The sequence below is a fragment of the Lutjanus erythropterus genome, chromosome 17 (assembly GCF_056507025.1).
Source record: "Lutjanus erythropterus isolate fLutEry1 chromosome 17, fLutEry1.hap2, whole genome shotgun sequence".
Lineage (NCBI taxonomy): Eukaryota > Metazoa > Chordata > Actinopteri > Lutjaniformes > Lutjanidae > Lutjanus > Lutjanus erythropterus.
The window spans coordinates 1,209,690-1,496,005 of NC_139333.1; the positions used below are offsets into that span (position 1 = coordinate 1,209,690).

At 40.5% G+C, this 286,316-nt stretch overlaps 19 protein-coding genes, 1 long non-coding RNA gene and 2 pseudogenes across 22 annotated transcripts; 14 read left to right on the top strand and 8 right to left on the bottom strand.

Moving 5' to 3' along the window:
* The first annotated feature begins 214 nt into the window (after positions 1–214).
* LOC146311491 (hydroxycarboxylic acid receptor 2-like) lies at positions 215–4,508 on the top strand. The gene is made up of 3 exons (XM_084740967.1): positions 215–378; positions 1,278–1,884; positions 3,637–4,508. Exons 2-3 carry the CDS (start codon positions 1,468–1,470, stop codon positions 4,327–4,329), a joined length of 1,110 nt encoding a protein of 369 aa, XP_084597093.1. The 5' UTR covers positions 215–378; positions 1,278–1,467; the 3' UTR covers positions 4,330–4,508.
* A 4,723-nt stretch (positions 4,509–9,231) lies between these two features.
* Positions 9,232–15,469, top strand: LOC146311492 (stonustoxin subunit beta-like). Its single transcript, XM_084741226.1, has 4 exons — positions 9,232–9,351; positions 9,484–9,584; positions 11,686–13,161; positions 14,094–15,469. Exons 2-4 carry the CDS (start codon positions 9,494–9,496, stop codon positions 14,642–14,644), a joined length of 2,118 nt encoding a protein of 705 aa, XP_084597352.1. The 5' UTR covers positions 9,232–9,351; positions 9,484–9,493; the 3' UTR covers positions 14,645–15,469.
* Positions 15,470–20,202: 4,733 nt separating this feature from the next.
* On the top strand, positions 20,203–28,141 carry LOC146311493 (stonustoxin subunit beta-like). The gene is made up of 4 exons (XM_084741169.1): positions 20,203–20,286; positions 20,419–20,519; positions 23,753–25,228; positions 26,766–28,141. The coding sequence occupies exons 2-4, from the start codon at positions 20,429–20,431 to the stop codon at positions 27,314–27,316; spliced, it is 2,118 nt and encodes a 705-aa protein (XP_084597295.1). The 5' UTR covers positions 20,203–20,286; positions 20,419–20,428; the 3' UTR covers positions 27,317–28,141.
* A 1,320-nt stretch (positions 28,142–29,461) lies between these two features.
* On the top strand, positions 29,462–32,163 carry LOC146311494 (hydroxycarboxylic acid receptor 2-like; annotated as a pseudogene).
* Positions 32,164–33,770: 1,607 nt separating this feature from the next.
* LOC146311495 (stonustoxin subunit beta-like) lies at positions 33,771–40,797 on the top strand. Its single transcript, XM_084740162.1, has 3 exons — positions 33,771–33,871; positions 36,412–37,887; positions 39,422–40,797. Exons 1-3 carry the CDS (start codon positions 33,781–33,783, stop codon positions 39,970–39,972), a joined length of 2,118 nt encoding a protein of 705 aa, XP_084596288.1. The 5' UTR covers positions 33,771–33,780; the 3' UTR covers positions 39,973–40,797.
* A 3,586-nt stretch (positions 40,798–44,383) lies between these two features.
* On the top strand, positions 44,384–50,570 carry LOC146311496 (stonustoxin subunit beta-like). The gene is made up of 4 exons (XM_084740163.1): positions 44,384–44,430; positions 44,563–44,663; positions 46,787–48,262; positions 49,195–50,570. The coding sequence occupies exons 2-4, from the start codon at positions 44,573–44,575 to the stop codon at positions 49,743–49,745; spliced, it is 2,118 nt and encodes a 705-aa protein (XP_084596289.1). The 5' UTR covers positions 44,384–44,430; positions 44,563–44,572; the 3' UTR covers positions 49,746–50,570.
* A 4,735-nt stretch (positions 50,571–55,305) lies between these two features.
* Positions 55,306–63,232, top strand: LOC146311497 (stonustoxin subunit beta-like). The gene is made up of 4 exons (XM_084741155.1): positions 55,306–55,383; positions 55,516–55,616; positions 58,844–60,319; positions 61,857–63,232. Exons 2-4 carry the CDS (start codon positions 55,526–55,528, stop codon positions 62,405–62,407), a joined length of 2,118 nt encoding a protein of 705 aa, XP_084597281.1. The 5' UTR covers positions 55,306–55,383; positions 55,516–55,525; the 3' UTR covers positions 62,408–63,232.
* A 1,320-nt stretch (positions 63,233–64,552) lies between these two features.
* Positions 64,553–67,254, top strand: LOC146311498 (hydroxycarboxylic acid receptor 2-like; annotated as a pseudogene).
* Positions 67,255–68,621: 1,367 nt separating this feature from the next.
* Positions 68,622–75,880, top strand: LOC146311499 (stonustoxin subunit beta-like). Its single transcript, XM_084740201.1, has 4 exons — positions 68,622–68,729; positions 68,862–68,962; positions 71,506–72,981; positions 74,515–75,880. Exons 2-4 carry the CDS (start codon positions 68,872–68,874, stop codon positions 75,063–75,065), a joined length of 2,118 nt encoding a protein of 705 aa, XP_084596327.1. The 5' UTR covers positions 68,622–68,729; positions 68,862–68,871; the 3' UTR covers positions 75,066–75,880.
* A 4,241-nt stretch (positions 75,881–80,121) lies between these two features.
* On the bottom strand, positions 80,122–82,542 carry LOC146311500 (microfibril-associated glycoprotein 4-like). Of its 2 annotated transcripts, XM_084740205.1 has the most exons (6): positions 82,521–82,542; positions 82,194–82,349; positions 82,022–82,060; positions 81,814–81,910; positions 81,266–81,433; positions 80,122–80,791 (listed from the first exon to the last, which is right to left on the bottom strand). In XM_084740205.1, the coding sequence occupies exons 1-6, from the start codon at positions 82,524–82,526 to the stop codon at positions 80,538–80,540; spliced, it is 720 nt and encodes a 239-aa protein (XP_084596331.1). In that variant the 5' UTR covers positions 82,527–82,542; the 3' UTR covers positions 80,122–80,537. The 2 variants fall into 2 exon arrangements, with proteins under 2 accessions (XP_084596331.1, XP_084596332.1); XM_084740206.1 differs by lacking the exon at positions 82,521–82,542 and having other exon boundaries at positions 82,194–82,388.
* A 4,628-nt stretch (positions 82,543–87,170) lies between these two features.
* Positions 87,171–89,549, bottom strand: LOC146311501 (microfibril-associated glycoprotein 4-like). Of its 2 annotated transcripts, XM_084740203.1 has the most exons (6): positions 89,495–89,549; positions 89,168–89,323; positions 88,996–89,034; positions 88,788–88,884; positions 88,238–88,405; positions 87,171–87,763 (listed from the first exon to the last, which is right to left on the bottom strand). In XM_084740203.1, the coding sequence occupies exons 1-6, from the start codon at positions 89,498–89,500 to the stop codon at positions 87,507–87,509; spliced, it is 723 nt and encodes a 240-aa protein (XP_084596329.1). In that variant the 5' UTR covers positions 89,501–89,549; the 3' UTR covers positions 87,171–87,506. The 2 variants fall into 2 exon arrangements, with proteins under 2 accessions (XP_084596329.1, XP_084596330.1); XM_084740204.1 differs by lacking the exon at positions 89,495–89,549 and having other exon boundaries at positions 89,168–89,362.
* A 9,485-nt stretch (positions 89,550–99,034) lies between these two features.
* On the top strand, positions 99,035–106,464 carry LOC146311502 (stonustoxin subunit beta-like). The gene is made up of 4 exons (XM_084740202.1): positions 99,035–99,155; positions 99,288–99,388; positions 102,833–104,299; positions 105,775–106,464. Exons 2-4 carry the CDS (start codon positions 99,298–99,300, stop codon positions 106,320–106,322), a joined length of 2,106 nt encoding a protein of 701 aa, XP_084596328.1. The 5' UTR covers positions 99,035–99,155; positions 99,288–99,297; the 3' UTR covers positions 106,323–106,464.
* A 2,558-nt stretch (positions 106,465–109,022) lies between these two features.
* On the bottom strand, positions 109,023–117,417 carry LOC146311503 (uncharacterized). Its single transcript, XR_014772155.1, has 4 exons — positions 117,372–117,417; positions 113,438–113,646; positions 111,994–112,221; positions 109,023–109,150 (listed from the first exon to the last, which is right to left on the bottom strand). It is a non-coding gene; the product is annotated as an uncharacterized LOC146311503 (long non-coding RNA).
* Positions 112,136–116,613, top strand: LOC146311504 (stonustoxin subunit beta-like). Its single transcript, XM_084740207.1, has 4 exons — positions 112,136–112,210; positions 112,802–112,901; positions 113,473–114,933; positions 115,236–116,613. The coding sequence occupies exons 2-4, from the start codon at positions 112,811–112,813 to the stop codon at positions 115,784–115,786; spliced, it is 2,103 nt and encodes a 700-aa protein (XP_084596333.1). The 5' UTR covers positions 112,136–112,210; positions 112,802–112,810; the 3' UTR covers positions 115,787–116,613.
* Positions 117,418–118,501: 1,084 nt separating the features above from the next.
* LOC146311505 (poly [ADP-ribose] polymerase tankyrase-2-like) lies at positions 118,502–141,314 on the top strand. Its single transcript, XM_084740926.1, has 30 exons — positions 118,502–118,763; positions 119,931–120,290; positions 121,000–121,115; positions 121,219–121,327; positions 122,085–122,180; positions 122,813–122,849; positions 123,055–123,130; positions 123,344–123,438; positions 124,534–124,600; positions 124,677–124,754; positions 125,060–125,168; positions 125,746–125,867; positions 126,008–126,099; positions 127,399–127,477; positions 127,615–127,786; positions 127,923–128,005; positions 128,254–128,399; positions 129,114–129,279; positions 129,367–129,586; positions 130,121–130,230; positions 131,945–132,133; positions 132,220–132,568; positions 133,808–133,884; positions 134,282–134,402; positions 134,609–134,706; positions 135,004–135,078; positions 136,830–136,935; positions 137,495–137,681; positions 137,838–137,994; positions 140,867–141,314. Exons 2-30 carry the CDS (start codon positions 119,954–119,956, stop codon positions 140,927–140,929), a joined length of 3,732 nt encoding a protein of 1,243 aa, XP_084597052.1. The 5' UTR covers positions 118,502–118,763; positions 119,931–119,953; the 3' UTR covers positions 140,930–141,314.
* Positions 141,315–146,463: 5,149 nt separating this feature from the next.
* Positions 146,464–147,849, bottom strand: LOC146311506 (uncharacterized). The gene is made up of 3 exons (XM_084741185.1): positions 147,692–147,849; positions 147,522–147,583; positions 146,464–147,055 (listed from the first exon to the last, which is right to left on the bottom strand). Exons 1-3 carry the CDS (start codon positions 147,712–147,714, stop codon positions 146,487–146,489), a joined length of 654 nt encoding a protein of 217 aa, XP_084597311.1. The 5' UTR covers positions 147,715–147,849; the 3' UTR covers positions 146,464–146,486.
* Positions 147,850–150,252: 2,403 nt separating this feature from the next.
* Positions 150,253–151,783, top strand: LOC146311507 (uncharacterized). The gene is made up of 4 exons (XM_084741148.1): positions 150,253–150,410; positions 150,519–150,580; positions 151,047–151,625; positions 151,704–151,783. The coding sequence occupies exons 1-3, from the start codon at positions 150,388–150,390 to the stop codon at positions 151,619–151,621; spliced, it is 660 nt and encodes a 219-aa protein (XP_084597274.1). The 5' UTR covers positions 150,253–150,387; the 3' UTR covers positions 151,622–151,625; positions 151,704–151,783.
* Positions 151,784–155,797: 4,014 nt separating this feature from the next.
* Positions 155,798–157,174, bottom strand: LOC146311508 (D(5)-like dopamine receptor). Its single transcript, XM_084740729.1, has one exon. The coding sequence runs from the start codon at positions 157,172–157,174 to the stop codon at positions 155,798–155,800; it is 1,377 nt and encodes a 458-aa protein (XP_084596855.1).
* Positions 157,175–183,782: 26,608 nt separating this feature from the next.
* Positions 183,783–214,919, top strand: LOC146311509 (uncharacterized). Its single transcript, XM_084741597.1, has 13 exons — positions 183,783–185,015; positions 186,329–186,496; positions 186,629–186,805; positions 186,879–186,952; positions 187,830–188,003; positions 196,068–196,158; positions 197,162–197,246; positions 198,241–198,336; positions 199,445–199,559; positions 200,664–200,747; positions 201,041–201,127; positions 201,230–201,355; positions 213,588–214,919. The coding sequence occupies exons 1-13, from the start codon at positions 183,830–183,832 to the stop codon at positions 213,972–213,974; spliced, it is 2,850 nt and encodes a 949-aa protein (XP_084597723.1). The 5' UTR covers positions 183,783–183,829; the 3' UTR covers positions 213,975–214,919.
* Positions 214,920–238,475: 23,556 nt separating this feature from the next.
* On the bottom strand, positions 238,476–243,099 carry LOC146311510 (nuclear factor 7, brain-like). The gene is made up of 2 exons (XM_084741427.1): positions 242,790–243,099; positions 238,476–240,404 (listed from the first exon to the last, which is right to left on the bottom strand). Exon 2 carries the CDS (start codon positions 240,385–240,387, stop codon positions 238,987–238,989), a length of 1,401 nt encoding a protein of 466 aa, XP_084597553.1. The 5' UTR covers positions 240,388–240,404; positions 242,790–243,099; the 3' UTR covers positions 238,476–238,986.
* Positions 243,100–243,915: 816 nt separating this feature from the next.
* On the bottom strand, positions 243,916–245,795 carry LOC146311511 (E3 ubiquitin-protein ligase TRIM39-like). The gene is made up of 2 exons (XM_084741429.1): positions 245,455–245,795; positions 243,916–245,368 (listed from the first exon to the last, which is right to left on the bottom strand). Exon 2 carries the CDS (start codon positions 245,350–245,352, stop codon positions 243,961–243,963), a length of 1,392 nt encoding a protein of 463 aa, XP_084597555.1. The 5' UTR covers positions 245,353–245,368; positions 245,455–245,795; the 3' UTR covers positions 243,916–243,960.
* Positions 245,796–246,619: 824 nt separating this feature from the next.
* Positions 246,620–248,197, bottom strand: LOC146311512 (nuclear factor 7, brain-like). Its single transcript, XM_084741430.1, has 2 exons — positions 248,096–248,197; positions 246,620–248,003 (listed from the first exon to the last, which is right to left on the bottom strand). The coding sequence occupies exon 2, from the start codon at positions 247,984–247,986 to the stop codon at positions 246,622–246,624; it is 1,365 nt and encodes a 454-aa protein (XP_084597556.1). The 5' UTR covers positions 247,987–248,003; positions 248,096–248,197; the 3' UTR covers positions 246,620–246,621.
* Positions 248,198–286,316: the final 38,119 nt, after the last annotated feature.

Below are 286,316 nucleotides of genomic sequence, written 5' to 3' on the forward strand. Positions count from 1 at the left end.
GTGAACTCATGCATTTTGAGAAAAAAAATGTAAATCAGACAGTGCCGTTTTGCATTGCTGAGGGGGCAGAATAGCAGATGGGAGAGTCCAGAAGACTTAAAAGAATGTGTTATGTCTTCTGCAGGAGATATTAAATGCCAGAAAACTACCAGCGGCTGTCTTCTGTTACACCTATCCATACATCCGTTACACAGGCATGATTTGATTTTACACGTCACTGTAATTTACTGCCTGTACTAGTACAAGTGTGGTAACTGCTTGACGACAGTGTTGACAACATCCTCTTGTAAGAGACATAAATACAGGGACAGAGGTCACGCAAACCTCCATTCCTTCCTCCAACAGTTCTTCAATGAAATCCCTTCATACGACTAGCTGGTGAGTTCAGGAAATCACTCCAACTGTTGTGAGTAATTGTTTATAGTATTATTGAACATGTTTGTATGTGAATTTATTTCATGAAAAGCAACTACAAAACTCTTTAAAGTGCAGCATGAGAAAATACATGTAATGAAAGTTTTATACATTTTTAGTTTATACATTTTAAAACTTATTACAATAGCATTAGTTTGATTGGTGTAGTTAAATGATATTTTCTTGCATGTTTTTCTAATGTCATGTGAGACTTTGAATAATGTTGAAGCTACTACAAGGAGTTTTTTCTGGTTATGTTCCACAAGCACATCGGCTATGGATGTTAAGACCATCCACATGTGGCTGGATTCATCTTGAAATCAAATTTAACAAGCTTGTGTTTACTTTTTCAAAGACAAAGTCAGAGTGAATAGAAGCAGGAGGAGATTTTCATTTAGATAATTTCATTTTCTATGTTATATTTTGTGGTTCTTGTAGAAGAAATATTGCTGCTTTTGGTCATAAAGTATTAAATAAATAAAATGTAAAGGTTCTTTGTAGAAGCTTTGAAATTTATGTGTGAGATTACAAGATTACGTGTGACATTTTCGAGTTTATTTATGATTACAAATGTTTGTCACTGTTTTTGAATTTGGTCATTTAATTAACTAGAAACAGGGCAATCACAGAGTATGTTTGTAACTTAAGTTTAAACTAAAGAATATATCATTAAAATAAACAGTTTTTTATCAAGACCTATAGATTTTACTGTTTTAATTTGTAGTTTAAATGTTTTTACTCTTACAAGATATTAGATATTGATGCTGAAATGTGGAGAACTTCTGCTGCTTCATGTACTACTACTACTACAGCTACTACTACTACTAAAAGTACTCTCTGTTTGTTTGTCTTTTTAAACACAGATTTCATTCTGCTGAAAAGAGGAAGAAGGTGAAAAGGGGAATTAGCAAATTTCCTGAATTTAAAAACTTTCCTTGGTGTGCTCATACACCTAATTCTGTCGTACTTATTCAACCAGCAAACCCACAACTGTTTTTAATAGAAGAACCTAAAACAAACTCTGATCTTAGCGTCTTCCCAAAGTTTGCCAAAATGTTATTACAGCAAAATGAAAACTTGACCACGACAGCTACACAACATGTGACGACCCCGATCACTGGTGATGGTCAAGGTGGCGGCTGCCCACCAGTTGGTATTCAACTGGAGGGTGTGATCTTGCCCCCAGTCCTCACCATTGATGTTATACTGGGGTTGCTGGGAAACACAGTTGCTCTGTGGATCTTCTGCTTTAAGCTGAAGGCCTGGAACCCCAACAACCTGTTCCTTTTCAACCTGGTCATTGCTGACTTCCTCGCTCTGGTGAGTCTGCCACTGAGGATCGATGCCTTGCTTAGGGGCCACTGGGTGTTTGGAGATGGTTTGTGCCGGATCAACCTATTCTTGATGTTTTCCAACCGCTCGGCCAGCATTGCACTTATGACTGTGGTGGCAATTTACCGCTACTTTAAGGTGAGGAAATGAGTTAAGATTTTATTATTTTAATCTGCTCACTTTAGATATGTCCACACGAACCTATTTTGTAAGCTCCAGCAACAAAATCTGACTATACAGACCTCCCACCAACGTGAGGCAGCTGACTTTCAGTGTTGCTTTTGTGAGGGATGTAATGGATTACCAATTTAAATCTTGTGCAAGAGATGCTAGTTGAAGTATTCACTTTTATAGAAGTATTAGTTTTGAATACTATCGTGAGAAAAATGTCCATATAGGTGCCCTGTGCAAGCCACTCCAAAACCAAAAGTACATATTTCTCCTCTGGCTACTAGTGGTTTCCATCTGTCTAACTTGTTTTGGTGTTAGATGCCAAGTTTTGGAGACATCAGTCAGATATGTCTTCTCTGCAGTATAATGGGACTAAATGGCACTTGGCTTGTTGTGCTCAACGCACCAAAAAATACATCTAAAAAGTTGAACACAAGTATCTCTTCCAGAAATCATTACCCAGTTACTCAAGATAAACCACAGACCTTGTTGTGGGCAGTTTCATGTGGGAACTACTTTCTCTGTACTAGAAAAAATAATTCCAACATGAAACTGCTCACAACAAGGTCTGTGGATTATTTTGTGTACCTGGGACATGATTTCTGGAAAGAGACATTGCTGTTGATTTTTTCCCCCCAAATGTATTCTTTTTGCCATCTCGTTCCATTATATTGGAGAGAAGGCAGACATGTCTACTGTCCATTTCTCAAAAACTCAGCAACTCACACCAAAACTATATAAATGGATTAATGGCACAACAGGTAAGAGGGAATATTTATATTTTTCATTTTGGGCTAAACTGTCTCTTTGAACCACTGTGCATCATGTGACATGATTTCATGGTTCGGCCACTATGTCAAAATATTTACAGTTATTGTTAGGCAGTGACCTCTAGTGGCAGCAGTAGGTCTGACAGGAGCAGCATAAAAAGCATGAAAGGGAAGAGGGGTGGATGGATGGGTCAAACAAACACAGGACTTTCACCTAGGACACCAGAGTTTATATCGCATGTGAAAGCAAAATTCAAAGTTGTCTCATTGAAATTTAAAAGTTAAAAAAAAGCTATATACGTAACCACATGACCTGCATCAACTGAACATAACTCACGTGACTTAAGTAATATAGGGACATGTTTGATCCCAAACCATGATATTTTTTTCCAAAACCTAACCAATTGGTTTTGATGCCAGATTCTAACCAAACTAAACAGTAGCCACGCTTAACATACTTGAGGTCTGGTATGCCAACTCTAAAATGGTCATATATATCATTGCAGGAGTCTTTTGAAATTTTCATATTCTGTTGTTTAGTTTAATGAACATTCATATTTAAAAGTAATTTTATTTGCCTAGTTAAAGCTCAGTGTGTGGGGCTCAGTAAGTGGGTTCACTCTTCACCCCAAAAATATTTAAAAAGAAATAAAACAATGCAGGTGTTTTGATGTATGACCAAGCTGACAGTGGAAGGTTCCATTAATCCACTCAAAGAAAGTTAAAAGACAGACTGCTTGTCAGCAACTACAGCTCCAAGAAAAATGCCAAATTAATTTTAGTCCAACAGTAGTGGATACTCATTTATCTGTGCTTATTTAAATAAACCCTCTATTAGAATGTCCGATGTTTGGCTGAGGCTGGTGGATCAGAAACTGTAAACACAGCTGGACTAAATTCACGCTAAATGATGTAAAATGATGCATTCTGTCCTGTCTTCTTGGTCTAGGTGGTTCACCCTCACCACCGGTTCAACCGTATGACCAAACGGCGGGCTGCGTTTGTGTCACTGTTTGTCTGGATTCTGGTGATCAGCCCTCGGGTTCCCATGCTGGCTTACAACCACATTAAGGGCAGCGGCAGCAACACCCAATGCTTCTTCTTCACTTCTTACAAAGAGGCATCACGTGCCATCATCATCCTGGTCAGCATGCACCGTATCCTGACGGTGCTGGAGTTCATAATCCCTCTGGCCATGCTGCTATTCTGCTCTATCCGGATCTCCAGGTTCCTGAAGGAGCGACAGATGGGAAAACCAGACAAGGTGCGAAAGGCAATGCGAGTGTGCACCGCCATCGTCACAGTATTCATGGTGTGCTTCTTACCCACCACGGTGACAACGATTGGGGTGTGGGTCATCCGCTCGTATCGCCCATGGGACTGCACCTCCTTCTACACTTTCACCCAGCTCACAATTGTGTCTTTGGGGCTGAACTTCCTTAATTCAGCTCTGGACCCCATCATCTACGTCTTCTCCAGCTCCATGTTCAGAAAGGCCCTTTGCAGCTCTTTGCCCCGCGCCCTGCGCTGCAAACAGGATACAGGTGATAGCGAGAATGCTGTGTCTTCATCAGGAACTCAGTCAACCACCCAGCAGGAACTGAAATCCATACGGGCTGACAGAGGGAGTGAGGCCATGTAATGAGCTCCTGCTAGATAATAATGACTGGATCAAGCAGCGCTGAGGAGGAGTGTCTAATCATCTTTTAATTCCTTGATTTTTGCAGTTTAAATCAAATTATATCTGCTTGTTTCTGTGATCAGTGTGAACATAGAACAACTTCAGTTCTAATAATATTTTGAAATTCAAATTAATTTATTTATGTATGTATGTAAGTTAGTGTGACTGAATAAATCACACATGGATTTTTATTATATTTATTAATTGAAGTTTCCCCTCAACTGGGTAATTAAAAAAAAAAAATCCACACTGTCTTACAGTATGACAAATTAAATATTTAAATGCTGTGTTTTTACAGCTCTACTAGTCCTTGAAATTTAGATATTCTATATGTCTTGTGCATTATTTTGGACACTTTCCAAAAAAATTCATCCTAAAATATTTGTTATCTTTGGAAACTTCTCTACTTGAACTACAAAGTCCTGAAAGTTTGAGCTGTGATTCCAGCATGGTTTCAGAGGTTAAACAGGGTCAAACATACAGAGAAGATGGCCAGGGAGGTTGCAGTGAGAGCTCCAAACCAACAACAATAGCATTGTTAGGTTCAATAATCACAGAAAAGCCTGGATGACAAGATGTAATCAAAACAAAGTCTCTTTCTTAAATCATCTCCTGTTTTGTTCTGTTGTTTCATATAAATGCTCCTCTGCTCGTGAGTTCACTGTAGAAAGGATGGGTAATGTGCCCCATCTAGTGGACACATCATCAACTACCACAGCTGATCTGTGATTTTCTATGTCAGACATGACATTCATCAGACATGGTTTCTGACACATTGGACCAGTTTGACTACATGCTTATATTTGTAGACTAGCAGTTATGAGGATGTTGACACATGACGGCAGACATCAAGGAGTGACGCAAGAGATTAATCAGCATTTTCTCTCGACATGGTACAGGAAAGTTCTGCAACCTAATGTACTAGATCTAAATTCACAAGTTTGAGTATCATAATAATGCAAATAGATATTGGCAAGTAAATAAATGTTAGATTAAATACAAATTAATTAACATTAAATTAAACATGCAAAACATGTTCAGGTCCTGTTCCATGGCAAAACCCTGATAACTGCCTCAACTGTGACAGATTTGCTGGCTGTGTTGTTTACTTTCAGACAAACTCGGGGACACATAATAGAGCTGATCCTCCTCACTACACTGCAGAAGCCCGCCTTGAGAAGGCGGCACTATCAAGCTAGCCACCCACTGTAAGTCAGAATAACAGAGAATCCACCGTTAGATCTGACAAGACTAGAAAATTTTTTACTTAAATTAAACACGGGGGCATTGAACACCCCGTTGTGTGCGCAGGGGAACAGCACAGCAACACCTTTTTGATACAGCTGTGTTTACATACATCGCTTCTGATTGGGTAACACCTGAGACATACCCACCGAATGGGAAAACACATCTCAAAGCCTGTTCTTCACCATTGTGCACCATCTTGAAGAAATGTGCCCTTTAATCATAGCAACACGGTGTGCACTGTCCTCAGATTCTCAGACCGTTCTCTGAGGAAAAGCTGTGTAAGCCTTCTACAGCTTTACAGATAAACCAGATTTTTACATTATTTCAAATGCAAAATAATGGTTCTCTTGCCATGCATCTGTTCTTCATCTGACCACTTTGATTTGATTCCTTGTGAGCAGATTGTGTGTTGACAGTGGTACTAGCCCCAGCCTTCCCCGTCATGTGAGCACACTCCTGTCTCTGGGAATGAAGAGTCCAGGTTAACTGACAGGCTACAAACATACGAGTGATTGCAATCGCCATAAAAGTGTCCAGATAAACTCTGAGGTGCACTATTAAGACAGTAAACTGTGTTTTCTGCTCAAAAGGAAAACAAAGCACCTGTTTTGTGAAGGACACCTGAACGCCTCACCTTCTTCTGTCTGTTTTTCTCTAAGGCCACTCCAAGGCTCTGTAGAAGACAGTATAAGCACAATGAAAGTCAGCATCACACAAGTGAACAAACCAGCATGTGAGGATGAATATTGAAAATGAGTGAGTGGTCAGGTCAGACCCTAGCAGTCAGCCACAGTGGCTGTTACAAAGTGTTTCTTTGTGTCTTAACTTTTGGACGACAGAAGTGTTGAGGTTTTATTAGTATATGGTGTGACTTTATTTTTGGGGACATGTTTCAGACTGAAGACCAGATAAATGGGGATGGCTGGACCAAAGCTCTGTTCCAAGGTGAAAAACAACTTTTAGATCAGCTGTTAAGTTCACATTAATTTCCTGGAGACTTCCCTTACCATGTAAATTAAACGTAAGTCTATGGAATATCCCCACAATTGACACAAGTAAACGTGTGTGTATTTAGTTTTCTTTCTTATTGCTTTTTCGTCAAAGTCCAACCAAGTACACCTTTGTTTATCTTACTGAAAGCTGATGTCACTTCCGCTGAACTAACAAAAACACTTTGACCTTTCTCATGCTCACAGTTGTTGACCCTGAAATTGCCATAAACTATCACCCCTTCAGAAAAGAATTAAGTGCCTGGGAGAGTCAAGAGGTTGCAGTTAGGTCAGACAAGTCCATTTCTGCTAAGATTCATATGTTTGTTTATTGTGTGTATTATACAAATGAATTATGTTTTCTAATGTGACAGCACTTTAAGATGTGGGTAGGTGTGAGTTTGCAGGTGTGTTGTACCTAAACTCTTTCATTATAAGTTGATGAAAATGATGCCGGAACTTTTTTTTAAACAGAACTCCTGTGTGAGAAGAATATGTGGTTTGACTACAAAAACAAAGTGACCTTTTGTCTTTATGCAACAAAATATACACATTTTGAAACGGTGCTCATGTCTGGAAGTGTGACATGAGAGGATTCAGAAGAAAGTATCTGTCAGACTAGTGACACTACATTCTTAGGACATTACATTCAGTCTTTCTGTCTCTTGTCTTTGCCATCCTGTGTGTGTCCCAGAGTTGACTCTGGGGCCCTATGTTGACCCACACATGCAGTTCAGTGAGGAAGCCGTCATGCACAGGTTGAGGTGGGCAGTGTGTGTCAGGTGTAAGAACCTGGAGAAACAACTATAGAAGTGAGGACTGGTGAATATTAGGGATATGGATGAGAACTTATGATGGCAGAAGTAAGTTCATTTTCATGGGGCCTGTAAGTCCCATCAGCCACTTTTGAACACCAAGTTCCTGCCTAAGTGCTTGAGTCCAGTGAGAATTACAAATACTCAAGTTACTGTAACTGAGTAGTGATTTTAAGTACTTATGAGTAGATTTTCACACATGTACTTTTACTTGTACTTGAGTCCACATTACACAATGTAATCTATTTAGTTCCTCTACAATCATAATTGAGTAGTGAGAACAATTTGAATTTATGTCCAAACATTTCATTTGCATTTTTGTAACCATAAGGCCATCTGCTCACAAATTCATCATTCATTCATTCAACCTTTATTTTAACTCAGAAATACACTGAAGTAGAGACCTCATGTACAATGTAGCTGAGTAAAACAATAAAAAATAAAAGCACTTAGACACAAAAAATCCAAAGAGAAACTGAAAAAAGTAGCAACAAGAAGTAAAAAGCAATAAAAGCCACAATCAAAAATAAAAATGAATAAAAGTGTCAATAATGAATGAAAACAGTTCAAATGTAAAACTCATTCATCATTAAAACAGGAACATCTAGAAGTAAAATGTGATACAGTTAAAGATTTGAATTGTTGTAGGGATGAAAATGAGGAAAACTTTGAATTGTTTTACATGTTGTTCCAAGTTGCAGGTGCACAATATGAAAAACTGGATATTCCAAGTTCAGTAAAAACAGTCGGCACCTGCAGCGTAATCCAGTCACTAGACTGAGTTTGGTAAGAGCTCACATTAAAAGAAAGTATTGAACTGATGTAAGAAGGTAAAAGAGCGATAAGAGCTTTATAAATAAATAAAACCCAGTATCTTTCACATCTTACACTGAGAAAGAAAATCCTGATACGAAGAGTTTTAAGCTCTTCAAAACCATATAATCTAATTAAAAAACAAAAAAACAGAAAAAAGACTAGACAAAGTGAAAAAGGCCAAAGGCACAAGACTGTGTACGTGACCATTTTAAGAGTGAAGAAACTACCCATCCCACAATCCATTGTAATGATGCAACATGGTCTTAAATTTAGTTGTCATCAGGATTACAGTGATGATAAAGGTGTTGCAGTATATTGTAGTTGGTGTTGTGTTGATGTCAGAATTTGTGGTAAGTCCACATTGGAGGGTTACGACATCCTGACCAATAATCTAAATCCTCTCTGCAGAATATGAACGAATGGGATTTTAACTTCTGGAACCTCACTGCTGAGCTCTGTTTGTGAAAAGAGGAAGAATATGTTTGTCTTCTTTTAAAAGTTACTAAGTTAATATTATAATTTAATTTCAAATTTGATTAGATTAGTCATTGTTCTGTTAGATCATTAGTTGAGTTCTTTGTACTTTTACTTAAGTCTTTTTTCTTATAATTGGGTAATATGTAGTAATGTAAGAGTACTTGTACTTGAGTACAGATTTTCAGTACTTTTCCACCCCTGATAATGAGATAAAATATTCTGCTTAAAAATGAAGTTAACGGCATGCAGGCAAATACAGCGATCATCACACCGTTGGCTGATGCGTTTCCCCCTCCAGGTTTAACCGCTCTGACATCTTTTGATTTATGCAAACGTCTGCCAGAAAGCAATGAAGGAAGCCCCAAAGTCACCTGTTGCCTGTCGCAGTATTGCCTTGTTTTTCATAGAACGATTTTCATAATCTGACCCCAGGTCTGTTACAAATGGCTGCTGTCATGTCTGGAGGCGTGTCATGGGGCGTGGGGTGGGAGGAGTCAGGAGAGGCGGGTATCTGACAGGAAATAAGCGTAAGCTATATAAGATCTAAGTCGCAGCATCACAGATCATCAGACTGGCTGCTCCAGTTAGAAGTCAAGAAGACTCACACACAACTCAGCTGATCTACACACCTTCACCAGGTGAGGACAAACTGGGCGACAAAAACGTGTTCAGACTTTTACTGACTGTGTTACTGAGAGTCGATTCCCAGTGTTAAAAACTCTGTAAAAAACTGAAGACTGTGTGGTTACTCACTTCACATTTCTCAACAGGTTGGAGAAAATGGCCTCAGATCAGATAACAATTGCTGCCCTGGGTCGACCCTTCACCCTTGGAATGCTCTATGATGCTCGGAAAGATGAACTCATCCCAGGTAAGACTTGACATTCACATACTGAAGAAATATTATATTTATAATTTGACATGGAGGCACTTCAGATTTGACCTCTGGAACAAGACAAAAGACTAACAAGTTTCAGGCAGTCAAATGTAGTTCACAGGCTTGTAGACGATATATGGTGATTTTCTTTTTCACTTTTATTGTGCATAATTTAATAATTTGCTAAACTTTTGCTGAGTTAAATAAAATCATTAAAAATGCAAATATAGAACACTGAACACGCGTCTTGGTTTTCATGTAGATATCTCATCGTGGTCATGACGTTTTGCAAATCTTTTAAAAATCAGCTACTTTGACAAAACTGATTGGCTCATAAAATCCAAACAGATTGACAAATTGAAATCATTTTAATTTTAGATCTGCAAAGTGTGTATATGATGCTGACTTACTTTTGTGTTGATTGGACCAACAGTCTGCGTAGAGTTAGCAAATATAATATTCTGTGAAAACAAGAAGAAGTTATCAAAGTTGTACATAGTGCGATTTACAAGACCTTACTGTGACTGAACAGCTTCCAATGTTATGCTCTATTTTAAGCATCGTATAAAACAATACAATATGTCAGGAGGATCAGGTATGCCTGTTTAGCAGGCTGTAACTCACAACCAGCAGCATCAAAATATCAGGAGAATCAGTCACGTCCAACTCTCCTGCTTTGGCTGCAAGGTTGGCATATTGCAGCTTCTTGCACTCAAAAGCCTCCTCCACAATATCCTCCCAAGGGATAGTCAGTTCAATGAGGAAGGCACGCTGACAGGAATGGTACCAGAGAATCAGATCTGGGTGATGATTGGTTGCCAAACTTCACAGATGGGAATGTGAGTCTCTAGCCTATGTCAGCATTTACCAGTCCCCTAGGTTCACTGGGCTTGAGTAGGAAGGAAAATAGCTGGCCCCATGTTTCTCTCCAATGGGAGGTGTGGGATCTTCTCCTGGGTCTGGAGAAGCATGGTGTTGGCAGTTATTCTCATGCGCTCCAGTTCAGCTGTCAAACAGGACAGTACTTGGTTGTGCCACCAGGTGTATCTGCCTTGAGTCAGGCTTTAGGGTTCCTAGAACCACACCCATATTTTATGGGTCTGTGACGGTAAAGTTCAGCATTTCAGCCTCCATGCTCCACAGCCCATTCCATGTGATTTTCCTCCCCTTGAGGGCATCCCACCTTGTCCAGCTGGCTTGGGATATGGCCCTTCTTGGTGGACCAACATTCAGTTGTAGCCTTTTGCTAGGCAAGTTTCATTTCTCTCAGGCCAAAATGTCCTCTACCCTGTTGGACATGGCCCACTGTGTCCTAGGGATTCTGTATCCACTACTGCAGCAGCTGGGATCCACTTTTTTCTAGTGGCAAGGGTTGGAGCATCACCTCTTACCACCAAGTCCAGAGATTCTGTGAGTGTCATCTCCAGTCTTACTTTGGCACATTTCTCCATCAGACTGGTGATATTCAGTGACAGGGCTCCAATCCTGTACAGCCTTATACTGCTGCCATGCAGTGTTGTCCTGTGTTGTTGTGTCCTGACTTCTAGAATTTAAATTTGTTTGCACAAACATAGACACACACACACACACACACACACACACACACACACACACACACACACACACCACTATTTAAAATATCAAAAGTAGCAGTACTCATTCTGCAGTAAACTCCATTTAATTTTATGCTGTGACTGATATCTGATGTTTGTGACATTATTAGATTGTTCATACATGCATCAATCCAGTGTTGCCAGATTGGACAGTTTTGGGTCACATTGTGCAGGTTAAAATGTGCACAAGTGGTTTGGATGGTTTTTAAATATTTTAGAAATTTACTGTGTATTAATATTAAAACTTTTTTTTTATTCAGTCACACACAGTCCGACTGATCAGCAAAGCAAATTTAGATCAGAGTCCTCTGTGGAGACAATGAATTGCTGTAATTAATTTTACTGGAGTGGATTTGTCTCCATCCTGTAATTTCTGAATTAATCAACTTTATGTAAAAGAATTAATCAATCAATAAATTTAGTAGCTGTTTCACAAAATGATTTTCCTTTATCAGATGACTGATGTTTTCCAATTTCTCTAGGTTTGAAACTGTGGGATGATAAAACTCTGCAAAAGAACACAGTTGAAAAGCATCATGGGAGCAGTCATTCTAAGATTTCTGCATCTGACACATTTGAATCCAAGTCCTCTCTGCTGGATATTGATGTTTCTGTGAAGGTCAGTTACATGAGTGGACTGGTTGAAGTTGGAGGATCTGCAAAGTATCTGAATGATACGAAGAAGTTCAATAATCAGAGCAGAGTGACGTTTCAGTACAAAGCTACCACACAGTTCAAAGAGTTGTCAGTAATTGACGTTGACGCCATGGACAGCCAACAGAAAGAAGTTATTGAGAAGGGTGTTGCAACACATGTAGTCACAGGAATCCTTTATGGGGCAAATGCTTTCTTTGTGTTTGACAGTGAGAAGTTAGAGTCCAGCAGTCTTCAGACCATTCAGGCCAGCGTGGAAGCTGTGATAAACAAGATCCCTTCATTTGAACTTGAGGGGAGTGTCAGCGTCACGCTGAGTGATGAAGAAGAAGAGCTGATCAATAAATTCTCCTGCAAATTCTTTGGAGACCTTCTTCTTGAAAGCAACCCTGCAACATTTGTAGAAGCAGTGAAGACCTATGCTGAGCTTCCAAAGCTGCTGAAGGAAAATCCAGAGAAGGAGAGTGTTCCATTGAAGGTCTGGCTGATGCCACTGGCGAAATTGACTCTCACATCTCCTGAGCTGAAGACAGGCATCAGCACTGGACTGGTGATGAAGGTGCAGGATGCTCTAGAAGATCTCAGGGAAATACGAATGAGATGTGATGATTCTCTGTATGACGAAGTGGTCAAGAAATTTCCACAGATTAGGGAAGAGTTAAGCTTTTTCAAAAAACTGTGTAATTATTATGCATTTGGCCTCCAGCAGACCATGGCAAAGACGCTTCCTCTCATCCGTGAAGGAAAAGAAGATGAGAGCAAATTAGAGAAACTCTTTGAAGACAGAAAGAAGTCACCATTCAGTCAAGAAAATCTGAGCGAGTGGTTGGATCATAAAGAGAGAGAAATCAACATCATCAGGTCCTGTGTAGACATGATGGAGGGAATAAAGATCGTTTCAGATGAGTCAGAGTTGAACAGAGAGGTTCTTGCTGCAGGTGTAGAAGATGCTCTGTGCTTTGTGTTCACCTCCCTGGAAACTACTGACTCCTACCTTCAAGCACTAAAAGACTACGTGGGAGACGTGAAATCACAATCTACTGCACAACCAACAAAAGACCCATGGTACAAATCAGCTGCAGTTATAATCAACATGAGAGAAAAAGCCAAAGATTTCAACAAAGTTGCCAAAGGCTTGAAGAACACCAGCAGTTTCCGGTTCCTGGTAGCGTCCATTGCAAATGAGAAATACAAAGGAGCAACTATCTACCATTACAAGAACGGCATACTGATCACTGATAATTTCTCAAAGCCCAACATCACTAATGTGGAGACTGACAAAGACAGAAGAGACTTACTCTGGTGTAAGTACTTTAATTTAACTGTCACATAAATACTAACAATTTACTGCCCTTCATAAACTTGAGTTGCAACACCTTTTGTTATTCACAGACTTCATTTTGAGTTTTTTTTCTCATCGCTTACATTAAAATTGCTTTAAAAAGGGATCTCAAGAAAAACGACCAGCAGGACTTTTGATGCACAGTGTTAGCAGAAGTACTGTAGATTGCTTACTTTACTTTAGTACAAATATGTAACCATACTTCATTACAATATAAAGTAATGACACTTTTTCATACGAAGGGTTCAGATGAAGATATCATGTCTGATTCAACAAATGGTCTGAACTTAAGATAACTGTATAAGTGTTTAGGTATAAGGATGTGTGAAATAATATTCTGGTAATCAACGAAGCAGAAATATAAAATTAAGATACTCCACAAATGTAACTTATCAACCTAGACAGTTTTAGACAAAATTTTGGAATGCGGTTTTAATCAATATTAAATAAACAAACAAACAAACAAACAAAAAACATTGCTATGAAATAACTAGAAAAGATTGTATATACAAGTCAGTAGAATTAATAGGTTCTTATTTAAAATAGGATGTTTTGGGGGGACAGCTTTATGTCATCATGCCACATTTATTTCCCAGAATTTCTAACAGATTCAGATACAAAGCAGGAAGTCCAAACACAGCATCGGAGACCGATGGACAGAAGCCAGTTTGACAAGTTACAAGGAGCAAAGTACTGAGATAAATGTGGCATGATAAATAAAAAATTCCTTACATATTAATAACCATTTATTCCAGGATTTATTTCATATCCACATTTATTTAACATTCATTTAATTATTATTTAATTATATAATACTGACTAAAGTGGTTGTCTAAAGTAAATTGAGTACGAGCTGTAATCATGATCACATCTCGTTCTCATTCTCTCCTTTAGACGCCTGTGATGTCACTCTGGACCCAGACACAGCAAACAAAAACCTCACTTTGTCTGAGAGAAACAAGAAGGCCACAGGTGGACAAGCACAGTCGTATCCTGACCTCCCACAGAGATTTGATTTCTTTCGACAGGTTTTGTCCAGAGAGGGGCTGACTGGGCGATGTTACTGGGAGGTAGAGTGGAGTGGTGGACAAAGTGAAGATGTAGCTGTAGGTGTTTCCTACACAGGTATAGGAAGGAAAGGAAAAAGTGACAGATGCAAGCTTGGATGGAGTAACATCTGTTGGGCTTTAGGCCACAGATGGTCCCCACCACACCCTACTCTGTATACAGCTCATCCTAACCAGTACCAGAATTTGCGATTTCCTGCTCATGGCCTCACCCGTCTGGGAATCTACCTGGACTGGGATGCTGGCACTCTGTCTTACTACAGTGTCTCAGCTGACACACTGAGTCACCTCCACACCTTCCGTACCAAATTCTCTGAGCCTCTTTACCCAATGTTCTTGATTTGGCGTAATTCCAACTACATATTCCTGCCTCTGTAATCTCATGATTGAGTCACATGATTCAGTTCAAATTCAGTCCAGTTCACTCCACTTTCACAGAATTATTGTTGAATATTTCTGTCATTGTTTTATTTTCATTGTGTGTATGTGTGTGAAGCTCCACCATGTTAGTCACATACACTGTACTCATGGACCAGAGTGGAGTAACAGAATTTCTGAAGTCCAGGAGTTTCTTTATTCACGATGTTCAATTTTACCATTGATCAATAATAATCAAAAGCGGTGAGGGAAATTACACATACTGCACAAATAATCAATATCTTTATTGTTCATGTAATCATGAGGATTGTGAGGGAAATTACACATATCACACTTTTAATCATATATCTGTGTTATCTTTGTCTCTTGTAATGTTTAAATATCTTCCCATATAATCATGTTTATTTCCTCTGATTGTTCTGAATCTTGTACCATAGAACCTTTAACCTGAGAGAACCCTATAGCTTGTGAAGTGTTTGTGGAGTGTACGTGATTAAAAGTCTGTTCAGGGTTCATCAGTGCAGGAAAATATTAGATTGTTGTCAGGTAGTAAAACTAGAAACAAAGGTGCCTCAGATCAGTAACAGCCAGAGAGGCCGGGGCAGATAGTTGGTAGGAGGGCAGTAAACTGCCACAGCACCTGAGACGGGAACAGACCGGACCAGGAAGACAACCTCGGCTGGAGGGAGAAGAAAATACATGAGATAAAGACGGCTCCAAGTTATAAAAGGAGTGAAAGCGTCTCTTCAGTGTCCACATTATGAACTGTCCTTTGTGTTGTGTACTGTGCTCTGAGCATTAATAAAGAGTGACAATAATGAGAGAGATTTTGGTCTCCTTCTTATTTGTCAGTGGAATTGCAAAATTGCCAGGCGGTCAATGACATATAAGGATTTTCAACAGGCCACACAAAAATAAAAAATACGTATTGCAAATTTTCCAAACATTAAGAATGTTGTGTACACATGAATTCATATTACAGTTTTAAATGAAGTGATTTTAGTGTTTTTCATCAAGATGAATTGGCCCTGGCCTTAAATAATGCCATGTAATGAATAAATGGTTGAAGTGTGCAGCAACTACCACTGCAAGTGTTAGTGGTACAAATGGAAACGTGGTCAAACAAACCTAATTCATTCTATTTAAAGTCACTGTAAAAATGTTGACTTCTATAGAAGTAACAGTGTTGAATAACTATCATCAGAAAAATGGCCATATAGGTGATCTGTGCCAGCAGATTATTGACCAGAAAGAACTGAATACAAGCCTCTGTTCATTCCTAACCGACTTCTTGGTATTAAATTACCTGGATCATCCATGTTGTTCTGTCTAAAGAACAAGCGCTGTGGAGATTTCCTTCTGCTGATTGGTTAACTTAAGGTTCAGCCCTCAGTCTAACTTGAATGGGATAAAATGATTTAATCATGCAGATCTTCTAGACTTTCCAAATCTTATTGGACCAAATGGATTAAAATCAGATTGACAAACATTCTTTTCACAGTGATTCTGTGACCCCAAAAATTATTTATTCATTTTTTTATAGGCACTTCTTTCACGATGTAAACTTATAGGGAACAGTATTTTTAAAATACAGTCCACACAAAAAACAACAATACATATCTCTCCTCTGTCTTGGAGTGATTTTCATCTGTCTAAATTGTTTTGGTGTCAGATGCAAAGTTTGGAGACATCAGTCATAGACATGTCTGCCTTCTCTGCAGTATAATGGGACTGAATGGCACTAGGCTTGTTGTTCTCAAAGCAAACTAACCAAAAAATAATAATAATAACAACAACAAAAAATTTGAAAATTTAACATGTGCTTCTTTCTAGAAACCATGACCCGGTTATAGGAGAAATTGTATGTTTTTCATTTTGGGGTAAGCTGTTCCTTTAAACTGCTGTGCATCATGCAACATAATTTCACAGTTGGGCCACTATGTAGTTGCTTATCAGTGACTACGGCTCCAAGAGAAATGGCAGATTAATTTTAGTCCAACAGTAGTGGATACTCATTTATCTGTGTTAATTTAAATAAAACATGTATTACAGTGTTGTCTGGCTGAGGCTGGTGGATCAGAAACTGTAAACACAGCTGGACTAAAATCATGCTAAATAATGTAAAATGATGCATTCTTTACTGTCTTCTTGCTCTTGGTGGTCCATCCTCACCACCAGTTCAACTGTATGATCAAGCGACGAGCTGAATTTGTGTCAGTGTTTGTCTGGATTCTGGTGATCGGCCCTCAGGTTCCCACGCTGGTTTACAACCACATCAAGGGCAGCGGCAGCAACACCCAATGCTTCTTCTTCACTTCTTACAAAGAGCCGTCACGCGCCATCATCATCCTGGTTGTCATGCACTGTATACTGATGGTGCTGGAGTTCATCATCCCTCTGGCCATGCTGCTACTTTGCTCCATCTGTATCTCCAGGTTCCTGAAGGAGTGACAGATGGGAAAACCAGACAAGGTTTGACAGGCAATGCAAGTGTGCACCGCCATCGTCACAGCATTCATGGTGTGCTTCTTACCCACCACGGTGAAAACAAATGGGGTGTGGATCATCCGCTCGTGCTGCCCATGGGACTGCACCTACTTATACGCTTTTTTGAGGACACATTTCAGACTAAAGACCAGAAAAATTGTGATGGCAGGTGGAATTTGGACAAATGTTTTGTCCCACAGTGAAAAAAAACTTTGAGGTCAGTTGTTAAGTTCAGGTTTAATTTAAGCGGTAGGGGAAGTCTCTTTTTTGAGATTTTTGAATTGAGAAAAGTAAATATGTGTGTGTGTATTCAATGTTTTCTTTCTTACTGCTTTTGAATCAAAAGTGCAAACAAACACAACTTTGTTTATCTAACTGAAAGCTAGTGTCATGTCTGCAGAACAGATAAAAACATTGTTGGAACACAGAACGTGACCTTTCTCATAGTGATGGGAAGTTCGGCTCTTTTCAGAGAGCTGGCTCTTTTGGCTCAGCTCCCAAAGAAGAGCCGGCTCTTTTGACTCCTGAATGGCTCTTAATTTAGGATTTTTTGTAGGCCTTTATTTTAATATAACTTTGCAAAAATTAATGGTTTGTATGTTGAAAACCCTTTCATGTTCAGTGTTTTTATGAGAAGCCTCATAATTGCCTAATTTTGTGCATTTATTCTGTTACAAAACCATTCTTTCGTTTAATATTTTAATCAAACATTTTAGAGATGGGGGGCACTCAGACAGACAGACAGACACATAATGGTATGATCCTATATCCTCACATCTGATTGGCCGCAATGCTGACCAATCAAAACAAAGTTCTGCCTTGAGCAGAGCTCAGGCTGAGCACTGAGGTAAGCAGCGAAAGGAAAACAACTGGGAGTCGACTCTCACTCGATGTGAGCCGGCTCTTCTGATTCACTGCAAAGCATCGGCTCTCAGAGCCACATCTTTTGCGCATGACACATCACTACTTTCTCATGCTCATAGATTGTTGAAACTGAAATTGGCATAAACCATTGCAAACGTCATGGCTCGAGAAAAAAACTGAGTCAGTGGGTGAGTTGTGAAGTCACAGTTAGGTCAGAAAAGTCTACTTGTGCTAAGATTAATAACTAAAAATCCAGCATTGGAACAGAAACGTAATCAATCTTTTGTAACTTAAGCCCCACTTCTTATTGTTAAAGATAAAAAAGTGACTGTCACTTCAAAAATTAAATGACTCTGAAATTGTCTTTGATTAATAAAATAATCATTGATCAAATAATAAAAGTAATTGTTATACTATGTGCATGTGAGAGACTGAGAGGTGGACGATCAGACGTGGTTTGACTATAAAAACAAAGGAGAACACTAAGTGACCTTTTGTCTTTATGGAACAAAATATACACATTTTGAAACAGTGCTCATGTCTGGAAGTGTGACATGAGAGGATTCAGAAGAAAGTATCTGTCAGACTAGTGACACTACATTCTTAGCACATTACATTCAGTCTTTCTGTCTCTTGTCTTTGCCATCCTGTGTGTGTCCCAGAGTTGACTCTGGGGCCCTATGTTGACCCACACATGCAGTTCAGTGAGGAAGCCGTCATGCACGGGTTGAGGTGGGCAGTGTGTGTCAGGTGTAAGAACCTGGAGAAACAACTATAGAAGTGAGGACTGGTGAATATTAGGGATATGGATGAGAACTTATGATGGCAGAAGTAAGTTCATTTTGAGATTTTCTTTTTACAAGAAGTAAAAAGCAATAAAAGCCACAATAAAATATTACAAATGAATTAAAGTGTCAATAATGAATGAAAACAGTTCAAATGTAAAACTCATTCATCATTAAAACAGGAACATCTAGAAGTAAAATGTGACACAGTTAAAGATTTGAATTGTCGTAGGGATGAAAATGAGGAAAACTTTGAATTGTTTTACATGTTGTTCCATGTTGCAGGTGCACAATATGAAAAACTGGATATTCCAAGTTCAGTAAAAACAGTCGGCACCTGCAGCGTAATCCAGTCACTAGACTGAGTTTGGTAAGAGCTCACATTAAAAGAAAGTATTGAACTGATGTAAGAAGGTAAAAGAGCGATAAGAGCTTTATAAATAAATAAAACCCAGTATCTTTCACATCTTACACTGAGAAAGAAAATCCTGATATGAAGAGTTTTAAGCTCTTCAAAACCATATAATCTCATCAAAAAACAAAAAAACAAAAAAAGACTAGACAAAGTGAAAAAGCACAAGACTGTGTACGTGATCATTTTAAGAGTGAAGAAACTACCCATCCCACAATCCATTGTAATGATGCAACATGGTCTTAAATTTAGTTGTCATCAGTATTACAGTGATGATAAAGGTGTTGCAGTATATTGTAGTTGGTGTTGTGTTGATGTCAGAATTTGTGGTAAATCCACATTGGAGGGTTACGACATCCTGACCAATAATCTAAATCCTCTCTGCAGAATATGAACGAACGGGATTTTAACGTCTGGAACCTCACTGCTGAGCTCTGTTTGTGAAAAGAGGAAGAATGTGTTTGTCTTCTTTTAAAAGTTACTAAGTTAATATTATAATTTAATGTCAAATTTGATTAGATTAGTCATTGTTCTGTTAGATCATTAGTTGAGTTCTTTGTACTTTTACTTAAGTCCTTTTTCTTATAATTGGGTAATATGTAGTAATGTAAGAGTACTTGTACTTGAATACAGATTTTCAGTACTTTTCCACCCCTGATAATGAGATAACTTCATTTTTAAGCAGAATATTTTAACAGCATGCAGGCAAATACAGCGATCATCACAACGTTGGCTGATGCGTTTCCCCCTCCAGGTTTAACCGCTCTGACATCTTTTGATTTATGCAAACGTCTGCCAGAAAGCAATGAAGGAAGCCCCAAAGTCACCTGTTGCCTGTCGCAGTATTGCCTTGTTTTTCATAGAACGATTTTCATAATCTGACCCCAGGTCTGTTACAAATGGCTGCTGTCATGTCTGGAGGCGTGTCATGGGGCGTGGGGTGGGAGGAGTCAGGAGAGGCGGGTATCTGACAGGAAATAAGTGTAAGCTATATAAGATCTAAGTCGCAGCATCACAGATCATCAGACTGGCTGCTCCAGTTAGAAGTCAAGAAGACTCACACACAACTCAGCTGATCTACACACCTTCACCAGGTGAGGACAAACTGGGCGACAAAAACGTGTTCAGACTTTTACTGACTGTGTTACTGAGAGTCGATTCCCAGTGTTAAAAACTCTGTAAAAAACTGAAGACTGTGTGGTCACTCACTTCACATTTCTCAACAGGTTGGAGAAAATGTCCTCAGATCACATAACAGTTGCTGCCCTGGGTCGACCCTTCACCCTTGGAATGCTCTATGATGCTCGGAAAGATAAACTCATCCCAGGTAAGACTTGACATTCACATACTGAAGAAATATTATATTTATAATTTGACATGGAGGCACTTTAGATTTGACCTCTGGAACAAGACAAAAGACTAACAAGTTTCAGGCAGTCGAATGTAGTTCAAAGGCTTGTAGACGATATATGGTGATTTTCTTTTACACTTTTATTGCACATAATAACTTTGTGCATAATGTAATAATTTGCTAAACTTTTGCTGAGTTAAACAAAATCATTAAAAATGCAAATATAGAACATTGAACATGCATCTTGGTTTTCATGTTGATATCTCATCGTGGTCATGACTTTTTGCAAATCTTTTAAAAATCAGTCACTTTGATAAAACTGATTGGCTCATAAAATCCAAACAGATTGACAAATTGAAATCACTTTAATTTTAGATCTGCAAAGTGTGTATATGATACTGACTTACTTTTGTGTTGATTGGACCAACAGTCTGCGTAGAGTTAGCAAATATAATATTCTGTGAAAACGAGAAAAAGTTATCGAAGTTGACATGTTTAAAGCAGGACACTAATTGAAAAAAGATGCACGAGGCAGTTGAAGCCGTGACATCAGATGTACAATACTGGGGCACTGTTTATCTGTTTGAACTTAAAACCCTTACAAAAGTCAAAATGTTGGTGATAAAATTATGAAAAATAATAACATCTAAAATATGCAGGGCAGTGTTCCCTCAGAACCAGGGTTGGGAAACACTGGATTAAATATCAATGAATACATTTTTAATTGGTCTTAATGGTGATTAATTGGTTGATGATTGATGATTACCATCCTTACTCTAAACCTGCTGCTGATACAGTGATTTCTTTTTCATCTGTATGTCATAGTTTCCATTGGTCCAGCTGTGATCAGATCACCTAATTGGCTAATAAAATGCAGTAAAGTAAATCCCAGTAAAAGTAATGGAGTAGATTACATCGTGTAATGCATACTTAAGTATGAGTTCACTAGCAAGGATCATGCCACAACAAAATGCAGTTAAGGATTTTAATGAATGTTCAAGGAAGTTGTGAATACACATGAATTTTGTGGTGAGGCAGCATGGTGGTGCACTGCTGCCTCACAACAAGAAGGTTCTGAGTTCGAATCCCCCAGCAGGCTGGGTCAGGGTCTTTCTGTGTGGTGTTTCTGTCTGTCTCCCCGTGTCTGCGTGGGTTCTCTCCGAGTTCTCCGGCTTCCTCCCACAGTCCAAAGACATGCATGCTAGGTTAATTGGTAACTCTTAATTGCCAGAGTGGTTATTCCTGATTCTCACACAGTCTTGGATCCACAGCAGGGCCCGTGCACTGCAGGCATGTGCACCACTCTATGTCTGACTGTTACCTGCTTGATCTTGCTAGTAGCATATGCTTGACTAGAAGATTAAGCCATGATGAGAGTAGTCCATCCTAACCACTGCAACGTGCAGGAGGATCTTTCTCACAGCTACAGCCATATCATATATAGCTCTGATTGTGAAGCTTATTGCAATGGAACAAATAACTAATAACAGGGACAGAAGCTTTCATTCATAAACTTAGCACTGTGTAACTGAATACAGTAGTGATTATAATCTCAAATATAACAACTTAGATAGTACACTTTACAAGGGCTTACTGTGACCAAACAGTTTGTAATGTTATGCTCTTTTTATGCATCATATGAAACAATACTATACGTCAGGTATGCCTGTTTTGCAGGCTGTAAATCATAACCAGGAACATCACAACATAAGGAGGATCAGTCACATTCAGCTCCCCTGCTTTGGCTGCGAGGTCGGCATGTCGCAGCTTGTTGCACTCAAAAGCCTCTTCCACAACATCCTCGCAGGGAATAGTCAGCTCAACAAGGAAGGCACGCGGACAGAAATTGTGTCAGAGAATCAGATCTGGTTGATGGTTGGTTGCTACACTTCATGAATGGGAATGTGAGTCTTTAGCCTAAGTCAGAACAGTTTTCCCACTCCCTGGCTGGGTTCACCAGGCTTAAGTAGGAAGTATAGTGGCTTGCCGCATGTTTCTCTCCTCTGGGAGGTGTGGGATCTTCTCCTGGGTCTGGAGAAGCATGGTGTTGGCAGTTACTCTCATGTGCTCTAGTTCAGCTGCCAAACAGGACAGTATTTGGTTGTGCCACCAGGTGTATCTGCCTTGAGTCAGGCTGGTTTTACATCCTACCAAGATGTGCATGAGGGTTACTGGAACCACACACAGAGGACAGGCTGGATCCTCTCCCACCAAAAGATTTGGGTTTGTAGGACAGGGCAGGACATTATATGGGTCTGTCACAGTGAAGCTCAGCATTTCAGCCTCCATGCTCCACAGCCCATTCCATGTGATTTTCCTCCCCTTGAGGGCATCCCACCTTGTCCAGCTGGCTTGTGATATGGCCCTGGCACACCTTGAAGCTTCTTCTTGGAGGAGCCAGTGTTCATTTGGAGTAACCTTTTGCTAGGCAAGTTTCATTTCTCTCAGGCCAAAATGTCCTCTACCCTGTTGGACATGGCTCACTGTGTCCTAGGGATTCTGTATCCACTACTGCAGCAGCTGGGATCCACTTTTTTCTAGTGGCAAGGGTTGGAGCATCACCTCTTACCACCAAGTCCAGAGATTCTGTGAGTGTGTTCCCCAATCTCTCTTGTCAATTGACATGAGATTGACTGACATCATTGACAGTGATTGGCCACATGAGTCTGGGCAGCAGTCCAAACTGAAAGCATACTTGTGCAAGTAGACACACACACACACACACACACACACACACACACACACACACACACACACCACTATTTAAAATATCAGTAGTAGTAGCAGTAAGTAGCAGTACTCATTCTGCAGTAAACACGATGCATCGATCCAGTGTTGCCAGATTGGGCAGTTTTGGGTCACATTGTGCAGGTTAAAATGGCCTTGAGTGGTTTGGATGGCTTTTAAATACTTTAAAAATTACTGTAATAAATAAATAATTAATATTAAAACATTCTTTATTCAGGGACACAGGCAGAGTGATCAGCAAAGCAATTTTAGGTCCGAGTCCTCTGTGGAGACAATGAATTGGTGTAATTAATTTCACTGGAGTGAATGACAGTGTTGATTCTCAAAAGCACTACTACATCTCCATCCTGTAATTTCTGAATTAATCAACTTTATGTCAGAGAACTCATCAGTAAATGTAGTAACTCTTTGACAAAATGATTTTCCTTTATCAGATGACTGATGTTTTCCAATTTCTCTAGGTTTGAAACTGTGGGATGATAAAACTCTAGAAGAGAACACAACTCAAGAGCATCATGGGAGCAGTCATTCTCAGATTTCTGGATCTGATACGACTGAATCCAAGTCCTCTCTGCTGGATATTGAAGCTTCTCTGAAGGTCAGTTACATGAGTGGACTGATTGAAGTTGGAGGATCTGCAAAGTATCTGAATGATACGAAGAAGTTCAAGAATCAGAGCAGAGTGACATTTCAGTACAAAGCTACCACACACTTCAAAGAGTTATCAATGATTAACTTCAAAGCCATGGACACCAAACAGAAAGAAGTTATTGAGAAGGGCGTTGCAACACATGTAGTCACAGGAATCCTTTATGGGGCAAATGCTTTCTTTGTGTTTGACAGTGTGAAGTTAGAGTCCAGCAGTGTTCAGGACATCCAGGGCAGCATGGAAGCTGTGATAAGAAAGATCCCTAAATTTGAGATTGAGGGGAGTGTTGACGTCCAGCTGACTGATGAAGACAAAGACCTGATCAATAAATTCACCTGCAAATTCTATGGAGACCTTCTTCTTGAAAGCAATCCTACAACATTTGAAGAGGCAGTGAACACCTATGTTGAGCTTCCAAAGCTGCTGAAAGAAAATCCAGAGAAGGAGAGTGTTCCATTGAAGGTCTGGCTGATGCCACTGACGAATTTAGATCTCAACAGTCTTGAGCAGAAGGCAGACATCAGACCTGGACTGTTGTTGAAGGTGCAGGATACTTTAGAAGATTTAAAGGAAATACGAATGAGATGTGATGATTCTCTTGCTGAAAAAGTGGTTGAGCAGTTTCCTCAGATTCAACAAGAGTTGAGCTGTTTCAAAAACCTGTGCAATTATTATGCATCTGACCTCCAGCAGACCATGGCAAAGACGCTTCCCCTCATCCGTGAAGGAAAAGAAGATGAGAGCAAATTAGACAAACTCTTTGAAGACAGAAAGAAGTCACCATTCAGTCAAGAAAAACTGAGCGAGTGGTTGGATCATAAAGAGAGAGAAATCAACGTCATCAGGTCCTGTGTAGACATGATGGAGGGAATAAAGATCGTTCCAGATAAATCAGACTTGGACAGAGAGATTCTTGCTGCAGGTGTAGAAGATGCTCTGTGCTTTGTGTTCACCTCCCTGGAAACTACTGACTCCTACCTTCAAGCACTAAAACACTACGTGGGACAATTGAAATCACAACCTACTGCACAACCAACAAAAGACCCATGGTACAAATCAGCTGCAATTTTAACCGACATGAGAGAAAAAGCCAAAGATTTCAACAAAGTTGCCAAAGCCTTGAAGAACAGCAGCAGTTTCTGGTTCCTGGTAGCGTCCATTGCAAATGAGAAATACAAAGGAGCAACCATCTACTATTACAAGAAAGGCATTCTGCTCACTGATGATTTCTCAAAGCCAAACATCACTAATGTGGAGACTGTCAGTGACAGAAGAGATTTCATCTGGTGTAAGTACTTTAATTTAATTGTCACATAAATACTAAATTTACTGCCCTTCATAAATCTGAGTTGCAACAGCTTTTGTTATTCACAGACTTCATTTTGAGCTTTTCTTTGAAAAATATATGTTTTTTTCTCATCGCTTACATTAAAATTGCTTTAGAAAGGGATCTCAAGAAAAACAACCAACAGGACTTTTGATGCATAGTGTTAGCAGAAGTACTGTAGATCGCTTACTTTAGTATAAACATTTAGTACAACTATGTAAACATACTTCGTTACAAGATAAAGTCCTGCAATCAGAAGTTTACTTGAGAAAAAGAGCAAAAGCAAAAGAGTCAAATGACACACTAAACAACCCTTGTTAGTTGAGTGCACACAGAACCTGAAGCAGAAAGTCCAGGTGAATAAAGAAAGTTGATAAGCCCTATTGGGATATCCATTATTTCTGACTGGGGTTTTGGGGGTCGAGGTTTTGTTAAGACAGGTCTAGCAAAGAGAGCCTGGTTGTGTTGAACTCCCTTCGTAGCACGGCTCAGGTCCGTCCTTTCCTCGCTGAATTGGACTGCATACACTACATTGGACCTCATGCAAGAACATTTTTTATATTCTGATCGTAAACTTCTCTCAGTTTTTTTTAATATGAAGGGCTCAGATAAAGATGCCATGTCAGATTCAACAAATGCTTGTAACTTCAGATAACTGTATAACTATTTATGTATAAGGATGTGTGGAATATTATAGTTAAATTATTTCTGGAAATTAGGGAAGCAGAAACAAAAATATAAGGTACTTCACAAATGTAACTTAAGAACCTGGACAGTTTTAGATGCAAAAAGTTTTGGAATGCCGTTTTAATCAACATTAAATAAATAAATAAGTAAACATTGCTATAAAATAACTAAATGAGGCTTTTATTTCATCATGCCACATTTATTTCCCACATCTTTTTACTTACAACTGTTCAACGCAAATTAAGAGATGTGGTTATCTCAAGCACAGCTATCTGAGCTAAGACTAACTAGCTACAGTACTGCTTAGCTACTCAAGCAACAATTTCTCTGTCCATCAGAAAATGTGGTAAATCACAGAAAGTTGAGGCAGAGCAGGATGCCAGGACCCAAACCAGACAATGAAACCATCTTAGTACTGTACTCTCTGAAGAATGGACGCCAATTTGGTGACAGAGAATACAGTCTCCGATGCTGTCTTTGGGTGTCTTGCTTAGAATCCGAATCTATGAGATAACCAGGCCCCTTCATTTGCATATAAATGGGAAATAAAATTTTCCTTAAATAAATAACAGCTGTCTTTTCAAAAACTTTTTCCACACAAATATATTTATGTATCTAACTATGATGACTCATTTATGTATTTATATTTATTTACATATTAATAACCATCTATTTCAGAATTTATTTCATATCCACATTTATTTAACATTGATGTAATTATTATGTAATTATTTATTATTGACTAAAATGGCTGTCTAAAGTAAATCGAGTGCGAGCTGTAATCATGATCACATCTTGTTCTGTCCTTCAGATGCCCGTGATGTCACTCTGGACCCAGACACAGCACACAACAACCTCACTTTGTCTGAGGGAAACAAGAAGGCCGCATGTGTAGGATGGCATAAACGTGCTAACCTCCCACAGAGATTTGATTTCTTTCGACAAGTTATGGCCACAGAGGGGCTGACTGGGCGATGTTACTGGGAGGTAGAGTGGAGTGGTGGACAAAGTGAAGATGTAGCTGTAGGTGTTTCCTACACAGGTATAGGAAGGAAAGGAAAAAGTGACCAGTGCAAGCTTGGATGGAGTAACATCTGTTGGGCTGTAGGCCACAGATGGTCCCCACCATACCCTACTCTGTATACAGCTCATCCTAACCAGTACCAGAATTTGCGATTTCCTGCTCATGGCCTCACCCGTCTGGGAATCTACCTGGACTGGGATGCTGGCACTCTGTCTTACTACAAAGTCTCAGCTGATACAGTGACTCATCTCCACACCTTCCGTGCCAAATTCTCTGAGCCTGTTTTCCCAATGTTCTTGATTTGGCGTAATTCCAACTTCATATTCCTGCCTCTGTAATCTCATGATTGAGTCACATGATTCAGTTCAAATTCAGTCCAGTTCACTCCACTTTCACAGAATTATTGTTGAATATCTTTGCTATTGTTTTATTTTTATTGTGTGTATGTGTGTGAAGCTCCACCATGTTAGTCACATACACTGTACTCATGGACCAGAGTGGAGTAATAGAATTTCTGAAGTCCAGGAGTTTCTTTATTCATGATGTTCAATTTTACCATTGATCAATAATAATCAAAAGCGGTGAGGGAAATTACACATACTGCACAAATAATCAATATCTTTATTGTTCATGTAATCATGAGGATTGTGAGGGAAATTACACATATCACACTTTTAATCATATATCTGTGTTATCTTTGTCTCTTGTAATGTTTAAATATCTTCCCATATAATCATGTTTATTTCCTCTGATTGTTCTGAATCTTGTACCATAGAACCTTTAACCTGAGAGAACCCTATAGCTTGTGAAGTGTTTGTGGAGTGTACGTGATTAAAAGTCTGTTCAGGGTTCATCAGTGCAGGAAAATATTAGATTGTTGTCAGGTAGTAAAACTAGAAACAAAGGTGCCTCAGATCAGTAACAGCCAGAGCAGCCGGGGCAGATAGTTGGTAGGAGGGCAGTAAACTGCCACAGCACCTGAGACGGGAACAGACCGGACCAGGAAGACAACCTCGGCTGGAGGGAGAAGAAAATACATGAGATAAAGACGGCTCCAAGTTATAAAAGGAGTGAAAGCGTCTCTTCAGTGTCCACATTATGAACTGTCCTTTGTGTTGTGTACTGTGCTCTGAGCATTAATAAAGAGTGACAATAATGAGAGAGATTTTGGTCTCCTTCTTATTTGTCAGTGGAATTGCAAAATTGCCAGGCGGTCAATGACATATAAGGATTTTCAACAGGCCACACAAAAATAAAAAATACGTATTGCAAATTTTCCAAACATTAAGAATGTTGTGTACACATGAATTCATATTACAGTTTTAAATGAAGTGATTTTAGTGTTTTTCATCAAGATGAATTGGCCCTGGCCTTAAATAATGTCATGTAATGAATAAATGGTTGAAGTGTGCAGCAACTACCACTGCAAGTGTTAGTGGTACAAATGGAAACGTGGTCAAACAAACCTAATTCATTCTATTTAAAGTCACTGTAAAAATGCTGACTTCTATAGAAGTAACAGTGTTGAATAACTATCATCAGAAAAATGGCCATATAGGTGATCTGTGCCAGCAGATTATTGTCCAGAAAGAACTGAATACAAGCCTCTGTTCATTCCTAACCGACTTCTTGGTATTAAATTACCTGGATCATCCATGTTGTTCTGTCTAAAGAACAAGCGCTGTGGAGATTTCCTTCTGCTGATTGGTTAACTTAAGGTTCAGCTCTCAGTCTAACTTGAACGGGATAAAATGATTTAATCATGCAGATCTTCTAGACTTTCCAAATCTTATTGGACCAAATGGATTAAAATCAGATTGACAAACATTCTTTTCACAGTGATTCTGTGACCCCAAAAATTATTTATTCATTTTTTTATAGGCACTTCTTTCACGATGTAAACTTATAGGGAACAGTCTTTTTAAAATACAGTCCACACAAAAAACAACAATACATATCTCTCCTCTGTCTTGGAGTGATTTTCATCTGTCTAAATTGTTTTGATGTCAGATGCAAAGTTTGGAGACATCAGTCATAGACATGTCTGCCTTCTCTGCAGTATAATGGGACTGAATGGCACTAAGCTTGTTGTTCTCAAAGCAAACTAACCAAAAAATAATAATAATAACAACAACAAAAAATTTGAAAATTTAACATGTGCTTCTTTCTAGAAAGTTAGAGGAAAAATTATATATTTTTTCATTTTGGGGTAAGCTGTTCCTTTAAACTGCTGTGCATCATGCAACATAATTTCACAGTTGGGCCACTATGTAGTTGCTTATCAGTGACTACGACTCCAAGAGAAATGGCAGATTAATTTTAGTCCAACAGTAGTGGATACTCATTTATCTGTGTTAATTTAAATAAAACATGTATTACAGTGTTGTCTGGCTGAGGCTGGTGGATCAGAAACTGTAAACACAGCTGGACTAAAATCATGCTAAATAATGTAAAATGATGCATTCTTTACTGTCTTCTTGCTCTTGGTGGTCCATCCTCACCACCAGTTCAACTGTATGATCAAGCGACGAGCTGAATTTGTGTCAGTGTTTGTCTGGATTCTGGTGATCAGCCCTCAGGTTCCCACGCTGGCTTACAACCACATCAAGGGCAGCGGCAGCAACACCCAATGCTTCTTCTTCACTTCTTACAAAGAGCCGTCACGCGCCATCATCATCCTGGTCATCATGCACTGTATACTGATGGTGCTGGAGTTCATCATCCCTCTGGCCATGCTGCTATTTTGCTCCATCTGTATCTCCAGGTCAGTGGCGTAGATGACGTAGGGTTGGTGGGTTTTGTAAACCCATGGGCCCTCTTGTGGTCAAACTTTTTTTCTTTTTTTTTTAATGTAATGTTGCCGCGGTTGACCCTCGCAGCGGCAGGTAGCACAGAGTGTAACGTCAGACTGGGTCACTGCATTTTGTTGCATGTAAGGGGGGATACGAGCGACCCCTCCCAATTTGAACTGATCCATGCGTCTATTGAATGTGATTGGCTCAGCCGCTCAGACAGTGACCCTTATTTTTCTGGAAAAAAAGAAACAAAAAAAGCAAGCAAGGTAGAGGAGATTTGCAAAGATGCTGAAAAGAAAGAAGCCACCAGAAAAAGAGATGTGTGGTGCAGATAAGCGTAGGGCAAAAAAGAAAAAAAAGTTAAGGATGCGGCCAAATGCACCAAACTGACAGATCTCTTCTGTCTTGGTGGGAGGAGCCAGGCCAGTGACGACACGGGTCCGAGCAGCAGCACGGCCACAGCAGGTAAACAAGCACTGTCTGCTGTAACACGGCGCTATCATGATCTCAGACTTGAGACTAGGGTTGTCACAAGAACCGACACTACCGGTAATTTGAACGTGACCGAACCTGGATCCGCTCCAGCTGCTTGGTGTGGCCACAGCCACAGTTGAAGCCCATAAACATGACGTGCCATGTGTCTTTCTCCGGTCAGTTGTCATGGGAACAAGACACTCTGACAGTGGTGCGCATTTAGACCATAATACATCCATGGTTTGGAGCAGAGACAAAACAAACGTGTGTGAATATATAAAACGGAGCTGAAAAATGAAACAATAAGTTTACGCCAATGTCAGGCCCCTTTGACCTCAAAACCCATGTGGAATACAGCCCAGTTACGCCACTGCTCCAGGTTCCACTGCTCCACGGAGGATGGGAAAACCAGACAAGGTTTGACAGGCAATGCAAGTGTGCACCGCCATCGTCACAGCATTCATGGTGTGCTTCTTACCCACCACGGTGAAAACAAATGGGGTGTGGATCATCCGCTCGTGCTGCCCATGGGACTGCACCTATTTATATGCTTTCACCCAGCTCACTATCCTGTCTTTGCGCTGAACTTCCTGAATTTGGCTCTAGAACCCATCATCTATGTGTTCTCCAGCTCCATGTTCAGAAAGGCCCTCTGCAGCTCTCTGCCCTGCACTACAGGCAGGATACAGGCGACCAACAGTGGCTGTTACAAAGTGTTTCTTGGTGTCTTAACGTTTTATTATTATATGATTTGAGTAGAATTAAAATTGTTGAGGACACATTTCAGACTAAAGACCAGAAAAATTGTGATGGCAGGTGGAATTTGGACAAATGTTTTGTCCCAAGGTGAAAAAAAACTTTGAGGTCAGTTGTTAAGTTCAGGTTTAATTTACGCGGTAGGGGAAGTCTCTTTTTTGAGATTTTTGAATTGAGAAAAGTAAATATGTGTGTGTGTATTCAATGTTTTCTTTCTTACTGCTTTTGAATCAAAAGTGCAAACAAACACAACTTTGTTTATCTAACTGAAAGCTAGTGTCATGTCTGCAGAACAGATAAAAACATTGTTGGAACACAGAACGTGGCCTTTCTCATGCTCATAGATTGTTGAAACTGAAATTGCCATAAACCATTGCAAACGTCATGGCTAGAGAAAAAAACTGAGTCAGTGGGTGAGTTGTGAAGTCACAGTTAGGTCAGAAAAGTCTATTTGTGCTAAGATTAATAACTAAAAATCCAGCATTGGAACAGAAACGTAATCAATCTTTTGTAACTTAAGCCCCACTTCTTATTGTTAAAAATAAAAAAGTGACTGTCACTTCAAAAATTAAATGACTCTATTTAACAAATACAAAAGTATTTCAAACATTGATCTAAATTAACTTCATCATTAAAAAAAGAACCAAACTTATGCCATGTAAAGTGTCTTTATATGAAGGTGTGGCTTCAGTTTTCCTGCCAAGAAGTTAGGATGGTAGTCTCTTCGACCTGTTGTCAAAATTGTGTTTGATTAATAAAATAATCATTGATCAAATAATAAAAGTAATCGTTATACTATGTGCATGTGAGAGACTGAGAGGTGGACGATCAGACGTGGTTTGACTATAAAAACAAAGGAGAACACTAAGTGACCTTTTGTCTTTATGGAACAAAATATACACATTTTGAAACGGTGCTCATGTCTGGAAGTGTGACATGAGAGGATTCAGAAGAAAGTATCTGTCAGACTAGTGACACTACATTCTTAGCACATTACATTCAGTCTTTCTGTCTCTTGTCTTTGCCATCCTGTGTGTGTCCCAGAGTTGACTCTGGGGCCCTATGTTGACCCACACATGCAGTTCAGTGAGGAAGCCGTCATGCACGGGTTGAGGTGGGCAGTGTGTGTCAGGTGTAAGAACCTGGAGAAACGACTATAGAAGTGAGGACTGGTGAATATTAGGGATATGGATGAGAACTTATGATGGCAGAAGTAAGTTCATTTTGAGATTTTCTTTTTACAAGAAGTAAAAAGCAATAAAAGCCACAATAAAATATTACAAATGAATTAAAGTGTCAATAATGAATGAAAACAGTTCAAATGTAAAACTCATTCATCATTAAAACAGGAACATCTAGAAGTGAAATGTGATACAGTTAAAGATTTGAATTGTCGTAGGGATGAAAATGAGGAAAACTTTGAATTGTTTTACATGTTGTTCCATGTTGCAGGTGCACAATATGAAAAACTGGATATTCCAAGTTCAGTAAAAACAGTCGGCACCTGCAGCGTAATCCAGTCACTAGACTGAGTTTGGTAAGAGCTCACATTAAAAGAAAGTATTGAACTGATGTAAGAAGGTAAAAGAGTGATAAGAGCTTTATAAATAAATAAAACCCAGTATCTTTCACATCTTACACTGAGAGGTTCACCCAACCTTAGTATACAAGTCACAATGATGGCTGTTATAACTGTCTTCAGTTAGGAGAGGTGCTAGCAAACGTAGCGTATTATATTAGGAAACTACCCATCCCACAATCCATTGTAATGATGCAACATGGTCTTAAATTTAGTTGTCATCAGGATTACAGTGATAATAAAGGTGTTGCAGTATATTGTAGTTGGTGTTGTGTTGATGTCAGAATTTGTGGTAAGTCCACATTGGAGGGTTACGACATCCTGACCAATAATCTAAACCTCTCTGCAGAATATGAACGAACGGGATTTTAACGTCTGGAACCTCACTGCTGAGCTCTGTTTGTGAAAAGAGGAAGAATGTGTTTGTCTTCTTTTAAAAGTTACTAAGTTAATATTATAATTTAATGTCAAATTTGATTAGATTAGTCATTGTTCTGTTAGATCATTAGTTGAGTTCTTTGTACTTTTACTTAAGTCCTTTTTCTTATAATTGGGTAATATGTAGTAATGTAAGAGTAGTTGTACTTGAATACAGATTTTCAGTACTTTTCCACCCCTGATAATGAGATAACTTCATTTTTAAGCAGAATATTTTAACGGCATGCAGGCAAATACAGCGATCATCACACCGTTGGCTGATGTGTTTCCCCCTCCAGGTTTAACTGCTCTGACATCTTTTGAATTATGCAAACGTCTGCCAGAAAGCAATGAAGGAAGCCCCAAAGTCACCTGTTGCCTGTCGCAGTATTGCCTTGTTTTTCATAGAACGATTTTCATAATCTGACCCCAGGTCTGTTACAAATGGCTGCTGTCATGTCTGGAGGCGTGTCACGGGGCGTGGGGTGGGAGGAGTCAGGAGAGGCGGGTATCTGACAGGAAATAAGTCTAAGCTATATAAGATCTAAGTCGCAGCATCACAGATCATCAGACTGGCTGCTCCAGTTAGAAGTCAAGAAGACTCACACACAACTCAGCTGATCTACACACCTTCACCAGGTGAGGACAAACTGGGCGACAAAAACGTGTTCAGACTTTTACTGACTGTGTTACTGAGAGTCGATTCCCAGTGTTAAAAACTCTGTAAAAAACTGAAGACTGTGTGGTCACTCACTTCACATTTCTCAACAGGTTGGAGAAAATGTCCTCAGATCACATAACAGTTGCTGCCCTGGGTCGACCCTTCACCCTTGGAATGCTCTATGATGCTCGGAAAGATAAACTCATCCCAGGTAAGACTTGACATTCACATACTGAAGAAATATTACATTCATAATTTGACATGGAGGCACTTCAGATTTGACCTCTGGAACAAGACAAAAGACTAACAAGTTTCAGGCAGTCGAATGTAGTTCACAGGCTTGTAGACGATATATGGTGATTTTCTTTTACACTTTTATTGCACATAATAACTTTGTGCATAATTTATTAAGTTGCTAAACTTTTGCTGAGTTAAACAAAATCATTAAAAATGCAAACATAGCTGCTAGTGACAATGAACAGGGTCCAGGCAGACTGGGAGTGTTTGGATGCTTGTAAGAACCGATCGTTGATCAGACACACACACACACACATCTAAACACCTTTCAATGCACCTGTTATCTACCATCTACAGAATGATTTTGGTTGCATTTAAACCCGGAACTATAGGTGTTAACAGATTTTGCATGTTACAAAAAATTTAGAGTGATGAACTTCTGACTTTGATGGAGTTTGATTGTGAAATATCTAAACATTTCAATTTAAACAGTTTTCATACAAATCCATACAGCCAATTATGAGATACACACTTCTTGATCTGTGGCACCACCTAAACATAAAACACAATGTTTTTTTCAATACACTAGCTTAATGAACACTGAACATATGTCTTGATTTTCACGTCTTTGTGTCTAATCCTAACCCATTGTGTCTAAGTCATCTTGCATTTCCCACTCCCTGGCTGGGTTCACCAGGCTTAAGTAGGAAGTATAGTGGCGTGCCGCATGTTTCTCTCCTCTGGGAGGTGTGGGATCTTCTCCTGGGTCTGGAGAAGCATGGTGTTGGCAGTTACTCTCATGTGCTCTAGTTCAGCTGCCAAACAGGACAGTACTCGGTTGTGCCACCAGGTGTATCTGCCTTGAGTCAGGCTGGATTTACATCCTACCAAGATGTGCATGAGGGTTACCAGAACCACACACAGAGGACAGGCTGGATCATCTCCCAATGAAGGTTTGGGTTTGTGGGAGGGGCAGGACATTATATTGGTCTGTGATGGTGAAGCTCAGCATTTTAGCCTCCACAGCCCATTCCATGTGATTTTACTCCCCTTGAGGGCATCCTATCTCGTTCAGCTAGCTTGGGATATGGCCCTGGCACACCTTGAAGTTTTTCCTGGTGGAGCTAGAGTTCAGTTGGAGTAGCCTTTTGCTAGGTAAGTTTAATTTTTCCAAGGACAAAACGCTCTCTACCCTGTTGGACATGGTCCACCGTGTCCTAGGGATTCTGTATCCACTACTGCAGCAGCTGGGATCCACTTTTTTCTAGTGGCAAGGGTTGGAGCATCACCTCTTACCAGTCCAGAGATTCTGTGAGTGTCATCTCCAGTCTTACTTTGGCACATTTCTCCATCAGACTGGGGATAGTCAGTGACAGGGCTCCAATCCTGTACAGCCTTATACTGCTGAGATATCTCGGTAGCCCCAGCCATTTCCTCAGCTGTGCATTCCCCAGTCTCTCTCTAGTCGATTGTCATGAGATTGACTGACATCGTAGACGGTGATTGGCCACATGAGTCCGGGCAGCAGTCCAAACTGAACACACCACAGCTTCAGCTTCATTGGGAGAGTAATGTATTGATTTGCCTGAGGCTGCTAATTATATCCTGCCTAAGTTGTTCCAGCTGCTCAGTGTCTTTGAGCTCTGCATTGTACCACTGTCCAAGGCTGTTGATGGGCTTCCTCAGGACAATTGGTATTGGCTCATCAGTGGTTTGGAACCTGTCATCACTTAGTCGGCCTTTCACGATGACATGCTTCAGGAGTTTGATGTTTCCCTGGAGCTTGTCCATTGGTCGTTTGGTGCTTTCTTTTGTTTTTGTAAGTGTAGTCATGTCATGCACACAAGCCCTGATCAGAGAAAGACACATTCCACTCTTGAAGTGTTCACCTCCAATCACCCATTTTAATATCTGGATAATGAGCTCAACTGCCATAGTGAATGGGGAAGATTGTACAGGCCGCCAAGATGCTGCCATGCGGTTGTGTTGTCCTGACTTCTGGAACTTAAATTTGCACACACACACACACACAGACACACACACACACCACTATTTAAAATATCAAAGGTAGCCGTACTCATTCTGCAGTAAACTCCATTTAATCTCATGCTGTGACTGATATCTAATTTTTGTGACATTATTAAATAGATAAAACTGATGCATCAATCCAGTGTTGCTGGATTGGGCAGTTTTTGGTCACATTGTGCAGGTTAAAATAGGCTTGAGTGGTTTGGATGGTTTTTAAATACTTTAAAAAATTACTGTATATTGATATTAAAACATTTTTTATTCAGTGGCACAGACAGAGTGATCAGCAAAGCAACTTTAGGTCAGAGTCCTCTGTGGAGACAATGAATTGGTGTAATTAATTTTACTGGAGTGGATTTGTCTCCATCCTGTAATTTCTGAATTAATCAACTTTATGCAAAATAATTAATCAATCAATAAATTTAGTAGCTGTTTCACAAAATGAATTTCCTTTATCAGATGACTGATGTTTTCCAATTTCTCTAGGTTTGAAACTGTGGGATGATAAAACTCTGAAAGAGAACACAGCTCAAAAGCATCATGGGAGCAGTCATTCTCAAATTTCTGCATCTGACACGATTGAATCCAAGTCCTCTCTGCTGGATATTGAAGCTTCTCTGAAGGTCAGTTACATGAGTGGACTGGTTGAAGTTGGAGGATCTGCAAAGTATCTGAATGATACGAAGAAGTTCAAGAATCAGAGCAGAGTGACGTTTCAGTACAAAGCTACCACACACTTCAAAGAGTTATCAATGATTAACTTCAAAGCCATGGACACCAAACAGAAAGAAGTTATTGAGAAGGGTGTTGCAACACATGTAGTCACAGGAATCCTTTATGGGGCAAATGCTTTCTTTGTGTTTGACAGTGAGCAGTTAGAGTCCAGCAGTGTTCAGGAAATCCAGGCCAGCGTGGAAGCTGTGATAAACAAGATCCCTTCATTTGAACTTGAGGGGAGTGTCAGCATCAAACTGACTAATAAAGAAGAAGAGCTGATCAATAAATTCTCCTGCAAATTCTTTGGAGACCTTCTCCTTGAAAGCAACCCTGCAACATTTGTAGAAGCAGTGAAGACCTATGCTGAACTTCCAAAGCTGCTGAGGGAAAATGCAGAGAAGGAGAGTGTTCCATTGAAGGTCTGGCTGATGCCACTGGCGAAATTAACTCTCACATCTCCTGAGCTGAAGACAGGCATCAGCACTGGACTGGTGATGAAGGTGCAGGATGATTTAGAAGATTTAAAGGAAATGCAAATGAGATGCGATGATTCTCTTGCCGACAAAGTGGTCGAGAAATTTCCACAGATCAGAGAAGAGTTGAGCCGTTTCAAAAACCTGTGTAGTTATTATGCATTTCACCTCCAGCAGACCATGATGAAGACACTTCCTCTCATCCGTGAAGGAAAAGAAGATGAGAGCAAATTAGACAAACTCTTCGAAGACAGGAAGAAGTCACCATTCGGTCAAGAAAAGCTGAGCGAGTGGTTGGATCATAAAGAGAGAGAAATCATCATCATCAGGTCCTGTGTAGACATAATGGAGGGAATAAAGATGGTTTCAGATGAGTCAGAGTTGGACAGAGAGATTCTTGCTGCAGGTGTAGAAGATGCTCTGTGCTTTGTGTTCACCTCCCTGGACACTACTGACTCCTACCTTCAAGCACTAAAAGACTACGTGGTCGACTTGAAATCACAATCTACTGCACAACCAACAAAAGACCCATGGTACAAATCAGCTGCAGTTTTAACAAACATGAGAGAAAAAGCCAAAGAGTTCAACAAAGTTGCCAAAGGCTTGAAGAACATCAGCAGTTTCCGGTTCCTGGTAGCGGCCATTGCAAATGAGAAATACAAAGGAGCAACTATCTACCATTACAAGAAAGGCATTCTGGTCACTGATAATTTCTCAATGCCAAACATCACTAATGTGGAGACTGACAAAGACAGAAGAGATTTACTCTGGTGTAAGTACTTTATTTTAACTGTCACATAAATACTAAATTTACTGCCCTTCATGAATCTGAGTTGCAACACCTTTTGTTATTCACAGACATCATTTTGAGCTTTTCTTTAAAAAATATGGGGTTTTTTTCTCATCGCTTACATTAAAATTGCTTTAGAAAGGGATCTCAAGAAAAACAACCAACAGGACTTTTGATGCATAGTGTTAGCAGAAGTACTGTAGATCGCTTACTTTAGTATAAATATTTAGTACAACTATGTAAACATACTTCGTTACAAGATAAAGTCCTGCAATCAGAAGTTTACTTGAGAAAAAGAGCAAAAGCAAAAGAGTCAAATGACACACTAAACAACCCTTGTTAGTTGAGTGCACACAGAACCTGAAGCAGAAAGTCCAGGTGAATAAAGAAAGTTGATAAGCCCTATTGGGATATCCATTATTTCTGACTGGGGTTTTGGGGGTCGAGGTTTTGTTAAGACAGGTCTAGCAAAGAGAGCCTGGCTGTGTTGAACTCCCTTCGTAGCACGGCTCAGGTCCGTCCTTTCCTCGCTGAATTGGACTGCATATACTACATTGGACCTCATGCAAGAACATTTTTTATATTCTGATCGTAAACTTCTCTCAGTTTTTTTTAATATGAAGGGCTCAGATACAGATGCCACGTCAGATTCAAGAAATGCTTGTAACTTCAGATAACTGTATAACTATTTATGTATAAGGATGTGTGGAATATTATAGTTAAATTATTTCTGGAAATTAGGGAAGCAGAAACATAAAATGAAGGTTCTTCACAAATGTAACTTAAGAACCTGGACAGTTTAAGATGCAAAAATTTTTGGAATGCCGTTTTAGTCAACATTAAATAAATAAATAAGTAAACATTGCTATAAAATAACTAAATGAGGCTTTTATTTCATCATGCCACATTTATTTCCCACATCTTTTTACTTACAACTGTTCAACGCAAGTTAAGAGATGTGGTTATCTCAAGCACAGCTATCTGAGCTAAGACTAACTAGCTACAGTACTGCTTAGCTACTCAAGCAACAATTTCTCTGTCCATCAGAAAATGTGGTAAATCACAGAAAGTTGAGGCAGAGCAGGATGCCAGGACCCAAACCAGACAATGAAACCATCTTAGTACTGTACTCTCTGTATTCTCTGTCACCAAATTGGCGTCCATTCTTCAGTCTCCGATGCTGTCTTTGGGTGTCTTGCTTAGAATCCGAATCTATGAGATAACCAGGCCCCTTCATTTGCATATAAATGGGAAATAAAAGTTTCCTTAAATAAATAACAGCTGTCTTTTCAAAAACTTTTTTCCACACAAATATATTTATGTATCTAACTATGATGACTCATTTATGTATTTATATTTATTTACATATTAATAACCATCTATTTCAGGATTTATTTCATATCCACATTTATTTAACATTTATTTTATTATTATTTAATTATTTATCATTAAATGGCTGTCTAAAGTAAATCGAGTGCGAGCTGTAATCATGATCACATCTTGTTCTGTCCTTCAGATGCCCGTGATGTCACTCTGGACCCAGACACAGCACACAACTACCTCACTTTGTCTAAGGGAAACAAGAAGGCCGCATGTGTAGGATGGCGTAAATGTACTGACCTCCCACAGAGATTTGATTTCTTTCGACAGGTTATGTCCAGAGAGGGGCTGACTGGGCGATGTTACTGGGAGGTAGAGTGGAGTGCTGGGCAAAGTGAAGATGTAGCTGTAGGTGTTTCCTACACAGGTATAGGAAGGAAAGGAAAAAGTGACCGATGCAAGCTTGGATGGAGTAACATCTGTTGGGCTTTAGGCCACAGATGGTCCCCACCACACCCTACTCTGTATACAGCTCATCCTAACCAGTACCAGAATTTGCGATTTCCTGCTCATGGCCTCACCCGTCTGGGAATCTACCTGGACTGGGATGCTGGCACTCTGTCTTACTACAAAGTCTCAGCTGATACACTGACTCATCTCCACACCTTCCGTGCCAAATTCTCTGAGCCTGTTTACCCAATATTCTTGATTTGGCGTAATTCCAACTACATATTCCTGCCTCTGTAATCTCATGATTGAGTCACATGATTCAGTTCAAATTCAGTCCAGTTCACTCCACTTTCACAGAATTATTGTTGAATATTTCTGTCATTGTTTTATTTTCATTGTGTGTATGTGTGTGAAGCTCCACCATGTTAGTCACATACACTGTACTCATGGACCAGAGTGGAGTAATAGAATTTCTGAAGTCCAGGAGTTTCTTTATTCATGATGTTCAATTTTACCATTGATCAATAATAATCAAAAGCGGTGAGGGAAATTACACATACTGCACAAATAATCAGTATCTTTATTGTTCATGTAATCATGAGGATTGTGAGGGAAATTACACATATCACACTTTTAATCATATATCTGTGTTATCTTTGTCTCTTGTAATGTTTAAATATCTTCCCATATAATCATGTTTATTTCCTCTGATTGTTCTGAATCTTGTACCATAGAACCTTTAACCTGAGAGAACCCTATAGCTTGTGAAGTGTTTGTGGAGTGTACGTGATTAAAAGTCTGTTCAGGGTTCATCAGTGCAGGAAAATATTAGATTGTTGTCAGGTAGTAAAACTAGAAACAAAGGTGCCTCAGATCAGTAACAGCCAGAGCAGCCGGGGCAGATAGTTGGTAGGAGGGCAGTAAACTGCCACAGCACCTGAGACGGGAACAGACCAGACCAGGAAGACAACCTCGGCTGGAGGGAGAAGAAAATACATGAGATAAAGACGGCTCCAAGTTATAAAAGGAGTGAAAGCGTCTCTTCAGTGTCCACATTATGAACTGTCCTTTGTGTTGTGTACTGTGCTCTGAGCATTAATAAAGAGTGACAATAATGAGAGAGATTTTGGTCTCCTTCTTATTTGTCAGTGGAATTGCAAAATTGCCAGGTGGTCAATGACATATAAGGATTTTCAACAGGCCACACAAAAATAAAAAATATCTATTGCAAATTTTCCAAACATTAAGAATGTTGTGTACACATGAATTCATATTACAGTACAGTAACCAAACTACAGTTAGGTCAGAAAAGTCTATTTGTGCTAAGATTAATAACTAAAAATCCAGCGTTGGAACAGAACCTTAATCAGCCTTTTGTAACTTAAGCCCCAGTTCTTACTGTTAAAAATAAAAAAAGTGACTGTCACTTCAAAAATTAAATGACTCTATTTAACAAATACAAAAGTGTTTCAAACATTGATCTAAATTAACTTCATCATTTAAAAAAGAACCAAACTTATGCCGTGTAAAGTACTTAAATAGTGCTGAAGAGACGACAAGGCTCCAACAAGGCAGTGCACACCAAGTCTCTAAAATACAAAAAACAAATGTAAACCAAAGTTGGCCTATAATAAATAAATTCATATTAAATTTAGGCACATCTGGAGATGTGGGCAAATTACTAGTTTATCAGGTCAATTCTTGTTCATCCTGTCATGAACTGACTAGTGTCTTTATATGAAGGTGTGGCTTTAGTTTTCCTGCCAAGAAGTTAGGATGGTAGTCTCTTTGACCTGTTGTCAAAATTGTGTTTGATTAATAAAATAATCATTGATCAAATAATAAAAGAAATCGTTATACTATGTGCATGTGAGAGACTGAGAGGTGGACGATCAGACGTGGTTTAACTATTGTTACGTGCCACAGTGTCTGTGTGGTGCTGTGATCTCCTGTGCCCAGGTTCTGCCCCTCCCCCCTTGCAGATTGTAGTGATTGGCATCAGGTGCAGCTGCTCTGCAATCAGGACCTGGTGCTTAAAAGCCTGGAGAGTGCAGCCAGTCAGGGCCAGTGGGCCATTTGGCAGACTTCAGTTTGCTAGTCTGTAGGCTAGTCCTGCAGCAGCAGGTTAGTCTACTTGTGGTGGACGGCAAGTGCTTTTCCAGCGCACTCAGCTAGTGAAGTTGCTTGTCTTTGTTTCCTGTGCCTTGCTTACCTCCATGGTTGGCGAGAGCACTCGTCTGGGTGCCCCCATGTGCTTTGCTAGTCCTGCCAGCTAGCAAAGGCACTCTGTGTTGTTTGTGTTGTGTTCTTGTTAGCCTCCCTGGCTAGCATGGACACTTGTCTCTTGTGTGTACATTTGTTGTTTAATTTAGTAGGTTAAGTTAACCCTTTTGTTAGTTTAATTTGTTAACTTAATTTGACAGATTTGTTAATAAATGAACTTTTATTTACATTTTTGTCTCAGTTCTCCTTCCTTCCTTTTTCTCCTGGGAAAATGTATTTAATGTTGCACCCCTCATCCCCTAGCCCAACTTGGGGTCATAACACTATAAAAACAAAGGAGAACACTAAGTGACCTTTTGTCTTTATGGAACAAAATATACACATTTTGAAACACGAGAGGATTCAGAAGAAAGTATCTGTCAGACTAGTGACACTACATTCTTAGCACATTACATTCAGTCTTTCTGTCTCTTGTCTTTGCCATCCTGTGTGTGTCCCAGAGTTGACTCTGGGGCCCTATGTTGACCCACACATGCAGTTCAGTGAGGACGCCGTCATGCACAGGTTGAGGTGGGCAGTGTGTGTCAGGTGTAAGAACCTGGAGAAACAACTATAGAAGTGAGGACTGGTGAATATTAGGGATATGGATGAGAACTTATGATGGCAGAAGTAAGTTCATTTTCATGGGGCCTGTAAGTCCCATCAGCCACTTTTGAACACCAAGTTCCTGCCTAAGTGCTTGAGTCCAGTGAGAATTACAAATACTCAAGTTACTGTAACTAAGTAGTGATTTTAAGTACTTATGAGTAGATTTTCACACATGTACTTTTACTTGTATTTGAGTCCACATTACACAATGAAATCTATTTAGTTCCTCTACAATCATAATTGAGTAGTGAGAACAATTTGAATTTATGTCCAAACATTTCATTTGCATTTTTGTAACCATAAGGCCATCTGCTCACAAATTCATCATTCATTCATTCAACCTTTATTTTAACTCAGAAATACACTGAAGTAGAGACCTCATGTACAATGTAGCTGAGTAAAACAATAAAAAATAAAAGCACTTAGACATAAAAAATAAAAGCACTTACACACAAAAAATCCAAAGAGAAACTGAAAAAAAGTAGCGACAAGAAGTAAAAAGCAATAAAAGCCACAATAAAAAATAAAAATGAATTAAAGTGTCAATAATGAATAAAAACAGTTCAAATGTAAAACTCATTCATCATTAAAACAGGAACATCTAGAAGTAAAATGTGATACAGTTAAAGATTTGAATTGTTGTAGGGATGAAAATGAGGAAAACTTTGAATTGTTTTACATGTTGTTCCATGTTGCAGGTGCACAATATGAAAAACTGGATATTCCAAGTTCAGTAAAAACAGTCGGCACCTGCAGCGTAATCCAGTCACTAGACTGAATTTGGTAAGAGCTCACATTAAAAGAAAGTATTGAACTGATGTAAGAAGGTAAAAGAGCGATAAGAGCTTTATAAATAAATAAAACCCAGTATCTTTCACATCTTACACTGAGAGAGGTTCACCCAACCTTAGTATACAAGTCACAATGATGGCTGTTATAACTGTCTTCAGTTAGGAGAGGTGCTAGCAAATGTAGCGTATTGTATTAGGAAACTACCCATCCCACAATCCATTGTAATGATGCAATATGGTCTTAAATTTAGCTGTCATCAGGATTACAGTGATGATAAAGGTGTTGCCGTATATTGTAGTTGGTGTTGTGTTGATGTCAGAATTTGTGGTAAGTCCACATTGGAGGGTTACGACATCCTGACCAATAATCTAAATCCTCTCTGCAGAATATGAACGAACAGGATTTTAACTTCTGGAACCTCACTGCTGAGCTCTGTTTGTGAAAAGAGGAAGAATGTGTTTGTCTTCTTTTAAAAGTTACTAAGTTAATATTATAATTTAATGTCAAATTTGATTAGATTAGTCATTGTTCTGTTAGATCATTAGTTGAGTTCTTTGTACTTCTACTTAAGTCCTTTTTCTTATAATTAGGTAATATGTAGTAATGTAAGAGTAGTTGTACTTGAGTACAGATTTTCAGTACTTTTCCACCCCTGATAATGAAATAACTTCATTTTTAAGCAGAATATTTTAACGGCATGCAGGCAAATACAGCGATCATCACACCGTTGGCTGATGCGTTTCCCCCTCCAGGTTTAACCGCTCTGACATCTTTTGAATTATGCAAACGTCTGCCAGAAAGCAATGAAGGAAGCCCCAAAGTCACCTGTTGCCTGTCGCAGTATTGCCTTGTTTTTCATAGAACGATTTTCCTAAACTGACCCCAGGTCTGTTACAAATGGCTGCTGTCATGTCTGGAGGTGTGTCATGGGGCGTGGGGTGGGAGGAGTCAGGAGAGGCGGGTATCTGACAGGAAATAAGTGTAAGCTATATAAGATCTAAGTCGCAGCATCACAGATCATCAGACTGGCTGCTCCAGTTAGAAGTCAAGAAGACTCACACACAACTCAGCTGATCTACACACCTTCACCAGGTGAGGACAAACTGGGCGACAAAAACGTGTTCAGACTTTTACTGACTGTGTTACTGAGAGTCGATTCCCAGTGTTAAAAACTCTGTAAAAAACTGAAGACTGTGTGGTCACTCACTTCACATTTCTCAACAGGTTGGAGAAAATGGCCTCAGATCAGATAACAGTTGCTGCCCTGGGTCGACCCTTCACCCTTGGAATGCTCTATGATGCTCGGAAAGATGAACTCATCCCAGGTAAGACTTGACATTCACATATTGAAGAAATATTATATTCATAATTTGACATGGAGGCACTTCAGATTTGACCTCTGGAACAAGACAAAAGACTAACAAGTTTCAGGCAGTCGAATGTAGTTCAAAGGCTTGTAGACGATATATGGTGATTTTCTTTTACACTTTTATTGCACATAATAACTTTGTGTATAATGTAATAAGTTGCTAAACTTTTGCTGAGTTAAATAAAATCATTAAAAATGCAAATATAGAATACTGAACATGCATCTTGGTTTTCATGTTGATATCTCATCGTGGTCATGACTTTTTGCAAATCTTTTAAAAATCAGCCACTTTGACAAAACTGATTGGCTCATAAAATCCAAACAGATTGACAAATTGAAATCACTTTAATTTTAGATCTGCAAAGTGTGTATATGATACTGACTGACTTTTGTGTTGATTGGACCAACAGTCTGTGTAGAGTTAGCAAATATAATATTATGTGAAAACGAGAAAAAGTTATCAAAGTTGTACATAGTGCGATTTACAAGACCTTACTGTGACTGAACAGCTTCCAATGTTATGCTCTATTTTAAGCATCGTATAAAACAATACAATATGTCAGGAGGATCAGGTATGCCTGTTTAGCAGGCTGTAACTCACAACCAGCAGCATCAAAATATCAGGAGAATCAGTCACGTCCAACTCTCCTGCTTTGGCTGCAAGGTTGGCATATTGCAGCTTCTTGCACTCAAAAGCCTCCTCCACAATATCCTCCCAAGGGATATTCAGTTCAATGAGGAAGGCACGCTGACAGGAATGGTACCAGAGAATCAGATCTGGTTGATGATTGGTTGCCACACTTCACAGATGGGAATGTGAGTCTCTAGCCTATGTCAGCATTTACCAGCCCCCTAGGTTCACTGGGCTTGAGTAGGAAGGAAAATAGCTGGCCCCATGTTTCTCTCCAATGGGAGGTGTGGGATCTTCTCCTGGCTCTGGAGAAGCATGGTGTTGGCAGTTATTCTCATGCGCTCCAGTTCAGCTGTCAAACAGGACAGTACTTGGTTGTACCACCAGGTGTATCTGCCTTGAGTCAGGCTTTAGGGTTCCTAGAACCACACCCATATTTTATGGGTCTGTGACGGTAAAGTTCAGCATTTCAGCCTCCATGCTCCACAGCCCATTCCATGTGATTTTCCTCCCCTTGAGGGCATCCCACCTCGTCCAGCTGGCTTGGGATATGGCCCTTCTTGGTGGACCAACATTCAGTTGTAGCCTTTTGCTAGGCAAGTTTCATTTCTCTCAGGCCAAAATGTCCTCTACCCTGTTGGACATGGCCCACTGTGTCCTAGGGATTCTGTATCCACTACTGCAGCAGCTGGGATCCACTTTTTTTCCAGTGGCAAGGGTTGGAGCATCACCTCTTACCACTAAGTCCAGAGATTCTGTGAGTGTCATCTCCAGTCTTACTTTGGCACATTTCTCCATCAGACTGGTGATATTCAGTGACAGGGCTCCAATCCTGTACAGCTTTATACTGCTGCCATGCAGTGTTGTCCTGTGTTGTTGTGTCCTGACTTCTAGAATTTAAATTTGTTTGCACAAACATAGACACACACACACACACACACACACACACACACACACACACACACACACACACACACACCACTATTTAAAATATCAAAAGTAGCAGTACTCATTCTGCAGTAAACTCCATTTAATTTTATGCTGTGACTGATATCTGATGTTTGTGACATTATTAGATTGTTCATACATGCATCAATCCAGTGTTGCCAGATTGGACAGTTTTGGGTCACATTGTGCAGGTTAAAATGTGCACAAGTGGTTTGGATGGTTTTTAAATATTTTAGAAATTTACTGTGTATTAATATTAAAACTTTTTTTTTATTCAGTCACACACAGTCCGACTGATCAGCAAAGCAAATTTAGATCAGAGTCCTCTGTGGAGACAATGAATTGCTGTAATTAATTTTACTGGAGTGGATTTGTCTCCATCCTGTAATTTCTGAATTAATCAACTTTATGTAAAAGAATTAATCAATCAATAAATTTAGTAGCTGTTTCACAAAATGATTTTCCTTTATCAGATGACTGATGTTTTCCAATTTCTCTAGGTTTGAAACTGTGGGATGATAAAACTCTGCAAAAGAACACAGTTGAAAAGCATCATGGGAGCAGTCATTCTAAGATTTCTGCATCTGACACATTTGAATCCAAGTCCTCTCTGCTGGATATTGATGTTTCTGTGAAGGTCAGTTACATGAGTGGACTGGTTGAAGTTGGAGGATCTGCAAAGTATCTGAATGATACGAAGAAGTTCAATAATCAGAGCAGAGTGACGTTTCAGTACAAAGCTACCACACAGTTCAAAGAGTTGTCAGTAATTGACGTTGACGCCATGGACAGCCAACAGAAAGAAGTTATTGAGAAGGGTGTTGCAACACATGTAGTCACAGGAATCCTTTATGGGGCAAATGCTTTCTTTGTGTTTGACAGTGAGAAGTTAGAGTCCAGCAGTCTTCAGACCATTCAGGCCAGCGTGGAAGCTGTGATAAACAAGATCCCTTCATTTGAACTTGAGGGGAGTGTCAGCGTCACGCTGAGTGATGAAGAAGAAGAGCTGATCAATAAATTCTCCTGCAAATTCTTTGGAGACCTTCTTCTTGAAAGCAACCCTGCAACATTTGTAGAAGCAGTGAAGACCTATGCTGAGCTTCCAAAGCTGCTGAAGGAAAATCCAGAGAAGGAGAGTGTTCCATTGAAGGTCTGGCTGATGCCACTGGCGAAATTGACTCTCACATCTCCTGAGCTGAAGACAGGCATCAGCACTGGACTGGTGATGAAGGTGCAGGATGCTCTAGAAGATCTCAGGGAAATACGAATGAGATGTGATGATTCTCTGTATGACGAAGTGGTCAAGAAATTTCCACAGATTAGGGAAGAGTTAAGCTTTTTCAAAAAACTGTGTAATTATTATGCATTTGGCCTCCAGCAGACCATGGCAAAGACGCTTCCTCTCATCCGTGAAGGAAAAGAAGATGAGAGCAAATTAGAGAAACTCTTTGAAGACAGAAAGAAGTCACCATTCAGTCAAGAAAATCTGAGCGAGTGGTTGGATCATAAAGAGAGAGAAATCAACATCATCAGGTCCTGTGTAGACATGATGGAGGGAATAAAGATCGTTTCAGATGAGTCAGAGTTGAACAGAGAGGTTCTTGCTGCAGGTGTAGAAGATGCTCTGTGCTTTGTGTTCACCTCCCTGGACACTACTGACTCCTACCTTCAAGCACTAAAAGACTACGTGGGAGACGTGAAATCACAATCTACTGCACAACCAACAAAAGACCCATGGTACAAATCAGCTGCAGTTATAATCAACATGAGAGAAAAAGCCAAAGATTTCAACAAAGTTGCCAAAGGCTTGAAGAACACCAGCAGTTTCCGGTTCCTGGTAGCGTCCATTGCAAATGAGAAATACAAAGGAGCAACTATCTACCATTACAAGAACGGCATTCTGATCACTGATAATTTCTCAAAGCCCAACATCACTAATGTGGAGACTGACAAAGACAGAAGAGACTTACTCTGGTGTAAGTACTTTAATTTAACTGTCACATAAATACTAACAATTTACTGCCCTTCATAAACTTGAGTTGCAACACCTTTTGTTATTCACAGACTTCATTTTGAGTTTTTTTTCTCATCGCTTACATTAAAATTGCTTTAAAAAGGGATCTCAAGAAAAACGACCAGCAGGACTTTTGATGCACAGTGTTAGCAGAAGTACTGTAGATTGCTTACTTTACTTTAGTACAAATATGTAACCATACTTCATTACAATATAAAGTAATGACACTTTTTCATACGAAGGGTTCAGATGAAGATATCATGTCTGATTCAACAAATGGTCTGAACTTAAGATAACTGTATAAGTGTTTAGGTATAAGGATGTGTGAAATAATATTCTGGTAATCAACGAAGCAGAAATATAAAATTAAGATACTCCACAAATGTAACTTATCAACCTAGACAGTTTTAGACAAAAGTTTGGAATGCGGTTTTAATCAATATTAAATAAACAAACAAACAAACAAACAAAAAACATTGCTATGAAATAACTAGAAAAGATTGTATATACAAGTCAGTAGAATTAATAGGTTCTTATTTAAAATAGGATGTTTTGGGGGGACAGCTTTATGTCATCATGCCACATTTATTTCCCAGAATTTCTAACAGATTCAGATACAAAGCAGGAAGTCCAAACACAGCATCGGAGACCGATGGACAGAAGCCAGTTTGACAAGTTACAAGGAGCAAAGTACTGAGATAAATGTGGCATGATAAATAAAAAATTCCTTACATATTAATAACCATTTATTCCAGGATTTATTTCATATCCACATTTATTTAACATTCATTTAATTATTATTTAATTATATAATACTGACTAAAGTGGTTGTCTAAAGTAAATTGAGTACGAGCTGTAATCATGATCACATCTCGTTCTCATTCTCTCCTTTAGACGCCTGTGATGTCACTCTGGACCCAGACACAGCAAACAAAAACCTCACTTTGTCTGAGAGAAACAAGAAGGCCACAGGTGGACAAGCACAGTCGTATCCTGACCTCCCACAGAGATTTGATTTCTTTCGACAGGTTTTGTCCAGAGAGGGGCTGACTGGGCGATGTTACTGGGAGGTAGAGTGGAGTGGTGGACAAAGTGAAGATGTAGCTGTAGGTGTTTCCTACACAGGTATAGGAAGGAAAGGAAAAAGTGACAGATGCAAGCTTGGATGGAGTAACATCTGTTGGGCTTTAGGCCACAGATGGTCCCCACCACACCCTACTCTGTATACAGCTCATCCTAACCAGTACCAGAATTTGCGATTTCCTGCTCATGGCCTCACCCGTCTGGGAATCTACCTGGACTGGGATGCTGGCACTCTGTCTTACTACAGTGTCTCAGCTGACACACTGAGTCACCTCCACACCTTCCGTACCAAATTCTCTGAGCCTCTTTACCCAATGTTCTTGATTTGGCGTAATTCCAACTACATATTCCTGCCTCTGTAATCTCATGATTGAGTCACATGATTCAGTTCAAATTCAGTCCAGTTCACTCCACTTTCACAGAATTATTGTTGAATATTTCTGTCATTGTTTTATTTTCATTGTGTGTATGTGTGTGAAGCTCCACCATGTTAGTCACATACACTGTACTCATGGACCAGAGTGGAGTAACAGAATTTCTGAAGTCCAGGAGTTTCTTTATTCACGATGTTCAATTTTACCATTGATCAATAATAATCAAAAGCGGTGAGGGAAATTACACATACTGCACAAATAATCAATATCTTTATTGTTCATGTAATCATGAGGATTGTGAGGGAAATTACACATATCACACTTTTAATCATATATCTGTGTTATCTTTGTCTCTTGTAATGTTTAAATATCTTCCCATATAATCATGTTTATTTCCTCTGATTGTTCTTAATCTTGTACCATAGAACCTTTAACCTGAGAGAACCCTATAGCTTGTGAAGTGTTTGTGGAGTGTACGTGATTAAAAGTCTGTTCAGGGTTCATCAGTGCAGGAAAATATTAGATTGTTGTCAGGTAGTAAAACTAGAAACAAAGGTGCCTCAGATCAGTAACAGCCAGAGAGGCCGGGGCAGATAGTTGGTAGGAGGGCAGTAAACTGCCACAGCACCTGAGACGGGAACAGACCAGACCAGGAAGACAACCTCGGCTGGAGGGAGAAGAAAATACATGAGATAAAGACGGCTCCAAGTTATAAAAGGAGTGAAAGCGTCTCTTCAGTGTCCACATTATGAACTGTCCTTTGTGTTGTGTACTGTGCTCTGAGCATTAATAAAGAGTGACAATAATGAGAGAGATTTTGGTCTCCTTCTTATTTGTCAGTGGAATTGCAAAATTGCCAGGTGGTCAATGACATATAAGGATTTTCAACAGGCCACACAAAAATAAAAAATACGTATTGCAAATTTTCCAAACATTAAGAATGTTGTGTACACATGAATTCATATTACAGTTTTAAATGAAGTGATTTTAGTGTTTTTCATCAAGATGAATTGGCCCTGGCCTTAAATAATGCCATGTAATGAATAAATGGTTGAAGTGTGCAGCAACTACCACTGCAAGTGTTAGTGGTACAAATGGAAACGTGGTCAAACAAACCTAATTCATTCTATTTAAAGTCACTGTAAAAATGTTGACTTCTATAGAAGTAACAGTGTTGAATAACTATCATCAGAAAAATGGCCATATAGGTGATCTGTGCCAGCAGATTATTGACCAGAAAGAACTGAATACAAGCCTCTGTTCATTCCTAACCGACTTCTTGGTATTAAATTACCTGGATCATCCATGTTGTTCTGTCTAAAGAACAAGCGCTGTGGAGATTTCCTTCTGCTGATTGGTTAACTTAAGGTTCAGCCCTCAGTCTAACTTGAATGGGATAAAATGATTTAATCATGCAGATCTTCTAGACTTTCCAAATCTTATTGGACCAAATGGATTAAAATCAGATTGACAAACATTCTTTTCACAGTGATTCTGTGACCCCAAAAATTATTTATTCATTTTTTTATAGGCACTTCTTTCACGATGTAAACTTATAGGGAACAGTATTTTTAAAATACAGTCCACACAAAAAACAACAATACATATCTCTCCTCTGTCTTGGAGTGATTTTCATCTGTCTAAATTGTTTTGGTGTCAGATGCAAAGTTTGGAGACATCAGTCATAGACATGTCTGCCTTCTCTGCAGTATAATGGGACTGAATGGCACTAAGCTTGTTGTTCTCAAAGCAAACTAACCAAAAAATAATAATAATAACAACAACAAAAAATTTGAAAATTTAACATGTGCTTCTTTCTAGAAACCATGACCCGGTTACAGGAGAAATTGTATGTTTTTCATTTTGGGGTAAGCTGTTCCTTTAAACTGCTGTGCATCATGCAACATAATTTCACAGTTGGGCCACTATGTAGTTGCTTATCAGTGACTACGGCTCCAAGAGAAATGGCAGATTAATTTTAGTCCAACAGTAGTGGATACTCATTTATCTGTGTTAATTTAAATAAAACATGTATTACAGTGTTGTCTGGCTGAGGCTGGTGGATCAGAAACTGTAAACACAGCTGGACTAAAATCATGCTAAATAATGTAAAATGATGCATTCTTTACTGTCTTCTTGCTCTTGGTGGTCCATCCTCACCACCAGTTCAACTGTATGATCAAGCGACGAGCTGAATTTGTGTCAGTGTTTGTCTGGATTCTGGTGATCGGCCCTCAGGTTCCCACGCTGGTTTACAACCACATCAAGGGCAGCGGCAGCAACACCCAATGCTTCTTCTTCACTTCTTACAAAGAGCCGTCACGCGCCATCATCATCCTGGTTGTCATGCACTGTATACTGATGGTGCTGGAGTTCATCATCCCTCTGGCCATGCTGCTACTTTGCTCCATCTGTATCTCCAGGTTCCTGAAGGAGTGACAGATGGGAAAACCAGACAAGGTTTGACAGGCAATGCAAGTGTGCACCGCCATCGTCACAGCATTCATGGTGTGCTTCTTACCCACCACGGTGAAAACAAATGGGGTGTGGATCATCCGCTCGTGCTGCCCATGGGACTGCACCTACTTATACGCTTTTTTGAGGACACATTTCAGACTAAAGACCAGAAAAATTGTGATGGCAGGTGGAATTTGGACAAATGTTTTGTCCCACAGTGAAAAAAAACTTTGAGGTCAGTTGTTAAGTTCAGGTTTAATTTAAGCGGTAGGGGAAGTCTCTTTTTTGAGATTTTTGAATTGAGAAAAGTAAATATGTGTGTGTGTATTCAATGTTTTCTTTCTTACTGCTTTTGAATCAAAAGTGCAAACAAACACAACTTTGTTTATCTAACTGAAAGCTAGTGTCATGTCTGCAGAACAGATAAAAACATTGTTGGAACACAGAACGTGACCTTTCTCATAGTGATGGGAAGTTCGGCTCTTTTCAGAGAGCTGGCTCTTTTGGCTCAGCTCCCAAAGAAGAGCCGGCTCTTTTGACTCCTGAATGGCTCTTAATTTAGGATTTTTTGTAGGCCTTTATTTTAATATAACTTTGCAAAAATTAATGGTTTGTATGTTGAAAACCCTTTCATGTTCAGTGTTTTTATGAGAAGCCTCATAATTGCCTAATTTTGTGCATTTATTCTGTTACAAAACCATTCTTTCGTTTAATATTTTAATCAAACATTTTAGAGATGGGGGGCACTCAGACAGACAGACACATAATGGTATGATCCTATATCCTCACATCTGATTGGCCGCAATGCTGACCAATCAAAACAAAGTTCTGCCTTGAGCAGAGCTCAGGCTGAGCACTGAGGTAAGCAGCGAAAGGAAAACAACTGGGAGTCGACTCTCACTCGATGTGAGCCGGCTCTTCTGATTCACTGCAAAGCATCGGCTCTCAGAGCCACATCTTTTGCGCATGACACATCACTACTTTCTCATGCTCATAGATTGTTGAAACTGAAATTGCCATAAACCATTGCAAACGTCATGGCTAGAGAAAAAAACTGAGTCAGTGGGTGAGTTGTGAAGTCACAGTTAGGTCAGAAAAGTCTACTTGTGCTAAGATTAATAACTAAAAATCCAGCATTGGAACAGAAACGTAATCAATCTTTTGTAACTTAAGCCCCACTTCTTATTGTTAAAGATAAAAAAGTGACTGTCACTTCAAAAATTAAATGACTCTGAAATTGTCTTTGATTAATAAAATAATCATTGATCAAATAATAAAAGTAATTGTTATACTATGTGCATGTGAGAGACTGAGAGGTGGACGATCAGACGTGGTTTGACTATAAAAACAAAGGAGAACACTAAGTGACCTTTTGTCTTTATGGAACAAAATATACACATTTTGAAACGGTGCTCATGTCTGGAAGTGTGACATGAGAGGATTCAGAAGAAAGTATCTGTCAGACTAGTGACACTACATTCTTAGCACATTACATTCAGTCTTTCTGTCTCTTGTCTTTGCCATCCTGTGTGTGTCCCAGAGTTGACTCTGGGGCCCTATGTTGACCCACACATGCAGTTCAGTGAGGAAGCCGTCATGCACGGGTTGAGGTGGGCAGTGTGTGTCAGGTGTAAGAACCTGGAGAAACAACTATAGAAGTGAGGACTGGTGAATATTAGGGATATGGATGAGAACTTATGATGGCAGAAGTAAGTTCATTTTGAGATTTTCTTTTTACAAGAAGTAAAAAGCAATAAAAGCCACAATAAAATATTACAAATGAATTAAAGTGTCAATAATGAATGAAAACAGTTCAAATGTAAAACTCATTCATCATTAAAACAGGAACATCTAGAAGTAAAATGTGATACAGTTAAAGATTTGAATTGTCGTAGGGATGAAAATGAGGAAAACTTTGAATTGTTTTACATGTTGTTCCATGTTGCAGGTGCACAATATGAAAAACTGGATATTCCAAGTTCAGTAAAAACAGTCGGCACCTGCAGCGTAATCCAGTCACTAGACTGAGTTTGGTAAGAGCTCACATTAAAAGAAAGTATTGAACTGATGTAAGAAGGTAAAAGAGCGATAAGAGCTTTATAAATAAATAAAACCCAGTATCTTTCACATCTTACACTGAGAAAGAAAATCCTGATATGAAGAGTTTTAAGCTCTTCAAAACCATATAATCTCATCAAAAAACAAAAAAACAAAAAAAGACTAGACAAAGTGAAAAAGCACAAGACTGTGTACGTGATCATTTTAAGAGTGAAGAAACTACCCATCCCACAATCCATTGTAATGATGCAACATGGTCTTAAATTTAGTTGTCATCAGTATTACAGTGATGATAAAGGTGTTGCAGTATATTGTAGTTGGTGTTGTGTTCATGTCAGAATTTGTGGTAAGTCCACATTGGAGGGTTACGACATCCTGACCAATAATCTAAATCCTCTCTGCAGAATATGAACGAACGGGATTTTAACGTCTGGAACCTCACTGCTGAGCTCTGTTTGTGAAAAGAGGAAGAATGTGTTTGTCTTCTTTTAAAAGTTACTAAGTTAATATTATAATTTAATGTCAAATTTGATTAGATTAGTCATTGTTCTGTTAGATCATTAGTTGAGTTCTTTGTACTTTTACTTAAGTCCTTTTTCTTATAATTGGGTAATATGTAGTAATGTAAGAGTACTTGTACTTGAATACAGATTTTCAGTACTTTTCCACCCCTGATAATGAGATGAAATATTCTGCTTAAAAATGAAGTTAACGGCATGCAGGCAAATACAGCGATCATCACACCGTTGGCTGATGCGTTTCCCCCTCCAGGTTTAACCGCTCTGACATCTTTTGATTTATGCAAACGTCTGCCAGAAAGCAATGAAGGAAGCCCCAAAGTCACCTGTTGCCTGTCGCAGTATTGCCTTGTTTTTCATAGAACGATTTTCATAATCTGACCCCAGGTCTGTTACAAATGGCTGCTGTCATGTCTGGAGGCGTGTCATGGGGCGTGGGGTGGGAGGAGTCAGGAGAGGCGGGTATCTGACAGGAAATAAGTGTAAGCTATATAAGATCTAAGTCGCAGCATCACAGATCATCAGACTGGCTGCTCCAGTTAGAAGTCAAGAAGACTCACACACAACTCAGCTGATCTACACACCTTCACCAGGTGAGGACAAACTGGGCGACAAAAACGTGTTCAGACTTTTACTGACTGTGTTACTGAGAGTCGATTCCCAGTGTTAAAAACTCTGTAAAAAACTGAAGACTGTGTGGTCACTCACTTCACATTTCTCAACAGGTTGGAGAAAATGGCCTCAGATCACATAACAGTTGCTGCCCTGGGTCGACCCTTCACCCTTGGAATGCTCTATGATGCTCGGAAAGATAAACTCATCCCAGGTAAGACTTGACATTCACATACTGAAGAAATATTATATTTATAATTTGACATGGAGGCACTTTAGATTTGACCTCTGGAACAAGACAAAAGACTAACAAGTTTCAGGCAGTCGAATGTAGTTCAAAGGCTTGTAGACGATATATGGTGATTTTCTTTTACACTTTTATTGCACATAATAACTTTGTGCATAATGTAATAATTTGCTAAACTTTTGCTGAGTTAAACAAAATCATTAAAAATGCAAATATAGAACATTGAACATGCATCTTGGTTTTCATGTTGATATCTCATCGTGGTCATGACTTTTTGCAAATCTTTTAAAAATCAGTCACTTTGATAAAACTGATTGGCTCATAAAATCCAAACAGATTGACAAATTGAAATCACTTTAATTTTAGATCTGCAAAGTGTGTATATGATACTGACTGACTTTTGTGTTGATTGGACCAACAGTCTGCGTAGAGTTAGCAAATATAATATTCTGTGAAAACGAGAAAAAGTTATCGAAGTTGACATGTTTAAAGCAGGACACTAATTGAAAAAAGATGCACGAGGCAGTTGAAGCCGTGACATCAGATGTACAATACTGGGGCACTGTTTATCTGTTTGAACTTAAAACCCTTACAAAAGTCAAAATGTTGGTGATAAAATTATGAAAAATAATAACATCTAAAATATGCAGGGCAGTGTTCCCTCAGAACCAGGGTTGGGAAACACTGGATTAAATATCAATGAATACATTTTTAATTGGTCTTAATGGTGATTAATTGGTTGATGATTGATGATTACCATCCTTACTCTAAACCTGCTGCTGATACAGTGATTTCTTTTTCATCTGTATGTCATAGTTTCCATTGGTCCAGCTGTGATCAGATCACCTAATTGGCTAATAAAATGCAGTAAAGTAAATCCCAGTAAAAGTAATGGAGTAGATTACATCGTGTAATGCATACTTAAGTATGAGTTCACTAGCAAGGATCATGCCACAACAAAATGCAGTTAAGGATTTTAATGAATGTTCAAGGAAGTTGTGAATACACATGAATTTTGTGGTGAGGCAGCATGGTGGTGCACTGCTGCCTCACAACAAGAAGGTTCTGAGTTCGAATCCCCCAGCAGGCTGGGTCAGGGTCTTTCTGTGTGGTGTTTCTGTCTGTCTCCCCGTGTCTGCGTGGGTTCTCTCCGAGTTCTCCGGCTTCCTCCCACAGTCCAAAGACATGCATGCTAGGTTAATTGGTAACTCTTAATTGCCAGAGTGGTTATTCCTGATTCTCACACAGTCTTGGATCCACAGCAGGGCCCGTGCACTGCAGGCATGTGCACCACTCTATGTCTGACTGTTACCTGCTTGATCTTGCTAGTAGCATATGCTTGACTAGAAGATTAAGCCATGATGAGAGTAGTCCATCCTAACCACTGCAACGTGCAGGAGGATCTTTCTCACAGCTACAGCCATATCATATATAGCTCTGATTGTGAAGCTTATTGCAATGGAACAAATAACTAATAACAGGGACAGAAGCTTTCATTCATAAACTTAGCACTGTGTAACTGAATACAGTAGTGATTATAATCTCAAATATAACAACTTAGATAGTACACTTTACAAGGGCTTACTGTGACCAAACAGTTTGTAATGTTATGCTCTTTTTATGCATCATATGAAACAATACTATACGTCAGGTATGCCTGTTTTGCAGGCTGTAAATCATAACCAGGAACATCACAACATAAGGAGGATCAGTCACATTCAGCTCCCCTGCTTTGGCTGCGAGGTCGGCATGTCGCAGCTTGTTGCACTCAAAAGCCTCTTCCACAACATCCTCGCAGGGAATAGTCAGCTCAACAAGGAAGGCACGCGGACAGAAATTGTGTCAGAGAATCAGATCTGGTTGATGGTTGGTTGCTACACTTCATGAATGGGAATGTGAGTCTTTAGCCTAAGTCAGAACAGTTTTCCCACTCCCTGGCTGGGTTCACCAGGCTTAAGTAGGAAGTATAGTGGCTTGCCGCATGTTTCTCTCCTCTGGGAGGTGTGGGATCTTCTCCTGGGTCTGGAGAAGCATGGTGTTGGCAGTTACTCTCATGTGCTCTAGTTCAGCTGCCAAACAGGACAGTATTTGGTTGTGCCACCAGGTGTATCTGCCTTGAGTCAGGCTGGTTTTACATCCTACCAAGATGTGCATGAGGGTTACTGGAACCACACACAGAGGACAGGCTGGATCCTCTCCCACCAAAAGATTTGGGTTTGTAGGACAGGGCAGGACATTATATGGGTCTGTCACAGTGAAGCTCAGCATTTCAGCCTCCATGCTCCACAGCCCATTCCATGTGATTTTCCTCCCCTTGAGGGCATCCCACCTTGTCCAGCTGGCTTGTGATATGGCCCTGGCACACCTTGAAGCTTCTTCTTGGAGGAGCCAGTGTTCATTTGGAGTAACCTTTTGCTAGGCAAGTTTCATTTCTCTCAGGCCAAAATGTCCTCTACCCTGTTGGACATGGCTCACTGTGTCCTAGGGATTCTGTATCCACTACTGCAGCAGCTGGGATCCACTTTTTTCTAGTGGCAAGGGTTGGAGCATCACCTCTTACCACCAAGTCCAGAGATTCTGTGAGTGTGTTCCCCAATCTCTCTTGTCAATTGACATGAGATTGACTGACATCATTGACAGTGATTGGCCACATGAGTCTGGGCAGCAGTCCAAACTGAAAGCATACTTGTGCAAGTAGACACACACACACACACACACACACACACACACACACACACACACCACTATTTAAAATATCAGTAGTAGTAGCAGTAAGTAGCAGTACTCATTCTGCAGTAAACACGATGCATCGATCCAGTGTTGCCAGATTGGGCAGTTTTGGGTCACATTGTGCAGGTTAAAATGGCCTTGAGTGGTTTGGATGGCTTTTAAATACTTTAAAAATTACTGTAATAAATAAATAATTAATATTAAAACATTCTTTATTCAGGGACACAGGCAGAGTGATCAGCAAAGCAATTTTAGGTCCGAGTCCTCTGTGGAGACAATGAATTGGTGTAATTAATTTCACTGGAGTGAATGACAGTGTTGATTCTCAAAAGCACTACTACATCTCCATCCTGTAATTTCTGAATTAATCAACTTTATGTCAGAGAACTCATCAGTAAATGTAGTAACTCTTTGACAAAATGATTTTCCTTTATCAGATGACTGATGTTTTCCAATTTCTCTAGGTTTGAAACTGTGGGATGATAAAACTCTAGAAGAGAACACAACTCAAGAGCATCATGGGAGCAGTCATTCTCAGATTTCTGGATCTGATACGACTGAATCCAAGTCCTCTCTGCTGGATATTGAAGCTTCTCTGAAGGTCAGTTACATGAGTGGACTGATTGAAGTTGGAGGATCTGCAAAGTATCTGAATGATACGAAGAAGTTCAAGAATCAGAGCAGAGTGACATTTCAGTACAAAGCTACCACACACTTCAAAGAGTTATCAATGATTAACTTCAAAGCCATGGACACCAAACAGAAAGAAGTTATTGAGAAGGGCGTTGCAACACATGTAGTCACAGGAATCCTTTATGGGGCAAATGCTTTCTTTGTGTTTGACAGTGTGAAGTTAGAGTCCAGCAGTGTTCAGGACATCCAGGGCAGCATGGAAGCTGTGATAAAGAAGATCCCTTCATTTGAGATTGAGGGGAGTGTTGACGTCCAGCTGACTGATGAAGACAAAGACCTGATCAATAAATTCACCTGCAAATTCTATGGAGACCTTCTTCTTGAAAGCAATCCTACAACATTTGAAGAGGCAGTGAACACCTATGTTGAGCTTCCAAAGCTGCTGAAAGAAAATCCAGAGAAGGAGAGTGTTCCATTGAAGGTCTGGCTGATGCCACTGACGAATTTAGATCTCAACAGTCTTGAGCAGAAGGCAGACATCAGACCTGGACTGTTGTTGAAGGTGCAGGATACTTTAGAAGATTTAAAGGAAATACGAATGAGATGTGATGATTCTCTTGCTGAAAAAGTGGTTGAGCAGTTTCCTCAGATTCAACAAGAGTTGAGCTGTTTCAAAAACCTGTGCAATTATTATGCATCTGACCTCCAGCAGACCATGGCAAAGACGCTTCCCCTCATCCGTGAAGGAAAAGAAGATGAGAGCAAATTAGACAAACTCTTTGAAGACAGAAAGAAGTCACCATTCAGTCAAGAAAAACTGAGCGAGTGGTTGGATCATAAAGAGAGAGAAATCAACGTCATCAGGTCCTGTGTAGACATGATGGAGGGAATAAAGATCGTTCCAGATAAATCAGACTTGGACAGAGAGATTCTTGCTGCAGGTGTAGAAGATGCTCTGTGCTTTGTGTTCACCTCCCTGGAAACTACTGACTCCTACCTTCAAGCACTAAAACACTACGTGGGACAATTGAAATCACAACCTACTGCACAACCAACAAAAGACCCATGGTACAAATCAGCTGCAATTTTAACCGACATGAGAGAAAAAGCCAAAGATTTCAACAAAGTTGCCAAAGCCTTGAAGAACAGCAGCAGTTTCCGGTTCCTGGTAGCGTCCATTGCAAATGAGAAATACAAAGGAGCAACCATCTACTATTACAAGAAAGGCATTCTGCTCACTGATGATTTCTCAAAGCCAAACATCACTAATGTGGAGACTGTCAGTGACAGAAGAGATTTCATCTGGTGTAAGTACTTTAATTTAATTGTCACATAAATACTAAATTTACTGCCCTTCATAAATCTGAGTTGCAACAGCTTTTGTTATTCACAGACTTCATTTTGAGCTTTTCTTTGAAAAATATATGTTTTTTTCTCATCGCTTACATTAAAATTGCTTTAGAAAGGGATCTCAAGAAAAACAACCAACAGGACTTTTGATGCATAGTGTTAGCAGAAGTACTGTAGATCGCTTACTTTAGTATAAACATTTAGTACAACTATGTAAACATACTTCGTTACAAGATAAAGTCCTGCAATCAGAAGTTTACTTGAGAAAAAGAGCAAAAGCAAAAGAGTCAAATGACACACTAAACAACCCTTGTTAGTTGAGTGCACACAGAACCTGAAGCAGAAAGTCCAGGTGAATAAAGAAAGTTGATAAGCCCTATTGGGATATCCATTATTTCTGACTGGGGTTTTGGGGGTCGAGGTTTTGTTAAGACAGGTCTAGCAAAGAGAGCCTGGTTGTGTTGAACTCCCTTCGTAGCACGGCTCAGGTCCGTCCTTTCCTCGCTGAATTGGACTGCATACACTACATTGGACCTCATGCAAGAACATTTTTTATATTCTGATCGTAAACTTCTCTCAGTTTTTTTTAATATGAAGGGCTCAGATAAAGATGCCATGTCAGATTCAACAAATGCTTGTAACTTCAGATAACTGTATAACTATTTATGTATAAGGATGTGTGGAATATTATAGTTAAATTATTTCTGGAAATTAGGGAAGCAGAAACAAAAATATAAGGTACTTCACAAATGTAACTTAAGAACCTGGACAGTTTTAGATGCAAAAAGTTTTGGAATGCCGTTTTAATCAACATTAAATAAATAAATAAGTAAACATTGCTATAAAATAACTAAATGAGGCTTTTATTTCATCATGCCACATTTATTTCCCACATCTTTTTACTTACAACTGTTCAACGCAAATTAAGAGGTGTGGTTATCTCAAGCACAGCTATCTGAGCTAAGACTAACTAGCTACAGTACTGCTTAGCTACTCAAGCAACAATTTCTCTGTCCATCAGAAAATGTGGTAAATCACAGAAAGTTGAGGCAGAGCAGGATGCCACGACCCAAACCAGACAATGAAACCATCTTAGTACTGTACTCTCTGAAGAATGGACGCCAATTTGGTGACAGAGAATACAGTCTCCGATGCTGTCTTTGGGTGTCTTGCTTAGAATCCGAATCTATGAGATAACCAGGCCCCTTCATTTGCATATAAATGGGAAATAAAATTTTCCTTAAATAAATAACAGCTGTCTTTTCAAAAACTTTTTCCACACAAATATATTTATGTATCTAACTATGATGACTCATTTATGTATTTATATTTATTTACATATTAATAACCATCTATTTCAGAATTTATTTCATATCCACATTTATTTAACATTTATGTAATTATTATGTAATTATTTATTATTGACTAAAATGGCTGTCTAAAGTAAATCGAGTGCGAGCTGTAATCATGATCACATCTTGTTCTGTCCTTCAGATGCCCGTGATGTCACTCTGGACCCAGACACAGCACACAACAACCTCACTTTGTCTGAGGGAAACAAGAAGGCCGCATGTGTAGGATGGCATAAACGTGCTAACCTCCCACAGAGATTTGATTTCTTTCGACAAGTTATGGCCACAGAGGGGCTGACTGGGCGATGTTACTGGGAGGTAGAGTGGAGTGGTGGACAAAGTGAAGATGTAGCTGTAGGTGTTTCCTACACAGGTATAGGAAGGAAAGGAAAAAGTGACCAGTGCAAGCTTGGATGGAGTAACATCTGTTGGGCTGTAGGCCACAGATGGTCCCCACCATACCCTACTCTGTATACAGCTCATCCTAACCAGTACCAGAATTTGCGATTTCCTGCTCATGGCCTCACCCGTCTGGGAATCTACCTGGACTGGGATGCTGGCACTCTGTCTTACTACAAAGTCTCAGCTGATACAGTGACTCATCTCCACACCTTCCGTGCCAAATTCTCTGAGCCTGTTTTCCCAATGTTCTTGATTTGGCGTAATTCCAACTTCATATTCCTGCCTCTGTAATCTCATGATTGAGTCACATGATTCAGTTCAAATTCAGTCCAGTTCACTCCACTTTCACAGAATTATTGTTGAATATCTTTGCTATTGTTTTATTTTTATTGTGTGTATGTGTGTGAAGCTCCACCATGTTAGTCACATACACTGTACTCATGGACCAGAGTGGAGTAATAGACTTTCTGAAGTCCAGGAGTTTCTTTATTCATGATGTTCAATTTTACCATTGATCAATAATAATCAAAAGCGGTGAGGGAAATTACACATACTGCACAAATAATCAATATCTTTATTGTTCATGTAATCATGAGGATTGTGAGGGAAATTACACATATCACACTTTTAATCATATATCTGTGTTATCTTTGTCTCTTGTAATGTTTAAATATCTTCCCATATAATCATGTTTATTTCCTCTGATTGTTCTGAATCTTGTACCATAGAACCTTTAACCTGAGAGAACCCTATAGCTTGTGAAGTGTTTGTGGAGTGTACGTGATTAAAAGTCTGTTCAGGGTTCATCAGTGCAGGAAAATATTAGATTGTTGTCAGGTAGTAAAACTAGAAACAAAGGTGCCTCAGATCAGTAACAGCCAGAGCAGCCGGGGCAGATAGTTGGTAGGAGGGCAGTAAACTGCCACAGCACCTGAGACGGGAACAGACCGGACCAGGAAGACAACCTCGGCTGGAGGGAGAAGAAAATACATGAGATAAAGACGGCTCCAAGTTATAAAAGGAGTGAAAGCGTCTCTTCAGTGTCCACATTATGAACTGTCCTTTGTGTTGTGTACTGTGCTCTGAGCATTAATAAAGAGTGACAATAATGAGAGAGATTTTGGTCTCCTTCTTATTTGTCAGTGGAATTGCAAAATTGCCAGGCGGTCAATGACATATAAGGATTTTCAACAGGCCACACAAAAATAAAAAATACGTATTGCAAATTTTCCAAACATTAAGAATGTTGTGTACACATGAATTCATATTACAGTTTTAAATGAAGTGATTTTAGTGTTTTTCATCAAGATGAATTGGCCCTGGCCTTAAATAATGTCATGTAATGAATAAATGGTTGAAGTGTGCAGCAACTACCACTGCAAGTGTTAGTGGTACAAATGGAAACGTGGTCAAACAAACCTAATTCATTCTATTTAAAGTCACTGTAAAAATGCTGACTTCTATAGAAGTAACAGTGTTGAATAACTATCATCAGAAAAATGGCCATATAGGTGATCTGTGCCAGCAGCTTATTGACCAGAAAGAACTGAATACAAGCCTCTGTTCATTCCTAACCGACTTCTTGGTATTAAATTACCTGGATCATCCATGTTGTTCTGTCTAAAGAACAAGCGCTGTGGAGATTTCCTTCTGCTGATTGGTTAACTTAAGGTTCAGCCCTCAGTCTAACTTGAATGGGATAAAATGATTTAATCATGCAGATCTTCTAGACTTTCCAAATCTTATTGGACCAAATGGATTAAAATCAGATTGACAAACATTCTTTTCACAGTGATTCTGTGACCCCAAAAATTATTTATTCATTTTTTTATAGGCACTTCTTTCACGATGTAAACTTATAGGGAACAGTCTTTTTAAAATACAGTCCACACAAAAAACAACAATACATATCTCTCCTCTGTCTTGGAGTGATTTTCATCTGTCTAAATTGTTTTGATGTCAGATGCAAAGTTTGGAGACATCAGTCATAGACATGTCTGCCTTCTCTGCAGTATAATGGGACTGAATGGCACTAAGCTTGTTGTTCTCAAAGCAAACTAACCAAAAAATAATAATAATAACAACAACAAAAAATTTGAAAATTTAACATGTGCTTCTTTCTAGAAAGTTAGAGGAAAAATTATATATTTTTTCATTTTGGGGTAAGCTGTTCCTTTAAACTGCTGTGCATCATGCAACATAATTTCACAGTTGGGCCACTATGTAGTTGCTTATCAGTGACTACGACTCCAAGAGAAATGGCAGATTAATTTTAGTCCAACAGTAGTGGATACTCATTTATCTGTGTTAATTTAAATAAAACATGTATTACAGTGTTGTCTGGCTGAGGCTGGTGGATCAGAAACTGTAAACACAGCTGGACTAAAATCATGCTAAATAATGTAAAATGATGCATTCTTTACTGTCTTCTTGCTCTTGGTGGTCCATCCTCACCACCAGTTCAACTGTATGATCAAGCGACGAGCTGAATTTGTGTCAGTGTTTGTCTGGATTCTGGTGATCAGCCCTCAGGTTCCCACGCTGGCTTACAACCACATCAAGGGCAGCGGCAGCAACACCCAATGCTTCTTCTTCACTTCTTACAAAGAGCCGTCACGCGCCATCATCATCCTGGTCATCATGCACTGTATACTGATGGTGCTGGAGTTCATCATCCCTCTGGCCATGCTGCTATTTTGCTCCATCTGTATCTCCAGGTCAGTGGCGTAGATGACGTAGGGTTGGTGGGTTTTGTAAACCCATGGGCCCTCTTGTGGTCAAACTTTTTTTCTTTTTTTTTTAATGTAATGTTGCCGCGGTTGACCCTCGCAGCGGCAGGTAGTACAGAGTGTAACGTCAGACTGGGTCACTGCATTTTGTTGCATGTAAGGGGGGATACGAGCGACCCCTCCCAATTTGAACTGATCCATGCGTCTATTGAATGTGATTGGCTCAGCCGCTCAGACAGTGACCCTTATTTTTCTGGAAAAAAAGAAACAAAAAAAGCAAGCAAGGTAGAGGAGATTTGCAAAGATGCTGAAAAGAAAGAAGCCACCAGAAAAAGAGATGTGTGGTGCAGATAAGCGTAGGGCAAAAAAGAAAAAAAAGTTAAGGATGCGGCCAAATGCACCAAACTGACAGATCTCTTCTGTCTTGGTGGGAGGAGCCAGGCCAGTGACGACACGGGTCCGAGCAGCAGCACGGCCACAGCAGGTAAACAAGCACTGTCTGCTGTAACACGGCGCTATCATGATCTCAGACTTGAGACTAGGGTTGTCACAAGAACCGACACTACCGGTAATTTGAACGTGACCGAACCTGGATCCGCTCCAGCTGCTTGGTGTGGCCACAGCCACAGTTGAAGCCCATAAACATGACGTGCCATGTGTCTTTCTCCGGTCAGTTGTCATGGGAACAAGACACTCTGACAGTGGTGCGCATTTAGACCATAATACATCCATGGTTTGGAGCAGAGACAAAACAAACGTGTGTGAATATATAAAACGGAGCTGAAAAATGAAACAATAAGTTTACGCCAATGTCAGGCCCCTTTGACCTCAAAACCCATGTGGAATACAGCCCAGTTACGCCACTGCTCCAGGTTCCACTGCTCCACGGAGGATGGGAAAACCAGACAAGGTTTGACAGGCAATGCAAGTGTGCACCGCCATCGTCACAGCATTCATGGTGTGCTTCTTACCCACCACGGTGAAAACAAATGGGGTGTGGATCATCCGCTCGTGCTGCCCATGGGACTGCACCTATTTATATGCTTTCACCCAGCTCACTATCCTGTCTTTGCGCTGAACTTCCTGAATTTGGCTCTAGAACCCATCATCTATGTGTTCTCCAGCTCCATGTTCAGAAAGGCCCTCTGCAGCTCTCTGCCCTGCACTACAGGCAGGATACAGGCGACCAACAGTGGCTGTTACAAAGTGTTTCTTGGTGTCTTAACGTTTTATTATTATATGATTTGAGTAGAATTAAAATTGTTGAGGACACATTTCAGACTAAAGACCAGAAAAATTGTGATGGCAGGTGGAATTTGGACAAATGTTTTGTCCCAAGGTGAAAAAAAACTTTGAGGTCAGTTGTTAAGTTCAGGTTTAATTTACGCGGTAGGGGAAGTCTCTTTTTTGAGATTTTTGAATTGAGAAAAGTAAATATGTGTATATGTATTCAATGTTTTCTTTCTTACTGCTTTTGAATCAAAAGTGCAAACAAACACAACTTTGTTTATCTAACTGAAAGCTAGTGTCATGTCTGCAGAACAGATAAAAACATTGTTGGAACACAGAACGTGGCCTTTCTCATGCTCATAGATTGTTGAAACTGAAATTGCCATAAACCATTGCAAACGTCATGGCTAGAGAAAAAAACTGAGTCAGTGGGTGAGTTGTGAAGTCACAGTTAGGTCAGAAAAGTCTATTTGTGCTAAGATTAATAACTAAAAATCCAGCATTGGAACAGAAACGTAATCAATCTTTTGTAACTTAAGCCCCACTTCTTATTGTTAAAAATAAAAAAGTGACTGTCACTTCAAAAATTAAATGACTCTATTTAACAAATACAAAAGTATTTCAAACATTGATCTAAATTAACTTCATCATTAAAAAAAGAACCAAACTTATGCCATGTAAAGTGTCTTTATATGAAGGTGTGGCTTCAGTTTTCCTGCCAAGAAGTTAGGATGGTAGTCTCTTCGACCTGTTGTCAAAATTGTGTTTGATTAATAAAATAATCATTGATCAAATAATAAAAGTAATCGTTATACTATGTGCATGTGAGAGACTGAGAGGTGGACGATCAGACGTGGTTTGACTATAAAAACAAAGGAGAACACTAAGTGACCTTTTGTCTTTATGGAACAAAATATACACATTTTGAAACGGTGCTCATGTCTGGAAGTGTGACATGAGAGGATTCAGAAGAAAGTATCTGTCAGACTAGTGACACTACATTCTTAGCACATTACATTCAGTCTTTCTGTCTCTTGTCTTTGCCATCCTGTGTGTGTCCCAGAGTTGACTCTGGGGCCCTATGTTGACCCACACATGCAGTTCAGTGAGGAAGCCGTCATGCACGGGTTGAGGTGGGCAGTGTGTGTCAGGTGTAAGAACCTGGAGAAACGACTATAGAAGTGAGGACTGGTGAATATTAGGGATATGGATGAGAACTTATGATGGCAGAAGTAAGTTCATTTTGAGATTTTCTTTTTACAAGAAGTAAAAAGCAATAAAAGCCACAATAAAATATTACAAATGAATTAAAGTGTCAATAATGAATGAAAACAGTTCAAATGTAAAACTCATTCATCATTAAAACAGGAACATCTAGAAGTGAAATGTGATACAGTTAAAGATTTGAATTGTCGTAGGGATGAAAATGAGGAAAACTTTGAATTGTTTTACATGTTGTTCCATGTTGCAGGTGCACAATATGAAAAACTGGATATTCCAAGTTCAGTAAAAACAGTCGGCACCTGCAGCGTAATCCAGTCACTAGACTGAGTTTGGTAAGAGCTCACATTAAAAGAAAGTATTGAACTGATGTAAGAAGGTAAAAGAGTGATAAGAGCTTTATAAATAAATAAAACCCAGTATCTTTCACATCTTACACTGAGAGGTTCACCCAACCTTAGTATACAAGTCACAATGATGGCTGTTATAACTGTCTTCAGTTAGGAGAGGTGCTAGCAAACGTAGCGTATTATATTAGGAAACTACCCATCCCACAATCCATTGTAATGATGCAACATGGTCTTAAATTTAGTTGTCATCAGGATTACAGTGATAATAAAGGTGTTGCAGTATATTGTAGTTGGTGTTGTGTTGATGTCAGAATTTGTGGTAAGTCCACATTGGAGGGTTACGACATCCTGACCAATAATCTAAACCTCTCTGCAGAATATGAACGAACGGGATTTTAACGTCTGGAACCTCACTGCTGAGCTCTGTTTGTGAAAAGAGGAAGAATGTGTTTGTCTTCTTTTAAAAGTTACTAAGTTAATATTATAATTTAATGTCAAATTTGATTAGATTAGTCATTGTTCTGTTAGATCATTAGTTGAGTTCTTTGTACTTTTACTTAAGTCCTTTTTCTTATAATTGGGTAATATGTAGTAATGTAAGAGTAGTTGTACTTGAATACAGATTTTCAGTACTTTTCCACCCCTGATAATGAGATAACTTCATTTTTAAGCAGAATATTTTAACGGCATGCAGGCAAATACAGCGATCATCACACCGTTGGCTGATGTGTTTCCCCCTCCAGGTTTAACCGCTCTGACATCTTTTGAATTATGCAAACGTCTGCCAGAAAGCAATGAAGGAAGCCCCAAAGTCACCTGTTGCCTGTCGCAGTATTGCCTTGTTTTTCATAGAACGATTTTCATAATCTGACCCCAGGTCTGTTACAAATGGCTGCTGTCATGTCTGGAGGCGTGTCACGGGGCGTGGGGTGGGAGGAGTCAGGAGAGGCGGGTATCTGACAGGAAATAAGTCTAAGCTATATAAGATCTAAGTCGCAGCATCACAGATCATCAGACTGGCTGCTCCAGTTAGAAGTCAAGAAGACTCACACACAACTCAGCTGATCTACACACCTTCACCAGGTGAGGACAAACTGGGCGACAAAAATGTATTCAGACTTTTACTGACTGTGTTACTGAGAGTCGATTCCCAGTGTTAAAAACTCTGTAAAAAACTGAAGACTGTGTGGTCACTCACTTCACATTTCTCAACAGGTTGGAGAAAATGGCCTCAGACCACATGACAGTTGCTGCCCTGGGTCGACCCTTCACCCTTGGAATGCTCTATGATGCTCGGAAAGATAAACTCATCCCAGGTAAGACTTGACATTCACATACTGAAGAAATATTACATTCATAATTTGACATGGAGGCACTTCAGATTTGACCTCTGGAACAAGACAAAAGACTAACAAGTTTCAGGCAGTCGAATGTAGTTCACAGGCTTGTAGACGATATATGGTGATTTTCTTTTACACTTTTATTGCACATAATAACTTTGTGCATAATTTATTAAGTTGCTAAACTTTTGCTGAGTTAAACAAAATCATTAAAAATGCAAACATAGCTGCTAGTGAAAATGAACAGGGTCCAGGCAGACTGGGAGTGTTTGGATGCTTGTAAGAACCGATCGTTGATCAGACACACACACACACACATCTAAACACCTTTCAATGCACCTGTTATCTACCATCTACAGAATGATTTTGGTTGCATTTAAACCCGGAACTATAGGTGTTAACAGATTTGCATGTTACAAAAAATTTAGAGTGATGAACTTCTGACTTTGATGGAGTTTGATTGTGAAATATCTAAACATTTCAATTTAAACAGTTTTCATACAAATCCATACAGCCAATTATGAGATACACACTTCTTGATCTGTGGCACCACCTAAACATAAAACACAATGTTTTTTTCAATACACTAGCTTAATGAACACTGAACATATGTCTTGATTTTCACGTCTTTGTGTCTAATCCTAACCCATTGTGTCTAAGTCATCTTGCATTTCCCACTCCCTGGCTGGGTTCACCAGGCTTAAGTAGGAAGTATAGTGGCGTGCCGCATGTTTCTCTCCTCTGGGAGGTGTGGGATCTTCTCCTGGGTCTGGAGAAGCATGGTGTTGGCAGTTACTCTCATGTGCTCTAGTTCAGCTGCCAAACAGGACAGTACTCGGTTGTGCCACCAGGTGTATCTGCCTTGAGTCAGGCTGGATTTACATCCTACCAAGATGTGCATGAGGGTTACCAGAACCACACACAGAGGACAGGCTGGATCATCTCCCAATGAAGGTTTGGGTTTGTGGGAGGGGCAGGACATTATATTGGTCTGTGATGGTGAAGCTCAGCATTTTAGCCTCCACAGCCCATTCCATGTGATTTTACTCCCCTTGAGGGCATCCTATCTCGTTCAGCTAGCTTGGGATATGGCCCTGGCACACCTTGAAGTTTTTCCTGGTGGAGCTAGAGTTCAGTTGGAGTAGCCTTTTGCTAGGTAAGTTTAATTTTTCCAAGGACAAAACGCTCTCTACCCTGTTGGACATGGTCCACCGTGTCCTAGGGATTCTGTATCCACTACTGCAGCAGCTGGGATCCACTTTTTTCTAGTGGCAAGGGTTGGAGCATCACCTCTTACCAGTCCAGAGATTCTGTGAGTGTCATCTCCAGTCTTACTTTGGCACATTTCTCCATCAGACTGGGGATAGTCAGTGACAGGGCTCCAATCCTGTACAGCCTTATACTGCTGAGATATCTCGGTAGCCCCAGCCATTTCCTCAGCTGTGCATTCCCCAGTCTCTCTCTAGTCGATTGTCATGAGATTGACTGACATCGTAGACGGTGATTGGCCACATGAGTCCGGGCAGCAGTCCAAACTGAACACACCACAGCTTCAGCTTCATTGGGAGAGTAATGTATTGATTTGCCTGAGGCTGCTAATTATATCCTGCCTAAGTTGTTCCAGCTGCTCAGTGTCTTTGAGCTCTGCATTGTACCACTGTCCAAGGCTGTTGATGGGCTTCCTCAGGACAATTGGTATTGGCTCATCAGTGGTTTGGAACCTGTCATCACTTAGTCGGCCTTTCACGATGACATGCTTCAGGAGTTTGATGTTTCCCTGGAGCTTGTCCATTGGTCGTTTGGTGCTTTCTTTTGTTTTTGTAAGTGTAGTCATGTCATGCACACAAGCCCTGATCAGAGAAAGACACATTCCACTCTTGAAGTGTTCACCTCCAATCACCCATTTTAATATCTGGATAATGAGCTCAACTGCCATAGTGAATGGGGAAGATTGTACAGGCCGCCAAGATGCTGCCATGCGGTTGTGTTGTCCTGACTTCTGGAACTTAAATTTGCACACACACACACACACACAGACACACACACACACACCACTATTTAAAATATCAAAGGTAGCCGTACTCATTCTGCAGTAAACTCCATTTAATCTCATGCTGTGACTGATATCTAATTTTTGTGACATTATTAAATAGATAAAACTGATGCATCAATCCAGTGTTGCTGGATTGGGCAGTTTTTGGTCACATTGTGCAGGTTAAAATAGGCTTGAGTGGTTTGGATGGTTTTTAAATACTTTAAAAAATTACTGTATATTGATATTAAAACATTTTTTATTCAGTGGCACAGACAGAGTGATCAGCAAAGCAACTTTAGGTCAGAGTCCTCTGTGGAGACAATGAATTGGTGTAATTAATTTTACTGGAGTGGATTTGTCTCCATCCTGTAATTTCTGAATTAATCAACTTTATGCAAAATAATTAATCAATCAATAAATTTAGTAGCTGTTTCACAAAATGAATTTCCTTTATCAGATGACTGATGTTTTCCAATTTCTCTAGGTTTGAAACTGTGGGATGATAAAACTCTGAAAGAGAACACAGCTCAAAAGCATCATGGGAGCAGTCATTCTCAAATTTCTGCATCTGACACGATTGAATCCAAGTCCTCTCTGCTGGATATTGAAGCTTCTCTGAAGGTCAGTTACATGAGTGGACTGGTTGAAGTTGGAGGATCTGCAAAGTATCTGAATGATACGAAGAAGTTCAAGAATCAGAGCAGAGTGACGTTTCAGTACAAAGCTACCACACACTTCAAAGAGTTATCAATGATTAACTTCAAAGCCATGGACACCAAACAGAAAGAAGTTATTGAGAAGGGTGTTGCAACACATGTAGTCACAGGAATCCTTTATGGGGCAAATGCTTTCTTTGTGTTTGACAGTGAGCAGTTAGAGTCCAGCAGTGTTCAGGAAATCCAGGCCAGCGTGGAAGCTGTGATAAACAAGATCCCTTCATTTGAACTTGAGGGGAGTGTCAGCATCAAACTGACTAATAAAGAAGAAGAGCTGATCAATAAATTCTCCTGCAAATTCTTTGGAGACCTTCTCCTTGAAAGCAACCCTGCAACATTTGTAGAAGCAGTGAAGACCTATGCTGAACTTCCAAAGCTGCTGAGGGAAAATGCAGAGAAGGAGAGTGTTCCATTGAAGGTCTGGCTGATGCCACTGGCGAAATTAACTCTCACATCTCCTGAGCTGAAGACAGGCATCAGCACTGGACTGGTGATGAAGGTGCAGGATGATTTAGAAGATTTAAAGGAAATGCAAATGAGATGCGATGATTCTCTTGCCGACAAAGTGGTCGAGAAATTTCCACAGATCAGAGAAGAGTTGAGCCGTTTCAAAAACCTGTGTAGTTATTATGCATTTCACCTCCAGCAGACCATGATGAAGACACTTCCTCTCATCCGTGAAGGAAAAGAAGATGAGAGCAAATTAGACAAACTCTTCGAAGACAGGAAGAAGTCACCATTCGGTCAAGAAAAGCTGAGCGAGTGGTTGGATCATAAAGAGAGAGAAATCATCATCATCAGGTCCTGTGTAGACATAATGGAGGGAATAAAGATGGTTTCAGATGAGTCAGAGTTGGACAGAGAGATTCTTGCTGCAGGTGTAGAAGATGCTCTGTGCTTTGTGTTCACCTCCCTGGACACTACTGACTCCTACCTTCAAGCACTAAAAGACTACGTGGTCGACTTGAAATCACAATCTACTGCACAACCAACAAAAGACCCATGGTACAAATCAGCTGCAGTTTTAACAAACATGAGAGAAAAAGCCAAAGAGTTCAACAAAGTTGCCAAAGGCTTGAAGAACATCAGCAGTTTCCGGTTCCTGGTAGCGGCCATTGCAAATGAGAAATACAAAGGAGCAACTATCTACCATTACAAGAAAGGCATTCTGGTCACTGATAATTTCTCAATGCCAAACATCACTAATGTGGAGACTGACAAAGACAGAAGAGATTTACTCTGGTGTAAGTACTTTATTTTAACTGTCACATAAATACTAAATTTACTGCCCTTCATGAATCTGAGTTACAACACCTTTTGTTATTCACAGACATCATTTTGAGCTTTTCTTTAAAAAATATATGTTTTTTTCTCATCGCTTACATTAAAATTGCTTTAGAAAGGGATCTCAAGAAAAACAACCAACAGGACTTTTGATGCATAGTGTTAGCAGAAGTACTGTAGATCGCTTACTTTAGTATAAATATTTAGTACAACTATGTAAACATACTTCGTTACAAGATAAAGTCCTGCAATCAGAAGTTTACTTGAGAAAAAGAGCAAAAGCAAAAGAGTCAAATGACACACTAAACAACCCTTGTTAGTTGAGTGCACACAGAACCTGAAGCAGAAAGTCCAGGTGAATAAAGAAAGTTGATAAGCCCTATTGGGATATCCATTATTTCTGACTGGGGTTTTGGGGGTCGAGGTTTTGTTAAGACAGGTCTAGCAAAGAGAGCCTGGCTGTGTTGAACTCCCTTCGTAGCACGGCTCAGGTCCGTCCTTTCCTCGCTGAATTGGACTGCATATACTACATTGGACCTCATGCAAGAACATTTTTTATATTCTGATAGTAAACTTCTCTCAGTTTTTTTTAATATGAAGGGCTCAGATACAGATGCCATGTCAGATTCAAGAAATGCTTGTAACTTCAGATAACTGTATAACTATTTATGTATAAGGATGTGTGGAATATTATAGTTAAATTATTTCTGGAAATTAGGGAAGCAGAAACATAAAATGAAGGTTCTTCACAAATGTAACTTAAGAACCTGGACAGTTTAAGATGCAAAAATTTTTGGAATGCCGTTTTAGTCAACATTAAATAAATAAATAAGTAAACATTGCTATAAAATAACTAAATGAGGCTTTTATTTCATCATGCCACATTTATTTCCCACATCTTTTTACTTACAACTGTTCAACGCAAGTTAAGAGATGTGGTTATCTCAAGCACAGCTATCTGAGCTAAGACTAACTAGCTACAGTACTGCTTAGCTACTCAAGCAACAATTTCTCTGTCCATCAGAAAATGTGGTAAATCACAGAAAGTTGAGGCAGAGCAGGATGCCACGACCCAAACCAGACAATGAAACCATCTTAGTACTGTACTCTCTGTATTCTCTGTCACCAAATTGGCGTCCATTCTTCAGTCTCCGATGCTGTCTTTGGGTGTCTTGCTTAGAATCCGAATCTATGAGATAACCAGGCCCCTTCATTTGCATATAAATGGGAAATAAAAGTTTCCTTAAATAAATAACAGCTGTCTTTTCAAAAACTTTTTTCCACACAAATATATTTATGTATCTAACTATGATGACTCATTTATGTATTTATATTTATTTACATATTAATAACCATCTATTTCAGGATTTATTTCATATCCACATTTATTTAACATTTATTTTATTATTATTTAATTATTTATCATTAAATGGCTGTCTAAAGTAAATCGAGTGCGAGCTGTAATCATGATCACATCTTGTTCTGTCCTTCAGATGCCCGTGATGTCACTCTGGACCCAGACACAGCACACAACTACCTCACTTTGTCTAAGGGAAACAAGAAGGCCGCATGTGTAGGATGGCGTAAATGTACTGACCTCCCACAGAGATTTGATTTCTTTCGACAGGTTATGTCCACAGAGGGGCTGACTGGGCGATGTTACTGGGAGGTAGAGTGGAGTGCTGGGCAAAGTGAAGATGTAGCTGTAGGTGTTTCCTACACAGGTATAGGAAGGAAAGGAAAAAGTGACCGATGCAAGCTTGGATGGAGTAACATCTGTTGGGCTTTAGGCCACAGATGGTCCCCACCACACCCTACTCTGTATACAGCTCATCCTAACCAGTACCAGAATTTGCGATTTCCTGCTCATGGCCTCACCCGTCTGGGAATCTACCTGGACTGGGATGCTGGCACTCTGTCTTACTACAAAGTCTCAGCTGATACAGTGACTCATCTCCACACCTTCCGTGCCAAATTCTCTGAGCCTGTTTACCCAATATTCTTGATTTGGCGTAATTCCAACTACATATTCCTGCCTCTGTAATCTCATGATTGAGTCACATGATTCAGTTCAAATTCAGTCCAGTTCACTCCACTTTCACAGAATTATTGTTGAATATCTTTGCTATTGTTTTTTTTTCATTGTGTGTATGTGTGTGAAGCTCCACCATGTTAGTCACATACACTGTACTCATGGACCAGAGTGGAGTAATAGACTTTCTGAAGTCCAGGAGTTTCTTTATTCACGATGTTCAATTTTACCATTGATCAATAATAATCAAAAGCGGTGAGGGAAATTACACATACTGCACAAATAATCAATATCTTTATTGTTCATGTAATCATGAGGATTGTGAGGGAAATTACACATATCACACTTTTAATCATATATCTGTGTTATCTTTGTCTCTTGTAATGTTTAAATATCTTCCCATATAATCATGTTTATTTCCTCTGATTGTTCTGAATCTTGTACCATAGAACCTTTAACCTGAGAGAACCCTATAGCTTGTGAAGTGTTTGTGGAGTGTACGTGATTAAAAGTCTGTTCAGGGTTCATCAGTGCAGGAAAATATTAGATTGTTGTCAGGTAGTAAAACTAGAAACAAAGGTGCCTCAGATCAGTAACAGCCAGAGCAGCCGGGGCAGATAGTTGGTAGGAGGGCAGTAAACTGCCACAGCACCTGAGACGGGAACAGACCGGACCAGGAAGACAACCTCGGCTGGAGGGAGAAGAAAATACATGAGATAAAGACGGCTCCAAGTTATAAAGCGTCTCTTCAGTGTCCACATTATGAACTGTCCTTTGTGTTGTGTACTGTGCTCTGAGCATTAATAAAGAGTGACAATAATGAGAGAGATTTTGGTCTCCTTCTTATTTGTCAGTGGAATTGCAAAATTGCCAGGCGGTCAATGACATATAAGGATTTTCAACAGGCCACACAAAAATAAAAAATACGTATTGCAAATTTTCCAAACATTAAGAATGTTGTGTACACATGAATTCATATTACAGTTTTAAATGAAGTGATTTTAGTGTTTTTCATCAAGATGAATTGGCCCTGGCCTTAAATAATGCCATGTAATGAATAAATGGTTGAAGTGTGCAGCAACTACCACTGCAAGTGTTAGTGGTACAAATGGAAACGTGGTCAAACAAACCTAATTCATTCTATTTAAAGTCACTGTAAAAATGCTGACTTCTATAGAAGTAACAGTGTTGAATAACTATCATCAGAAAAATGGCCATATAGGTGATCTGTGCCAGCAGCTTATTGACCAGAAAGAACTGAATACAAGCCTCTGTTCATTCCTAACCGACTTCTTGGTATTAAATTACCTGGATCATCTACTTTGTTCTGTCTAAAGAACAAGCGCTGTGGAGATTTCCTTCTGCTGATTGGTTAACTTAAAGTTCAGCTCTCAGTCTAACTTGAACGGGATAAAATTATTTAATCATGCAGATCTTCTAGACTTTCCAAATCTTATTGGACCAAATGGATTAAAATCAGATTGACAAACATCCATTTTGTGACCCTTAAAATAATTCATTCATCTTTTTACAGCCACTTCTTTCACAATGTAAGCTTGTAGAAAACAGTCTCTAAAAGACAGTCCACAGAAAAACCAAAATACATATTTCCCCTCTGTCTTTGAGTGATTTCCATCCGTCTAAATTGTTTTGGTGTCAGATGCCAAGTTTCGGAGACATCAGTCATAGACATGTCTGCCTTCTCTGCAGTATAATGGGTGTTACGACCCTGAACCCGTGTTGGGAAAAGGGAAGGAACATCAACCAGTTGTAATTGGTATAATTAAAGTTATTTATTTACAACAGCGATCAAGTTGACAATTTACAGAAGTGAGGGAAATTAAAGTAACAGGAGACAGGGCCGATGGGTGCTGCTCAACTCAAAGAAACAAAGAAATACAACAAAAAGAGACCTCCCAAAGTGGGAACTCATAGCTACCTAAATAAGCTAAAAATCAATGAAGCAAAAGAAACACCTGTAGCAACCTACCTTATCAAGCTTTGAAAACATAAATACAAAGAGCCAGGACCCCTATGCCTGGTGTAGTCTAATACAGTTAACAACCTAGCAAGTGTGTGACGACTTCAATCAGTTTTCGAAACTGTTTTCCCTGAGCCAGTCCCTTTCAACGAGTACCTCATACAATAATGCTTAACACTTTACAACAACAAGAGGCACGTGTGGCAAACTGTCTATGGGAGAGGCAGCCGCCATGACTGACACACTCACTGAGGTTATATAGCTCAGACTTCCAGCTGCACTCCCATGATTGGTGGACGGGCGAACGAAGGGAACCAATCAGTATGTCGAATAGCGCAGGAGCGTGTGGCAAAGGTAACGCCCCTCGAAGCTGGAGGCCAATCATGGGCCAGAGTTCACACACTGCAATATACAAATAGAGAACTACACGACAAAGGGTTAGACATGGGGCACGGAAACAGCGGTGGCTATAAAATGGGACTAAATGGCACTTGGCTTGTTGTGATCAAAGCACCAAAAAAATACATTTGAGAAGCTGAACACAAGGTATCTCTTTCAGTTCAGCCACTATGTCAAACTATTTATATTTGTTGTTCAGCAGCGACCTCTAGTGGCAGCAGTAGATGTGACAGGAGCAGCATAAAGTGCATGAAAGTCTGCATACGAGGGAAGAGGGGTGGATGGATGGGTCAAACAAACACAGGACTTTCACCCCGGACACCAGAGTGTGTGTCCTGTGTGAAAGCAGAATTCAAAGTTCACTCATTGAAATTTAAAAGTTAAAAAAAAGCTAAATACATAACCACATGACCTGCATCAACTGAACTGTGTGACTTGAGTCACGTGACTAATGTAACGTAGGGACATATTTGATCCTAAACCATGATTTTTTTTTCAAAAACCAGAATGGTGCCAGAATGTAACCAAACTGCACCGTTTTACAGTAGATATGTTAAACACACTTGAGGTGCCTGTTGCTAACGGAAGTCTAAACTGGTCGTATATGTCATCACAGAAGTCTTTTGCAATCTGCATATTCTATTGTTTAGTTTAGTGAACATTCACATTCAGAAGTCATTTATCTATTCTGTTTTAATGTATTTTTTAAATACATACTTGATTTTGCCTGTTTAGTTATGTTGTATCATAGTTATTGTATTTTAGCTTTCAATTCTATTTCTTCTAATTCTAATTCTTTCTTTTGCCTACCTCATTGTTTTTTTAATAGACTAATGTCAAACGGCTGCTGGAACCCTTTAATTTGATGGCTCACTGAACTGTGAGCTTGACTGATCACTGTGGAAAATGTGGCTTCGGGTAAGAAATATTTCATCTGTGATGAGCTCTGGCTGAGGAATCAGATGGTGTCTGCCGTGGACTGATGTGAGTTTTAGGTGTATTCTTTGAGGCCGGAGTGTTTGTAGTGGTTGTGGTTTATTTTGAATTTCTGTGCTGCCAAACACACCTTTGTTTGTTACTGACAGCAGCTGTGACTTCCACAGAACTGATCAAACAGGTTTTAACACAAAGCATGACCTTTGTCTCTCACGCTCACTTATGTTGGACCTGCCAACATAAAATGTCTGATAAAGAGAATTTTTTTTTTTGTCATTTGCACACAACTGTGTGAATTAAAGCAGCATAAGGATACAAAAAATAAATACACACTGTACACAAAAAGGCATACTTTACAAAACTTCAACAAATTATATCAAATAAACACTTTATTGATTCAGTAGCCGGCCAGTGTCTGGTCTGTAGTTAACAGCAACAGTGAGCTTCACTGACCTGCTATTAGCGGGGCTCTCCAGGTGTTTTAAGGTCAGACATCTTTCAGTGAAAGCACAGTGATGCAGAGTAAAGGGCCCAGATGGCTGGCCTTCCTGCCAGCCTGCCTCTTAACTCGGTAGGTTCCACCGTTCAGCAGCCACACAGGGCAATGTAATGTTTTACCAAACATTTCATGGGCAGGCATTTAAAGTTAACCATGTGCAGTAGATTAAGGAGAACTGACTGATGGGGACAACTTGTGTAGGAATTGGTCCAGTATTGAGGGAGACTGATGCAGCTGGCAGCTGAGAAATGAGCCACAATGTGATTCTTTGGGGAAAATGTAAATCTCTGACGACAGCATGGAAATGCCTCTCTTCCCCTTCACTATTTCGGTCTGTGTATAACCAAATCTTGTATATCGTGAAGTCTTATTCTCTCGTTTGTTGCAGTAATATAATGGAGGACACGCGAGAAAGAGCAATCAGGAGCAGAGTGAGACATTTTTGAGTACAGAAACATAGATTACTATTACCACAACAGTCAGAGACGCTATAGTTTTGTTTGCACATTTCACAATGGTACCAACAAAATGTCACAAATAATTTTGACCGGAGTGGCCGTTACCAACCAAAGAGAGGAAGTTCACTGGGAGGAGAGACGTGCTGCACAGACTGGAGGTAATGGTAACTGCTACAGTTAGTAGAGAAGATACTGGCCAGGTCTCAGATGTCAAGTCCAGGTAAATTAACTGTGGTCCGAGTAGATCTGGTGACCCGTTTAACCTTTTTATTTGTAGGTTTTAATGATTTCATCTGCGATTGATCATTCAGGACCAGTGAACAATCTTGCTCTACCCCTCCCTCACCTGTTGGTCCTGCTGCTGCAGTCTGTGTGACAGTCACTCTGCTCTGCACAGAAACATAGAGACTGTCCTGTTTAATGTAGGTCTACTGATTCTGTTATTAACTGTCTGGTTTCTGATTGACATTGTTTTCTCTCCAAAGGTGCTGCCTCTCAGGTCGGTGGGTTGTGGAGCAGATACCAACCTGATGACTTGGTATCAGGTGCAGATATTCATCATCATACATAATATTGAACATTGTTGTACTGAAAATTAAACAACCTCACAAAATATACAGCAGGTCAAACACCTCTATGGTTCATCTTACTTTATGTGTGTATATTCAGAGAGTTGTAGTTTGTCACTGTGACCACTAGAGGACAGCAATTCATTATCATTTCTGTTTGTGTTCAGGGAGGAAAGTGAATCCAGACAGAGAGACACAGGAGACGAAGTGAAGACATCAGATCCCATCAGTTTTCTGCTCAGCTTCTCATTTATTGACACCGTACAGCAGATAATGATTGACATCAGGGTTTCAAACCTCCAACAAACATTGTGATGAAACTAGTTTGAGCTGAGTGTGTTCAGCTGCAGCAGCAGACTGAAGGTAACATCTTCACCAACAGACAATAATTTCTCTACACCAACAGCTGTTTGACTGAAGGCTTCACACCCAGCAGCTGCTCACACACACAATCAAACTCTGACTTTTATTTCAGTTGGAAATATTTGTGTGAACTGTCTGCAGTTATTGAACTTATCAACAAGTTTTATCAGACTCTGTGTGTCTGTTTCCATCTAAAGATTATGTGAGATCATGTATTACAGGGAGAGTAAATTAAAAAAATCATCAGCTGAGATTCTGCTGTACGTTGGTCCTGAAGAACTAGTGGACAGGACGGATCTTAAAGCTGATGGTCTTCAGGGAGTAGTCATGACCCTTCCAATTGTACCAACTCACTCCAACAGCGTGGACAGTCCCGTCAGCCCCCCAACGATAAACTCCATTGGGGTTTGTACGGTGACACAGGTTGTACCACCACGCCCCCAGGTAGCTTTTGGCACAGTTCCCACTCGCCTTGTCCTGGTCTTTGTCGAAGGTGGAGAACTTCTGTTTGCTGTGCCAAGTCAGGGAGTCTCCTACAGAAATACAACATGAAACAGAGAGTTTCACAATGATACTGTACTTATGAAGGACACAATCATTATTGGCACCAAGATATCAAACTGGACCAGGGGAGGAAACAACTTCAGTGCATTCTCACTAACACCAACTCTTCCTACTAAATAAGAAAACTCTGGATCTACAGGACTATATTCTGCATGAATGCAACTATCTATCCTTCTTAGTATAATGGACAGTGTCTCAGCCTGTCAAGAGATTTCTTTGCAGATTTAGAGACATGTTGCGTATGTTACAAATTAAAATATTTCAAGATATTTCAAGTTGTTTCCTGCTTCATTAATTTTGCACACAAAAAAATTAATACACAACAGAAACTATTCATTTATATTTATGCAGATTATTTAAAAAAGGTAAAATGATATTTCCACTCTGGCCAGCAGGGGGTACTGCAGCACCTACAGCACCCTCCTTCCTGCCCTGATGCTCACCTGCCCCTCCATTCTTGAATCCAGACACAGTCATTCGATATCCGTCAGACTCAGGGCCCACAGAGAACTGAGAGTATTTAGCAAACACTGTTTTTCCTGTAAAGTCCTCCATGTCGACCCGCAGCTCGTACTTTCGCTGGCATGTCAAATGGTGGATGGTGTTAAGACCTGCACACACACACACACACACACACACACACACACACACACACACACACACACACTATTTAACATACTGCACAGTAATGTACGTAATTTAGAAAAATATTTTTTGACACAGTCCTACCAATGGCTTCACACTGTTCTACTGAAGGTGATAACACTGATGGATATATTGAAGGTATGAAAATGTATTTTAATATGTTGCAATGAACAAACAAAGACATTAAAGAAGACTGAAACTCTGAATATAAAAATACTTTGTTTGGAAAACTCCTCTGACTGAGACTGAAAGAAAACCTGCAGACTGGAGACACAACATTCATGAAAAATCTCATTTCTGGATTGATTCAAGAGAGCCTCTCTGTTAGTTTGGTTTCAGTTCTCACCGAGCCAGTACTCTCCTGCAGCGTTACCAAAGCCAGTCCTGTATTGATCCCAGCCCCTGTAGAAGTTCACCGAGCCGTCCATCCTCCTCTGGAACACCTGGGGAGGACGGGATGGAGGGTTAACCACCAGTTATCTGACACATCAACCAAATGTTAATACTTCAACCCAGTTGGCTGTAACTTCAACTTGACTTCAGTGAAAACTCACCGTCCACCGTCCTCCATCTGTCTTCAAGTCACAGTACACCTACACACAAACACACACTCGTTGGTAAATGTGATCAAGTTGCAAATACTTTACATATGTTGACGTCTCATCTTGGAACCAGCAGCTTCATCATCTGAAGGTCCACCTGTGTCCCAGAGAGGATGAAGTGTACCTGGATGCGAGATGTGGCTCCAATGGGATAGATGCTGTACACTCCACTGGGTCGGCTCTTGTCTTGCTTCTGGATGTCACTGCAGTCCACTGGCAGGTTGACGGTGGTGCAGCTGGTCAACACTGGAGCCAGGAGGAGGACGAGGACTGATATCAGCTGGAACAGAGAACATTTTGACATGGAGTCAGGTCTGAAACTTCTCAACTGGTTGGACATTTTGGAGAAATGAGACATTGTCTCCAATTTCACTTTAAATTTAATGTAATTTAATTGTGTGACGGCCCGTCGGTTGTTGGGCAGGACTGAGACAGAAAGTTTCAAACTTGCCTTCATTGTCAGAGTTCTGCTGAAGTGATGTATTCTTGTCTGGATCTCTGATGAGCTGTATTTATAAAAAAAATATTCCAAACTTTAGAGCTCAATACTCAACATCAACACTATACAATCACAAATAACGGTATCATGAAAACCAAAAGAGATTAAGGAGTGATGATGACAAACTGCATCAGATACACAGCCTGACACCACAGGTTTTAAACACTCACTTATATCAAATATACAGTCTGCTTCAACACAGTGATCTCACTGAAATAAATGAGGTGGCTGCTGATGTCACCATCGATAACTTGATGTTTTGTGTCTTTAGTTTAGGACTGAGCACCTAAAACCTCACAAACAATAAGTGTTGAAATCTCCCTTCATGACTTTGTTGATGAACTCACCTGCAGGTTGAACTGAAGAAGCTTCACCTTCAGAGGAAACAGAGACAAACTGCTGCTTCTCCTTCGGTCTGTCTCACTGTCACAACTTCACGACTTAAATCTACAGAGGACTCTGTGATGTCACACCAGTCTGACCTATCCGAAACTACACCGTGGCACAGGTGTTTTCTTAAACATCATCAGTTTGTTGAACTCTTTACACATGGATTCTTTGAATGTTGATATCTATTACAGATCTTGTGGTTTCACCAGGGTTAACATGTCCTGAACGATAAATTTAATGCAGTTTAGTCTGTTTAGTAAAAATGTTTTTCCCGAATCAGCTGATTCTTTGTAGACGTCTGTGGTCAGCTCATCTTTCGGTGCAGGAAGATACATACATGCAAAAACACATAATAAAATCATGTGGACACTTCCAGTTGAAGCAATCATATCATTGATGTATATTTAATTACCCCAATAAGTCAACAGAGACTATGTTCACATACAAAATACACAAAATATTCTAGCGTTTGCTCTTATTCCAAACAAGCAGGCCATGGCTTTAATGGCCTCCATGAAATTCTTGCCTTGGTTAGCTGGATCCTGACCAAAACTTTTTTTTTTAAACTTTTTTTAAGTACAAAGCTTTTTTAATGTTGTGAAGGGGTCTATTTTAACCATAAATCATTTTTTTTTCAGAAACCTACCCAAACCGACCCCTCCTCACTTCATTTTCTGCCAGGGAATCCCAGTAAACGCCAGCAGGCCGAGCTAAATCTGCTGTACCACTACCGTTGGAACTATTATGGCTGGGGCAACGGACGCCGCCTCCGCTGCACAGGACCTGGCTGCTACAACGCTGCCGCTGGCCTCCCAGGCGCACTCAGTTGGTCATTGGATTAGCACTGGAGCCAGGCCAAAAGTTCCACTTCACAGCTCCACTCCTGATCGAGCTGACCCATGGTCCCAGCCGTCCTGGACGGAGGTGGTGTGCCGCAACCACAAGAGGAACACAGGTGGGATTTCTCCACACCCATCCCTTGATTTCTCTAACCGCTACACAATCCTGCGGGATGTGGCTCCGGGCCATTTTTACGACGCCCCTCCAGCCCTGATTCCATTCGGCTCGGACCTCTCTACTATGATGGCTTCTCCCAGAGCCGCTGTTCTCTCACCACCTTCGGCCGCTGAGCTTGCTCCACCTGCGGTCCCTCCACCTGCGGTTGCTGCCCCGTCTCCATCTGTGGCTCCCCCATCCGCGGCGTCTTGTCCGTCCACTCCACCTGGAGCCAAGGCCAGCCCTGCAGCCGGTGTTAGTCGGGCCACTCGCCGCTCCTCCACGGGGAGGGATCGCCGTAAAAAGCTGAAGGAGGCTGTCATGAGGCATTCAGGAAGGCATCACCGGGCCTCCTCGCCTGTGCACTCCTGTCTGTCCACGCAGACCGGTCCGGACCCAACAACAGCAGAGGTAATTCAATGCCCTCTGTCCGCCTCGGGCAATCCACCCGCACGTCCATGTCCTCTCTTCCCCCAAACACAATAATTATCGGTGACTCCATAACCAGGAACATCCACTTCATTAACGCTGTCACACACTGTCTCCCCAGTGCCACCGTCCCCGACATCCTGGATAAACTCTTGTCCCTTCTGCCCTCACTGCCGAGCTCTATCAAGAGAGTTGTGGTACATGTGGGGACAAACGACACTACCCGCTGGGAGTCGGAGTGCACCAAAAACAATTTTAACCTCCTCTTTGACGTTTTAAATGACTGTGCAATGACTGTTTTTATTTCAGGGCCAATACCGACTCTTGGTCGCAGAGCCGGCCGTTTTAGCCGACTCCTCAGCCTTCACACTTGGCTCCAGACCGTCTGCAGGAAGCACAACTTTGGTTTTATTGACAATTTCAACTTGTTCTGGGACCGCTCCTCACTTTTTAACAAAGATGGGATCCATCCAAATAGACGAGGTAGCCGAATGCTGTCGGCTAACCTGCAGCTAACATCTACAGACCAAACAATGTTTTTATCCAAGAGTTTGCTGAGTCACTGTCTGGTTTTATTTCAAAGTTGATTTTAACATACGCGTGCTGCCCTTCTCAGTCTCTTGTCACTGATTTTATAGACACTCTGGAATCTTTTAACCTCACACAGACTGTACAAATTCCCAGACATTCTAAGGGTCACACCTCGGTCTTAGTCCTGACAACCTTGCGGTTAAGGATATCTGTGTATCGGACCATAAAGCAATTTTATTTAATATAATTTTATCCCAATTACCTTTTAATCGCAATTTACCTGTCCGTCGTCACTTTTTTAACTTTGTGTCTGCCAGCCAGTTTTCTGAGCTTTTTAATACTGCTTCTTTAACTGTTTTTAATCCAAATGTTAGCACAGAGGAGCTGGTCTCCATTTTTAACCAAACCTTGTCAAATGGCTGCTGGAACCCTTTAATTTGATGGCTCACTGAACTGTGAGCTTGACTGATCACTGTGGAAAATGTGGAAATATTTCATCTGTGATGAGCTCTGGCTGAGGAATCAGATGGTGTCTGCCGTGGACTGATGTGAGTTTTAGGTGTATTCTTTGAGGCCGGAGTGTTTGTAGTGGTTGTGGTTTATTTTGAATTTCTGTGCTGCCAAACACACCTTTGTTTGTTACTGACAGCAGCTGTGACTTCCACAGAACTGATCAAACAGGTTTTAACACAAAGCGTGACCTTTGTCTCTCACGCTCACTTATGTTGGACCTGCCAACATAAAATGTCTGATAAAGAGAATTTTTTTTTTTGTCATTTGCACACAACTGTGTGAATTAAAGCAGCATAAGGATACAAAAAATAAATACACACTGTACACAAAAAGGCATACTTTACAAAACTTCAACAAATTATATCAAATAAACACTTTATTGATTCAGTAGCCGGCCAGTGTCTGGTCTGTAGTTAACAGCAACAGTGAGCTTCACTGACCTGCTATTAGCGGGGCTCTCCAGGTGTTTTAAGGTCAGACATCTTTCAGTGAAAGCACAGTGATGCAGAGTAAAGGGCCCAGATGGCTGGCCTTCCTGCCAGCCTGCCTCTTAACTCGGTAGGTTCCACCGTTCAGCAGCCACACAGGGCAATGTAATGTTTTACCAAACATTTCATGGGCAAGAATTTAAAGTTAACCATGTGCAGTAGATTAAGGAGAACTGACTGATGGGGACAACTTGTGTAGGAATTGGTCCAGTATTGAGGGAGACTGATGCAGCTGGCAGCTGAGAAATGAACCACAATGTGATTCTTTGGGGAAAATGTAAATCTCTGACGACAGCATGGAAATGCCTCTCTTCCCCTTCACTATTTCGGTCTGTGTATAACCAAATCTTGTATATCGTGAAGTCTTATTCTCTCGTTTGTTGCAGTAATATAATGGAGGACACGCGAGAAAGAGCAATCAGGAGCAGAGTGAGACATTTTTGAGTACAGAAACATAGATTACTATTACCACAACAGTCAGAGACACTATAGTTTTGTTTGCACATTTCACAATGGTACCAACAAAATGTCACAAATAATTTTGACCGGAGTGGCCGTTACCAACCAAAGAGAGGAAGTTCACTGGGAGGAGAGACGTGCTGCACAGACTGGAGGTAATGGTAACTGCTACAGTTAGTAGAGAAGATACTGGCCAGGTCTCAGATGTCAAGTCCAGGTAAATTAACTGTGGTCCGAGTAGATCTGGTGACCCGTTTAACCTTTTTATTTGTAGGTTTTAATGATTTCATCTGCGATTGATCATTCAGGACCAGTGGACAATCTTGCTCTACCCCTCCCTCACCTGTTGGTCCTGCTGCTGCAGTCTGTGTGACAGTCACTCTGCTCTGCACAGAAACATAGAGACTGTCCTGTTTAATGTAGGTCTACTGATTCTGTTATTAACTGTCTGGTTTCTGATTGACATTGTTTTCTCTCCAAAGGTGCTGCCTCTCAGGTCGGTGGGTTGTGGAGCAGATACCAACCTGATGACTTGGTATCAGGTGCAGATATTCATCATCATACATAATATTGAACATTGTTGTACTGAAAATTAAACAACCTCACAAAATATACAGCAGGTCAAACACCTCTATGGTTCATCTTACTTTATGTGTGTATATTCAGAGAGTTGTAGTTTGTCACTGTGACCACTAGAGGACAGCAATTCATTATCATTTCTGTTTGTGTTCAGGGAGGAAAGTGAATCCAGACAGAGAGACACAGGAGACAAAGTGAAGACATCAGATCCCATCAGTTTTCTGCTCACCTTCTCATTTATTGACACCGTACAGCAGATAATGATTGACATCAGGGTTTCAAACCTCCAACAAACATTGGAGAATCATTTCTCTACATCAACAACTTTTTGACTGAAGACTTCACACCCAGCAGCTGCTCACACACAATCACATTTTTTCTTATATGATTTTTTTTCTCTTTTCCTTTGCTATAAATTGTGTTGGCAGTTAATGAAGTTATTAACAAGTTATCAGACTCTGTGTGTCTGTTTGCATCTAAAGATTATTTGAGGTTATTTACTGGAGAAAAAAAATCATCAGCTGAGATTCTGCTGTACGTTGGTCGTGAAGAACTAGTGGACAGGACGGATCTTAAAGCTGATGGTCTTCAGGGAGTAGTAATGACCCTTCCAATTGTACCAATTCACTCCAATAGCATAGTGAGTCTTGTCAGCCCCCCAGTGATAAACTCCATTGGGGTTTGTACGGTGACAGGCTTTGTACCAGAACGCCCCCAGGAATTTTTTGGCACAACTCCCAGTTGTCCAAAGGTCCTGGTCTTTGTCGAAGGTGGAGAACTTCTGTTTGCTGTGCCAAGTCAGGGAGTCTCCTACAGAAATACAACATGAAACAGAGAGTTTCACAATGATACTGTACTTATGAAGGACACAATCATTATTGGCACCAAGATATCAAACTGGACCAGGGGAGGAAACAACTTCAGTGCATTCTCACTAACACCAACTCTTCCTACTAAATAAGAAAACTCTGGATCTACAGGACTATATTCTGCATGAATGCAACTATCTATCCTTCTTAGTATAATGGACAGTGTCTCAGCCTGTCAAGAGATTTCTTTGCAGATTTAGAGACATGTTGCGTATGTTACAAATTAAAATATTTCAAGATATTTCAAGTTGTTTCCTGCTTCATTAATTTTGCACACAAAAAAAATAATACACAACAGAAACTATTCATTTATATTTATGCAGATTATTTAAAAAAGGTAAAATGATATTTCCACTCTGGCCAGCAGGGGGTACTGCAGCACCTACAGCACCGTCCTTCCTGCCCTGATGCTCACCTGCCCCTCCATTCTTGAATCCAGACACAGTCATTCGATATCCGTCAGACTCAGGGCCCACAGAGAACTGAGAGTATTTAGCAAACACTTTTTTTCCTGTAAAGTCCTCCATGTCAACCCGCAGCTCGTACTTTCGCTGGCATGTCAAATGGTGGATGGTGTTAAGACCTGCACACACACACACACACACACACACACACACACACACTATTTAACATACTGCACAGTAATGTACGTAATTTAGAAAAATATTTTTTGACACAGTCCTACCAATGGCTTCACACTGTTCTACTGAAGGTGATAACACTGATGGATATATTGAAGGTATGAAAATGTATTTTAATATGTTAGTACCATAGTTTTCCATGCAATGAACAAACAAAGACATTAAAGAAGACTGAAACTCTGAATATAAAAATACTTTGTTTGGAAAACTCCTCTGACTGAGACTGAAAGAAAACCTGCAGACTGGAGACACAACATTCATGAAAAATCTCATTTCTGGATTGATTCAAGAGAGCCTCTCTGTTAGTTTGGTTTCAGTTCTCACCGAGCCAGTACTCTCCTGCAGCGTTACCAAAGCCAGTCCTGTATTGATCCCAGCCCCTGTAGAAGTTCACCGAGCCGTCCATCCTCCTCTGGAACACCTGGGGAGGACGGGATGGAGGGTTAACCACCAGTTATCTGGCACATCAACCAAATGTTAACACTTCAACCCAGTTGGCTGTAACTTCAACTTGACTTCAGTGAAAACTCACCGTCCACCGTCCTCCATCTGTCTTCAAGTCACAGTACACCTACACACAAACACACACTCGTTGGTAAATGTGATCAAGTTGCAAATACTTTACATATGTTGACGTCTCATCTTGGAACCAGCAGCTTCATCATCTGAAGGTCCACCTGTGTCCCAGAGAGGATGCAGTGTACCTGGATGCGAGATGTGGCTCCAATGGGATAGATGGTGTACACTCCACTGGGTCGGCTCTTGTCTTGCTTCTGGATGTCACTGCAGTCCACTGGCAGGTTGACGGTGGTGCAGCTGGTCAACACTGGAGCCAGGAGGAGGACGAGGACTGATATCAGCTGGAACAGAGAACGTTTTGACATGGAGTCAGGTCTGAAACTTCTCAACTGGTTGGACATTTTGAAGAAATGAGACATTGTCTCCAATTTTACTTTAAATTTAATGTAATTTAATTGTGTGACGGCCCGTCGGTTGTTGGGCAGGACTGAGACAGAAAGTTTCAAACTTGCCTTCATTGTCAGAGTTCTGCTGAAGTGATGTATTCTTGTCTGGATCTCTGATGAGCTGTATTTATAAAAAAAATATTCCAAACTTTAGAGCTCAATACTCAACATCAACACTATACAATCACAAATAACGGTATCATGAAAACCAAAAGAGATTAAGGAGTGATGATGACAAACTGCATCAGATACACAGCCTGACACCACAGGTTTTAAACACTCACTTATATCAAATATACAGTCTGCTTCAACACAGTGATCTCACTGAAATAAATGAGGTGGCTGCTGATGTCGCCATCGATAACTTGATGTTTTGTGTCTTTAGTTTAGGACTGAGCACCTAAAACCTCACAAACAATAAGTGCTGAAATCTCCCTTCATGACTTTGTTGATGAACTCACCTGCAGGTTGAACTGAAGAAGCTTCACCTTCAGAGGAAACAGAGACAAACTGCTGCTTCTCCTTCGGTCTGTCTCACTGTCACAACTTCACGACTTAAATCTACAGAGGACTCTGTGATGTCACACCAGTCTGACCTATCCGAAACTACACCGTGGCACAGGTGTTTTCTTAAACATCATCAGTTTGTTGAACTCTTTACTCATGGATTCTTTGAATGTTGATATCTATTACGGATCTTGTGGTTTCACCAGGGTTAACATGTCCTGAAGATGATTAATGCATTAATGCAGTTTAGTCTGTTTAGTAAAAATGTTTTTCCCGAATCAGCTGATTCTTTGTAGACGTCTGTGGTCAGCTCATCTTTCGGTGCAGGAAGATACATACATGCAAAAACACATAATAAAATCATGTGGACACTTCCAGTTGAAGTAATCATATCATTGATGTATATTTAATTACCCCAATAAGTCAACAGAGACTATGTTCACATACAAAATACACAAAATATTCTAGCGTTTGCTCTTATTCCAAACAAGCAGGCCATGGCTTTAATGGCCTCCATGAAATTCTTGCCTTGGTTAGCTGGATCCTGACGAAAACTTTTTTTTTTAAAGTTTTTTTAAGTACAAAGCTTTTTTAATGTTGTGAAGGGGTCTATTTTAACCATAAATCATTTTTTTTCAGAAACCTAGCCAAACCGACCCCTCCTCACTTCATTTTCTGCCAGGGAATCCCAGTAAACGCCAGCAGGCCGAGCTAAATCTGCTGTACCACTACCGTTGGAACTATTATGGGCAACGGGTGCCGCCTCCGCTGCACAGGACCTGGCTGCTACAACGCCACCGCTGACCTCCCAGACGCCCTCAGTTGGTCATTGGATTAGCACCGGAGCCAGGCCGTCCTGGACAGAGGTGGTGTGCCGCAACCACAAGAGGAACATACGTGGGATTTCTCCACACCCACCCCTTGATCTCTCTAACCGCTAAACAATCCTGCAGGATGTGGCTCCGGGCCATTTTTACGACGCCCCTCCAGCCCTGATTCCATTCGGCTCAGACCTCTCTACTATGATGGCTTCTCCCAGAGCCGCTGTTCTCTCACCACCTTCGGCCACTGAGCTTGCTCCACCTGCGGCCCCTCCACCTGCAGCTGCTGCCCCGTCTCCATCTGTGGCTCCCCCATCCGCGGCGTCTTGTCCGTCCACTCCACCTGGAGCCAAGGCCAGCCCTGCAGCCGGTGTTAGTCGGGCCACTCGCCGCTCCTCCATGGGGAGGGATCGCCGTAAAAAGCTGAAGGAGGCTGTCATGAGGCATTCAGGAAGGCATCACCGGGCCTCCTCGCCTGCGCCCTCCTGTCTGTCCATGGAGACCGGTCCGGACCCAACAACAGCAGAGGTAATTCAATGCCCTCTGTCCGCCTCAGGCAATCCACCCGCACGTCCATGTCCTCTCTTCCCCCAAACACAATAATTATCACATCCCTCTGCTGCTAATTCTAACAATCACAGTACCTCAGCAACCCTTGTTAGCTTCCACCCCTACTTATAATCCAGTACATTTTGGCCTTTTAAATATTAGATGCTTTCATTTTAACTAAAATGTTCTCCCTTAAATTGGGGCAGTATATGATAAAAATGTCTGAAAAGCGGAATTTGTGGCTTAATAGGGATGTGGTACTCAATACTGTTAAACCTTTCAGGTATTGATGAAATAACACAAGTAGTATTGAAACTTTTCCAGTCAAATGATACCTGCATTCAATCCTTTTGGTACCCAGATCTAGAAAAAAATAACTATTTGTGTGGTTTTGCTACCAAAACATTGGTGATAAAAATAAATGCATAAAAGAGAAGGATTGTTTATTTCAGGAAAAACTGTGAATAATATGATGAAGCAGCTAGTAAAGCAGGAATAAAACTTCAAGGTGGACAGCTGCACTGTGTAAAAAAAAACAGTATCGAATAGAGTTCTCTATCAGTACCAGTACCACTTTCAGGGTTCTGGTATTGGTGCTGGCATCATCATTTTTGAAATGATACCCAGCCTTACATGTACTGTTCTTCTATTCTATTCAAAGTGATGATATTGTAGAAATGTTATTAAACAAATCATTACACTGTGTGGCCTGACTTAAGTTTTTTTTTTCTGTTAAATGCATAAATACCCACAAGTGAAGCACGGGTAAGTTTATGTCAAAGGTAAAAGACCTGTTAATCAAACTATCCAAACACTGGAGACTAAAATTGATTCCACAGAAGTGCTGTTGTCATCACCACCACCTCAATTCTATTAAAACTGTCAACACTTCATGCCCCAAGTCAAGTTCTCACTGTTAAGGGAGAACATGACTTGTCTTGCCGTTAGCAGTTTCATCAGAAACTATCAAAACACTGGAAACTATTCAAGTCTTGGTTCCACAAAAATGCTGTGATCGTGAGAAGACTTGAAGTAAAATTTTCCCACAGGTGTGTCATCAGTTCTGTGGAAAAAAATATATTATGAAACTGTAAGGACTGCATCCTTAAGGTCTAGGAGGCCATAGGAACACTGTGGATTTCATCAAGTAGATATTTTTTAAGTATGCCTTGTAGTAAATCACAAATCCTCCACTTTAAACAGCACATTATTTGACATCATTACAATCTTTATGCACTGTAATGATTTATTGATTTGTTTAATTATTTCTCACTCCACTCTGTCACAGCTTCATTTCCTGCTCTCAAAACCATTTTCAGTTGTATTAGCAGACAAATCTGGTGTGTCCCTTCTATGAATGACTTTGTGCTACTTTGTGACTTTATGCTTTGTGTATTTTTTCACTGTTAAAGTTTTAAATGAATGTGTATGTATTTAATTACACTGTAATAGTTAACACTCACTAAACACTAAAACGTGATGCACACAGCTCCAGCAGAGTTTGAGTATGAGTTCGAAAACTATGTTGCTTAAGTAATAGAAAGTCTTATTATATTATTCCCACCAGGCGTGAGCTGTGGGGGGGGGGGGGGGGGGGGGGGGGGGGGGTCAGATAAGGACATAAGGAATGTTTCTTCTTACTGGCTGCTCCTGCATCATATGTATGGCACAGGGTTGTGGGAGTCACAGGCAAAACAAGACAATGAGTTTGTATTTTGGAATTCTGTGGAATTTTTGGGACTTTAGTTTTTGGACCCATCACAGTGCTGTCAAACTTCAACTTTGTAAATAGAAGACTGGCCTATCTGTAGGACGGATCCCCATGGTGCATAAGCACTCTGCTCTCATGTCTGGTGTGGTCATTATCATTGATGATAATGCCCCTTGTCCAATCAGAGTGCTCTGTCTGTTATTTAAATTAAATAAAATCGAATAAATACATTTGCACACCACTGGGCTTTGTGCAATCATACCATGTACTGTCATGTTATTCTATACTGTCAACACTTTGTGGCCTCAGTAAAGTTCTTGCTTTTGAATACATATATCTGTACAGTCTCTCAGGTAACTGCTGTAGGTGCTGTGTACTGTCTTAATACATTATAAATGTTATTATTAAACAAATGATTAAGCTGTGTAGCCTGAGTAAGAATTTTTCTGTTAAATGTACAGAAGCCTGTCAGCATAATATCTTATCTTATCTCAATAAGTGTTACATCAAAAGTAAAACCTATGACTTAAGACCTGTGTGTTGTTTCAACAGTTTATTATACTCAAACACTGGAGACCGTCCAAGTATTTGTTCAACAGAAGTGCCATGGCCATGACAAGACTTGAAGGCAAATTTCCCCACAGGCGGGTCCTCAGTTCTGTGGAAAAAAAAAACAACCTTCCACTGTATTATGAAACTGTCAACAGTCCCCCTTAAGGTCATAGGAGGTTCATGCTGTGGATTTCATGAGCTAGATATTTTTTTTCAAAGTATGCCATGTAAGAAATCACAAATTGTTCACTTTAAACAGCATATAATTTCACATTACTTTGATCCTTATACACTTTAATGGTTCATTGATTTTTTAAAACTCATTCTTGAATCAGTCTTCATTGCATACCACTATTTCACCGCTACATGTTCTATTTTCAAAAAAAAGTTGCAGATTAGTTGCAAACAAATCTGTTGTGTCCCTCTCAGTTTCATACTGTATTTAAATGAATATTCACTAACAAAGACCACGCCAGAATAGATTTGCACATAAACGGTTTATTGGTTATGATGGATGGAGGAGAACTTGGATGATGAAGTAGCAGTCTGGAAGGGGGTGCAGGTTGGAGGTAAGGAGGGAAGGGGTTAGGGTTTGAGGGATGGAGGGATGAGGGTAAAGGGATGCGGGATGGAGGGATGAGGGTGAAGGGATGCAGGATGGAGGGATGAGGGTGAAGGGATGCAGGATGGAGGGATGAGGGTAAAGGAATGCGGGATGAAGGGAGGGGGGTGGGGGTAAGGGATGTGGGATGTAGGGTGAGGGATGAGGGATGAGGGTAAAGGGATGTGGGATGGAGGGATGGAGGGAGAGGATTAGGGTAAAGGGATGTGGGATGAGGGGTGAGGGATGGGGGTTGTTGGATGGGGGAACGAGGGGTTTGAGTTGGATGGATGAACAGGTTCGGTGGAGTCAGCTGGTGGCTGGAAGATGGAGTGGAACCAGGCAGGGTTGAGACTCTGGGTGGGGGTACCGTCTCTCTAGGATTCCTGACGTATGGAGCCCCCAAGAGAACGTCAGGCAGAGAGGTGCATGTGGGCATTTCTGATGTCTTTCAGGTCATGTCAGATATAGGAGAGGTAAGCCGGAGAGGACCAGCGACCAAGAACTTTAATGATGTGGTCAGGGATCCCCTGCTTGGATGCGGTTGAGGCCGCTCCGATGCGGAAGGAATGTCCGGAGTAAAGCTCAGGGGAAATTCCTGATCTGTAGAGGATGTGGCGGAAATGGCAGTGGAACCAGAAGCGGGAGACGGCCTTGCCCGTCTCAGTGAGGAATAGAGGATCTTGCGGAGACTCAGGTATGAGTTTAGTCGGAAGAGATAGATGAGTTGGAAGGATAGTGGCTACGATGACAGGGTACATTTCATAGATGGCAGAGGAGGGGGTGAGGGAAGTGAATTCAGGCGGCCATTTGGCCGAGAACCACCTGCCATCAAAGTAGCCCCCGAAACCAATGGAGGGGGCTGCGTCTGTGAAGAGCTGGAAGTCTGTGATGTGGTCATCGTAAAAGAAGGAGATGCCATTCCATGACGAGAGGAACTGATGCCACATTTCCAGTTCCATCTTGCATGCATCATCCAGTGAGACATGGCCGTGGAGGGATGGAATGGAAGTGGCGATGGAAAGGAGGTGTGACACGAAGGATCGACCCTGGGGGATGATGCGGATGGCGTAGTTGAGATGGCCCAAGAGTGAGAGAAATTGGCGTTTGGTGCATCTGTGAGTCAGGAGGAAATTGGAAATGAGTAAGGAAAGCCGGTGGATTTTTTTGGTAGGCAGGGATGCTTGGAGCAAGACTGAGTCGAGGGTGATACCAAGAAACTCCAGAGATGTGCTGGGACCCTCTGTTTTCTCAGAAGAGAGAGGTACTCCGAGATCATGGAAGGCGGAGATCAGAGTGACAGACTCTGAAAGACCAAATGATGGGGGAGAAGAGGGTGGCAGGACTATGAGAAAGTTGTCCAGAAGATGTATAACGAATGGGAGTTTGTAGTTGTTTGTCAGGATCCAGCACAGTGCTTCAGAAAGGGAGTCAAAGATTTTTGGGCTGCTCTTGGGACTGTTGTCAGGCGCACTGCGAAATAGTAAACACCCTTCCAGAGGACACCAAAGACATGCCAGTAGTCGAGGTGGATCGGAAGGACTTTGAAGGCGCTGGTGATATCCGCCTTGGACAGCCAAGCTCCTTGGCCTGCAATGCGAATGAGTGAGATGGCATGGTCGATTGTTGCATACTGCACTGAGAAGTCGGGGCTTGGAATGAGACTGTTAATACTAGGGATGGTGGAACCGTGGGGGGAAGAGAGATCAATAATGAGTCTCTTTTTCCCCGAGTATTTTCTGGTGGCTATGCCTAATGGACTGATCCTGAATTTGGGGAAGGGTGGGGTGGGAAATGTGCTGATCATGAATCCTTGTTCAACTTCCTTAAGTAAAAGTTCGTCAACCACTGTGGGCTCAGAAGTGGCGGACTGCAAGTTGTGGCATGTGTGAGAGGAGTCTGGCATGGCCTGCAAGCCGGGATGGAATCCGTGGGTGAAACCCTGAACAAGAAAGTCGACAAACTCACGGTCTGGGTGGTTCTCTAAGGCGGAAGCAAGGGCGTTGATTTTAATTGGGGTGTCAAGGTACTTACACAAGCTGAACTTGGTTGGATTATGTGGACAAGTTGGCCTGGCGTGGGCCCCACCACAGAAGGAGCAGGTGTGGAGGAATCTGCAGCTGGAGGCGTTGCATCCAAGGTCGTTAAAGTTATTGCAGATTATCCTCCCACCTTGGTGGAGGACTGGCCTCCCTCTTCTATCTACGCCCCTGGGAAGCGGGCCGAGGGAGGTTGGTTGGGTGTTGGCTGGTTTAGGGGTGATGGAAGGTGGGGGGGCCACACGGGGGGGCCTACGAAAGACAGTGGGGCTCGGTTTATTCGGGGCTGTGATGTGGGGCAAGGAAGTGGTGAGGGTGCATGATGTGGCTGGGTGAGATGGTGCGCCGCAGAGATCGCAACACAAAGAGGACCGAGCTGCAAAAACACGGCAGTAGAGTTCAGAGTCTAGTATCCCCCAGTATGTGCCTTGGTTAAATTGCTGCAGTCGACCGGCAGCTTGTGTGGCAAAAAGAGTATGGTAAGTGTAAAAACCATTGCCCCTGAAACGCAAGGCAAGGTTGAGGATTAGTGATAGATAGTCATCCAACTCTGACCTGCGCTCAGGGAAGACGGAACAGATGGTATCACGGTACAGGGAGAAAGAGAAAGCGAATTCGACGGCGGTGAGTTCTTTGGAGCAGGTGGGGAGTGGTTGTTTGAGCTCAATGGGACCGAGTGCAGTTTGCAGTTCCCGGGGAATATGGGGATTACAAGCGGAAGGGTGTAGCAACTGGGCAAGATCGACATAATTACCAGCGAGAATCTGCTGCCTTAGCGTGAGTGATACTGGGGAGGGTCGAGTGGGTGCGTTTGGACGTGCCGGAGGTAGTGCAGTGGCCAAAGTGAAGTTGGTAGGTGGGGGGGGGGGGTAGGTGAGGAAAGTGCTGGGACCGGCTGTAGGCAGAGCTGTGGAAAAATTAGGTACATTTAAAGTGGGATGAACAGTGTTAGCTACATGTGGGTTATGGGGAGGGGGTAAGGGGTAGGGGAGGTGGAAGGGAGGTGGAAAAGAAGAGACAGTGGGAAGCTGAAGGCTTTGGCTGATGGAGCCACCATTGCTTGAGGACATAGGAGCAGTCTGTGGAGCTGAGGTGGAGGGCATCAGGGTGGGAGGAGCTACAGTGGCCAAAGAAGATTGAATAGGAAAGGTACAAGGAAGGGAAGAGGAAAGGATGCTAGGATGGAGGGATGCATGTGCTCGGGTTGCTAGTGAAGGCTGGGGGAAAGAGAAGGGATGAGATTGCTCTGAAATGGGGAGAGCTTGAGCTGGTTTAGATACGACCTGGCCCTCTGAGAGGGCTGATGTGGAAGGCCGGGCGTCATTGGCCGTGGAGTGCATCATGACGTCATCCGTGTGGGCATCAACGCGATGCTGGGAGTCCGGAAGAGGTCGGGAAGCGTGGCGAGAGCGAGTAGAGCTTTGCTGTGACTCGGTGAATAGTTTGAAGAGTTTTGCCTTGCTGTCGGTGCGGCGGAAGGGGATGCGTTGCTGGCTGAGGGCGTGCTTCAGCCGAGTGATTGTCCACTCGGATATGTCGGGAGTAGAAGGGCGGCGTGAGTGTTGGCTGGGTGCGTGACGGTCTCGTTGGCTTCACCTGTCATCCAAGCACTCGGATCGCGGGCGGGTCAAAGATGCCCGTCTTGGAGGAGGAGTGACCCCCGAACATCGATGCCGGGATCTCCTCCTGGAGCTGCTGGACAGCGAAGGCCCAACGATGTTGGAACTATCGGAGCATGGATGCTGAGAGCGTGGAGGAACGTGGATGGATGACCACAACCGGGGCTGCTGAGGTGGTGGGCAGGGAGGAGAAGGGGAGGACTCAGGGACGACGGGAATGAACAGGTCCCCCTCAAACTGATCGCTGTCGGATGGATTCAGGAAGAGCTCTTCGTCCATTGTTAGGTAGGTTTCTTAAGCTGACTGGTCTCTCACGGATGTGGAAACAGAGTCAAAGGGTGAGGAAACGGATGAGGTGTGCTTAAGTACTCGTAGTATGGAAATGAAATCGTCTGAGGCGTGATCTTTGTTCCTGAATCTTGTTATAAAACTTCATTAGGTTAAAGTATTTGCACATCATTGCCTTACGTTTTTATTTACATTTCATCCAGTGTCCCAAGTTTGTTTTAATTGTTGTTTGTATGAAAGACAACATGCTACTTCCAGAAGTAATGCTTTGTGTATTTTTTCCACTGTTGAAATTTTGGGCTATCTTTTGGGATATCTTTATTTAAAATATAATATTCAACAGTTAATAAAGACTAAAGAATGACCTACACAGGTCTGGCAGAGTTGCAGAGAATTATAATTAGTATAAGTTCATCCATTTATTGTTTCAAACTTCTGACAAAAAGTGAGAAAAAGTCAAAAACTAGTCAAAAACTATAAAAACACCAGAAACTTTTAAACTATTCTCTTCACAGAAATGCTGTGACAACGGTAAGGAGTATGTCGTCAGATATCTTAGCAGGTGTGTCCTCATTTCTGTAGGAAAATTTCAGCTGTTCTATTCAAACATTAACCACTAAACTTTATGGTATTATGGAATAGATACAGTAGACTGTACACTGCTTTAGTTTGTGCAAAATGTGTGATGTGTATGGTGACGTGTATTAAGGTCTAAGTAAACTGTTGTGGGAAAATGGACAATGCAGTGTGTGTGTGTTTAGAACAGCGGGGACTGAGGAACATGTGAGTGGATAAATGGACTGGTTAATAACTGTAAACTGTAACTGTGTCTTGGTTTCACAACACTCAAGGCTTTAGAACAAGTTGGCAAGTTGTGGCCTGTTACATTAAGAAATGATTGTGTTCATGTTTTGGAGGCGTGTCAAGTACCTGACATGATATAAATAATCTCGCAGCATGACAGATCATCAGACTGGCTGCTCCAGTTAGAAGTCAAGAAGACTCGCACACAACTCAGCTGATCTACACACCTTCACCAGGTGAGGACAAACTGGGCGACAAAAACGTGTTCAGACTTTTACTGACTGTGTTACTGAGAGTTGATTCCCAGTGTTAAAAACTCTGTAAAAAACTGAAGACTGTGTGGTCACTCACTTCACATTTCTCAACAGGTTGGAGAAAATGGCCTCAGATCACATGACAGTTGCTGCCCTGGGTCGACCATTCACCCTTGGAATGCTCTATGATGCTCGGAAAGATGAACTCATCCCAGGTAAGACTTGACATTCACACAGATACAGTATTTATACTTTAAAGGTCCTAGAAGGAACTTTCTTATTGTTTTGATTGCGGAGGCTGCTGTAGTGGAGCAGGGAAGCTCATAGATGGAAGGTTTTGTGCATTTTGTGACTAAAACATGAGACATTTTCTCCAGTGTTTCGATGAATCAAGAAGTTTTTTTTCAGACATGGAGGCACTTCAAATCTGACCTCTGGAACAAAGCAAAAAAAAAATTTTAGGCTTACAAATGTAATTTTGTTTTTTCACTTTTTCACAGATATGTTTGTGGTATACATAAAATATTTTTTGTATGTTATGTTTTATGTGCTGTAAACTATTTAGTTAAAGCCTGACTGGCCAATAACTGAATAAAGATTTGGAACCAATAAGGTAATAACTTTGCATATAATGTAACAACTTATCACATTATTAGCTTAATGAAATCACCCTCCTGTTGTCTTCGGAATTATCGAAAATTACATGGATGTTTCCATACTATGGTCTTTGCAAGTAAAATTAATTATGACTTTATTTTTTTAATTATATGTGTTTTATTAAAGTTGATAGCACCTGTGGTCACCTGTGATATATAGCAGTGAATGATGATCCAAAATAACTCATCATTTCTGCTTTTTTTCTTATAAACATGCTATAATTTTATGTAAAGGAGGTATATTTTTCATAAATTAAGTATAATAAAAAGAATAAAAAGTGCAAAAAAAAAAAAAAGTTTAAAATTTGTGGTAATGAGTTGGAAACAAGTTGACTAAAGTGGTGCAACACAGAATTTTGGTGATCATTTTATATTTCTTGCTTTTTAAACAGTCAAACCACACCAGGTCAATTTTGACCCGGGAAGACAACAGGTGTGACTATTTGCTGGCATTAAAAAATTTACATTCTTTCAACACAGTTTCCTGACTAAACTTTGACAAATCCCAGTCTGTGATAATGCAGCAATTTATGTGCCTCAGATCATAACCATAGTCAAAATAATCAGAATTTCTCCTTTTTTTAAAACTCAAAAATTAAGCATAATTTTATCTATTAAACAATACATTACAAAAATAAGTGTAAAATATATGTTGATGTGTTGGAAACAAGTTGACTAAAAAGGTGCAACACAGAATTTGATGATCATTTTATACTTCATGCTTTTTAAACAGTCAAACCAGACCAGATCAATTTTGACCCGGGAGGATAAAAGGTGCATAGTAAATAAGAAGACATATATAATAACTGGAGTAGATAGTTTAATAATGAACTTGTATCACTAAGTTTCAGTTTTTATTATCAATTATCAGACTTCATCACACTTATCCTTACTGTTGCATCTGTCAAACAGCTCCTCAAAAACCTGACTGATCCTGACCTGACCAGTCCTGACACAGAGTAACTAAATGTGAAAAGTAACTGAGGTTTTTGAGCAGGTGTTTGAAAGGGTGTAACTAGGGGGAGGTGTCATGGAAGTGTGACACTTTATAGTCAGTAAAAATACTTAAAGTGAGATACTAGCTCATACATGCCTGCATACAAAATGACTTTGAAGTAAACTGTTGCAGTTTTTGCTGATCATATTAACCCTCACTTTATACTGCTTATTATTTTAACCAGATTTGATATTCACAAACCCAACTTCATGAGCAAAAAGCCAAACCTTTCAGAGCAGACTGCCTCAAACAGTTAATGTTTTCTACATCTTTATGCACAAACATGAAAGCTCTTAGACTGCATAAGCTTTTTGAGCTCTAAAAGATACTTAAATCTGGATAGATTTTTATTCATCTTTATCTTTTTGTAAATGTGGAATGATCATATATACTCAAGGTGCTGTTAACTTACTTTATCAATAAAGTTGATTCAAGGAGAATAAAAAAGCCTGGAACATTCACTTCATGCTGCCTGATCAAAGAAAGTTTTTAGGCTGTATTGTACCGACGTTTCTGTCCATATCTGCATGTTGTCTCTGGACGAAATGAGCTCACATTTATTCTCTCTAGTTAATTAAACTTAAAATTTCTCTTATCCTCAGAACACTTACAAACTTATAAACAGCAGTTCTTTTAACTTGCAATGATGAGTTGAATGAATGTACTGTATAGTTCAATCAACTCAAAAGCTTCTAAAGAAACATGATCAGAAACAAACTAACCGCTGCTGACTGTAACTCAGTCTGTTACTCTGGCTTCAACACTCCACACTGATCAGCTACAGCAGCCTCAAGGGTCAAAACTGGTTTTAAATACAAGATGGAGACATTGGAGAGGCAGCATACGTATGTTTTTATTTTTCTATTTTAAGATTTTCTGATGGTATTAACTTGATGAGTAGGAACAGCTAAACATATCAGTCAATTTAAAAAAGTATTTTATTTACCTCTTTTATATGAAGTATAGGAATAAAGGCCCTAAAGTAAAACTCTGACTGATGTGATGTAGTCTACAATGTTTTTGGAGATATGACTCATGATATTTATCCCATAAAAGTGTGATGGAAAAAAGAAGATCCTGGAACTCATTATAATGAGAAACCTTCTCATATGTTCTCAACTATATGACTTACAAACAAAGTCATTATTTTGAGAAGCAGAATTGTTATTTTGAGATAATAAATAATTATTTTCGATACAAAATTATTTTGAGGTACAAAATCATTATTATGAAATAATAAAACTTTTCTGAGATAATAAATAATTATTTTGAGATCAGAACTCATTATTTAAGAAACTGCTTTTGAGACAAATAGTTGTTATTATATTATTATTATACATATATGTTATCCTGCCAGTGCCTGCCAGTGTTCTTTCAACACCCAAGTGCAAAAATACAATTTTACTTCAGTAAAAGTACAAAAGTATCAGCATAAAGATAAACTTAAAGTTCCAAAAGTAAAAGTGCTGACTGAGTTCCCTCCAAATAGTTTGTGTTCACTCTTGTTATGATTTCATTCAGCACATTGGTGAGGGGCCTCATGTTGGCCTTTGCCTGGGGCCCCTAAATCACTGAAACACCCCTGCTTAAATATTGTGGTAGTACTGACTGGGAAGATAAGGACATCATCCAGCTCTAAATATTATTCTGTATGGTGCTGCTGCAGGAAGTGTAGGAGTGAGCCAACACAACATGTAGTCACAGCAATCCTATGGAATGAAGAGAAACTAACACTCTGATAAATGCATGTACAGGCCAAAATATCTGGTAAATGTATTCAATACAGTTTAACCAATGAAGAAATTTATTCACTGTTGTTTGGAGTATGAGCCCCCAGACCCCGCTACAGAGGACTGATTCACAAATATGTCGTCTTTTTCACTGCTTATGAGTTTTCAGGTCTGAATTAAGTTCATTTCAAAGAATTAATCAATCAGTAAATGTAGTAGCTGTTTCACAAAATGGTTTTCCTTTAACAGATGACTGATGTTTTCCACTTTCTATAGGTCTGACATTGTGGGATGATAAAACTCTACAAGAGAACACAGTTGAAGAGCATCATGGGAGCAGTGACACTCAGATTTCTGCATCTGATACGACTGAATCCAAGTCCTCTCTGTTGGATATTAATGCTTCTCTGAAGGCCAGTTTCCTGGGTGGACTGATTGAAGTTGGAGGATCTGCAAAATATCTGAATGATACAAAGAAGTTCAAGAATCAGAGCAGAGTGACGTTTCAGTACAAAGCTACCACACACTTCAAACAGTTATCAATGATTAATCTTGAAACCATGGACACCAAACAGAAAGAAGTTATTGAGAAGGGCGTTGCAACACATGTAGTCACAGGAATCCTTTATGGGGCAAATGCTTTCTTTGTGTTTGACAGTGTGAAGTTAGAGTCCAGCAGTGTTCAGGACATCCAGGGCAGCGTGGAAGCTGTGATAAAGAAGATCCCTTCATTTGAAGTTGAGGGGAGTGTTGACATCCAGCTGACTGATGAAGAAGAAGAGCTGATTAATAAATTCTCCTGCAAATTCTATGGAGACCTTCTCCTTGAAAGCAACCCTGCAACATTTGAAGATGCAGTGAAGACCTATGTTGAACTTCCAAAGCTGCTGAAAGAAAATCCAGAGAAGGAGAGTGTTCCATTGAAGGTCTGGCTGATGCCACTCAAGAATTTGGATCCCAAAGCTGCTGAGCTGATGTCAGGGATCAGTGTTGGACTAGTGAGGAAGATGCAGGATGCTCTAGAAGATTTAAAGGAAACAGGAATGAGATGTGAGGATTCTCTGTTTGACAGTGTGGTTGAGCATTTCCCACAGATTCACAAGGAGTTAAGTTGTTTCCAAAACTTGTGTAATTATTACACAACTAACCTCCAGCAGACCATGGCAGTGAAACTTCCTCTCATCCGTGAAGGAAAAGAAGATGAGAGCAAATTAGAGAAACTCTTTGAAGACAGAAAGAAGTCACCATTCAGTCAAGAAAAACTGAGCGAGTGGTTGGATCATAAAGAGAGAGAAATCAACGTCATCAGGTCCTGTGTAGACATGATGGAGGGAATAAAGATCGTCCCAAATCAGTCAGAGTTGGACAGAGAGGTTCTTGCTGCAGGTGTAGAAGATGCTCTGTGCTTTGTGTTCACCTCCCTGGAGAGTGCTGACCCCTGCCTGGATGCAATGACCAACTACTTGGATTCACTTAAATTAGGAGTTACCAATGAAGACCCATGGTACTACTCAGATGAAGTTTTAACCAACATGAGAGAAAAAGCCAAAGATTTCCACCAAGCTGCCAAAGGCTTGAAGAACAACAGCAGATTGTGTTTCCTGGTAGCGTCCATTTCAAATGAGAAATACAAAGGAGCAACCATCTACCATTACAAGAACGGCATTCTGCTCACTGATAATTTCTCAAAGCCAAACATCACTAATGTGGAGACTGACAAAGACAGAAGAGATTTACTCTGGTGTAAGTATTTTATTTTCACTGTTTTACTAATAAATTGCTCTGCTTAGGAAACGTGATTACTGAGCATTTTTCCCTCTCTCACATTGAAATAGCTTTAGAAAGGCTTCTGGAGTAAATTAATCAGTAGTGCTAAACTTTACTTTAGCAAAAGTACCAATAAAACATTGTAAAATACTCCAATACAAGTTAAAGTTTTTTGTAAACTCATACAAACAAAATCATCACCCACAATCCACCAGAGGTGTGTGGCAGCACCTGCCTCTGCACAGACCCCGCCCTCCGTCCACACCTTCTTATTTTCTCATTATTTTGCTGCTCAGGACGTTTTACAAACCCAAAATGTTGGTATTTGTAGTTCTGGGAATGAGACTCAACAATCAACTATCTTTCTTTTTTTCTTTTTGTTTGTTTTTTTTTTTTTTTTATTTTACAAACAGCATCTGACCAACCAACTTATTCTGCCTTTAAATAAAATGATAGAAATATAAACAAAATGTGCTGACAGATACAGACACCTAGAATTGCTGACTGGTCAATGACAGGGCCCAGACTGACTTTTGGCCAATCACAATCAAGATAAGTGCTTCGTCTTCTTTTCCCTCTAAAACATGGACGAGCACAACGGACACTAGTTTTGAGCAGAGCTGTAGAAAAGAGGAAAGTCTTGTTTGCTGCCGACTGTGTAACATGTTGTTTAAATAACTTAAGGTTAGCTAACTAGTTGGTAAACTAACATTAACCTGCCAAATCAAGTTAAAGGCTGTCCAAACGTAACTTATCAAATCTCAACCCAACCTGTTTATGATGTGAAACATGTCAGTTTGTTAGCACGTCAGCTGATGTTAACTTCAACGTTAATGTTACAGTTCAGAATCATTTTGCTGAGTTAATGCTAACTCCACCTGCATCTGTCCTGTTATCTGATTTTAACGTCCATCATTGTCGTAAGTTACAAAGGAAATAAAAACAAACATGTCATGAAACACGACCCACCGCTGTTCTGGTTTAATGAGTGACCGTGTTAACTGGTGACTCAGCAAAATAAGTTACAGTGTATTTGGTGACTCATCAGATCCTGTGACCTGCAGTGATGGAAAAAGTACTCAGATGCTTTACTAAAAATACTTAATTACAATAAAATTCCTGCATTTCTAGTCTCAAATAAAGTACTAAAGTAAAACTAATAAGTAAACTTTAACAAATTTACTTTTACTTTAGCACCTGACTTAGTGCTTTGTACTTCAAAGTACTTTGTACTTGTACTTCTTTGTACCCAGTTTTGATCAAAAGATGTTATAGCAATAACAAGCATATTATTATTATTATTATTATTATTATTATTATTATTATCATTATCATTATCATAACCAGTCACACTGTAACAACAGGATGTGAATGAATGTTAAAAAATATAAACCTATCATTGAAAATAATAATCAAGTCTAACGTCACTAACGTCTCGTTCTCTCCTTCAGACGCCTGTGATCTCACTCTGGACCCAGACACAGCACACAACTGCCTCACTCTGTCTGAGAGAAACAAGAAGGCGACAGAGGGAGAACCACAGTCGTATCCTGACCTCCCACAGAGATTTGATAATTATCGACAGGTTCTGTGCAGAGAGGAGCTGACTGGACGATGTTACTGGGAGGTGGAGTGGAGAGCTTTTGAAAGACATGATGTTTTTGTTGGTGTTTGTTATAAAGGAATGTTTAGGAAAGGAAACGATGACCAGTGCAGACTTGGAGGAAACACCGTGTCCTGGTGTTTACGTTACTATATAACATCACCAATTACTTTCTGTGCAGAGCACAACAATCAGCAGCAGAAGTTGCCTGTTCCTCCTGGTGGCATCACCCGGCTGGGAGTGTTTCTGGACTGGGCTGCTGGCACTCTGTCTTACTACAACGTCTCACCTGACACACTGAGTCACATCCACACCTTCAAGACAAACTTCTCTGAGCCTGTTTACCCAGCATTCAGGACTTGGGAGAACTCGAGTTACGTGTTTCTGTCTCTGTAAACTGAGCAGCACATGATTCGATCCAAGTTCACTTCAGTTCACTCCTGACGTTAATTTGCAGCAGAGAAACACAAAGCCATGTTTCCATCTCAGTATTTTTATGTGAATTATCTAATAAGTTTCCTCAGAGCTGTCAAACACACCACTGCACCTGTAGGAGAGTCTCTACTCTCATCATCTTCCTTCAGAAAACTCAGCATATGGTCTCATGAGCTGAAACTAAAGATTTTGGGGTTTATCTGGACTGACCTGCTGGTATTCAGTCTCTTCTAACACACTGAGTCACCTCCACACCTTTGATCCCAGATTCACTGACCCTGTTTACCCAGGACTCTGGTTGGACAGCAGTGCAGGAATAAGGTCCTGACCAGACAGAGAGCTTTTTAGCAGCCTGAGGCGGCTTTTTGTGACAGTTTTCAACAAGCGTGAAGCGCTTTGAGTGCTCTGAATGCCTCCAGTTGAAAAAACATCATTTGTGTTGTCCAATCAGGTGACCATCATGGAGACGCTGCCTGAACCAGCTGCTGATGCTCCCACCACCAAGTCCAGCTGAGCCTTTAAATAGTGATGAAGAGACGATACAGGTTCCAACAAGGCGGCGCACAGCAAGTCTCTCAAATACAAGAAACAGATGTAAACCAAAGTTAGTCTATAATAAGGAAATTCATATTAAACTTCATATCAAAATACATACTCACAATATTTAATGTAAACATCAATAAAAAATAATGGTAAAGTTCAGGGTAGGTGATTTAGTAGTTGCTTAGCAACAGTAAAAAAAAAGAGGCACAAGCTGCTCTGGTTTTAAATTGTTGGTTACAACAAAAAAAGACTCGCTCTGTCTGATCAGGGCCTGAAGACTCAGTCAGATGGAGCACATTTTGCAGGTTCCCAAACACGAGGAGCACTGCACTGCCGTGTGTTTTTTGTTTTGACTCGAAGGGGGTGAATATTTATGCAGTCACTTATTTTATATTAATATTTGTATTTAATTGACATCACTTTGTAGAAATCTGTTTTCACTTTCACATTTAAGTTTTTTTTGTTCGTTTTATTTCGTCAATAAAGTCAAATTATGATTCCATGATTCCATTTATAAAAGCATCAAAAGATGAAAACATCCAAGAGGGCGAATACTTTTTATAGACACTCTGTCATTCAGAAGTTTTTGTAATCTTTGTAAACTTTAGCATCTCTACTAGAACTATAAAGTTCTGTGGGTTTGAGCTGTGAGTCCAGCATCGTCTCCGAGGTTCAACTGGGATGAATTCAGAGAAAAAGACCAGGGAAGCTGCAGCGAGTCTAGAAATCAGAAAATAGCATCTTCAAGTTCATTTATCACAGAAAAGCCTGAATGTCCAATCATAATCAAAACAAAGTCTTGTGCTGCACTTCTCTTCTGTTTTCATCCAAACCAAAGTTATAAATGCTCCACTGCTCATGAGTTTAACACAGATGGTGATGGATAATGTGCACCATCTAGTGGACACAGCATCAACTACATGAGCTGAGCTCAGTTTTACATGTTTGACCAGTTTGTATCGATGTGTAATGATGGGGGTTGAAACCTTATTAAGCTCCAGGACTTAAAACTCACACAGAGACATTTGGTGTCTCACTAAGACTGGAGACAAAGCTCTATAACACCTCTGTGGTCTGAATGATTTTAGATAGCACAATTAATGTCCATGTTAATGAATCTGTTATACTCATAATTGTGGCATTAAATGGAATGTAATTATTAAATGCATTGTTCAAAAATATATAAATGTGCTGTTATGTCATGAGAAGTAGCGTCATAGAGGGGAGACACAGTCCTGATGTCTAAACCTGCAGGTACAGAGGATCAGGGCAGTGGTTTCTGTCCAGCTGTACCGTATAAATTAACTGTCATAGTGAAGGAGCTGAAAAGGAAGGGAGACCATCTGAAGAGGACAGATAATGGGTACATCCCAGGTCTCTTACTTGTTGTTTCCTCACTCGAACCGGAAGTTCTTCTGGTTCGCCATCTTGCCGGCTCATCCTAAATCTCTTATTGCTGCTCAGAGGATTGAGGAGTGGACAAATGACAGAGAATGACAGATAACTTTCATATTTAATTTATTTCCTGCTTCACAATTCACTTAAAATCTCAGTTAACTGCAGGTCTGTGATGCTCAGGTTTCAGCTGATCTATGATCAGGCAGGCCAGCTAACAAAATGAACTTTATGATTAACAGTGGATGGATCACAGGTGGGAGCGTCTCTCCTCCAGGAGAGAAGCCGTGTGCAGCTGACACAGAAACGTCTGGCAATTTCTCTGATCCTTACAGTGAATCCTAAAAGAAAACACTTAGACTTTAATACAGTTTACAAGTAAATCACCAGGAGACTCTGTTCTGAAATCAGAGGAAATGGTTCAGGTGCAGCCGGGTGGATGATTTATGCACACAGGAGGATTAAGATGAGCTCAGAGTCAATCCACTGAAAATCCCCTCAAACAACCTTCTTCATTTAATAATTACAACTAAAGTCAGAGAGAGGAGAGTCTGTCTGTCAGTGAGAAACACTTTTACATCATTTCATCATCATTTACATGTTTAAAACCAAAACAAGTACTTCAATATAAATTCTAGTTCACTGTCTTATCACTGTCAATGGATACGTCCCAGTTCTCTTAAATCACATCCCTGTGTCCCTCACTTGTGTCCTTTTGTGTCTGTTGGCTTTAACAGCTGTACAGACTCCTGATGGAGTTTGTGTCATGTGGGCACCTGTGCTCTGTGTTCATATGAATCAAACCTCACAGTTGTGATCAGAGTCAGAGCAGCAGACTGTTAAACAAACACCTGCACATAAAGACAAGAATATACTGTGACTGTCTGTGAAGGACTTTATATTATTCATTCATTATTTGCACCTGTGTTTATGGATATTTTCACCATGAATTATTGACTGAATTACTCAGACCATGGTATCTATGTACTCTGAACACTGGACACGTATATGAATACATAAAAAGGTTGTATTTCTTTTTATAAGCACTTTTTTCTTTTATTATCCCTGACCTCTTTGTTCTTGGAGCACTTTAAGGAGTGGTTTTGGTTCCGACACCACTGTTCCACGGCCGTGTTGTTTGAACCTGGGAAAATAACTTCCTTTAAATTATCAATCCCTCCTTGAATTCCTTGCTGCGCCTATAAGGGTGGCCTGTAATTGTAGTGTTGGAGATAAGAGTTGAGTTTTTATTAAACTTCCGGCCAATAAATGTCTTATCATAAAACATATAGATGGTGATCTGTTGAAGCTACCTGATACTGGGCAAACTTCTTAGATATAAGAGATGTTTGTTATCAACAGAAACAGATTATGGTCATCAGAAGGTGGTGGAGGAAGTGCTTCTGTAATTTGATAATCTATGCACAAAATTACATCCTGGTTATCCAACAGGTACCCAGCATCAGTTTCTGACAGAAGCACACACACCTTTTTCTGATATAACGTCTGGTTTATTTTGTATGTTATAGATCATATTAATCCTGGTTTTGTCGATCCCAGTAAACACACAAACACTCCAGCTGCTCCAGCTGGCATGTGACTGATCTGTTAAAGACGATCTGACAGCTGTGATCTTGTCCTGTCTGCATTTTGCAGGTCTGATGAGATTTATTAGACTTTATAATCATGATAATTCCTTATTAGTAAGAATAATTTTAGAGACATACACAAACACAGGCACGCTGTTTAACTTAAACGAAAGGTGTCAATGTGAACACAAACCAGACCAGAACTGAAGTGAAACGATGCTGATCTTTTTGTCCAAACCAAATGAATCAAACTGCAGGTGTGAAAACATCCAACTCATGGCAGAAGTGGTTCTCCAGGTGTGTGGACATGGACTGACAGTTCACACATCTGGTAGCTTGCAGCCACAGATTTAACCACACATATCAAAGACAGTGGACGATGGCTGTACTTGCAGATGTTTTTTTTAATGCTGTTATCATGAGAGCACAAGTTAATTATGTTCTCCCCAACTGGGTTTTATGCCCCACCAAAGCCAAAGTTGGGGGTGCAGCAATCTCCTGATCTTGAGGCAAAGCAGGAAAAAATACAGTTGTAAAATTGCCAAAGACTTACAAATTTAATTGGCATTCACGAGGAAAGGAAAATAAAGTCATAGCATTTTGCTGTATTATTCTTAAGATTTCATTTTCATGAGAGGTAGTGTGTGTTTTGTTGTTCTTACGTGTTACCGGATGAGCACACCGAGCGCTTTAATAAATTCATTTACAAGCACAAAGCAACATTAATTCAAATCCTTCTGATCATTAATTCACTTAATACAGTAACTTGTGACTCTATGTCTGAATCGGACACACAGCAGGATGTCTCACACCAGCTTTGTGTGGAAATTCTTCAAAATATTAAATAATGAAGTTGCAAATTGTGCAGTGGAAGGAAAAAGTCCGCTGGACTGACGTTTGCTGCCACATCTGGACTCTCAGATAAAATTCCAGGTGAAGCCCAGAGCTTCAAGAACACTGGATTCATATTTTATTCAAAACACTTCTTAGTGAAATACTGCAGCACGTGATGAATTTACCTTGGCTGAGGCAAAAGGTGCTGCTCACTGAAGAAAGACGCCAAAATCTCCTGAAGAATCCATCTGAAGCCTCACACCAGGGGAGTGAGAGCTTTTCAGAGTTTAATTTTTTACCTTCTGAGTGCTCATTAACTTCATTAAGCCAACTATATTGAACATTTACAGCGCACATGGTGCGAGTCACCTGCTGCGATCAGCAGCGGCCTCTGAACGCCAACAGAATATGGAGTTCAATATAATGACTTTGAAACACTAAATGACTCGTTTTAATGACTTTCGTTAGTTTAAAACATTACAAGGTGAAAAAATATCACTTTCATGAGCCTGTTCAGTCAGACAGTGACAGATCGCAGGCTGACCTGGGCATCTCATCCTTCTCAACTGCTGTCAAGGTCAAGCTGCATACATGCACCATGTCCAATTTATTTTATGTTTATCATAATGTTGATTAATGTAGAAAATTTGTTCTTCTGCCTAAATAATTGTTCTTCATAGCACCAGATAAAAAACTGAAGTGGTAAGGTTTGGAACCCACATACATCAGGATTGTGAGCTTCTGTTCCCAGGATAGAAAATGTGTCCATGATTATTCAGCATTCATGATTATTAGTAACACAAAATTGGCAAAAATAAATTAGTAAAATAATAGCATGGCAAGTAATGGCAAGCTGAACCATTAACTGACCCACAGCAGCATGCATAGATGGTATCTTGATGACATAGCTACTGATTTTAGCTGAAAACCTCAGATCAAAGACATCAGACTTCAATGAAGTCCTTGTTCCACAGTGAACTTAGTCAGTCCAGGAAATAAATTCCTGATAAATTATCTCAAGCAAACAGCCTTTTATTTTCTCAAGTATGAGGTATGAAGACAAAACACACTTTGTCACCTTTAGATAACAAACATAATTAGCTTATGATCTCCAGATAAGAGCATTAAAACACTTGCATGTTTGACCATATCTTTTGTAAGTCACAGTAAGTCACCTATCACATACATTCTGGTACAGTGCACACGGAAATGCCTTCCTGTGACCGGGTCTATTTCCTTATCATATATAAGTAATGGATTATAAAACTTACTTGGGAAATTCCCAAGTATCAGTATTTCCTCGACTCCAGGCCTGTTACAAATGGTTGATGTCATTTCTGGAGGTGTGTCATGTGAGGGAGTCAGAAGAAGAGGGAATCTGACGGGATATAAATAATCTCACAGCATCACAGACCATCAGATTAGCAGCTCCGCTTGGAAGCCAAGAAGTCTCACACACAACTCAGCTGATCTACACAACTTCACCAGGTGAGGACAAGCTGGGTGGACAGAGACAGAGGGGGACAAAAACAGATATGTGTTTAAACATTGTTTATCCCAGTGCTGTCAACAATATTTTATATTGATTTAATACAAAAGTAACAGAAAGTTGTATCGTGGTACTGACTACATTTTGAACAGGTGTCCCTTTAAAGTGACCTTCTCAACCCTTCGTACAAGTTACAAAAAGACTTTGTTTTAAAATTCAGTCTGTAATGATGTTAAAATCTTTGATGAGGTTAAAAAGATTAGCCGGTACCCTGCATTCAGAAGCAGCAGACTGAAACCATAAAACTAGTCAAAACAGAGAGGAAAAAGTAACTGAGATGATTTAACAGAATGTTGAAGAAGCGCTGGATAATTTGCACAACATTGATCATTAATATCATGATATCAGAGAGTGTGTTTCTTCATTACATACTGTGAAAATCATAACTTGGATAGTTTATATCTACTTTCCTGTAAATGTCTTCATTTGTAAATGGTTGTATTTTTATAAAAAAAAACAAAAAAACAACAACAACTAGATTCCTGTTTTTAGGGGTGTAACAAAGACTGTGTGGTCAAATTTCTCGACAGGTTGCAGAAATGGCCTCAGATCACATGACGGTTGCCGGCCTGGGTCGACCCTTCACCCTCGGGATGCTCTATGATGCCTGGAAGGATGAACTCATCCCAGGTCAGTCCTGACTAAGACAACACTCTCATTAACTCTGTATTTCTAAATGTATCTGTGTGTTACAGCTCTGCTCACAGGAACTGTGTAATCATTTCACAAAGCAGTACCACTGTTTTAATCTGTTTAATGTGCAACATAAAGAGAATTAGAAAATGGCTTTAATTCTGTGATGTAGTTGTCCGTCATCATGCTGCCACCACTTCAGCCCTCAGTCTACCTGCTTCTTAAAGGTGATGAGAGCTGACTTTCTGATTGGTTTATGTTCAGCCTAAATTTGCCAGTAAATTAATGAGGGCACTTGGGTGCAGCTGACAGGTGTATCCCACTGTGCGCTGCTGGCACAAAGGGCAGGACGGGGCAGGATACCGCTGCACCCCAGGCTCAAGACAGCAAAGGTGGATTTGGACACACCCTGAATAAATAAATCCATTGTGCCTCGCACTTTCCACTCAAGCTGAGATTATTTAGTAGAGCAACAAGTTTCTAAACATTTTGAGGCTTGAATAAGTTTTATTGTTCCTTTGTCACTCACTTACTGTTCCTGATGACTGATGTTTTCCAATTTTTATAGGTCTGACACTGTGGGATGATAAAACTCTGCAAGATTATACAGCTGAAAGATCTCATCACAGCAGTCATTCTCAGATTTCTGCATCTGATACGATTGAATCCAAGTCCTCTCTGCTGGATATTAATGCTTCTCTGAAGGCCAGTTTCATGTGTGGACTGATTGAAGTTGGAGGATCTGCAAAATATTTGAATGATACAAAGAAATTCAAGAATCAGAGCAGAGTGACGTTTGAGTTCAAAGCTACCACACACTTCAAACACTTAATGATTGACCATGTAACCATGGACACCAAACAGAAAGAAGTTATTGAGAAGGGCGTTGCAACACATGTAGTCACAGGAATCCTTTATGGAGCAAATGCTTTCTTTGTGTTTGACAGTGAGAAGTTAGAAGCTGACAGGGTTCAGGAGATCCAGGGCAGCGTGGAAGCTGTGATAAAAAAGATCCCTTCATTTGATGTTGAGGGGAAAGTTGACATCAAGCTGACTGATGAAGAAAAAGCCCTGATCAATAAATTCTCCTGCAAATTCTATGGAGACCTTCTCCTTGAAAGCAACCCTGCAACATTTGAAGAGGCAGTGAAGACCTATGCCGAACTTCCAAAACTGCTGGGAGAAAATGGAGAGAACAGTGTTCCAGTGAAGGTCTGGCTGATGCCACTGAAGAATTTGGATCCCAAAGCTGCTGAGCTGATGACAGGGATCAGTGTTGGACTAGTGAGGAAGATGCAGGATGCTCTGGAAGATTTAAAGGAAACAGGAATGAGATGTGAGGATTCTCTGTTTGACAGTGTGGTCGAGCATTTCCCACAGATTCACAAGGAGTTAAGTCGTTTCCAAAACTTGTGTAATTATTACACAACTAAACTCCAGCAGACCATGGCAGTGAAACTTCCCCTCATCCGTGAAGGAAAAGAAGATGAGAGCAAATTAGACAAACTCTTTGAAGACAGAAAGAAGTCACCATTCAGTCAAGAAAATCTGAGCGAGTGGTTGGATCATAAAGAGAGAGAAATCAACGTCATCAGGTCCTGTGTAGACATGATGGAGGGAATAAAGATCGTTTCAGATGAGTCAGAGTTGGACAGAGAGGTTCTTGCTGCAGGTGTAGAAGATGTTCTGTGCTTTGTGTTCACCTCCCTGGACAGTGCTGACCCCTGCCTGGATGCAATGACCAACTACTTGGATTCACCTAAATTAGAAGTTACCAATGAAGACCCATGGTACTACTCAGATGAAGTTTTAACCAAAATGAAAGAAAAAGCCAAAGATTTCAACAAAGTTGCCAAAGGCTTGAAGAACAGCAGCAGTTTCCGGTTCCTGGTAGCGGCCATTGCAAATGAGAAATACAAAGGAGCAACTATCTACCATTACAAGAACGGCATTCTGGTCACTGATGATTTCTCAAAGCCAAACATCACTAATGTGGAGACTGACAAAGACAGAAGAGATTTACTCTGGTGTAAGTACTTTATTTTCACTGTCACATAAATAATGACAAGAAAAAACAGCCAACAGTACGATGGATGCACAGTGTTAGAGGAAGTGGTCACAATCTGAATCAGTGAGATAACCACACCTCTTCATTTGTATAAATCCGTTGGAAATAGAAAGAACTGGGAAATAAATGTGGCATGATAAAATTTCTATTTCAGGATTTATTTCATAGCCACATTTATTGAATTATTTAATTAATATTGACTAAAACAGTCTTCTAAAATAAATCGAGCTGTAATCATGATCACATCTTGTTCTGTCCTTCAGACGCCTGTGATGTCACTCTGGACCCAGACACAGCACACAACTACCTCACTTTGTCTGAGAGAAACAAGAAGGCCACATGTGGAAAACCACAGTCGTATCCTGACCTCCCACAGAGATTTGATTGGTTTCGACAGGTTATGACCACAGAGGGGCTGACTGGGCGATGTTACTGGGAGGTAGAGTGGAGTGCTGGACAAAGTGAAGATGTAGCTGTAGGTGTTTCCTACACAGGTATAGGAAGGAAAGGAAAAAGTGACCAGTGCTGGTTTGGAGGGAATACCATGTCATGGGCTTTAGGCCACAGATGGTCCCCACCAGACCCTACTCTGTATGTAGATCATGATAATCATCAGCAGAGTTTCCCTGTTCCTGCTCATGGCCTCACCCGTCTGGGAATCTACCTGGACTGGGATGCTGGCACTCTGTCTTACTACAAAGTCTCAGCTGACACAGTGACTCATCTCCACACCTTCCGTGCCAAATTCTCTGAGCCTGTTTACCCAGCATTCTTGATTTGGCGTAATTCCAACTACATATTCCTGCCTCTGTAATCTCATGATTGAGTCACATGATTCAGTTCAAATTCAGTCCAGTTCACTCCACTTTCACAGAATTATTGTTGAATATCTTTGCTATTGTTTTATTTTCATTGTGTGTATGTGTGTGAAGCTCCACCATGTTAGTCACATACACTGTACTCATGGACCAGAGTGGAGTAATAGACTTTCTGAAGTCCAGGAGTTTCTTTATTCACGATGTTCAATTTTACCATTGATCAATAATAATCAAAAGCGGTGAGGGAAATTACACATACTGCACAAATAATCAATATCTTTATTGTTCATGTAATCATGAGGATTGTGAGGGAAATTACACATATCACACTTTTAATCATATATCTGTGTTATCTTTGTCTCTTGTAATGTTTAAATATCTTCCCATATAATCATGTTTATTTCCTCTGATTGTTCTGAATCTTGTACCATAGAACCTTTAACCTGAGAGAACCCTATAGCTTGTGAAGTGTTTGTGGAGTGTACGTGATTAAAAGTCTGTTCAGGGTTCATCAGTGCAGGAAAATATTAGATTGTTGTCAGGTAGTAAAACTAGAAACAAAGGTGCCTCAGATCAGTAACAGCCAGAGAGGCCGGGGCAGATAGTTGGTAGGAGGGCAGTAAACTGCCACAGCACCTGAGACGGGAACAGACCAGACCAGGAAGACAACCTCGGCTGGAGGGAGAAGAAAATACATGAGATAAAGACGGCTCCAAGTTATAAAAGGAGTGAAAGCGTCTCTTCAGTGTCCACATTATGAACTGTCCTTTGTGTTGTGTACTGTGCTCTGAGCATTAATAAAGAGTGACAATAATGAGAGAGATTTTGGTCTCCTTCTTATTTGTCAGTGGAATTGCAATATTTCTAGAAAATTAGACAGTCAGGGTTGGATCAGATTACAAATTACACTGCAAGATGTGTAATTAATCTGACTACTTTTAGATTACTTCAAAATCAGACATTGAAAATATTTCACCTTTGACCTTTGAGTTCCACAAATATTCTTTTTAAACATCTCAAAACATTTTCCGTGCAAATAAAATTAATTTTTGCATTTTTTTTGTGGAGCTCTTATCAAAGAAGCCACATCTGTCACATCTGCTTTTCATAAATTGATTATGCATTGGATATTCAGGCTGTAACTTCCTATTTTCACTATCAATTGATCCGACATATTCTCAATGAATTGATTAGTTTGGTCCATAAAATGTCAGTCGTGTTTTAAAGATAAGAACCAGAAAATATTCATTTATGACAATCAGAGAATTTTGAAATTTCTTGTTAAAAAATACTCAAAACAATTAATCAATTATCAAAATAGTTTGCAATAGTTGATAATCAATTGTTTAATGGCTTAATTGTTGCAGCTCTGTTGATTACCATGAAACAATTGCTGAATTTTCAAATGGCTGTACTTTAAAGATATAATCTAGTAATCCTTTGTAAGGTAACTATATTTTTCAAATGTAATCAGGAACTTCACTTCTATATCAGACTGAAGAAATATTTAAAACATACAGCAGGACTTTTTTAATGCAGTAATAACAGGAAGTCAAGACTAAACCAAAGAGTCAAACTCACCACAGAGAAGAAGCTTCACTCTTCCTTCAGAAAACTTCAATAAAATTATATATATATATATATATATATATATATATATATATATATATATATATATATATATAATCCTCTGAAAGTTGAATAAAAACTTGAAGATTTAGAAACGATTATTAGAGGAACAGACTGGAGCACCTGAACGCCTCAGAGGGTCTGTGGTGCGTTCAGATGTAGTGCAGCCTTCTGCTGCTGTGTGTGTGTGTGTGTGTGACTGAGGCTCACCTGCGCAGACTCAGAACAGAGAGCTCCCAGTGTCGTCTGCAGAGCCCGCAGGCCGGGGGTGCACTCGATTTCTGCTTACACTACAGCACGACCGGGCGGGGCTTCACGACACTGTTACAACGAACAGGAAGAAAAAGAAGCATAGGGAGTGAGAATATAAAAACAGCAATATTTAAAAGGAGAAAATAGAGGAAATAGGAAATAAATAATAAACAAAGATTAAAGAATAAAGAATAAATAAAGAATTTTGTGCAAAGTGTGCATTGAGCTCCATTATAGAAATAACAATGTAAATATCTATACTGTGTGTAGTGCAGCAGAGTTATAATAAAAAATTAAGTCAACTTTCTTCTTATCTTGTGTAATTTTATTGAATATTATCCTTTATGTTTTGTTACCTACGGCTTAACAGTGGCTGAAGAAATGACAATTAAAATGAATTAAAAACCTCTTGCATTAAAATTCTAGGCCAATGTTCACTTTCAATAAACATTCAAGTATCAAGAAATATCTATATGTCTCAAAACAAAAAACGAACAAACAAACAACAAGCAGGAGAGGAGAACATGAAAATATCTCGTTAGAACATGAAAATATTTGTTCTAACAGTTGAATTTTTTATTATTATTAAAATATTAACACTTCTGTTATAATATTTTTATTTCTTTTCTGTCGTTCTGCTGCTGATTAAAATCACTTGTACATGCTTTTTTTTTTTTTTTTTTTTTTTTTTTTTTGTTAACAAAAATAAGTGTGAAGCTAATAAAACATATTAGATTTACAGCTCCGCCCGCCCGGGCGCAGCCAGGAAAACAAATGAAACCATCCTTTGTGCTTGTTTTTTTTTTTTTTTTTTTTTTTGGGGGGGGGGGGGGGGGTCTGTTCCGTCCGCCGGTCCTCCTCCCTCCGTCAGCAGGTTGGTCTCCTCTCTGTGCTTCAGATCCGCGTCTTCAGCTCCTCTTCAGCTCTTCCTCCTCTCCTCTTCCTCTGCTCGCGGATCAAGGCGCCGTCTTCCCCGGCAGGCCGCACCGAGAGGCGGAGGAGGAGGTGATGGAGGTCCGGGGTCTGTCGGTCCAATAAACAGCCGTCATATCTCCATCACATCCCGGTGAGAGCGTGTCTGCGGTGCTCACAGTGAGTTCACTCACGGCCTTTTGTTATTATCAATCAGGCCTTTTTTTATTATTTATTATTATTGATTATTAATGCTCACATTTCATTTACAGTCACTGGTCAGCCTCATAACGCTGCAGCTGTTTGTCCTCCTGCAGACACCATTTCTGGTATTTTCCTTTTCTCCTGTCCAATCAGAACCCGAGCCCGACCGATAACTGGAGAGTCAAAATCAGAATTATTTATTGATCCCCAAGTGGAAACTGATCACGTTATAGATTCAATAATCCATCAGAATAGAGAGATTATATGAAATTTGTATGTAAACATATGTATACTACGATATAAAACATCAAAAACATGATAAAATATGTAAACAATCAGTTTGTAAAACAGCTTATTCTACTGTATATGACATCAATATATAAAAACAGCGACTGAGAAAAAACTGAAAGACGAAATTTAAGAATTATCCACAGAAATGTGCATCAGTGTGCTTCTTTTTTCTGATTAATCAGTTTTTTTTATTTATTTTTTTTCTAAGAAAAATATAAAAAATGTTAAATGTGAATATTTTCTGGTTTCTCTACTCTTCTCTGACAGTAAACTGAATATTCTTAATTATGGACAAAACAAGATATTTGAGGATGTCATCGTCTTGGACTTTAGGAAACACTCATTAATTTTTTTTTCACAATTTTATGACATTTTATGAACCAAATAACTAATTGATTAAATGATTAATTTTTACTGTTTACTTTAACATAAAAGTAAATTAAAACTAAGATTCATGCAGGGGAAAAAAGGACAGAAAACAAAAGTAAATAAATAAATAAATAAATAATAATAAAAAAAAAAATAAATAAAATAATAATAATAATAATAATAATAACTGTCAGTTGTACAGAGTGCTAAACTTTAAGCTTATTTTAAAATAAACAGTAAACATAAACAGTACAGTTTTTTAACTTTATGGTTGAAAAACATTAAAATTAAAACAGTATATCACTGTATGACAATAAGAAGGACATGATATGTCACTCGCTGTGCAGTAAGAATATTTCAGCCCTCTTTCAATTAAAATATTTTCTAAATTTTCTTAATTCTGTCTCGTTCTTTCCTTTTCAAACAAGCTGATTTCACTTTTAAGAACATGTCTGTGGTTCTGTGTTTCCTGCATCCCTGCAGGGTCCCGGGACTCGTCGTCCTGCATGGCGTCAGTGGCTGCAGGGTTTTGGGGTTCTGCCGCCTGCTGCTCACACTCCAAACTCTCCAGAACCGGCGGTCTGAAATTTGGACAAGGCCGTTCGCCGCCGCCCATGTCGTCCGGACGGAGATGTTCGGGGGTGTCCGGCCTCGGGGGCGGAGCCGTGTCCCCGGGGCCCGTGGTGGTGGCGGAGGTGGCGGAGCCCAGCGAGGCCAGCAGGGAGCTGTTCGAGGTCTGTCGGAGCGGAGACCTGGAGCGAGTTCGTAAGCTGGTGACAGCGGAGAACGTGAACAGCCGGGACACGGCGGGCAGGAAGTCCACGCCGCTGCACTTTGCTGCAGGTGAGATACATGTTGGTGAGTTATGTCCAACAACAACATGTCCAACAACATGTCCACCACCCCCTTTTTCCTTTACACAAACTTTAGTGACAGGAAACACCAACTATTGTTTGAATGTTTTCTGCTCAGTTTGTGACCAAGAACTGTAAAGATTGGTTTCACGATCATTTTAAAGGACCAGTGGAGGATTCTGTGGCATCTAGCAGCGAATCTGTAGATTTCAACCGCTCGTCTGACTCTTCCATTGTCTTTTTAAATTATGTTGGATCAACCAATCACATTCTTTCTAAGTATGAATCATACCTAGCAACACAGCTGACCTCACCTCCTCACTAAGAGAAAAGTTTCTGTACCTGTCATGTTCAGAGTTGCTCTGAGACTCTGTTTCTTAAATCTCTCCTAAGACTCCTTGCTAGATTTTTTATGCTCAGTCTCTTAGTTTTCCTCGGATGTCAGTGAATACAACCCCTGATGTCGGCCTTTTCCACCTTGATGATAGTGGTTTAATGTGAAACCTGCTTCCTCTTCCTTCCTTCCCGCTGCAGCACTCTGCTTTACTGTAAATTTACTGAATAATTTATTGTGATAGAACCAAACAAGACGCAAAGACGTCTGCAGGCTCAGACGGTGAATGAATAATAAACTACAGGACAGACCAGTGATTTGACTGTCCTGAGAATTATCCAGTGAACTCTCTGTGTCCCTTCAGGGTTCGGGCGTAAAGATGTCGTGGACTTCCTCCTCCGGAACGGAGCCAACGTCCACGCCAGAGATGATGGAGGGCTCATTTCCCTCCACAACGCCTGCTCCTTTGGCCACGCTGAGGTGCAGCACCACACCTCCAACCTCCACCTGGAAAATACTTCCTTATTCCCCATCAGAGTTCAGACGCCTTCATACTGCTGCGTCCTGTCGTGTGTTTGTGCAGGTGGTGAGTCTGCTGCTTCACCACGGAGCGGACGCCAACGCCAGAGACAACTGGAACTACACTCCGCTTCACGAGGCAGCTATCAAGGGCAAGATTGACGTGTGTATAGGTACAAACACACTCATGCTCGAGTCCAAGTCCACCATATCCAAGAAAAGACTGACCATTAATTAAGTCTCGATTGTTTAGATTTTTAAAAACATTTCTAATAATTGTTTAAAATCTCCAGTTTTGTTGTAGAGCTCGACACTTGATTTTTCTGGTCAATGCCGATGCCAATTTTAGAGAAGTTAAAGGAATATAATATCCAGAGGGATGAAGGAGTCGAGGAGAGGGATGAAGGGGTCGAGGAGAGGGATGAAGGGGTCGAGGAGAGGGATGAAGGGGTCGAGGAGAGGGATGAAGGGGTCGAGGAGAAGGATGAAGGAGTCGAGGAGAGGGATGAAGGGGTCGAGGAGAGGGATGAAGGAGTCGAGGAGAGGGATGAAGGGGTCGAGGAGAGGGATGAAGGAGTCGAGGAGAGGGATGAAGGGGTCGAGGAGAGGGATGAAGGGGTCGAGGAGAGGGATGAAGGAGTCGAGGAGAAGGATGAAGGAGTCGAGGAGAGGGATGAAGGGGTCGAGGAGAGGGATGAAGGGGTCGAGGAGAGGGATGAAGGGGTCGAGGAGAGGGATGAAGGGTAAGACGTGTGACAAAGGCTAGAATCGTACTATTAGGTTCAATCAATTTTCCACTAATTATGGATATCCAGCTTTAAATACAGCTTAATAGGAATTAAATGAGAGTCTGAACTTAACATGTTGTCAATCTGTGCGCGTCTGTGGGTGTGTGTGTGTGTGTGTGTGTGTGTGTGTGTGTGTGTGTAGTGTTGCTGCAGCACGGTGCTGAGCCGACCATCAGGAACACCGACGGTCGAACCGCTCTGGATCTGGCAGAACCGTCTGCCAAAGCAGTTCTGACAGGTGAGGAAGAAGTGCACAGTTGTAGGCAGCATTCAGCTTCACATGATCCTAACAGAAATATTTCAGCAACTGTTAGATGGATTGCAGATCCACATACGACAAAGTCAGGACAAAGATGAAGGATATCTTAAAATGTCTCATCAGAAAGTAAAATGTATTAAACAGATTACTAAATCAGTTTGCTGACTTTTCTCTCTGATCAAAAGGTTATTAGACAGTTTTTTAAAAAATTCATTTTGGTTTTATATTTTCCCTGGCCTGTAGTGCTGAAGTGAGAAAAGCTGCAGCTCAAATGTATGATATCTCCAAAAGTCTGCAGCTCACACCAAAACTACGGGCCAGAGGACAAACATGTTTTCTTGATTTTGGGGTGAACTGTCTCTTTAAATACCGTCGTCTGGAGATCAGGAGTGTGTTTTTTAGTGCTCTTGCCAAACATGCTTTCATATCTCAAGATAAAGAGATAATTAACCCATATAGACACCAAAACAAACAGTTGTTTCCTCATAAAACATAATTATCAAAAATTGTAAAAGATGTGAGTGTTGATTATACAAAAATGAGGAAGAGCAACCTGTCCAACATGTCCGTATTAAAGACATTTTTATGTCTGATTTTTGCTTGTTTTTCAGGTGAATACAGAAAAGACGAGCTTCTGGAAAGTGCAAGGTACAGTGGTGTTCATTTCTATCAGTGTTAGTCAATGGAACCTGTGACAAGTTGGTAAAACTTTTTCTAAAGACTTTGTTGGGTGAACTGTGCCTTTAATCACTAATGAAAATATTCATGACTCTCAGCTGTAGATGTTGTTGTTGTTGTCGTTGTTGTTGTTATTATCAAACGTTGGTCCATCATGATGCTGACGTCCTGACAGGAGCGGTAATGAAGAGAAGCTGATGGCTCTGCTGACGCCGCTCAACGTCAACTGTCACGCCAGCGACGGACGAAAGGTGAGTTTCTGTCCTTTTCTCTGCAGCGTTTTTTTTTTTTTTTTTTGAACCATGCTGACATAAGCTGCAGCTGGCAGCTCTGGGATCAGTTTTGCGTCCGTGTCAGCACCTGGAGGTAACAGCAGCCAGAGGAGCTGAAGAATTTGGGCTGCTGTTGGGATGAGCGGTTTGGGTTGCCATGGTTACCGTTTGAGTGTTGTCTGGTCGTTTCAGTCGACGCCGTTGCACCTGGCAGCCGGCTACAACCGCGTGAAGACGGTCCAGCTGTTACTGCAGCACGGGGCAGATGTGCACGCCAAGGACAAGGGGTATGACAGCGCATGTGTGTGTGTGTGTGTGTGTGTGTGTGTGTGTGTGTGAGACTTATTTATTCATTATTGTTATTTGATTATTTGATTTGTTTTTAAGCCTCTAATATCTTTTTAAAGGGGAAAAGAGGAAAACATGGTTTCATGTTCTTTTGGTGACCATTAATGTCATTGCAGCAAGTTTGATTAGTTCAATTGGTTATTGATAATTATAATTAATAAGAATGAATGATTAAAGTCTAGCAAACAATGAAAACATCAGCGTTGTTAATGCTCTTATCCTACATACATAACTAAGATATCCATCATTTCAAACCTTTACGGTTAAAACAAGAAAGAAAAAATGGAGCGAGGAGAGGAGGAGTGATATTCAGAGGAAAAACTGACTGAAGTGGTAAATTTATGAGACAAAAAACACACAATGTTTATGAGAAAAAACATGAGATTATGAGATAATAAAAAGAGGAAATGTAATGAGAAAATAAAATAAACAAAAGAAAAGAATAAATAAATTCATTAATTGATTTAAAAAAGCAGTAGTTCCCAGACTGTTGTCTGTCTGTGTGCCTTGAGTTCTGAGCTCCTCTCTGTTTTTAATCTGGTCATTTCTCATCATCACAACTAATTTATTGCCTTAATCAGCACTTTTTTATTTCCTCAGTGTTTCTTTTTAATGCGACCAGCTGCAAAGTCACCTTTTAATGAAGAATGAAGATTTTTACTTTGAGTTAATTAACTTATGGACACTAATATTGCAGTTAATGAGGATAACAAACAGCCTCAGTAACCAAACAAACTCAGGTAAGTTGAGCAAAACTAACAGGACGTGTCAGTAACTCATTTAGTTTTTGTGATTTGGTTCCTTTCAGTGAAACATTTATTTGAAGTTACCTGATGACTGTGCTGAGAGTCAACTAAGGTTTTACACAATATATTAATATGAAAGACTACTATGAAAGACAACAAAGATTGACAGAACTGTGCCAGATGTTCTCTGACTCCAGTCTTTTGACGAGTTATCCTGTAACGTTTGTGAAGAAGCAGCAGAGCGTCTCGCAGCAGGAACAGTAGAGTTTGATGTGTTCTGTGTTTCAGGGATCTGGTGCCTCTTCACAACGCCTGTTCATACGGTCACTATGAGGTCACAGAGCTGCTGGTCAAGGTAAGTTCTCCTGGTTTCAGAGAGAAAGGTTGATTGTTTCCTGCCTTTAACGAATAAAGTTTCTGTCTGTGTTCAGCACGGAGCCTGTGTTAACGCCATGGACCTGTGGCAGTTCACTCCTCTTCATGAAGCCGCTTCCAAGAACAGAGTGGAGGTACAGTGCAGCGATTTTCTAATTCTCACTTTAGCTGAGCTAAAAATACTGACGGACAGCAGGACGTGTCTCCGCTGCTTCAGTCTGACCTCAGAGCAGTGATCAGGGTCGGCTGCAGAACCTCATATTGGTGCACAACCACACAGAAAAAGCCTATTTTCTCTTTAGCTAAAAAAACATCTTGGTAATATTTTTTTTCCGACTCGTTTCCCCTCAGTATTGGTCTCAGAAAGAATATGATTTTATTCTGTGTATGAGGTTCTCATGTTTCTGCGTCCACTGACTGTACCTGTGTTTGTGTCCAGGTGTGTTCCCTCCTGCTGAGCTATGGGGCCGACCCCACCTTCCTCAACTGTCACAACAAAAGCTCCATCGACCTCGCTCCCACGTCACAGCTGAAGGAGCGACTGGCGTGTACGTCTCGTTTGTCTTCACCGCCTCTGTCAGCGGCGTAAATACAGACACATCGAGCTCAACATGCACAGCTTTGCAGTAACATTCTCAAACTCATAACTTCATACCATCAGTGGGATATATTCTTCTGTCCAGTGTTATTAAGAACATTGTATTTGTTCCTCTACAAATTACAAAATGCTCAAAAGCATTTCAATATCTATTTTAAATATATTTAATTTACTTTGCACATCTCTGTCAGTCAGTAAATGAGAATACTGTGCATATGGAAAGTTTTCAGACTCTTGATTTTCCCATCAATGTGCAAATAATACTCCACAACTAAACACAAAAACAGCTTTGTGATTTCCTGCCAGTTTCTTCTTTCCACCACCTGCTGCACAAACACTCCTCACACACCTGTGGCTTTGTGTGTTTTTGCTTTCTACTTTTCTGTCAGACCACTGCTTTTTTATTTCGTCCGGCACACGCTGCCACTCGGACGCTTTCTGTGTTCATCTTTATGCACGTCTCTGCTTCATGTCATCATGTCCTGTTCGTGGTCTTTGACTCAGTTGTCCTGGTGCATCTTTCACAGACGAGTTCAGAGGCCACAGCCTGCTGCAGGCGGCGCGGGAGGCCGACATGGTGCGAGTCAAGAAGCATCTGAGCCTGGAGACCATCGCCTTTAAACACCCTCACACTCAGGAGAGCGCACTGGTGAGACTTTTCATCTACACATACACTGCATGATGGAGAAAGAAGCTGAAAGTACTGTAAGAATTGACACTTTTGTTATTATTCTCAAGCAACTGTCAGTTCTCAAAAGAAAGAAACAAACGTTTATCTCCATGCCTCAGCATTGTGTGTCTGCCTCTCCATACCTGAAGAGGAAACAAGTCTGTGAACTTCTGCTGAGGAAGGGAGCCAACGTCAACGAGAAGAATAAAGAGTGAGTTCTGACAAGTTTTTGAGTTTTCTTTTGGTTTCAGTTTATTAACAAAACTGAGGAAAGAAAATGGAAACCGAACATGACGTCCAAAAACATCTGAAACCACAATCACACTGGTGCTCCTGGTGCTCCTGGTGCTCCTGGTGCTCCTGGTGCTCCTGGTGCTCCTGGTCCCCCTGGTGCTCCTGGTCCCCCTGGTGCTCCTGGTGCTCCTGGTGCTCCTGGTGCCCCTGGTGCTCCTGGTGCTCCTGGTGCCCCTGGTGCTCCTGGTCCCCCTGGTGCTCCTGGTCCCCCTGGTGCTCCTGGTCCCCCTGGTGCTCCTGGTGCTCCTGGTGCTCCTGGTGCTCCTGGTGCTCCTGGTGCCCCTGGTGCTCCTGGTGCTCCTGGTCCCCCTGGTGCTCCTGGTCCCCCTGGTGCTCCTGGTGCTCCTGGTGCTCCTGGTGCTCCTGGTGCCCCTGGTGCTCCTGGTGCTCCTGGTCCCCCTGGTGCTCCTGGTCCCCCTGGTGCTCCTGGTGCTCCTGGTGCTCCTGGTGCTCCTGGTGCTCCTGGAGCTCCTGGAGCTCCTGGACTCTGGCTGCAGTTGTCTGATTGATTTTTGACTCAGACCTGTGAAGACACAGTTACAACGGTCTAACCTGCTGAAAATGAAAACATGTTTCTTGTTCAGACATAAATCCTGTAATTGTTGATACGTTGTGAAGGTGGGAGTCAGCTGATTCAGTAATGGTCTTTATGTGACTCTTGTCCAGAATGACAGCAGGATTTCTGACTTGATTTGTAGGTTTTCTTGTCATGGATTCAAGGTGGGCACTGACTTTTAATCTAAATCTTAAACTCTCTCACATCCACTTACTTCAGTGCAATGCAAATAGTCTGGCAACCTGGGAGCTGCAGTAGCGAACTAACCCCACAAGGTGGCAGTAATGTAACACTTTGTGGATGCAGGCTGCAGGTAAACCTCAAAGAAGGAGAAGCTGCATTGCATGAGTTTGTCCACTAAGCTCACACTGCATACTGTTAGTTTCTGTCTCAGAAATATATCTCTACAAGTCAGAAACAACGTGCACAAATCTTCCAAAAGTTGTGGACTGGTAAAGGTAGGGTTACCATCTAGACATGAACCTTACCAATCCGTAAACATCTTGGCATTCTCACGTACACAAAGTCCACATTTTGCAGTTGGAACAAACTACATACTTAATTTAATGTCATAATTGTTATGAATAGTTCATTAATGAGTGATTCCAAAGACAGCCACTGTGTTTCTGAGCCTGTTGTGATGTCACTGTGCTCCCTCAGCCTGCTGACCCCCCTCCATCTGGCAGCGGAGAAAGCCCACAATGATGTCATCGAGGTGTTGGTCAAACACGAAGCCAAGGTCAGAGACCAGAACTGCTGCTAACCTCTGACACCCTGGGCTGAGCTACAGCTCAGGGTGTTCAAAGTTAGCAGGTGGATGTAGCTAAAACGTGTGATCAGACACAGATGAGGCTGATTCCTCTCGCCTCCTTCCAGGTGAATGCGGTGGATCACCTCGGCCAGACGGCGCTGCATCGAGCCGCTCACTGCGGTCACCTGCAGACCTGCAGGCTGCTGCTGAGCGCCGGCTGCGACCCGCTGCTCACATCACTGCAGGGATTCTCACCTTCACAGCTGGGCAACGAGAGCGTGCAGGAGATACTGCAGGGTGCGCTGGTGACGGGATGTTAGACGTGATTTATGTCAGAACGAGCAGCTCTCATACTCCAGAAAGAGTGCCATCACTTGGTTTCATTGAGCTGTGATTATTATGTTCTAGTTTTATATCTGTGTGTGTGTCTCAGCAGAAGGAGTTCTGATCGGGAACTCTGAAGTTGATCGACAGCTGCTAGAAGCGTCCAAAACAGGAGATCTGGAAACTGTCAAGGTACTTTCAGTTTGCAGCAATAAAAAACAAACCAAGAAAAAAGAAAAGACAGAAAAAAAAAGAAAATCCAGCTCCATGCAGAGTCCCGGCAACGAAATTATGAATCCTGCTATAGCAAAAGCATCCAAAAATCACCAGAAAGAAGCTTCACAAGCAGCCTTGCTGACTGCTGAAGACACCTGGATATTGATGGATGATGAAGTTTGTTAATTGTCTTTCTGTGACCCTGTCTCTGTCCATCTGTGTAGAAGCTCTGTACGCTGCAGAACGTGAACTGCAGAGACGTGGAGGGTCGGCAGTCGACGCCGCTGCACTTTGCCGCCGGCTACAACCGTCTGGCCGTCGTCCAGTTCCTGCTGCAGCATGGAGCCGACGTACACGCCAAGGATAAAGGGTGAGGAAACGTGGTGAATGGCGCCTGCAGGCTGAGTTCTGGAAACTGAAGAGAAACTTTTAAGCTAACACGTTTCGGTGAACTATTTTTGCAACTTAAGCAAAAGTTTCCAAATTAATCAGCATGTTCGTCCGGTGTGGGATCCAGGAGCAGACAGCTCAGAGCTCAGAGGCAGGCACAGCAGAGACCTCCTTCAGCAGAGCCAGCTGACTGCTGGATCCATGAACCTGAAAGGGGATGAAATGATTTAATCTGTTTATGGACTGATAGTGAAACGAGTCACAGGTTTTGTGTTTCAGCTGCTTCTCTCACAATGTAAGCTTGATGGTAAAACGTCTTTGGGCCACTGTGCATCATGTGATGTCATACGTGGTTTGGCCACTAAGCCAAAGCCTGGCCCACTTCCTGGTTGCAGGAGGGCATAGCCTGTATGTTTTCTTTGCTGGTCAGATGACAGCGGACTGTGCAAACGTTCCCTCCAGTACTTGAAATAAGGCTGTTGGTTTCCTGTTTCAGGGAACCAGAGCACCTGTCAATCATCCATCCTTACAACATGTAGTGGCGTGCCCATCAAACGTCGATGATGCAGGGAAGCAGCACTAACCCTTTGCGTCCAAAAATGCCCTTGTGGACATGTTCCATGAAATTCTCATCTCAGCAAGTTTATACACAGAGTCACGCACACTGATTGAATAAAGTGTCTCTGTCTCTCAGAGGTCTGGTTCCACTCCATAACGCCTGTTCATACGGTCACTATGAGGTTGCCGAGTTGCTGGTCCTTCACGGTGCAGTGGTCAACGTGGCCGACCTCTGGAAGTTCACACCGCTGCACGAAGCCGCCGCCAAGGGCAAATACGACATCTGTAAACTCCTGCTGCAGGTATACGCTCACTGACACGGGCCTGCAGTCAAAGGTAACACCGGACATGTGACCGTTTGTTTGCGTCAATGTGTCTTGTGTCTCCAGCACGGTGCAGACCCGACCCGCAAGAACCGCGACGGCAACACCCCTCTGGATCTGGTGAAGGACGCCGACACGGACATCCAGGACCTGCTGCGGGGCGACGCCGCCCTGCTGGACGCCGCTAAGAAAGGCTGTCTGGCCCGAGTGAAGAAGCTCTGCACGCGCGACAACGTCAACTGCAGAGACACTCAGGGAAGACATTCCACACCGCTACACCTGGCTGGTACACAAAGACACACACCTGAAGCATCACAGCTACATGTTGAACTTTTAATCTGAACATTAATCTGACTTAATCTTAACTCAAACAGTTTACTTTAATGATTAAAGAGGCTGCTGTCAGTCATTTTAAACATTGTCATGCGTGCAGTAATGTCACCGTCATGCTGCCGTGCCTCAGGCATCCATTATTAATCAGAGTGTTCATTTTTATGACCCGGCCCACCTGATCCCCTGGTTAACCACAGGGCCAGTGTCACAACAAGAGGGTCATTTCAGCATCTCTGTTCGCAGAGGCAGGCATGTGAGAATGTGAGATGATACTACATGTTGTGTCATGTCATGTGTCGTTTAAAGAGCCACGCCCTAAATACCCCTGTGCAGCGCACTTTAGGACAGGAACTACAAATTGTCTGAATCTGTTCTGTTTTGAGATACTAAGTCATTTTTTTCAGAAAGTTTGCCATTAAAGTGACTAACATGTCTGTAATGTGTGTGTGTGTGTGTGTGTGTGTGTGTGTGTGTGTGTGTGTCACAGCGGGCTATAATAACCTGGAGGTGGCGGAGTACCTGCTGCAGCACGGAGCTGAGGTCAACTCTCAAGATAAAGGAGGACTGATTCCTCTGCACAACGCTGCCTCCTACGGGGTGAGCAGGGGATAACACACACACACACACACACACACACACACACACACACACACACACATTATCTAGATTTAATGAACAATTTCAATTATTAATTATTGTAATTATTTGGATCTAAGTAAATCAAATTTAAGTCCAATCTGAGTGTCGCGAAAACAGACTGTGAACGTTTGGACTCATTTTGACTGGAGGACTGAGGACACATCAGTGACTGATCGGCACATGGCCTGTAAGAACACTCCAGTTTCTATTTTAGTTTAATTGTCGAACTGACTGCTTTCATTTAAACACATACACACACACACACACACACACACACACACACACACACACACACACACTCAGTGTCCTCTGAGTGATGAGCTGCTGATTGAAGAGACAGAAAATGGACACAAAAACACACACAAGTGATGAGGAGCAAAATGATGTGGATGTGTGTGTGTGTGTGTGTGTGTGTGTGTGTGTGTGTGTGTGTGTGTGTGTGTGTGTGTGCGTGCAGCTCTTCAGGCCTCTCGTCCAGTCAGATCAGTTGATTAAAGCAGAGACTCCACCATCATCCTCTCTTCACCCCTCGCTCTCTCCTCCACCTGTCACATCGTTTCACTTTCGTCCCCTTATTGTTCTCGTTCGTGTGTTTTGTGTCGCAGCAGTTTGGTGTCTGTCTGCTCATTTTGGTTCAGATGAAGCAACACAAAGAGAGTTTGGTGATTTTATCAACAGGAACAAATGTGCAGAAACCTCAGAAGAATCCTTAACACGTAAATAAACTATTTTAAAGGGATAGTTCCGTTTTTTAAGTGGGGTTCTGTGAGTTAGGCACAGTCAGGCTTGGGAAGTAATGGATTACATGTAACAGGATTACGTAATCTGGATACAAAAAGGTAACTGTATTCCATTACAGTTCCAAATTAAAAAAGACATATTCAGATTACAATTACATCAGTAAAATGGGGATTATTAGCAGGATTACATTTAAAATAAATAAAAATAAAGAATAATATCCTACCCTGCACAGCACACAGCTGCCGATTCATTATCATGACCTCTAGTGAAAAAAATGCTTCACTGGGTGAAAACAACATTTTACGTCTTAAAATCAATCAATCAATAAATAAATTGTGCACAAGAAAGGAAGGAACAGCTGAACAAACAAACACTTAAAGCTGCGTCTAATGTTACTGACTATATTTTTAGTAACTGTATCAGAATACATATCTGGATGTGTCCAATAATCAAACAACATTTTCACCACATGATTCATGTTTACAATTTCAGGAGCCAATGTAAACAACCGCAGGGGAAATTTCATCACCATGGCAACGTACAAATGTACGTCCCCGTGCTCCACATGTTTGAACCTGTTTTTCAGATCTTTCCTGTAAATGATTATTTTCAAAATGATTCACTTTCTGTATTAATCAATTTGATATTTTGTTAAAAAAAAAGTGGTGTAAAATGTTGATCAATATTTTCCAAAGTCCAGTTTTTTAGAAGTTTAAATTAATCTAAAATTGAGTCACATTTGATGTAAATTGTCAGGCAGGTTGAAATTTTTCCTCAGAAATATTCAGATTTTTTATGAATGTCTCTGTGTGTGAAGGTCTGAAGAGTCAAAGATTTTACAGTGATGAACAAAAAGCTTTCCAGTTATCTGTTATTGATCTGAAAATGAAACTGATTTCAGATCTGTTGGTTGTCTCGTCTTGTGTTCCAGCACGTAGACGTGGCCGCTCTGCTCATAAAGTTCGACGCCTGCGTCAACGCCACCGATAAGTGGGCGTTCACTCCGCTGCACGAGGCTGCCCAGAAGGGCCGGACGCAGCTGTGTGCGCTCCTATTGGCTCACGGTGCAGACCCCACCCTCCGAAACCAGGAGGGACAGTCGCCGCTGGACCTGGTCACGGTTTGTCTGATGCTGATTTAAAAGGACAGTCCACCATAATACTTACAGCACTGTTTATTGGTTAATTTTACATCTTCCTCCTGCAGGCTGATGATGTCCGCGCTTTGCTAACAGCCGCCATGCCTCCCTCTGCTCTCCCCGGCTGTTACAAACCTCAGATCATCAGCGTGGCGGCATCGACCTCCGGTGCTCCACCTGTTGCCGTGGTCCCACCACTCCTCTCCTCCTCCTCTTCTTCCTCATCTTCCTCCTCCTCCAGTCTTGTCGCCACATCAGCAGCTACGGCTAACAGCAACGCCACCGCTGCCTCTGACGTTTCAAACTCCTCCTCGTCTTCACCGCTGCCATCGTCTTCATCGTCCTCAGCGTTTCCTGAGATGTCGGCACCGCTGTCGGTGGCCGAGGCCTCACTGAACGCCGAGAAGAAAGAGGAAGGTGAGAAAGTCCTCAAATGCAAACGACTTACAAGTTTCTTCTCCTCCAAAAAGACCCACAAGACTGTTCTCAAAAAGAGTCAGTGATTTCTGATTTGCTGCCCGTCTTGTTAAAGGGAGAGTTCAAGATTTTGAATTTGATTTTGAGCTCAACAGCATCATAAGTGTGACTTACTGCAGCTCCGAGGTGCTGGAAAAGTGCTTTTATTTGACTCTGGAAAGGTGCAGGAGGAGGGTTTGAAAAGTCGCTAAATTTAAGAAGAAAGTCACCAAGTTGGTAACTTCCATACGAAGGCCTCGTATGAACACGCCGCGTCAGATTCAACAAACGCTCGTAACTTCAGATAACCATGTAAATGATCCACCTGTGTGTATCTAAGTGAACGTGCATGAGACTTGTAAAGTAGCATAATTAATCCCCCAGTAATACAATATACAGCTGCACTTCCTGCCCCGTGTGTCAGAAAAATGAGTAAAGAGTGAAAAGAAGAAATTTACGAGTTCAGAGTTTGACATCCCGTTTTCAGAGATCCATAAAGGAAAATCTGTCATTTTAACAGCGACAGCAGTGGAATTAAAAGCGAGTGCTGTGAACGCCGTGTTACTGGACTGTATCTGAATTAAAGAAGAAATGTCCTGATATGGAAATGACTTCAGAGAAAAAACGAGTGTGGGGCGATAAGTGGGAGGAGGAGGTCATGGAGAAGTTTTTATCAAGGAGACCTGCATGTGCAGATATACGGCCAACACACCTGACAGCAGGTTGTAACACATCATTAAATTAATGATGAGAGGCTTCATATGTAAATTTACAGTCGAACAGGATAATGTCGACATAATTATACCAGCAGACTGACGTCACATGACTCCACGACAGGTCTGTACCTCAGAAACTGTCTTCATATCTGAAAGAAAATTCAAAATATGAGAAAACTGGTGACTGTGACAAGTTCTCCTAAATCACTCGTACGCACCACTGAAGAAGAAATCGTTCCGTATGAGCGGTTCCTGCATGAGGCCTGTTGATTTGTTTGTGCCGTGTATGTGTGTGTGTGTGTGTGTGTGTGTGTGTGTGTGTGTGTGTGTGACAAGATACACATCCTGCTAACAAAGGCACTGAAGAATACTTTTGTTTGACCTCCATGGATGAACACAGTGAGTTTTGTTAAATTTAAACAGAACTTTTACAACTCTGTGTGTGTTTGTGTGTGTGTGTGTGTGTGTGTGTGTTTGGTTCCAGGAGTCGAGCTCAGTATCTGTCAGTTCTTGAAGAACCTCGGACTGGAGCACCTTCTGGAGATCTTCGACAGAGAGCAGGTGAGATCATCGACTCCCTGCAGCTGGAACATCAGTGCAGCTCGTGCGTCGCGTCAGCCAGAGCTGATCGTCCGCGCTTACATGCATGCAGCCATTTTCTTACATTCAGGAAGAGCTGCAAAGGTTTGAGCGACTACAGAGGAACTTTTGTCAACAAACTGAAACATGAAAACTGAAACATGAGAGAAAAATATCTAATGTTGGTGAAATAGATGTGTCCAGATGTTAAAGATGTTTTGGTCACCTGAGGGCTGCAGAACGGGCTGTAAACACTACATTTTACAGCTGACACATTGTGACTCTGTGTGTGTGTGTGTGTGTGTGTCTCTGTGTCTGTGTGTGTGTGTGTGTGTGTGTGTCTGTGTCTGTGTGTGCATGCGCGCGTGTGTGCGCGCAGATCACTCTGGACGTGCTGGTGGAGATGGGTCATCGCGAGCTGAAGGAGATCGGCATCAACGCCTACGGACACAGACACAAGATCATCAAGGGAGTGGAGAGGCTCATCAGCGGGCCGCAGAGTAAGGACACACACAATCACACACACACACACACACACTTAAGGACACATTCTTAAACACACACGCACACAGAATACATGTTAATCATTTCTTTTTTGCATCAAATGCAAGAAAAGATTTGAAATGGAAGCAACATGTTGTATGATCATGATCTGTACTGTGTGTGTGTGTGTGTGTGTGTGTGTGTGTGTGTGTGTGTGTGTCAGGTCTGAACCCCTACCTGACGTTGAATACCGCCAACAGTGGGACGATCTTGATCGACCTCGCAGCCGACGATAAAGAGTTCCAGTCAGTGGAGGAGGAGGTACAGCCTTATCTTTAGTATTTCAACTGTTAAGAAATAATACTAATACTAATACTAATACTACTAATAATAATAATAATAATAATAATAATACTGTTCTAAAGAAAGTGTGATTTTTGGACGACATGTACCAGTAAAAACCATAAATTTCTGATACTTTTTGTTAAAAACAGTTCTGTGTGAACATTTTCTAACATTTAGTCCATGTTTCATGTCTATAACTTGGTTGCGCATTAAAGAGTTGAGGTTTTACAAACTCTGTATGTCCTCAATGAAAACCTCGTATGTGTTGATCAGATGCAGAGTACAATCAGAGAGCACCGAGACGGCGGCCATGCTGGAGGAGTCTTCAACAGATACACACTGGTCAAGGTAACACACACACAGTTACACTTCATACACACACGTCACCGTTCAGGTCAGAGTCTGGACCAAAGTTCATGGCAGCTCATCCAATAGTTGTTGAGAAATTTCAGTCAGAAACTCTGAGTCACGGTGGAATAAAAGCATTTAGAAAAGAATTAACTGCTGATCCTGCTGTCCAATCATGGAGCTGGTTCCACCTTTACTAAGCCTGGTCCCAACTGATAAGTCGGTCTTTGTTAAAACTGGTTTTTATAATAGACTTCAGACTGTTCTTAACAAGGGATGTTCCTGGTGACTAATTTCCCCGTTGATTAAAGGAGAAGTGTGTGATTTCCAGTGGCATCTAGCGTTCAAACCTTAGACTGCAACTAAGAGGATTTACCCCGACACCGCCCCTCTCTCACCAAGAGTACGGTGGCTGTCAGCGGACAAAATGGCGAGCGAAAGCTATCTCACAACAAACTACAATTATGTGTGTAGGATGAATTACCTGTCCAGCAGAAAACAGGCAGCCTCGGCGTCACTGTGAAACGTTTGTCCTCCATCAGCGATTTCCATCGTGTAAACGCTATGGCGATGTTGATTCGTGTTTTTGCCATTTCCTGTCATGCTTGCGTTTACTTTCTTCGCGTCTCCGCTTCTTGGATGACGGGGATTCACTGTCCGCTGCTTTTTGTTCTGGTACAGTGTATGTATGATCCTCCATTTGTCAAAACTGTGCCAGTCAAGGTTCACAACGCTAAACGGTCTGCCAGCGATCACCCGCGTCTATCCTCGCCGTCTACTTCCATGTTTACGCTGTGGCGTCTATGTAAGGTCGCCATGGGCTTCCCAAGACTCACTGTTAGTGCAGTTTGTCCGCTCTGCGCTGCCGTTCAGGATGATGACCTCCGTAAGTCGACCCGACAGTATGTAACTGAAAATGGCTATTTCTAAAGTAACGGGAACATATAGATTATGAGTTTATGTTGATTGATAATAATAAATAACATAATTATATATAATATATCGTGTCATGTAGATGAGTAGATCAGGTGTAAATTAGGTAACATCATTTTCTTAAATCAGCTGTTTTTCTATGTAGTTGGAGGACACTTTACGTACTTGTAAGTCCCAAAAGTCCCCTTTCTTCCTTCCAAACTGTGTCCTTTTTGAGGATATTCTCGTAAACTGGCTGCTGTGGAGCACAGAAAAGGTGCCGCTTCTTCTCAATCTCGTTAATTAGTCTCTCGTCAAATGTCCAGGACGTCAATATCCATCTGAACCAGATGGTAAATCAGGTTGGAGGTGAAGGTGAAACTTGTCTGAAAGATTTTTCAGCCTGTTGTTCTGACTCACAGACGTCCTCGTTTAGGAAAAAACTGAACCAATCAGTTGTTTGCTCGCTCGCTCCTTCACATCACCTCCAGTTAGGAAGCAGCGTGAGCTCTGACAGCTGTGCACTTTACTTAAAGCTGGTTAAACCTGATTAAATCTGAGCTGAACTGCATCTGCTAATAAGTGAGTTAATATATTCTTGAGTCATATTTGCTGTACGTCTGTATAAATCATCCTAGAGTCTGACTTTACACCTGCTCCTAAGATTTGCAGCCAGTCTCAGCGAGAAGAAGGCTTAAGACTAGATGGTAAAACAGGTTGAATTTAGAAGTTATGAGGGACTTAGCTTAAGACCTGGCCTAAGTCCTGTAGGTGAAAACCGGACCCAGATCACTGTTCTCACCTGTGTTTGACCTTCTGTGTGACCTCTTGTGTTTCAGATCCAGAAGGTCTGTAACAAGAAGCTGTGGGAGAGATACACCCACCGCAGGAAGGAAGTCTCAGAGGAAAACCACAACCACTCCAACGAGCGCATGCTCTTCCACGGTCAGAATATTTCCAGTGTTAGAGGAAGGAGCAGCAGTGAGAGTTGTAGCACTTCTGCTTTTGTTGGTTTCAGGAGAAGTTGTTGCAGTGGCAGCTGAATTAGACGCGACTGTAACAGTCCAGTCAATACATGCTCTTATACAGCTGGACATTAACTTTAAATTAAGTAATCGTAATGCAATAATCGAATTCCAAAGAAGTCGGAACGTAAATAAAACATAAGATGCACTGATTTGCAAAAAGTTTTCAGCCTCTATTCAAAAGAATCCAGCACAAAGACAAGATATTCAATGTTCAAACTGATAAACTTTATTGTTTTTTTGTATTTGAATTTGATGCCTCCAACATTGTTCCAAAAAAGTTGTGACAGGAGCAGCTAAAGACTGTGAAAGTTATGGAACGCTCCGAAAACACCTGTTTGTAACATTCCACAGGTAAACAGCTGGCAAATTCATAACCGGATATTAAAGGGGCGTCCTCGATCAAGAGTTGTCGGTCAGCGCAGTCCTTCGCTGTGTTGTGTCGTAGCGTTTGTATTGATCACTCTGTTTCCTCCCAGGCTCGCCGTTCGTCAACGCCATCATCCACAAAGGTTTCGACGAGCGTCACGCCTACATCGGAGGGATGTTCGGCGCCGGGATCTACTTCGCCGAGAACTCGTCAAAGAGCAACCAGTACGTTTACGGGATCGGAGGAGGGACAGGCTGCCCGCTGCACAAAGACCGCTCCTGCTACGTCTGCCACAGGTACGCTACACTGCTGCACGAAATGGAACAAGACCTTAATTAATATCATTGCTAAGACCTGCCCTGAATGAATTATGACATATATCTGTCTGCGGTGCTCCTCCTCAGTATGAACGCTCTTTATGTCACCGTCGTCGTGCTTTTTGCTCCTCGCAGGCACCTGTTGTTCTGCAGGGTGACTCTGGGAAAATCCTTCCTGCAGTTCAGTGCGATGAAGATGGCTCACTCTCCTCCGGGTCACCACTCCGTCACCGGCAGGCCGAGCGTGAACGGCCTCGCTCTGGCCGAGTACGTCATCTACAGAGGAGAGCAGGTCAGAGACACCTCAGACACATTTTTACTTTTCATTAATACATTTCACTTTGTCAGTTATCTGTCTGTCAGGTCTAGAGTGTCTGTGTGACCCGTTTTAATTGCAGTTTAAATATTTGTGTTTTTAATGTTCTGAATCCCCCTGAATTTAAAATAGAAAGAAATAATTATAATTATAGGTGCTGTACAGTGATGAGTCAGGGTCAGAGGAAAAGGAGGAAGAAGAGAAAAGTAGAGAGAAATGATAAAAAACTCACATTGTAGTTTTTAGGTTTCAAGATCTGCAAGTAAGATAAATAATAAATGAAAAAATGAAACGGTTACTGCAGAATTTACTTTGGATTTATCAAAGAAGTCTGAATATTCCAGTGACAAATAAATATTTCTGAGTTCCTCCTAGAGCTCAACATAAAGGGTTATACCAAGAACCATCTGTGAACCCACTACAGAGAACCCTTTTATGGTGCAGCAGTTCCACCTAGAACCCCCTCTGGAGGGTCTATCCAGAATCTTTCTACCTTTCCAAAGGTGCAAGCAAGAATCCACCCAGGGGGTTCTACCAAGAACCTTTCTTTATTCCGAGGGTTTTATCGAGAACACATTTAGGATGTTCTACTGAGAATCTTTTTATATTCAAGGATTTCAACAATCCTTGAAGAACTCTAGCTTCTAAAAAGGTTCTTTTGAGGAAAAGGGTTCTTAATGGAACCCTCAGTCTTACACAGGTTCTTCCAAAAAGGGTTCTTCAGAAGCAGATTGTTCTGGTTAGAACGGCAGCCCTTCAGGAAGAACCTGTGAAAGTGTAGCCTGTGAAACAGATGAACAGCTACATGTTTCAGATGTTTGTTTGATAGAAGATCGATCAAACTCTTAACGATAGATTCATCGATCATCGACTAATTGTTATCATCCCTACTGTAAACATGATGCTGATTGGCTGGCTGAGGCTGTGGCTCAAGCTTTGGCTCTGCAGCAGCGTCGGGTCACCTCCAGTCTTCCTCTGAAGGACGGAGTTGTCTCCCACATGGACGGTTGAAGTGGAGAGCTCAGCTCGTTCTCAGACGATTGGATGTGTAATGTCTCCTGCAGAAACCAATAAGTGTTGAAGAAGTGGCACTTCACAAATCCAGTGTGAACAGATGTCCACTCGAGTAATCAGTGTGTGATCAGTGTGTGATCAGTGTGTGATCAGTGCGTGATCAGTGCGTGATCAGTGCGTGATCAGTGTGTGATCAGTGTGTGATCAGTGCGTGATCGGCAGGACCGAGGAGATGAAGAGGAGCTGCAGGCGGCAGAGACACGCTGACACATTAACACATTTCCTGCAGCCTTAAAACCCTCAAAGTGATCCTGCAGATTAATGTGTGACTCTCACAAAAAGCCACTGCCAAACTAGACCAGGGTGTCAAACATACAGCCTGCGGGCCAAAAAATGGCCTAACAAGGGGTCTGATAGGGCCCTGACACATTTTCTTCCAGGGGTCAAAATTCTGCTGGTTTAAAAGCAGCAGCAGGAGCACATTTTTTATGAGAGCTTAATGAACACACCCTCAAAAAAAAAAAAAACATTTGTAAAATGTTTATTTTCTGTGGTATTTTAATCAAATGTAAAATTGGTCTAAGCTGTAAAAAATGCTCACATTAATTAACTGTAATAAGTAGCAAAAACTTTAAAGTTTAAGCTTCAGCAAACATGAAATAATTGGGTTTTTTTTTTATTTCTAAACTTAATCTTTCAGAAAATCAGTTTTGAATCAAACTCAAACTCTCAAAACTTGAAGAAACAAATATTTTAAGAGATTAAAACAACTGTTTTTATTTATTACTATACTGGCTGTGTTTTGGGGACTCATCTGTTGACTTATTGCAATGAGAGGAATGAATATACATTCTTGTCACAGTCTTGGGGTTTATCTGGTCATTTCCTGTTTTATTTTGTAGTCCTGGTCCTCCCTCAGGTGTCTTGACTTTACTTCCTGTCTATGTCCTTTTCCCGCCCCTCTTTGATTACCATTTGTTCCACCTGTGTCTGATTAGTTTTTTGTCTATTTAGTCCTCATGTTTTCTCTGTTTCTGTGTCAGTTTGTTGTCGTCTTTTTCTGTCTCCTCTCGTGTTTCACTGTTGTATTTGTTGGACTTTGGATTTGGGCTTTTTTTTTTTACTTTATGTTCCTTGTTTTCTTCCCCTAGACTTTTTTCCTGCTGGTCTTTTGTATTTTCTGTTGCTTTATTAAACATTTTGAACCACTTCTGCTTCATCCCGTCTGCATCTGGGTCCACCATCTTTTTAGTGTCACACAAACTGTGTATGTTCTGATCTGAGATTAATGAAAATACTTTGTCAATAATTTTAATTTAACTGCAGTCAAAGTGCACACGTAACACAACCTCCAACTTCACGCACGTACAAACTCCTCCGACAGAATTAATCATAACCACTTCAAAAGTTACTAAAAGATTTAGCACTCAGACGAGGCGTTGAGTTTTGTTGTCTCGCCATGACACATGAAATTGCTCTAACTTTGGTGTAAACGGTCTGATCTGCTTCAAACTTCCTGGCCTGAACACATCTACATGCTAGTCAGGAGTCACAGTCATCACACCACCTACTTGAGACAGGAAGTGACATCAAACTTGTGTGTGTAGTTTATATGTATATATATATATATTTATATATGTATATATGAACAAAACAGCTCACAGTGAACTTTGAAAACTTGGTAACAGAAGCAGAAACAGACAGCGAAGATGTCTGAAATTATTTTTGAATGTGGACCGCCTTTAACGCGTCAGCAGACTTATTGTCTCTGCTCTTCTGGCCTTGAGTCTCTGTTGTTCCGGAGTGTCAGTGAACGCCTCTCTGCCGCCCACAGGCCTACCCAGAGTACCTGATCACTTACCAGATCATGAAGCCTGACGAGTCTGCGGACGGATGAGGAGGAAGATGAAGACAAAGGAAGCGTAGGAGGAGGAAGATGCTGAAGAAATGCAGAAGAAGAAGAAGAGTGCTCATCTTATCCTGTCAGTCGAGCCTTTGCATTCCTAACTGCATGCACAAAGAAATTATTTATACAATGTATAAAACATGTAGGTTTTTAATCAGATGCCTGTTTTTTCTGTTTTTTATATTATTTGTTTCATGCACTTTATTAACCACGATGTATCATGATGTGATGTGACTGTTGATTTTGTCCTTTTGTTCCAGTGATTCAGGGTGCAGCACTTTTAGAAAGGATGTGTCACTTTCATCACATCAGTGTTTTTCAAAATTATAAAGAAAATGTTGCATTTTCAGAGATAAACCCCTTGTTTTTAGTTTGATGACCCTGCCTCTTTTTTTTTTTTATTTATCCAGAATGGCTGCAAACTGTCAGCTCTTTCATGAATTGATCGTTGAAAAATTTTCTGATCAATTAATCGACTAATCATACTTACAAAATTTTTTATCATAAATGTATTTTCCCCCTAAATCAAAGAGGAAAAAAACTCTGATAGCGTTACGTACACCCTTAGAAATAAAGGTGCCAACTAGAACCATATAGGGTTCTTTGGCTTGTGCCTGTGGGAGAACCATTTTTGGTTCCTGTTAGAACTTTATATAAAAGTTCACTTAGAACCCTTTCAAAAAGTTCCTCCTAGAAGCCAACATAAAGGGTTTTACCTAGAAGCATCTGTGAAAGGTTTCAGCTAAGAGGTTCTACAGAGAACCTTTTATGGTCCAGTGGTCCCACCTACAACCCTATCTGGAGGTTCTGTCCAGAACCTTTACACCTTTTTAAGGTGATCCTACTGAGAACCATTTTATGTTTTTATCTGTAATTGACCCAATGGGGTTCTACCGAGAACTGTTTTATAATATGGTACAAAGAACCCTTGGAATCCTTGAAGAACTCATTCTTCTAAAAAAGGTTCTTTTGATGAAAAGACCTTATAAGGAACCCATGACAAATGATTTCTTCCAAAAAGTGTTCTTCAGAAGGAACCACAGGAAGAACCCTTATTTCTAAGAGTGTAACCTATGAAACATATAAAGAGCGACGTGTTTCAGATGTTTATTTGATAGTAGATCAATTAAATTTTACATGATCGATCAAATAATTAATGACCGACTGATCGATCATTGATTAACTGTTGTCATCTGTTTCAACTTGCAAACTGAAGAACAGCAGAATCATCTTGATCCACAACAACATGTCGATTTTAAACTGAAGCGACTCGAAAATGATCCAAATTGCATCGATGACTCCCCGCATCACGAAGACGTTGATTTTGAAACCCGAACGCTCGCTGGTGTTTTTGAAATGGCTCATCCCTTCTGAAGAGTGAACGGTTGCTCTGAACAGCTCTATGTGTTGCCTGGCAACATCCTAACGAGGTGAAGTATCCGTCCTGTTTTATGAACATGTTGAGTATACTTATTTTTTTGTACGAGCATGTTGGTTTATTAACATTTCTAATGGGAAGAAAAGAATCTTTCTGTCTTTCTGCGGGTTGTTGAGGCCGTCTGAAGGGCTGGTTTTCTCTCTCAGTTCATGTTTCTATCAGCCTTAATGAAATGTCTCTGATTGGCTGATATTATGGTGATCAGCTGCTTACACAACATGAGAAAACCTGGAGATCAGCTATCAGCAGCTAAAACCTCTTTTGAGAACAGAAACATGTTTTAGTCGACCGTTTGGCTGTAACATGAGACAGACTGGAAACAGCCGTTCACTGCTCTGATTGGTTGTGGGTCTATCCGATAGCGTCCAGAAGCATTTTAGCGTTCTGCGCACATCTCAAGCTGTTAATCAGACTGTAAACGGTACGATCTGGTGCATGAAAGATCCATTATCTGGATGTCCACTGGCCACTCTGGAACACCTGTTGCCTCCAGACGTTAAATCATCATCAGACGGTAGCTGGTGGGTTCATGGACGGCTTGTTCAGAGAGAGTTTTATAGTCTGGATGAAGAAAGTTATCTTTTGTGCCAGAGCCACAAAAATGGCGACAAGTGTTGATGAAACTGACGCAGCTGTGCAGCTGGTTGTAATGATAAAATAATTTTAAAGGACCAGTGTGTGAGATTCAGCGGTATCTAGTGATGAGCTTGCAGATTGCTAAGACCTCGCCTCTCCCTCTCTTTCCAAGCTCAAAGGAGAATCTATGGAGGTCATAAAACTGTTTTAACCATTTGTAGCCTTTTTATCCAGGTCCTTGACTATGTTTTGTCCCTACATCTGGTTACTTAACCATAATTAATGTTGGCGTCTGGATTCTTAACTATTTCAGTGCTGATATCGGGGTTCTTCATCATTTTTAGCAGATGCATGTGGTAAAAATGGTCAAGAAGCCAAATATCAACAGTAAAAGTATCTTTAGAAACATGGAGGCGGTGGAGGAGGATCCACACCCTCTGTAGATGGAAAAGTCTCATTCTAAGATAACAAGAACACAAAAACTTGTATTTTCAGGTGATTGAGCATTAATTAAGACATATTTGTGTATACTATATTTCATTTCTGCCATAATCTGCCTGTAAATCTTACACATTGGACCAACCCAGGCTTTTTAGGATCGGTTAGGATAAAAAAAAACAAAAAAACACCTGCCTCAGAATAAAATGGGTGTTTGTTTTCATGATATCAGGCTGCTGGACAAATGGACTTTCAGTTCAATGGGACAATTTTCAGACTATTGCTGTTTTTGACTGAATAATCAGGCGTATTAACAGTAGCTTACTGACTTCTCTGTTAAATTTAAACTGCTGTGATGATTTGAAGGTGACTGAAGTCAGTCTGACATCAGTGTTTTGGGTATTTGTTGTGCTTTTTGGGTATTTTGCTCTAACTGATCAATATGTTAATTAAGTAGCACAGCCTTTTTTTCCCCTGTTGCTAGTTTTCTGGCTCAGGCACAAAAGACGTGGACGGCGATTCACGTCTGGAAGCAGGTTAGCTCAAAAAGATTGAAAAGGGGCATTGCACTGCTTCAGTTTTCCTAAAATTGTATTTACACAGCAAGTGTCCAGGTGATGTAATCAGTTTCTTGATGATGATGAAGCTCATGTGGGTCACAGTTTTCTGAACTAAAGATACAAAGTATTAAATACTAAAGATTAATATCCAATCATTAAAGCCGTCGTATCTCCAACCCTTTGCTTTGACTGCAGTGTGGCTGAATCATGAGAACTGTGCAAACCAGGAAGTCAAAGACGAACCCTGTGCTGTTAAACGCTGTGGTTTTCTCTGTACATTGAGGAAAAACAAAAAAATGAATGTCATGTATGTACATTTACTCTGACTGTTCTGCTGTTGTGAGTTCTTCTCCTGTCGTCTGTAATGTGACGTTAATGGGCGGTAATGGGGACGTTTGGTGCCCTGATGCATGATGGTACCGTGCTGCTGTGTGATTGTGTGATGTTGTGCAGACTGGGAGGAAACCAGCGGCTGAATTCTGGTTTGAATCTAAAACGGGACAGTAAACAGTCTCATCGACTCTACAAAACTGACTGATGGAACAAAATGGTGCTATTTAAAGGATTTCACTCCTTGGTTTAAAAACTGTTAATATTTATTCTGTACGAGATAAATGAGAAATAAACTTGACGTCAGGATTTGTGGCATTTTGGCAACTCTCCTCCGACGAAACTCCTCACTTTGTCTTTCACGTGTTTGTAACGGTCATTATCATCCTGCTGTGGACCGAGTCAGCGGCAAAACTTACTTTAGTCTCAGTTTAAGTTATATAAGTTAAATATCACTCTCTCCAAATCAATTAAACTCCAATCATGCAAAATTATTTATATTTTTACCTCACTGAATACAGGAGTTGTTGGTCCACCGCAGCTTCGATCTGTTTTTTATGGTTTTATGTGACATTGATAGTTTGGATTCTCATCATCTGTGAGATAAAATTACTGATTTTATCAGTGAAGTTTGGTTGGTTTGCAGAGAGTATTATTTGTCTTACATCATGGTGGTTTCCTGCCAGAAAAGTCTGTCTGACAGAAAGGTCAAGTGGTGAAAATATTCTAAATATAGTGTACAGTAAACCTGATGTTAAATACTTTACTGTACTTTACTTGAGTATTTCTGATTCTAACAGCGTTTTACTCCATGCATTTGAACACATATCTGAACTTTCTACTCCCCACATTTTCAAAACAGGCTGGTTACTTTAGTTTTTAACGATGAAATCAACGTTAAGACATTACAAGACAAAAACAACGTAAAAGATGGAGTAAGACAATACAGTGAAAAGGGTGCAACAAAACAAAAATGATGTAAGACGAAAACAAGCTACTTTGTAGTTGTACTTCTCTAAGCTGGGGGCGTGTCGACCTCCATCTACTGTAGGTAACACATTGACTGGAGAAGAACCTCAGACACTTCAAAAAGCCTGAACTGTCCCTTTAACTCTGCAAAGTGTTGGATATGAAGAGTTGAGTGCAGTCAGCTGTGATCCTCAGCCGTCACACAGACACTGGACTCTTCCTTTCTGCTTGGTGAGTGCTGGATGTCAGACTGAAGTCTCATTGGCTGCTGCAGGCCTGTCGGTCAGACTGACAGCGGTGCAGATTGTTGAAACACGCCAGCTGTTTTCAGCATTACACTGTCTGCACTCGCAGCTGCTGGCGTCTCATTTAAAATGTGATCCTCGCTGGTTTCTCAGAATCACCTGAAATAACCTGTTGAACTAAGTGTTCAGGTGCAGTATGACTTCCTGTTGGTTGTCTTTGAAAAATTTAAGTACATCCATAATTCTGAGGAAATCAGAAGCATCTCCAGGATTTTGCACCGTTTTCTGGATTGTTGCAACCTAAAATGACCCATTTCACAGCAGCTTCTTCAAAAAAAAAATTGAGTATTTTTCAGAAGAAAAATTGTGTAAGTCATTAAAGGAAACTTGTTTCAGACAGGATTACAAAAAAAAAGTAAATTTAGGTGCACCTGGGGGATATTCCACACTTCCAAAACTGCATAGTTCCTACATTAAATTTCAATGACAATGTAAAAAACAGTTCATTGATATCTACATGTTGAATATCTACATTTCAGACAACTAATTGGAGGTCTGAATTTTTCAGAAATTATGGGAAAGGGTTAAGCGGGCCCTGGACAGGAGTCAAAACCACAACCACTGCAGAGGACTCAGCCTCAGTACACAGGGCTGAGACCACCAGGCTCTGGTCTAACCTTTCTGAAACAGGCTTCCAGCTTCCCAGAGGCAGGGACTAAAAATCCAAGCTGAAAAAACCTGCAGTTCAACACTGAAGACCACCCACATGAAAAGTGCAGTTTACCTTGTCAGGTGTAAAGTAAAAGTGACAGGTTCTGTCTAGTAATGACAAATCAAGGTTTTTAAATTGTCAGATTTTTATTAATGTTTCTGAGTGGTTCCAGGAAGCTGAAGCTCACATCAAGTTCAGCCTGTAAAAAGGAAAAGAAACAGTCAGTCATAATGAAGCAACAGTTAAAGAAAGTTCAGACTCAAGTTCACCTTGTACCTCATTACATCTTCACTCTTCCTTCTGTCCCAGTCACCGGTCCAGACTTGCTCGGCACTCCGACATCCTTGAAGGGAAACGGCGATGGTTCATAGTAGTCTGGAGAGTATCGTGTGTTGGACAGGACTTCTCTCGCTCGCACGTAGCCGTTACTGGACTGGATGATGTAGGATGAAGGCGGCAGAGGGGACGTCTCGCTCGCACTCTGCGACATCTCAATGTTGTCATTGGAGGCCGAGGCCGAGCCCCAGACCCTGAAGTCCGGGAAAGGCTGGGACGGCATCCAGTTGCTGAAGTCGTAGAACGAGGCGTCGGCGCCACCTGCAGGCTGGTCCACCCAGGAATTAGAGTCGAAGGATGAAGGAGCAGCAGCATAAGGAACAGGTCCGTCACCAAAACTGAAGCTTGTCGGACTATTGGGGCTGGACTCAGTAAAGCTGGATGGCTCATAACTCTGTGAGGAGACTGCAACCACACTGGAAGAGGACTGCGTCTCAGGAGCGCTGGCAGGTTGGAAGGCTGGAGCAGGTCCAGCACTGGAGCCCCAGGTCGCCGTGTAGGGATATCTGTAGTCTGGACACAGTTCAGAGTCAATTTGTGACAAATGTTTAGCCTTTAAGAAACCTTCTGAAACCAGTAACCACTAAGTCCTGAAGGTCCTGAACTTCAGGTTCTTTGAGTTCCATTACAGATGTAACTGACATTTTAATTTTAACAGAGACAAAAAAGAAGTTCAGACTAGGGACAAAATAAAATTAGAGTCCATTTACATGCATTCTTGTTTGCATTTCCACCACATCTGACAGACCAAGAATCTGGCAGATTGAGTGATTGGAAAACTAAAGCTTACACAAGTTACAAAGGTGGTTGCTATGTTTGTATCTGCATGACTGAGATAAAGGATGTGGAAAAGAAGTCTAAAGCTTCAAACAGACACTGAGCACTTGATAGTTTTCTGTTATATACTCAAACTCAGTTTAGTTCAGACAGTCTCGTGTGCCTCAGAGTTTATTACCAGACAGTGAAAAGACAAACTTACCTCCTTTTGTTGCAGGAAAAGAAGCAGCACTGCCAAACAACAGCAGACAGATCCAAGAAACACTGGAAGAGAGTGTCAAGAGAAGAAACTTATTTCCCCCTGAAGGTTAGGTTGAGTTAGAACATCAGTAATTATTGACAATATTGTCACCAAAACCACAGACAACAGACCTCAGAGAGAATCTCATCTCCATGTTGGATCGTAGCAAACAGCAGTTTGAGCTCCAGCAGCTTCTCCTCAGCAGCAGCAGTCTGGTGAAGGTTGTAGACAGAAGGTTTGTGCTGTGAACTGCATGTGGGTCCTCTGGTCTTATATTGGTGCTCCACAAGCCCTCTGCACTAATTACAGTCATTACTGACACCTGGACACCAATCAGACCCGGCACAGACAAAACCTGTTTCCAGTGGTGGAAGTTGGTATTTGGATGATTGTGTTTTATGATAAGATCTAAATCTAAAAAGTAACTTGTAACTCTAGCTGTCTGATAAATGTGGTGGAGTAAAAAGTACAATAATTAACTCTGAAATATAATGCAGTGGATTATAAAGTGGTGCAGATTTAATTTTTCTAGACCAGACATGACAAAGTGCTTTACAATAAAACAAAAGCATAAAATGAATAATTGATAAAAATACAGGTCAAAAAAAATAAAATTAAGAAAAACAAATTTAATCAGGAGGATTTTAAGGGTTTTAAGGAGTTTAGGAGGAAGTACTTCAAAGCTCAGTCATTCTTCTAGTGAAAAGGAATAATTTTCAGAAATAAACGTATTTGTGAAGCAGGACACACGTGTTATACTGACATGTTTATGATCCATCTAAACTTTTCTCTCTCACTCCATGAAGATCATAAACCCTTGAATGTAACCGCAGTCATTGAGATTGGTTCAGAAATAAATCATTATTGTGCTTTTTGTCCAGAAAATATATTTGTTCACAGGTCAGTCTTGATCAGAGTTGTGTATCAGCACTCAATACCTTACAGGTATCGATTGAAAATACCCAGTAACGAGTGGTACTGAAAGGATACCTGCATTCAATCCTTTTTGTACCCTGATCTAGAAAAAAAATGACTATGATGATGATTTTTCCTGCAGCCACAAACATTCTTCATAAGAAGCACCTTCAAAAAAAGCATGTAATGAAGTTCTACATTGGTATCAGTTTAACTTTAAGGGTACAGTGACGTCAGTGTACAATCTAAAATATCATGACATATGACATATATGTGTTTCACAGTGAAAGAGTTGGCAAAACTGATCCTGATTGGCTCTCAGTGTGGACACATGTTAATACCAGGTGTAAATGTAATCAGATTACATCAGATCTGAATACAAGACACATTTTAATGTGATGTTTGAGGGTATGATGTGGAGGTGAAGTGACTTCAAACTGTGTAACACACAATGGTATGAAAGTTATGAATCGAGAGTTTCCTGTTGTCATGACAACGAATAATTCTCATCCCATTTAGACTCAGCTGCTCGCTGCGGTTGAAACACCACAGATGAATGATGGAGTGAGCAACTGTCAGTAGATGGATCAATTATTTATTCATAACTAACATCATTTTCTTAAATCAGCCTTGTTTCAGTATAGTTGGAGGACAGTTTAATTCCTTTTTTCCCTTCAAAACTTCGTCCTTTTTGAGGAAACAGGCTGCAGTGGAGTAAAAGGTGCTGCTCGTCTCTCGTCCTCCCTTTGACTGCTTTGATGAGGGGAAACACAAACATCCAAGATGTCACGTCCATCTGAACCGGATAAATCAGGCTGGGGGTGAAGATGAAATGTGAGAGATTTTTCAACCTTTTGTTCTGATGCACAGAGCAGGTTAGGATGTCCTCGTTTAGGAAAACTGTGAACCAATCAGCTGTTTGCTCACTCACTCCTTCACATTGTGGTGTGAGCTCTGACAGCTATGCTTTATTATGTTGCCATGGTTACAATGTGGCAAGCAGATTAATTTTGAACGGTGATTAAACTTTAGTTGAACCACATACACCTGCCAGCCAATCAGAAAAGAGTATTCACCCAGACCATGGTGTAGTCAAACTTCTCTCAGTGGATTTACAGTCACTTTCTTTCCTTTGCTCAGTCCTTTATGTCCCCTGAGAGGATAAACACTGTACTTGTGTTCAGAGTCTCAGCTCGTCTCTATTGATCGACTGAACTGTCATTTAGAAGCCGGTGTGGCTGCTGGACGGAGCTGAAGTGACTTCAGACAGCGAATGAAAAGAGACTCGAGCACAATCGCAGCCTTCTTCTGCAGCAGATGAAAGTGGAGCATGTGGTAGAAAGAGCTCTTGAGGCCGGTCGTGTTTGTTGTTGGATTTTGCTCCCTGACCTTTGACCCCACTGCCGTTCGGCTGCAGCCACGCTTTGACAAATGAAACAAAAGCTTCAAACGGGAGGGAGGAAACACTTACTGCTGCACTCAGAGGAACAATCCCTGCTGGAGATCGAGCTGTGTGAGTCCATGGAGACGTTCACAGAGTGTGTGTTTGTATTTCAACAGTTTTCACAAGTCCTCATGATTAAGACCACATGCTATGCTTAAGTGGACATTAAAGGGACAGCTCAGGCTTTTTTGAAAAGTGGTTTGTATGAGATGTTTATCCACAGTCAGTCTATTACCTACAGTAGAGGTGGAAACACTGGAGGTTTTGGTTTTGTCTGTGCCGGGTCTGATTGGTGTCCAGGTGTCAGTAATGACTGTAATTAGTGCAGAGGGCTTGTGGAGCACCAATATAAGACCAGAGGACCCACATGCAGTTCACAGCACAAACCTTCTGTCTACAACCTTCACCAGACTGCTGCTGCTGAGGAGAAGCTGCTGGAGCTCAAACTGCTGTTTGCTACGATCCAACATGGAGATGAGATTCTCTCTGAGGTCTGTTGTCTGTGGTTTTGGTGACAATATTGTCAATAATTACTGATGTTCTAACTCAACCTAACCTTCAGGGGGAAATAAGTTTCTTCTCTTGACACTCTCTTCCAGTGTTTCTTGGATCTGTCTGCTGTTGTTTGGCAGTGCTGCTTCTTTTCCTGCGACAAAAGGAGGTAAGTTTGTCTTTTCACTGTCTGGTAATAAACTCTGAGGCACACGAGACTGTCTGAACTAAACTGAGTTTGAGTATATAACAGAAAACTATCAAGTGCTCAGTGTCTGTTTGAAGCTTTAGACTTCTTTTCCACATCCTTTATCTCAGTCATGCAGATACAAACATAGCAACCACCTTTGTAACTTGTGTAAGCTTTAGTTTTCCAATCACTCAATCTGCCAGATTCTTGGTCTGTCAGATGTGGTGGAAATGCAAACAAGAATGCATGTAAATGGACTCTAATTTTATTTTGTCCCTAGTCTGAACTTCTTTTTTGTCTCTGTTAAAATTAAAATGTCAGTTCCATCTGTAATGGAACTCAAAGAACCTGAAGTTCAGGACCTTCAGGACTTAGTGGTTACTGGTTTCAGAAGGTTTCTTAAAGGCTAAACATTTGTCACAAACTGACTCTGAACTGTGTCCAGACTACAGATATCCCTACACGGCGACCTGGGGCTCCAGTGCTGGACCTGCTCCAGCCTTCCAACCTGCCAGCGCTCCTGAGACGCAGTCCTCTTCCAGTGTGGTTGCAGTCTCCTCACAGAGTTATGAGCCATCCAGCTTTACTGAGTCCAGCCCCAATAGTCCGACAAGCTTCAGTTTTGGTGACGGACCTGTTCCTTATGCTGCTGCTCCTTCATCCTTCGACTCTAATTCCTGGGTGGACCAGCCTGCAGGTGGCGCCGACGCCTCGTTCTACGACTTCAGCAACTGGATGCCGTCCCAGCCTTTCCCGGACTTCAGGGTCTGGGGCTCGGCCTCGGCCTCGGCCTCCAACGACAACATTGAAACGTCGCAGAGTGCGAGCGAGACGTCCCCTCTGCCGCCTTCATCCTACATCATCCAGTCTTATAACGGCTACATGCGAGCGAGAGAAGTCCTCTCCAACACACAATACTCCCCAGACTACTATGAACCATCACCGTTTCCCTTAAAGGATGTCGGAGCGCCGAGCAAGTCTGGACCGGTGACTGGGACAGAAGGAAGAGTGAAGATGTAATGAGGTAAAAGGTGAACTTCAGTCTGAACTTTTCTCTAACTGTTGCTTCATTATGACTGACTGTTTCTTTTCCTTTTTACAGGCTGAACTTGATGTGAGCTTCAGCTTCCTGGAACAAGTCACATGAGTCTTGAAGTTAATAAAATGGCAATCTAAACTTTGTGCCCTTAGAACTTTTGTTACCTGACAAATGCAACCCAATATTGTCATTTCAGTGTGCTGTAAGGGTTCAGATGGCAAAACCTCCTGTGCTGAGTGGAGCTCAGCATCACCATCTTTCTTAGCAGGAAGTTCATTCAGCTCTTTTCTTAATGTAAAAGAAATTATGCAAATGACCAACTCCAACATGGTCATGTTGGTCTTCAAACTGTCAGTAAGTCTGTGCTGAAAAGTCTTGACTCAATGTCAATGGCTTGTGTCAAGGTAACTTTAAGGTCCAAAAGAAGTTTTAATGTTGTCACTAACCTGGTCTTTTACTGCATAGTAAAAGACCATATTGATGGTATATAGAATCAAGCTGTCTAAAAAGTAAACAGACTCGGTCAGCAAGGAATGAGGTACAATATTTTTAAGAAACTGAGGTTAATAGGTGGGTGAGAGACTTGTCTTGGAATCGCATGATAACTTTACCAGATTTGACATCAAAATAGTCAGTGACTCAGACATGAGGTCTGACTCTGTGGAGACAAAAGCAGCTTTTCAATTCTAGCTGACAATGGTGGCTTTTATCAGCTAAAATAACTAAAGGAGATTTTCCAGGTGAAGCTGGTTTATGCTAGCTCAACTTGAGTAGCTGTCTGGATTGTAAAAGAATCCTGTGAAAGTGTTTATGCAAAGTTGGCAAGAGCTGTGTACATAATGCTAACAGACTGAGGCAAAAGCTGGCTTACATCTCAAACGGTCAAAAGGAAGCGCAGGGACTCGATTAGTGCAGTGGCCCTTGAGATGGGTCACCCAGCCGGACAGCAATCGCCACAGGAACGGAGCCAGCATAGAGCTAAACTACTTGGCTTACACCTGAGACAATAAGCCAGAGAGATGCATCATTGCTGACACACTTTGATTCTTCATCAGCCCACATCCTCCTCAACCCCCCACAGAACAAATGCAGTGGGATCTAAAGTTTGTCTGGAGGTAAAGTTACTGCTGCTAGTGTTAACCAGACATGCTAACATTCACAGTTCATGTTACAGCAGATGAAGACAGTTTAATCCAGTCCCCACACGTGTGTTCCTGTGTGTCACGTCTTTGAGAGACGATCTAAAAGATGTCACCGTCCAGACTCCTGAGTGTTACTCTTCTGAGCCTCCTGCACACCTTCAACATGGAGAGAAATGGAAAGATTGACTTTAACACTGAGGCCATTTTGTGAGAATGAAGCCGTTTCACATCAGCAATGAAAACACCTGAAAAAGTTGTCTTTTCCACTGTGCACCAAAGCAGGTAATTAAGAAGGTAATTAAACTATAGGATTTAAGACCACAAATCATGAAGGATTATGGGAAGAAAGATGTGAATATTCATCTCCACTAAACTGGAAGATTTCAGGCAGACAGATGGAGATGAATTTAACCTGCTCACACAGCAGCGCTGAATGTGAAAACCGAGTTTCTCATAATTAATCTGTCATTTGTCTGTGACTCTCCTCCGTCCTTCATCCTTTGTCTGTCTGGCAGGAAGCTGAATGTTAATGAGCTCTGACTTCTCCTTCTGGATGGAGTGAGAATCACAGCTCTCCACCTGTTCCATCCAGGACCACAATCATCTGTGAGAGAGTCAGTGTGTCCGTCCTCACCACGGCCCTGAAACGACACTGAAACCTCTGCTCACTATAGACTAGTCATGGAGGAAGTGAGTAAAAATACTCGGTTATGCCAGTTTGAAAAAAACTGATGTCCAACGACAACCTAAGTCAAGGTGCCATATCAGAGCTGTCCACTCAACATAAAACTCTGATTGCAAACAGAATTCATGGAGTGAAGACTTGGGAGCAGAGATCTCCTCAGAGGGGATCAATGTGGACTAAGGTTCACACCCAATCAATCAACACAAGATTAAGACATAGTTTTTGTACACAAACAAAATTAACTTTGGCCTCATTTTTTTAGCTGGAGCTCAGAAACTTCATGGTTCTCTCCTGCAACTTGATTGGATGCTGCCAGATTGGTTCTAACAAAGTGGATCTGGGGAATTGATGCTCCATTCGTCTGATACATTGGAAAAATGAGTTCCCAACCAGGAAACCAATTCCATCTGATAATGTTTGAGTCGAGGACCTCCAACATGGCCGCCAGTCTCCAGAGGTTTCCTGACAACAGTGAAGCTATAACCAGCGCTCTAGTTTGCCAAAAACGCCAAGAACCAGCTTGAACAAACTCACTGCCGGACAGAAATGTTTCACAACACGGTCGAGTCTGAAAAGAGAAAAACACTCGACTGTTTCATGTCTTTGTATTTTATTTGTTTCAGAGTCTCGACAGCACTCCAACAGAACCAGCCTGCAATTACATGAAGGGGCAATTAAATACTGAAACTAATGATGTAATTGCTATTAATTATCCTTCTTTAACATATCAAAGGCAGCTGAGTGAACCTGAACACTCACATCAAACAACGTCGGTTCAAAATCTCACTCAATCACTGCATCAATAAATCAAACAAGTGGACTTCTCTGCTGCTGACAATTAGCCAGTCGAGTCTGTGAGTTATTAGAAACTATTTCTGTTTATGAGCATTAAGGACAAGTCAGGGACAGTTTCTGATCTTTGAATCTTTCAAAAAGGGTGTTAATCATGTTAATCAAAACATGCACGTCTGCATGTAAAGTAGGACTGTGATAATTTCTGCTGATATTACAATCATTTATATGATCATTATTCTCATTTTCATTCAAAGATCAAAAGTAAAAATGTTTTCTTAAGTCTGTAGAATATGATGTGTAGGCCAGAACATCTGTGCAGAAGTGACTCACATATAAAAATGGACGACATGACGGCTCCCCAAAGTGAAGCAAAAACATCTGGATGCCCCCTGGTGGTTGGCTGCAGTATAGATCATAAACCCCGCCCCCTCTATGTTTAGCAACTAAACTTTAACTAAAACAGGTTTACATCAAATAAATGTTTTCTGCAGATCGTTCTCTTCACGCTGATGTTTGTTCAACTGTTCATTTTTCTGATTAGTTTGGTTTTATTTAATTATTTCATGATGGCGGTGCTTGAATCAAAGATATCCGGGCCTCAGTTTTCTACGATTGGAGGATGACATCCATCCTTACTTACGTCAGTGCTCTGCAGCACAATGATATTTGATTTAAAATTGTATTTTTGGACACATTTTAACTTTAACAAGGCCATATTAGCATTGATTGACTGTTCAGCCCGAATGTATGCAGGAATAACAGCTTAGTCAGAATATATATTGTCTTTTTCACAACGAAGGAAAAAATCTGAATATTTCATGCATGTAAACACAGTCAGTGTGGCTCAGTTCTAGTTTTTGAACAACAGTGGAGCTCTATGGCACAAAGTCAAACAGATTTTAGAAATGAAATGTTCAGTCCTACTAAGCAGCTTTTACAATCCAGTGCTGGTTTTTGTTAAAGCTGTGCAGAGGTTTGTGGGTCAGTCAAATCAATACCTATACATCTAACCCATTATACCAAAAAACTTACCAAGATTACTAATACCAACACTTAAATTTGGTCTTTAAGGATTTACAAATATGAAATATATGTAACTTATTAAATGTTTTGGTTTGCTTTAATTTTGTCCCAGACAAGAATTCACAACTTCTAACATTTAAAAATCCATCAAAATATCAAACTAACAGTGACTACTGATAACTTAGGTGTAAAAATGTGCTGTTAGAATCATCTTTGATTTAAAATATAATTCTCTCCATCCAATCAGAACAATAAATATGTTGTAAATAAATTATATGTTATTTATATGTTTAATCACAAATATTTCATTAATCTTATGTCCTGCACCATTCCTGCAAGATCTCCCACTCAGACGTCCACATATTGAACCTGATTGAACGTGCAGACATACAGATATGATCCTGGACTGACCCTCGCCATAAAGACACGATCTGCTCGTCTGGCAGGCGTCTCATGTCTGCAGGGCTGCTGCACGGAGCTGAACTGAGGTCCTTTTGAGTGTTTGTTGTTGCTCACAGGTCCTGGATCTGACCAGGAATCAAGTAACAGTCGGCGGGTCGAGACGAGTTGAAGGGCATCATGTCTAAAGAAATCTCCGCCTCGCACTCGTACTGCAGGATGGCGGGCAGCAGTAAGTTGCTGTGGTTGCGGGAATCATCTGAAATGACAGAAACTTTGTCAAAGTTCTGCTCCAGATTCCCTCCTGTCTGTGGCGGCTGCATGATTCTCTGTGCCCCGGGTCCCGGCATGACGCAGGCCTCTTTCTGCATGGTGGTGTCGTGGTGATACGACACCAACTCGTTGCTGAAGTCCACCGCTTCCACCGTGGAGGTGGAGCAGTATTTGTTACAGCCCAGGATGGTGGAGAAGGCCTTCCTGAAGTCGGCGTTGAAGGCGTAGATGACCGGGTTCAGGGACGAGTTGGCCCAGCCGAACCACACGAAGATGCTGAAGGTGGTGTCGCTGACGCACGGCGGCTCGCTGAGTTTGTCCAGGTCACAGAAAGGAACCACACAATTCAGGACGAAGAACGGCAGCCAGCAGAACACAAACACTCCCATGATGATGGACAGAGTCTTTAAAACCTTCGTTTCTCTCTTAAAAGACGTTTTCAGGGAGCTTTCATCATGTGTTGATGAGCGGTGCAGCTGGTTTTGCGTGCGAGGCCCAGCAGCTCTCTCCAAAGATGAGATCCGTCTAATTTGGGTTTGTGCGATACGGAAAATGCGCGTGTACGTCCCCACCATGATCACCACGGGGATGTAGAAGCTGATGAGGGACGAGGAGATGGCGTAGGTCCGGTTCAGGCTGGCGTTGCAGTTGTCTGGGTTGTATGCCGTCGAGTTGTCGGCATCCGCGCGGTGCCAGTTGAGCTGCACAGGGATGAAGGAGATGAGGATGGAGAGAGTCCACGCGACGCCGATCATCAGGAAGGCGAACCTGCGTGTCATTTTGCGCTCGTACTTGAAGGGGCTGGAGATGGCCCAGTAACGGTCCATGCTGATGATGCACAGGTTGAGGATGGACGCCGTGGAGCACATGATGTCGAAAGCGACCCAGGTGTCGCAGAAGCGTCCAAAGAGCCAGATGCCAGCGACCTCTGACACTGCACGCCAGGGCATCACGAGCACGGCCACGAACAGGTCGGACACGGCCAGGGAGATGACAAACGAGTTGGTGACTTTGGAGCGCAGGTGGCGGAATTTGATGACGGCGGCGCACACCAGAGTGTTCCCCAGCAGGGTGGAGATGATGAGGACGCACAGGACGCAGCCGGTCAGCGCGCGAAGACTGAGACCCCCGCCTGGCCCGGCACTGTCGGCTCCCGCTGTGACCACCTGGTGCTGGTCCACGTGTTCCTGGTGGCTCTTATTGTAAAACCTCTCCATGGATATCCACAGCCCCGCCTCCTAGAGAGGATGTTTACACACAACCGATTAACAACAGCAAGTATGATTGGAGGAAAACATAACAACCACTGAAATACGTTTCTCTGAACATTATGAGGAAATGTTAATAATCAATGGAAAGTCACAAAATGAAAATGACTGACAACGTCGTTCGTCTGTTTTCTGCCAAAAAAAGGCAGTAATACAGTATCCACTCGTAGTGACTGTAGTATTATTCAAAAGTCAGGTTAGGCTGTGTTACTGACAGCGATCGGTTTGTGTAGCTAACTTACGTGGTTGTTCTGTGCGGTTTGTCCGTGTAGCTAACATTAGCGGCTCATTTTACCTGTAAATATTTCTTTAAATTAGATGACGAGACAAAGATTCCACCCTAATTAAAACTTTTTTTTTTGTTTCACACAGGGGTGTTGAGTTAAGTGCACTGGTAGTATATTCATTATTTCAAATGTATTTTAAAATTGTAATCCTGCTCATAACTCTGTTTTTTACGAAATGTAACAGCAATCTGATTATGTCGTTTTTGTAAGTGTAATGGAATATAGTTACTCTTTATTTGTATCCTAATTACATAATCTCATAACATGTAATCTGTTTCTCTTCAAGCCTGCCAAAGCCTCAAGATGACGTCCTCTAATGTCTCGTTTGGTCCTCAACCTAAAGATATTCAGTTTACTGTCAGAGAGGAGTAAAGGAAGCAGAAAATATTCACTTTTACGAAACTGAACTTTTTCTCTATTAAAATAATAATAATCCAACTGGGTAATCAATTATCAACATAGTTGGCAATTAATTTAATAGTTGATAACTAATCAAGTAATCGTAATAATATTATGCCTTTAATGCTTCCAGCTTGACTGAGACAAATGAGGTCAGCTGTATGATTTTTAAGCATTCCAAAGTAATTCAAAGTATTTAATTACATTACTTAACTTCAATAATTAATTGGAATACGTTACAAATTACATTCAGAGCATGTGTTCAGTAATTTTTAGGATAATCCTCCCCATACAAACGTTGTCTGTGAAGATTATCACTAATTATGAGAACAGTTGAGTAAAACACAAACTTGAATTTCTCGGAGACAGGGTTGACGTCCAGCCTTGTCCTCATGAACGTGTCTCTGCCGTCCTCTGTCCACCATCACCTGCAGCGCGTCTCAGCTCCAAACTCTCTGCTCGTGTTTCCAACATGAAGACAAACAGAAAACAAAAATAAAAATCCTCCAAAAACCTGCAGAGATCCTCCTGCAGGAGACGCTCCTCCGCTGCTGTCCGCTCACAGGACCGAGTGAGGCTGCAGACGGAGACACTCGGCGGCTGAAGGACATTTACCCTCTTCAGTCTGAACACAGGCAGCCTCACGGCCAGAACAGGACAATATATTGATCTCACAGCAGCCTGATCGATCAGTTCATTCACTGGTTGATAAATCAAACACTGGAGAGCAGGAAAAACACCTTAAAACTGTATAGATGAGATATTATAATACAGAATCCAAGAGAAGGGGAGACCAGGGGCCATTGTAACAGCACTATGAAAAATTCACCAAAGTGTTTCTGTTTTCAATTTCGACTTTTATTCAACATGGTAGTATTTTCAGGTTAAGATCTCGTTTACAGTGTAGCTGAGAAAAAAAAACACAAAAAAACACCAATAAGATTTAATGGTGGCAATAAAAGGCAGGGTTACTGTAAATACATGTTCTGATACAGTTACTAATTACCTGCCAAAAAAAGTAATGTAATCCAATTATCACAATATTTAAGGTGATGTAATGTGATTACTTGATGTGGATTAATGTAATATAAAATATGGTAAGATTGTTAAGCCTAATAAAGTATTTATTATTATTATTATTATTATTATATTCTTAATTAATAAATTAGTTGTTTGCTCCATAAAGTGTCAGTAAATGGTGAAAGCTGGTGCTGAGATTAGAGAATTTGGACCTTTTTTAATTAAAAATGACTTAATCCTGTCAAAATCTTGTCAGTAGAAAAATAGATCCAAACATGTGGAGATCACAGACATACATCTTTCCTGTAATGATTATTTCTCTCTTAATAAATTAGTTGTCCAACGTGACGTCCTTAAATGTCTTGTCTTGTCGACAACTCAAATTTGCACTGTGACAGACCCTGTGCTGTTTGTCCACAGGAGGTGACGTTTCTGCTCTGCTGTTCTTTGTCATAAATGCAGATGGAATAAACCAAACCCTGATGTCAGCTCTGAGAGGTTCAGTTCACCAGAAAACATCTAACAAGAGGTCACACACACAGAAACACACACTCATTATAATGATCCCTCAAAAGTGGGGAACATGTTATTGTCCAAAATGACACCAAGGCACAGAGACGGTGAAACTGTCACTGGTATTTTTTAACAATTATAAATGACAAAAAACACTAATAGAGTGAAAATATATTTATATAGTAAACCTGAATTAAGAAAAAGGATAAAATAATCACAAAACTGCTGCCTGTACAGCTAACACGTCTCCATTCTGTTCTGTAAAATGTTCTCTGATAGGCTGATAATATGAGCACTTTTAATTTGAAGTTTTACTTTTATTTTTTTTTCCTCCTTGTTTATTTATTTAATCAGACAGTTATCCAGCAGGAAATCGACTTTATATGCAATGAAATATATTATCATAAACTACATATTTATGTTGTCTCACAGACATTAACCTGAGATATATTTTTTTAAACTACTCACAGACATTTTCCTCGGGGTGTCAGATAATTTATTATACTTTTGATGAAAGTGTGAAACTCTAATTCTGACTTCTGTAAAATATAATTCATGTCTGAAGTTTAGGGCTGAAACGATTTTGAAAAAATATCTTATTGCGATTATTTTTGACTGATATTGCACTTGCACTTGCAATGACTCTGGTGTGATTATTTTGCAGGAATCTGTACTAAATTAAGATTTTTTTTTTTTTTGTCTGTAGAATCTCATGTGTAGAACAGGACATCTCTGCCTCACCACATTCATTCTTTTAAAAGTTTTTGCCACATTTTGTCTTAAACAAATATTGCACCTCCTGCACAAAGCCATAATGTGATTTCAATAAAATTTCAATGAACTGTGCAGCCCTGCTGTAGTTGTTGTTGCAGATGTTGCTGACTACTTGTTTGCCACTGAAAATGTGATACTGCAGACACAAACAGGATGTTAGGAAGTCCTCAGAGCAGCAGGAGAGTAAAAGGGAAAGTGCATCCTGCCCTCTAGTGGACAAACACTCACGACACACCAACGGCAGCACAAGTCACAACACCTGCTCTCAAAACAGAACAGGTTTTGTTTTTCAAGTCTTTGCCAGATCAAAAGTGTTCATCTTTACAATCTTTTACAAGCTTCAAAAACAGAAAATAAGACAATCTGATCATTGCAAACATGACAAACTCTTTTTTTCTGAGTAAGGAAGACTGCTGCAGCCTTCAGCAATGTAAGAAAACCAAATTACATCCACTAAAAGTTGTTGTTTTTGCCGCTGACAGGTTCAGATTGTTATTCCAAGTGTTGGACAACATTATGGAAAGGATCCTTCTAGAGACAGCCCTTTTTTTTTTTTTTTTTTAAAACACTAAGATCCTTTTAGATCCAATATTAGCCTGCTAACATGCTAAACTAAGAAGGCAATATTGGTAAATATTATACCTGATAAACATAAGAATTTTAGCATAATATTAGTGGGTGTTAGCATGCTAACACACTAAACTAAGACAATAACATTGATGAACATTATACCTGCTAAACCCAAGCATTTTAGCATTTTAATTGTGGGTATTAGCATGCCAACATGCTAAACTAATAAGGTAACATGGTTAATATTATACCTACAAAAAACTGCATGTTACTATTTTTATTGTGGGTATATTAGCATGCTGATGTTTTTAGCATTTAGCTCAAAACACAGGTAGCATGGTTTCAAACTGCCTTACCACACATCATTTTTAAAATGAGGGCTGTTGTTTTGTCTTTATACTGCTATGTGTAATCGTTACCGCACCTTTAAGTTAAAAAGCAATAAAAAAAAATACTATGATAAAAACAATGAAGGAGATGGAGAAAAACGTTACATTTGTCCCCGGTCTCCCCTAACATAAAAAAAGGCTCTGGTCAAAGAAAAATAATTATTTTTCATTTATTTGTACATATTTATTTTCCTTGTGCTTGGTGAGGAAAGGGTTATGTTTACAGTGGGCAGATGACGTCAGTGTCAGCTGTGCCTCGCGCAACCGATGTCCGCGTGCACGCACGTGTGTGTGTGTGTGGATGATTCAGCAGCTCGTGCAGCAGCAGTCAGTCGTCCTCTGCAACACAAAGAGATTTGAGCAGAAAACAACAATAAACCAGCGGCGTTTATTTTGATATCTACTGTAAACCCGTGCAGGTGACAGATATATGTGGGAGACCCCGTAGAGGTGTGTAGTTTGTACAGGCCGGAGAGCAGCGGCAGCGAAACACCGCAGAGAAGAAGAACCGCTGTTTGTCCTTTTAAACCAGCTCTCTGTGGATTTTATCTTCATTTATCTGGACTTCTCTCGTCTCTCGTCTGTCCTCAGACTGTCTCCGGTTGGATTTAAACAAAACGCATCCTGACTGACCTCCAGCTGGATCCATTCAATCGTCTCAACTTCGACGTTTCCGCATTTTGACAGCTGATGCTCCGTCTCTCCCCGGCAGGTGAGTCTCAGTCTGTCCGAGCGCTAAAAACCCAACAAACAGAGCAAATTTACCCACTTTAATGTGACTATAACACGTTACACTGATGGACATTTAATATTATATACGTTATATTTGACTTATGTGTCAGATGAAACTGAAGTCCGCTAGCTTAACCGTCCATTTTCATTCACATAACGTTACAGTTAGCTAATTAGTTGTCAGGAGACGTTTTTCTCTCTGGTTTATGGAAGACCATTTCCGCCAGGAAAAGAAAGAAATTATCTCCATGGTAGGTCATAATTATGGGCAAAAAAGTCAAAATTATAAGCTAAAATGTAATCATGATAAAACAAATTAAGCCTATGAAATAAAATAATCATGATTATGATAGAAAAAGTAAAAATTATGAGATGCAAAATCAATTACAATATAAAAAGTCATAATTAGAAATTATGAGACAAAATAAAGAATGTGATAAAAAGACGATTTTGAGATATAGCTATAATTATGAGATAATACATTGAAGTTGTGAGATAAAACCTAAGAATGACAAACTATAAAGTGTCATAATTATGAGATAAAAAAAATCAGTAACAGTATAACTAGTAAAAATTTTATAAAATTGAACTTAGGAGACAAAAACAAAAATATGAGATAAAAAGACAAATATGCAATAAAAAGGCATAATTATGAGATGATAAATCGAAATTAAGAGATTACAAGCCATAATTAAGACTTAAAAAGTAGAAATTATAAGAGAAACGGTCAAAATATGACATAAAAAGTCAATGTTTTGAGATAAGAAGTCAAACGTATGAGACAGCATAAAAGTCATTATTTTGAGAAAAAAGTCATAGGGCTATATTATAACTATGACTTTTATCTCATAATTCTTACTTGTCATCTCATAATTACCATGACGACATGGCACCAGACCATATTACATCAACATGAACTTGCTAATGCTATATTGTGCATAATATTCACTGTTAATGACCTTTTTATAAATCTACCAGAGCTACCATATCTAATTACCATATTACACACATAACCCACTGTCTAGATAAATGGGAAACATGCAGAGAAAAGTTGTATTAACCCAGTTTTTATTGAACCAATGAGAGCCATTAGAAACATTACCATTACTAATTACCTGAATGCAGTACAGTGCAAACACTGTATAAAGAACGTAGAAATTTACTAGCATCAAATATTCAAACCATTTGCTAAAAAGAGAAAAAAATGTTATCTTTAAGTAATATCTCTTAAAGTGTGTTAATATGTCATTACAAAAAATATGTTTGTTTTGGTTATAAGTAAGTTTATCATCAAGAAAATAAATTGAGCACTAATTTGATAATTGCTGAACTGTTTGAGTATTTTTTTCAGCTGCTGAGGATGCAGATGATGATTATTTTCATCCATAATTTTTTAGATAAAATGTCAAAATATTTTGCCCTAAAATGTTTACCGCAAGGTTCTACAGCCAAATATGGTTTCATCCAGCCAGCAGTCTAAAACCCAAAGATATTAAATTGAACATTATAAACAGAGAAAAGCTGAATAGTGTAAGTGCTCGCAGACTGACAGACGCTGTGTGTCAGAGAAGTTAGAGGTGGTGTGAGGAATGCTCCCGAGGCTGATGACTGTGTCAGTGACATTCCACATTTCTCATGACTTTAAACCACATTATTTTCATTCTTTGGATCTATTTGGTTCCATTCATTCCTCACTTTAAAGGGACAGTTTTGGTTTTCTGAAATGTATGAGGTTCCTCTCCTGAGTCAGTGTATTATATTCAGTGGATGGAGGTCGACACGCCCCCAGTTTGGAGAAGCAGCAGGAGTACTGGTGTAGGAGGCTCAGCTAATGTGCTGCTGTGGACAGGGTCAGTAGCAACATGCATTTCAGGCACCAAAAAACAAACAGTTTAAGTGTACACTATATTTAAATTATTTTTATCACTTTTCCTTGCTGTCAGACAGACTTTTCCCATGGAAAACTGCTGTTAAATTAGCCGAGTATCACACTCTGCAAAGCAACCAAATTCCATTGACAGAGACAACAATTTTACATTGCAGAACATGTGGGTTGTGAGTTGTTGGTCCACCACTGCCTCGATGGGTTTGTTTGTTTGTGTTATTGTGTGACTTCTGTAAATCCAAACTATCTCTTTGAAACACTGAAGCCACACGATAACACAAACATTCGAGAGAGTTCGACCAGCAACTCCTGTGTTCTGCAAAGGAAAATGACTGATTTTGTCAATGACTTTTTGTTGCTTTGGAGAACATGATATTTGGCTTATATTATAAAGGTTTCCCATCAGAAAAGGCTTTCATACAGCAAGGTAAAGTGGTTAAAATATTCTAAATCTAGCGTACACTTTGACTAATCCATTTGATTAATTTGCTCATATTGTTTTCATCCTTTAGTTTTTTTGGTTCTGCAGGTTCTGTCATCTAGTTTGTGGGCGATTTTGTCCTTGTTTGGCTCTGTCCTCTGCATCTTGAGCTCCACTGGTTCAATCCTTTTCATCTTTGTCCTGCAGGCTCTGTCCTCTAGTTGTCTTGTTCTGCATATTGGTTCTGTCTTACTAGGTTCCACCTGTGGTGTGTTCGCTGACAGTAGAAGAACAGAAGCTGCTGTTGATGTGGTGTCAGTCCAGAGGGAACCTGCTGACACTGTGACCGATCTGCATTTGTGTCCATTACAGTCTGGCAGGCGTCCAGTCCGTCTTTCCATCTGTCTCTCTGTGATGGTTCCACTCTGCTGGACTTTATTTCTTTCTCTCTCCTCCTCCTCCTCCTCCTCCTGCTGGTAATTCACCGTCTGGCTGCTTGAATCCCCACTGAGCTGAAGAATCTGTTCTCCAACAGAGAAACAGCTCAGAAACTGAGAATATATATTTTATACTGGTTTTATATTTCCTCATCTGTTGTGTTTGTGTTCAGTAGATAGATGGATCAGTACTGTGATACAGGCCTTGTGTGTCCAGGATGTAGGCTGGACTCCTTGGATGGGACTGTCCCTCCCTGGTAGGACACAGTCGAGTTTGGGTCCAGCTGATGAAAAATTAATTTTTTCAGCCTGTTCTCAAGAACAAAAAAACTTTATGTGGTGAATAATTGATGCATAAAGTGCTGTACTAACTCTGCACCCGGCAAATCACATTTTTTTTATTTTTCCCCTCCAACAACAGTAAATGTGTTCAGGATTTCCACATATATAATTGGAATTAATTAATTATTGCAGCTCTACCTTCGCTGCTTCCACCCTTTGGAGCACACAACATGTCGCCAGTCACAGCCTATATCATCAATAATTATCGATACTGACTGATATGAAACTTCACTATAGTGATTGTTTTTTTTTAGCTTTGTTGCCCAGTCCTAATAGAAGTGTATATTGATAAATGTCAATAACAGTGACAAACCTTGTGCTTTTCTCAGCTTGAACTCATGGGGAGTTGATTGGTCAAATTTGCAGAGAAGTTGCAGTGATTGAAGAAAATCACAGGGTTGTGCAGAATTCACAGGGATTGGCTGAATTTGCGTGAATTGTTGTGATCGCAGCTTCCTGGAGGGACTGGATGATAAAAGTAATGCTGTGGACACGAAGCACTGATGTGAAGCTGTGACCTCACCGTGTCCTCAGGCCTCATCAGTCTCTGTGGTTTACTACTGAGAAGATTTTAATGACTGCAGTTTGAGGCAGAATCATGATGATTAGAGGCTCTCTCCCTGCTGTTCTGCTGCTGACTCTTTATTTTAATGACTTACTGACTTTCTCCCTCACTGAATCTCTCTCTCTGTCTCTCTGTTGCTGATTCACTCCTCTCCTCTCAGTCGCTGACTCCCCCTCTTTCTGTTTACTGAGTCCCTCTCTTGACCTTTCTCCTGTTCTGCCTCTTTATGACTCCTTGTTTGTTCTCTTTCTTTGTCCTCTCTGTTACACTGCCATGACACTTGGTTTCATTCGGTCAGCTGTACTTTTATTTGCTGTCATTTAAACTGTCAATGGAGAATAATAAAGAGACAGACATACGAACTGTTTTTGAGTCACAGATCAGATCATTTTTCGGATCAACAAAATTGAAAAAATAATAATGATAAATAATATTCTTTTCAAAATGCACCCCCAGTGTTAGGGATGTACATTCATGCCAAACAATAGTTTGGTGGTCACAGAGTTTGGGGGTCAGAGGGTCCCAGTCCGCTGCGTTCAAACTAGTCCTATACGTTCTGTAGATGAATACACATCAGGGTTGGGCAGTTGAATATATTGGCTATTTGTAGAGCTGCAAAGATTCATTGAGTATTAATCAATTAATAAATTAATCGCCAACTATTTTGATATTAGTTTTTAGTTATTTTTTAATAAAAATGTTCTCTGATTTCAACTTCGTAACTTTGTTTTCTGGACATAAAAAGACATTTGAAACTGTCAACTTGGGCTTTGAAAAACAGCGATCAGCGTTTTTCTGACATTTTACGGACCAAACCATTAATTGATTAATAATTCTGATTGAAATAATAATTTGTTATAACCCTAGGCCTATCGGCGATTAGGGGTGCAACGATTAGTTGACGTAGTTGTCAAAAATCAATGACAAAATTAACAATGTGTCTCTCACCAATAGCTATGGCTATCGTTTTATCACCAAGACCAAGAAAAGGATTACCTGCAAGATTTAAGACGGACCTTTCTTATCATGGCAGCACGTTGGTGATGCTTAAACATTTGAAGAGGAGGTACGTTGGACATGTGGACTTGCCTCAGTAAGATTAGTTAGCCTGCAGTTAAAAGTAAAAACAACTCTGTCCATTCCTGCTGCAGGATTCAAAAAATCAGGAATATAAATATGGCTTGAATGTCAGTGTTTCCCAGACATTCATTTATTTGTGGCATTTATTTGGTAGTGTTGAGAAATTTCAGATGATATCCATTCTGTGCTGACATGTGTCCTCCTCCAGACATATAAAACCAACATGGACAAACCTTTTCATATTAGTCCATGTTTTGTCACAACAAAGGATGATAACTGTTTGGTCCAGTGCGACAGAAATCATGATTCAGAATGAGCTCAAACTTCATCCTATCAGTCTCATTTATTCTCCTCTTCAGGAGCTTCTCTCTGTGTCCCTCCTCCTGTTCTCTTTTCCTGTTGTTGACTTCCGTCTCCTCTCTACTCTCTGAGCTGATTCAACATCTCATAGATAATTGATGCTCTCTGTCTCTGCTGATGGATTTTGGTGGCAGGAAATGTTTGGTGAATCTTTCGATCTCTCTGTGCGTCCTCTCATCTCTGGCTGGGTGGTGACCGTCTGCAGTGTTTCCTCACTCTGATCAGATCATCTGAGCTGCTGCTGTTGTTGATGTTCGGCCACTTAGTGGTCAGAGAGGTTTCCAGAAAGACCTTTTGGAAGAAGTCCACGATACTCTGCTGCAATACTTACTATTATGTTGTTATCTGAGGTACTTCGTGGCAATGTTCATCAATCTCTTAGACCAAAAGGACAGTTTTGTTTTTACTGTGTCATTGCCAGACTAGTTAGCAGACTAGTTAGAATAATAACAGTGGCATATTTTAAAGTTTAAGTCTAATATCCACCTTATTTAAAAGACTGGATGTCAGATGTCTGATCACAAAACTACTGGACCTCAAAATCAAAAGGAGCTGTGATGCATTTTGATGATAAGTCATTAATGAGATCAATAATCACTGTGTCAGCCTCCTCTCTCAACTGGACAATCAGTGTTTTTACAGAAGTACTTGGATCATTTTCACAGTTATCTGAAGTTACAAGCAGCAGAATCTGATGCTGCATGTTCATATGACCCGTTTGGTTGAAACAAAAAAGTCAGAGAAATTTAAGATAAGAAGACGAAAATGTTCTTGCATGAGGGCCAGTGTTTTTTTTTAAATGAGGAAGTATGTGTTCAAAGAATCAGTGAATAAAGTATATGACAGTTTCAAACTCAGGCTGCACAATTAGTCAATATATTACAATATGGCCAAGTGCAATTGCTAAATCGCCGAAGCTGTACATTTTGTGATAAAGGAATACTGTGTGAGAACACAACATTATAATGAAGTGCTGTAGTTCTGCAGAGATACCCTGGCTGAGGACCGGTTTCACAAAGACAGACTTTGACTTAGATGGTAGTCAGACTTCAGATTGACATCTAAATTCATCTGTTACACAAAGCAGTTTAGTTCTTTTCTATGGCACAATGAATTCTGGGAGTAGTAGAGTAAAGAGAGAGGACTCAGAACCAGAAAATGTTCACATTTAAGAAGCTGAAATCAGAGATTTGGAGCTATTTCAAACTCACAGCTACAGATGTAGTTGTGTTCAGTTCGCAGCTCAGCAGCAGTGTGGTATTCATGTGTCCTGCTCATGGGCACAGAAGTGAGGCAAGTGAGTTTCCTCGGCTGTCTGAGGATTGAGGCCATATTTAAGCGGCCTTCATGGGAAGTTTGTGTTTTAAAAATACTTTCTGGCCCTCAGATAATCAAACCTGCTGCTTATTAGCTGCTGGATTCCTCAAAGTATGTAGGTCTCTGGGCTGTTTGGATGAAGTGTGGTGGATTAGTGCATGGCAGCAGAGAGAAAGAGCTGCTTTGTGGCAGATTAATGATGGTGGGGGTGGGGGTGCATTGGAGTGAGTGGAGGTCCACAGCTCCCTTCCTGCACAACAGGGATGTTGTCCATGCCAAGTTGCTATGAAACCGGAGGGGTGGAGGGGGAGGGTACCAGTCCTGAAGGGCCCCGAAAGGCTCCCAGGCAACATGTGCTACCTTCAGCTGTAACTCCTGAGCTCATGTGGTCGACACGATGAGTTCACAGTGAAAACAAACAGACTGTACACTGACTTTCTCTCTGAATTATTTTATTTCAACTCTCTCTATGTAGCTGATATGCAACCAGATTTTAAAAAACATTTCTGTACATCAGCAGGGTGGATGATGCTTCCATAGAGGACAAAAGAGCTCACTGAAGGGTTAGATGAGTGTGACGATGATGTGAATCATATGTTTTAGCGTTTATATTAATTCAGATTGACCAAAACCTCATGTTTAAAACTAGGCCTGCCATGAACAGTTATTTTCACAGTAAATCAATCAACCGTTTAGTGTATAAAATGTCAAAAAATGTGAAAAATGCTCATTATAATTTCCCAGAGCCCAAAGCGATGTCTTAAAATATCATATTCACAAATTCTGAAGTTTTTACAGCTGTGTCTGTGTGGTTTATAGATGATTTAACAAAATAAACATAAAATAATAACAAAAACAAAAGTCGACTTGAGCTTGAAGTAATAATTTTAATGGAGCAAAAGTACAAAGTAGAACAAAATGACAAATTAAAAGAAGAAAGGAAAAAAGGGATGCACATTATGATTTTTTTTCAGCTGATGCTAATATCTGATAATTACCTTTTTCTTGTGGCCGATACTGATAAGATAACCAATGATTTCACATTTTGTATTTTAAAAAGAGGTGTAATCTGTATTTTATGTACACATGAGGTTGAGAAGGGCTGAGATCCAGTGAGCAAAGATTGATGATTTAATAAAACAAATCCTAACAGACATCTCAATGACAATCAAAGCAAAGGCTTCTGACTCTTCAAATGTTTACTTTTTTTAAGTAAATTTCATCAAAAACTTCACTAATGTATTTTGTTTTTTGTAGAGCATTTTCCCTCAGATTTCAAATTGTGTTGGCAATACAGGCTCAAAAATAAGGATGGCTCACTTGCAAATAAAATGCCATTTCAGGAAAATAAATCTGGCAACTCAGTTGTCTCACTGGGCAAGTCATAAAAGAGAATTAAAGTATTTAATATCGATTAATTGTTAAAGTAATACATTTGCGAGACCAATGGTAAAAAATGCTGTTTTCAGCCTTTCAAACATAGAGATTCCTCACTTTCCCCCCTTTAATATCATATTAAACTGAATGTCTTTGGATTTTAGTCAAAATAAAAGCTTTAAAGACCTTTTAAGTTATCCTGTAATTTCAGTTTTCACTGTTTCCTGACTGATTTTATATATGTTACAGCCCTAAATTGAACATGAAATCCTTAATATTGGTATCCAAGAAAAAAGATTTGATGAGGGAAAAACACATTTGCTATTTTTATGTTTTTCTAATAACAATTAATTGATTGTTAATGTTACCAGGGATTGATTGAAAGTGCTCACAGTTTGCAACCCTAGCTCTGGTAAACCTGATGTTTAAAATACTGAAACATGTTCTGATATCTCAACCAGTTTGACAGGTAATCTGATCTGTGGCCAGAGCCACAAAAATGCAAAGAACAACACCTGAGTGAGGTGGAGGTGAAGAAGTGAAGAAGAGGTCTGTCTGTCTGTCTGTCTGTAGACTCATTCAGGCATAGTCCTGGTTCACTCAGCCTTGTGTGTATGTATGTGTGTGTGCATGTGTGTGGGTGGGGGTGGGGGGGGTCATGCCTAACAAGACAGGGCATTCATGCTGTGTGTGTCATATCTGGCCTGAAGCTGGGTTCTGTATGTCTGTGTGTGTTCAGTGTGTTAAAGTCTCTGAAACACCCTCACACTGAAACCAGTGTTGGTTTACGGAGGCTGTAGATGCATGTTGTTGTTGTTGTTGTTCTATAATCAGATCAACGTCCCTGCCTTTGGTTGTGTTCCCCAAAATGACGACTGGATTTTTTTTCCTTCTAATATTTCGGAATTAGTCGAAATCCTGTCTGTGTTGGCAGAGTTTAATGTTGACATTTGGTCCGCAGCATCAGCCTTGTGAGTTTTAGTCTGATGCACTTCAAACTAGAGGTCAGATTCCCACCCGACTACAGATGGTGAAGCAACTACTGCAATGCCACCACAGAATAACTGTCTCGCAGTTGTTTGTCTCCTTTAACCAATCAAGTTACAGTTTTCCAGTGTTTCCAGTGTTTTCCAGTGAGAAACATGCTTTTTTTATGATGTCACCGTGAAGTTGACCTTTGGGATACATCATCTCTTCATCATTTGATCCTATTAGACACTTGGGTTTTGTAAGGTCACTGTGACCTTTGACCATCAAGATATATCTGAAAATAGTGAAGAATCTGAAAATGAATAAAACAAAATGCCTGTTTTTGTTAATTAGGTGATATTAATATGCAGAAACTTAAATTTTACCATGAAACAGTCCTGCTCATAGTGCTGTAATACAACCAGAGATATTAAAGAAATATAAATAAATGCTCAATAATCATTGTTGTCATCTCTCCAGAGCAAATAAATAATATAAAAAGTAATTAATGATGAATAATTCACAGAGGAACCAAAAAGGACAGCGTGTATATGACTGTTACAGCCTATAAAATGATATCAGACGTGTCCTCTCTTTAATGATACAGTAGATTCAGGTCAGACGTTGACATTATAATCATTTAAAGTGACGTTCTCCCTGTCTGAGTGTCTCAGGGCAGACGACAGCAGCATGTCTCAGTGTGCTCCCTGTTTCCTTTTCTGTCTGACTGGATATTTAGGCTAACAGTCTGGACAGCAGGCCGGGAGGAAACCTGTCGCTCCACAGATCAAATGTCTGCCTGACGCTCAGACACACCCAGCGTCCAACCAGCAGCCATGAATAATAAAGACACAGCGGCTAAAAGTGGCTTTTCTATTTTGATTAGGAGTCGTCCTGACGGAGGTGCGGTCAGAGAACGAGCTGAGTCCTGCAGACTGAAAACTGACTAACATGATGATGATGATGATTTTTAAATGTAGAACAGACTGATGTAGAAGGTGTTTGGCTCATTTCAGAACCTGTTAGTAGATTATTTGCCGGTTAAATCACATTTAGGGCTGCAGTAAAAGAGAGGAGGAGGACGAGGTTATGTTACTCTGCCCTCTACTAAGAATATCTCTGTCCTCTAGTGATCAGAAGTGAGACTGAAACCACAAAAGACTATGAGGAGGAAAACAAGGATGGAGAGGCAGATGGATGAAGAAGAGGACAGGGCGGATGATAGATGACAGCTGAGCTTCATCATCTCATTAGTTCAGAACAGTTAACAGCAGACTTTCAATCCGCTCCTCTCCTCCTACCCATGATTCCTTGTTGTTTGCGCTCGGTTCAGATTACGGTCACATTTGCACAGAGCAGCGCCACAGATCTGCTGTTAGGAGGCTCTGTTCATCAGGTGCTCAGCTGCTGATGTTATTTTTCTCTTCAGGACAAACACACCGAATAGTTGAATTAAACATTTTTTGATGTCTGCAGCTTGATAACACAAACAAGTGTTTCCTCACGGATGTGGTTACATCACATCTGGCCTTTAAACTTTAAAACAGCAGCACAGAGTTCACCTTATCTCTGAGAAGGAGCAGTGGGAAATCTTATATAACACACAGCAGGACAGTTAACAGGCTGGAGCTGCTGATACAGTATGCATCAGTTTGATATATTTATACAAGTAAAACACTAAAGCAAGCTCCATTTTCCCTTTAATGAATGGTAATAAAACAAGTTACATGAAGTTTAAAAAAAGGAAATAAAAGGCAGATGATTAACATTAGAACAGCAGAGGAGGTCATTTTAGGTCAAAAATACAACACTGCTGGTACCTGACTTTTCCTAAAAGGGTCTCTATTTTCATTTAAAATGTTTATATATATATGTATATATATATATATATAAATTACACAAAAGGCCAGTCCCTCTAGGAAGTTGCACTTACTGGATGTTTTGCAGTCTCCTCTCTTGGTTGTGTTTGTGAGCAGCAGCCAGCCGATCAGGTTTCTATTGATTCATTTATCATTGAGCGATAATGGAAGATGATCCTGACCTGCAGAACTTTGTCCTGTGAGCATTTTTATTCTCAGCTGCTTAGAGCTCATCTTACACTTTCAAAACTGCTCTCTGGAGCAGGAGAGTGTGTGTGTGTGTGTGTGTGTGTGTGTGTGTGTGTGTGTGTGTGTGTGTGTGTGTGTGTGTGTCTGTGTCTGTGTGTGTGTGTGTGTGTGTGTGTGTGTGTGTGTGTGTGTCTGTGTGTGTGTGTGTGTGTGTGTGTGTGTGTTTGCACTCTCCGTCCTCCTCAGCATGGGGAAAGATGAGATTAATGGTGTCCACTTTGATGTGCACACGGGGCTCAGTCCGGACCATCTGTCGCGGCGCTGGTCCACCTGTGAGTTCTGCTCCGGCAGCTTTTGGCCTTTTCCCAGTCTGAGAGTGTGAATGAAATCTGAGCTCACAGACTCACCTGAGAGACGACAGCATCTGTCAGGTGACAACGAGACTGTCATCACTGAGAATTTAACCCTGAGGAGTCTCGCGATGACGTCGTTCTGGTGGGGGAAAAAAAAAAAACACGTAAAAAGAAAACTCTTTAGCAGCAGTTAACAACAAATCTAACTCGGGGTTCTGCCACTTTACCAAAACATGACATTAAAGGGTTAATTTGGATTTTATTTTATTAATTTATATATATATATCGTCACACAGCTAATTATATTTTATAGTTACGTGCTGTATGCTTCATATGCATGATTCATCCTTGCATGTAAGCACTGAATCATGTAACGTGTCTCTAAGGTTACTGAAAATCTAAATTATAATTTAAAAAAATGCATGTATAATTCGTTCTACTACTAATTAAAGAAAATAAAATATAAGAACATTATCAATAAAATATATAAATTATGTGTAACTGTGAGATATGAGGACTCATATGGATGCAGTTGACCTTTTCTGGCCCGCGGCCCTCGATTCCTCTCAGTTGAGTGAGCGGAGAAGTAGAGCATGAGGACATCGATGACCCAGAGTGGGACTGATGTACAGTAGAGGATGAGGAGGAGGAGAGGAAGATGTAGGAGTAATAACAGGCTAATGGTGGAGGCAGGAGGGGGGATGGAGGTAGAAGACTGGGGTCAGAGAGAGGAGAAGGAGGTCAGGGAATGAAAACAAAGATGTTGAGGGCTGAATCTAAAGTTCAGGTTTCAGCTTAATAAAACTCTTCGATCTGTATCAGATGTTGTTGTCTGAAGATTTTATTTGCAGCTAATTAATGTTAACAACCTGAAAATGAGATGAACAACAGAAGATATGAAATAGTGATTTTAATATATCTGAAATGTTGTATTAAAGTCTGGAGACTTCTGAGTTTAACACCTTTTTTCATCAACATGATCCAAATTCTGGGCGTCCTGCTTCAGAACTGTTAAACCAAACATTCATCTTTGTGATTTGTGATAAAATATTATAAACTCATAAATGACTTTTGGTTGAGTTTTAACAGCATTTTTTTCTTTCACTGGCAGAAATGAGCTTCCATTGATAACAGTTTCAGTACATAATATTCAGAATATTTTTACATCTTGGTGTCAAACAGACTTTTCTGACAGGAAACCTGATTATATGAGCTGAATATCTCTCTCTCCAAACCAACCAAACACCATTAACAAAGTCATTCATCAGTAATTGTACCTCGCAGAACACAGCCATCTAGTGACCCTAACTGTGTTAACATGTTTTGTTGTGGATTTCTTCCCCTTCAAGTTTGCATTAAGTCCAGTTCTGTGTCTCTGCTGAAGTTACAGAGTTAAATATAGCTGCTGGCAGGCAGCCACACTGATATATCACACTTCATATCTCCCACTCTGTCCGTCTGTCAGTCCATCAGTTAGCCTGCACAGCTGAGTACAAACCAGAGCAGATAAATAACCCTGACCACTGGTGAAAACATTTGGCGCACTTGTTTAGCTGCTAACTGATTAAATGTTATAGTCAGAACACATCGCTGGTGGACCTGCAGGTTTATCACCTGCTGCAAACAGAAAAATCAGACGTTTTCTCTGACTGTGACGGTGCATCTGCTGAATAGAAAGATGAAGCTCTGCAGCTCTGTTTGTTGGCTGCTCTGCTGTGAACTCCATTAGTGAAAGTGACTTGTAAGCAGCGCGGTACAGTCGGTCTGAGCTCATCATGGGATCTGTCATTGATATGGTTCTGTCGATAACACGGCTGTCAAGGTCAGGAACACTGGAGTTTCACTCAGGAACGTACTGCAAATCATCTGAGTTTTTTTAAAGCAATAATTTATTTCATTTAAATCAACGTGAAAGTAAAAGTCTACTGTAAAAGTAACAACGGTCTGATTATAAGCTCTTACTATAAGCTCTTACTTAACTTTGAAAATTGTGGGTGAGTTTCGCAAAATAATCTCAGCTCAAGATCCAAGTACTGAGATTAAATTAAACTAATCTTCCATCTCCATCTTCTCAAATATGAGGATTTGCTGCTTTCTCAGTTGTTGTGTTTTACTGTATGATGTTGTAATAACTTTGGTAAACCCTTAACTTTTTGTTTAGTGCCATCAGTAGGTCAACATTTTCATTTGTCCAAAACTCATCAACCTGCAGAAGACATAATCTGTTGTAAAGTAGCAAACGGTTAGCATGCTAGATTAAGATGGTAAATATTAGGCTATACCGGCTAAACGTCAGCATGTCAAAGGTATGTTTGTAAGGATGGGACCTGATAAGATTTTATCAATGCCAATGCCATTATCGGCTCTGATCAATATCCTCGTTGTTTCTTCATCAGTTTTGGTTGAGCTGTAGTCTGAGAGCTAGCTGTAGCAACAGTCTCAGCATTAAGTTTCATTTAGGTTGTCTTAGTCAAAGAAGAAATCTACAAAGCAGGGCTGCAGTCAGTTTTTTATAGACAAAAGTCCAAATTCACTTCAGCTCTCAAATGTGAATATTTTCTGGTTTATAAACGGCTCTCTGACAGTAAACTGAGTTGTGGACAAAACAAGACATTTGAAGATGTCATCTTGGACTTTTGCGGACATTTTATGGACCAAACAAGTAATCACTTAGTCAAAAAATAATTCCTTGATTGATCACTAGTTGAAGAATTGATCCAAACATTTGAAAACAGGTGGACCGCACAGACGCACATCAAGGATTTCAACAATTCTTAAAGAACTCTTTCTTCTAAAAAAGGTTCCATAGTCTTACAAGGAACCCTTGACAAAACCTTTCTTCCTTCAGGAAAAACCCTTCTTTCTAAGAGTGTAGCCTGTGAAACATAAATATTTACTGACAAGAAGGAACGTGTAGAACAGATCTGTAGCGTCTCAGAACAGTGATTATTTTTACTTTCACTACTGTTGGTTTAATTATGAAGCTTTTCACTTCGTCACCACTCAGAGCTGCTTGCTCTGACTGCACGTCACCTCAGTGATCACCGCTTAGCTTTTTCTTATCCATTTAACAAATGAATCGAGTTTACACCCGAGCCGTCGCTCAATAATTCAAATGGACTCTGTGGCTCACAGCCAAACACAGAGCTTCAGTGCTCCTGGTGAGACAGGAAGTGTACGAGTGTGTGTGTTTCCTCATCTTAAATGCAGACACACACACACACACACGCCTGGCACGGTGATTTTGCAGTAGAAATCTCCGTTGTGCGTCAACCAGCAGCTATAAACTCAGATTGGATCGCTGCTGACAAGTGAAGCTTTGAAGTTCCCTGCGGGGAAATCAGGAAACAATTCAGAGCAATTCAACCGCAGGTTACAGAGCAGCTCGCACTTTATCTTAAAGACAGAAATATACCTCAGATTTAATGAGAGCTAGCACCCTTTGAGAAGTATTCAGAGTGAGAGATATTTGAATATTTTCTGCTTTCTTTCCTCCTCTCTGACAGTAAACTGAATGTCTTTGAGTTGTGGACAGAACAAGACATTTCAGGACGTCATCTTGGACTTTGATCAACATTAAATGACATTTTATGGACAAAACAACTGATCACTTAGTGGAAAAATTGTTGCCAGGTTGATCAGTAGTTGAAAAATAGGTCCATGTGAAAACAGGACGTATGTCTGTGTGCTCCACCTGTTTACACGTTTGGATCTATTTTTCAGTTGACAAGATTATGATGGGATTAATTAATTGATGAATTCAACATTTTCTGTCATTTTTGAAAGTAATCATTACTTTAATATTGTAATACTTGGATTAGAGACCTCATGAAGTAACCCTCCCTCCCCTCCTGTGTGTTTGTTTTTAGTGAAAGTGAAGAGAACTTTCTGTCTGTGGTCACATGTCGACACTTTGACCTCGGTGACTCCGTTCCTCCAACTCTCAGCTCAATAAGAAAACTGTGTCCAAAGACGTGTGTGAAAGTGACCTTTCTCCTCAAACACTTACAATCTCATGTCGTGTGTGTTTAGAGGGTTATCTAACGTGTATCTTTGCTCTGTGGGAGTGTTTTGTTCGTTTGACGTTGCTGTTCTGTAGTTTATGAAAGTGAAAGAATTACCAACAGCAAACAGACTCTGTCACTACACTGACCTTTATCAGAACATTTGCACATGTTGCATCCTTCCTTTCTATGATTTTCTAAGCCTGATGACATCAGAGAGGTGGTGCAGATATGTGATAATCAGTGTTTTAGGACTGTCATGTTCTTTCAGCTGAGTGATATTCTGCTTTTCCTTTCCTTTTTCTTTTAAACTCCAACAGTGTGTTTGGTATTTCGCCTGGGCACGGTGCTATACTCCTTGCATTCCTGAAGCCTGCTCTCGTCAACTTGTTTTGGGTTGCTTTGTGACTTTGTGGCAGGGCTGCACAATTAATTGACATTTTATTGAAATTGCAATATGGCTTTCTGCAGTTTTCAAATTGCCTATCGCCATTGCAATATCAGTAAGAATAATCGCAATTAGATATTTTTTCAAAATCACTTAGCCCTACTTTGTGCAGAAACTAACACAAATGTAACCAAAAAAGTTACCTAATTTTTACCGTAACCCCAAGATTAAACCTACAGGAGACCTCACGCTGAACTGTACCAAACTGTAACCTCAAGCAGAGATGATTTTTTATTATTATGTGATCATCAATTTATGAAAATATGCTGCTGCATGGCTCAAACCTCAACTAACAGTGCATTTTTTTGTTGTTGTTTTTTATTTTTTATTTTTGATAGCAGCTGACCCTACATTTAGTCATTGCTAATAGCTAATGCGAGATTTGAAAATACCACTACTTAATGTGTTATAAATAACGTCTCATTTATTCAACACATATTTTTTAAGAACAAAATGCAGGATGACTTTGCTCCACCCAGCTCAGATAAAATTACAGATTAAATCTGTGCAGAAGTTCAAAAGCAACAAAAGAAATTAAATTATATAAATATAATGTGAATTAAATGAAAAACAATAAATCGATTATCAAAATAGTTGATTAATGAGCTAATTGTCGTAGTTCTACCAGCATCCAAGTGCATCCGAAATTGGCTGTACACATGATTTAATGATGTTTCCTGTAATTTAACAAAACAGACTGTCCAAAGTTGAAGAGAAACAGAAATATTAACTCTTTCAGTGATCGCTGAATGTATTTTGGGGTTCACTGTTTGTCTGGAGGAGAATGTTAATCCAGAAAAGCATTTTCCTCTTGCTCTCTCAAGCACACACACATATTGACACTCAAACACAATGAGTGGGTCAGGACTGCAGCTCAGTTTCAACTTGAATAGAGTCCAAAAATGAAGAAGGAGGCAGCGTGATCGACACAGAGAGAAGACTGAGAGAGAGAGAGACAGAATCTCATTATGAGTCTGTGGTGACCTCGTTCATCAGTCTTCATTCCTCCTGTGTGTCCTTGGTATCACAGCAGTGTTTCTGCTGCAGTACAGCTGCTCTCTCACACACACACACACACACACACACACACACACACACACACACACACACGAGGAAAACATGGCTGCTTGTTCTGTGTCATCATGACTGGAGATTTCTGACGGCATTTAAGGTAAAAGCCTGGAGTTTGGTTTTACTGAAATCAGAAAGTTACTGTTGCAGTGCCTGTCAAACTTTAAATTCTCACACTGCACTGATTCAGATGATGATGATATGATGCAGTGATTGCAGTGATAACAGTGGCAGATTTAACATCACAATTAGGGGTTGAAACACGAGATCTGTGATTCCTTAGAAACAGAAACAAAAGCAGATTCTCATATTTAGCTGACGATGGTGGATCTTGTCAGCTAAAATAATGACTCACAAGCAGATTCTATAACTGTAGCTGACTGATATGCTAATGCTAATGCTAATGCTAACTCGACTTGAGTCACCTGAGAAGTCTCCAGATGCAGTGGTGTCTAACATGTTTGGCTGGAGGTAAAGGTACTGCAGCTAGTAAGCTAGTGTTAGTTAACCAGACATGCTAATGTTTGCATCTTATGTTAGAGTAGATGAAGACGGTTTAGTCCATTCACCACACGTCTGCTCCTTTGTTTCACATTTTTAAGAGACAACAAAAAAGACGTCACCATTCAGACTCATGAAATGCTGAGTATGGTTTGACAGGCTTAGTTGCGGTTGCTAAATTATTTTGACAGTTAGGAAGTAGTGCATTATTACCACTAGGTTTCAGTACCTAAATGTACTTTTGAAAACTGTAGCATGCTATCTAAAATCATAAACTGAGGTGGCTTTCTGCCAAAGTTGTTTGTTTCAGTGCAAAAAAGCAAAGCCAGCGTTATAAAACGGCTATCACACAATTCTGCTGTAAATAAGATCCGTCATAAGGAAATAATCCATTGTAGCTCTGATGATGGATGTCGTCACTGAAACATCCAGCAAAAGAGTTTTTTGCTTTGTGACTTTGGACAATTCGGGCAATTCTTCCTTTTTTTTGGTGATCTAATTGTATTTCCCAGTCTCGGCTGTAGCCGGCAGGGATGACAGTTACTGTCTGGAGGTTTTGAGGTCGTGACGAGTCTTTATACTTCTGCTTCTCGGCCTGTGACTGTGACACAGCAATGGGGAAGTTATGAGTCAGCTTAATGCAGCATCTCTGATGGGAAACACTTTATTAGTTTATCTTCCTCTTTAGGTCAGTGGGATGGGAAAATATTAAAACAACTTTAACATTTAGTTGACTCTGTTTACAGATGACAAATTCTGCTGCTGGGTCTCCGTAGGTTATGTAACTCTGAACAATTACAGTTACATCATGGCTGTTATTATCTACGACCGAATCACATCTCTCATGTGATATTGTTTTTATACAACAGTTATGCAAGTGCCATGTATTAGTTAACAGTGATATTTGACAAGATGTTATGATTTCTTTGTTTATTTACTAATTTATTTGACAAATAATGGGGTGCTCCCATCGCTCAGTTGGTAGAACATTCGCCCCATGTACTGAGGCTGTTGGTCCTCTGCAGTCGTTGCTGATTCGATTCCCCCTTGTGGTCCATTTGCTGCATGTCATCCCCCCCCCCTCTCTCTACCCCCTTTCCTGTCTTATCTTCAGCTGTCCCTATCCAAATAAAGGCAAAAGCCCGAAACATATTCTTATTCGACAAATAGTTTCAGCAAGGGACTGGACTGTTGCCAAGCAACACAAACATTTTCTTACTAGCTACTTTATGTAGGTCTACACACAAACACACGCACGCGCTCACACACACACAGCAGTCGAGCTCTGCTTTAGTTGTCCTGATGGATCCATAAAAATCAGACTCAAGGCTGCGTTCAGCTCGGACATCTTAAGAGACCAAATGTCCGTGTTTAAATTTTGAGACACACCCTGGTGCATAAAAGATAAAACCATAGGAATATAAAAAGGTTCTTGGTAGAACCTCCTGAATGTGATCTACATAAAACCATCAGAATATAAAACGATTCTCAGTGGAACCTCCTAAATGTGTTCTAGATAAAATCCTTGGAATATTAAAAGATTCTTGACAGAACCCCCTGGGTGGATCCTGAGAAAGCCCTAGAAAGGTAGAACCTCTTATAGTGGTTCTAGCTGAAACCTTTCACAGTTCACTTTTATAAAAAGTTCTAAAAAGAACCAAAAATGCAGTGAGCATATTCCAAAAAATCGAAAAGGTGGCACATCTCAGGTCTTCAAGTTGAGGAGGACGGAAAAGTGAAGTGTGAGTATTTTATCCTCTACTCTGCTACCTTTTCAATTTGTTGGAACATGCTCACCAGATTTGGTTCTGGCACTCCACTGAGAACCCCATATTTGATGTGCAACCACCTTTTCTAAATTCAAGAGCCAAAAATTGTTCTCCTGAGGGGACAAGCCCTGGTCAGATTTAATTGTTGTCTAATATTGTTTATTTCTCATGTGAAAATGTGTCTGTAATCTAAAAATTGGTGTAGTTAGATGCCTGTCTGACCTCTGGATCAGTTCGTTCTTTCTGTTGTGGAGGTTTTATGTGATGTAATATCTGAAGAACCTTCAGGACGTGCAGATGATCATTTCTAACATCCAAAGAAGATCTATTGACCTTTGTGCTTCTCTCACACTGAAATCACAAGTTCTTCAGCTGTCGCGCTTTGTTTTCTTCTCTGCCACATAAACAACTCAGCTGTTATAACTTAAGTGCCAAGAGAAGCTCGTGATGCTCGGTTTGGTTTAGGGTACGGTGGCCTGGGGCGGACAAATGACTGAGGAGGCTCATGTTCTTTTATTTTATTATTTCAACATCAGCACCATGTGATCAGGCTGCAGGGCGAGAGGGGATGAGAGGATGAAATGGAAAAGTTTCTGAGAGGATCATAGTTAGTTTTTTATATATATGTAACTGATCATTTAGTCCAAATTAAGGCTGAACTGACGAGTATTTTCATTGTTCATTATTTTTTGGATTTATTGATTAGTTGTTTGGTCCATAAAGTGTCAGAATGGGGAAAAAATTCCAAGATGACGTCCTCAAATGGCTGAAAATGATTAATCCTGTCATATCCTTGAAAAATAGGTCCATGTGAACATGTGAAAACAGGTGGAGCGCAGACGTACGTCTGTAGTCTGACATACGTCTTAGTTCTGATTAATAATTGTTTGCATGCTAATACACTGAAATAATATGGTGAATATAATAAACACAATGCTTGCTAAACATCAGTATATTGGACTTTTTATGCCTCGATTCCATCGGGCACGCGACGTCCCAATTTTCATTTTCACTGAAAAAAAGTTCAAATCATAATGATGTGACATTTGTTGGGCTCTGTACCAAACAAGCATGCTGTCTTACCTCTGGAGAACAAGATTTGTAGAGCAGCACAGCACTTATTAAGTTCATAATTTTCAGCTAATCAGGAAAAAGGGTCCAAATATTTTGAAATATTTTAAAACATTATTGAGTTCACAGAAAATGAAATAATGTGTTTTTATACTTAGAATGTATTCAGGTAGCTGCAGTCTTGCTCTGGAGTTTTTTCTGCTGTGTGACATTAAACACACTCTAACAGATATTTAAAGTGAAGTGTTTTCAACATGGCCTCTCACAGTCAACATCTGCTAAAACAGAAAGTGACACTTTCCACCTAATATCTGTCTCTTTAGTATCAAACACACTCAGACTCACCCCTGTGGAGCTGAAACAGGCCTGCCTTGTTTTTATCACTGCCTCAGGGGGTGTATCCTGTCTCACCTGTGTGTGTGTGTGTGTGTGTGTCTGTGTGTGTGTGTGTGTGTGCGTGTGTGTGTGTGTGTGTGTGTGTGTGTGTGTGTGTGTGTGTGTGTGTGTAGTTGCACACAGACAGGATGTGATGGGTGTGTCCTCTGTCGTTTTCTGTTGGAGGTGCAGTCACAGCTGATTGTTTTTATTCGGGGTGTGGTGTGTTTCTGAGAGAGAGAGGTGGTTAATGTTTTACCTCTGCGCACACACACACACACACACACACACATGCCTGTACTGAGCCTGCGGTGTTGAAGCTGCAGATCAGTCCAGGTGCCACGTGTTTCAGCTGCTAATCACAGTTTGTGTCGGAGCTGCTGTTCCTCACTGGATTTTTCCACTGACTCAGTACTGTAAATTATGTCTATACAGGCTGTGTGTGTGTGTGTGTGTGTGTGTGTATGTGTGTGTGTGTGTTGCAAATCTCTCAGCAGCCATGTCAGGCTTTATCTCCAGGGCAATTTTGTGTTTGCCAGTAACATTTAAAATATACAATATCCAGATTAAACATGAAAGTCGCTGCAAGTAGTTTTTGTGTTGTGGCTGTGTGTTGAGTTAACAGCAGTTTCACTCAAAGAGTTCAGTTAAGTTAATACTCTTGTAGTTAGTCACTTTGGCTGCATGTTTTTATTTATTTATTATTTTTTTGACTGAATTGCGATTTGCAATGTGATTAGTGGGAGTGATCATTTTTGCATGACAGGTTTTCACAATTGTTATATTTTCAGCCTCAAATATGGAGATTGATCGCTTTTCTCTATTTGGTTATTGATTCAGATTTCTCAAACTGATTTAATTCAATTCACAAGGTCCCAATTTTGTTTTGATTCAGTATTGATATTGATTTGGTTTGGGATATTTCAATTACAGTGTCAGGTTTGCCTGGATATGAATGAGGTTAATGTTGTAAATGTGACAAAGAGCCCTTCAACCTGGTGCTTTATTAAAAATATTAATGTTTACATTAATATTTGCCTCCAAAGCAGTGTTTCCCCTACACCAGTTAACTCCCCTCTACCCAACTTGAACAAAGCAAAATATTTAGTTTTCTGTTGTGAATTCTTTGTTGTTAGATGTTTTTTTCGGAGACCACACATCCACAGGAGCAAATACATATATTAAAATATTGATTTGGGGATTTTATGAATGGATTTCAGACCATGCGAAGGAAAATCGATTGAAATGGATTTTTTAAATTCAGTCCCATCGCTAAACTGAATGTCTTTGGGTTTTAGACTGAATAAAAGAGACATTTAAAGATCACTGTGGATATTTGTCACTATTTTCTGACATTTTATAGACGTTGCAGCAATATGGACATAAACTTTAGTCTTAGTTGTTATTTAATAACGCCTTTAAAGGCAAAAACAAGCTGGTTCTACTGTTCTAATGTGCGTCTCTGTTGTCTTCTTCCTCTCCAGCTCCTCTTGCTCAGTGTCTCCATGGTGAAGTGGGCAGGGTCTGATGTCAGCCCCTCCTCTTCTCGACCCTCCCACCATGCCCACCATGGTTTCTAGGCTGCCCAAGTTCGGCTCGCGGCCCAAACCTGCCGCACCTTCCAGTGGCGCTCAGACGGCAGCTCCTTCCACCGCCGCCACCATCTGCACCGCCAACCCCAGCACCCGCCTCACCAACGGGTTCTACCACCACCCCGGCCCTGCGGGGGTCAATGGCAGTCTGCCCGCACCCGCCGCCTCCGTGAAGCAGAACGGATTCATCAGAGTGCCGACGTCGTTCTCCATGAAGTGGAGGAAAGAAAATGAGCCGGCGGAGGAGGGCGGGGCCGTCGGAAAGACTGGTAATCGCCTCGGTAACAATGTCCATCAGTATTATTCCCAACGAGGATCACCAGTGGTGTCACAGCGGGACACCAAAAAGACAACCACCCCTTCTACAGGAAAGGGGCGTGGTTTTGGCCAACCAGTGACATCATCATCATCACCATCGCCGCAGTCCAGCCCCAGAACACTTCCTGTCTCTAAAGGTGGATCCAAACTCCTGATTAATGGCACCAAACCAGCCCTGAATGGTCTGTCTGGTTCTAAACCACGAAGCGGTTCTCTCAGGCAGCCTCAGAACTATGCTCGTCCTGGTGGTTCTAGGCCAGGTTCTGGTTCAGGTTCTCGCTCCGGTTCTCCGCTCCAGAAGAAGCCGTCAGCGAGCCGCTCCCACTCAAGTGACAGCCTCGGGTCCACTCCGTCCGTCCAGCTCACTGAGAGCGACCGTTATCGGTCACGCAGCCTCACCCAGGTCCGACAGCAGCCCTCCCCCACCCTCACCCCCTCCTCCTCCTCATCTCCTCGCTCTCACGCCATCAACAGGACCACTGGCCAAGGACTCAAGGAGCTGACAGCCTCCTCTGCTCAAGCTCCGCCCAGAGGAGGAGGGGGCAAAGCTCCGAGGTCAGGGTTCAGCATCCCCTCCCTCCTGCCCCCCTCTGCCTTAAAGAAGCCCCTCCTTACCAGCCTCGGCTCTGCCTCCAAACCCAGTGGCATCAGCTACAAGCTGTCACGCCCGTCACTCAACAAGCAGGCCCGCCCCCTGCGAGTGACGCCATCCAACATGTCAGGAGGCGACGCGGAGCTGAACCAAGGACTGACAGGACGGAGGGACTCCATCGAGACGCCTTCGACCACAGAAACCAGTCCAGGTCTGAGATTCCTGCAGGACGGCGCAGGTCGTCAATAATAATGACATGCTCACCGTCCCTTATTCCACTTATTACATGACTGCTTAAAAAATAGATAATAAAAAATAAATTTGACATCAAATGCTGATTTAAAATAATTGTATTGCCCCTCCAGAGTCTGTCAGCCTGTTGTTTATAGTAACAGTGTGATGAGCCCTCTAAACACTGCTGCATGCTGGGATGCACTACCAAAAAGCTAAAGAACCAAGAAATAAGCTTTTATAAGCTGCTGAACCGAAAAAACAAGTAGAGAAAAGTGAGGCTTCAGCAGGATGAACGGGGAAACTGTGGCATCCTGACACTCAGTAACTTAATGACCAGATTACAGCTGAGAACTGGACCAGACAAACTGCAGAAATTTAAAATATCTCAGCTCTAACAGGCCTGGTTCTGATCTTTGTCAGGTTAAATGATGATCTGGTGAAAATAATTGTTCTTATTGAAGTATTCCATCTCTGGTAGACATGGGCTGCTAAAATGTATTTAATCTATAAATCTATTCATCTGCTGACATCTACTGTTTTTAGCCGCTACAGTCACTTTGTTAGTGTTTAATCTCTTGGCTTCATATTGAGGCGCTGATCTTCTCCCCCGGTTTTATACAGAGTAGTATTCAGAGTATGATGTGTTGCACATGCGGGAAAATGCAAGAAAATAGAAAAGAAATGAATTAATTAAAAATTGAATCTAATTTTCATTATTATTATGCACATTATGATGAAATGAAATTCATCAAGAATATATTGTTTAGATGTTGTTACTGTTGCATTAGTAAAAGTAAAGAATTATATTAAGTTGTGTTTTTTTTTTTTTGTTTTTTTTTTACATTTGCCATATTATTGTCAAGAGGTTTTTAAAGACACCTTACAACAGGGCTGCTATGGCCGTAAGGTAAAGCTAATGCTGTTTTGGTAATCTTGCCATGTAAAAGTCTGGGAGATCCTCATCAGTGGCATTTCTTCTCAGTATATATTTGTTTATGTTTTATGACCCAGGCCATGCAACAATAACAATCACATCACATCCATGAATGGTTAGGAGTATACAGCTGTTAAATAATAATAATAATAAATATGTATATTTTTTTTAACACATGGTATTGGAATTGATTTTAAAAGGAAAAAATGCTAGAAAAAGGGTGGAACATTCTCAGCCATAATCCTTCACCTAATCTCAGATTTTGTTTTTATCTGTTTCATGTCAGATATCTCGTCTCGTCTGTTTCTTTTCATTTTTCTTGTGATATCTTTGATCTCTCTTCTCCTCATGATCAGAAAGTACTCCAGAGGCTCCAGAGACTGAGGCGCTGACGGCGGACCCAGTATCCCAGAGAGAGGTGTCGATTGTTGGGGAGACCCTGGAGGACATGTCCCTGTCCTCCACCTCGTCTCTGGACAGAAATGACACCAGTCAGGAGTACATGGACGACTTTGACAACCTGGGTAAGAAAAGACATGGATGTTTTCTACTTTTTTAAGATCTATATGAAGGATCTGAGTTTTTACGTTTAACAGAGTTTGGGGTTAAAACTGTGAACATCTGTAAACCAGAAGTGTCTGGTCTCTTGTTTGCAGGAAACGGAGGGGTGGGAATTCTGCTTCTCTCCTCTAAAAATGATGAGGATGACTCAGGGCTCGACCAATCATGTGCCAGGTTTGATGATGACAAGGTGGCTGTGAATGGAGTTACCAAGGCAACAGGACTCTGCTTTCTGGATGACAGTATGGACTGGACCAGCATGAGGCTCAGTGGTGAGTTCAGTGTCACGAACAGGTCAAGAAAGGTCTGGAAACAGTCTTTAAAATACTTCTGCCCCCCCCCCAGGTGATCGAGGGGAGCATCGGCTCACCCGCCTCCCCCATCGGAGAAGGTCCAGTCAGCCGGACTACCATGACCAGGTACTATCACAAAACAGATCAATAAACTGATCAGAAGTTACCAATCAGCATCAGGCCTTCAGGAATCTGTTGGATTTGATTTTATTATTCCATCAGAGCACTAAAACCAGAATCTGGAGATGCACAAAATGCAGAAAAAAAACGTTGTTTCTGCCTTTATGTGAAAGATAACAGCTGTTGGATCTGTTGTTAGGGGCAACAAGCAACTTCTTCTGCCTTAATCTGATCGGCGCCACCTAATTATGACTTCTTGTCAGGCTCTGACAATATTGTGCCATTAAAATGATGTAATATTATGAAGCCTGTGAAGCGTCGTGACTCACAGTTTAAAGGTGCAGTAGGTGCGGCCGACCTCACCCTCAGTTAGTGACACATTGTTCACACGATGTTAAAGCAGGTTAAGGTGCTCTGTCACCCAAACGGCTTATAAAGCTTCTGGAAATTTGTCTTAAAACAGTAGAAATACAGATATGATGTGATATTTTAGTTTCTCAAGAAAGCATCCACAAAAGTCTGAGTAAAAATAAATATTCAGAACTATTAGAAACCCTGTCTGCAACAGATCACGTTTTGATTGACGGGTCGCTCAGGTGTAACAGCACAGAGGCTCAGCAATCAGTGCTCGAAAATGAAATATCGTCTCTAAAACAAACTGCTCAAACCTCTGAGCTGTTAAAACTATGAAAACTGCAACTACATGCCACGTCCAGTGTGTCGGGGTGAGACAGGTTTACTCTCCAGTCTTTCTGCTTTTAACTACATGAAAAACCTGAAATAATCTAAAATATGCATGAATAATGAGCCGTCTGTTTACAGGAAGACCTGCAGGCAGACTGCTCAAAGATAAAATCGTCCATGTCCTCTCTGTCCTTTGCAGGGCGGTTCTTCTCTGGACCTGTCTCCCTCGGACAGCTGTGGCTCTGGGGGAACCTACATGTGGGACGAGGAAGGCCTGGAGCCACTGGGGGGCGCCGCCACGACCGCCTCCCTCAACACCAACAACAACACTACCCATCACATTGGGAGCTTCGATTCTGACCTCAACAGCATCGTAAGTTGGACCAGTGTTGATTATTAGTAATCAAGGAAACTGATAACTGATATTTGCACCTGATACACATTTGTTGTAAAAGTGAAAATATTGGTAAAGCAAATGTTTAACAGAAACAGAACATTTCAGTCTTATCTTAAAACAAAAAAGTGCAAATTTTGAATGAATAAATGAATAAACAAACAAAATGGCTTCTTTTATAGAGTAAATAAAGATGAAGATTACAGAGAAGAGGTGCTGAAGGTTCATAACTGTGATTCAAATGTGAAAATCTGCATACTTTGATTCCACTGCATAGAAACAATAAAGATAAACTTTTGTCTTAAATTAATAACATCTTACCAGTGGAGTTTTGCACTCTGATTAGTGCTGTCGGATGTGATTTAACCTCTTCCACCAATGGGAACACCCAGTTTTGCAGCACACAATTGTTTGAGGGAGGAGAAACTGTCTGTCTTTGGTTTGACTTGTTCAAATGTCATAAATACAAGAGTTTGCTCCTTTCATGTTGGATTGCAGCAACTGGGATTGTTCTGAAGCAAATAATAATAACATGAATGCAGCAAAATATAAATGCAAGTGAATTGTCATCAATTAGAAATGAGATTGCATAGACTTATTAATCGAGACTGTGATCGTTTATGTTTAATCTTGCAACCCTATAATATATGTGAGATCCATCCATCCACCCTCTGAATGCTCCAGGTCTCTAGTTTGTGGGTGCGACGTTTCAGGAGGCTATGATTCTCCTACAAGTCACTATAGGTTGTTTTATACAGAAAGTCTAGTTTGGCTACAGTTAAATGGTTAATATGGAGACAAACATGATCACACATGAGCACTGTGTTCATTGATTTCACAAGAGGTTCAGCTTTCCACTCAGACCCGTTTTATAATATTCAACACTGTTTAAGCAACCACAGTTTGCAGAAATATTCAAACTGAAAAAGTTAAAATAAGACATTTGTACTCAGACTGAATTTAAACTCAGTCTAACTTCAGGACTGAGCCCACTGTAGCCTCTAAATGAGAGTAATGTCACCGTGAGCTGTCAAAAAAAGACAAGAGACGTTGGTTTTATGCTCCTTAACAGAAAAAAAGGACAAAGAGAAGAAGAGACAAAGTGAGTGTTTAATATGCCAGCAGCATCAGCTCTGTCCTGCTGCCTCTCTGTCCTACTTGGGGCTACTTTTGGCTTCAGAAACCAACAGAAAAAAAATAAAAAAAAACAGGTCATCTTGTGTCGACCGTCTGTTCAGTGAGCAGCCTGAACATCAAACAGGCAGAAACAGGCCGTCGCTGAGGAAGCTGAATATCAGGACGCTGCTGCTGTCTGCAGTTGGCACCTGTTGCACATTTTTGGAACTAGTCTGGACTCGAGGTCAAAACTCTGAACGGGACGGTAATTATCAACGCTGCTGCTCTCATAACCGTCTAATCCTCCAACACCTGAATCCTCCTGCAGAACCTGGTCTGCTCTTTGCCTCACTTTTGTTGAGTTCGCTCACAGTTCTGAATATTGACTCCACTGATCCTCGTTATATTGTTTGAGTAGAAAAAGAAACCAAAGTGTGTTGAAATCACCTTCATTTGCAGCCGATTCAGGCGTCATAAATGTCCAAACACCCCAACTTCTCTGCAGATTTTACCAATCAACATTGCATCCTATGAGTTCCACCAATCACAGCAGTCCCCTGCACAAACATCATACAAGTACGTCTCACTGAACCAACTCAATGTTTAATTTTATTATTCACTATTTTGCATTTCTATTTTCTTATTTTGTCATGAAGACTGAAAAGAGCGCAACATTTGTCATCATTATTGAGATTTATCAACACTTTTTGCACTTTAATTTTATGATTTTGACCTGTTTTGACTGAGTTTGAGCTCCAAAAAGATTTTGCCTCTTTGTGAAACACCCTCCAGGTGCACTTCTTCATTCACGAATAAAGTAGCTTTTGTTAAACTTGTTGAGAACAGAGAACAGCGTGCAGTTTTATTCTCACTGGAACAAGTTGTCTTTCTCTTACAGTTTTCACTTGCTCACACTATTTCATTGCAAAAAATGGTTGAAAACATCATGACGTGCAGCACTTTTTTTTCTTTAGAGAAGTTGCTGTGAAATCTGACATTTTAGGCCACAACAATCCCAAAAACAACCTGTGACATCCTGGAGGGACTGATACATGATGAAGATCAAACCTGCACCTCTGTGTGCACAGACGTCATCCATATTTAAATCATGAGCTCCCTGATGTCTACCTCATCAGGTTTCATTATCAGGACAGTTGAAGTCTGATCGAAGTCCTCTGGCTCCCTCATGTGTCGGCTGTGTGAATAACAGCTGCTGCTGAAAACTAATGAGTCTTTACAGTCTGAAGCCTCCACTGCTGTGAGGTTGTTGTAAGGTGACTGAATGAAGGGGAACTCATAGAGTTCACTACTACTCCATCACTACTGATGGACGGATGAAGTTTTGGGTCTTTGAACTCAGCAAACACAATGACATCTGGTGGCTTATTGAAGTTATAGCAGCCCTTCAAGTCAGTGGCTGAAATAATTAGCGTGAGTCTTATATGTGTGCGTTATTAAAACAAAACTATACTTTTAATCAGAAGTGCTGCATTAAATAAGCGTGCACTGTGCAACTTGTTACAGTAGAATAATTATGTCTAAAAAGCTAAAAAAAAAGTCTAAAGTCTAAAAAAAAAATATTTTTGCTGACTAGAGCTTCCCCACCAATAGTCGATGATTCAAATCATTAGTGGGGGCACCAGAAGTCGACTGAGATTCTTCCTGTCTTCCAGTTTTTTTTTTCTTTTTTTTCCTTTATCAGTCAGTGCGCATCACTGTTACAGGATAAAACACATAGAAGCTACAAAATTATACAAGAAGAGCATTTACATGAGGAATTAGAGGGAATCATAAATATATTTTTTATATTACCTGGTGCATTTATTAATAGAGATGCACCGATCAAACGGCCAATCAGAGTCACCTCTCTGATTCTTCACCAGTCACATTCACGCACATACTCCCCACGATGGTCACATGCTATACGGACTGTCACTGACCAAATATTCTGTCTGTTGACTGATAAAGGTGATGATGGGCAGAAGCTCTGCAGGTCCACTAATTTTGTAACTGAACTACAGGAGGACAAACACTTTTACATTGTCTGACTGTGAGAAAATCTGATATTTTATATATATTAGGCTCACAGAGAAGTTTAGTGTGATGAACTGCACTGTAAAAAAAAACAAAAAAAGGACAAATCATTGAATATTAGTACAGTGTGACCAAATCTGATTCGATTATATAAAGTCTTAGTTGGGGACGGGCCTAATCTGCCTTAAGATAATAGAAATTATGACATTCAGAGGAGGCCATGTTGATAATATATTCCTGCAGACTGGTGGAAATAATAATATAAAAACCAAGATACTTTCTTTGAAATCAATATTTTTCAGCCTTGTTTGTCACCTGTCTACCAAAACATGACTTAAGATCAGTTTGCAGACGCTTCAGATGGTCGAATGACGACAGGATAGTGAGTTCAGGTCAGTGGTTCAGCTGTCAGTCGTCTCCACTTTGACCGTCTCCCCGTTCGCTGCAGTTAATAAACTCACTGAATGATGTGGAGTGGGAGTTAATGAGCTCTGTGTCTTAATGTGGCCTTTGTGTTAACGAGCTGTGGGTCTCACACAGTGATTGATCCTAATGAGCTCTGGGCCTTAACGACCTGACGATGTTAACGAGTTTCTGAAGTCTTCCTGGTTTTACCTCACAACCTGGATCTTGTATTCTAATTAGCTCAAACGTTTGTTGACATAAATTTATATTATTAATAATGTTTGAAACATGCAGCAGGGGTCAGTGTTGGTCTGAGGACAGACACTGCTCTGTGTGTGTGTGTGTGTGTGTGTGTGTGTGTGTGTGTGTGTGTGTGTGTGTGTGTGTGTGTGTGTGTGTGTGTGTGTGTGTGGCCTCCATACAAGATTTAAACATTGATTAATTCAGACACAGGACGAGGAAAGATGAGTGGAAGAAGTCAGAAAAGATGAGAGTGAGGAGATTAGGGCAGGAGGTGAGACGAGAGGAGGAGAAGTCAGGAGACAAAGAAAACTATGATGACAAATATTCATCAAAACAAAAAACAAGACTAAAGCTAAATAAAATCTAACCTAGGGATGAACAAATTTGAGAAAATATCTTATTGGGATTATTTTGACTGTTATTGATGATATTAGAGGTAATGACCATTTTTATTATTTTGATTTGAAGAACATTAAAACAGACTATGATGTGATATTATTTAGATATTTATTTATTTTGCAGGATCTTTTCAGGGTTCTGGTGCAGGGTTCTTTTTTTTAAGTCTGTAGAATCTGATGTGTAAGAGAAGTTTGTGTTTTCCGTTTAAAAAGGAAAATAGGTGTGAGAATATTTAATTTCTTGACACTTTATTTTGTTCATTGGATGTAGTGAACATATGTAGCCTTTTTACATATTGCCCAACACTTGTTTTAAAATATATTTTTTATGAAAATATTTAAAGTTGTGTCCCAGATTTCTGTGAACAAAAACCTGATTTAATCAGGCATAAAAAGGGTCAGCTATACCCTAAAGACCCCTGTCTCACATCCTGGTTGACAAAAGGCAGGAATGCTGCTCAAACACTGATAAACTTTCTGCTTTTAGACAAATTCATTAAATAATATTTCTATCAGATGTCTCAACTATAACATGTCAACTCTGTAAAGACTTCTAAATCAAAGATCAATAAGAATTATGATTTAAAAATGTGTATTTTTATGAACATTAAAAGACTCTGAGACACTTTAAAAAAATAAAATGGTCATTCATTTGGTTGCTGAACTGTGAAAGAAAGAAAAGAAAGAAAGAAAAAATCTGTAGTGGAAGTTTTTGTTGTATTATTATTTGTTTTTTGTACTTTGGGACTGTGTGATTTACGTATTTATTAATTTATTGATTTTTGTAACCATGGTAGCTGTACACAACAAAGATGGCACCAGTTGAAGCCAAATAAAAAATCTGCGATGAAAATTAGATTAAAATTTCACTGGCAAAATTCAACAACTTGATTTACAGATAAAATTAAAATAGATTTAGACTGAAACTAAATCAAAATCAGGGAAGGAGGAGAGATTAAAGAAAGAAAAGACAGAAATAAAGAAAGAGAAAAGGTGGAGAAAGGATAGAAAGAAAGAGGAGAAAGGATAAGAGGAAGACAAAATGGGTAGACTATGAGAAAGGAGATGAAGAGCAGAGGAAGAGAAAGAGAAGATGAGAGAAAAGGGAGAGAATATGGCAGAGAGGAGGAGAAGAGATAAGGAAGAGGAGGACAGCAGAAAGAGGAGATTAGGAGGTAATGTGTTGATGTGGATGACTGCTCTCTGCCACCAGGGACAGACTGAGGTTCTGCAGGCGCGCGCGCGCGTGTGTGTGTGTGTGTGTGTGTGTGTGTGTGTGTGTGTGTGTGTGTGTGTACGTGTGTGTTTTTAAATGCAGCAGTTATTCAGGGAGAACGTTTGATTTCCTCTCAGGTCACTGTGGTGTGACTAAGCTTCTGCAGGCAGGAAACAAACTGTGTGTGTGTGTGTGTGTGTGTGTGTGTGTGTGTGCTCTTCGTCTGTGTTTTCTAAAATTCTGGGTTTTTTTTTCTTTTTGTTTATATGAAGTTTGCTTTTGCTTTTAATTTGAGTCAAACTTTCTGTATGAACACACACCCAGATCAACTCTTTAAATCTGCTGTTATTCTGTATTTTTCTTATTGTCAATAAGTCTCATATGCAGAACAAAACGAACATCGTCCTCGTGCACGAACCTCCTGTACAAAGACATTTGTTCTTAGCATTTCTTTAATTTTCCCTGAGGTACAAACTATAGTTTATGAAATTATCACTAGCCAAAATGTTGCCTGGGAAATATGTCAAACACACTATATAAAATATCTAAAATACAAACCCCCTATTTCGAAAAAGCTGGCTTGCTGCTTAGAAATATAGATAAAACAGAATATGGTGGCCTGTTAGTTCAGTTGGTGGAACGTTCCCTGAGGCTGAAGCCTGGCAGGATGGATTCTACTGCTTGAAAGAGGGTACGAGGGATCGGTCAGTGGGTGTCAACAAGCCGGATGGTGAGCAGCGTAGTCTGAAGCAGCGGTTTCGCAGCCCGATCCCTGTCCAGAGCCTTCAATTCGTTAGGCATCAAAGGAGGGAGGAAGAGAAGAGCTGTCCGCAGTGCCACCGCAGTGTCAGAGAAACCCTTCTGGCTCTGGCTCAAAAGAGGAGAACCATGGGAAACCACCAGGACACGAGCTAAGGTTTGATCACTCACAGCTGCGTCACCTGGAGGAAGAGGGCGTACGATGTCAAAAAAACCTGGTGGTTTCAGACATGTCACTGAAGATGCATTCAGACGCATCAGCAGATGTGATGTTGTGAATCCAGCTGTTATCTGGCAGATGAAAATGTCAATGGGCACAATCTCAGATAGGAAATTTGCCACATAGACCACAAAATTCAAATTCCAAAGAAGTTGGCATTCTGTGTAAAAACATTAACAAAAACTTTTCTTTTTTGGCATTAATGTTGTAGATTTCCTCCAGCTGTGGTGGTGGTTTTAACTTCCGTGATCCCACACTACGTCAGATGTCATCAAACTACATCTTTTGTCGTAGATATTGTACACCTTTTGTTTTGTTAAATCCACATAGGTTGATATTGTAGGTGTAGTCCTGCCAGAGTGCACCAGAGTGACGCTCTGCAACTTTTTCTCTCTCTTTGCAGTTCAGTTAATCTGAATTTTTAAGTATTAATTTCAAGGAGACAAAGGTTGTCAGTGTTCAGGTACAAGAGTAATGTGTTTTTGTTTTTGCAGAAGTTAATTTTAGATGTGAGATGGACTGTTGTGCACTTTACCTAAGAGAACTGTGCCTGAGGAGTTCTTTTTAATTAAAGTGAACTAATTTAGAGAAGTAGAAGGAATACAGGCCAGAAATGATGCTTAAGTGTAAGTTTTTGTTTTTCAGCCTGGATCAAAGCCTCTCTCTCTCTCCTCCGTTGTGCAGACATTCAAAACCAGATTGAGCTGCCATTGATCAAGAGGCTCAAAAGACCTTCTCCTCACAATGATGGGAAGGTCTTTGAGTCTTTTATCAGCATCTGGTTGGAGCTGGAGCTCACGCCGACCTTCATACTGTAGCTGCTATTTCAGAGAAGAAGAAGAATAAGACAGATCGGGTTGGATTCCTGAGTTCTTTTGTGTGTTTGCTCAGGGATTTTATTTTGAGCTGGCAAGGTCAAAAAGAGTTGTACTGTGTTTCTCACCTTGTAGAAAAATACTATAAGGGCAACTTTTTTTTTTTTTTTTCATCTATCAGTCTCCTCTGATGAAAACACACAGTCCTTCATGTGCAACAACACACCAACTAGCAGCATTTTAACAACACAGAAAAAGATGCCAGAAATGTTCTTTGAATGTGGAACTTGTGATTTTAAGTATAACTTCTTATCCCACGATGTAAAACCACCAATTCTGGCTACCTGGCTAAACCCACTGAACATTGTGAAATTGTTGATTTTTCATACAGTATGGTGTGCACTGGAGAGTGAATTTTCCTTTTTTCAGTGTTTGTTGTGTTGATTTTTTTTAATATTGTGACAAGAGCTATCAAGAATTTAGTCAAATGCCAAATGAAGGAATGACATGTAAACCCAGGGGTGTATCCTGTCTCACCTGTGTGTGTGTGTGTGTGTGTGTGTGTGTGTGTGTGTGTGTGTGTGAGTTAGAGAGTCTTATTTGTCACCTCTCGTAGCTGCAGTGCAGGCTGGTGCATTTGTGTTAAATGTGGGTTTAAACTGGTGTTTGTAGAAGCTGTTGATATTGAGGGACTGACACTAAAACCTGTTGTTTACTGTTGTTTTGTCATTTTGTAATTTCAGTTCAGTATGGTTTATTGGATTTATTGAGGAGCTGAAGCATTAAAGATAAAAAAAGAAGGGAAAAGACCATGTATCTTGTTTCTGTGTCTTTCAGGACATCTTGAACGACCTGGACTCTTGTGATCTGGAGGATGACGATCTCATGCTGGACGTAGACGTCCTGGAAGATGCTTCACTGCACAGCGGTATGTTTGTTTGTTTGTATATAATAAAGTCACATAAATCCCATAGATCCCACCAAGGTTATATAAGAGCTGTTATGTGTGACACAGTCTCTCAAAGACATCCTCCTCTTCATATGAATGTCAGTGAGGCAAACTGACCCATGCTCAGGAGAAAATTCAGGGCATTTCGTTGTTTGTTGGTAGGTGGAAACAAAACACAACACCATATTTACTGTATTCATCCAAAAGTAACATAAAACCTGAAAGTGCATATTATGTCAGGTCTCTATAAAGTGTAACCACCATAGAACAGATGGTTCAGGTTAGCTCACAGTTGAATCTAGCAGCTAAAACAGATGGTTCAGGTTAGCTAACCGTTCAGTTTAACAGCTAAAAGGTTTGGTTCAGGTTAGCTAACAGTCTGATTTTGAAGCTAAAATTGTTTAGTGCAGGTTACCTAGCAGTCAAGTTAACAGCTAAAACAGTTAAATGTTAGCTAAAGGCTTCTGATTAGGACCTAAAACAGAGACATGAACCCATTTGAGAGGTTAGTTTTAGGAACAGAAAAGATTTGGTAAGAGTTTGGGACAGATCATGATCTTAGGTCAGAATGATCACTCGTAAGATCCCTTTCCGGTCTCTGCTTCACTTCTAGACACAGTTCGGGTCAGGTTAGCTAACATTTCTGTTCAGCAGCTAAACTGAAGCTAACAGGCCAGTTCAGAAGAGAAAACAGTTTAGTTTAGGTTCCGCTTTAGGAACTGTAACCTCTGAGCTTGTTTACACTCCAGTTTAGTTTCTGAAACATATTTGTTCCAGATAAGCAGCTAAAACAAATTTAATGTGTGAAAAGTTCCCTCCTCCTGAAGATAAATCTGCACCAGTTTCTTTTCCTGTGAATTATTCTGCTAGAAATCAAACATGCACAGTGGATATTATCAGGTCGGGTGAAGTTCATGATGTCTGGCTGATGTTGTGGTTACATCTCTGCTCTGTTTCATCGCTGCTGGTCTGAACCCTGCAGACGGAGATGGGATTTCCCACATGGCTCAGTGGAGGAGGAGGCAGCTCTGCTGGGGAACGCAGGACATCCACAACGACAACGACAGGCGAGTGCACGTTCCTTTTTTCTCCTTTATTTACTTTCAGGAGGTGAACTGAGTCTGCTGCTAAAAACTTTTGCAAAACTTTCCACAGATTGTAAACTCTTTCCAAGTGAAATGTATGTAGAAATATTTTGATTTTTTTTTTTACGTGAAAACACTTGGAGACCTTCACGTTCTCCCAATTATACTGTTGCAGCAATGCCAAAGTTTAAACTTTAAATGGTTGCGAGAGGAAAGGTCAGAGTAGGTCGTTTTTAAAAAGCTGGTCCTGATTTTGGCTTTAGGCGAAAGGTCATAAATGCAGCACGTGAAAATGTTTCTTTCTCTTTACTGAACGTGAACATTTGTCGGCTCGTTAGAAAGCTGAAAGATCGGGTGAGCTGCGTGCGGCTGGAGGGAAAGTCACAGGGTTACTAAAATCAATAGTTTTCAGGCATCATGAATGTGTGCAGCACATTTTTATTTGTGGTCACAGAGAAACAAGAGAATGAGCAGGAAGAGGAGGTGTCATAACCTCTGCTCTGAGGAAGAGGAAAGAATAAATCATAGCTTTGAGCGAAATGTTAATATGAATGTTTATTATCACAGAATATCTGCGCCGACTTCCTCTCTAACTCTGCAGGACGTTAAATGTGGAGCACGGCCTCGTGAACCGTCTCCGTCTGCGTTTATGTTTTCAGTTTGTCAGGAGAACTTCAATGAATTCAGCTTCAGCATCAACATTTCATGTGATGTTTCTCAAAAGTTGGGTTCCTGAAAAGCCTGTCCTCTGAAGGGACTCGCCAAAAACCGTGTAATGTATTGCCAAATTGATCACTAATTGAAAAAGAGGTCCAAACGTGTGACAGGTGGCTGTGTGCTTCACGTTTTCACGTTTGGACCTATTTTTCAATGGACAAGATTATGACAGAATGAATTAATCAGTTAATTAACAGCGGTTGCTTTGGTGACGGACCATCATGCATCATGCTGACAAACGTTTCCATCGTCCCCTCAGTGATTTCCAGTGTTACAAACTGACCGAGGATCCTGGGAATAAGAGGACGGACGCGAGCACGGACAGCGACCTCATCCTGGGACTCTGTCCTGTAAGGTGAGTCGGAAAACATCGTGAGCGTCGCTCTGAGCTCAAAGGTCACGAGATTTACAAAATGAAAAATTCTTAGTAGAGATGATAACAGTTAATCAGCGATCGATTAATCAGTCGTTAAGAATTTGTTCAATAAAATTTAATCGACCTTCTGTCAATCAAACATCTGAATCATGTAGCTCTTTATATGTTTCATAAGGGTTCTTCCTCAAAGGCTGTGGTTCTACTCGGAACAGTTTTCGTCTGAAGAACCCTTTGTGGAAGAAAGGGTTTGTCAAGACTAAGGGTTCCATGAAGAACCTTTTTCATCCAAAGAGCCTTTTTTAGAAGAAAGAGTTCTTAAAGGATTGTTGAAATCCTCTTTCAAGGGTTCTTTGTACCATAATATAAAAATGTTCTCCATAGAACCACCTGGGTTGATTCTAGATAAAAACCCTTGGAATTAAAAAAGGTTTTTGATAGAACCTCCTGAGTGTGTTCTAGGTAAAATCCTTGGAATATTAAAAGGTTCTCAGTAGAACCCCCTGGTTGGATTCTTGTTAGCACCCTTAGAAAGGTAGAAAAATTCTGGATAGAATCGCCACAGAGGGTTCTAGGTAGAACCATTCCACCATAAAGGGGTTCTCTGTAGAACTTCTTCCAGGGGGTTCTTGCTGAAACCTTTCACAGATGGTTCTAGGTATAAGCCTTTATGTTGGTTTCTAGGTAGAACTCTGTGAAAGGGTTCTAAATGAACTTTTATAAAAAGTTCTAATAAGAACGAAAAATGGTTCTCCTATAGGGACAAGCTGAAGAACCCCACGTGGTTCTAGTTAGCAGCTTTATTTCTATGGGTGTATGTAACGCTGTCAGAGAACGTGGAACGTGTTGCTGTAGAAATGAAACTTTGATTAGGGGTTGTTTTAAGATTTTGTAAGTTTGATCAATCGATTAATTGATTGTTAATTTTACCAATGATTGATTAAGAAAAGAGCTCAACCCTATTTCCTACATATTTTAGCGTGTTTTGTTTGTATCATTTAGACGTCCAGTGTCCCTGAACGCAGCAGACAGACGTGCACTCAGCAGATGTAGGTTTGTAGATATGAACGGTTGTTCCGTCTCCCCTCAGGTCTCCGTGTCTGTCTCCTGGTTCTCCTGGTCTGGGTGTTGATGTGGAGGAACTGGCTGAAGACTGTTCTGCGGTCAGATCACAGCTGGAGTTCCTGCAGAGGTTGCTGCTTCAGGTGAGAGCGGAGGAAGAGGAGGGTAGTGATAGAAGGTACGGGAGGTATCAACATTTGTTTAACTTCACTGTTCATTTATTTAGATGGTTATGATTTGGATTATGATGATTTTCTGACATTAAAGGATCAGGTTTGAGTTATTCTGCTTTTTTTCTTTTTCTCTTTCCGTCTCTCAACACTGACCTTAAAACAGCAGATGTAATTTTAGCACAGTTTCAAAAGCTAACAAATCCTTCTGCTGATCATTAAATCTGTTCAGGAGGCGATTGTATAATTGACAAGACATGTATAGGCCTATATTTATGAAATTAAGTTAGTAACAGATAAGTAACTTATGCAAAGTGATAATAATGTAGAGAAAATGTTGTTTGTCCGTTTCACATTAGTTCAAATTAATACTGAATGTTCTCTGAATGAGTTAGTGTCTGTTTATGGGTTGCAATAAATCATTAATAATCTTCTAACAGTTAAATTGAGCAAAATGTGAATGGAGTTTGGCAGCAGTGAGACAGACAGCTACTGATTTCCAACTCCAGAGTGTGCTGCTCGTCCTGCGTTCCTGCTGAGCTCCTGCAGCCGGATCACGCTACAGTCTGTTTCTCAGCTGACAGCAGCAGCTCTCTTCCTCAGTACTGGACCAATTTCAGATTGGTCACTTTCAGACATTAGTCACTTAGACACAAAAACATGACAAAATACAGTCCAAATTGAAAAATACAGAAGTTATCCTTTGACCTAACTAGCAAACTGTTTATGATCAATTTTCCAGCTTCTGTCCTTTTCCTCCTCTCTCTGCTCTTTATTAAGTGCAGCCTTTTAGCTCCAAATGAAACGTTTTCAACCCACACAGTCGTATGTTTGTTTCTAATATGCACCGCTCAGGGCAAATTTATTTCACTGTTTCTGCCTTCAAAGTTCAGTCTGTTTTCAGTCTGATCAACTTCAGATGATCCAGAATGTGACAGGCTGCAGTTTCCGTAAAACTTCCTCCACAGCTGTATAAAATATTCACAAGTGAAGAGACACAAGGTTATAAAGTTCTTATGAATTCTAATAAACGTTTTTTTTATACAAAATAAAATGTAAATGCTGTCTGTTGTTCAGGAGGAGGACGTGGACGACGACACTCTGACCACAGACACCCTGAGTCCCGAAGCCGACGAGTCGTCACACGGCACCGACACACAGGTTAGCACGTCCCAAACTTTATTTAAAACGCTGAGGTCGACAGAGCACGGAGAGTTCTTATACTTACTACCAAAGCTGTAAGGTGCTGGAAAAGCTTGAAAAGGTTAAAACCTGCTTGAATTTGACTCTAGAAAAGTATTAGGAATCCTGATGATGGATTGACAGTTTTAAAAAGTGGAGTTCTGAGTCATCTTGAACCAGCCTCACCTGCTTCTTCTGCTATTATAAAACCCTACATTTCCCAGAATGCCTCTTCACATCCCTAACTTGTGTGTGTGTGTGTGTGTGTTTAGGTGCAGGCTCTCCTGCAGGAGGTGCAGCAGCTCAGAGAGGAGCTGAGGAGTCGAGACAGAACCATCGCACAGCTCACCCAGCAGCTGGTCTGTGTCTCTGTCCCCTCTGTCTCTTTTTTTTTTACTGTATGAAGTCAAACATCTTCACCGGCGTGTTCACATCCCGTCTCCATGTTTCCCTGTGAGCAGACGGTTCCCACGGCAACCGGCAGGTGTCGCTGCCAGGAGACGACGGGGAGGATGGATCGACACACACAGACGAGTGTGACAGAGAGAGAGAGTGTGGCCTCGCAGACGCCGTGGAGAGAGCACACTGTGAGGACGTGCATGCACACACACACACACACACACACACACACACACACACACACACACACACACACACACACACACACACACACACACACACACAGAGTGCAACATGGAACACAGTGTTTAATAATACAGACTGTTTGTCATCCTTCATGCAGCCCAAAGTGCTTCACAAACAGGATTCAAAACAACATTTAGCAGAAAAATATAACAAAAACCCTGAAACATTAAAGACATAAAAATTAAATAAAAGCAGAAGAAATAAACAGTGAAGAATAAAAAACTTAGAAGCTGTGTTTCAGTCAGAAACGTGAGGCAGCTTCTTGACTCTGGAGGCCAAACCAGCATCTCGAAACCCACAAATTTTCTTTTACTTTCTCTTGATTTTATTTTGTGGGTTGTAGAATTTATTTTATTTACATATATATACTGTATTTGTTGTCTGTCTTTTCCATCTCCCACTTTTCCTTTCACAATTTCCCCTCATCCTTTTAAGCAGCGTCTGTTGCCACAAGCCCTACAGTCACCTGAGAGGCTTTCATAATGCAGTCCTCATCATTTTTAAACAGTATATTTAATGGTTTTCAGTTTGTTAATCAAATTGTGCAGTGAATAATACTCATATAAAACATGGCAAACACCTTGTTCTCCGTCTCATCACGGCATCCCCGTCAACTGAGTACAGACAGAAGGGAAACGGATAATTAAAAATACATGTATTTTTAGAAAACATAATAATAATTATGATAGTGATGGTAATCAAATACAGTGATAATGTCTGTCTGCTCAAATCCAATCACAATACAAAACGATTCAAGTATCAGACTGAGAAGATACGTCATTATAAAGACAACACACCCAGAAATCTCATGAGTGATGTCATTATTTTCTCTCTCCAAAAGCTAGCGTTAGCCGCTGAAGCTACGATGTCTGTGTGTTTTCGTACTGGGATGTAGTCAAACAAACAACAGGTCTGTCTCGTTCTTTCTCTTCTTGGCTGATAAACGCACCAGGAGTTGCTGATAAAACACATGAAGTAACAGCTACAGCTACGTGCTTCGGGTAACGTTACAAGGTGGCGGCCATGTTGGTGAGGTATACTGTGCCAGACGAGTTCACTCAGCGGTTTCACATTAAATTAAGCTAAACTACGACAAATTGAGACTTTCTTGACTTGTAAAAGTCTGTTTAAATTGACGTGTGTAATTTGTGGCCCAGTTCAACGAGAATTAAAAAATTATTTGTCTCTCGCTCTTGACTATTGTTCATATTTTTTAATCAAGAACTAAAACATTTAGAATTTGTCTGATGACGTCTGGTGGCAAAACTTTTCTTACAACTGAGACAGTCCACAGTCTGTCCCCCTTCTTTTCCTCTGTCTTCCTGTCTTCCCTTCCTCTTCTGTGTTTTTCCTCCCTTGAAGTTCTGAACCAGCGTCCTTTTTTCCTTCTCTCTGTCTCTTTGCGTCCGTCTCTCCTCAGGCTTTACCTCCCGTCCCTTTCCTCTCTCCACCCTGGCAGTATCAGCGCTCCAGGCCTTACAGGGGGCGGCCCAAGCCCAGCATCCCCTCCCACCTCGCTAGAAAAAGTGAGTCTCTTAACCTCCCCGCCTCACCCAAACTTCATTACCCACAATACACTGCTGAGTCTCTTTCATCTCATCCTCATCTTCCTTCTTATTGTCATCATCAAGGCTGGAGTTTCCCAGCTTCCCATCGAGAGATTAGAATATCCACGCCCCCAAATCACCCTCAGTATTTTTCTGATTATTAATACCATTATTTTAAATATTTGTTGATTCTTCCACAGATATTTTAAATATAAATTGAAACAAATCAATAACGCAACAAATCAAACTGATAATCTGATATCAGTACATACACAGGCTTTAGTTTCCCCCAGGTAGTGTTTTGCTAAAAAATATTTAATTAAAAAACTATTTAACTACATTAAAAGTTGCCTTCTGACAGCAGAAAACTACGACTTTTAAAGCTTAACATTAAGACTGTAAGTTGTTTTTGTTTCCAGTGAACAAATGAATAACAATCAAAGATGTTTCTTAATGCAGAACTCCGAGATCTGATGATCCGAGTCGAGGGCGTATTGTGCACTCTGAGTTTAGCATCATATAAAAACATTTTTGTTCACTGTTACATTAGAGAAAGTGTTGGACGGAGCTGAAAAGTGCAGGATTATTGTAGAAAAGACAGTTTTACACTGCACATAAAAGTATTTCACTGAAATAAATTCAGTAAGTTCAGGGTTTCCATTTATGTGGAATCCTTTATTGAAGAAAAACAGAATATAAAATGTTCACCGAGGACTTTTGTCTGTGCAGCAGCCTCAGTCCAGTTTTCACAGTAAGCAGGTGAAGGGGTCAAAGGTCAGACATGTTTTTCATGGAGATGTGGAGGCTCTGCTGGCACAAAATTAATATTATATTCAAAATTATGCTCAACTGAAACATGGCTGCACTGAATCGAGTCCTTCAAATTAAAAGTCCCTGTGTGACGTTGAAGGTTACTTTAATTTATTCATGAATCGACATTAGTGGAGCAAATTCAGAGGGGAAACTGAGTTCAGACATGAATTGAATCTGCTGGTCACTTCACTCAGAGTTTTACTTTTCAGTTTGAAACCTCATCGTTGATTTTTAATGTGTTCATTAATCAACTTTCTCCTAAATTCTTGCTCAACATTTACGTCTCGTTCCTGTCTCCTGATACACGTGCGTGCATCCTCCGTCCTTCCATCCTGTCTTTCCCTCTGCTTCCCAAATCCTTGAACTGTAACTCCATGACAGCACGTCCACTCTGTCCGTCTTCCACTGAGGACAGACAGATCGTGGACTTCTGCTTGAATCTGTTGAGAAATCTAATCTTTGAGTGAGTTTGTTGTTCCTCTTCTGGTGTATTTTCTCCTCTAACTGTCCTCCGTCTGTCCTCTGTGTGTTTTTTTTTCCTCTTCCCTCTGCCTTCGACCAGGAGTGGAAAAACTAGTGCTTTACTTCAGTGACACAGCGTGGTACGGTAGCAACTTTTTAATCCTCCTCCACCTCTTCTTTCTCCTTTATCTGATTCCTCCCTCCCTGTCCCATCTAACAAGATAGTCAGTGTTGTGATCATCTGTCCATCAGTGTGTTTAATCATAAAGGTGCGACACGTAAGAGTTTCGGCCAGATTTACAAGGTGAAACTTTGACACAGTCTGTGACGGGAGCCACTTGAACTGTTTTCATTGTCTGTTTTCTTTGTCTTATAAAAGAAATAAGTAAGATTCTTACTCTTTTGCTGAACTCAGAGGTTTCTCCTTGACGTCCGTATGGAGCAACAAAACTTTAATTTGATCACTAAGGAAAATTTAAGATCAGTGCTGTGAGACAAAAACAGACAGAAACATCTGATTTAAACATTTTTTCATGTATATGGACATAAATATATCATTAACCACAGCTGCATGGTGCCGGAAACCTTGAAAAGTGCCTGAAATTGAAGAAAAGTTGCAGGAACCCAGATTCTGTTATCACACCATTAAATCAGATGAATAGAACTTAAAGAAAGAAAAAAAAAATTGTTCCCCCTCCAGACCGACTCTCCAGGCTGCGTTACCCATGATTCATTGCTCCCCAGGGGACAGGTCACACCTTCTCCTTCACACTGAGATGAGTCCAGTAAAGCCGAGTCCAGAGGCTCGTAAGAAGGCAGCGCCGAGCTAAAATTATCTTTCTAAATGGCTCTTAAATTTTGTATTAGATGAGGTGCACTTCACTCCAACTTGTTCAGTCACTTGAAGCAGTCAAAGCTCTTGGAGATGAGATCACTCAGGACACCCCTCATTTCCTCAGCGTGATGGAGTGAAGCCGCCGCGCCTCCGGAGAAATTGCATCGTGTCCGAACAGCACTGAGGATTGTGGGAGTTTTTGATTATTGGTTAACGTACCGATGTTGTCGAACTTGATGTCAGGCCTTTTCTGGATCTCTAGGCTCCAGATGAGACACACAAAACACCTGAGAAGTAAACCATAAACAGAGAAATAGATGTTTTAAGTCTCTGAAGGAGCACAGCCTGTGATGGTAACCAGTTTCACTGTTTACATGATTAAACTGGACCAGTATTTGGTTTGTCACAGCTGCAACTTCTGTGGGATGTTATGACTGTGACAGATGGAGCAACAAGACTTTAATTTGAGCACTGAGACAAATTTAAGATCTCATTTAAGACAGCCGAGTTTTCTTATATAGTGCACTCTCAAATTTAAGATCAGTACTGTGAGACAGAAAAAGAACATTTTTAATTAAATTGTCATCAGACAATAACTGTTGGACTCGTTGGTTTGAGCCGCTGATTCTGCCTCTTTTGCTCTCCACAGGGACTGTTTACCCCCCATCTAACCAAAGTACACTCAAACATGATTGGTCGATACCACTCAGACTATAAACACCTTTAGTCAAAATCTTAATTTACGATTCTCAGAATGTTTGTTGTGTCAGAAATAAGCAGCTTTCATGCAAATCTTCCTTAAAATTAAGTAAAAAGTCTCAGCTTTGAGTGATATTAAAGATTTTGCAGAGAAAATCAAAAGTGTGAATATTGTCTTTTGAAGGTTCCTGTCACGGCCAACATGTCAGCCACCCAAACATCTATTTTACACAAGTGAGGTTTTAAACTCTCCTCCTCTGTGATGTCTGTATTTTTCAGCTGGCAGCTGTTTTTCAGCCTTAATTAATTCCCTGAACACCGTCCTCCAAATTGAATGACTAATTCACCTCGGCAAAATGACAAAAAAAAAAAAAAAGCAAACCACCAAACCCGAAAAACCTTAATGCATCTACAAAAACATCTAATTTACCACCAAAACAAATTAAACAAACCCAGCCTTGACATGACAAACTCCCTCACAAATAACCAAATCCTCTGAAAGAAAATCTGAAAAACATCTTAATGTGATTATTCTGGATTTGTGTGTCTCAGCGGACCAGAACTGAAAACATCGGCCTGTTTTCCTGTCAGGTTGTTACTCCCTTTAACTGATACTGAGAGTTATTAACGTCGGCTTCACAGAATATAAAGTCTGAAATTAATTTTAATCTGATCTAAGTGCATTTGTCAGTTGATTTTTTTGTTCATTGACTTGGACTCGATTGTTTTTAACATTGACAGTGGGTTTTAAATCTTGAACACATCTCAGCAACGTGAAATATGTTTGACTAAAGAAGCATCGATCATAATAATAGTTCAGAAATAAGTTTAAAGGGATAGTTCAGAGTTTTTGAAGTGTTGCTGTATGAGGTTCTTCTCCATAGTCGGTGTGTAACTTACAGTAGATGTAAGTCAGATCTGAAGAAAAATCTATATAACTTTAATTGTATGTTATATTTGGGATATTTTCTACCCCAGTTATAGAAGCCAAATACTGTGTTGGGTGTCGTTTGGATTTTACAGATTCTGCTGATTTTTTTCACTTTTTTTAAAAAAACATTGTTAACCTCCCACTGAGATTTCCAAAAAAGATAAACATGTTAAAAGACAAAGAAACAAACCCAAAAACAATGAACGATATTCTTACTGCTGTATATTTCCAGTGGGTTACTGCGGTCGCTAAACACTCTTTCCCTTCTCATCACTCTCTCCGTTTCAATGTCAAAACAAATTAGAGACAATAGTCAAAATCTGTTACTTTAACAGAAAATGTGACGTTCAAAGACCAGTTATCAATGTCACAATATTTATTTAACACTTTTATTTACATTATTCCATTTTTAGACTAACGCAGTACTCAGAGTAATAGAGTACTTTTACCAGCAGGTCAGACTTCATGTTTATTCAGGAATGTAATCATGTTAATAATTGAGCTAATTGATGATGCAGTGTGGAGTGATATTGTTCATCTGATGAGCCTCCGAGGACCAATCAGAGGACAGCAAAGAGAGAGCGTGAGGGAGGGGGGGGTGTTTTAGGTGGATCAGCACTTTGTACGCCAACAAAAGTGTGTGTGTGTGTGTGTGTGTGTGTGTGTGTGTGTGTGTGTGTGTGTGTAAAAGTAACGTCCTATATGTTGTCGTCAGGGAAGCAGAAAATTTGGCAGTCAAGTGATTCTCTCTGTCCAACACACACACACACACACACACACACACACACACACACACAGAAGGTGAATCCTCCTTGAGAACACCTGCATGCGGTCGAGGACACTCTCTTCTTCCTCTCTCTTCATCGTCTTTTTCCTCCTCCTCCTCCTTTTACTGTCTTTTCTGTCCTTTTTTTCTGTATCGCCTCACCGTCTTTGTCTCTCTTCCTCCTCCTCCTGCTTTTTCCTCTTCTTTCTTTCTGTGTCCTTTCTCTCTGTTTCTCTTTAATCTGTCCGTCCTGTCATGCATTATTTATGAGGGATGGACTCGGACACACTTTAAGACGTTGTAAAGGGTCCCTGCAGGTAGACAGACAGACAGACAGACAGACAGGCTGCAGTACCACCAGCCCTCACTAGGTGTCACTGTTCACCAGCAAGTATTTCCTCTCTTGCTTTCTGTTCCACAGAACCTCCAGATGTTTTCATGTCACAGATACAGAACATAAACTCAGTGTCGCCTCCTGCTGGACATTTTCTTTCTCTGCTTCAATAAACAAACAATCAAGTGAATTAAGCTGTATTCCATTACAGTTACAAACAGACGGGTGTCAGAGAACGTGGAACATGTTGCTGTGGAACCTTTGATTAAGGGGTTGTTTCATGAATGCAACAAGATTTTGTAAGTTTGATGAATTGATTGTTAATTTTACCAATGACCAATTAAGGAAGGAGCCAACAGTTTGCAGCACTAGTTAAACGTGCAGACAGGAAGTGGACAGACTCCATCGTACCTCTGCAGATCACAGGTTATTGTCTCTGCAGGTTGTGACCATATTAAGACAGCAGGTTGACTCCAGCTGGCTGGAGACAGAAGGACGCTGGAGGCAGAAGGACGCAGTGTCTTCAGAGGGAGTCGGGATCAGTCAGCTTGTTTTGTCTTTACAGTGTAATAGGCTTGTTAGGCTTGTGACTGGCTGCTGTGTTTTTGTGTTACATGACTGTGAGCAGCACAACAAACCCAGCAGTCAGTCGGTCAGTCAGTCAGTCAGTCAGTCAGTCAGTCAGTGAGCACGAGGACGAACAGAGTGTGTGATTATGTTACAGAGGCTGTCAGGATCAGGACGAACACAGCAGCATGTGACGGGTCTCACTGAACTTCTCTTATTTACTGCTAAATTTCCTCCGTACAGAAGTTTCCCTGTTTACAATCAGAGCTGTCATGTAGCTGCTGACAGAAAGAGGAGAAAGCTGTTCACTCACTTTGTTCTCAGTGAGTGTTTCTGTGAGCGTCGTTTTGTTCATCAGTTTTACAGAAGCAGAGTTTGTGTCTACCTGCTGCAGGTGGAAGGAAACTAGTGCTGAACAGAGCTCAGCTTTTCTTAGTACCAACCAGACTGTCTCTCCAGCATCAGTGTATAAAACATGACTTAGTGCTGAAATGTCTGGTCAGAGTCATAAATATTTTTGATTATTTTACAGTTTAATTTGAGGACAGACTCCTCTAGATGTGCCATCTTGTTTTCAAGGAGACAGTAACTGTCTTTCCTTCCTGTCAGGTGTGTTTTGTTCAGGCTTTCTACACAGAGCTACAGAAACTTAGCATCGCCTCCTGCTGGTCATTTTTCTTTAATCGAACAAACATTAAAATTGAACACTGGCGCTGTGAGGTCTACTTCACTCTGTCACTTAGCTGCTGTTGCCACGCCTGTAAAGCTTTCCACTCTGGCGTCACACAGATCCTGGTCACACTGCTGAGGGCTGGATGCCTGAAAATGTTTTTGTGTGATTGTGTACCAGCCAGGATCAATTAAAAAACTTGTTTGAGGTCTGTGATTCCTTAGAGGAGTAAACAGAAGCAGCTTCTCATTTGTAGCTGACGACCGTTGATTTTGTCGGCTAAAATAACGACTCTCGTTTAGTTATTACGTATTAGCTGGCTAATATGAACTAATGCTTAGACTCTTGAGTCCATCTCTAGATAAAATTTTAATGTTTCCATTTGACACATTTCAAAATGAGAAACTCAGAAACAAGAAGTAAATACAGGTAAACACACAAAAAAAAGTCTTAAAATCATTGCAAGAGATAATCTGAGTGAGGTCTGAGTGAGTCAATTTAAACCGGAGCTTTAATGGATTTATTAAAAAATTCTAAGCACAATAAAAAAGATTAAAAAGACAAATAATTCATGATCTTAGTTACTTTTTATTTAATCAGAAAATCAGTTTTTGCTTTAAATAGATAATGAATTCATGTTGCTAACTTGAGATCAGGTTTCATTCCAGGACATGAATAAATGTAGAAAACCTTCTTAATCATCTTGTTTTTCATTCAGTTATTTTCTTTTTGTTTTTTATTTGACCAATATATGTAAAGTTCTGAGCTCTGTAAAAATCCCTGAGCATGAAATCAGTACAAAAAAATGATAAAGAATTTGAAATGAGATTCAGCTGCTGTGCTGTTGAATCAAAGGATTATTATGAAGTAAAAAATATTGATCATTCTCTGGTTCCAGCTTGTCAAACTGGAGGATTTTGGTGATTTTCTGTAAACAGAATATCTTTTAGTTTTTCTCTGTTGGTTGAACTAAACTCGACTTTTGAAGAGATCTGAGAACTTGCATTGTGCATTTTTTATCATTTTTCTGCCGTTTCATTCACTAAAGAATGAACCAGTAGTTTGATGAGGATTGTTTCAGATTGATTTGGGGTTTGAAATATTTTTTAAAGGGATAGTTCATATTTTTTGAAGGTAGCTACTATTCCACAGCCAGTGTGTTACCTACAGTAGACTGGAGGTCCCCAGTTTGGAGAAGCAGAAGTACTGGTGTAGAAAGTGTCCTGCTGTGGACAGGGTCAACAACAACACGTATTTTAGACACCTTAAAAAAATCTGAGCTTCATTTAAAACATTTCCACTGCTTCTCCTTGTTGTCAGTCAGACATTTCTGACAGGAAACACAGGATTTGTTGATCTGCTGCTGCCTCCATCTGTTAGTGAGTTTGTCTTATTGATTAACTTCTTTTGTTCGTTTGACTCTTCACTTCTTTTCAAGTAGATTTTTTAGCATCAGTGAAATCTTGTTTGTTTATTTCCTCCACATAAATCATAACCTCACCACCAGTCACCCCCCCCAGTTTGGGATCCACTGCCAAAGTTAAAGATGAATTTGACTGATCACATTTTTATTCTTATTTTTTTCAGATTTTTTATAGATACCATGATAATATCAATATTGATTTATTTTAGCCACAGTAAACATGTAATGAAAATCTGATATCATGACATTCCTCACACTGACCGTGGATGTATACCTCATACAACCCCACTTCAAAAAATCGGAACTATCCCTTTAACTTGCTTTTCCCTGTGTATAGAATTTAAGTTTGGCCGCCACAATCCTCCAAATTTTTTATCCTCATGTTAACAATCATAATAATTAATAACATTAAATAAGATATACTATAATAATACTACAGGATTCATTCTGATGCTGTCAAGAATTAGAAAAGTAATTCTATACTAAATGTAAGAAAGTTAACCAAACCTGATAAGTTTGTTCAAATAAGAGCTGCCTTTAAGTAACTGTTGAATATTTAACATAAGGAAGGAAAGTTTGAAACGTTGGAAAATCAGGATGTTTTGTGAGATGACGACAGGCTGTCCACTTATTTTATTCATGTAACTGTCAAAAGAAAAGACAACATGTCAAAAAGTTACAAAAATAATTGACATAATAATCAATAATAACAGTAGTAAAGAGTTCAGTCTCCAAATCTAAAACGGAGTCTAACTTTTTTTGACTACATCATCTGAGAGCATCATGAGGAATCCCTCAAGTATCATCAATATATATTAAATCTCAGCATGTTTATTTTTTTCAGGATTGTCTGACTATAAGAGGCAAAAATAAATACTGTAAAAAAAAAAAAAAAGAAATAAAGGTGAATTTCAGCAGCAGCACAGAGCGACACTGAGTGGTAACAGCAGATTAGTTATTACTTCACAGGAGTTTGCCAGGATCAATAAGCTGAGATCGCAGCACATGATGGATTTCACTGCTCAGTTTTTTTTACTTTCCCTCTGATTCTCGGTGTAAATCGGATTATCAGTGTGTAGATGAGAGCAGGCTGCAGGATTAACGTGTGGAAACCAACAAGAAGCTTAACGGTTCTGTATCAGTCACACTCTGTTACATACTGCTGAGTGATCGGCCGCCGTCCTCCCGTATCTGTTGGAGTTTCACACCCAGAGAAGGAAGACGTCTTTTTTTTTTTTTTTTTTTTTTATTAGAAAATCAGGTGGTCAAGGTGAGGACACTTTGGGAAATTGAAGATATCTTTGCAGAGTGAGGATGTTTTCTGAGACCTGGAACATTTTGTCAGAAGAGAGGATGTTTTTAAAACATGGAAACATGATTGAAGTTGAGAACATTTTTGGAAAGTGGTCATCACTTCTTTCCCTTGAAGAGTACAGCTGAGTGCTATTTGATTCAGCATATTTACCCGCTTCCTTTAAAAGCACGAAGCGAGCGAGGCACTTGTTTCATGTGTGTGTCATCACAGCCGCCCGCCATGCAGCTTCGTGTCCACGCTGAGACAGAGAGGAGCCTCAGAGACAGACAGAGGACAGTTTGACCGCAGGGAGCACAGTACTGACGTGGTTTTCTGGACGCCCTGAGAATCATCTGAGTCTCTTTCAAACGTCCTCCCAGATCTCTGCGGTCAAACTGATGACTGATGACTCGTGTTGCAACTTTACAACACGTTCATTAATAGATCATTGATAACATTAACGATCAATTAATCATTATTAAAAAAAACAAACATTTTGCTGATACCAAACAATAACAAAAGCATTTTTTAGGGTCCGACCAACACTGGATTTTTGAGGCAGATGCAGATCAATATAAATTCTTTATACAGAATATAGAAAATATACATAAACACAATACAGTGATCCTACGAGAGTCGTTAACACTTTGCAGTGGATGTTTGATATTTAAAAGTTCAATAAATGTTTGAAAAAAGAGAACATCTAAAACAGTAAATTGTCACCAATATTTTTAATAATTATAATACAAATAAAGCAAAACTGTACTATAATCTTACATATTCTCTGACAGCATTACTGTACACGGCCTATGAACCGTAGAAAGATCTACATATTAAACATACTTCAGAATCAGATAACATATGAAGCACACTTTCAAAAAATCTGGTACATTTCACATCTTTATTTGACAGTAGATTGATTCAGTTTCACTTGATCGACCAAATTCTTAACGACCAATTAATCAATCATTGATTTATCGTTATCATGTCCTCTGATGACAGAGACCAAACCAAGAAAAAGACACATGCAAAAAGATGGAACTGATTAATTCAGTTTTCCCTCACATAACAGCCTTTTTAATTATTGCAACCAAAACCTGATGAAACTTTTTGTCTTCTGGATTTTCTTCACATCGTAACAGAGTTTAGAAAGTTATATGAGTGGAAACAGAAACGAGCTGTGATGAATAACAACCGATAAATAAAACACGTTCTGCAGTGAAGATAGATTAAAAAAAACTGAAATAGGTTTATTTTCGTCCAGCTGAAGTTTAAACACTTGCCTCCGTGTGTCTCTCACAAAAGTTAAAGAATGAAGATGAAGAAATTGCACTATATCTTTGTTTTTTAAATAAAAACATAATGTACAGAAAGTGAACAAAGGCTCATAAACATCTTATACATCAGCAGCTACATCAAAGCAGACAACACACACACACACACACACACACACACACACACACACACACACACACACACACAGATCAAAGCTCTGATGTCTAAAATGACCAACCATCTGAAAGAATAACTTTCATTCTCTTTCTCTCTATTCTTCTCTCTGTTCCTCTCACCTCCAACAAGTGATAAATTATTAAACAAAGCAGGTTTCACTTCTCTCACTTTCTTTGTCTTTGTGTCTTTATTATATTTAAACATCAGATCAACCGTGAACGCTGCAGCAGAGTTCGCTGTTGATGCGAATGCGTGACAAATTATGTAAATGCATTGCAGATTTTTCTTCGTTCTTTATGTGTTCAAACATCATAAAGTCTAAAATCTATAAAATGTGAGTCCTGGTTGCTGTTTTTGATTTTTCTCTTCTTGTGTTTTCAGTCACAGATACTTCACTCCTCCAGCCAGGAAGACCAGGAACCACTGACGCACCGACGCCCCGCTCCGCCGCCTCCAGCTAACCCCCGCTCCACCCCCGCTGAGAGCGCCCCGGACGCCATCGCCGCCGACCGCATGACCGAGGGAGGAAAGGATCATGGGAAGAGAGCGGGGAAGGAGGAGGAGGAGACGAAGGAGTGGAGAAGAACCTACGCCAGATCCCTGCAGCCCTCGTCGCCCTCCAAGCTCCGCCTCTTCCTGTCTCAGACCTCCAGGGTGGCCAAGCAGCTGCCTCACGACGCAGAGAGCAACGGCACCTCAGGGGTGAAGGTCAAAATGGCTGCCTTCGCCTCCGGCTCCTCCCGACTCCCCAAACCAAAGAGCCACTGAGGTGTCGGCCTCTTAAAGCAGCTTCGTAACACGAACACGCAGCGACGTGAGCCGACAAACCGGAAAACAGAATCTGTCTGTGGGGTTTTATTTATTTCACTAACGATTCGTCTGCTGGGAAACGTCCTAATTTCTGATCCCAATAATCTGGGTACGATGTGATCAGGAGGCTAAAAGCATCACTAAATTATTTAAGCTGTAAATGAGGCTTAAACATATACAGTTAATTTATTTATTGTTAATATTTAAAGCACTGTGACTGATAATAAAGGTTCGAATAAACTTGTTGACACTTTATTTTACAGGTCCAATAGTTTTCTAATGATTTACTTGATCGAAACCAACATATAAATCCTGGCATTGCTCCTGGAAAAGATGATCATTATTATTATTTGATCACCAGTCAGGTAAAATGGAGGCAGTGTTTACGGAGGCCGGGAAAAATACTGATCATTTCTGCACTCGATTTATCAAAATGTGTCCGGATCATTCAGTTAAATCTCTTCACACTGCGATGAAAGATTTCAGGTTTTAGACTTCTAGATTTATCAAACCTTTGACTGAGATGTGGATGTATTTAATAGTATATGGTGGAGCCGCAACTAATTTTCTTTATCGATCAGTCTGTTGATCATTTCCTCCATGAATTGATTAGTTGTTTGGTTCATAAAATGTTTACAAAAGTCAAAGATGACGTCCTCAAAAATATTCAGTTTACTGTCAGAGAGGAAGAAAGAACCCAGAAAATATTCACATTTAATAATTTAATAAATCAGAAATATTTTGCTTTAAAAAATTACTCAAACCAATCAGTCGATTTTAAAAATAGTTGGCGATTCATTTAATAATCAATTATTAATTGATTCATTGTAGATCTAGTATACAGAAGCCCTGACAGGCAAGTGAGAAATAATATCACTTTTTAATAATCCATGTTCTGAAGCTGATCTGATTTTTATGATTTAAACAGGTGAGAAAAGGTTTTTACAGATAATCCTTATTTTTACTTTATTAAGTTGCTTTTTTTCACCACAGTTTTACAGGATCATTTTTCTAAAGTTCCTTTTTTCCATCATGTGAAAACAGATGGAGGAAATATTTGTTGTCAGTTTGTTTTTTCAAAGTGTTTTTCATTCTGTTTGTTTCATCGTCTTATTTTATTTTATTTCATGCACTCTAAACAGGAGGTCTGTGTGTTGTGTGTGTGTGTCAGTTAGTTAAGGGGTAATGTTGCACTTCAGCCTCCTGTGGCCAAAGCGAGTATTACAACACAACAAACACTTTTATTAAGCATTTTTATTATAATGTTTTTTGTTTTTGTCAATATTTTTTTGTGGGGGGGGGTGGGGGGTAAAAGTAAAGAAACTTAGTAAGATTATCCTGACAAAACCAGGGACTGTGTAATAAATAATCACCCATAGTTCTTTAAAAGCTGCCGTGAAGACCGCCGTCTCCATCTCAGCAGCACCTGACTCGGGTTTTACTCGCAGCTAATTCAGTTCAGTTATATAAAAGTTGTCCTGAACAGAAAAGTGTTTTTGTTCCAGGCTGTAATCATGTTCAGATTTTATGGGGGTTGACTCACTTTTGGAGCCTCCAGTTGTCCCTCGAGGAACTGCAGTTCTTTCAGCCTCAGAAGCTGCTGCTTGGACAAAACTTTTTTCTTTTTCACATGTTTTTAAGTCACAAAACAGGAGAGAGACCACCAGAATTTATTTTTCTCACTTTCCTCTCGGGGCTTCTGTAAGTTTAATATTTTCCCTATAATTTGTGAAAACTGTATCCGCCTTTGTAGGAAACTCTAGGACCAGTAAAATAAAACTTTTTAAATTCTGCCATTATGATTAAGACTTGTATTTATTTATTTATTTATTTCCATTTAAAAGCAAATAAACTAAACTGCAGAACAAATTTAAAAGCTAATATTTGTTCCTCAGCAGATCACTTTTAAATATTCTTGTGCTCGCTCACTCGCTGTGTGTTCGGAGGCTCTTATAACTTGTTTGTGTGCCTGACTTCCTGTCTGACTTCTCACCGGAAGAAGCCGACAGTGTGGAAACTCATCAAACCTGCTGCTCTTCCGCCCTTCGTCTTCACCTTCACCAAGTATTCCTCACTGGAAAACAAAGACTCGAACATCCTTCCATCCGTCCATCTGTCTCTCTGATCATTTCAGACTCGTCTCCAAGGTCAGAAAATCCAACTTTTTTTTTGAGAGAGAGAGAGTTTTGAGAAAATAAGCTCTTTATTCTCTCCCTGTCCTTGTCATGTGTTCAGTTTGTGCCTCATGTTTGGTTCAGTATGTTCCTTCTCATCTTCACTTGTAGTTTTATCTCTCTGAGTCCAAATAAGGAGGATTTCTTTTTTGATTTGAGACAAATGACGGATCCTCTCTTCAACAGTCTGAGGGTCAAATGTTTCTGCTGCTGACTGAAAACCTCCTTCCTCCAGTTTTACTTTGCTTAATTTGAGAGAACTTGGTCGTCCTTGAAAGAAACACAGACGCGGTCAAACTCAAGTTGTTAAAATAGGTTTGTGTTTTTTCTTGTTTTTTGAAGAGTCGACGTGCTGGAGGTTTGAGATTTTCACCAGACTGCAACGGTTTGAAACTCTCTCAGAAACCTTCAAGGTCGACTCGATGAGGGTAAAGGTCTCAGCATGCTTCAAACGAACCGCAGCGGTGATGGAAAGTAGAATTTGCTCAGTTACGGTACTTCAGAAAAGTTCTGAGATATTTGTAATTCTCTTTCATGGCACGTTATACTTGTTCTCCACAACACTACACACTACAGTTCCTCTTTGTTCCCCTCCAAGCCTGCAGGAGAACCTACCATGGCTGGAAAACCTGCACAAACATAAAAGTCTTAATCTAGAGCCGGTGTTTGGTTTGTCTGTTCTGGGCTCCAGCAGAAACATGGTGGTTTAACATGGTGACTTCCATGAAAGAGGAGCTGCTCCCTCTGTAGATATAAAGTTCCCATTCTAAGTAAAACATTTACCATTTTTAGGTGATTGTATAAAACATACTAAATTTTGTTTTCTGCCAGTAAATCCCCCTAAATCACATACCGGACCTTTAAGAACATTTTGTCGCTAAAACTTTTGTGTTTAAACTTGTAATGGAGTATTTTTATGATGTGGCTACTTTTACTGATCTCACTCGCTCGACTCGTCAGATCGCCTGACCCGTTGACCCTCTGCAGGGCTGTCCCTCCTAAATAACATTTTTTGGGCTTTGAAGCTTCAGTGAGAGTTAGCAACAGATAGTCAGAGTTTCTGCACAGCTTTCCACAAACTTGCAGCCATTATTAACTTCTGCTGTTACTATAATTAAGAGTCTAATGAGGGACGAGGACAGACCACCATCTGTTCCAGTCCAGCCTGAAAAGTCTTGAAAGTGTTTTTGGAAGGTTGACCTCACACTCTTCACACTCCTGCAGGGTCACATTTGACCAAACAGAGCAGAAATCCTCCCTTGCGAGGATGCTTTTCTACTCATGTTTCCTGTTCTTTGCGCTCAGATCACATGCACATGCCTTGATTTTATGTACGAGGAACTTTAACACTCATTAAATTCCATAGAGGAGCTCAACTTCTCAATCTGAGTATTTCTTCTCTTCGCAGTCTGCAGAAGCTTCAAAGTGTTTGGGTCAGCTCTGACTTTCCAGCAGTGCAGTCAGGTGGCGGCTGCATCCAACTATCTCTTCATGCAGTGATTGTTCAGGTTTTCGGTCACTATTTGTGCAACACCGTGTGTGCTTTTAAGGAGAAATTGTGCTCTTTTATCCTCTTTTGAACAGTTTACTGTGTCAATTCATACAATTTGACTACAAGTTGTCAAGTTGGCAGTCAGAAGGTTTTTCAGAAACACTTTGACATCATACTGGTCTGTTGGTTTGAAGCATACTGAGGCCTTAGTGAATTCTTACAGAAACAAAAGACATTTATTTCAGTGTCAACCTTCACAAAGACAGAAATCTCTCCTCTGTCAGTCATTTCTTGAACAGTTAAGGCCTTTGCACAACAAGTTTGTATTTTTTGTAGTTTCACAGTCAGTGCATGATTTAGGACAAAAATACAGACTTGTTGTGCAAAGACCTTCAGACATTCTGCATCACATTTCAGACTGCAATATGGAGCCAGGAGACATTTGAGGCTCCTTCCTCACGTTAACATTTTGTCAAAATCATACTGCGAGTCCGAGAAGATCTTTGGTGAAAATGAGGCTGCTGACATTTACTCTCCACAGACGCATCAAACACTCGGACACGTAAAATATAATCTCATCTGTATCAGTGATAATCTGTCAGGATGAAGTGATGCTGCGGTGCTGCTCCTACAACACTGCTTGCTTCGATATTAGTAACAGTATATGCAATAAAATATGCAACATCATTCTGTAGGTTAAACCCCCCAAAATACTGACCCTCTGTCCCACCCACGTGCTGTTGAGCAAAAGCAAGAAGAGCAGAGGTGGTGTTGAAAATATATGCAAAAACACACAAAGCTTAGTTTTAAGGTTTCATGCAGCTGAAGATGGTTTTTGGTTCTGCAGACAATCTCAGAAGTGAGTTCTGTTCTTGGTGAACTGTGAGAAATCACATGCTGGTAAATAAAAGAGGAAACACAAAGAAATCACTGCTACAGAAACTGAGAACGGGCGTTCCTGCACTTATTTCTTTAATGGTGTTATCCAGAAAACAAAAGTTGTTTTCTCGTGATAAATTATCTTTAGAAATCAGCCTTTTGTTTTCTCGAATAACACGATAAATTAATAAACCTGTTATCACGAGAGAACAAGCTTTGTTATCACGGAATGGTGAAATAATTATCTTGTGATCTTCAGATAAAATAATTGCAAGCATGACCGTTCTGTCCGCTGCAACATCAGGACATTTGAAATGTTACTGACAAAATGTGAAAGAACAACAACAACAACAACAATACTGGAGGTGAAAAACAACAGCAGCTTGTTTAATACTTAATTAATCATTTATTTTTTAGCAAAGATGGCACATTAAACAGAATATTTTTGGCTTTTGAACATTAGAAAGTATCAGCCTGGGCATCGGGAATCTGTGATGTGAACTTTAGGAACAATTTTCATCGAATGTGACCAGTTTAATTAGGATTATAACAAACAAGAAATGAAATGGGTACTTTGGATTATTTGAAGCGGGGTTGTATGAGATACTTATCCACATTCGGTGTATATTATTTATCACTTACTGTATCAGTTATATAAGACAAATATCAATACAATCTACAAACCAACCAAACTCCATTGATAAAATCAATAATTTTAGCTCACAGAACACAGGAGTTGTTGGTCCGCTGCTGCATCCATCTGTTAGTTTATTTGTGTTATTGTGCAACTTCTGTGCTTTAAAATGTTAGTTTGGATTCACTATAGTCACACAATAATACAAAGAAACTAACATATGGAGGCAGCGGTAGACCAACAGCTGCTGTCTTCTGGGAGGTAAAATTGCTGTTTTTGTCAAAGTAGTCTGGTGCTGGGGACAGGCCGAGGTCTTCATCTTTGTGACTTGACAGTCTGAATCTTCTCTTCCAAGGTCTCACAGATCACTCTGAGTAATTTAACAGGCGGTTTAACAGTGATTCACTCATTTTCCACCACAGAGGTCAAACACAGACGTCTGTGGGTCTTTGTACCGACACTAAAACCAGATCTCTCTCAACATGACAGGATGATGAATCGATGACTTGTCTCAACTTGTATTTCATCTGTTCTGAGGGAATTGCCACAAATCGTGTCCTAACAAGAAAAATCTTAAAAACTCTTAATTCCTTTTTTTTTTGTGAAAGTTTATTCTTTAATTTCTAAACTTGCTATGTCCCAAGAAACCATTAAAATACCTACAGATAACATGGGTGTAAAATGTGCTATTATAATCATCTCTGTTTTAAAATATAGTTTTATATGAAAACGTTGACCCTGTAAAGTTGTTTCCCAGGTTTATGTCAACAAAAACCCAATTTAATCAGGCATTAACAGGGTCAGCTATACCCTAAGGAGCCCTGTCTCACTTCCTGGTTTTAAAAAAGACAAGTGCTGGTAAACTTTCTAAGGAATAAAAAATAAAACATTTGTTTATTTTACATCAGAGCCACCATGTGGAGTCGTCTCCCTCCTCCCCTGTAAATCTTTTTTACCTCCTGCTAATTCACCAGCTCATGTCACAGACTGTTATTCTGTCTGTCTTTGTCTCTCGCCTGTCTGTCCCTCCTTGTCTCCGTCTGTCCATCACGTCTGTGTGAAGCAGGGAGATTAGAAGGACGACAGACAGACAGAGACACAAGGTGAACAGAGGAGGCTGTCGGCACTAATTGGACTTTTTATGTTTTATTCCACCAGCTTTGTTCTGCTCTCCTCTGCCTCGGTTATAACACCTGTCTGTCTCTCCTCTTTCGTCCGTCCCTCTTTTCCTACATCCTCCTTTCCTTTGCTTTGCTTCATGTCCTTTTCCTTTTTGCCTAAATACTCTTGTTGTAGTCCAGGATTCACACACACACACACACACACACACACACACACACACACCTGGGAGCAACAACAGGTACTGCGCAGGTGTTGTAGATAAACCCAGTTGCCATGGCGATACAGGGATACATGGGATTTAGAAGAAGGAAGTGCGCACACACAGACGCATGTGAACAGAGTGATGAGTCGCTTGTTTTTGCCTCTAAATGTTTCAACATGTGACTCATCATTGCTTCCCGCCGGCCAATCAGGAGTCCTGTAACTCACACCGTCACGCACACACTCCTTCCTTCCCTACGTCCTTCTTTTCCGTCTCCTTTTTTCATTCCCTTCCTTTGTTCTTATCCTTCCTTTCTCCTCTCCTTCCTTAGCTCCTCATTACATCCGCTGTTTCCTCCTCTACCTGTCTCCTGTTTCCTTGTTTCCTTTTGTACCTCCGCATTATGATTCCTCTTCTCCTTCCTACTTCCTAATCCTGTCTCCTGTCTCCTCCTCTCCTTCCATTCCCTTCCTCATCCAATTTCCTGTTTCCTGATTTCCTTATGTCTCCTGTCTCCTTGTTTCCTTCCCCCTCATTATGTCTCCTGCTCATACTTTCTTTCTCTCCCTCCTCATTATTCCTTCTTGTTTCCATCCCTTTCTCCTCACCCTGTATCCTCCTCTCCTCCACTTCCTCCTCATCGTATCTCCTCATCTTCTTCCCTTCCTCCTCATCATGTCTCCTCATCTCCTTCCTTACCTACTCATCACGTGTTCTTCTCTCCTTCCCTTCCTCCTCCTCATTGTGCCTCCTCCTGTCCTCCCCTTCGTCTTCATCCTGTCTCCTGTTTCCTCCTCTCTGTCACTACCTCCTCATTGAATCTCCTTTCTCCTCCTGTCCTTCCTTTCCTTCTTCCCTACCTACTCTTTCACACTCCTTTTTTTTCCTTCTCTCTTTTCCTTTTCCTCCTCGTACCTTCTGTCCTCTGCTCCCTCTCCTTCCCTTTAAGGTCTGACCACATGTTAACTTTAAATCCAGAGTTGTATTCTGGTCCGTCCTGTTAATCTGTGCTGTGTGTTCTCAGCAGCCTCCAGCAGAGAGGAAACATGGAGAGTTTTGGGGGGTAAAACAGGAGCAGATTAACAGTTTCTGAGCTGAAGCTTAAACTGGATTTACCTGCTGAAGATTCTCACCCCAGAACAAACTCTGTAGACTGATAGCTAGCTTAAACCTGAAGGTCACTTCATCTTAAAGAGGGATTCGTTTACGGAGAGAAACAACAGTTAATCTGCCTCCCAGCAGCCGGTCGGCCAATTAAAATCCTCCTCTGACAAAACAGCTGGAAGCAGCTGCTCACATCCAAACAACAGGGGGAAAGTCAGAGCAAGTGAGGTTTGAAACTCAGGACACAACGAATCGTCCTTAAACTACTTTTCTTTCTATTTATACATTTATTTTTTAATTTAGAGACGCTCAGATACCATTTTTCTCCATCATTGTTTCTCTCAACACATCCTGATATCTAAGTGACATAATAATTCACTTGTCAATCAAAAGTGAACCTTACCAGACCTTAACTAGATGACATCACGTGACATTACACACGTGCTTTAAATTGTTAAAAGGTCACAGACTGATCAAGTTTAGGCAATAAAACTACTTGTTTAGGTTTAGGAAAAGATGATGGTCTGGGTGTCAGAAGACCCTGGTCTCCTGGGTGAAAGTCCTGTTTGTCTTTCTGATTCCTTATATTTTACCTGCCGTGGTTACTACGTCCACTAGAGGGCGGGGACTAAATTAAATGGATGTATCAGTAGGAATAAGCTGCTTGCACTCTTTACCAACATGTTTTCTCTGCAACATGTTCACTTTGCATGAACATTTAACTTTCTAAAACTTTCCCAATGTCTCCAAACAAATACATCCTAATTAGCATAAGCAGCATCTTAGCTTGCTAGTGTTGAAGTTTGTCTGCCATATTAAACTACAAATCCTACTAAACATAAATAGCCAAGTTTCAAACATAAAATTTGAGTAGGGTTTGTACCTTTTTCACATTTTATCTCAGTTATGGCTGTAGGCTGTTTTCATGGAGATCATAGCCCTCCTTGTGTGTCGGTGTATTGTGTATTGTGGTTTGGCTGCCACTGGGTGGCACAAAACAGTGTCCACTGATGAAGACAACTGGTCTGAGTTAAGCAGAATAAACTGAAATGTAATGTCAAGTACAGATACACACAATAACAGACGTCTTAATCTTTGGGTTTAAGGGAAGAAATCAGGTATTTTCCAGTCAGAAGCCTGAAGTCAAAGTCGAGTCTGAAGCCAAACATCCACACGTCCGGAGTAAAAAGTACAATATTTCCTCAGAGATGTAGTGAATCAGAAGTAGAAAGTATCATGAAAAGTAAACAAGTTCCTCAAATTTGCACTTAAACACAGTGAATGGAGTAAATGCCTGCACTGCTGCTGGTTGTGATCAGAAAAACATTTTCAATCTGTTGAAGAAAATCATTCTGCACTCAGATCTCCCAAAGCAGCTCTAACAGTTTTATTAACCTACGTGGAGAAACATCTCCTGGATCCGACATGTTTCCGCTGTGCAGAGAGATTTCCCGCTCCTCTAACGTTCATCACGTATTACAATCCCTGCTGGAATGAATCGCAGTCTCAGACATCTTTTATGATAACTTAACTTTATGCTTTAAGTGGAGCCGTTCTTCTCCTTCAGATCTGCTCTGGAGCCTCCAGCGAGACGCTCTGAGCTGCCTTAATTCATGCAAGTGACACAAAACTCAGCGGGGGGGCGTGTGTTCACAGCCAGGCAGCAAACACACACACACACACACACACACACACACACACACACACACACACACACACACTCTGTAGAGAGGCTCTGTAGCTGTAACAGTTCAGCACAATAAAATGTGCTCCCATTAAAAGCTGAATGAAAAAGGAAAGTGAAAAGAATTGAAGCAAGACACAAACGTAAAAGAGGAATATTCATTTGAGATGAAAGAGGGAAATAAATTATAGTGGACTGTTTATCAGCAGCAGAACAAGGTTGAAGATTTTCATTTCAGAGTTTCTATCATTTCGTCTGGTACAATCCACAAAATCAAAAAACATGATTATTCATCTCAAGGCTTCACGTCGGCCTCCATGTTTCTGTCAGTGTTTCTAAATCGTAAAAAAGGCTGTAAATGATAGAAAACTGCTTGTTAAAAGCTTCAGCTTAAGTTCCACCAGGAGCATAAACGTCTCAACAAAACCATGACAAATGAACAGCTGATGATGCTGTTGTTGTTGTTGTTGTTGTCATTCACTGTTTGACCACGCCCACATAAACTGGTTCACACCTGGAAATTTCAGAAAATGTCAGATCTAACAGTAAATATGAACTTTATTTATTCCTTCCTCCACTCAGTTCCCTGCAGGAAACGCCTCCTGCTGTATGATACTCTGATGTGTGTGTTTTTTATGTAACTGGTCTGTTTCGGTTGTCAGACTGAAGCCACACAACTGTTTCACTTTGGTTTTTCAGTTTGGAGGTGATCTTTTTGTCCATTACTGACACCGCTGTGTGTTTTAGCTTTTTAATCCAGTCAGGTCTGGAAGTCAGAAAGGTCACTGAACACTGAAATGATCTTTGAAAAGCTTCAGTTTTGGCTCAGAAAAAGATCAAATATTGTAAATTCTCATTACAGCCAAATCTCAAATAATATCTTGGTCATGTCCAGCGCAAAAAAAAGATGGAATGACCTGAATATAAAGAGTAACGTGTTAAATTCATCAAAATATACATTTCCAGAAGACACAGGTTTCTCTTTATAAAATAAATATAACTTGTATTCACTTGTTAATCCCAAAGCATGTCTACTTTTCCAGTTTTTAAATCATCTCATGATACTGTCACATTAAAAGCCTCATTGACAATAAATTAACAAGAACTGAGAAGTAAAATAAAGAACAAAGCGAGCAAATAGGTGCAGCATTTTGATTAAACTAATCCTGCAAAAGTTTCAAATTAAAAGTCAGTCTGGAGTCATTGGAGGGCTTTTAATCTGAAACTTCTGTGCAGGAAGTCTTGAGTTTCACAGAGCTGCAACTTAATAAAGATAAAACATAAAACGGCAAAGTACAAACAACAAGGACAAAATGTGACGTATAAATATAAATGTCAATAAATTCTTTGACCTGTAAGAGTGAAAGAGGTTTTAAATGTCATCCTGTGTGGTTTTTAAAAAGTCTATTTATTCTGAACTCTGATGATAAATAACATGTGGAAATGTACATTTTACTGAATTTATCAGGACAACAGTTTGAATTGGCAGCAAATCAAAAAAGGAGCAGATCAGAAAATTAGAAGACGTTTCATGAAAAAAAAAAAACTAGAAATGAAGTCCTGGTTCTCTCTACGTTTAAGGCAAATGAATACTCGGGACAGTATTTGAGAATTTACAGTTTGTGTCGATGTTTTGCAGCTCAAAGGTCGCAGTTTCCACAATCAGCTGCTTTGGTGTTGATAATATTTCACTGACTGTATCTACACGTATTTAAACAGACATTTAATATCATGTTGTATCTGAACAACTTGAATAATCAGAATAATGTACTCACTCTTCATATCTATACAATATCCTTCTACTCTGCTGTGTCCTGTACTCTACACTGTCCGTGTTGTCTGGGGGGAAATACTTTTATTTTGAAAACTTGAACGACAGGTGTTTTACGTTGACGGTCATCCTGCCATTTCCTCTGTAACCTGCCGGATTCCTTGAATTTAATTTGTGTGCAATAACTCTGGAGGACTCGGTGTTTTACCTCGCCGTCGCTGCCGCGCTAACTCTTATTTATGTGTACAAAGTCTTACCTACTGTAATTATTATTATTATAATTATTATTGTTATTAACACTGAATTGTGAGCTTGTAAAGCGTCTCAGTCTGAAAATGCACTTTAAATGAAAGCAGACGATGTGGGGCTTCGTTCAGCTCGACTCTTAAAGGTGAAAAATGTCTTAAATGCTGACTTTTATTTGTTTTTTTGTGTTTGTGTCATGAAATCTGATCTTTTTTTTTTTTTTTGGATCATGTAACTGTCACTCTGCATTCACGTCACATGGGGAAAAAAACAAATATGTTTCGCTCTAGTTAATAAAGTCCAGCTCAGGTGAAGCTTCCTGAACATTTTTCATCATCACCTGATTTATTTTGTGATCACAGTTTTGGATAAAACCTCGGCTTGGGGCCAGATGTGAACACACACACCGTTTCTTCACGCTGATTTGTTTATGAAGTTTGACGCTTCACTTTTCAGCTCATATGTTCCTAAAAATGCTGTGAATGAAACCATAAGAGCTCTGCACCGAGTTTGTCCACGTGGTCCAGTAGAAACATCCAGAAAAAGACTAGAAGACGACCGTCAGACAGGATCTTTATTTGGACATGATCAGATTTGTGTGATCAGGGGTTGCTGTGATAACAGTTTCAGTTGTACCTGCCAACCCTGAGATTTCAGGAGAAATTCACATCCTTTGCTTCCTGTATTTTGGTGACTTCTAAAGAATTAAGATAATAAAATACTGGGGTTAGGGAGAAGAGTCTAGTTGACCAGGTTCTCATTTATTTGTCAGAAAAAAAGAAAACGTGGCCTCTGTTTTTTTTCTCTTGTAACACTGAAGTCAGCTGCAGTTAGCCAGGTAGCACAGTTAGGAGGCAGGGAACACGGCACCGAGGTGGATTAAGGTTTCTTTCATTCATTTATTTTTTGCCTGGCCACAGATTTTATAAAATGCACGGCCCTTTCATTTAAAACTTTCCTTAAGAAACGTGAACCGTTCTCTCCTGATTTGCTGCAGCTGTGTTGTTGTTCCGTGTGGAAACATGTAGATCTCTGAAGCTGCAGGGTTTATACAGTCAGGCTGTGATTAAGAAAAGGGGAGAAATGGTGTGAAAATTTGTCAGAAATCTGGAGAAATATGGGAGAATTGTGATCCGGGGAGGAAACGGGGAGAAGGTAATGAAAATCAGGAGTCTCCTGGGAAAATCAGAAGGGTTGGCAAGTATGTCAGTAACTCTGTACGAGAGAGAAAGATCCATTATCTTTCCCTTCAAACCGCTCTGATCCACTTCTGTTATTCTGGATTTGATGCCATTGTTACATGTTGTGTTGTGAGTGACACAAAAGACACTTTGACATCCGTCCAGACTGAGACTCTGGTAGAATCTGATCTGAATCACATTTCAAAACACTTGGATCCCATTTCATGTGTTTTCTTCTGTCTAGACTTTTAAAATCGATCTAGATATGAAAAAAAAAGTGGAAGTCAGAAAGATATTTTATTCGACTGTGTCTTGTTTCATCATCACATCATCCTCAGGTCATTCAGACGTCTGGCCCCAACATCCAGAAAACTACAATCATGAAAACGTTTCCCATATGATGTAAACGCAGTGTTACGCTGCCTCTTATTGGTTAAGATTTAAGAATATCTGGTTAATATTTCCTGATTACCTGAGTCAGGCCTGTGACATCACATCCTGTGTGGCTGCGGGAGGTTTCTGAGTTGGACTGAAGACGTGTGTAGCCCCGCTGTGATTGGCCGAGACGGTCGCTTATTGGTTGATGTTTATTGTCCTCCTCTGTCATTGGCTGAGATGTCTCTGATGCTGCTGAGAAGACGAATGCTGAAATAAAAATAATCAACACAATAAACTTTTCTCTGCCTTTTTTATCTTCAAAGTTATCAAATATGTCTTCTTGTCAATTGTCAGTTGAAAAATAGGTCCAAACATAGGTCTTTAATGATTATTTTCATTATCAATTAATCTGTTTCCTCCATTATTTGAGTTGTTAGATGCAGATTTCTATTATTTTATTAATCTGTCTGGATGTGCTTTTATTTTGTAGGATGATTTGTCCTTGGTGGAGATGTGAGACGAGGAGGAGAGCCTCCTGCTGAGTGTGTGAGGGAGATTATGGCCAGCTGTGTGTGTGTGTGTGTGTGTGTGTGTGTGTGTGTGTGTGTGTGTGTGTGTGTGTGTGACCCTCAGGATTTGTTTTTTTTTTTTGTTGTTTGTTTTTTAATCTTCAGCTGCAGGAAGCAGCCGAATGAAAAACTTCAGTCTGGAGGATTCAGACAGGAAGAGAATTAATCAGGAGGGACGTCAGAGAAACTTTACTGCACTAACCTGTTCACACACACACACACACACACACACACACACACAGGAGGGAGCTGACTGTGTGTGTTTCAGCCTTTTGTTTCTCATCTCAACAACCACAGAAGAAGAATGAACTGACAAAATGTTTGTTTCACACAAATTCTCTACTTGCTTGATAGATGATGAAAATAATCATTTACACTAAAGACTTGAAAAATACGGTGGGTGGGTTCTTGTTGGAACCGTTAGAAGGTGAAACGGTTCTGTTTTCAGTCGAACTCAAATTCTTAAGTTTTGAAAAAGTTTTACCATCTTTTGTTAAAATAATTTACTTTCATAGATGGATTTGAAGAATTTTGGAAACTTTTTTTTATTGTTAACGGAGTGATAGAACCTCCAGAGAGGGTTCTGGGTGGAACGTTCTACAGATGGTTCTAAATATAACCTTTTACGCTGGGTTCGAGGTAGAACTCCTTGAAAGGCTTCCAAGTGGAACCTTCATGAAAGGGTCTAACAGAAACCATAACGGGTTCTCCAAGCTGAAGAACCCTTTATTGTTCCAGTTAGCACCTGATTGTTCTTCCTACTTGACAAATGAACTGTGATACAGTTTTAAGATTCTGTTTTTAAAACCTGCTCATCTCAACCCGACGTTTACATCTAACAGTTGGTTGTTTTGTTTGACTTGGTGGTGATGGACAGGGTTCCTTTAGTTTTAAAGTTCTTGTTCCAACAGTCGCCGTGACAAACATCTCAGACCTCAGAGCTACGACACTGAAACATTTTGTCTTCTTTAATCTTAAACTGCTTCGTCTCCAGGATCTGAGAGTTGCAGACACGGATAATCCTCAGACGGACGGACAGACAGGCTGCACGCTGTGGGACTGCAGGAGGTGAAGTGGATTAGTGGAGACAGAGACACAGTCGAGTGTCCGTCAGCAGCAGCGTTAAACCAGAGACAGAGACAAGATTTCCTTTGGTTCCTTAGTTTTATGACTTTATAAACTCCAGCTGACTGAATCTGAGACTTTAACACAGTTCAGATCAAATAAATGATCTAAAACTTGTCGCTCAGTGATCTTTAGTGCTGCAGAGGCAGCCCAACTGTTTCCTCTCATTTCTTTATGCTAAGCTAAGCTAACAGCTGCTTTCTGTTGCTTCATGTTTTTCATACAGACATGAGTCCATCTTCTAATTTAACTCTCTAAAGAAAACAAATCAAAGTATTTCCATAAATATCAGACTTTATCCTGAGACGTCTCTCTGTGCGTCCTCCTGTGTTTGTGTCTCCTCTCTCACGGACATTTGACCTCTGACCTCCCGCAGCTGTAACTCAGTCTAGACGCCGGGTGTCTCCTGACAGCCAACTCTTCCTCATCCTGACCTCGGTGTGTGTCCCCCGTCTCTCGCGGCGTCCTCACAGACGTCCCCCGGCTTTAATATCCGAGCCTGACGGTCGGATAACCCTGAAAAATGTTCCCACTGGTCCTGTGACACCCTGAACGCAGCACGACTGATGGTCATCTGAGTCGTCGCTCCGTCTTGATGAAGGCCGAGCTGATGAAGATGAAGATGAAGGTGATGATAATGGAGACAGACGGCTGCTCCTGCTGTCTTCACAGATGTGTTGTTTGTTACTTTCAGGTCAAATAAAAGTATAAAAACAGACTTTTTCTCAGGATAACTTCATATTGTGAAGCTCAAGAAATCAGAAAATCATTCCTCTGATAATAAATTAGCAGTTAAGGTAAAATAAAGACGTATAAATACATTTTCTTGCATATAAATATTGAATAAAATCTTTAGGCAAGGCAAGGCAAGGCAATTTTATTTATATAGCACCATTCATACACAAGGCAATTCAAGGTGCTTTACAGAACTTGAAAATGCATTAAATTAGAAACAATAAAAGAGCATTAAAATTGCATTTGAGATAATTAAAAACAAAAGCTAAAAGCAGGACAATAAATAGTTTAAAACATTACAGAAATGCATATAAAGAGAGAAGCAAACATAAAACAAAAGCGACAGCAGACAAATATAAAAACAATAGCTACAGATTATCCTAAAAATATGTAACGTATCCACTTCACTGGTAGGCTGCAGTAAACAGTAATGTTTTAAGACCTGATTTAAATAAACCGACAGTTTCAGCTGACCTCAGGTGTTCTGGAAGTTTGTTCCACAGGTGGGGAGCACAGAAACTAAAGGCTGCTTCACCTTGTTTGGTTCTGATCCTGGGAACACTGAGTAAACCTGTTCCAGATGATCTGAGGGGTCTTGGTGCTTCATAACGTATAAGCAAATCAGAGATATATTTAGGCCCGAGACCATTTAGTGCTTTGTAAACTAGTAACAAGATTTTAAAGTCTATCCTTTGACACACGGGAAGCCAGTGTAGTGATTTAAGCACTGGTGTAATGTGCTCGACTCTCTTGGTGTTGGTGAGGATTCTGGCAGCAGCGTTCTGGACGAGCTGCAGTTGTCTGATTGATTTTTTACTCAGACCTGTGAAGACACCGTTACAATAGTCCAGCCTGCTGAAAATGAAAGCATGAACAAGTTTTTCTGTATCTTCCCCAGACAGAAATCCTTTAATTCTTGCTATGTTTTTAAGGTGGTAGTAGGCTGATTTAGTAATTGTCTTTATGTGACTGGTGAAATTTAGGTCTGAGTCCAGAATGACACCAAGATTTCTGGCTTGATTTTTAGGTTTTAGCGTCATGGATTCAAGGTGAGCACTGACTTTTGATCTTTGTTCTTTAGGGCCAAAAACAACTATCTCAGTTTTGTCTGTGTTTAGTTGTAGGAAATTCTGGCACATCCATGTATTGATTTCATCAATGCACTTATTTAACAGATGTAGGGGACTGTAGTCATCTGGTGACACTGTAATATAGAGTTGTGTGTCATCTGCATAAGTATGGTAGGAGATGTTGTGATATTCCATAATCTGAGCAAGAGGGAGCATATAAATGTTGAAGAGAAGAGGCCCAAGAATGGACCCTTGAGGAACTCCACATGTCATTTTTGTTCGCACAGATTCATAATTGCCAAGTGACACAAAGAAATCCCTGTCTTGTAAATAAGATTTAAACCAATTTAGCACAGTACCAGAAAGTCCCACCCACTTTTCAAGTCTGTCGAGCAGAGTCTTATGGTCGACTGTGTCGAATGCAGCACTGAGATCCAGTAATACCAGAACTGAAATCTTTGATGCATCACTGCTCAGATGAATGTCATTCAGAACTTTTACAAGTGCAGTCTCAGTGCTGTGATGTGCTCGAAATCCAGACTGATAGACATTAAAGAAATTGTTTTGCACCAAGAAGGCATTAAGTTGCTGAAAAACAACCTTTTCAATTATCTTTCCTAAAAAAGGTAGGTTTGATATGGGCCTGTAATTGTTTATTACTGAGGCATCCAGGTTAGGCTTTTTTAAAAGAGGTTTAATGACTTTAATGACTTTATATCAACTAACTTTACCTTTTTAATGATGAATACATCACTGGTTGAGTCAGAAATTATTTAAAGTTCGGTTTTCTTTTAAAAAAATAAAATGAAAAATGATAACTCAATGCTTTATTTCACTTTTTTAATAATTTAGAAGCTGTTTCCTAGAAACTATGATGTCAAAGCAGCGTCATTAACATCCAGTTAAATATTTATGAATTATTTCTGTATTCATTATCAGAAACTTCATTTTCCATATTCTGCACATCGTGTTGAATGTTTCCTTGTAGATGCACTTCATCTGTTTGTGTTCATCTGAGCTGCTGCTCTAATTAAATTAATTAAATTAATTAATTGGAATTGTGCTTTAATTAGCAGCTAATTACATGGTTCTGTTCTAAGGAGCTCATAGGAATTATTTAATGAATTTATTAGTGTATTATTTATGAAATTCATCACGTCACATTTCTGCTGAAACACATCAGACAGTGTTTGAGTTTCAGAGCAGTGAAGCTGATCAGTTTTGATTCACATTTTTAAATAATCGATCGTCTTATTTTGTCCAACGTCCATGGTTCTTAAAGGGACAGTTCAGATTATTTTAACTGTGGTTCTATGAGGTTCTTCTCTACAGACAGAGGAGGAGCAGCAGGAGAACCGGTGCGGGAAGCTGATCAATGTCCTGCTGTGGACGTGGTCATCAGCAACACGTACGTTACACACCTCATAAAAGTTTACGCTACATGTAGAGTATTTTCTCCACTTTACCTTTCTGACAGACTTTTCTGAAAGTCTTCATCTTTCTAATGTTCTTAATGTTATTTTGAGGTTCGAGGTCGACTTTGATGCAGACAGACGTGATCAGAACAAACCGCTCTCTGTAGTTTGTTCCACCTGAGGCGATTAAAGCGCCTCCTGTTCAGCCAGGTGTGTGTGTGTGTGTGTGTGTGTGTGTGTGTGTGTGTGTGTGTGTGTGTGTGCGTGGGGGGGGGGGGGGGGGGGGTGCACACGTTCAAAGTGCTCGTGTGGGATGTTTCCTGGGAAATGTGGAATGTGTGGATGTTCTTCAGGCCCTGGAGCTGCAGAGACACTGATCTCTGTGCTGCGTTCATGTTCTCGCCTCCAGCTGCTCAACATCAAACTTTCTGGACACCAGCGTTCACATTTCTCTATATTTTATCATTTAAAAAAACTCCAGACAGTCGTAGGTTTTATTCCAGAGGTCAGTCTGTATTAAATTAATTTTCATTTTAATTAATTTTTTAAATCCCAGTTTCTCACTTAGCATTTAGCAGCCATCGCTAACATGTTAGTGATTTGAGAAGGTTTGCAAAAACTAAAAAACAAAACTGATTTGACTGTTTGAATAATCCTTCATTTTGTTTCCCTACATAAACGTTCCACCTGCTTATCTCAAAGGCAGACAAATAGAGCGAGGGCTGCTGGGAAATGCTGTTCTCGCTGTTGCTCCTGTCAGATAAAGCCGGAGAGACGAACGCCCTCCCATCATCTCACCATTATGACCTCCGCGTTATAAAACAGCTTATGTGGCTTTTCTAAATCCCGAGCCTCGTCAGCCATTTTTACAAATTATTCTATTAAAATGATCTCTGTTCATTACGACGAGCGAACAGCAGCGCCGCAGTCTCCAATAGCGGCGCACAAATCATCCCCATCACCATCATCACCGTCATCATCATCATCACTGCAGGCCTGTAGGATTGAATATGTTCAGCGTCGGGGTCAATAAATGTGTTTTTAATGAATGTGGTGGAGCTGTTAGTGGATATTGTGAAGCATTAAAGAGGACAAACAGCTGCAGATACACACACAGTTTGGATTGATTAGGAACCAATAAATGTGTGTTTAATGGACTGTGCTCAGCAGGTTATTATAACACCGGTGCACTTTATTTATAAGGCCATTCCTGCTCTGATCCCTCATTACCAACGCGTCTCTGCTGTGCAGAAAAGTGACAGAACTGTTCGTGCTCTTTGTGTTGGAAAAAGGAACATCTGTGTACAATCTTGTCAACTTAAAAATAGGTCCAAACATATGAAAACAGGTTTGGACCTATTTTTCAACTACTGATCAATCTGGCAATAATTTTTCCTCTAATCAATAAGTTGTTTGATCCATAAAATGTTAGAAAATGATGAAAAATGTTGATCAAAGCTCGAGATGAGCAGCAGGCTCCCACATTCCCACCTCCCCACTCATCTCCTCCACCTGTCCACCAGATGTCCTCAGTCACCCGACTCCCACGTCCACCTGCTCACCTGTTCCTCATCCCAGAATCACCCTGTCAGTATTTATAGCAGCCCTCTTTTCTACAGTCGGTCTCCAGATCATCAGTGCTGCTTCGTGTCTTTGTTTTTCCAGCCTCTTCAGCCTGAACTTGAACCTGACCCTGATCCGAGAGCCTGGGGCCCCAAACGCTCACTACAGGAGCTGCGCAGGGCGCCGCCTCCCCCTCATGTCAAAGCTGGTGTCAGTTTAAAACTTTGATGCGTGGAAGAAGCAGAAGTGTCCTTCTGGTCATGAAAAGAGAAAGAACTGCTGGAACAACAATCAGGTAAACTTCTTCAAACTCTCCTCTACAGGTCTGATGCCAGCTGATAATATAATACTGTTTGTGCTCGCTTGTTAGCACCACAGGCGCCGTCTATGAAGGGGCATTGGTTTTGTGTTGAAAGTGGGGGTGCAGAGACCCCCAATCCTGAGGCAAAGCAGGAAAGAGCAGTTGCAAAATTGCCACAGACTTAATCATTAATACATTATTCGTTTTTGTATTCATATTTAATTCACATGATGAGGCATCATGCGCATTTTGTGAATTACTGGCTGAGCAAACTGAGCATTTGCTGCAATATTTGGAATATCAGACAAAATTCCAGGTGAATCCCAAAGCTTTAAGAACACTGGATTCATACTTTATCCAAAACGCTTCTGGCAGAGGTGGCTGCATATTGGATTGCATAGTGGATTTACCTCCGACAGTTGGCTGCAGCAAAATGCGCCCCTCACTGCAGAAAAACGACCAGAAGTTCTTGACGAAACTGCCCCAAATCTCACACCGAGTGAGTGAGAGCTTTTTTAGAGTTCTGTTTTTTTTAAATTTTGAGTAATCATTAAACATAGCGGTGCACACGGACCGAGCTGTCTGCTGGAGTCGCAACAGCAGCCACTGAACGCAAACAGAATATAGAATCTGTCTCAGCTCTATATGATGACTTTGAAAACACCAAATGACTTGTTTTTTGTCAGTTTCATGGAAGTGGCAGAAGGCAGTAAACTCACAGCTGTGGTGAATGTCAGGCTGCATGCACCATGTGCAGTCTTTATGAAGTGGTTTATAATGTTGATTCTGCAGCCCCAATGTTTAACCCAAGTTGGAGCCCCGTCACCAATATAATTAATAATTGAGTATAACTCAATATAATCCATCATGCTCTGATGAAGGCCACTAGGCTGAAATATGAGCATGTTTGTTGACATGGTTGGAATAAAATGGTGAAATTGAAATTGGTCAACTTTGTCCTGGAGATCAGTTATGGTGCGACATTTTTACCTACAAAAGGTCTAATTAACACTTTTAGAAATGTGTCTCACTTTCTCTGCTTTGTTTGGATTTGGGTAAGAAAAAAAAACACATTCTTGCAGAATTCAAACTGTGTGACATATTTTACTGCAGCAGCTGTTATCAGACACCAGTTTAAGATGATAGTGCAGATTTAATTTCAGCACAATATAAACTGGAGTTTCATATAATTTCTTCGCCATCATTAAACAGCTGCTGCACATTTTCTCTCAAAGAGAGAAGAAAGTGAGTGAAACAGTTTTTAACTTCTCTGCTGCAACAGCCGCTCTTTTCTCCCAGCAGTCAGGAGGAAGATGTGAGGCACCAAGATCCAGTCTTTTTCTTTTTAAACAACTGAAAGAAAAAATAGTCTGCAGTCCAGCAATAAAATCCAAATAGATTGAAGTAAGGGCTCATATTGAAATATTTGTAAGAATATATCGGTTATTCTCACAGTTATGTTTTTGAAATTATCATTTTTTCTTTTTTCATTACCAAAACATGCAAGTCACCATGTGAAGGCGGCCATGTTGGATTTTGAGCTCACAGGCCGGCTGCCGCCTGCAGTGCACCGATGGTCCACCGGAGGGCAGAAGACATTTCTCAGCTCCACATGTTTTTCAGGATAGTATTGATCATATTGATGATGCAAAGGTCTCACAACCTCGTGTATCAAATATGACACGTCATTACAGGGTTATTTTGAGTCAGGTTTCATTGTCATTGGTTGGGCCAACCTTTAAAGGGATAGTTCACCCAAAAACGAAAACCAGTTGTTATCTACACACGAACTGAAGGTCGGGTTTAGTTTTTTTAGTCCACAAAACTCTGCTGGAGTTTAACAGGAAATCAGTGTTGCAGAATCTCAGAAAGGTGCACAGTTTTCAAATGTAAAAAAACAACAGAATAAAGACATAAAATGTCTCCACCCTGCTTGTCTGGTGTCTCCTAAAACCCCAACATGACAATTTGACTAAAAAACATTATTTACACCATGTTTTTTAACCTGAATCTTCACTGGTCCCTTTAGTTTTTTTAGTCTATGACTAAAAAACTAAAAAAACATTTTAAGTCGTGGACTAAAAAACTAAACCTGACCTTCAATCATCATGAGGGTAAAGAGATAATGACTGAATTTTCATTTTGGGGTGAACTATCCCTTTACAGTGCAAAAAGTCTGTATTTCTCTGTAGTTAAAAAAAGACAGACAATGTGTGATGCAGGCTGCGACTCATGACGCAGAAGAAACATTTGTTGTTTAGCACTTGAGAAAGGTCCGGATGCCTTTTGTGTTGCTGGTGTTAAACTCTTAATAAGCTCAGTGAAACTCTGCTGAATATATTTCTCCTGCCAGCAGTTTTCTCCTCACAGTTACAAACTGCTCTTCATTCTCCGTTTGTCCATCAGACGACAAAACAGCCGCTCAGCAGTTTATAAGGTCGTCACATTTTGCAGCCGGTCAGCGAACGCATGCTGGCAGAGCCAACAACAAGAAAAGGACTCATTAAAATACATTTTAAAAATGTGTTTACATGCAGCCCCCTGAAACAGCAGGAGGTTCTTTTATTTTTTTTGGGTTGTGTAAAGTCTGTACCTCTGAGCTGTGACCTGCTCCTGCCCGCAGCGTGTAACATCGCCACTGATCTGGAAGTTTTACTGTCTTTTTTGTTGCTCGTTGTGAGTCACCGAGGGCGAAACGGATCAGATAAAGCAAGATAACACGAGATAAACTCCCCTGCAGGGATGTTGGTCTGCGGCGGCAGCAAGGGCAGAAAAACAATCGATGGAAACTATTGAATGGAATTTAAGATAAAAGTTAGTAAACACACTTTATCATGAGGTAAAAAGAAAAAAAAAAGGCCAAACGCTGTGAGAGTGAAGAGCAGAATTCAGACTGAAATAATGAAGACAGGACTGAGAGGATTACTTTATACAAATATTCAGATACAGTTATTAATGTGATTAATTAATCCTCTTACAATCTTGTCAACTGAAAAATAAGTTCGCTCCATCTGTTTTCATCAGAAAAATGTTGATCAAAGTCCAAGATGATGTCCTCAAAGTGAAAAAAAAAACAGAAATCAGAGAATTTTGACCTTTTTTAATTAAAAATGACAATTAATCAATTAATTAATTAATCTTGTCCAGATGAAAAATAGGTCCAAACATGTACAAATACTCAAATTACAATAGTTAAGTACTTTTTGGGGAGTACTTGTGCTTTTACACATACTTAAGTACTATTACACTATTTACTTAGTTTTTAAAATGATAATTGAGTACTGAGTACAATTTGAAATGATATCCAAACCTTTTATCTGTATTTTAGACCAATCAGGTGATCCAGTAACAAACAGACCAATGAAAACAAATGAAATCAACAGTTAAAAAGTAACTAATACTCAAATCTTTGTACTTTTATTTTAGTTTATTTCTAACAACAGAACTTTTACTTGTAATTTAGTGACATTTTAGAAATGTAACAATACTTGAGTACATAGTTTAAACACTTTTACAGACAGAATCATCTCGACTTCATTACATCAGAGGAAAATTTTACTTTATTTTGAAAACATTTAAAACGTTTTACACACTCAACACATTTTATAATTTTGTGGTTAAACATTGGTTTTAATATTTTTTTGTTTTTGTTTTAAGTTTTCTGGATCTGAACAGTGATTCAAACATGCAGTTATTTATTTATTTGTACATGAATCACTGAACACTGAACATTCAAACATTCACCTTTTTTAAAAAAAACAACAACATTTTTTCAATAAAAAAAACATCAACAATCAGCATAAAAAGTTTTAAAATTAATTAAAATGTAACGACCTGAACAATATTTATTCACATAAGTTCTGAACGGTGAAAACAAATATAATCTTTGAATAAACATCAAGCTCATTTATAGACAAAAAACTTATCCTTGTTTTTATCTAACATCTTCCCTGTGATTCCCCGACACAATAACACAACAATAACACACCAATAACAAAACAATAACACAATAATTATTGCGTCTGCATCAGGATACAGATTCAATGTCTGATTATCAAAATTGTGAAAATGTCATTCATTACTTTTCCAAAATATTATAAACACGAAAAAATAACAAGTTTTCATACAAATTATGAACATATTATTGAATGTCAAACCCCAACACCAGGATATAGAAAACAGAAATAAATCACACCATAAAGTATTATTATTATTATTATTATTATTATTATTATTATTATTATTATTATTATTAGTAGTAGTAGTAGTAGTAGTAGTAGTAGTATTACTATTATTTACCGTTATTTTACCAGAAAGTCCAATTGGGATTCAGAATCTCTTTCACAAGAGAGACGTGGCCAAGGTAGCAGCCAATCACAACATATTAAAATGTAACAAATACAACAAATTAAATTTAAAAAAAAAAATCCACAATAAAACAACAAGAACAACTATTAAAACATAGTGGGCCTCTAAAAAAAAATCAATCACATGTCTCCATCACCACATTTTTATGATGCCCTTAAATTTATCAGTGGATACGAGTGTTTCCAATCCAAGATCTTTCTGCAGATTATTCCAAGCCCATGGTGCAGAGTAGGAAAATGCAGTTTTCCCCAAATCAGTTAAAATCTGGGGTACATTGAAAAGTCACCACTTGGAGGAACATAGACGGAGAAGGTTACAGAGGTAGGTTGGAAGTTTGCCAAATATCGCTTTATAGATGAAAATATACCAGTGCTGTTGTCTGTGAGTGGTCAGTGACGTCCAACCTACCAAATCATACAGAATGCAGTGGTGAATGAGGGAAAGATGCATGTTACACTGAATCGATCACTTGCAAGTGGTAGATCTTCTGTTGGTGACACAGACTGATTGACTGATGACATGACTCATAAAGTCTTCTTGGAGAAGTTGAGAATTGACTGGAGTACATGGTAAAATCACTCTCCCTGCTGGCCCATCTAATCCAACGCTGCACTGTACAAGCATCAGAAATATAAAGAAAGACATGATGCCAAGTTAAATGCCATTTAGTTGAGGACAAACCGGGAAGAACAGTGGGCTCTCAGACTGAGAGGTGAGACACTCGATCACTCCACTTCCCACAAGTTCCCCAGCTATTCACAGTCAATACACTGCTAGGCCACAAGATTTCATCTCCAACAGTAAAAGGAAGAGCTTACTTCAGTTTTGAAATAATGCAAGTGATGCTATAATTGCATATCTGCGCAAAAACAGCAGAATAGTGAAAAAAAATCAAGAACCATTGTACCACTAGAGGATCTATAGAGGGGCTAACAGGCAGGGCTACTATTGTCCTGTTTATCTCTGACTGCTCTGTTCCACTGTCACACACACCTTCACTGGTAAAATCTTCAGTTGGACTTTATCAGCAGTGACAATGTATGGAAACATCCTCTCAGTGAAAGTGTGTGTGAAGGTGCATATCTGTGTGTTAGTATCAGGATCAGAGAACGACACCTTTCCTCTGTTCAAGTCCAGAGTCACTCTGATCCTCTGGAGCTTCTTCTGGACTCTGAGATCAGTGTGAGGATCTGATGGTGAGCGTAGCGAGTATTGACCTCCATAGAATCGTATTCTCCATAATCCATATAGTATGCGTCCCTTCCTCTGGACAGACTCTGGACACACACCCAGTGACCAGTGTGTACTGTCTCCAACCTCGACGTCCCAGCTGTGAATCCCTGAGTTAAAGCCCTCAGAGCCGAGGACAGAGATGTAGTCATCAAACCTCTCTGGATTATCAGGAAGCTGCTGTTTGTCTCCCAGTATCACACTGGTCAGATCATCAGACAGGATCAGTCCTGGATAAACAGTGTTTGGATCCAGAATGACAGGAGTGTAGGAGACCATGTCCTTCATCTTGTTCCAGATGTTGAAGGTCAGGTTGCCCAGGTGTTTGGCCTGGTCTATCAGAGCTCCTGAGGGCAGCTGTGGAGCCTCCAGCAGGGGGCGCTGCTGGACTCTTTTCACTGCAGCCTTGTAGTTGTGCAGGAATGAGACGTCTTCGGCTCTCAGCTTGTCCTCTGTGTCTCTGACTGTGTGTGAAAGAACAGGCAACTCTCTGCTCAGAGCCTCCATCTTCTCCTTCATCATCTGACTCTTCTGCTCCTCTTCCTCCCTCAGTGCAGCCAGCCTGGCCTCCTCTTCCTCTTCTAGAAACTGGTGAAGCTTCTTAAACTGATCCTTAATCTGCCTCTCTGTGTGTCGGGCCTGGACCTTCATGTGTTCTGCTGTTTGATCAAACTTCAGTTTAACTTGTTCAAAAACCTTCAACTTCCTCTTTAAGGGCTCCAGAGTTCCCTGAAGTTTCTTCTTGTATTGTCGTGCAGCTTCATCGATGGGTCTGAATCTGTGGTTGGTGTGTTTTTCTGAATCTCTGCAGACGAGACACACTGGCTGCCGATGGTCCAGACAGAAGAGTTTGAGTTTCTCAGAGTGCAGACTGCAAACACCCTCTGAAGATCTCTGATCTCTCTCCAACAAGAAGGCCTCACACAGGATCTTTAAAGCCCGGTTTATAGGTGGTTTTGTATTTGAAGACAATGTCTTACAAACTGGACACTCTTGTGTTTGTTTCTGTCTCCACCAGCTCTGCAGACAGTCTGTACAGAAGCTGTGGCTGCAGGACAGAAGGACAGGATGTCTGAAGACGTCCTGACAGACCGGACAGCAGAGGTCCTCCTCTGATCTGGAAGCCATTTTATCTCGATTTGGAGCTGAAAACACAACAGACACAAAGTTCAGTCAGTCACAGCTCCCCTCTAACAGTGAAAGTACAGTGACACTTTTGTGACATACTGTATATCTAAAATGTTCATCTGCATTTTTCTAACCAGGAGGCCGTCTGATCACATTGTGGTTCTCACAACAAGAACCACAACATACAGAAGGAAAAACCCCAAAAAGCTGCAGGAGGCACAAGTCAGGAGAGGAGTTAGCTAACGTAGCATATTAGTTAACATTAGCCATCATAAGCTACTGGTCAAACCAGACTAAATCAGGCCGTAGCAGTAAAACCCAGAGAGCACTGAACTGTGATGGTATGTTTTTTTATTACTTATAGATTAAAGTGATAACAGAGATCAACAGTGACCACCCACTTATCAGCAGCTCCACTTACAGAAGTGAATTTACCTTTTTGTCCTGATATAAACAGTTTTAAACCTGGAACCAAACTGGCCAGCTACAAGATGAATCACGACCTCCAAACCATTTCATGTGGACCAAAAGAAAAAAAAAAACTGGAAAGGGACAAAAAGGTACAAGACTGTGTACATAAAGAGAAAACAATGAAGAAAAGAGTGAAGAAACTACCCATCCCAGAATCCACTGCAGATGATACCACCTCTTCTTAAATGTAACTTTTGTCATTATTATACTGTTGATTCAACTGTTGTAATATATTCTAATAGATTCTTCTAATTGCCTGTGTAGATACTGTACATTTGACACACATTACAGGAGATCAACTGCATGAACCAACACACCTGTCGAGAACAGGGCAGGATTTTAGACTGAAGATTTGGAGAACAAAATCCTCTTTGATTGAATGCTGCTACTGATAATAATGTTCAAACATCAACAGTTAAAAAGAAACTAATACTCTGAGTAGGTTTTGATGACAATACTTTGTAGTTTTACTTAAGTTGTTTTCTAACACCAGTACTTTTATTTGTAACTGAGTAATATTTTAGTAATATAACAGCATTTGTACTTTAGTACAGATTTTCAATTCCCACCACTGCATCCCTCCCTCCTCTACTGACTTCACTGAAATTTACTTTGGCTTCAGTTTTGAACCAGGCTCACCTTCAGTGTGTGGAGTGTCAGCAGGTTGTAGTTCTCCTCTTTTCTCTCCTGCAGCTGAACTCACTCAGAGGAAGTTGTCCGTCTGTTTTTTTAGTCTGCGTCTCTCTTTAGTGAAGATGAGCAACAACCTGTTTTCTGTTTCCTAAGGTGACCCAGGGAAAGCGTGCGCATTTGTGATGAGTAACAGGTAAAACAGGTTCCTGTATTTGCATGCAAGGCCAGGTTTGATAAGCACCAGGTATTTTTACAGTATGTCTGGTGGTCAGTTTATTGACACAAAACACACCGACTTAGTGTTTTGTGTCAATAAACTGATCTGGAAATCATTTAGTCTCTGATTGAAGCTGAAAACACAACAGATACAAAGTTCAGTCAGTCATGGCTCCCCTCTAAGGGTGATCACATTGTGGTTCTCACAATAAGAACCACAATGTACGGAAGGAAAAACCCCAAAAAGCTGCAGGAGGCACAAGTCAGGAGAGGTGTTAGCTAACGTAGCATATTAGTTAACATTAGCCATCATAAGCTACTGGTCAAACCAGACTAAATCAGGCTGTAGCAGTAAAACCCAGAGAGCACTGAACTGTGACGGTATGTTTTTTTATTACTTATAGATTAAAGTGAATTTACCTTTTTTTGTTCCTTCCTGTTATAGAGTTTTAAACCTGAAATTAAACTGACCAGCTACAAGATGAATCATGACCTCCAAACCATTTAATGTGGACCAAAAAAAAAGATTGAAAAAGAGCAAAAAGGTACAAGACTGTGTACAAAATTATTCTAAGAGTGAAGAAACTACCCATCCCACAATCCACTGCAGATGATACCACCTCTTCTTAAATGTAACTGTTGTCATATATTCTAGTTTGTGTTGTGTGTATACATTATATTCACTGCAGCAGAATGACATTATTAGTACGAACTACCCGTATGCTGGGTGGTAAACGTTTCCATGGTAACAGAAAGCTCTGCAAATCACAGACCTCACTGTTACACTTTAGGATTGTGGGAAATGTAGTACTTCAACATGACATTGCAAATAAAACATTGTTTCTTCAGACAGGCTCGATATTATTCAGACTTGTGTCGTCCACAGGAGCATAAAGCATCGTCTGACAGTCTCACAGCTGGTGGTAAATCTACAGTTTGATGTTCTGCTCCTGTAGATCAGCTGATAGGTTCTCCTGCAGAGGCCACCACTTTAGTACAGACTCTCCATACTCTTCCCACCACTGCTCCCCTCCCTCCCTGCTGACTTCACTGAAATGGTTTCAGTTTTTAATCAAACTCACCTTCAGTGTTCGCAGCATCGGCAGGTTGAAGCAGAACTTCTTCTCTTTTCTCTCCTGCAGCTGAATTCACTCAGAGGACGTTCTTAATTTGTTCTGATGGTGAATCTGATCGTTTGTTTTTCGGTCTGTGTGTCTCTCTTTAATGAAGATGAACAACAACCTGTGTCCTGGGTTTCCTCAGGTGAACCAGGTAAAGGGTGCGGCTTTATGATGAGTCACGTGGAGAACCAGTTCACATTACATGTCAGGTCATGTTTGATGAGTGAAGCACCAACAGGAGACAAAATATGTTGGTATATCAGACAAATAACCTCAACCTTTTCTTTTTTATCTCTACCTAAGAGTAAAATAAGTCAATAAATAAATTGTTATTGAAGTTATTTCTGCATCAGACGTTTTTTTTTCCACATCATGTCAGTAAACCTGCTTCAAGAGACGAGTCGGCCCCTGCTGTCTGCAGGAGGATCTACACATGCAGGTCTGTACGAGGTCAACGAGCCAAAATAAAACGACTTCTTTAAACACATGATTGTGACAGAAACCAGAGCTTTACTGAACTGTCAACACAGGAGTTAAGAGGATTTATCCTCCTACATGACTCACACACTGCACGTCTTTTGACGCGCTGTAAAACTATTTTTTAAGACTCATCTGTTACTCAAACTGAAGCAAAAAGTTTTAAAATGGAGGATCAACTTCATCAACAGTAACTGAGTTTAAACACTTTTACAGACAGAATCATCTCAACTTCATTACATCAGAGGAAAATTGAACTTTATTTTGAAGAATTGGAAACATTTCATAATTTTGTAGTTAAATAACCTGTTGGCAACAGAATCAGAGCAAACAGGAAAAAGTTACAGGCTTTTTGAGCAGTGACCTACAGAAACATGTGTCCAGATACATATTTAAAAGTAAAATAAAGAAAAATCACTGTCACACATTTATATTATTGATTATCTGCAGAGTAAAGGCTTAAAAACATGAATTATATCTGACTGATTATTGTGTCTGCATCAGGATACAGATTCTTATTAATGTCTTATTATGTCTTATTATCAAAGCTGATTATCAATCATTTGTTATTTTTCAACAGGAATATTAAAAAATCATTCTTAATCCACCAGGATACAGAAAACAGAAATAAACCTCATCATAAATATGATCCTCTTTATCTCTGACTGCTCTGTTCCACTGTCACTCTCACCTTCACTGGTAAAATCTTCAGTGGGACTTTATCCACAGCGATGAGGAGAGGAAACATCCTCTCAGTGAAAGTGTGTGTGAAGGTGTGTATGTGTGTGTTAGTATCAGGATCAGAGAAAGACAATGTTCCTCTGTTCCAGTCCAGAGTCACTCTGATCCTCTGGAGCTTCTTCTGGACTCTGAGATCAGTGTGAGGATCTGGTGGTGAACTTGCTGAGTATTTACCTTCATAGAGTCCTATTCTCCATAGTTCAGGCAGTGCGTGTCCTTTTCTCTGGCCAGACTCTGCACACACACCCAGTCTCCAGCATGCACTGTCTCCGACCTCGACGTCCCAGCTGTGAGTCCCTGAGTCAAAGCCCTCAGAGCCAAGGACAGACCAGGAATATTTAAACCTGTCTGGATTATCAGGAAGCTGCTGTCTGTCTCCTGGTCTCACACTGGTCAGATCTTCAGACAGGACGAGGTTTAGACCAGCAGTGTTTGGGTCCAGAATGACAGGAGTGTAGGAGACCATATCCTTCATCTTGTTCCAGATGTTGAAGGTCAGGTTGCCCAGATGTTTGGCCTGGTCTATCAGAGCTCCTGAGGGCAGCTGTGGAGCCTCCAGCAGGGGGCGCTGCTGGACTCTTTCCACTGCAGCCTTGTAGTTGTGCAGGAATGAGACGTCTTCAGCTCTCAGCTCGTCCTCTGTGTCTCTGACTGTGTGTGAAAGAGCTGCTATGTCTCTGCTCAGAGCCTCCATCTTCTCCTTCATCATCTGACTCTTCTGCTCCTCTTCCTCCCTCAGTGCAGCCAGCCTGGCCTCCTCTTCCTCTTCTAGAAACTGGTGAAGTTTCTTAAACTGATCCTTAATCTGCCTCTCTGTGTGTCGGGCCTGGACCTTCATGTGTTTTGCTGCTCGATCAAACTGATCTTTAGCTTCTTTAAAATCCTTTAACTTCTTCTTTACACCCTGCAGAGTTTCCTGAAGTTTCTTCTTGTGTTGTCGTGCAGCTAAAATGATGGGTCTGAATCTGTGGTCGGCGTGTTCTTCTGATTTCCTGCAGATGAGACACACTGGCTGCTGATGGTCCAGACAGAAGAGTCTGAGTTTCTCAGAGTGCAGACTGCAGAGAGACTCTGGACATCTCTCCAACATGAAGGACTCACACAGGTTCTTTAACGCTCGGTTTGAAGGTGGTCTTTTTTTTGAAGATCTCCTCTTACAAACTGGACACTCGCGTGTTGGTTTCTCTCTCCACCAGCTCTGCAGACAGTCTGTACAGAAGCTGTGGCTGCAGGACAGAAGGACAGGGTCCCCAAAGACATCAAGACAGACTGAACAGCAGAGGTCCTCCTCTGATCTGGAAGCCATTTTTCTCTAAGTGAAGCTGAAAACACAACAGAGTCAGACACTTCTGCCTTTCCTTCTCTACTGACTTCACTGAATTTTACTTCAGTTTTGAATCAGGCTCACCTTCAGTGTGTGGAGTGTCAGCAGGTTGTAGTTCTCCTCTTTTCTCTCCTGCAGCTGAACTCACTCAGAGGAAGTTGTCCGTCTGGTCTGAGGGTGAACTCGATCATCTGTTTCTCAGTCTGTCTGTCTTTAGAGAAGATGAACAACAACCTGTTTCCTGGGTTTCCTCAGGTGAACCAGGTAAAAGGTGCGCCTTTGTGATGAGTCACACGTAAAACAGGTTCCCATGTTTACATGTAAGGGCACGTTTGATTCCAGAGTAATTCATGGCTTTATTACCGTCTCTATCTTCAGACAAGAAGACAACAAAAATGAAAGACCACAGTAAAGTACCAACTGGAGAGAAAAATAACCTCAAGTTTCTGTCTTTATCTCTACTTACATTAACATTTTTTTAAAAAAAATAATAACTAAATAAATACATATGAAGTTATTTCCATGTCAGAAGTTTTTCTTCCATGTCTGACTCAGCTTTTTTTTTTTTTTTTTTTTTTTTTTTACTGTAGAAACCTCATCATGACATACTTTTCTACTTCCTGTACTCTAATGTTCTGCCCTGTAGGCCCACTTTAAACCACAGCAGAGGCGGGTAAGTCCTGAGTCAGCTGCCAAGTAAATCTCAGAAGGCTACAAGTGCCACTTATTGGTGCCTGGTTATGTTTTAATAAGAAGGAGCAACTTCAGGAACAGTAAATGAGTTTAAACACTTTTACAGACAGAATCATTTGACTTCATTACATCAAAAAAGGACTTGATTTTGAAGAGTTTAAAACATGTTTTACATGCTCAAAACATTTTAAAATTTGTAATTAAACACTGATTTTAATGTTTCAAAACCTAATAATCTGTATCGTAATTTAAAATAAAGTTTGTTGCATCCCAACAATTCAGACCTGCAGTTATTTATTTATTTGTACATTAATCAACATTATAATAAATGTAAATCCACCAGAGTTAACTAAATGTTAGTTACTAATGTAACTAATTAATAATTGTAAAGACATCTGTCATCTCTGCAGTATAATGGAATTAAAGAAAGCACAAAAAAATACATCTGAAAAATTCCACAGCGATGTCTCTTTCTAGAAATCATGACTCGATTGCTCAGATTGCTCCCCAACCCCCGAATCCTCCTGTTTATCTCTAACTGCTCTGGTCCACTTTGACTCACAGCTTCACTGGTAAAATCTGCAGTTTATCCGCAGTGACAAAGTATGGAAACATCCTCTCAGTGAAAGTGTGTGTGAAGGTGTGTATGTGTGTGTTAGTATCAGGATCAGAGAAAGACAACTTTCCTCTGTTCCAGTCCAGAGTCACTCTGATCCTCTGGAGCTTCTTCTGGACTCTGAGATCAGTGGGTGGAGCTGATGGTGAGCGTAGTGAGTACTGACCTTCATAGAATCGTATTCTCCATAATCCAGACCGTATGCGTCCCTTCCTCTGGCCAGACTCTGGACACACACCCAGTGACCAGTGTGTACTGTCTCCAACCTCGACGTCCCAGCTGTGAGTCCCTGAGTTCAAACCCTCAGAGCCGAGGACAGAGACGTATTCATCAAACCTGTCTGGATTATCAGGAAGCTGCTGTCTGTCTCCCAGTATCACACTGGTCAGATCATCAGACAGGATCAGTCCTGGATAAACAGTGTTTGGATCCAGAATGACAGGACTGTAGGAGACCATGTCCTTCATCTTGTTCCAGATGTTGAAGGTCAGGTTGCCCAGGTGTTTGGCCTGGTCTATCAGAGCTCCTGAGGGCAGCTGTGGAGCCTCCAGCAGGGGGCGCTGCTGGACTCTTTCCACTGCAGCCTTGTAGTTGTGCAGGAATGAGACGTCTTCAGCTCTTAGCTCGTCCTCTGTGTCTCTGACTGTGTGTGAAAGAACAGGCAACTCTCTGCTCAGAGCCTCCATCTTCTCCTTCATCATCTGACTCTTCTGCTCCTCTTCCTCCCTCAGTGCAGCCAGCCTGGCCTCCTCTTCCTCTTCTAGAAACTGGTGAAGCTTCTTAAACTGATCCTTAATCTGCCTCTCTGTGTGTCGGGCCTGGACCTTCATGTGTTCTGCTGTTGTATCAAACTTCTCTTCAACCCATTTAAAAACCCCTAACTTCGCCTTTAAGTAATTCAGAGTTCCCTGAAGCTCCTCTTTGTGCTCCTGTGCAGCTTCATCGATGGGTCTGAATCTGTGGTCGGTGTGTTTTTCTGAATCTCTGCAGACGAGACACACTGGCTGCTGATGGTCCAGACAGAAGAGTTTGAGTTTCTCAGAGTGCAGACTGCAGAGAGACTCTGAAGATCTCTGATCTCTCTGCTGTAAGAAGGACTCACACAGGTTCTTTAAAGCCCGGTTCAAAGGTGGTTCTGTATTTGAGGATATCGTCTTACAAACTGGACACTCACGTGTTTGTTTCTGTCTCCACCAGCTCTTCAGACAGTCTTTACAGAAGCTGTGGCTGCAGGACAGAATCACAGGGTCTCTGAAGACGTCCTGACAGATTGGACAGCAGAGATCCTCCTCTGATCTGGAAGCCATTTTGTCTCTGAGTGAAGCTGAAAACACAAAGTTCAGTCAGTCACGTTTCCCCCCTCCTCTACTGACTTCACTCAAATTTACTGTACGTTCAGTTTTTAGTCAAACTCACCTTCAGTGTGTGGAGTGTCGGCAGTTTGGAGCAGCAGTGTTGTAGTTTTCCACTTTTCTCTCCGGCAGCTCAGAGGAATTTGTCCGTTTGGTCTGTGTTTCAGTCTGTGTGTCTCAGTTGGGTGAAAAAGAACAATCAGTTTCTTGGTTAGACAGATGAGGGGAGGAGCTATCTGTAGATTCACACGTAAAACAGATTCACAGATAACACAGCTGTGTTTTCATTCTTCAGTACTGAGTCACTGCTTCACTGAAATTTACTTTGAATTCAGTTTTTGGTCGAACTGAACTTCAGTGTTTGTAGTGTCAGCAGGTTGAAGCAGCAGTGTTTCTCTCCTGTAGCTGAACTCACTCAGAGGAAGTTGTTTGTTTTTCTCTGCGTTTGCTTCCTCTTGACTCCGCCACAGACGCTCTTTGCTGGCTTCACTGCATTTCTGGTAAACAAGTTTGGAGACTCAGGAAGGTAAAGCAGACCTCGGCCCAGGTTGTGTTCTTCTGAGGAGGAGAACTGCTGAACCGGACTGGGGATGTGGTTGGGACTCTGTGGAGCCAGAGTCTAAAGACTATGGGGAGCCTCACCCGTATTCTTGGCAGAGATGTCTGAGATAGTCAAGACGTTCATCAGTGGATGTGTTGATCAGATACACCCTGAGATGCTGAACGGTCTGCACATTGTTGGGTTGTCTTCAACACGTCTTCAGTGCAGCATGGAGGTCAGGGACAATGCCTGTGGACTGACAGACTGGCTAAGAGACATCTGGTTCTTTTATAACCAAAGTGAGAGCTGTGTCTATATTCTCAGCACAAAGTCCGTGGCTGTCAGACTCCATCAAACTTGCCCTGAGGTATTTTATGGAAAGGATGTCGAGGTGCAGTGGGGTGAGGAGCATGTCCAGTTTTGGGAACCTCAGAGTTCTGCTTTTTGCAGATTATGTTGTTCTGCTGACCTCCTCAGACTGTGTCCTTCAGCACACACTGAGACGGTTTGCAGCCGGGACGAGAGTCAACACCTCCAAGTCTGAGGCTGTGGTTCACTTGAGGTCAAATAAAGAGAGCCAACTGGATGTTAAGGAGTTTCACTCCACTGCGGAGCCGTCTGGAATATCATCAGAAACTAATGTTGGAAAATCATTTTAAGAAACCCATCAATCATCCTCCTAGACTTTGTTGAACTTCAGTGACTGTCGACAGATAAAACAGAGGAAAGACTTCATGAAAGTGATGGATTTTTCCTTTAAAGGGAGAGAGGAAGGTGTGACAAGTGTGCAGCTAAACCAGTGAAGGACGACACTGAGGGATTTTTCCTTTTTTCACATTTTTAAACTTCAGTTTTACCTCTGACAAAGATGACAAACTTTACACACACACACACACACACACACACACACACACACACACACACACACACACTCAAATGGCTGTCCCACTAGTCGACTGTTACCTGTCATCTGAAATATCACCTTGGCGGCAAAGCAGGTTCATTTCCAGCCTCCATCTGGTGGGGATCAACTGAGGCGTGTGTGTGTGTGTGTGTGTGTGTGTGTGTGTGTGTGTGTGTGTGTGTGTGTGTGTGTGTGCAGCTAGGTGCAAAACACTTGACTGTTCGATGTCCTCTGAATCTTTCTCTTACTCTCACCACCATCTTTTAATCAAAATCTTTGATATTTTTAAGTAAACTTGCAGATATTTGATGTACAGATTTTGATGCACTTTTATTAAAGGGAATATTTGGCACTTTTTCATACTTTCTCCACAGGAAGGACATTCGAGAGGACACTTTCCCATGTTTTATTTGAAAGGCTCATCTAGAGGGCAGTGTGTCGATTGTAAAAGGCTGAACGTGCTGCTCTTGAAGCCAGTGTCTCTCTCCAACTCTCTCAGTCAACTAAAGAGCAGCCTGCCTGTTGACCATCTGCCCACTCGGTCCAGCCAAACATCTGCAGTGTGTGCAGTCGCCTGGCCTCTTTTCAGACACTAACAGAGAGGGCAGAGTGTTTACTGACCTCTCATTGGTTAATTAGCAGGAGGCGACAAATCTGTGGAGCGTTAACAGAGTAAATGCAGTGTGTGACTCACTCGCTGAAACCCGCTGTGGTCGGCCCGAACCCAGAAACCCAGCAGCAGATCCACCTGCTCAAATAACACTGGATTTTAAAAAGGGGGATAGCTCAGGATCTGGCAACCCCTGATCGGAGAGGCGGATATCCAACATAAGAGGGGGATGCTAAATGTTTTATCTCACAGAAATGAATAAAATTCAACATGTGAGATTGCATGTTATTCCTTATCAAGACCTTTGAACAGTTAAGAAATGGTGAAGCACCTCCTGCAAAGCCACCAAACCTACCAAATGCAACCAGTGGAGATTTGTTAAGTTTGAATAAAGTGTTTTGTATTGTCTAATCCAGTGTTTCTCAAACTTTTGAAACCATGTACCATTGATCTCTTGTAGTACCACCTTACTGTTTTTAGTGCCGTTTGGTGCTAACAGTTTTAGCAAATACGTATCTGGTGGTTTTTCACTGTCGTCCGCTTCATTTTCAACATGCCTACTTGAAATATTATCCTCCTAATGAGCACTTCTCTTTGTAATGGTTCCCATTTGGGTGTTTGAGAAGCATTTTCATTCTCTTCATTTAATCTACGGTCTAGTCTTTAAAATGTGTGTGATAGTTTTACAGCTGAGTGCTCTGGGTTCATCTCGTGTCATGGTTTTGAGTTTCAGTTGACTTGTTTCCTGTTTTATTTTGAAATTCTTGCCTTTCCTCTTGTTTTTGCTGATTCACTGTACAAACTAAAGCTCTACTTCCATTACAATTAATGAGTTACAACACATTTCAGCAATAACTGTTTTAGTATCAACAAATTATCATGAACTCCTGCGTGTCACAATAACTAGTATTTTAGCTTTAACACATTAATTATTTACAATGAATTGTTCTTATGTCACAACAATCTGAATTACTCACTGTATCGTTCCCTTTTGAATATAATTTTATTACATTCCACTTTATCATGGAAATGAATAAAAATGACTCCTTTTGACTCATGTATCATGTTCAATAACCAAAATCACTTCAGTCACCGTGTGGTGCCTTAATTTCATTGAAATAGAATGGTTTTAATGTTAACAAAATAACATACTGCTCCTTTAATCTTTCACCAGGTTATCTGCTGCTCCACTAACCAGAGCTAACAATTAGCTTAGTGATTAGCGTTAGCTAGCTATTAGCATTGTATTAAAAATGGATTCATGTGGTGATGGAATAATGGGAAAAATTATTTCCCAACTGGGAAAATTCACCCTTCAAGTCGGAGCAACAACTCACAAAGTGAGTTTTCTGTTGACATCATATATGCAGAAATATGGTCTACAAAAGAAACTTTTTATTAATTAACATATTGCATATTGTGTCATTTCTTATATAGTATTAAATTAAAAACATAAGTTGCTGTCCACATAGAGTGACATAGATTAATTAGAAATAATAATTTTTAGCATTAAGCCTGACAGCAAGTCCATTACTCAACCTCAGTGTTTCCCAAACTTTTCAAACTTTTGTAGAGGGCATGACAGAAAAAGTTTGGGAACCACCGCTCTGCCTTTAGTACCTTCTACTCTTAGTAGAACCCATGTTGTTTCCACTTTACAACATAAAAGCACATAAACTCACTGAAACAACCAAACATTACATCTGATCTGTCATGTTGACAAAAAGGTTGCATACCTGCATTTTTCTCTCACACTCAGATATAATTTGACATATTCAAGTCTCTATTTTTTTTTATTTGAGAAGTGTAGCTAATTTTAAGCTGTTGTTTTAAGTTCTGTACAGGGTTGAGTCTAAATGAAGAGAGGGAGCAGTGACTCAGTACTGAAGAATAAAAACACAGCTGTGTGTTATCTGTAAATCTGAGAACCTGTTTTACATGTGAATAAACTGATGGCTCCTCCCCTCATCTGACTCACCAAGAAACCAGTTCTTTTTTACCAAACTGAGATGAAAAGACTGAAACACAGACCAGACGGAAGAATTCCTCTGAGCTGCCAGAGAGAAAAGTGGAAGACTACAACACTGTTACTCCAACCAGCCGACACTCCACACACTGAAGGTGAGTGTGACTGAAAACTGAACGTACAGTAAATTTGAGTGAAGTCAGTAGAGGAGGGGGGAGCTGTGACTGACTGAACTTTGTGTCTTCACTCAGAGACAAAATGGCTTCGAGTTCAGAGGTGGATCTCTGCTGTCCGCTCTGTCATTACATCTTTACAGATCGTGTTGTTCTGTCCTGCAGCCACAGCTTCTGTTCAGACTGTCTGCAGAGCTGGTGGAGACAGAAACAAACACAGGAGTGTCCAGTTTGTAAGAGGAGATCTTCAAGGGTGGAGCCTTCAAACCGGGTGTTGAAGATTCTGTATGAGATGGTCTTACGAGAAGCAGATCAGAGATCTTCAGAGTCTCTCTGCAGTCTGCACTCTGAGAAACTCAAGCTCTTCTGTCTGGACCATCAGCAGCCAGTGTGTCTCGTCTGCAGAGATTCAGAAAAACACACCGACCACAGATTCAGACCCATCGATGAAGCTGCACAGGAGCACAAAGAGGAGCTTCAGACAGCTGTGGAGGGATTAAAACAGCAGAACACATGAAGGTCCAGGCCCGACACACAGAGAGGCAGATTAAGGATCAGTTTAAGAAGCTTCACCAGTTTCTAGAAGAGGAAGAGGAGGCCAGGCTGGCTGCACTGAGGGAGGAAGAGGAGCAGAAGAGTCAGATGATGAAGGAGAAGATGGAGGCTCTGAGCAGAGAGATAGCAGCTCTTTCACACACAGTCAGAGACACAGAGGACGAGCTGAGAGCTGAAGACGTCTCATTCCTGCACAACTACAAGGCTGAGGCTACAAGACACATTGTGGACGTGTTCCAACAGCGTGTCTTCATAGTAAAAGACTGAGCTGCCTGCAGTCCAGACCTGTCTCCCATTGAAAATGTGTGGTGCATTATGAAGCACAAAATATGACAACAGAGACTGTTGAGCAGCTGAAGACGAATATGAAGAAAGAATGAGGAAGAATTGACCTTTAAAACTTCAACAAACACTGAGAGTTATGAGAAGAACAGCTGATGTATCACAGTGATAAACATGATCCTGTCACAACTTTTCTGGAAACATGTTACAGGCATCAAATCCAGAATGAGTGTGTATTTACAAAGAAGCATCACCTTAAATATCTTGTCTTTGGACTGTATTCAACTGAATATAATATATTTTATTATTTAGTATTTTCCAGAATGTTAGTGTTCTACGTCTCCTTTATGAAAAGTTTGATGTAATGAACAGAGAGACCTGATTCTGTCTGTAAAAGTGTTTCTATCAGCTGAATTCTGCATTTATTCACTGAAGGAGTCAGTAACATGAATCAATGCTGTATGTACATTAAGTCCTTTTTTTAAATATTATAGTCTTATTATTAAATGCATCTGCTTCTTTGAAAGAACTTCTGTGAAACAACCGATAATTCATCTTAATCTTTTTACTTTAGCAGGTCTCATTATCTGGACACAAGGTGAGGAAAACAGATAGATGATGAAGATTAAAGATAAAATGATAAATGTCTCTCTTGTTATTTGGGGGATCCAAGGAATAATTCAGCAGAGTGTTATAGGGAAATAAATATAGGGAAAAAAGAAAGGAGGAACAATTTTTAAAAATGGAAATGTTGAGAAAAACTTGAAATTAAATCTGAGGATTTATTTTTATTTTTATTTTTTATGATAAAGTCAAACTTATTCTCAGCATTTCAACTTTTTGTCAGAATGTAAAATAAATAAAATATATTCTCTAATTTTTCTGCACTAATATTCTTCCGTAGAACAAAGATAAAGTTTATTTAAAAAAACAAACATGGCGGTGGACAAAGATGGAGTCGGAGCTTGTTTCTTTACTGAACTCACAGGTCTGGGGTCTGTTTTTCCTCTCAGAGAAACTTCTGCTGTGTGGAAACTTTGGAAAATATCGCCGAAGCATCGAGGAAACTTTATGAACGAATCCGAACATGTGTTGTTTTCTCTGCGGGAAAATTTAATGTTTAAAACTAAATAAAGTTTCTGGTCCTGACGTCAGCTGGAGTTTGATTATCCAACAAACACGACGTTTACTGGACGGTTAATTTAACGGATTGACGAGTTTAAACAGAGGAAGAAGATGCTGGAAATGATGAAGAGGCTGAAGACATGACGGAAAATCCCGATGATCTTCAGTCACGGGTTATTTTTCATGGCAGAAATAAATGAAGAAAATGAGAAACATCAGAGACACAAACAGGTAACTGTCATAATCCTGCTGTCATCTGCATTTTAATTCAATTTATCTTTAATGTCTGAAGTTCATCTTTTTCATTAATGTTGTGTAACTGAGTTGTGTGACTCACTGCGGTGCAAACAGGCGTCAGTCTCATGTACAAATTATCTTATTTATTACTTGTCATCAAAAAGTAACAGACTAAAGTTAATTATAACATTTAAATTAGAGCTGCACCAAAGAGAGAAACTGTCCCAGTTTATCTGAAACCCAAAATATATTCAGTTTAATATGATAATAATCAAAGAGAAGCTTGCAAGAAAAATGAGTTTACTGATTAATCATCTTGAACTAGTTCTTTTTATTACTGGCCTGCTTGGGCAAGTTAGTTGGTGACTTTACTGGCCAAGTGGGAAATTCTTACTGTCAGAATAATTCATCTGTTAGTTTGAGCTGTTGTAGGGGAGACCAGGGACGGTAGGAACGCTCTTGTTTCAGCATTTTGTGACACGTCTTAATCTTTCATTTATAGAACCAGATGATGTTTTCAGCATATGTCCCCTGTTCAATTTTGCAAAAACACACACAAATATAATTTAGGAATAATCCAAATGATATTGATCAGTGTTGATCAAAGTCCAACATGACGTCCTCAAATGTCTTTTTTACTCACAACTCATTTTTTTACTCAGGAGTAAAGAAACCAGAAAATATTCACATTTAAGAAGCTGAAATCAGAGAATTTGGACTTTTTTCCCCTAAAAAAAAGAGACTTAAACTGATTCACACATAATTAAAATAGTACCAGATTAAAAAAAAACTGACAAATAATTCAATTAGCTTCATGTCATGTTTCTTTTACAGCAGCAGTCACATTTTCCCGATGGTGAATGCAGAAATATACATCTTCATTTAACTTTTTACTCAAATAATCCTTCAGTTGATCTAAAAATCAGCGATTTGGTAAATTCACCAAAACTGGAGCCGTGAAGTCTTTTCGCCTGCAGCGACAGTTTGATGCATGAGAGTAGTTTAAAAAACTCTGACAGAGTGATGAGTCTTCTTATTCATCTGTGCTCACTCTCTCTTTCTCTTATCACACACACACACACACACACACACACACACACACACACACACACACACACACACATTATTAAGACAGGAGGTATAAAGAGCTTCCAGTGTCTTTAAATCTGCTTTGATTGGTAATTAGCTGAGCGGAGCAGGAAGGAAACATTGATTTGGCAACTTAATCACACATCTGGAGATTTGAAATAAGTTGAAATAAAATGGCAACGAGTGAAAACAGTTTTTTTCCTCCTGAAATGAAACCTGCAATCATCCTCTCAGCAAACCTGTGAGAAATATCAACACTTGAGTTTCCTCTTTTCATCAGCAGGTAAATTCAGCTCAGTCATCGCAGCCAGAGCCACTTTACATCTCTGCATAATGTTCACCTGTGTGTGTGTGTGTGTGTGTGTGTGTGTGTGTGTGTGTGAGAGAGAGAGAGAGAGAGAGAGAGAGAGAGAGAGAGAGAGAGAGAGAGAGTTTAATGCTACTGACAATCAGGCCTTTTTTCAAACAAATAAATCAAAAATTCTCTGGTTTCAGCTTCATAATTGTGAAGATATCCTCAACATGAATGCACAGGCGTACTTAAGAACGTAGGAATATTTTTGTTCTGTTTCATGTACATTAAAAAATTAGCTCAGACCTCAAAAGACTTCAATAATTCAAGAGAGACAGAGTCCATCGTTAAGTTTGACCACTCGCCAAAAACAGGCACCGTGCGACTCTTCTGATGGTGAAGAATAATGTACCAGTACAGCCAGTGGTTGGACTCAGCCGTCTCCTATAAGCACGGACAGACAGATTCAGGAAGTGGCTTCTTCAGCCGCGCTTCAGTGTGTTTGACTACCTCATTTCAGAAAGGAGAAACTCAGTATACAGTGTTGTTAAGAACAGATAAATAAGTACAAAGAAATAATGCTCCAGGATGAATAGAAGGCCTCAAATCGACCTCAAAAACCCTTTAATATAGATAATTGTAGCAGGATTGTTTTGCTATTATTAAAAAACAGCCTTCATAGCTTCATGTGTTGAAAAGTGACGTGTTTTTTACTCCGACAGAGAAAAAGAAAGAAAAACGAGGACGAGTCGAATCTAACCGACGTGATAAAGATGCTGCAAAAGGTGAGGAGGCTGTTTTGGTCACGGTGTGAATGTTTTGTGTGTCTGTGTGCTGCTGTGACACGTGGCGTCCATGTTTGACCTCAGCTGCTCCTCAGACTCTCACTCACATCTGGTCAACATCCTGTAGGTTGGTGTTATGAATCTGTGGTTGAGTTTTGCATCATTACAGAGTTTGTTAGAAGAGTCTGGGGAGCAGAAGAGGTTGGTTCTGACTGGTTCTGCTGACTCAGGTCCATTGACTGGCTGTTTTCACACTTGTCTTTATCGGTCTGGACGTTAACGTGGGCTGATCAGCCTGAAAAAGTTGAGAATTCTGGTAAATACAAAACTCCATCATCAGCACACAGATTTGTTTTACTGGAGCTGACTCTTAACTTCAGTCTTCAGAGTTAAACATTTGATGCATTTTGTGATTTAAAAACATCCTCCTGTTTCCTGCTGCTGTGATGTTAGCAAACACAACAGCGACATGAAGTCCAGTCATGAAGAGTCTTTCAGCTCGTGGCTGAAGCTAAATCAAAGGACGTGTGTCACAGTCTGGTGCTGCTTGTGTGGTGTCAGTCAACTGCAGCAGTGTGCACCTTCATTCAAGTGCTTGTCTTTTTGCATGAATTATTAGCATGTGCTTTTTATTTACTGGATGATGAGAGTGTTGGTTTGAAGTGAAAACTGCAGTGTCAAGTGTTTGAAGTGTAAAATTGTGTGTTTGGATTATTGGACTGAAGCCTCTTGATGTTGTTTCAGTGCTGTTTGATTGTCCTCTTCTGGCATTTTATTTTCTTGCACTGGTGTGAACTAAGGAAAACGTGTGTGTGTGTGTGTGTGTGTGTGTGTGTGTGTGTGTGTGTGTGTGTGTGTGTGTGTGTGTGTGAGCGATCTAGTGCTGAGACAACATGTGTCTTGTTTTATGTGAACACTGTCTATGATTTACATTTGATTTACATTTAGATGGCTGCTGCTCTGCTGCTCTGCTCTGCTGTTGTTCAGTGTGCAGGAATCAAACCTGTGCGTTCAGTAATGATGGAAACATGCTGAACAGCTTCGCTACACTGCTGCACGTTTCCTGTCTTGTCCTTTGTCTGATGTTCTTCTTCTCCTCCTTTGCTGCAAAAGCTTCAGTATGTTATTGATGCAGACGGTTGGTGTTTGTCTTGTTAGTTTGTCTGCAGGAGAATTTGAGTATGCTATACTCAAATTGAAAATAAAGGCCTGCCTCAAATTCAAGCCTGTTTTGAAATAAAGGCCTGGTACCTTTTGCAGATTTCAAACAGCAGTGAGTAACTAGAGAATTTGTTGAAGGGTTGTTTAAAAGATTCAAATACTTCACAAAACTTTTCTCTGCTTGTTTCTGTGTATTTTTGAACAACAATTTGTATGTAAAAATATGTGAATAATCAGGACTTTGTGGAGAGTCACGTCATAAATCCAGGACCAACAGACGACTAAATTCAGCCCCGAATCAGACAGGAAGTGTGTTTTCCTTCTGATGACATGATGATGTAACTGCAGAGAGGGGAGACGTGATGAGATTAGAGTTTGATTGTACAATACTGTAATGATAGAGTCCGAGTGTGTGTGTGTGTGTGTGTGTGTGTGTGTGTGTGTGTGTGTGTGTGTGTGTGTGTGTGTGTGTTGTGTGGTCGGTCACTGCCACAGGCAAGGTTGACTGAGTCCTGCATAAGTAATCACATCTTTATGTATGTGGCTGCTTTAGTGTGTGCACATTTCTCTGATGTTTGTATGTGACTGAAGCCCTGTGTGTGTGTGTGTGTGTGTGTGTGTGTGTGTGTGTGTGTGTGTGTGTGTGTGTGTGTGTGTGTGTGTGTGCAGTAATGAATCTGCAGTTTCCTGACTTATTCATGTTCAACTTTCTGTCTTGCAATCTCCATTTTATTATTTTTTTGCCTGAATTTTTCCCTTTAACAGCCTCCAATGGCGTGATGATGGCTGTTGGAGGAAGTGTGTGTGTGTGTGTGTGTGTGTGTGTGTGTGTGTGGTGCAGCTGCAGCCAATCATGAAGGCAATCTTCAGCGCCTGTCTCTCCATCAGTGCGGCCATAAAAGTCGAGGCGGCTGTAAAACGGACTGGCAGATTTAAGAGCCGCCGCTGCTGATTTTTACTGCTTCCATCTTTGTTTTGGGCACCCTGCTGCACTTCACAAACACACACACACACACACACACACACACACACACACACACACACACACACACACAGATTACCATCATTATTAAGAGGTGTTTGTGTTGTCGTCTTCAGTGTGACATCCTTCCTCTCATTTTCAGTCTGAACTTTCACTCAGGATTAATATTCCAGAGGGAAGTTGGTGGTGAAATATTTCCCATGATGCTCAGTAACAGAATTGCCTAATTACATGAGGCAATATTTCTTCTCCTAGGATGGCAAAGGCATAACCCATCTTGCTTGTGGTTTAGTTTACACCTAGAGAAATCAAAATAAATGTATGTTATATTTAAAATACTGTGCTGTCAGACAGACTTTTCAGGTCTGTCCACCACCAAACTCCACTGACAAAAACAGTAATTTTACCTCGCAGAGTACAGGAGTTGTTGGTCTGCTGCCTCCATCTGTTAGTTTGTTTGTGTCATTGTGTGACTCTGGTGAATCAGGACTAAACCTTTAAAACATCGAAGTCACACAGTAAAACAATCTAACTAACCGATGCAGGCAGCTGTAGACCAACAACTCCTGTGTTCTGCGAGGTAAAATGACTGTTTTTGTCAATGGAGTCTGGTGGTGGCAGCTTCTTAAATGTGAGGATTTGCTGCTTTTTTGTGTCATTTATGGCAGTAAATCAAGAGTCTTTGGGTTTTGGGCTGTTTGTTGGACAAAAGAAGCAATTTGTGATTGTTTCCATGCACACACGTCCTGCTTTCCCACAGAGCATGATGGAGTTTTTTAAAACAGATTTGACCCAGGAAAAGTAGTCGTTTTAAACACCAGCCACGTCCCTTTCTCGTGGAGATATCTGTAATTTTACAGCATATAACAGCACTTTCCTCCCAGACCTTTCTCCTTTTAATGTGCTCTGTCTTTCTCTTTGTCCTGTGCTGTCCATTTTGTCCCACACTGCTCATCACGTCCTCTCCATGCGCCGACTGAATGATGTGTTGATGTGTATGAGCGATGAATCGTGTGTGATGACAGATGGAAATAATACCAACAGCTATAAATGTGATAATCCAGACTCCCACATGCCAGAGTGTTCATGGAGAACCATCCTTTATTTCCCTTCTTCTTCTTCTTTGGTTTAGGCAGACTGCTGTTTGTTCTGAATGTTCTGTTTCTAGCTGTACTCCTGTACAGATGTTCCATCAGTTTCTTCATTTCAGTCCAGTTCTCTTAAGTAAAGTGTGCAGAATGAAAAACCCTCCTCCAGCTGCGCTGTGGTCTTTTGTGATGCCATTAGTGAGAATAATCGTTTTTGCAGTACAGTTTTAATTTTGACTAAAATCATGATGATGTGATATTTGTTGGGGTCTGAAGCAAATCAAGGTTTTGAGGTCAGATCATCTCTGAAGCACCACAGAACCTCATTATAAAGCTGTCACACATTTTTTGGTTCTTGTTCTCTGATTTGTCCATATTGCGATTTTGATAATATGGCCATTAATTGTGCAGCCCTAATCTGCTCTTTATTTTCTTGATTAATTGATTCATCATCATAAAATATAAGAAAATAGTTAAAAATGCCAACTTCAAAACTTTTCTTCATTGCTGTTGCTGCTGAAGTGCCAACTGACCCCAGTCACATCCTCATACTGCCCCTACTGTTCATGCTTATATTGCATCCTTTAGGGTTCGGCGAGCTCTTAGCGTTTGCTGTCAACGCTGAGCTGAATTCATCATCTGGCTGTTTTTTGCAGCGATATTTGTCATTTTATTTTGTTGATGCAATCGTCTGCAGAGTGACAGTTGCTGCTCCCAACAGGTGTGGAGTGCTCTGAGCTGGTGAGCAGTGAGAGGAGAACAGCCTCAGAGTGAGACTCTTTACACTCTTTTCACGTAGTGAATTAAGGATTTAATTAGACCAAACCAGAGTTGGTGATTGTTGGAAGAGTGGACACCCAGTTCAGTAAAAGAGAAAAACATGAAGATGAATGGTTTTCTCTGTTCAAAAAGGAAAAATCGTTGTGAGAATGTTGAATTTATTGACACTTTGTGAGTTTATTAAGTACGCAGCGTACATAACATGGTGAATCTTCCAGCTGAGACTTGAGAAAACGGGTGGAGGTGGGAGGAGGAGAAGATATCGCCAACTGCCAATGGATGGGCTGATGATGGTCAGTTCGCGCCAGGCGGCCATGATGCAAACGCCAAGTATATTTTGGCCTGGATTGTTTTATTTCTTGGAGCAACTCATAAGCAATGAATGTGCATAATTCTGATGACTTTAAATGCACTGATGTTCATACCCAGTTGAGATTATTGTGACAATTATTGTCCCTAAAAATCATCTTTCCCACCTTCCTCTGAGTTGTTTTTTACACCTGTTCACCGTCCGCCTGCTGCTTTCTAGTTATTCCTTTCTCTCTCCGTCTTTCTGTTCCCTGACCTCTCGAGGTTTCGGCCGCTCAGTGCTGCAGAAATCACCTTTGATCACCTTCATCCCACTTTAAGCTCCTTCGTTTTTGATCATCCAACCACAGAGCGGCTCCTCCGCCTCTGACCAATCCCCTTCTCAAATCACTGCAAATACTTATCCAATACAACAACGAACGAGAAGCCCTCTTATAACAACAGAAAAACCATCTTCAAGGCCGGTGTCTTGTTTGGCTCATCGCCCTGGATTATTGCTCGATGAGAGGTGGTTACATCAGGTCCTCCTCGCTGTTTGAAAATGTACTTAAGGCCGGTGTTGTTAAGCCTGTTCTAAACCCGCAGTGCTTACTGGGATTGAGATTAAATTCTGGGAAAATACACACATGGTCATGAACAAACACACATGAGAAGAGAATCTCACTAAGAAAAGATTTTCTAGGTATCAGGAGGCAGTGTGTGTGTAGTAACATGAACGCAGAAACACAGCGTGTGTGTGTGTGTGTGTGTGTGTGTGTGTGCGGCTGTTATTAGCAGAGATGAGTCACCTAAAAGCCCACGAGTGTTGCAGGCAGATGAACAGAAGCCGGTCGAACCCTTTTTAAAGTTCAAAGACGAACTTTGTGACCTGGTTCAGAGGCTGAACAGGAAAACCCACCGACCCTCCTCGACACTTCCTGTTCACACTGAAGGAAAACACCAATCAGAGCAGTGACCTGCGCGGGTCACAGTCCGGTTCTCCTTTGATTTTCTGCAGCCTGGTCCTACGAGATATTCATACTTTCTTTCACAAAACTAACTTTGTTTTCACTCTTTATGTGCAGAAAGTTGTGGAGCATTTGAATTCTGTAGGAGTTTAAGTACAACGTGAAAAATGCCAAAATTTACCACTTAATTAGAAATGACTGACTTCCTGATGGGTTTATGTGTCCAGGAGACTTTTTTTTGCGTCTTGACATGATTGATGTACATACTGATTTTCATGCATGTTGGTGAAATGTGTCATGGGGGCTGTGCTTTCATTTGGTGAAATTGGTGTAATATGTTCAGGTCCGGATTGATATCAAGCGTGAAGTTTCATCCCAATTCAACCACGTTCACTGAAGTTAAAGCAGCTTCCTGTTTTTTTGGCGAAACATGTTTGCCATGCCGTCATGGCAACGCCATTTGATGAGACATCACCTTCTTCACAAAACAGCATTATGATTTGAGTTGTACAAGACCGGTTTTCGGTACGAACCGGTATACCGCCCAGCCCTAATCCTGTCAGAATATCTTAATACCCTTGTATGCTCTAATACCTTTATACTGCACAGGCCTCACAAACAGGTAGTGTTACTCAGACAGATTGTTTTTTTTTGAAAGCTGCATCGATTTTTGTTGAATTTCTCACAGAATTTGGGTCAGATCTGTGCTCGTTTGTCGATGTCTTGCATTGATTTTCTGATCTTTTCAGTCCTGGTCGATATCCTTCAGCAGGGCTTTAGTAAACGGGTGTTGTAGCCTTCAGGGGCTGGTCCCGAGGATTTAGACTTGTTTTGTTCAGACATCAGTGTAGTTAAGGTGATGGAGTTTAGTCAGGGTCTCACAGAAGTTACACAACTCTTCAGACCGAGTGGTTACCACGCTGAACGCTCACTGATGAATCCAAAAACACGGATTCATTAGACGCTCATTAGGTAATGTTTTCAATCCAAAGTGCAGGAGAAAGACGAACCCCAGGGTGGGGGAGTAATCTGCATGAAGACCGACAGAGAGCACAAAAAAGGAAAGAAAAAAAACCTTTAATGCTATTTCCCACGATGCAGTGTGAATTTTTCAGCGCAGGTGGGAGCGGCATGTTTCTGCAGGGCAGACATGTTCTTGCTCTTAACACAACACTCACGTGGTGTGTTAGAAGTCAACCTTCGCTCTGCCGGGCCGCAGCGATACCCGGCTGAGGCTGCTTAGCATTGCAGAACAGATGAGAGAGCGCCCTGAGAAACGATACTAATGTCAAACGCACAAACGCACAAGCTGTCTGCAGCACAATCAACAAATACACAAGCAGCCTTTCATGTTCTCATACTGCACTCGGGCTCATCTGGTGATGATGTTTGTGTGTGGTTTTTTTTTATGGGTGCAGAGAGGTTTGTGTGTTTGCAAGTTAATGTGCATTTTTATGCCACTGGAGGGAAAACCTTGTATGTGCAAAGTGCCTCCGATTCAGAGCCAGTGTGCAGAAGGTGGACAGAATATCATCAACACCTGTATAATTTAACACCATCCAACAGACACTCAATGATTTTTTAATGCTGTTATATTCAGCTGCAAACTACACACACACACACACACACACACACACACACACACACACACACACACACACACACACACACACACACAGACTGAGAGCTATGTTTACGTAAAAAAAGAAGTCAGAAATAAACTAACTAGTAGGACTGCCCCTGACAACAAAATATTCAGAACAAATAACAAAATGTTATAAATTAATAACAAAATATTCTGAATAAACAATTTGTCCAAAATAAAAAAAACAAAATGTTCTAAATAATTAAAAAAAATTCTATAACAAATATTTGTGTGAGTGTGAAGAGTTTCCTGAGCCGTCAGTGTTGCAGCAGCAGCAGAGGAATAAACGATGAACCTGGCAGCCAAATATGAGGGAGAACTGATCTCTTTCTCCAAACAGCACCTGAAGGGGAAAAAAAAGAAAAGAAAACGTCACTCAGGGCTTCAGCTTTATGAATAACGTTCAGACGATGTTAAATCAGGAGCAGCTGACCCTCCGCTGCATCTTCACTGCTGTGTGTTACATCAACAACACGCTGAGTGTGTCTCGCTCCAGCGTGTGACGCAGGAAACATGAACCCTCCGTCATGCAGCTGACTTTATTTACTCCACAACAAACACTTGAAAAGACGCTTGCTGCTGCAGACACAGTCACCTCCTTCATAAGACTGCCTGTCACTGCAGCCCGCGGCCTTAAATAAATGTAATGTATGCTGTAGAGGGAAACACTTCAACTCTGCGTTGTTTGAATTGTATGAGAGTTAAGCCACGTTAGATTGTGATTCTCTCCCAGTTAAGGAAAAACAAGAAGTTACATGAAATCGTGCCTTTATTTTAACAGCATCTATAAATCCTTTTGATTCATAAAGAAACACGATGTGACTGTGAAGCTGCTTAGGAAATACTGCCTAAATTCTAGATGGTATGGATGGTCATGGACTGTAGCTAAGAAAATATTACATCAGATGAGATTCATTTGATTCACCAAGGAGAATAAATTCAGAGGAGTTCCTCTTGATACGGACTAATGATGCAGCAACACTAGTTTAAAAATTCAGACGTGCATTTTTCATGTTTTTAGAGAAATTTAACCAAATCACACAATGTGTGCATGAATAATCCTCTGTTGTACGTTTTGCACTTAAAGCTCCATCCTGAGTCAATTTTCTTCTTTGCTGCATCGATCAATAATTCATGACGCAAAAATGCATAAAAACATTCACTTGTTCCAGATCCTCAAGACGGAGGTTTTGCTGTTCTGCTGTTTCTTTTCATCATAAATTAAATATTATTGAGTTTGGAACTGTTGGACGGACAATTTGAAGGTGATATGTTTGATTTTGAGAACTTTCGAGTGGAATTTTTCTGGATTTTCTGATATTTATTGAAGTTTATTATAGCCTGATATCAAGAACCATGCTTCAAAGGGCTGTAAATATAATCAAACCACAATAAACACTCATAACACACAAAATTAAATGAAATAATTAGCTAACCAGTCTAAAGGATAATCAACAAAATAACTGAATTATGCAGACATTACGCAGAGGAGCTGTATACGAGAATGGACATGTCCAAATCAGTCAAACCGGACATTATAAAGACTTCACCCCACCAGCTCCTTTGTAAAAAATCATTGCAGCTCATTGTCTGGAGAATTGACCCTTACCTAAGCCCTGCCCTCCTTAGTTACTGTTGCTATGCCTGCTAAACTTTCCATTCTCACATTGCATTTATGCAGTTTACAGTGATAACAGTGTTGGGAGTAATTGTTGAAACACGAGGTCTGTGATTCCTTAGAGATGTAAACAAAAGCAGATTCTCATTTCTAGCTGACGACGGTGAATTTTATTGCTAAAATAAAGACTCACAAGCTGATTCCATAAGTGTAGCTGGCTGATGTAAGCTAATGCTAATGCTAACTTGACATGATTCAGCTGAGAGTCTCCAGCTGATGTTGACACGTTTTAAAACAAGAACGCTGTGAAAGTATTTATGTAAAGTTAGCTAACAGCTGTGTACATGATATAACATTAATGCTAACAGCCTGAGGCTAAAGCTAGCTTACATCTCAGCTAACACTGGTCAGATGGTGAAATACAGCAGGTATATCTACATGATAGATGACAGAAATACACTCATTAACGTGGGAAAAGGAAGAGCAGGGACTCGATTAGTGCAGCGGACCTTGAGACGGGTCACCCAGCCAGACCAGCTGGACCACGATCACCACAGGAAGAGAGGCGGGATAAGAGCTAAGCTAACCCAGCTCAGACCTGAGACAGTGAGCCAGAGAGAGATGCATCATCATCGACCCACTTTGATTCTTCATCAGCCCACATCCTCCTCCTCAAACCCCCACAGAACAAAATATTAATACTATTAATAGTTTATAGTATAGTTACAATATAATAAAATACTTAATCTGTGGTTCACATGCTTACTGGACTGAAGGAGGTAACTTATAGTAGAGCTGCAATGATTAATCACTTAATCGATTATTAATTGATCAGTAAATTAATTGCCAACTATTTTGATAGTTGATTAATTGGGTGTGAGTACAACAAGACATCGAAGGATGTCATCTTTGTCTTTGGGAAACACTGATTGACATTTTTAAAAATCATTTTCTGACAATTGAAAACTATTAATCTAGCAAAATAATGTACCGATTAATTGACTGTGAAGATAATCATTAGTTGTCCTAATCTATAACGATCCTGGATCAACTTTGTTCCATTACACAACTCGTTTTTATCTTCACTTCTATTAAGGCTGTAAGAGTAGATGAATCAGCAGGATGTTGAGCTCTTGAGCAGTCTTGACCCTGGAAATATTATTTCTACAAAACAATATTAACTCAAACTCCTCGTCTCCATGACAACTGAGCAAAGCTTGAGTCGCACTTGAAGGCTGTGGAACAGGCTGGCGAGTAAGAAGACCTTGTAAAGAAGATTGTTTCTGTCGAGAAAACACAGTCTCTGGGATCACTGAGCTTCACTTCTTCTTATTGAAACGCAAACACGTTTGAAATGTATTGTCGTTTTTTTATAATTCTCCTCAACAAACTGTCTAACAAAACTCTGCTCTACACACTGTACTCATCATCATACAGGATATACACAATACACGTTATCACCTACCTCACACTCTTGCACCAGCTTTTCCCCACGTCTCCCTCAGCCCAAGGCTTCCCTTCACATCCAAAAGGGATGAAAGCTTCCAGCTGCATTCAGCTGCTCAGTCTCCTGGAGAGAGACGCTTGTCCTCATAAATCTGTACAGCCGGGGTATTCTGTACAATCATTTGCTCCTCGTTCTGTTCACTCAGACTCCCTCTACCTGTCTCTACTTCCTCCCTGCTCCCCTTTTATAGGAAGAGTAGCAGCGCGGGCTTTGAAACTGTTTGACAAACTTCTCTCCTATTTGAGAAGTTCAGTGGTTTTTAAGTCGTCGGGAACTCTCCCAGAGCGCCGGCTCATTTCCTCCCTGCTGGCTTCAGCCGTCCTCTCACATTCACAGCAGACAAAGCAAACAGTGGAAACCTCTCCTGTCTGAGTGTGTGTCTCTCTCTCAGCTTGTTGCCTCTCGACAAGCGAGCCGCAGGACGGTCTCCAGCTCCGGCTCCGGCTCATATTCACACCTCAAACACGGCTCACGTACGACAGACCAGCTCTTACCTCTCTGCTTTATAGCTGCAGTCACACCAAAAGCTTACATCTCGCAAGTGAAGAGTTTCAGACTTTCTCCACTTTCTGGTGTTTTAAAAATCAAACAGTGACATTTCTGCAGCTTTCAAGGACGTCGCAAAACTTAAGACACATCGGTGATCATGAAAACTTTGAGAACCTGTAAGAAAAACACAGTTCTCCATGGGAGCTGCAGACACTGCTGGAGGAAGCTCCTTCAGACTTCGCCAGTAGCTGATATATTCATCCAATCACCCAACCGTAACATGCGGGAACTACAACCTACATTTTGTTGCATGCATTGACCTCAACTAAACTCCTTTCAGGATGAACGCTGAAGACGTGAAGAAGTATCAGTGAGTTCGTTTGACCTGCTGTAAAACAGTCAAAATCAAACTAAACTACATTTTTTAACCTCCAGTAAATCCTTGTCAGTTTCAGGGTGACATGTCATTTTCCCATCATTCAGTGAGGAGACGCTGCAGCCAGTAGTCAGCATTATTAATGTGATTTAAATGACTGTGCTGACCTCTGGGCTCACTCCGCCTCACTCTTCTCTATCCGCACTTCATTTCCCAAATAAGATCAGAAAACTCGTCCCCTCGCAGCTTCATCAGCCTGGACCTTGATCTACCTTTCAGACGGCCCACGCTGGCAGCTGAGACGCAGGAACGAAGCTGCACGCTGCTCTGACAGTAAGAGGAGGATATATATATCTGTGACCTTCTGACCTGTCTGACTCACAATGAGCTTCAGCCTTTGACCCCAGTCTGTCGTCCACAGTGGACTTTGTGCTGAACGTGGCTGTGTAGTTGACATATGAGTGCTGAGCGTCGCCGTCAGGTCAGGATTTTAAACTTTTCTAGCCTTTTGTTTGTTGGTCAAACTGCAGGCTTTCACAGCGTTTATCTCTACAAACAGACATCTGCATATGAATGAAGAATCTGCAGGAAATGAATAAGATTTCACAAGTGTTCTGGTTTCCCTTTGTGGTCCAAGTAGTATTGACCAATCATGTTTGAGCAGGCTGTGGTTGCATGCAGGTAAACAGCTGATTTAAAGTATAAGACCCAGAATGCATCAGCTGAAATACAATCCTGGAACCCACTTTTTACATTTTCAAAAACTTATTTGCATTCACACTGGATTCTTTTATAAACAATTTATTTTTAATGCCTTTCATACACAAGACTTCGGTGAAGTTTTAAAGGAGAAGTTTCTGACATCACCTGAATGTTTTCTGTGAGTTTATTTGTTATAAGAGTGAAGCGAGCAAGAATAAAAAGGTTTGTCAGTGAATCAGGTATTTTATCAGCTGGTAAACAGTTCAAAAATCTAAACCTGTTAAAAATACAAGATTATCTTTGTCAGATCAGGTGTTTTTTTATTTTTGTTTCTTTAGTCCCGTGATTCTTGCTCGTTTTTAATAAATTGAAACCAAACCTACAAAAACTTTCTAAGTGCGGATGGAAAAACTAAAGCTGTGATACATTGCACATTTCTCTCCGTCCTTTTCTCTCTTCTTCCTTCTTCTTTATGACTTAAGTAACAAATCTGACTGATTCAAACTCAAATTAATGTGCAGACGAGTCTGATGAGTCCTGAGTGTCACTGCAGAACCAATGTAGGAGAGAAAAAGTCATTAGTTTGTCTCTCGTCAATGAAGTCTGTACTCCCAGTTAATTAAACCAAGCAGTTCATTACACACTGTCTGTGTGTGTGTGTGTGTGTGTGTGTGTGTGTGTGTGTGTGTGTGTGTGTGTGTGTGTTGGTACAGGTCAGTATCTCAGCTCACAGACAGAGAAAATGAGACAAGGAGGGAGGGAAAGAGACGGAGATATTTCTCCTTGACTGTGGAGACGAAGCTCTCCAACTGTAAAATTAAATCTTCTGCATGGGAACATAGTTTGTAAAAGCCAGCAAACAAAAACAAATGAGAGCCTTGTTTGAGATTCATTACTAACTATCCAAGTGTGGGAGCTCGACAAAGTCATTAAAGTTCCTCAGAGATGAGATTCCTGCTCCTGTTTCAGGACAATTTGGTCCAAACTTATTATCGTGTTTTGGGGTATTTTTGCTTTGATCATCGAGAGACAAAGACGGGACAGTCCGAGTCGTCAGTGTGTCACAATACCAGAAATTTAGTAGTCGATGCTAACAGCAGTGAATTTCCATGATTCTTGATTGATCCCACAGTAAAAACACAAAAGTAATCATATAATTTGTATTTTTGTCACCTGAAGTAAAGCCTGAACCTGACAAATCACTGTCAAAGGAGCATGTTGTCACGTCTGGAAAGTAAAGCAAAAGTGCTTATATCTAATTTTACAAAGTTGTTCTTGAGTTTCTTTTTTTTATTCTCTCCTGTCTGTCCTCGTTCTCATTTGTTTGTTGTTGTTGACCTCGCTTGTGTTGTTGTTGTGCAGTTTGCTTCTGTTCTTTTTGAACTGTATTGTAAGTTGTGCTTTAGCATGCCTTTATAATTGTTGTTATCCTTTGTTTCTTAATTCTTAATTTTTATATTGATTTTAGGTTGCAAAGTTTACATCTGGCCAGTGACTACAGGTGAAAACTAGCCTCTTAGCTAATTCTGGCATATTCATACTAATGTTTATTAATATGCACTGTGCCTGAAAAATAAATAAATAAATAAAAGAGATTTCTGCTTCTGCAAAAAAAAAGCTTAAATCATCAAAACCTGCTACGCACGCTCTTGTATAACAAGTTTTAGTTTATGCAGGTGGATGTTAACCTGCATGGAGAGCAGGCTGCTGCTTCTAGCACTGCTAATGTTAGCTACACTCTGCAAACCACTATAGCATCATTTTCTGAGTGTTTTCTTACTTTAAGATTATTCGACTTGTCTAAATTTAAATTTCCTTTCAGATAATGAGGAAATTAGTCACGAGGAACATGACTTACACAAACGTGAACTCTCAGAATCAGTGTGTGAACTTGAGGCAGACATGATCGTGACCGAGGACGCCTCAGACGCCTCAGACTGTGTTGTGACTCTTTTTATGGCATTTCTGACTTTCCTCCAGCTTTATGAGTCCTGGAATGGCCTGTCTGTTCCCGTCTCCTCCGTCAGCTGTCCTTTATGTGTCTCTGCATCTACGTGGCCCGTCACAATTTATGGCAGATGTCTTGTTTGTCCATGTAGCAGTCACAAGTTGGGTGATAAATGTCTGCATGTTTAAGTGTTCTTCCTCCATGTTCTGCCTCTGCTCTCTGCGGCTTCAGCCCTCTGAAGGTTTATGTGAAGAGACGACGACAGATGTGCTCTCACCTCTGGATTTAACATACATTTGTCATCCTTCTTATGAGCGACTGGCAGTTAATCCGTCTGTTTTGCTGATAAGAAAGACGGCTCTGCAAACCTTAGGAAAAAGTGAGATATAAAGCTCAGCAGTGGGAGCATTTTTAAGGAGAAACCATAAAACAGCATCATTTCAGGATGTTTATTATGAAAATTGGAAAGTTTTCTCCCTGTTTGTTCTTTGTAATAATGACAGAAAGGACACATGTTTGTGTTTTTTGTTTCTCAACCTAAAGGCCTCCATTAATCCTGCCAGGAGCTGCGATCCTCTAAATTACTCAAATTGTCTTTATTCCCTGAATGCTGGCTGCTGAACACAAACCCTATTAAGAAATTACCAAAGTAACATTTTCCTTCCCGCAGCGTCGAGGTTTGTTTGTTTGTTTGTCTTCTGAAAGTCATTTTCCAACGATAGAGCTCATCAATACTTTTTCAGCTGACAGCTCTCAGATCTGGGAAACATGACCTCCAAAACTAAATGATAAAATAGGTATTTTTCACCTTCCAGAATAATTTGTGCCGTGTCAGCAGGTTGATGTTGTTTGTCCTGTTCTGACACTGTGTGTGTCTGAGGTGAAGCTTTAGGCACAAAAACTACTCCAGAGGTTAAAGTCCAGAGTTATTAGTTTTGTTTGGACCAACATAGTATAAGTTCTTCCCTTTTTTTACCATTACTCCAGGACAACCTGTTTAATCTAAAGGTAGAATCAGTAAAATCTGTCTGAGCTATATGAGCGATATGCACGCTACCTCATTAATAGGTTTTAGGACTCTTTCTGCAGCTCTCTATAAATCCCCCCTAAGACGTTTGCAGTATTCAACAATGTCACGGCACTTCTGTCTTTGTTCTGCCCGACAGATACGGGACAAAAATCTGCCAACAGCAACAAACGGTGTAATGCAGCTCATCGTTAAACACACCTCAGAGGAGACCCGAGAACGACTGCAGGAATATGTGACGATATAATGAAGCTTTGACAAGAAGGAAAAGGTGACTAATTGCTCAGCGTGATGGATTATCTGTCTGAGCGAAGTCTCTAAAGAAAGTCCTGTCTGAGATGGATTTTCATAGAAATAAATTGAAACCAAAGGCTGCCTGGAAGCTGGGAAATCAGTCTGAAACTGGTCGGATTTGTATAACGCTCATTGGTAATGTAAAGTATATGTGGATTGTAAAAAATAGTCTGAAATAGTAAAAAAGATGGTGGTTCGACATCCTTCACAGGAGGAGGAAACCGCAGGCTGGTGGTTTTCTTTTTATCTTAGGGTGAGATAGAGGGTGGCGTGAGACTTGTGTGGAGTGGAGTTTTGATTTTTATTCTTCAGTTATGCTGGAAAATATATTTTAAAAGATCAAACTTAAATTATTATTAAACGTTGGAACAGGCCGACTTCCCTGAGATTGAATCTTTTATTAAATGTAGACATCAACTGTGTCAGATGGAAAATCTGACAGGGTTGATATGGATTTTACAAACTGTTTCTGAAGTTGCTCTTAATGTTAATCAAAATACACATTTTTAAACCATAATTCTTATTTATTTCTGGTTTAGAAGGACTGCAGAGTCGACATGTTATGGCTGAGACACGTCTGATAGAAATATTATTGAATGAATTTGTCTAAAAATGGAAAGTTTATCAGTGTTTGAGCAGGATTTCCGCCTTTTTTTTTAACCAGGAAGTGAGACAGGGTCCTTAGGGCATAGCTGACCCTTTTTTATGCCTGATTAAATCAGGTTTTTGTAAAACTTGCACAGGGGGAATGTGATTGGTTGCAGATTGACAACCACTCCTCATATTTAAGATGACACAGACACAGACTTAAATATGAAATCGCAGGTTAGACGGTGTGCAGGAGTCCTTTTCCACATAGACTGACCTGCCTGACATGGCATCGTGTTTGTCCTGGGCAGTTCTTATGGTTGACCCAGAGGAGAGGAAAAGTTCAAAATAAGATCTCATCGTGTCCAATACATCGTCTCATACTTCTTAAATTCGACTCCTGGGAAACAGCCTCGTCTCCGAGGCTCATTTGAGCCTAATTTAAGATCTTAAAATGTTTTCTTTTTCTTTTTTGTTTCCCTGCACTGATCTTAAATTTGTCTTAAATAATCAGCTCTTGAGAAAACAGTGAGATCTAAAAGAAAACGTGATGATATCTTAAATTTGGCTCAGTGATCAAATTAAAGTCTTGTTGCTTCGTATTGTCATCAAGGAGAAATGTCAGAAAGCTCAGCTTCTCTTTTGTTTTGCTCCTTTTTTCTCTAATCAGAAGACATTAAGGACAAACAGTATCGGCTCAAAATAAGAATCTCAATTATTTCTCGTAAGACAAAGAAATGATGATAGTGAGAAAGTAAATATTCCTCTGGAGAGCCTTTAAGGCGTCTTTTATGCCTCCTCTAGATTCGGCTTTTGATCCTCGACAAGTAGCGACATTAGATGACGGCACTTTTGTGGGTTTATTTGTGTTTTTTGTGACTTATTCGTTCAAAGACGCGAGTGTTTCTGTGGTGAGTATGTTTTCACACAGAGGAAGAAACATGATGGTGCTGCGTTCGGGGTGTTTGTCGATGATGGAGGTCAGACAGGAAGATGGAGGGAGGTAGAAAATGGAGAGTGCAGCTATCTGTGCAGGGTTTATTCTCTGCAGGTGGAGGTTAGTGAGAGACAGACGGAGACGGTGCGGCGGGGCGTCAGAGGGCCGAGCTTCAGGATGTCTTGATTGCAGAGAAGTGAGGCGAGTCACGATGAAGGGTTTGTGTTATTTAGAGATGACCCCAACAGCAGAGGAGTCAGACTCTGAGAGCTGAAGCACTCTTCATCCGAACCAAAGACAGATTTACTCGTGCCAAAGGTCACTCTGACTCTCAGTTTGTGATTTCACATCCTGGTGGTTTGGCGTGCGAGTTCCTCCTGTCAGGAGATGATTTCTCATCTTTGATATTAGAGCTGTAGCACCCAGCAGACCTGCTTTAAACTGTGATGATGAAGGTTGTGATAGTGAAGCAGCACCAACGGCAAACTGAACTACCCATAATTCCAGTGAAAGACCTCAGGGGGGTTGTAGCTCTTGTGGAACGGCCCCTAAAGTGTCTGTGCTAAACTTAGAGCTTCTCCTCAAACTAAACAAAAATGATGGGTAAGTTTGGGTGAAAAATACAACCGTACACCTTTTGAATTCAAATTTTCAAATTCATTCAGTGTTTCCTCTAGGATTTTTTTCAGCAGCGGGGGCAGGCGTTCCATTTCTCTTCTTAGAGAAATATTTCAATAAACTCATCTGAAAAATGCAGTCAGTTGTTACATAATGGCGTGTAGATATTAACGTTAGCCTAATACTATCAATTAGTTTACTCACGTTAGCGACACTGAGTTGGCACCGGGCCAAATTAACTTAAACTACCGATAAGTTACGTAACGTTAGCTGGTCATCAACATATTGTGAACGTCTGTTTAACTTGTAAAATCTATGTCGAGTTATCTCAAGCTAATAACTTACGTCTACCTCTTCTCCGGCCAGTAATTCGCTGCTTTATTGTTTATTTGTAATACAGGAATTCGCTCCTCTGGCTCTGCCCTGTTGCCTAGGTGCTTGACGTGCTTGACGACCGCGCCCCCCAAACAACGCTAGCATCATGCAAATGAGCACGCGCAAGTATATTTCCATACTGAGCAAGATAGTTATCTGCAGTTTACCTTAGTGCTCGCAAGTACCCGACAGGAGTCTGTTTTGAAGGTGGAGAGATGCGGCGGTGGTGTGTTTGCGTCAACAAAAAAAAAAAAAAAGAAAAAAATTTGAAGGAGTGGCGGCTAGGATTTAGGAGTGGCAGGCCGCCAAAAAATAATAATATCTCAGAAATGGAGGATTGTATTGACTTGGGACCAAAATTTACCTGGGGGGTTTTGGGCGGTGCTGAACATGCTGGTCTTTGTCCCGTGTTGCTTTGACCGTCCATTCCTGAGATGCATCATCTTCCCCTTCAAAATAAAAGCCAAACATTGTAACTCCTCAAACAAGTGCTAAAAATTTGGGTGCCTACTTGAGGTTTTCAGCAGAGGAGAGGTTTTCTGCAATGCAGTTGCCAAACTAGTGTTTAACCCCGTCAGAGGCGTTTATATTTAAATTTTTAGAAAAATGAATAAACCATGATTGATAGTTTAGCTCAGCCCTATAGTCTGCTGGAAATCTCTACAACCTCTACGAAATGCATCAGAAAATCATCATCTACACGGCTACGGCTTATCAGATGAAATTAAAAGTGAAATATTATTTATTTATTTGTTTAACAAAAGACTCAATTATAGTCTGCATTTATTTTATAGTTAGACAAACTTTTTCCTTTCTATAAGGATTCTATTTCACCTCCTTAATAGAAGGATTTTTTTAAATTATTTTTCACATTTTTAGTTTCTTACTAAAATGCAATTTGTTGTTCCTTTGTGTTTCTGCTAGCACATAATAGTATCAACATACAAGTAAAAAAACTCTCAAAAATGTCTTTTTGCATCCTTTTTTGTTTGAATTATAACTGGTATTATTACTGATTAATATGCTAATATGGGTATGATAATATGAATAGAATATTTTCCTGTATTTTCTCTGCACCATGCAGTTCATTAACATTATACTAAAGTTACTGTGGGGAGAGTAAGAGAGTTAATTATGCTAATTACTCAACTATTTGTCTAATTATAAAATAACTGCAGGCTATAATAAAATCTTTTGAACAAGTAAGCAAATAAACAAATACATATTTTTTATATCTCGATAATTTAAATGAATGACTATGAAAACTTTTCATGGACCCCCGGGCAGATTGCAACGGGCCCCTGGAGGTCCTTGGACCACTGTTTGAGAACCACTGGCTGAGCTGGTGAAGCCAGTGGAAGGAGGAACAAACATGAACTCTGACTCTTAGATCAACTTAAATTAACAAGAAACAAAATTACCCAACATGCACCTCTCTCTGTTGTGTTTGAATATTTTAGAGCTGGAACAAATGATACACGTTCCTGTATGTTTTTGTGTGGCTTGATGATGAAACTATTTAAGGGGAAATAAAATGAGAAAATTGAGTATTTGTATCAATCAATTTATCCGTTTAACAGGGTTTTATTAGCAAGACAAGATCTCGAACACTGCAGACGGTTTCTGTATCAGCCTTGATCTTCTGTCAGCTGTTATTTTGACTCTTCGTGAGCAGCTTTGAATCGATCCGGCTCTCTGATCACGGTGATTAAACTGTAGTCGATGACGACACCATCAGCAGGTCGGATGAGTTACCGTATTCCAATAATGAAAACTGAACGAAACCGTCGTCTTTGACTCGTGTGTTTAACGGGTTTTCTGCAGAGCTGTGAGGAGCAGACAGAAGAGAGCGATCAGCCATGATTGAAGCTGTTGTGGTTTTTGTGTCAGGCTGAGAGGTCGGCGTGTTCCTCGTGTATCGATGTGATTCACAGATGCTGAAGGTTGTGAAGTGGTTTCTGTCACAGCTGGTGTGAGAGCAGGGAGACGGGGTCTCAACACAAACACAGACAAAGGAAGCAGAGGGGTGCAGTTCAGCCATTTATTTACAAAAAGAAAAGGTTCAAGGTTTCAAAGACCTTCAGGCGGGCCAAAACAAATCCGACAAGAAACAGGCAGGAATCCAAAAGTCCACGGGTGAAGTGTTGAGGTTGCAGGGTACAGGGACAGGTTTAGAGGGCTGGAGAGCAAAGGCGACTTTGATAATCTGACCGGGAGTTTGTGGAAAAGCTGGTTAAACATCTGCAGGGCTGCTGAGGAAAGTGAAACAGGTGGAGAGGGATTAAAGAGGAAGGATGGAGAGGCTCGATGTGGGGATGAGCTGCTGGGCCAGGAGACAAAAGGACCACTGCTGCAACAAAACGTGTTGTACCGTCAAAATTTCTCTTCACTGGAGCAAAAAAGTGCTCTGAAATATGTGGACAGATGTGTGCGTCCACATATTTTGGCCGTGTCGTTCATTTCTTGACATTCGCCCCCTTTTTTAAACTCATAGTTGACTGATTGAAAACTGTTTAATTGTGATAAATAATGTTATTTCTCAGCAAAATGATCATTTCTGACATAATTCTGCATCACTGCTGCCTGGAACATTACAGTTATATTAATAATAATACTAATAAATGGATTTTAAATCAACTAATTGACTGTTAAAACAGTTAAAGTAATGGAAAACATGTTTTTTTTTAAATAAGCACTCATCACATTATGACAGGCCCACACAGTGTGTTGTGTCGTGTTGTGTCGTGTCGTGTCGTGTCGTGTCGTGTCGTGTTGTGTTGTGGTGGCAGGCAGCCTCACTGTGGAGTCACGTTCCTCTAAATTGTCTGTAACATAGTGAAAGTGGTCCTGGGAGTTTGGGAATTATCAGCCTCTCTGGTAGACAGAAATGTTTTTGTCTCGGCTGCAAAAATCGCAGATTTGCTTCATCAAAAGTTTGACCCTGAACTACAGAAATACACACAAGTATTCAGACATCGTGACTAAGGGTCCCCGGAGTGGCCAAAATTACCACCGAACAGCTTGAAGAGCTGCGTTCCAAAATGAGAAACGCCCGGAGAATAAACGTGACGCTTCCAGGCCCATTTCTGTCCCCCCCCCCCCCCGCCTCACTCCAGCTCGTTACGAGATAAGAGGCGACAGCGGAGCTTCGTTACAGACTGTGAGCCTCCATCAGTCGGTCGGTCGGTCCGTGTCTGAACGGCGGTGACTTTGTGTAACATTTCCTGTCAGAGGTTTCTTCAGATCAGCCCTCTGTGATTCTCCTCCTGTCGGTGGCAGACGATCCAACGTTTGTCTCCTCTCAGATGTGAACAGCTCTCTGTCAGGTGTTTCAGCATTCTGTGTGTGTGTGTGTGTGTGTGTGTGTGTGTAACTCATCTGTACTGAGCTCAGACCAGTTAAAAACATGACTGTGTTTTTTTTTAACGGCACCACTGACTGTGGAAATGAGTCATCAGATTTCTGATTTGTCTGATTGTTTCACTTCAGTTCGTAAATGTCAGATGTGCGTCCTGGATTTATTTGTAGTGTTGTTTTTGCTCCATAAGTTGTTTGTAACATGAGTGCAATCTCTAGTGCTGTAGTGATTAATCGAGTAATGGATTATTAAATAAATTGACAACTATTTTGGTAATCAGTTAATCATTTTGAGTCATATTTTTATTTTAAAAAGTCCAAATTCTCTGATTTCAGCTTCTTTTTTTTTAGTCCTCTCTGACAGTAAACTGAATACGTCTGAGCTGGGGACAAAACAAAACATTTGAGGACGTCATCTTGGACCTGAACATTTTCTGACATTGCAAATAACTGTTAATTGAGAAAATAATCAACCGAATAATTGACCATAAAAATACTTGCAGCCCTAAACATGAATAAGGTTTGACTGGAGCTCTTTTAATCCAGTCATCATGTTGCGCCCTCTTCTTCTTCTGCAGTGGTATAATGATGTTATGACTGGAGAACTGGTGCCACCTACGAGGGCAGTTCAACAAATATATTGGCTGTCAGGCAAATTAACCCTTCACTAAGTCCCGCCTTCAAGCAGCAATAATAATTATGAACTGCATATGTGCAGTGTGAGAACAGGAAGCTTGACAAGTGAAGCAACAGTAACTCAGGAAGTCGGCGCTTAATGAGGGATCGGTTGCCTTAAGTCCATCGCCAGGTGTTTTTTGGGAGGTGGTTTTATTTTGAAAGTTTAATGGTCTGCACAGTGTGAGCCAATCAGCAACACAGTACACACCACCAGGCTGGAAGACGAGTGACGGGAAGACAGCACATCATTTTTTAACCAGGTTTGGTGATTGTTGGAACAGTGAAGAAACAGTTTTCTTGAGTTTTTCTGTTGAGTGCATTTTAACAAGCCTGTCTTAATTTGGTAAAAGAGAGAAACTTGAATTCAGAAGGTGTAGGGTTGTGTTTTTCTGTTTGATACAGATATTAGGTGTAAGAATATTTCCATGCAGCTCACACACATCTCTCCTCTCAGACTCACATTTTATTTGACTGATTTGCTTGAACACAGCACTTCATTTTATCCACTTCATTTTATCCACTTCATTTTATCCACTTAAAGCAGCTGAAGAGGTTGTTTTCTTTCTTCAGTCATGATCCAAGTGCATCTGGCTTGTATATTATTTTGAATGTATTTATCTTTACTTCAGTCTGAAATATTTAAAACTAAATTGAGTATCCAGTTGATGATTTTTTTACACTCATTTAAAAAAGACATAATGGACCTCCTGCAGCTTGAACTGTATTTTAAAATGTAAGTGAATGCATTAAGCTGTAACCTGATGTTACAGTGCAGTCTGGAGCTCAAACACAGACGCACAGAGCAAACATGGCCGCCCCCGACAACAGTCACATGCGATGTGTTTGTGATGGATGGCTGGGCGTCGCAGCAGCTGCTTGGACAGATGTCTGTCTTCTGCTGCCCGGCGCTCGGATCTGAAGGCTGGACGCTGCTGATCCCAGCTCTGTGAAACCTCTCTGATCCAGCAGCTGACACGGCTAACAGAGCACAGAGCTGAACAGCTCCAACACCTCCACCTGCTCCAGGGGCGGAGCCACAGATTACTGCAGCCGAGACACAGATTACTACAGTCAGCTGAGCTATGAGGTCACTTTAAAAATGTCTTCCCATACAGTAACTAATTACCTGTTAAAAAGTATAGTCAGTAATTTAATCCAAATATTATAGTATTAAAATAATGTAACTTGATTACTTTCTGATACTTTTGGATTTGGTTGCAGCTGCAGCTAATAATTATTTTCATCGTTGAGTAATCCCTTGATTTTTTTTTTTTTTCAAATCAATTAGTTGATCCATAAAATGTCAGAAAATATTGAAGAAAGTCCAAGATGACGTCCTCAAATGTCTTGTTTTGTCCACAACTCAAAGATATTCAGTTTACTGTCAGAGAGGAGGAAAGAAACCAGAAAATATTCACCTTTAAGAAGCTGAAATCAGAGATTTTTGACTTTTTTTTTCTGTCTCTGAATATTTCATCTCTAGAGTCTAGACATTTCTAAAGCGAGATGATTTTTGGAGATTTTTGTTGCTCCTTCAAATGGTTATTTGAGTGTTAAGACTTGGTTTTAGTTCATGATAATGTAGTGTTATATTTTTGTGATTGCTCTGTTGTGTAACTTGTCAAACTGTGGACGTGAATTGATGCTCACACTTAATTTATTCTCAGAATTTAAAGCAGCTGAACGGGTCAAAAAAAGGTCTTAAAACTCCAAACACCTACACAACTACTGAGGCTTTTCTATGAGGAACAGAGACTGAGAGGAGCATCAGTGCTGGAGTCATTAGTAAACACAGATGAACACCTTCAACACGTTCGGCTTTGTTTCTTCTCTCGCCACCTCCTCCAACATGAGAGCAGTGCGTCCTCGCCGTGTCCTCGGTGGAATAATTTGGTCCTTTTTAATCCCAATCACGGTCATCAAAGACATCATCTGTGCTGTCCACCGCCAGGAATCACAAGTGGTGAAGAGACCTGCAAAAAAAAAGAAAAAAACAGAAAAAAACAAGGCAGGAACATAAAACATCAAATATTCAGCGCTATCTGTGCGCGAGCCCAGGGGTTTTTACTGCCAACGCTGCTCAGACGAGACCCAGCGGGACGAAACCGGCCCCAAAACCACCATAAAGCTTTGAAAACCTCAACACAGCAACAGAGTTCTGCAGCAATGAGGAAGGTTTATTTGTGATTATGGGCTGTCTGTGTCGGTACAATTAGACTTTTGAATTTCTCAGTGAGTCTCAGAGGGTTCACAGGGAGTGAAGGTGGAAAAAAAAACAACAAAAAAAAACTTTTGATTCAAGAAAGAAAAAAGATAAAACTTCTTTCTGGTGCTTGAGAGGCTCCTGGAGATGAAATCCAACAGAGATTGGGATTTCTTTTCAACTTCTTTCAGCATAAATCTGTTTAAAAACTGAGCTGTGAAAATTAATTTAGATAACTTTTCAACAGAAACAGAAAATAAACGACTGCCAACATACAGCACATGATAACTTTAATAAATGAAAGCAATAAAAGTAATAACAGTGAAAGATTTTGGTTTAATAGTATATGAACTTTTACTGGTTAAATATTTTATGCATGTTTTTTGTCTTTGTGTGCTGGAGGTATATTCTTAATGATTTCATTAATTTCAGTAAACATAAAGGTTGGAAATTTTGTGCTTTTGCTTTAACTGATAGTTGAAAACACTGACGATCAATTCATCAGTTAATTATTAATAATTATTTAGATACAAACCCCCCTTTTTCTTTTTTTTGTGTGCAAATTTTAAGAGCAAGTTTCCGTATTCACAGTTACTGTACAGTTACAGTTACTGCCATTTCTATGCTATCATTAGATTATTGATTAATAAAATTTTAATTGCTTTGATTTTTAATGGTGATTAATGGATTAATTATTAATCATTAACTTAGAACAAATAGAGAAGTATAGCAGTTCTTTATATCTAGTTAAATCTTCCTCTTTTCCAAACTAGTAGAAGTCACTCAGAGTGCAGATTTCCACCCGGCAGCAGATGGTGAAGCACCTACTGCAATGTCACCGCAGCTGCCAGAAGCAACCAGCTGAAATTTGCAAAGTTTGGAATTAAGTTTTTAGTTTTTAATAAAGTGCTTTTGTATAGCAAAGATGTGTATGATACAATACTGCAGGGATGATGTATTTCTGTAGTCCAGCCCTGAAGTTAGCATCGCTCTGGTTCCTTCAACAAAAGCCGATGGAATTTTTCCATAGGAAAGTTTAGGATTAGTGCAGAAAATAAAAAGTTTCTGATGACCTGTTTTGTTCAGGAAGATAATCTCAGTAAACCCAGTGTAAATTTTATTGGCAAGTAAAAAGACGTTGGGCCAAAAACAAACTACGCCACAGTTAGCCACCTGTATCCACACGCTTTGACTTAAATCCATAATGATAGAACTTTTTTTTGAGCAGAGTTAAAAGAAGTTAGTAAATTGTTCTCAAAGGGATAAAAAACCTTTAATGGGACAAAAAGACGGAACTAGCCCGAGCCGGCCAATGCTTTCAACAACATTACATTAAAACATTAAATGTATTTAGATTAATTTTATGACTCACTGTAGCTGTTTGGATGAAGACCATTTTTGGATGTATAAATAGGATCAGAGGCCAGAAAAATCTGAGAGAACCAGCACAAATCAGCTCCTTCCAACACTTTATTGAAGCTTTATGATTTGTACTCTACATATTTTTATGGTTATTACCATCAAATGAAAATATTCTAAATGTCTTGTGCACCAGTTTAAACACATTCTCCCCACAATGAGCCTGACGTATGTGTTGTCTGTGGAAACTTTAGGATCTCTATAACGAGTCCATCCAATTGACTTTTGGTCAGAAAAGTAAATATGTGTGCTGGAGGCTCTGACAGGGCTGAGGAGGTCCGCCTCTGTATTGCTTTATTTTTCCTCGATGAATCCATGATATAAAAGAGCAATAAAAGTCCGGTGGTCAGGCGATAAAGCAGCAGCAGAGCAGGAGAATGGATGTTCTGGTTGTAACTGCGGGCTCAGCTCGTATAACGGAGCTGCTGCTCAGCTGCTCAGCTCAGTTTGTTATTCAGAGCTGCAGGGAGATTAGATTTAAGGGAAAGTCGGCGTGGAATGGAAAATAAAGCAGAAGACAGCTGCCTTCAAGCGCAGGTTCAGCACATGGCAAACTGTATATCAAACGTATAGATTTACCCACACTGACTGCACACATAAACAAGGCATGGCTATAAAGATAACCTTTAACTTTGACTGAAATGGAGCAACAAGAGACTGAAAAATGGAAAACACAAAACAGCTACAGAAAGACTGCTGAGCCTCAAAAAAGTAGACAGACTATTAATGTTATATGTGAAGTTGTTTTTAATGTTCTCGACACACCTTATCAGAATAATGCACAATATGTTCTCATATCTAAATGACTGAATAGTTTCAGTGAGTGAGTCCCATCATCAGGTGGTGAACGCTGTGAAACGGTCACAGTTTGGTTTAGTTAAGGCACCAAAACTACTTTGATGGGTTTAGGAAAAGATCATGGTTTAGGTTAAATGAAGTTTGTTAGCTGATGTTGTTTATTTGACTAGAGTTAAATACATTATGTAAGTTATTAGGGCTGATGCTCATAGTTTACAAACTGAGTCTCTAAATCACCACAAACCACAAAACTACACTTCATCAGAGCGCACTGCGGAGCGCAGGACAGCTGACGCGCCGTCGGACACTTCATCAGAGCGCACTGCGGAGCACAGGACAGCTGACGCGCCGTCGGACACTTCACCAGAGCGCACCGCGGAGTGCAGGACAGCTGACATGCTGTCAGACACTTCACCAGAGCGCACCGCGGAGCGCAGGACAGTTGATGCGCCGTCGGACACTTCACCAGAACGCACCGCAGAGCGCAGGACAGCTGACACGCCGTCAGACACTTCACCAGAGCGCACTGCGGAGCGCAGGACAGCTGATGTGCTGTCAGACACTTCACCTGAGCGCACCGCGGAGCGCAGGACAGTTGATGCGCCGTCGGACACTTCACCAGAACGCACCGCAGAGCGCAGGACAGCTGACACGCCGTCAGACACTTCACCAGAGCGCACTGCGGAGCGCAGGACAGCTGATGTGCTGTCAGACACTTCACCTGAGCGCACCGCGGAGCGCAGGACAGTTGATGCGCCGTCGGACACTTCACCAGAACGCACCGCAGAGCGCAGGACAGCTGACACGCCGTCAGACACTTCACCAGAGCGCACTGCGGAGCGCAGGACAGCTGATGTGCTGTCAGACACTTCACCAGAGCGCACCGCGGAGTGCAGGACAGCTGATGCGCCGTCGGACACTTCACCAGAACGCACCGCAGAGCGCAGGACAGCTGACGTGCTGTCAGATACTTCACCTGAGCGCACCGCGGAGCGCAGGACAGCTGACGCGCCGTTTGACACTTCACCAGAACGCTTGACTGTACTTTACATTGTATCAAAGTGTCATTTCTTCAGTGTTGTCCCATGAAAAGATATAATTAAATACTTGCAGAAATGTGTACTCACTTTTGTGAGATACTGTATATGTATATGTAAATGCTCTTAAGTATAACGGACTTAGATGTGAAAATATTCTGGTTTTCTCTGCTGCTCTTCTCTGTCAGCTCCCTGTCAATTAGCAGAGAACACTGACAAAAACTGAACCAAAAGATCAGTGTCGTAGTTTAGAGTTTTTAGGGTTTTCTATGTTTTATTTTGAAGGTCTTGCCCTTCCTCATGTATCCTATTTCACTTCCCGTCTTTCTCTTTTGTGTTTGTTTTCAACATAGATATAGAAAAGGACAAGATCAGAGCTCCCTAAAAGTGAAGCCAAAACACCTGGACAGGTCATAAGCCCCGCCCCCTCCATGTTAACGTCAAAGTACATGTCAAATAAATGTTTCCCAAAGATGGTTTCTGTGATTTTAGGCAGTTCTTAGCATGCCAATGTTTATTCAAGTGTTCATTTCATCTTTATTTTATTGGTATTCTATTTATCACTCACCTTTTTTTCTATCTGTACTTTTTTGAGCTGCTGTAACATAAATTAATCTCTTTGTTTCCCTCCTGCTGCTTCTCTATGTGTTAGCAGCCACCTACTGTAGGTAGACTTGAAATAATTTGAACTGTCCCTTTACGTCTAGCAAGAACCTTGACTTTTTCTCAAGCCGGTGCTGACACTGTTACACTTTTTGTGTTTTTCCTTTCTGTTGAGGTGTCTCCTCAGTGGAGGCCTGTCGAGTGAAGAGAAGTTGGGATAAATTCACGTTGGCCTTAACAAGTGTGTTTCCAGGGAGATCCTCCAGGCAGGGGAGGAAGAGATGGTGTACGTCGTTTCATGGTAGAGCTCCTCTCCCCCGAGTCCTCGCCCTTCTGATTAACAATTTTCTCTCATCTGTCTTTCACTGGGCTAATTAACTGGATAATTAGCAGAACTGATATGTAGACACAGCAGCAGTAGACTGCGTCCGTCCGTCCGTCCGTCCACGCTGTGACTCTTTGAAGATTCACAACGCAAACTGTGATGTGTGTTCTCTAATTCATCTCCGGGTCGACTCCTGTGAGACTCTGTATGGCGAGGCGAGGTCTCGCCAAAAACACTGCAGCACGTTATCAATTCTCAGACAAACAATACAACATTAGCATAATGCCATCTTAAAAACAGAGGGAGAGTCGAATTTAAATGAGCGTGACATTAAAAATGCATGGAATACAGACCAGGCAGTAAATATCAACTCTCTGTGCTGTTTGAACTCATCAAACTGCCTGAAAACGGCTTGAGAGCGAGGAGGAACAAAGTTTGTTGGTCATTTAGTGACTTTATACAGACACCCTCACATCTTTTAAAAGTACTTTTAAGTGGTCAGATGTCTATGAGTAATTATGTTTTCATTAGTGTACAATATATAATATTAATGAGTGCATAAGATAAGATATTCCTTTATTAGTCCCACAACGGGGAAAATTTCAGTGTTACAGCAGCAAAGTGGACAGCATAAATATAAAGAAGTCTTGATAAAAAATAGAAAATAATATATAAGAATCCAGGAAAAAAAATATGAACATTTAGTGCAAGAGAGATCACGCAAGAATCCAAGAAGAAGTCTTCAATTCAGCATGTTGTTCATTTACTAAATTATGGTCTGATTTAGAGTAAAATAGACAATAGAGCAGGGTATGTTTTAGGGCTGAGCTGACATGTGATTCAACTAATTTGTGTGAGCACAGTGTGCAGCTGGGTGGATTCATGGAGAATGACTTGTCTAACTGTGAAAGATGAATCAAGATTATTTTTACTGCATTGCATATTTGTTGCTTAAAATGTTTTCAACATAATTCAATGACTATTTAGTTGTAATATGAGAAATATTACAGCGAACCAAAACCAAGCATCACCAAAGTCGCAACACCGTCACCGCCACACTCTCACCAGTACTGAGAATGCACTGGTTGCAAAAAATCAAGATGGTGACCCTCATACTGCCAAATGTAACATAACGAACGGACAAACCAGTTCGAGAGAGGACATTTCCCATTTTGCACAGTCAACATAGGTTCTCCAACACGCTTGGAAGGGGAGGGTGAAATGAATGAGGTGTTTACAAAACTAACTGTGATGGAAGCAGAGAAGAGTGATAGAAACGGAGCGCAGCTGACGCGCTGTCAGACACTTCACCAGAGCGCACCGCGGAGCACAGGACAGCTGATGCGCCACACTTCACCCGAGCGCACCGCGGAGCACAGGACAGCTGATGCGCCACACTTCACCCGAGCGCACCGCGGAGCACAGGACAGCTGATGCGCCACACTTCACCCGAGCGCACCGCGGAGCACAGGACAGCTGATGCGCCACACTTCACCCGAGCACACCGCGGAGCACAGGACAGCTGATGCGCCACACTTCACCCGAGCGCACCGTGGAGCGTGGGACAGCCAACCCGCTGTCAGACACTTCACCAGAGCGCACCGCGGAGCGTGGGACAGCTGGCGTTTGTTTTTGTCTCTGACAGGCTCAGATTGTTCTTGTTAGTGTCTGACAACATTTTGGAAAGGATCACTACAGTCGGGGAGATTTTTTTAAAGAGGAAGAGATTTTGGTTTAAACAGAAACAGCTGATTTATTGATCTCGCCAGAGTCATAAGACTTTTTGTGCATCATCGTCAGCTTTATAGAAACTAAATAAAACTTGCCACAAACATCTTGGTTGATCTTTTCACTGCCCCAACAATCACCAGCTCTGGTTTGGTCCAAATAAATCCTTAATTCACGGTGTGACGGA

Excerpts from the sequence above, each read along its gene's own strand:
- LOC146311493 (XM_084741169.1), top strand. The coding sequence starts at position 20,429 with ATGTCCTCAGATCACATAACAGTTGCTGCCCTGGGTCGACCCTTCACC. Across the intron at positions 20,520-23,752 it reads GAAAGATAAACTCATCCCAG|GTTTGAAACTGTGGGATGAT; the intron begins GTAAGACTTGAC and ends CAATTTCTCTAG. Across the intron at positions 25,229-26,765 it reads CAGAAGAGATTTCATCTGGT|ATGCCCGTGATGTCACTCTG; the intron begins GTAAGTACTTTA and ends TCTGTCCTTCAG.
- LOC146311492 (XM_084741226.1), top strand. The coding sequence starts at position 9,494 with ATGGCCTCAGATCAGATAACAATTGCTGCCCTGGGTCGACCCTTCACC. Across the intron at positions 9,585-11,685 it reads GAAAGATGAACTCATCCCAG|GTTTGAAACTGTGGGATGAT; the intron begins GTAAGACTTGAC and ends CAATTTCTCTAG. Across the intron at positions 13,162-14,093 it reads CAGAAGAGACTTACTCTGGT|ACGCCTGTGATGTCACTCTG; the intron begins GTAAGTACTTTA and ends TCTCTCCTTTAG.
- LOC146311512 (XM_084741430.1), bottom strand. The coding sequence starts at position 247,986 with ATGGCTTCCAGATCAGAGGAGGATCTCTGCTGTCCAATCTGTCAGGAC.
- LOC146311505 (XM_084740926.1), top strand. The coding sequence starts at position 119,954 with ATGGCGTCAGTGGCTGCAGGGTTTTGGGGTTCTGCCGCCTGCTGCTCA. Across the intron at positions 128,006-128,253 it reads GAGATCTGGAAACTGTCAAG|AAGCTCTGTACGCTGCAGAA; the intron begins GTACTTTCAGTT and ends CCATCTGTGTAG. Across the intron at positions 137,682-137,837 it reads TCCTGCTACGTCTGCCACAG|GCACCTGTTGTTCTGCAGGG; the intron begins GTACGCTACACT and ends TGCTCCTCGCAG.
- LOC146311499 (XM_084740201.1), top strand. The coding sequence starts at position 68,872 with ATGGCCTCAGACCACATGACAGTTGCTGCCCTGGGTCGACCCTTCACC. Across the intron at positions 68,963-71,505 it reads GAAAGATAAACTCATCCCAG|GTTTGAAACTGTGGGATGAT; the intron begins GTAAGACTTGAC and ends CAATTTCTCTAG. Across the intron at positions 72,982-74,514 it reads CAGAAGAGATTTACTCTGGT|ATGCCCGTGATGTCACTCTG; the intron begins GTAAGTACTTTA and ends TCTGTCCTTCAG.
- LOC146311507 (XM_084741148.1), top strand. The coding sequence starts at position 150,388 with ATGGAGATGAGATTCTCTCTGAG. Across the intron at positions 150,411-150,518 it reads GAGATGAGATTCTCTCTGAG|TGTTTCTTGGATCTGTCTGC; the intron begins GTCTGTTGTCTG and ends ACTCTCTTCCAG. Across the intron at positions 150,581-151,046 it reads TTTTCCTGCGACAAAAGGAG|ACTACAGATATCCCTACACG; the intron begins GTAAGTTTGTCT and ends AACTGTGTCCAG.
- LOC146311511 (XM_084741429.1), bottom strand. The coding sequence starts at position 245,352 with ATGGCTTCCAGATCAGAGGAGGACCTCTGCTGTTCAGTCTGTCTTGAT.
- LOC146311497 (XM_084741155.1), top strand. The coding sequence starts at position 55,526 with ATGGCCTCAGATCACATAACAGTTGCTGCCCTGGGTCGACCCTTCACC. Across the intron at positions 55,617-58,843 it reads GAAAGATAAACTCATCCCAG|GTTTGAAACTGTGGGATGAT; the intron begins GTAAGACTTGAC and ends CAATTTCTCTAG. Across the intron at positions 60,320-61,856 it reads CAGAAGAGATTTCATCTGGT|ATGCCCGTGATGTCACTCTG; the intron begins GTAAGTACTTTA and ends TCTGTCCTTCAG.
- LOC146311501 (XM_084740204.1), bottom strand. The coding sequence starts at position 89,347 with ATGTCAAAACGTTCTCTGTTCCAGCTGATATCAGTCCTCGTCCTCCTC. Across the intron at positions 88,885-88,995 it reads CAGATGGAGGACGGTGGACG|GTGTTCCAGAGGAGGATGGA; the intron begins GTGAGTTTTCAC and ends CGTCCTCCCCAG. Across the intron at positions 87,764-88,237 it reads ATTCAAGAATGGAGGGGCAG|GAGACTCCCTGACTTGGCAC; the intron begins GTGAGCATCAGG and ends GTATTTCTGTAG.
- LOC146311506 (XM_084741185.1), bottom strand. The coding sequence starts at position 147,714 with ATGGAGATGAGATTCTCTCTGAG. Across the intron at positions 147,584-147,691 it reads GAGATGAGATTCTCTCTGAG|TGTTTCTTGGATCTGTCTGC; the intron begins GTCTGTTGTCTG and ends ACTCTCTTCCAG. Across the intron at positions 147,056-147,521 it reads TTTTCCTGCAACAAAAGGAG|ACTACAGATATCCCTACACG; the intron begins GTAAGTTTGTCT and ends AACTGTGTCCAG.
- LOC146311491 (XM_084740967.1), top strand. The coding sequence starts at position 1,468 with ATGTTATTACAGCAAAATGAAAACTTGACCACGACAGCTACACAACAT. Across the intron at positions 1,885-3,636 it reads CAATTTACCGCTACTTTAAG|GTGGTTCACCCTCACCACCG; the intron begins GTGAGGAAATGA and ends TTCTTGGTCTAG.
- LOC146311500 (XM_084740206.1), bottom strand. The coding sequence starts at position 82,373 with ATGTCAAAATGTTCTCTGTTCCAGCTGATATCAGTCCTCGTCCTCCTC. Across the intron at positions 82,061-82,193 it reads GAGCCACATCTCGCATCCAG|GTGTACTGTGACTTGAAGAC; the intron begins GTACACTTCATC and ends GTTTGTGTGTAG. Across the intron at positions 81,434-81,813 it reads TGCAGGAGAGTACTGGCTCG|GTCTTAACACCATCCACCAT; the intron begins GTGAGAACTGAA and ends GTGTGTGTGCAG.
- LOC146311508 (XM_084740729.1), bottom strand. The coding sequence starts at position 157,174 with ATGGAGAGGTTTTACAATAAGAGCCACCAGGAACACGTGGACCAGCAC.
- LOC146311495 (XM_084740162.1), top strand. The coding sequence starts at position 33,781 with ATGTCCTCAGATCACATAACAGTTGCTGCCCTGGGTCGACCCTTCACC. Across the intron at positions 33,872-36,411 it reads GAAAGATAAACTCATCCCAG|GTTTGAAACTGTGGGATGAT; the intron begins GTAAGACTTGAC and ends CAATTTCTCTAG. Across the intron at positions 37,888-39,421 it reads CAGAAGAGATTTACTCTGGT|ATGCCCGTGATGTCACTCTG; the intron begins GTAAGTACTTTA and ends TCTGTCCTTCAG.
- LOC146311502 (XM_084740202.1), top strand. The coding sequence starts at position 99,298 with ATGGCCTCAGATCACATGACAGTTGCTGCCCTGGGTCGACCATTCACC. Across the intron at positions 99,389-102,832 it reads GAAAGATGAACTCATCCCAG|GTCTGACATTGTGGGATGAT; the intron begins GTAAGACTTGAC and ends CACTTTCTATAG. Across the intron at positions 104,300-105,774 it reads CAGAAGAGATTTACTCTGGT|ACGCCTGTGATCTCACTCTG; the intron begins GTAAGTATTTTA and ends TCTCTCCTTCAG.
- LOC146311496 (XM_084740163.1), top strand. The coding sequence starts at position 44,573 with ATGGCCTCAGATCAGATAACAGTTGCTGCCCTGGGTCGACCCTTCACC. Across the intron at positions 44,664-46,786 it reads GAAAGATGAACTCATCCCAG|GTTTGAAACTGTGGGATGAT; the intron begins GTAAGACTTGAC and ends CAATTTCTCTAG. Across the intron at positions 48,263-49,194 it reads CAGAAGAGACTTACTCTGGT|ACGCCTGTGATGTCACTCTG; the intron begins GTAAGTACTTTA and ends TCTCTCCTTTAG.
- LOC146311509 (XM_084741597.1), top strand. The coding sequence starts at position 183,830 with ATGTCAGCCCCTCCTCTTCTCGACCCTCCCACCATGCCCACCATGGTT. Across the intron at positions 186,497-186,628 it reads GGACGACTTTGACAACCTGG|GAAACGGAGGGGTGGGAATT; the intron begins GTAAGAAAAGAC and ends TCTTGTTTGCAG. Across the intron at positions 188,004-196,067 it reads ATTCTGACCTCAACAGCATC|GACATCTTGAACGACCTGGA; the intron begins GTAAGTTGGACC and ends TGTGTCTTTCAG.
- LOC146311510 (XM_084741427.1), bottom strand. The coding sequence starts at position 240,387 with ATGGCTTCCAGATCAGAGGAGGACCTCTGCTGTCCGGTCTGTCAGGAC.
- LOC146311504 (XM_084740207.1), top strand. The coding sequence starts at position 112,811 with ATGGCCTCAGATCACATGACGGTTGCCGGCCTGGGTCGACCCTTCACC. Across the intron at positions 112,902-113,472 it reads GAAGGATGAACTCATCCCAG|GTCTGACACTGTGGGATGAT; the intron begins GTCAGTCCTGAC and ends CAATTTTTATAG. Across the intron at positions 114,934-115,235 it reads CAGAAGAGATTTACTCTGGT|ACGCCTGTGATGTCACTCTG; the intron begins GTAAGTACTTTA and ends TCTGTCCTTCAG.